General features: G+C 41.5%; 6 protein-coding genes and 1 pseudogene across 8 annotated transcripts; 3 read left to right on the top strand and 4 right to left on the bottom strand.

Annotated features, from left to right (window-relative positions):
* The first annotated feature begins 45,170 nt into the window (after nt 1-45,170).
* Nucleotides 45,171-45,485, top strand: LOC129079649 (60S ribosomal protein L36a-like; annotated as a pseudogene).
* Nucleotides 45,486-72,009: 26,524 nt separating this feature from the next.
* On the bottom strand, nt 72,010-73,263 carry ACTL7B (actin like 7B). The gene has a single exon (XM_054584934.1). The coding sequence runs from the start codon at nt 73,261-73,263 to the stop codon at nt 72,010-72,012; it is 1,254 nt and encodes a 417-aa protein (XP_054440909.1).
* A 7,004-nt stretch (nt 73,264-80,267) lies between these two features.
* On the top strand, nt 80,268-81,590 carry ACTL7A (actin like 7A). The gene has a single exon (XM_054584933.1). It carries the CDS (start codon nt 80,268-80,270, stop codon nt 81,588-81,590), a length of 1,323 nt encoding a protein of 440 aa, XP_054440908.1.
* Nucleotides 81,591-84,494: 2,904 nt separating this feature from the next.
* On the bottom strand, nt 84,495-147,958 carry ELP1 (elongator acetyltransferase complex subunit 1). Its single transcript, XM_054584561.1, has 37 exons — nt 147,706-147,958; nt 141,208-141,370; nt 139,034-139,186; nt 137,638-137,719; nt 137,189-137,269; nt 134,306-134,391; nt 132,624-132,720; nt 132,204-132,294; nt 130,982-131,105; nt 129,632-129,725; nt 126,933-127,163; nt 125,625-125,795; nt 122,344-122,443; nt 120,565-120,747; nt 118,251-118,357; nt 117,847-117,950; nt 113,700-113,753; nt 113,503-113,608; nt 112,548-112,663; nt 112,120-112,193; nt 111,334-111,412; nt 111,152-111,231; nt 109,840-109,977; nt 109,642-109,727; nt 109,193-109,341; nt 107,192-107,315; nt 106,557-106,654; nt 104,921-105,122; nt 103,005-103,066; nt 96,345-96,407; nt 95,956-96,016; nt 94,203-94,319; nt 93,572-93,683; nt 92,384-92,511; nt 91,722-91,876; nt 89,442-89,517; nt 84,495-86,077 (listed from the first exon to the last, which is right to left on the bottom strand). The coding sequence occupies exons 2-37, from the start codon at nt 141,355-141,357 to the stop codon at nt 86,010-86,012; spliced, it is 4,002 nt and encodes a 1,333-aa protein (XP_054440536.1). The 5' UTR covers nt 141,358-141,370; nt 147,706-147,958; the 3' UTR covers nt 84,495-86,009.
* A 231-nt stretch (nt 147,959-148,189) lies between these two features.
* On the top strand, nt 148,190-153,814 carry ABITRAM (actin binding transcription modulator). Of its 2 annotated transcripts, none has more exons than XM_054584932.1 (6): nt 148,190-148,332; nt 149,429-149,480; nt 150,067-150,196; nt 152,381-152,457; nt 152,536-152,605; nt 152,718-153,814. In XM_054584932.1, exons 1-6 carry the CDS (start codon nt 148,200-148,202, stop codon nt 152,853-152,855), a joined length of 600 nt encoding a protein of 199 aa, XP_054440907.1. In that variant the 5' UTR covers nt 148,190-148,199; the 3' UTR covers nt 152,856-153,814. The 2 variants fall into 2 exon arrangements, with proteins under 2 accessions (XP_054440907.1, XP_054440906.1); XM_054584931.1 differs by having other exon boundaries at nt 152,521-152,605.
* Nucleotides 153,815-154,660: 846 nt separating this feature from the next.
* Nucleotides 154,661-206,953, bottom strand: CTNNAL1 (catenin alpha like 1). Its single transcript, XM_054584560.1, has 19 exons — nt 206,696-206,953; nt 192,866-193,055; nt 189,384-189,571; nt 187,570-187,689; nt 185,402-185,491; nt 184,189-184,359; nt 180,835-181,035; nt 178,378-178,464; nt 174,825-174,983; nt 173,014-173,106; nt 169,188-169,338; nt 163,782-163,819; nt 161,250-161,300; nt 160,994-161,148; nt 159,801-159,849; nt 156,938-156,994; nt 156,684-156,797; nt 155,921-156,004; nt 154,661-155,784 (listed from the first exon to the last, which is right to left on the bottom strand). Exons 1-19 carry the CDS (start codon nt 206,834-206,836, stop codon nt 155,719-155,721), a joined length of 2,205 nt encoding a protein of 734 aa, XP_054440535.1. The 5' UTR covers nt 206,837-206,953; the 3' UTR covers nt 154,661-155,718.
* Nucleotides 206,954-210,092: 3,139 nt separating this feature from the next.
* On the bottom strand, nt 210,093-288,005 carry TMEM245 (transmembrane protein 245). 2 transcript variants are annotated; one of them, XM_054584557.1, is made up of 18 exons: nt 287,355-288,005; nt 278,695-278,812; nt 277,121-277,222; nt 270,996-271,112; nt 268,455-268,670; nt 265,654-265,823; nt 262,855-262,878; nt 257,889-257,993; nt 253,414-253,496; nt 250,196-250,286; nt 243,933-244,031; nt 242,856-242,987; nt 240,095-240,217; nt 239,820-239,965; nt 229,189-229,289; nt 227,665-227,839; nt 225,360-225,554; nt 210,093-213,492 (listed from the first exon to the last, which is right to left on the bottom strand). In XM_054584557.1, the coding sequence occupies exons 1-18, from the start codon at nt 287,952-287,954 to the stop codon at nt 213,447-213,449; spliced, it is 2,643 nt and encodes an 880-aa protein (XP_054440532.1). In that variant the 5' UTR covers nt 287,955-288,005; the 3' UTR covers nt 210,093-213,446. The 2 variants fall into 2 exon arrangements, with proteins under 2 accessions (XP_054440532.1, XP_054440533.1); XM_054584558.1 differs by lacking the exon at nt 262,855-262,878.
* Between the last annotated feature and the right edge of the window lie 353 nt (nt 288,006-288,358).

The raw sequence follows: 288,358 nt of genomic DNA, 5'->3' as shown, positions 1-288,358 counted from the left end.
AGGCAAAGTATGTTGGTGACTGAACAGAGAGCCCTGCATTCCACCTACCAGCCAGGATGGCAGAAAAGTGTACAAAATGCCTTCGAAATGAAGCTCAGAGAGGTGAAGAAACATGGTCAATGTAACAGAGCTTGTAAGTGGAGGAATCAGAATATAAGTCCAGGTCTTCTTGCTCCTTTTACACATGCAGGAATACCTTGTTTTATTGCTTCACAGATAATGTGTTAAATGTGTTCACAGATAATGAAGGTTTTCAGCAACCCAGCCACTGTAGAGCAAATCTATCAGCAGCATTTTTCCCATGGCATTTGCTCACTTCACGTCTGTGTGTCACATCTTGTTAATTCTTGCAATATTTCAAAATTTTTCATTATCATCATATTTGTTATGGTGATCTGTGATCAGTGCTCTTTGCCGTTAACTATTGTAATTGTTTGGGGGCACCATGAACTGTGCCTATATAAAATAGCAAGCCTAACCAAGAAATGTATGTTCTGACTGCTTCATCAACCAGTCTTTCCCCCATTTATCTTCCTTTTTTTCTCAGGCCTCCCTTTTCCCCAAGACACTACAATATTGAAATTAAGCCAATTAACAACCCTACGATGGCCTTTAAGTGTTCAAGTGAAAGTAAGAGCCATGTCTCTGACTTTAAATCAAAAGCCAGAAATGAATATTGAAAGAGGCATATGAAAAGCTCAGGCCAAAAGCTAGGTCTCTTGCACCCAACCATTAGGCAAGCTGTGAATGCAAAGGAAAAGTTCTTGAAGGAAATTAAAAGTGTTCTCCAGTGAACACACAAGTAATAAGAAAGCAAAAACAGCCTTATTGCTAATATGGAGAAAGTTTTAGTGATCTAGAGAGATCAAACCAGACATAACATTCCCTTAAATCAAAGCCTAATCCAGAGCAAGGCCTAACTCTCTTTAATCTTATGAAGGCTGGGAGAAGTGAAGAAGCTGAAGTGAAAAAAAAAAAAAAATGTACAAAGCTAGCATAGGTTGGTTTATGAGATTTAAAGAAAGAGCCCATCTTTGCAACATGGAAGTACAAGATGAAGCAGCAAGTGCTGATGTAGAAGCTTGAAGTTATCCTGGAGATCTAAGTTAATTAATGAGGGTGGCTACAATGAACAACAGATTTTCAGTGTAGATTAAGCAGCCTTATCCTGGAAGAGGATGCCAGCTAGGACTGTCATAGCCAGAGAAAAGTCAATGCCTGGCTTCAAGGCTTGAAAGGACAGGCTGACTCTCTTGTTAGGGGCTCATGCAGCTGGTGACTTTAAGTTAAAGCCAAACCTCATTTACCATTTGAAAAATTCTAGGGCCCTTAAGAATTATACTGAATCTACTCTGCATATGCTCTAGAAATGGAACAACAAAGCCTGAATGACAGCACACCTGTCTACAACATGGTTTACTGAATATTTTAAGCCCACCATTGAGATCTATTGCTCTGAAGATTCCTTTCAAAAATCACTGCTTATTGACAATGCACCTGGCCACCCCAAGAGTTTTAATGAAAATGTACAATGAAATTAATGTTTTCATTCCTGCTAACCCAACACCCATTCTGCACCTCATGGATCAAGGCGTAATATTTACTTTCAAGCCTTATTATTTAAGAAATACATTATGTAAGGCTGTTGCTGTCATGGTGATTCATCTGATGGATCTGGGCAAAGTAAACTGAAAACATTCTGGAAAGGATTCACCATTCTAAATACCATTAAAAACATTTGTGATTCATGGGAAGAGGTCAAAATATCAACATTAACAGGAGTTTGGAGGAAGTTGATCCCAGCTTCTCATAGGATCATGGATGACTGTAAGGGGTTCAAGACTTCAGCTAAGGAAACCACTGCAGAAAACTATATTGGTGGAAAGAACAAGAGACCTAGAATTAGAAGTGGAGCCTGAAGATGTAACTGAATTGCTGTTAATCTATGATAAAATTTGGACAGATGAAGAGTTGCTTCTTATGAATGAGCAAAAAAAAAGTGGTTCCTTGCGCTGAAATCTACTCCTAGTGAAGATGCTGTGAAGACTGTTGAAATGACAACAAAGGATTCAGAATATTATATAAACTTATTTGAATAAGCAGTGGCAGAGTTTGAGAGGACTGACTGCCATTTTGAAAGAAGTTCTACTGTGGGTAAAATGCTATCAAATAGCATCACATATCACAGAGAAAATGTTCATGAAGCGAAGAGCAGATCAATGTGGCAAACTTCACTGTTGTCTTATTTTTTTAAATTGCCAGAGCCACCCCAAACTTCAGCAACCACCATCCTAATCAGTCATCAGCCATCATCCTTGAGGCAACACCCACGAGCAAAACAGATTCCAGCTTCCTGAAGGCTCAGATGACTAGTATTTTTTAGCAATTAGGTATTTTTAAATTAAGGTATGTAGATTTTTTTAGACATAATGCTATTGTGTAGTTAATAGACTATAATATAATGTAAACATAACTCTTATAGGCAATGGGAAATGAAAAATTCATGTGACTCACTTTATTGCAATATTCAATTTATTAAGGTGGTCTGGAACAAAATCTGCCAATGTTAATATCTCTAAGTTATGCCTGTGTGTGGTAATTTAACTCTTAAGAGCTGTTCACAGGACAGCAATTAAACTATCAACAATTCTAAGTTCCCTTGGTTCATTTGAATCTCAACAAAAGTATTTCACATAAAAAGGGAGCCAAATGAAACAAATGAGCCCCATGTAATGCTCATTTGTCCCATGTAATCCCATGTAATTTAACATTAAAAATAATAACAGCATTAACAATAGTTAATGGTTATTAAGTGTGTAGAAAGTACCACGTACTGTGCTAACCAGCTTACCTGCATTTCCTACTTCACACTTCTACAGTGTAGATAGTTTTAAAACTTAGGGAACTAAGCTTAGAGAAGTAACCTGACAGGGTCACAACGAGAGAGAGAGGAAGAGTTGGGGTTTGATATTCACAGATTTTACCTTAACCATTAGTCTATACCAGCTTCAAATAGCTGTGTTTCCTTATGCTTCTGCAGCAACAATTAATACTCATGCAGGAATAACCTTATGTATTTTACACTGGCCTTCCATACAAAACTCTGATACAATGTCTCTTTTTAAAGAGTTTTCTGTATGACAAATGAGCCATTCTAAACAACAGAATCCCGGAGCGACATCTAAGAGCCAAATACCCCTATTTGTCATTCTGACAGTGTTTGGCTGGATTTAAGAACACTTGAGAGTCAATGGTTATCTTTTGGTAGCTTTTAGCATCTAAGTTATTTTTAAAAGCAAATCAAACTTAAAGCTTTTTATATGTCAGTCCATAAAGGTTTCTTGGGTGTCAAACAGGTTTTGATGAACACTGTGGGTGAGTTGTACTATGAATGAATGCCATATGCTTTACGTTTTCCTGAAAATACTATACACCTGGGATTAGTAACAAGGGACAAAGGCTTGCCAATGTTATTCACTCTTTGCCAAACACAAAATAATTGAAAAAATCTTATACCACACTGAAACAGAATTTACCTCTTTTTCTACTAAGCCATTCAAGACATTTAATAGCTGGAAAAACCCATAAAGTATAAAATGTTCTAGTGGGGGAATCACAGGAGAAACAATTTTGGAGTTATTAAGAGCCAAAGGGATTTTAAAGATGACTTAGTACAACCTTATCTCAACATCTTTATACATAAGAGAAAATTATTTTTAAATGATTATACAACTTACATATGATTGTTTTTTAAGTATATTTTATTGACTATAATACCATAGTTGTCCCATTTTTTTCTCCCCATTCTCCCCATCCGCCCTGCACCCCCTCCCTCCAGCATTCCTCCCTTAGTTAATGTCCATGGGTTGTACATATATGTTCTTCGACTTGTCCATTTCCTATATTATTAACATCCCCCTGTCTATTTTGAATATACCAATTATGCTTCTTATTCCATGTAGCTTTTCTTCCATTCTCCCCCTTCCCTGCTGATAACCATCCATGTGATCTCCATTTCTGAGATTCTATTCCTGTTCTAGTTGTTTGTTTAGTTTTATTTTGCTTTTGTTGTGTAGGTTCAGTTGTTGATAGTTGTGAGTTTGTTGCCATTTTATTGTTCATACTTCTGATCTTCTTTTTCTTAGATAAGGCCCTTTAACATTTCATATAATAAGGGCTTAGTGATGATGAACTCCTTTAACTTCACCTTAGCAAGGAAGCACTATATCTGCCCTTCCATTCTAAATGATAGCTTTGCTGGATAGAGTAATCTTCAATGTATGTCTTTGTTTTTCATGACTTTGAATACTTCCTTCCAGCCCCTTCTTGCCTGCAAGGTTTCTTTTGAGAAATCAGCTAGTGGTCTTATGGGAACTCCTTTGTAGATAACTGTCTCCATTTCTCTTGCTGTTTTAAGATTCTCCCCTTATCTTTAATCTTGGGTAATTTAATTTTGATGCATCTTGGGGTGTTCCTCCTTGGGTCCAACTTAAATTTGAGATTCTCTGAGCTTCCTGGACTTGCATGTTTATTTCCTTCACCAGATTGGAAGTTTCCCTTCATTACTTTTTCAAGTAAGTTTTCAATTTCTTGCTCTTCCTCCTCTCCTTCTGGTATCCCTATGATCCAGACGTTGGAACATTTAAAGTTGTCCCAGAATATCCCCTCTTAAAAAAAAAAAAAATTCTTGTTTCTTCATTCTATTCTGGTTGAGTGTGTATTTCTTCCTTCTGCTTCAAATCATTGATTTGAGTCCTGGTTTCCTTCCCTTCACTGTTGGTTCCCTGTATATTTTTCCTTGTTTCATTTTGCATAGCCTTTGTTTTTTCCTCCATTTTGCAACCATTTTCAACCAATTCATTGAGCATTCAGATTACCAGTGTTTTGAACTGTGCATCTGATAGTTGGTTATCTGTTCATCACTTAGTTCTATTTTTGGAGCTTAGATCTGTTCTTTCATTGGGCCTTATTTATTTGTCTCAGCGCCCCTGTTATATTGGGAGGGACAGAGCCTTAGGTATTTGCCAGGGCAGGGCAACCCAGGTTGCTGTGTTGTGATGCTGTATGAGGGGGGGCAGGTTCCAAGAGGGAATAATGCCACCTACTTGGCTCTTAGCAGGCTTTTAGTCACCTCCCCCACTACCCACAAGTAAATTGGGCCCTTCTGGTGCTGATTCCTGGGTGGGTTGTGTTTCTGTATATTATAGGACCCCATGGGTCCCACTAACAGACTCTCCTGTGAGAGAGGGAGTTTCTCACACTGAGCAACCCTCACAGATTTTTACAGCCAGAGGTTTTAAGGCTTTATTTCTCTGCACTGGAACCCTGGGTTGCCTGGTCTTTCTCATTCCCCAGTTGTTCCTCCCAGTTTATCCACACACAAATGTCGGATACCCAGTCCTGCAGGCACCACCTCACCCGTCCAGTTCGCCAGCTGTCACCTTTCCTCACATCCTCTCTGCCCCGGCTGCCAGTCTCCCCGACTCCTACCGATCTGGATGAATTGTTTCTTCTTTAACTCCTTGGTTGTCAGACTTCCATACAGTTCAATTTTTTGGCAGTTCTGGCTGTTTTTTATTTTTAAATTTGTTGTTGTCCTTCTTTTGGTTCTGTGAGGAGGCAAAGGGTATCTACCTACACCTCCATGTTGGCTGGCAGTCTTATTGTTTTTTAATGAGTACACAACTTGTTAGCAAAAGAACCGAAATTGCTTGTTTATTGATTTGTTCATGTATTTTAATTTTAACCTCCAACACTTCCCAAAAATTAAGATCAAAACAGAAAGATAGCATATGGTAGAGGTAAATAAATATATCAAAAGCTACAGCTAACAGGGTAACAGAGTTACTATAACATAATATAAAATTTAACTTTGTATTCCTAGAAAGGTGGAGGGAGAAGGAGACTCTTATTGCTTTACAAGGAAGATTTGTTGATTACCCTTTGTCAGGTCAAACAAACATTTTCCTGATACTAATTTCTGGATGGAATTTCTCACTTGGCTCCTCCTTTGATGGACACGGGAAATCATTCCCAATAATATTCTCCACAATGATTCTACTAAAGGCATACAGATTTCTTCCCATGATCATTTCTCATATTGATTATGAATAAAGGGTAAGGACATGACATTTAAACTGTTATTCAGTGATGCTTTGTTCTTGCAAGTGGGTGATTAATGCAGCCCAGGTATGCATGTTGATGCAGGTATGCATGTTGATGAATGTATGCATGTTGGTCTTAATTGCTATGAGGACAGAGCATAGAATACACAGATGAATAGATAAAATGTCACTCAAATTCACTTTCTCAAATAGGAACAGCCCTAGCCTAGTTTTGAACAAGTGCTGGATCAGTCCTCACTGAGATACACTCCCTGGTGAAACCCAGAAGTATAGCTACTTTTTACTGGTTGACAAGATTCATACTCTTTGGTGGCTATGTTTAAAAAAATAGTACAGAATAAGAAAGTGGCAAAACATCTTGAAAACATTATGACACTGTGGTAGTAATGTTAAGTAATAGCCCCTAGTGAATCAGGGTTCCCTTAGGTAGACCCCTCCCATACTGACTCCACACCTGGCCATGTAGCTTGCCCTGACAAGCAAGATTTGCCCTCAGACCACCAGGTGCAGAAGCCCAGGCTAGCTTACTGAGGAAAAGAGAGACCACATAGAATAGAGAGGAGCTATCCCGGCTGAAAGTCCAGTTTGCCATCGACCAGACATGTGAGTGAACCATTCAGCCCCAGCCAACGGGTCAGCTGGCTACAGAACTGCCCAGTTAACCATCATCCCATGACCAATAATAAAATGGTTATTTTAAGCCATTAAGTTTTCAGATGGTATTTGCACAGCAATGCTAACTAAAAGAGACACTCATTGCAAACAAACCCTGAAATGAGAAAGAGATCTGAAACTATATTGGTTATTTTAATCTCTAGAATGAGTGCTCTTGTACCCCCAGTTTATAAGTGAGTGGTGTCCCCGCAATCTGGGGAGGTACTATACAGAATTCAAAATGCATTTTCCCATAGAAACTCTAACCTAAATGATGATTGAGTTCCAAAGCTGATTACAAAGGTGTACTTAACCAATATGAGAAATTGTTTAAGACGTATATTAAGGTAAAACTATTTAAGTCATTATTGTAATTAAAGTTGAAAGCGAGTCGAATAAACACATTTAAAATTAAATGATGGTGCATGACAAAAACAATTTTTTTTTAGTTTTTTTCCTTAAATACCTAAGCCAATAGTTTCTGTGGTAAGCAGCACCTGACATGGCTCCCAAAGATCCCTCACCCCCACCCCACCCGGTACTCATGCCACTGTGCAATCCCCTCTGTCTTGAGTGTTGACTGGACTGGCTCTCGGGACTTGCTTCAATAAGTAGAATATGGCAATGTAATGGGATGTCACTCCCACGATTAGGTTACAAAAGAATAGCCTCCATCTTGCCGATACTCTCTCTTGTGCCCTCTCGGCTTGCATTCTTTGATGAAGCAAACTGCTGTGTTGGAAGGGCTCACATGGCAAGGTACTGAGGGTGGCCTCTAGCTGACAGTCCTAAGAAACCAAGGCCCTCAATCCAACAGCATATGAGAGACTGAATCCTACCAGCAACGACACAAGTGAGCCTAAAAGCACATTGTTCCCCATTTGAGCCTTGTGACGAGACCACAGCCTAGTGAACAGCCTGACTGCATGCTTTTAATGAACCTCAAAGCAGAAGACATAGGTAAGCCATGCCTGGATGCCTGACCCATAGAAAGTGTGGCATAACCAATGTGTGTTGTTTTAAGCTGCTATGTTTTGAGGTTATTTATTACACAGCTATAGATTACATATTATGATCTCTAAAGCTATGTGGGCCTCAAAGTCGCATGAGGAGTTTTAGGTATTTTGTGTCCTAATTTCATTTTTAAATGTTATTTGTTTTCTATATTATAGGTAAAAATAGTCTAATTATTTTTAAATTTTTTTTTAAAACTTTTTTTTCAAGAATAACCACTTATTTGGAGTATATCCTTCCATATCATTTTATGTAATTGCATAATGGTATTGTACCATGTATACTATTCATCAACTTGCTCTTTTCACATAAGATTATGTCTTAAAGACCTTTTCCATATTGGCAAACACAGATCTATTTTTAACTGCTCCTGAGTACTCTGTAAAATGAATGAACCATAATTCATTTAATCATTTCCAAGAAACATTTTAATTTGCTTCCAATTTTTTATAATATAAATAATATTTCAGTAAATATTTTTGGGCATGCCTTGTTATGCATGGATGCAAATAAAAATAAATACATTTTAAATTTTACAGATACAGTCAAAATGTTCTACCAAAATTCTGCACCAGTAATCACTTATTGATGCAAATATAGTATATAATATGTATTATATATTAATACTAACATAATAGTGTGTAATAATACAAATTTCCCTTTACCCTTATCAATAACAAATATTATAAGCCTTTGTTATTCTTGCCCATCTGATGGATGAAAAGTATTATTCCACTTTTTATCATTTTTTATTACTATCTACAATAATACCACTAAAAAAGCATGTGGATATCATTTTCCTGCACACAAGTGAATCATGACCCTGAGCATCATTATACATGTCCTCCAGGAATAGGGGGATTTTAAAATTTATGACTAATATAAAAATAAGAGAGAGTTTCCTGAGGTAATTCACATATGTTGGAAGATAGAAAAGACAGAAAGGAATTATTTTAAAAGATGAGTGCAAAAGTAAAGGAAAACACGAACGGAGCGGGGAGATGGGGTGTTCGGCCAGGGTGTGAACAAGAGGAAGGGGCAGTGACGAGCTGGCTACCTGGTGGTAAGGAATGAAGCAGACAGATTGCGAGGAGAGTGGTGTTGACCTTCAAAAGATGTTTGTTAACTCAGGTGTTTAAAACTCCGGACCTTGAAAATGCACATATTTGTGTCTTGGGAGTATAGTTTTCTGGATCAATGGCATTTGAATTGATTCCTCTGAAGAAATTATGCACTTGAATAAAACCCAGCAAGAACAACTTTTTCTTTAATCATCTGAAAGGAAGATATTAGAAATATAATAGTATTTCTAATATCACATCATTTCTTCAAGATACACATTATTCTCCTTGTTTTATAGGTGGGAAAACTGAGGCTTGGCAAGATTAAGTAACTTTGCCCAATTTTACAGAGTCAATAACTGGCAGAGCAGAGGCTTGAACCCAAGGGTGTTTCGTAGCTACACCACCCTCACCTCTTTCCCCAGTTTGCTGCCTCCAAACCGCCGGAAAAACTTGGCCCCACTACCAGTTTGTCACCATTATTACAGTGCTCTTGGGAATGCCATTTACCCACTTGAGTTCTGTCACTCTGGAAGGAAGGAGCGGAATCAGATAATAGATGGGGTCTCTTTCAGGTCTAACATTCTTAGACTCCATTTACATCTCCTGGATTACAAAGCTGAATCAGGGCTGTACGGAGGGAGAGAAAGAGAAAGCTTTCATCTGGAGGCTAACTGAGCATAGTGTATGTGCCTTTTAGAGACACAGTTCCAAAAAGAAGTCCTAAGGGAGCAAGAAATCGTAAGTTTGGGAACGGGAATCAGAGCAGGGCAAGGAGGCAGGTCCAGGAGATGGTTCCAGAAATCATGAAGTTTCAAGAAGCCTTTGACGGGATGAAATATGGTTTGTAGTCAAGCTTTTGTAGAAGAAAACGAGAGAGAGGAGAAGGGAGGACTGAAAGGACTAACTTTTTGAAAGTCTAAAGCTCATTTAATTTATATTTGTATGGATAAAGCTAGTTTTGGCAATTAGTACAATTACTATTATCTATTTGGAACTGTTTTCTGGAGTGAACATGAAAGCTCCCCTCATGCATAGTTGGAAACTGGAAATGAAGGATGAGAACATGACACCACATTCAGTGTGAGAAAAGGAAAGGTCGTTCATCCTTCTTAATGTAACAGTATTTTCTCTTTATTAAAACAGCATCTATGCATTATCAAAACTTTAAATGGACAGAAATTATTTTTTTAAAATCTCTTCTAATCCTACCATTTCATCATATAAGTGTGCTGCCTTTTAGTTCTTGGCCTATGCACATGTTTTTATATTTATTTTTATTTTTTTATCAATACAGCTATGCCAGGTCATTGTCTTCTATTTATTTATTTAGTTCGTTTTAATCTTCACTGTATTTTTCCCATTACCATTTGTTCTCCTTAGACCCCCTCCCCCCAGCAATCGCCACACTGTTGTCCATGTCCATGAGCCCTTTTTCCTTTTAGCTCAGTCCCCCCACCCCCTAACTTCCCCCCACGCTGTCACCCTGATCTCCATCTATGAGTCTGTCCCATTTTCCTCGTTAGTTCAGTCTGTTCATTAGATTCCGCATGTGAGTGAGATCATATGATGTTTGTCTTTCTCTGACTGGTTTAATTCACTTAGCAATAATGGTCTCCAGGTCTGTAGCGCACTGGACTCCTACACACATGCTTTTAAAACAAAACTGGGATTCTATTGTGTATGTAGTGCTAAGCTTATATTTTTTTTTTAAATTTTATTCATTTATTTTTAAATAAGAGAGAGAGGAAGGAAGGGAGAAGGAGAGGGAGGGAAACATTGATGTGCAAGAGATATATACATCGGCTGCCTCTCGCACACACTCAATTGGGGGCCTGGCCTGCAACCCAGGCATGTGCGCTGACTGGGAATTGAACCAGCAGCAACCTTTTGGTTTACAGGCTGGCACTCAATCCACTGAGCCACACCAGCCAGGGTAAAACTTACATTTTTTAATTCAATATTATAAAAAGAGCATTCCTCAAGTCATTGGAAATTCTTCAACAACAGCATTTTAAATGGCTACATGCTATTCCACAATTGGGGTATGCCATGATTTCCTGAACCATTCTCCAGCTGCGGGGAAGAAGACAGGAAACCTCTGTGTCAAAGAACTAAGAGAAGCCAGACATTTGGTGTTCAATTACCTACTGTTATATAACAAACTACCCCAAAACAACGTCACATTTATTTCATTCACGAACCTGCAATTTGGGAAGAGCATGGGGGTAGAGAGTGGTATCAGCTGGGCTGAGCCAACAGATCACTCAATGTTTAGCAATTGAAGCCGGCGGTAGGCTGAGACCTTAGCAGGCACTGCTGGCTGCCACAGCTACATGTGGCTCCTCCTCGCGGCTTAGGTCTGCCTACAGCATGAAGGCTTGGGTTCTAAGAGGCTGTACTGCCTTTTCAAACCTAGCTTCAGAAGTCATGTAGCATTCCATCTGCCGCATCCTACTGGAATTGAATCACTAAAGCCAGCGCATATTCAAGGGGAGTTTAGACTCCACCTTTTGATGGGTGCAGTGTCACAGAAATTGTGGACCTGTTTTAAAACCACCACATTTGGGTACTTCAGGAGTCCTTTTCTAAAGCCATACTTCCTAGCCCAGAGAGCATGCATTTCTCTCCTTCTCACTCTGGGGCCAACTTACAGGCTTCCTGAAGGAGGGGACTCCACAGATGGGCCTGTCTTGGAGTTAACTGTGGCTCTTGAATCCAAAGCCACAAAGCAGGGGAGGTCCTGCCTCAGATGCATAAGCATCTCCCTGTCTTGCCCCACACTAAGCCTGCCACCCCAGGAAGCTCCAGGGTTTTGGTTCCTACTTCTCCAGAAACTTTCCCTGTCCTACCAAGTTAGGTTCGTGGGCCCAATGGCTAGTGCAGCCATGACTGAACTAGAAACATAAGCTCGCAGACCGCCTTTACCCAAGCAGACCTTCCTAAGGCCCCAGGCGTCCTCACACCCATGGTCCCACTCAACACTTGGGCCAGCAAGCTGTCCCCTGCAACCTCTCCTTTCTCCTCCACTAGAGGATCAGTAAGGCTGGCCGAGCCAAGCCAAGCCAAGGTCCCCAGGACAGGCTCTGCATGTGTGCTTCTTCCTTCCAGAGGCTTCGGACTCTTTTCTTAGCCAGCGATTCCTCCCAGGGACTGTACAGGGATCATATCCCTTCTCTGTCTCCTCAGCCTCCGAGCAAGCAGACAGGTAGACTAAGAAACCCCTCTGACCCTGAGTGGTTCCCTAGGGGGAAACGGCTGGAGCCTTGGACTCGCTGGAATTCCCCACCCGGCACTCTTTTCCTAAAGATTTCAGACATAGTGAGGGGCCCAAGGTGCAGGCCCTGAAGGCAGCAGACTGGGGCAGGGGGCATGACCAGCGGCTCCTGGGTGCAGCGGGGAGACCGCAAACCTGGGGCAGGAGGGATCTGGCCTGAATAAGGAGAGAAATGGGCCAGGGAAAGGAGAGGGACACAGGCTGAGGGGAAAAAGAATAGAAACGCTTTACAGAGGAGCTAAAATTTTTGGTGCATCCAGAGGACGAGTAGGAAATACCACACCAGCACAACTATCTTTCAAAATCCCAGTTCGTTTATGATCAGCCAAATCTGCTTTCAACTATGCCAGAAGACTTTGGTCTAACTCATTCTAAGGGCTCCTCGACCCCGGAGGGAAAACTGTGAACTCCACCTTTCAAAAGCAAGCCATATAAATGGGATTCAAAGTCATAAATCCATTTAGTCACAGATCTTTCCGAGTCCAAAATAAAAAGCATTTTATTTTCTCTGAGCAGCTGGCATCACAAAACAATTTTTGATCGAATGTTATGGAAAGGGACCTATCCCCCACACTTTACATTTTTTATATTTCTGGGTTAAAAAGAAAGTTTTACCCATAGATATCTAAGTTCTCTAAAGGAAATTTTCAGAATATTATTTTTGGATGACTATATTTTGGATCAACTCCTTCATTGAGGAGCCTGGTGAAGCATGTTCCTTTGAACCTGGAAACTCATCTTCTTTTTTGTCTTTTTTTTTTTTTTTGGTCTTTTTTTTTAAGTTTCAAAAGTTCAAGACCCCACTGTTTGGATTCCATTCCAAGTTCAGACTGCTCAAAAGCCCGGTGGGATCACAACTTGGCAAAATAGATCCCTATTCCTAAAATCAAGCAACTGTTACAAACATCCGAGCTTCCACAAGGGTGCTGTTGAAAGGGGCACTTCATATCAGAAGTGGAGACTTCCTGCTGGGCTGTGGGTGGAGGGAGTGATCTGGCGGGGCTGGGGAGGGGGCAGACCCAGCTGAAACCCTTTTCATCCCCAGGGCCTTTTTATCCCCCTCCCCCGCCCCCACGCCACCGCCCCAGATTGCTGGGCCTGTCATTTGAGGCTAAGTCATATAGACAAAGTCAAAGTTCCCTCAGGGACATGGGCAAGAAAAGACAACAAAACACGCATTCTTCTCACCAAAATCTTTTCCCAGGCTCTGGGATATGGCCTGGCATACAGTAGGCACCCAAAAAAACTTATTAAATACAAGAAAAAAAAGAGAGAAAGTGAAGGGGGGAGGGGTGAAGGGGGAAAAAGAAAGGAAGGGAAGGAAGGAGAAAAGAGAATGAAAAAAAGAAAAAAGAAGGAGTGAGGAAGAGGAAGGGGGCAGAGAAAGGAAGAAGGGGAAAGAAGAGATTCTGAAGTGATTTTAAATAAACGCTTGTTTCTATATTTACATACAGTGTGGTTTTTAATTAATTATATATAAAGTTGAACACTTAATATCCAGTAGGCACTGAGCTAACTATATCACTCACACACACTAACACAAACTTCATGATAACACCATGAAGCAAGAACCATTATAGGCCCCATTTACAGATGAGGAAACTAAAGTTAGATGTTAAGTAACTTACCCCCAAATCCCAAAACTAAAAAGTGGGTCAGAATTTGAAATAGAGTCTATCTAATAAGAAATTTACTTCCTTTTCCTTCCTTTTCTTTCTTTTCTTTCCTCTGCTATTTCTCCTCAGGGCCCCAGGACACTGTTTATCTTCTTTCCATTGTTTATAAGGTGATACCAAGGCAGATCATGGGCACACAGGTGTAAGCCTTAGCAACAAGCAATGACATGGTTCCTGTAGTTCATTTCCCAGGACCTGGGGTTCGCCATCTCACAGGCTAGGTGGGCTGAGAAGGGCCAGCCTGGCTCCTTCGTGACAAAAATACAGGAGCAGCACTCTAGATAGGAGAAGTAGTAATGCAATGGTCTTAAAGAACGTTCCAGAAACTAAGAGGACCCAGTGTGGCTCCAGCGCACTTTTCCTGAGGGAACAGAGAGCCATGAAAAATGATTGCACAGGGGGATTTTAAAATAATCACCCGTAAGGAGGATGGTCTAAAAGGGAGAAACAGACTACCAGCCTCTAATCAGCGGGACCTGAGACCCACCAGCTGTTAACGATCCAGTTTTGGGCACCTGTCCTCAGTCCATGGTTTCTCGCAAACACTCACACATCAGAAGTCACTGGGCATACTCAGCTCAGCGCAGCTCCCCCAGTCCTACTAGCAACCAGAGAAACAAAGGCAGAGGAAGTATTGCAGGCAACCACAAAGGAGCTCAGGTGTACTCCAAACGCAGCAGAAATATGAGAGTCCTGTGCTGCTTCCACCCTGTAAGCTCTGCCCCAGGCAGCTCCACTGTGCGCAGAGCCTCTCCGGGTGCATCCCCTGGGACTCCCTTCTACTTTCCTGGGGCGACTCCTTTCTGCCTCCTCTCTACTCCCTCTACTAAGCTCTGTGTGCCTATGGCGGGAAAAACACAACTTTGCCCAGGAGATCAATGAACTAAATTCCAAAGTCTAAGTTCCCATACATATCAACTACTCTCCACCTATGGGCCTCAGTTACCCATTTATACTTCTGCTTCCCTCAAAGAGAATGGATGAGAATGAGCTTTGATGAAATAGGAAGTCCACTGAAGAGGAAGAAATTCTCCTCGCACCTCAGAACATTTTTTATACTTGATTTTGAAACAGTTGCCTAATGCAAGAGACAGCTGTTTCCTCCCACAGATAGTGTGGGCACTCAGCACAGACCATTGCTGTAGAGACCATGGAAGTTTCCAGAAGAACCATTCTGGAACATGGAGCTCACCAGAGGTGTCTTGATGCTTCCAATTCAGTTCATGATCAAGGCCCTCTAAGTCTCATGAGAAGGTCATGATAAGACAGACCCAGGTCACTTCAACCAGGTGCCTTAGAACTCAGGTAGCAGACTCTTCTCCCACTGCCAAGGGCCCCACTTGGAGAGTGAACCCCTCCTTCCTGGGCCAAAGGCAGCTCTGCCAAGGGGCCAGGCTGCCCTGCCAGGCGAACAGCGGTGCCAGAGAACAACCAGGCATTGTTCGCCCCCCGGGGTCTGGCAGGGCCGGGCCTGAGTGGGCAGAGAAGCGGCTGGAGGCTCTGGCAGCATGCGGGGCAGCGCTGTGGTGAAGGGAGCAGGGGGTTCTGTGTGACAGCTGGGCTTACAATGTAGGCATTGTTCTCTCCCTGCCTCACAGCTGTTCCCCTAAGGGTGGAGGACGGAGAAGAACTGAGTCGGGAGCGTCTGCCAGGGCCCGGGCAGAGAGCTGTGCACTGCCGGGTGGCCCACCCATGAGCCAACCTGACAAAGGTTAGGGCTGAGCGGAAAAGCGCTGGCTTCCTCTGGCACAGCCCCTCTACCCCGGCTCTTTGATTCTTTCTCTTATTTCAGTCATTTCATACCACGCTGTGCTTTGCCTGCCATCTTTTTTTTTTTTTTTTTTTTTTACTTTTTACTATCTAAGCATTTTTTTTTTGCACATTCAGAATGCCCCTAAGTACCTATTTATAGCATTTATGTCTATTATATTGACTTTAAAAACCACAAAATACAATTTTAGTGAGTTTGTCTTCAAACCTGCCTATACTCTTTACATCCCTGATAATTCTATCTTTCAAAAAGAAATTTGGTGATATGGATGAAGCAGAATAAAAATGTCTATCCTCTTTCAGCTGAAACTAACTCAGCTGAGTATGCTATGTGATAAAATTTACATATCTCATTAATCCTCATTAAAACCCTACAAGGTATGAAATTGTATAAATCAAGCGTACAGGTCAGAGAAGGAGACTAGACTTGGGATGGTGAACACACAATACAATATACAGATGATGTGTTATAGAATTGTACATCTATATAATTTTATTAGCCAATGTCACGCCAATAAATTCAAATTTTAAAAAAAATTTAGAGGTAAGAAAACTGTAGCTCAATGACATGAAGTCATTTGCCCAAGGTCACTCAGGTAACAGATTAAAGAACAGACCCAGGTCTCCTTCTGTATCTCCAGTGCTCCTGCCACGAACCAGCCACCCCGGGTCACCCGGTGATCCCACTTCTGGGGAACTGTGCGGAGGAACTGTACCTTTTGATTTTGAAATCAAAAAATAACAAGTGTTCATTTCATTGTTGAAGATGATAACAAATATTAAAAGCAATCTAAATATCAAATTATAGAAGAATAGTTAAGCAAACTGTGGTAAACCAATGGAAACAATATTACTCAACCATTAGAAATGAAAAGTTTATAGATTAGAGCAACATAGAAACTCTTCATAACTCAAAAATTATTAAGTGTATTTCGAACACATCTGTGCAAAAGTGTACCTAGGTAAACAAGGACAGGAGAAAGTCAGGCAAAAGGAAAGCACTATTTATAGGGAAGTAGAAATCTGGGTGAAGTTTCCTTTACAAGTGCTTCTTTGTGCCACCATGATGTCCTAAAATAGGTAGATTTACAATGTCCCTGCTGACTCTGTAATGCCAGGGGCATGTGCTTCCCTGATAATCTATCTCATCCCAAAATATCTATGCGCTGACTCAAGTAAATTCAATTCTGCTTTACAGAAACAAACATATAATCAAAACTTTCTTCAGACTGAGATTTTTTTAAGTTTCATATTTTCTATGATACCTGTTATAATGCATGGTTTTCTCTCTGCGGACCTGATATCAAAATCGGTCCGCTATCTATAATTGTGGACTGACTTTGTATCTGTAATCACAATCTGTGACTGCATTAACTGTGCTGTAACAACCATGTGGTATTCAGCCACTCTGGGAAAAGAGGAAGAAAAAACAGCAGAGAGCAAGGGGCACATCGCTCCAAAGGAAAGGGGCCCACTCATTTACAGCGTCACTTTCTCTCAGTGCCTCAGCTACTCCCAGTCCATAGAGATTCTGAGAGTTCCAGTATTTTAATCAGAGACTACCTGGTCACAAGGAGCAGGAGTCCACGTAGGCTAGCTCAAATCATGTGGGAGTTGATAATAAGATTACTGGAGATATCCACACACACCCCAGTTAGGGCCAGTCTTGTGGGACTAGGAAGCCATAGAACCCAGAGCAGGTCTCTCCCTCTTTCTTCCTTCTCTCAATCTCTCTCTCAATGTTGCTCTTTCCCCTTCTCTCTCTGCTTTGCCCCACCCTGCCCCACCCCACCCCACCCCACCCCACCCCTGGATCCTGCTCCTCACTCAGAGGTTCAAAGGACACACAGCCCCAGCCAGCCACCCCTTCAGAAAACATCAGCTTCTTTCTAAATAAACCTAGTCCCAGTCTAACGAGAACAGAGATTGATAACAAGAACAAAGATTGCTCACAAAGAGTGCTCAGTGAAACCTCTAAAGCGGGGGTGTATGGTCCAGGAGACAGCACAAGAACACCTATCCTGTCAGAAGAAGCCAAGACCGGGTAAAAAGTTAGATGCTGGTAAAATACCTAGAGCAACAATCTAGGAGAAAGACAAAGAATACTTATCCTCAAAGTTCACAGGAAAACAAATGTCAGTGAACTGAACAGGGTCAGAGTGAGATCGGTGGGGAGCATTCTTACTGCGTGCGGGCCTCAGGGTGCACTGCTGGGGACACCAACATGGGGCCACCTCTGCCAGCTCAGGCTTCAGGAGAAATCAGAGAGCAAACAGGTAAAAGCCACAAAAAGGGAACCATGGCTATTTATGGGGCAGCATCCAATGAGCACAGGTAACAGAATTGGGCCTAGAAAACCTGGCTCTGCTACCAATTCGCCACATGACCTTGAGTACAACATTGTCCTCTTTGGGCATCTGTGATGTGAAGAGGCTGGGCTAAAGACACAGGAGGTCCCCCCAGCAGTCACCCCTGACGCAGTGGTGTGCTGAAGCCATCTCTTACTGGGTGGTGGGAACTGACTGCTGGAGTTGGGAAGATTTTGTGAGCTTGTTGCTAAACACAGCTGTTGCAAAAAATTAAATTATATACATTTATAATGAAATAAATTGTACTGAAATCCAAGAGTAAGTATAGTCAAAACTCATCACTTCCTAATTATTTTACTACATTGTGCTATTATCTATGCCAGGGATCAGCAAAGTTTTTCTGTAATGACACAAATACTAAATATGTTAGGTTTTGAGGGCCAGACGGTTTCCATCACATATTGTTCTTTTTTTTTTTTTTTTTTTTTTTTACAACCCTTTAAAAATGTAAAAACCCATCTTAGCTGATGGGCTGCACAACAGCAGGCCGTACATCAGAGTTGGCCTACGGGCCGCACTTTGCTAGCCACTGATCTATGCTCTTGGGTTACTTACATCTATTTCACTACTATAGTAGAAATACCATATAATTGTGTGCCACTGAGTACCTCTCTCCAACTCCATGTTTAGTGATATCACGTTCGTGGCTACAAATCAGCTATCGTTCGGGTATTACCATGGAAATGGGCAAATGCTGCACACCGTACTTTTCCTCCCAGAGAACCGGTTGCTAAACGTTGTCCAGCCCACCACTGCCCCGAGGTCTCAGTGGGAGAGAATCTCAGAAAACTACAGTACCAACTCACCCAGGAAATCCAGGCAGAGACGCGGAACGCAAGGGGAAAATGCAGTGCGTGGAGGCAGAGGAAGGAAAGGCGGAGGGATACCAGCCCTGCACTTCTGGACGTGGGCTCATCAGTATGTGGCCGTTAATTGTCAGGGTCTGGCTTGCTTTTCTATCCCTGAGATTTAACCTATTTTCTTCTTCTCTCACTTAGAAAATGCTGTTTCCATCCTTGCTGCCGCCCTGGACGGTAACAAAGCAGCTGAAGACAGCCAGAAGCCACCAGGCCAGACACAGGGCAATGGCTCTAAAGGGGACAACCAGACGCCAAAGGGAAAAGCAGAGTTACATGAAGCGGCCACCTCTGCTGTCCTGGTGAGGAGTTGGGGCTTCTCTTAAAATAGAACCATAACCGTGCAGGTCTAGACTAAGTAGCAATTTTGGTTTTAAGGAAAGCCGATATCCAACAGGAGGAGGAGAACCCCCCAGAAAGTTTGTTTTCAGCAATTTGGGCTCAATTAGGCAAGAACAGTACCTGGCAAGGAATAAAGAGACAAGCAAAACCAGCAGTAGCCCCTCAGGGCGTTTGTAAGGTGACCTTCCTAGTCTCCCAGACTGTAAACACTGCCTTTGGGGAAATGAAACGCAGCCTTAACCCTTTCGGAAGAAACCCTCTCAATTCTTCTAAGCCCCAAGGAAAATCCACCGTGTACACCACCTTCTTACGGGCCGCTCTGCCCATCCGCTTTGTCCCTCCCTGTCATTGCAAGAAAAACTGATGGAAACCCGAAAAAAAAGGTAAATCTTTTCCCAACTCCCAGTTGCCTAGTCCAAATAGTACAAAATGCTGGGGAAGCAGAGAGCAGAAAGGAGCAAGGTTAGGGGAGGGGCAGGTGGCAAATGAAGACAGAGGTGGTTGGAGCCTGCAGACAAAGAGCCCCTTGAATTGACCTTTGAAGGAACAGGCAGAGAATAAAAGGAAAGGGCATCTCAGAAGAAGGTAATGGAGCTCAAAAATGCCAAATATGGTCGTTACATTTAAAGGTGCTCAAACTCAGTCGTGAGAGAAATTCAAATTAAAAACCACAGTGAGAGGTAGAAAAGCCACAAGAGAGCGTAACTCCCAACCCAACAATGAGAGAAAGAAACCCAGATAATCTAAAAACCCCTAACTTCCCTCGAGCCTTTCAGAGAGCTGAGGTTACGACGCAGCCAGAAGTGAGTCCCAAAGAACGCCGAGCCCTGCCACGGGGGACACAGAACTGCGCCGCCTTGGCCAGGGCCTCTGCGGCGGAAGGGGATAAAAAAGAGCTAACATTATAACAAATCCTTAATTTTTTTTAATCCTCGCCTGAGGATATGTTTATTGATTTTAGAGGGAGAGGGAGGGAGAGAGGAACATTGTTATGAGAGAGAAACATCAGTTACCTCCCCTATGTGCCCCGACCAAAGATCGAACCCGCAACCTTTGGTGCACAGGACAACACTCCAACAACGGAGCTGCCCAGCCAGGACATCACAATAAATTCTTAAAAGTCAAGTGTGGGCCCTGACCAGTGGACCAGTGTGACTCAGTGGGCTGGACGTTGTCCCACAAACTGAAAGGTCACCAGTTTGATTCCTGGTCAGGGCACATGCCTGGGTAAGGGCCAGGTCCCCAGTTGGGAGCATGTGAGAAGCAATGGATGGATGTTTCTCTCCCTCTCTTCCTCCCTCCCTTCCCCTCTCTCTAAAAATAAATAACTAAAATCTTTAAAAAGAAAAAAAAAAGGGAGGAATGGGTGGAGGAAGGCAAAGGTGGGAAAATTGAGACAACTGTAATAGAATAAACATGATTTAAAAAAAAAAGAAAAGAAGAAATGAAGGTGAGTGTGGGCAGACACAAGAGTGGTCCACATTCTCAAGCTCTCTTCCATTAACTCCTACCAGGTACTCAGAAGAGAGACTGGGGCAGGCAGGAGAGCTAAAACAGCCCAAAACAGACACAAAACCCTGCCTGTTTTCCACAACCTTCTGTTATAATAAGCCGAAGCCTTAAGCCACTGGACAAGGAGCAGACAGACAATCCTCCCACACCCAAGGCCTAAGCAAAGCTCCGCTGTCTGCAGAGAGGGTAGAAACACAGCCATCTGCCTCTGGGCAGGAAGCCGGAAACCTCTCTGTCCCCACAGCGTCCCTTACACTGAGTAACAAGCAACAGCATTCTCCTGCTGGAGGGGGAGCAGCAAATGCCCCCACACTGGTCCTCGATAGTGCGCTACCACGACACATCCCACCACAACCACCAAAATTCGTAAGACGAGTGATGCTGAGAACCTGCAAGGATGCAGGACAACAAGAACTCCCATACGCTCCTGGTAACAGTGTGTGATGGTGCGACCCCTTTGGGAACTATTTGGCGGTACCTACTAAAGCGAAACTGTATATATCTTCTGACCCAGCAATTCCACTTTGAGGTATTTATCCAACTGAAATGAGTACATACGTGAGCCAAAAGACATATAAAAGCATATTTGCCCTCGCCAAGTTGCTTAGTTGATTGGAGTGTCATCCAGTACACTAAGAGGTTGTGGGTTTGACGCCCCATCAGGGCATATACCTAGGTTGTGGGTTCGATCCCCAGTCACACCGCATACAGGAGGCAACCGATTGATGTTTCCCTCTCATGATGATGTTTCTCTCTCTCTCTAAAATCAATACACATATTTTTGGGTGAGAAGGAGGAGGAGGAGAAGGAGAAAGAAAAGAAGCAGCACATTCATAGCAGAACTATTTGAAACAGCCCCAAACTAAGCAACCTAATAATCACCAAGAGTATATGTATAAATTATATAATTATAGTTTGTTCACACAATGGAATGAATACTATACAGCGATGAAAATGAACCACTACCTGTAAGATGAATAAAGCTAACCAGCATGTTGAGCAAAAGAAATCACTAAAAAAAAAAAAAAAAAAAATCCTGGAATTCGTTTATATGAAGTTCAGAAACAGACAAAGCTAATACATGGGATGGAAATCCGACAAGGATTACCTTTCGGAGGTTGGTGAAAGGATGGGAGCGTTTTTTTTTTTTCTTTCTTCCTCTTGCTCCTGTTTCTTCCTGGATATTATTCTATTAAACTGTTTCAAAAACGAATACGTTGTTGCTGGAGTAGGGGGAGGGGTTAGTATGACATTTCTCTGTTATTTTTAAATTAGGCCCATAGGAAGCCTCCAGGCGCACGTTCAAGTCTGACCTAATCCAGTTACAAAGGAGGATTAAAGGGGCTGATGATCTCGCACGAACAGGCAACTCCCTAATGTACTCACAGATGGTACACTGGGCCCCAGCAGCCAAACAAGCAAAACGCATTTCACATACACACCCGGGAACAAATCCACGCATGTACTCACGGAGGGCATACTCAGCCCCAGAAGCCAAACAAGCAAAGCGCGTTTCACATACACACCAGGGACCAAATCCATGCCCTGTAGAGAGGCACGCCAAGCCTTAGGCACAGCCAACCCCTAAGCAGAACTTTGACTCTGCTTCAAAGCTGCGAGCCGCCCCCTGCTCATCCAGCTGGGGATACAGTCTCTGCATGAGGAGACAACCCATGTGTCAAGAGGGAAGGACTTTTCGGAGGGAAACATGTGAGCTGGGCCTAAAAGATGAGTAATTTCCCAGGCAGAAAAAGGGAGTGGAGACTGGTATCCCAGAAAAGGCAGCAGCAGGGGGAAAGGTACGGGCCTGGGGTACACCGATGTGACTGGGGAGCGCCACAGGCGGAGGAGAGCAGGGAAAAAGGGGCAAAGGAAGGTGGCCGTGGGATCAGGAAGGACATCGTCTGCCATGATCGAGGACTTGGTCTTTAAGCACTGAGCAGCCCTGACAGTTCTGAAAGCAGGAATGTGGACTCAGTATTTTAGAAAGATGACTCAAGGGGCCTCATGCAAGCAGCTCAATTAAAGGGGGCGACTCTGGTCAGTGACATCAGTTAGAAGCCCAATGCCTTCTCCTTCACTCAGATGAGGCCAAAAACAAAAACAAAAACAAAAAATCCACCTTCCCAGGAGATTTACATGTCAAGGTAGTTTGAGTCCAAGTGCCGCTTTCTCTTGTTGGGACATGACTCATCAAAACAAGGATCGGGCTTTTGCTGTCTGAAAAAAGAAAAGAGCATCAAGCACTGCTTTAAAAGAGGTAGACGCTCCCAGCTCAAGGCTGCAAGATGCAGGCCCTTCAGAGCCGGCACGCTGGCCCATCAGTGGGCCACAGAGTCACTGTGGAAAAGATCTAGTGCTGTGTCCAGGCTGGGGAGCCAGGACATGTGGCACACCTGGCAGGTGTCTGCCATGGAGGGAAGCTGAGGAGGCTGCTGAGAAGGAACACACCCTAAAGCAGGGGTTTCCAAACTTTTGGCATCTCTAGGCCACACCGGAAGAAGAGTTGTCTTGGGCCACATATTAAATACACAAACACTAACAAAAACAAAAAAAACGTGTAATGTTTTAGGTAAAGTTAAGATTTCGTGTTGGGCCGCATGCAGAGCCATCCTGGGCTACAAGTGGCCTGTGGGCTGTAGGTTGGACACCCCTGCAAGGAAGAAAGACCCTGTTAGGCTGTAAGAACGTCCTAAGGATGGGGGAATTCTGCGTTCAGCCACGTGTCTGCCTCCAGTCTGTCTCTTGACTCAGCTCCTATTAGTTCATGTCAGAATCCCCTGTTGGGCAAAAGGCTGTAGGCAAAATGGAAACATCCCAAATCTCATGTAGCAAAGGGGGGAAGAGACTGTCCCCTTTCATATACCTCTGGCACCTGAGAGCTTGGGGGGGGGGGGGGGGGGGGGGCAGCCAGGGAAGAACTCCAGGAGGAGTCACAGCCATGGACAGATGGACACAGAACAGTGTCCCCGGCCATGCCTACCTTACGACAGCGAAGCCCACCACAGCAATGGGCACGCGCTGCACAGTCCTCCACAGTGTCACCGCAGGGACACCTTAGCAGTGCATGTGCTCTGAGCTCGTGGGGAACACCCTGAAGTGTTGCTGGGGCCTGGATGGAGCCTCCGCTCAGGCAGCCGGGGGCCGAAGGAGTCGAACTGGGGTCCCAGTGTGAAGGTGGGACTGCCGCTTCACCCAAACCCGTGTGTGTCAAATTCTGAATGAGTGTTGTTCATACAGGGAAACATTACACACTGTGGAACTGCCTGCTGTGAAAGCGGAGGTTAGAATTTAACTAGGGCACGCAGAAAACTTCTCAGACTGCCCCCGCCGCCACAGTTGGACAACTTCTCTGAAACTAAGAGCTTTCAGCAGTAGGTCTTTGTGCAATGATCACCATGTGTTCCTATAGTCCCCGGGTATGTAAGTGCCTTCCAATACTTCTGTTAATTCCCTATTTCCCTTCTTATGAATCGATCTGGCCTACATGCAAATGTTTAGGACTTGCAACTTTTAAGCGCATGGCCATGATGAAATTATGAACTATCAACTGTCAAGACCAGGGCCCTGGACAAAGATAGCAGGAGGAACTCTTAAGTTTAATGGGCTCCCATGACAAAGAGAGATGGATGGAATTGAAAGGAATCTAGGAGAATCACTGTAATGTGAGAGATTATAAAATCTTTGTGAAAGTCTCTAGATCTGAGTTGGGCATGGACTGGGATATCACCCTCCTTGGATGTGGTGAACACTGACTGGGTCAACAAAACCTCCAAAGCCTTTTCTGCTGGGATTCTCTGCTCCAATTTACGTTGGGATCCCAAAGCCCAACTTACTGATGGATGGAGCTGGAATAGCAGTTGTAATCACTGTTGCTGCCCTTCCAGTCCCCAGCTAAGAGTCATATTACAAACACATAACTCAAATATTGTGCCAAATCAACAGTCTGGTACAAATTGGCCCTCTTGCCGTTCCTCAAACATGCCAAGTTCTCCCCCTTGCCTTCTTGGTTGTAGTGCTCTTTTACTGGAACACTCTGAACCTACATCTTTGTACAGCCGTCTACTTAGCATGCAGGTCTCAACTTACATGTCACCTCCTCGGGGCACAAGGGTGCCTCTCGGGTGCTGGCAATGTTCTACTTCTTGGCCAGGATGGTGGTTACATGTGTGTGTTTTCTTTGCAGGAATTCATCAAGCAGTACACTTGTGATTTCTACATTTTTGTATGTATTTTGTATGTATGTTACACTTCAACAAAAATATTTGTTTTACAAAATATCTCCTCAGAAAAGCCTTCCCCAGCCACCCCAGGCTCCCCACCTTCTCATTCTCATGTTAGTTTTATTTATTGTCTTCATGGCACTATAACTATTTCAAGTGAACTTATCTATGTATATTTACTTGTTTTGTGTATCCTTCTCTCGATTATAAGCACCAAAAGAGAGCAGGACAATATCTGCCTTGCTGCATGCTGGATCCCTGTAACAGGGACTGGCAAAGGATAATCAAGAAAGAATGATAGCTTTACTTCCTCCTTTCCTATTTGGATGCCTTTTATCGCTTTCTCTTGTCTGACCGCTGTGGCTAGGACTTCCAATACGATGTTGAAAAGAAGCGGTGAAAGCGGACATCCTTGTCGTGTTCCCGATCTTAGTGGGAAAGCATTCAGTTTTTGCCCGTTGAGTATGATATTGGCTGTAGGTTTTTCATATATGGCCTTTATTACGTTGAGGAATGCCCCATTTATTCCCATTTTGCTGAGTGTTTTCATCATAAATGGGTGCTGTACCTTATCAAATGCTTTTTCTGCATCTATGGATATGATCATGTGGTTTTTGTCTTTTCTTTTATTTATGTGGTGTATCACGTTTACTGAATTGCGTATATTGAACCACCCCTGCATGCCTGGGATGAATCCCACCTGATCATGGTGGATAATCTTTTTAATGTATTGCTGGATGCGGTTTGCCAATATTTTGTTGAGGATTTTAGCATCTATGTTCATCAGCGAAATTGGTCAGTAGTTTTCTTTCTTTGTAGGGTCTTGATCTGGTTTTGGGATCAGGGTGATGCTGGCCTCATAGAAAGAGTCTGGGAGTCTTCCCTTCTCTTGGATTTTTTGGAATAGTCTGAGAAGGACAGGGGTTAGCTCTTCCTTAAATGTTTTGTAAAATTCTCCTGGGAAACCGTCTGGCCCTGGGCTTTTGTGTGCTGGGAGTTTCTTGATTACTGCTTCAATTTCCCCAGCTGTTATCGGTCTGTTCAAGCTTTTCTGTTTCTTCCTCCCTCAGTTTTGGAAGATTATACTTTTCTAAAAATTTGTCCATTTCATCAAGATTTTCAAATTTCTTGGCATATAATTGTTCATAGTAGTTTCTGACGATCCTTTGTATTTCTGTGGTATCAGTTGTTATTTCTCCTCTTTCATTTCTGATATTATTAATTTAGGTCCTCTCCCTTTTTGTCTTGATGAGTCTGCTTAAAGGCTTGTCAATTTTATTTATCTTTTCAAAGAACCAGCTTCTGGATTGGTTGATCCTCTGAATTGTTCTTTTTGTCTCTATGTCAATCAGTTCTGCTCTAATCTTGACTATTTCCTTCCTTCTACTTGCTCTGGGATTTATTTGTTGTTGTTTCTCCAGTTCTTGAAGTTGTAGTGTTAGGTCTTTTATTTGAAATGTTTCTATCTTTTTTAGGTAGGCCTGTATTGCTATGAACTTCCCTCTCAGGACCGCCTTTGCTGTGTCCCATAGGTTTTGGACTGTTGTCTGTTCATTTTCATTTGTTTCCAGAAATTTTTTGATTTCTTCTCTTATCTCATTATTGACCCATTCATTGTTTAACAGTCTACTGTTCAGTCTCCATGAGTTTGCAAGTTTTTGAAGTTTCTCTTTGAGGTTGATTTCCAGTTTCAAGCCCTTGTGGTCCGAGGAAAAGTTTGGTATTATTTCAATTTTCCTGAATTTGCTGAGGTTTGCTTTGTGTCCTATCATGTGGTCTATCTTTGAAAAACTGCCATGAGCATTTGAAAAGAATGTGTATTTTTCTTCTTTGGGGTGTAAGGTTCTATATATGTCAGTTAAGTCTCTTTGATTCAGTGTGTCATTCAGCGCCACAATATGTTTATTAATGTTTTGTTTGGAAGATCTGTCCATTTTTGACAGTGGGGTGTTGAAATCCCCTACTATCAGTGTGTTGCTGTCTATCTTTTTTGAAGTCATCCAACAATTTCCTTATAAACTTGGGGGCTCCTATATTGGGAGCATATAAGTTTACAATGTTGATGTCTTCCTGATAGATTCTTCCTTTAAGTATTATAAAGTGCCCCTCTGGGTCTCTTTTTATGGCCTTTGTTTTGAAATCTACTTTGTCTGATACAAGTATGGCAACCCCGGCCTTTTTCTTGGATCAAAAAGTTATGATACATATACACAATGGAATACTACACAGCAGAAAGAAAAAAAGAACTACTAAACTTCGCGACAGCATGGATGGAACTGGAGAGCATTATGCTAAGCGAAATAAGCCAGGGGGCAAAAGACAAATACCATATGATCTCACCTATAAGTGGAACCTAACCAACAATGCAAAGATGCAAGGAAAATAAGACCAGCAACACTGAAAGGAAAAGAAATCAACAGAGACAAGAGGGAAGCGGGGGGGGGGGGGGGCGGGAAAAGGAAGGGAAGGGGAAAGTCAAGGAACATATAGCAAGGACTCATGGACAAAACCAAAGGGGAAGAGCTGAGGGAGGGAAGGAGGGAGGGGACAAGGGAAAGTGGTGGGCGGTAGGCAGAGACAAATGTATTAGAAAAAATAAATTAAAATAAAATTTAAAAAAAAAGAAAGAATTAATTAATGAATAAATGGATAGCAGCTCTCCCCCAGCCCTGTTCTGAATTATCTGCATACTTAGAATGTCTTCGAATGATGGATGAAGCATCTCCTTTCGTGAGTCACATAAACCAGGGATTCTCAAGGTCTTTGAATCCACAGCACAGTCTGGTCAGTGAAGGATCATCTATTTCTTGTTTTCTTGATGGGACAGCGAAGACCCAACCCTGGGGTCTCTCAGTCCTGCAATCCCTCGAACGCTGTGTGACCTCCCTAAGCCTCCCTTCTTCAGGTATCAAGTGGTGAAAATCATCCTTACACCTCAGAGGCAGTTATAAAAAGTAAATGAGAAAATAAATGTAAAACTTCTTCTGAAGTAATACAAACAGAAATATGAAACTTCTATTAAAAAGACTATTATTAGTAGTATTATTTTAGAAATGATTCAAGGAATGACCTTGTCTTTAGTAGAATTCATTTCCTTTTAGACAGTAGTAAGAATAGATGCAGGGGGTGGAAGGATTTCTTTCCCTCTGTGCCTAGGGAAAAAAACACAGTGGCAGACTGCGAGGGGGCATGAGTAGATTTTCTACAGGACTAGCCATGTTCTGTTTCTTAATCTGAGTGCTAATTACACAATTTTTGTTTTTCTATATGTAGTTATACTTTAATACAGAAGTTTTTCAAATATATGGCAAATTTGGCTCTATCTCCATAGGCTACTCAGGGCATCTCTGTACCACACTAGAAGAAGAGTTGGCTTGGGCCACACATTAAATATACAAACAATAACAAAAACAAAAAAAAATCTCATAATGTTTTAAGGAAATTTACCATGTTGCGTTGGGCTGCATTCAGAGCCATCTTGGGCTACATGCGGCCCACGGGCCACGATCTGGACACCCCTGGAAAGAAAACCTCCCTTACTCCCGTGTTTCTCCTTTCCTCTCCCACTGTCACACTCGCAGCACTTCTGACACCAAATGTCTGTGAGGTCTTCCCACACCAAGCAATTCCGCAACACCAGCTGCACCCTACAATGTGACTCAGTTCTGACTCCATCTACCTGGAGATAGCATCACATCCTCCAAGTTCAGGGCTCAGTCCTACAAGACTGTCCCCTCACCCCCACTTCAGATGCCAATCACAAGTCAAGGTTGTTACTTAAGGTTCTGAGCAATGGGCTCTAAATCAGAGGCTCCTACCACCTTCTCTTCAAGTTCAATTATTTGCTAGAACAGCTCATAGAACTCAGGGAAACACTTATTTACCAGTTTATTCTATGATAAAGGATGCAGATAAACAGCCAGATGGAGAGGTACGTAATGTCAGGTCTGGGACAGTCCTGAGCACAGGATTTTCTGTCTCCTGAGAGTTGGGGTGTGTCACCCCGCTCCAGTACGTGGATGTGTTCACCAACTGAAGTTCTCCAAACACCTGTACTTCAGTTGTTTTTTGTTTTTTTTTTTTAATGGAAGCTTCATCACACAGACATGAAGGATCACTGACTCCACTTCCAGTGCCTCTCCCCCTCCAGAGCATGGGGGAAGTAGAGCTGAAAATTCCAAACCTCTAATCACAGTCTGGTACGTCTGGTGACCACCCCCACTGAGGAGCCATCCAGGAGTTACTTCATTAAACCCAAAGCCACTGCTGTCGCCCAGGAAATTTCACGGGATTTAGCAGCTGTGTGAGGACTCAGGGTCGAAGACCAAATATTAGAACAGAAGATGGTCCCGGTGCCCATACGACTTAGGAGATTATGATCGTTTTAGAAGCTCTGTGCCAGGAACTGGAAGCAGAGACCAATACACATTTTTTTATTGTTTCACAGCGACTAATATAAAATACATGAGATGGGCTTCCACCAGGTGTCCCTAATTGCTGATATTTTCAATTGAACAGTCAAAAGGTTGCCCTGTTGGCTATAAGACTGACCTGCTGGAAATGACCCTTTTTTCCAATTAACAAATTCAAAATTATATATACACTACCACTGTGGAAAACCAATTATATATCCTTACTTAGATAAAAAGTTCCTGATTACAATTCTCTGTGTCAAAATAATTTATTAACCTTGGACCCTGCCATAATTTACATGATAGAAACACAGGGTACAGAAAAGTCAAACATTTTCATTTATTTATGGGCATTGATTCTCTCATTCAAAGCAAAACCACCTGCTTAAAGCTCACAGTTACAATTGAACACACCAATACATGCAAGACTAATTAACTAACTTGCAAACTGATCTCCCACAGAATAGCCAGAAATCTATAATGTTCTCCAATTTTTAACACATGAATCAATTAGGACCATTAATGAAACTCTACTGCTGGTATCCATTCAATTCAACACACATGTCCCGGACCCCTGGCTATGCTTATCTCTGTGCTGGTTACTCAAAGGACTAAGGTGAATCAAATGCCACAGCCCTGCCCTACAGTGCCATACTCCCAAGCAGTCCCGACCTCCAAAAGACAGATGAACTTCAAATAACGGTAGGCACGATCAGTATTAACTGGGTTTCAGTAAAACAACACAAAATGACTCATTTCCTGATTTAAAAATAAAAAGTTTATCTAGTCATTTACTTATACATTCTTCCCTATTTCCACATTAAATCTATTTTCCTGAAATATTTCAAAATAAATAAAATTAAACGTGTGCTTTTACATTTCCTGTGGAAAACAATGAAAGGAGTCTTTGGAAATCACCGGAATAGAGAAGGAGGGAGAATGTACCTCCACAGAGGTTTCTGCCAGGTTCTAAATTCAATGCCCACAGGCAACACAAATGTGTGAACTGAGCTAAGTAAAAGGGACAAAGGAATAGAAAGGTTCTGAAAAATGTGCCCTTCCTAAAAGTATTTTAATATAAACATTTTTTAAAAGTACATTATGCAGAAACTGCTAGTGTGTTATCCCATATCCAAATGTTCTTCCTTTCTTACCAAGAGAACCCAATTTTTATTAAGGCAGAAATGGCCCACTTAGAAGACTACATTTCCCTAGCCTCCCTTGCAGCTAAGTGTGGTCATGTGACCATATTCTAATCAATGAGATAAGTTTTACTGGCAAAAAAAAAAAAAAAAGAAGGAGGAGGAAAAAAGTGGCTGATGGGAGGAGAACCAAATGTATCTGCCCCAGGCTCTCACTTCAGAGAACCCACACATTATACAGTAATGGAGATAGTTCGGTGCATTAACAATAGTCATGGTGCATGGGATATTCCATTGTACATAAAGGGTTATAAGGATATTAAGTGGAAATTATTAATTCTAACGTTGAGGGTGTTTTCCTCATGTCACGTAAACAAATAGATTGTAGAGCAATGTCTAGTTGGCAGCTGCGTGACTTTCAGCAAATGCTCCCCTTCCTCTGAGCCTGGTTTTCTCATATTTGAATAGAAAAATAGATCCCACCTCACAGAACTACTGGGGGAATTCAGTAAGGCTGATTGTTTACAGCAAACAGCAGGAAGCTAATCATATAGTAAATAATCTAAACTGGGCTTCCTCCTTTCCACCTTTTTCCCATGTACTTTGAGAAATAAAGGCTGTTGTGCAGAGCCAAAAAGGGCGAATGCTGAGAAGGATGGGGTCTGATAAACTGTTTACCAGCTTTCATTTACAGGACTATTTGATAAAGCATTCACTTGCAAAGGAATCACTCTCTGCCCTACCACTGAAACCAGATCTTGTTTGGAAAAGCAGGAATTTCTTTAGCATTAATAGAATACACATTTATTAACGTGGTGTCACTCTAAGGTGCTGCAGCTGTTCCCTCCACACCGCCATGCCCAGCACGCCAAGTGGGGACAGGGAGCGGGAAGCAGGAAAGGAGGGCATTCAAGAGCTTTACAGCCTATTTTTACGTGTTTGGCAAGTGTCCCATACACCTCATTGTCTTGGTTTACGAGGCAAACTCGGCCAGGAAAATCATCCATGATCTTCAGGGAATTGCATGTTGAGGGAATAAAACCAGACTGTTGAGCATGGAGTAAAGTGTCTTTGTCCGTAGCTCTCCTCCTCCACCCTCAAAATTATAGGCATGTTCTCAGAGGAAAAAACATACACAGCCTCCCTCCAGGAACCCAGCATGCGATTCACGAATCCAGTGGACGCCAATCAGGCCTCAAGTAAACAACCCCCACTTTGACGCATTACACCGTCACAATCCCGAACCTTCCTCCTTCCACCTCCAGCTTCAGGCTCTCGTACATCAACTCAGAAACATCACGGCAGGACCCCCTGGCAGACGAGTTTCAGCATCACTACCTTCTTTGCCCCAAAGAATGGTCTGTGCCTTGCGTGAACAGTTTATTTCAGTGATTTTGTGGTCTTCTTACATGTTGAGTTGGCAGCCATCTGTCCACGCCCGCTCACAGCCCCTGAAGCGCCCCCCTGCCCGCCGCCATGTCCCCTGCTCCAGCCACAGCACGCTGCAGTGCCCTGCTTTACACTCTGGGCTCGCACAAGAGGTGTCATTGGGGGGGAAAAGGCAAAAAATCCAAGACTAAAATTCTTTGAAAAACATCGGGGTTATTTTACCCTTACTATTTTTTAAAAAATGGACAGTGGAAAAAATGAAAATATTAATACTATCAAGTGTGGGATTTATAAATCTAACTTTTTTTTAATGAGGGCATTTGATAGGTGTGTTAAAAGTGGTGAATCTTTAGCCTTACTGGTACATATAGCTAGTTAATGTATTTTCAACTGTGAATACAATCGCAAAGTTATAGAGCATTATGAAATGTTGGAAAGATAGCATCAAAGAGAGTGGCTAAAAGACAAAGTATTATTTGAGACTCATTTCAACTGTTGGGATTAGTCCTCATCTTATAGCTGATACGTCTGTTTTGGAACTTTCACCTAAGCTTTCAAGAATGCGGATATGTATAAAAGTAAGGGATTACCTACAATCCAGCTTTTTCCATAGCTGTGTCAAATCGTGTCCCGAGCAGTGGGGTACTCCAAGGAAAGGGCCAACCAGCACAGACCCAGAAGCACCAAAGCCAAGCCTGTATAACATAAAGTCAGATAGAACTGGCAGGGGAATAAGGTCAAAGTGGGACCTGAGTCCGCAAACCCAGGAAGCCTGAAGGTTGGGAGGCCGCTGCTCCAAGCCCGGCTGCTGGAAGAAAGCACAGATGCGGGACTAGGAAGCCCCCTCACAGGAGGTCTAACAAGCCTCACCAAATACCCACAGAGTCTCGACAAGCTTTGAAGGAGAAGTCATTAACCAGCATCTAACATACAGAATAGGTTGCTCCAGAAATTCTTCATTTCGTAGAAAATGTGAATATGAACCGTGATTTGTACTGGTCTGATCTGGAAATCCCCAGTTAAGAAGACACAAATGTTCATTCAGAGCTAATTCTAGAGCAGTGCTGTCCAAGAGAAATACAATGGGAGCCACAGATCTCATTTTAAATTTTCTAGTAACCACATTCAAAAGAGAAACAGATAAAATTAATTTTAATACTCTATTTCATTTAAACCAATATATGCAAGTATTAGCACTACCAAATGTAATCCATATAAAAGTTAGTGAAATATTTTACATTTGTCACACCGAGTCTTCAAAATCCATTGTATTTTTACACTTATAGCACATCTCAATATAAATGCTAAATTTTTAACGGACATACTTATCAGTATTTAGGTCATAAAATGTATAGTTGAAAAAAACAGACTCACATACCCAAACTGTTTCACATACATTTGAAAGTTTTCCAGTAACCGAATTGAGTACCCGTTTCTAAATTTAAATTAATTACAATTAAACAAAATTTTAAAACTCAGTTCCTCAGTCATACCAGCCACACTTCAAGCGCCCAGTAGCTACATGCGCCTAGTGGCTCCCATAAGGCACAGCTCAGCCCTAGATCCCCAGGCTGCGTGTCTGACTCGTTTCCCGACAGCCACTACCGGACGCCCGCTCAGGAATAGAGAGCAACGTGACAGAAATAATCCTTTCTTTTGTAGAATGCTTTGAGAATTCTAAAATACTATATAAACCCAATAGAATATGGTGGATTGTACAGGAGCTTTGCTAGGAAAAATATTTGAGCTCAAATCCCAGCTCTGACACCTCCTGCTGACCAGTCACAGGAGCCTTGCCCCGCCTCTGTTTTTTGTATGTAGGAGATTGATATTATGTGGCCACCAAGCTTGTGGGATTGATCTGAGGATCAAATAAGACGATATGTAGAAAGGAGAATAAAAGGTACAGAGATGTTAGTTGTCATTATTATTGCAGTTAGATGACGTGGGTATCATCCTTGTTTTATAAGGAAGCTCAGTCTCAGGAATTTAATAACCCAAAGTCACACACCCAGAACATTATAGAAGAAGGATCCAAAACTGTACTTTCCAGCTCCAAATCAAATACTTTTTCCACTATTGGTACAACAGATACCTTAAATAAGATCTAAATACACAACTCCAATCTGAGAATACTTAGGGGTTAAGTAAAGAAAAGAAATTTGAGTTAAGAAATTAGGATTCAATATAATAAAAGGTGATGGGAAAAATTTAAAGGCCCCAACATACTCTAAAAAGAAATACTGACCTTAAGAGAAATGATCAGTATTACACAAAGTTTTAGAGGAAGTTTTACCAAAGTACTTCTCAAGACTGTCAGAAAAATACCAGAGATTTCTCAAGTATTTTCAAATATAGGTGACTACTCTCCCTTCAAGAAACATCAGCTCCTGAGGAGGCAATCATTCTTGAAAAGGTATAGAACCTTTGGGATAGGTCAGAATCAGAAAACATTTCTAAACCTGCAACACTTTCAAAGACAACTATTGTTTGAGACCTGAGCTTTAAATATAAAAAAGATTGCTTCTGTTAACAATGTGAGATTCTCCTTGCAGTTTACCGCACTGATTTACCTTGAAGTCAAAGGTGATGCATGTGGTAAATCTTCCTGTGAAAGTAGAGTTGTTCAGTTAACAACCAGCTGGTGTATGGAGCCCTAGCAAGGAGGAGGCAACACACGATCAGCAAAAAAATCCCAATCCCTCCTCCCAAAACCCCCCCAATCTCAGTTGATATCCTTGCTTTTTTAAGATTTTATTCTTTATTTTTAGAGAGAGGGGAAGGGAGAGAAACATCGATGTGAAAGAGATACTCCCATCAGTTGCCTCTTGTATGCGCCCAACTGGGAACCAAACCCACAACCCAGACATAAGCCCAGAGCAGGAATCGAACCAGTGACCTTTCGTTTTATGGGACACTGACCAACCAACTGAGCCACACCAGTCAGGTCTATGTCCCTGCTTCTTAGTTCATGAGAAAAGTGATAACAAGAGACAACCTGCCAATAGTCCCACCACAAAATCTACCATTTTTCAAACAACTGGATATAGCCTTCCTTCCAGTTGCAAAGGATTGTCAGAAATAGCAAAGGCAAGATCTCTACCTAAATTTTGCCTTCCATATCTCATGAGCGCATCTGATAGGTGGAAGCTGAATTACAGCCAGAACTCGAGCTACAAGGGAGTCAGATCATTTTTCTCACATCCCATAGATAATCCAGCAACAAATTCTGATGATTCAAAATATATTCTTATCTCAAAATATATTCTGAATTCAGCTATCTTGCACCTCCTCTTTTGATACCATCCTAGTCCAACCACCATCATCCTCACTCCCAAACAGCAAGAGACTCCTAGGTGGCTCCTGATTCCAATTACACCCCTTTACAATCTATTCTCACAACACAGTCAGCAATTTTAAAAACTAATCAGATTATGCTGTGACTCCGCCCTCAACTCTCCAATGGCTTTCCATAGCCCCGCCTAACACCGCAGGAAAAAATGAAAATAAATGGCCATGCTTTCCAGAAGAAATGCAGGAACAGCAAAAGCTTCTGCCTTCCAAACCTGAGGTAATTTCAAGTGATTGGTGAAAACTAAATTACGTCTAGATCTCAAGCTGCAAGGCAGGCTGGGAAAATGGCACCTCTCAGTATAGGAAGACCCTCAAAAGAGGTTGGAATATATATTAGGGCCAATCCACTATGTCCCCACAACGTTCATTGCAGCAGCATTTATGACAGCAATCAATAAATCGAAAACATGCTTCAATGCCCAAAAGTAAAGGACTGGTAAAATACAGTCTACTACATCCAGGTCATAAAATAACATGTTCACTTTTGAAGGGCATTATTGATGAAGTGAAAAGTTTTACAATATATCATTTACCAAAATAAAGGGGTTAAAACCAGTACATTCAACCTGATCCCACCTTGAGGGGCAACTAGGGAAATTTAAATGTGACATGTTTATTATTTTTGCAAGTTAGAAAATGGTCCTGTGTAAGATTATGGAAGAGAATGTCCTGTTCTTAAGAATTTTTAATTACCTTTCAAATAACTTAAAAGCAGAGAGAGGGAGTTAACAATGGATGAATCTAGGAAAATGATACATGGACATTCACTGTACTCGTCTTTTAATGTTTCTGTTGATTTGAAATCTCTCAGAATAAAAATTTAGAAGAAAATCCCTGGGCAACAGTGGCTAGTTTTATTTATATGCAAGGCTGCTCTGAGTTCAGGATGTTTCCTTTGCTCACGCCACATCTTTAAAAATTTGGGCTCTCAGACTGCATGTATACAGTGTTGTCATTGCCAGTAACCCCATGTGGGTTTACGCTGCTCTTTCTTCCTTTTCCCATTATTTTAATATGTTCAGAGAAACTACAGCTGTTCCAGGAAATAACATACACACACACGCAGAGACATAGCAGAAATAATTAAATCAGGGATGTCAAATGCACGGCATGTGGGCCCCCAGAAACCCTCCCGCACCGATGGCAATCATCCCTAATAAACCAAGGTGCTCTTTTCCTGCTGAGTCTCATTACACCTCAGAATCCTGCTCAGAACAGCTCTCCAGACAACCCTGAACAGTGCGTGGAAGCTGAAACGTAAAATGAAACCTCTGCCTTCCTTTTTATTAAACAGTCTGTTTTAGCAAAACCTAAAATTACTATGATTGTCATGAGTGTCTCTGAGGTGACTGAAAAAAGAGCTCAGAGCCTGCAGCCAAAGACCTGAATTCAAACCACCCTCTACCTCTTACTTCTCGAACCCTGGGAAACTTCTTAAAGCTCTTTCGTCCTCAGTTTCCCCATCTGTAATAAAGCTTCTTGCAGGAGTACAGGGTTGTTGAAATAAGGGAAACTTCATAAATGCCAAAGACATTTATATATGAAGATTGGCATCGTGAAGAAGGGAAATTCACTCTTGGAAAAGACAACTGTTACAGTATTGATTATGATTCAGAATAGAGGATAAGTTCTAAGAGCCTGAAGTGTTCGTTCATTCGTTCATTCTTTCTTCCCTTCTTTTAAAGCCAATCTAGAAAAAGGGCAAATTCTTAATGCTCCTTCTGTCATTTCTTCACCTTGTGAGTCTCAGGACTCAGTCCTTAGATCTTTTTGCTATTCAAACCACAGGTGATTTCCTTGAATGCTGTTGCCCCTCAAATTTTCAGAGTGTAACAAGATGTTTAAACAGAAATTTAGGCCAATACTCCACCAAATAGTATCAATACTAAAGTAAGGGGCCAATACAAATCAGTATTTTCAAGGTGGGGCATCTGAGAACAGTTTAACTTGGACCCCTCACTGTAACCAAGGTCCTAAAATGGTGAGGTTACTAGAGATGGAAGGGAAGGAGGATTTGTGAACGGTTTTCTTCCAAGGAAGCTGTGCTATGAATAGCTCCTCTCCCTGGAGAATAAAAAGGATAGAGGAAGTCCTCCCTCCATTCAGATCTAGTGACAGAGCAGGACTTAGAGAGTTGATATGTATCCATGGTAGTCTGCAGAAAGGGGGAGCTGCTTAATTAACTGGGGACTGACTCCCCCTTGGGAGTCTACAGGTAAGCGACAGCTAAAGCAGTAGGCAGTATCCCAAAGAGATGATTCTCTTGGAGATCAGCCAAGGCATAGGATGTGCTTCCTGTGGATAAGACGGGAGCGCCGGCCAGGAGCGTTGGTGTTCTTGTTCAAGCGGCCTGCCTGGTGGGTGAGGGGACTGTAGATAAGGAAGTCTGTGCAGAGTGAGCTGGAGGTATCAGATGCATCAGCCACGCCAGTGATGTTGCAGAAAGAGGAGTCACAGCAGGAAAGCAGCCACAGAATCCACAAAAGACCCCGGGAAGACAGAGAAAGTGAAATCCTGTTGGGACGGTTCCAGCCTAGCAAGAACTTTCCAACGTCTTTTCCCTCAGACCTCCAAGGTCTCCAACTCTAGAATGGTTGAAACCATAGCTAATGAGGAGAAGACCAGCATGGAAGAGAAAAAAGCCAACCATAACTTCTTCCCCAGGGGGGAGGGCACACCTGTTGCAGACTCTAGCTTGAGGAGTTTGATGGTAAAGGAAGGTAGAAGCAAAAGAAAGATGACTTTTAATAAAGATATATCATTTAATGATCTGAATTGGACATTATTTCTGAACCAAGACTACAGTTTCCTACTTAAAGAGAGCAGTGGTAGTTTCTGACACCTCTTATTGATCAGAAAAGTCATGATGCCTGCCACAGTTTTCACCCAATAGCAGAGAAAACTGTTCCTCCACAAAATAAATGTTAGAGACATTAGGAGGCAAAAATGAAGTTGTATTCTGATTGATTCAGACTGTGCTTCTACACTATACCTGTGATAATGGTATAACTGGCATCTCAGAAGCATCATACCCAAAGACATATTAACTCTTGATTTCCACCCCCAGACCTACTCTTCCCAGTCTTCTCTATCTCATTACACAGGAACTCCATCATTCCACTTAGGCTAACATCTTTAGTTATCTTTGAATCCTTTCTTCCTCTTACATCTCAGACCAAACTATCAGCAATCCTACAAGCTCTACTCTCAAAAGTTATTCTGAACCTAACCACTTTTTACCCCCCTCTGGTCTAAGTGACAGTCATGTCTCCCGTGAATTATCACGCTAGCCCCATAAGATAAGGCCTTCCTGTTTCTAATCTTGTCTCTCTACAGTCTACTGTCAACACAGTAGCTCAAGCAACCCTTACAAATCATGTAAGATCTGCCCTGAATCTTTCAATGCCTTCACTTTTAACCTAAAATAAAGGTCACTGTCCCTAGAATGCCTACATGATCTAGCTCCTAATTTTTCTTAAACATCATCTCCAACCCTACTCCCCAGCCCTTTGCCTTGTCCGGCGTTGGCCACAGTAGGCTCCTTGCCTGTCCTCAAACAGGCTAAGCACTCTTCCAAATCAGGACTGTTACACTTACTGCTCCTTCTGCCTGGAATTCTCTTCCCCTTTTAGGTTGCTGCTCAAGTATCACCTGATCAGAAAAGTCTCCCATAAGAGCCTAATATAAAGAGCAACTCCATCGTCCCCTTCTCGCACTCTGTTCTCTCCCGCTCCTGAACCCCCTATCTTCCTCCTTTCACCGTAGTTGTGTTCAAGTCACTTGGAGCCACCTGCAGCACTATGCATGTATTTCCTTGTTCATTATCTGCCTTCCCCTACCATGTCAGCAATCCGGGGTAGGAGTTGGCTTTGTCCACTGCTGCAGGCACTGAATATTTTCTGAGGAAAAGAATAATTTATATTAAAATACTTCTAAGAGCTCCTAACATATTATAGCACGTGCGCATCTGTGGCCTTCCATGGTCTCTTATAATATCTGGAAACAAATTCTGGAATCAAGGAGAACGCCCCCTTAGCCTCCTCCAGTCTCCTGATAGACCTGCCCTCCCCCCAATCCCATCTCTCAACAGGAACACACCCTCTTCCCACCCTGGGAGCCTTTCCAGGAAGACAGACAGGGGTGGAGGGGGCCCACGGGGTCTCTCCTTGGCAATTGTGGCTGCACATCAGGACTTGACTCTGACACATGCAGGACCAGGGCCAGACCCAGGGCTCTCCGGGCCTCTGTTCCGACCGCCAGACAAGAATGTCTGTCTCTGTTAATTTGACTTAAGCTCTGTTTAATTACTAACTTGGTAGTTTCTGCTCTCTGCTAAGCTGCTTGTCAAGTATGTGGCACTTTTGATAATTTAGGGGTTGGAATTTAGTCTATTTTTGCGATTGAAAATCAGCCTGGAGCCAGAGTTTCCCTTTTATTCAGAAAGACGAAACAGACGGCACATCAAAGGCAGGCATGCTGTAATTTTGCCTTTTCTGATACATTAAAAGCAGGCCTTTGCACACTGGCTGCTTGGTGTCATTTGGAAATCTCTTCCGGGCCATAAATATGAAGTCCCGTGCTTTCCTATCATTCATTTTTGTCTTTCTGTTGGCCCAGCTTGGTCAGAAAAATTACAATGCAGTGTCAGGAGGCCGCACTGAGGATCCCCTTGAGAAGTGCCCCGAGAGCACGGGAACTGGGAACTAGGAGCTGGAGCCTGGCTTCTGCCACCGGCTCACAGCCTCCGGCTCAATGACTTGAATGCTAACTTAAGATCATTTTAGCTAGAATGATGAATTCTTCAACATTTGTTCATTCAAACCAACATGGACTTGGTACCTGATAGACATCAGGCGCTGGGTTACACAAGAGAGATATGGCCTCTGCCCCACCAGGAGCACACAGTCCGACGAGAAGTTAGCTAGGGAAAGAGACCATCTCGGTCCACATAACTGCCGCAACCAAGGTGTAGAGAAGGCAGACTGGGAGCGTGGGGATAAGAAGTTGGTCTTCTTGAAGGATGCGTAGGTATCTACCAGGATTCAGGAAGCAGGCTCACGGCAGAGAGGTTTACATATGCAAAGGCCTGAGACAATCTGTACTGAACAAAACAAGGAAAGTTCAATGTAGACTATGCGTGAGGGGTAATGAGGCAGGGGGCTAGGAGGAAAGGATGAAGGTGTAAAAATGAAGAAGGTGAGACGACCTTTAGGCTGAGGACCGACAATGGTTAGGTTATGGAAAAACTTAAAATCCCTTGGTAAAATGGGCATGAGAGAAATAATAGCTAACAATTATTCAGCTTTTATTACCATGTTCTAAGTACTTCCCACTTAAATCTGTGGGGTTCCGAGACAGTAAGTTATACTTGCCCAAGATGATTCAGCAGGGAAGAGGTGAAGATGGGAATTGGAAAGCAATCTGCAGACTCCAGAGCCCAGCGCTTTACCATCACACACTGCCTTGCCAGGACTTTGCAAATATGAAATAAGCAAATGGATATAAAAGTACTCTACAAGCTGTAAAGTGCTGCACAAATGCAGCCACTGGTGTTTAATGGGTTTGTTACAAGAATCCCCCAAGCAAGAGGTCTTTCTTCTTCATTGATATTTAATAGTGCAAATCTAAGCGTTCTCTCCCAGCTCAGACTATCAAGCAAGAAAGGATGTGAGAGACAGAAATCACTCTGGAGGAAAGGAAAGAAGTCTGGGCTTTCGTGAGTCACACTGAAGGATGCAAGAATGATCAAATGAAATGAGGCAGCCCTCTGAAAGCTTAGCCTGTGCTGGCACCTGCTGGTGCCCCCAGCAGATGTGCCAACTTCCTCAGGAAATTTTCCCCTGGAGGGCAAGGGCCCAGGGCAGTTGTATGTGTGAAGGAGATGGTTGAAGAAGGGGGCAGGGAGAGTTGCAGCTGGTCAAAAAGGAGCTGGGAGAGCTCTTTTTCTCACCTAAGAGGGTGCTGCACATCTGTGGAAAACTTCAGCCTAGAATTCACTAATTAGAACCATTACTAAGCACCTCCTATGGACATGCATTGTGCTGAGGTCTCACACACCTACCCCAAGAAGAGCACCCCACCCCACCTGCTCTGCAAGATGTTATCCTTCTTTTAGAGATGTAGACAGCTCAAGGACATTACTTGATTTGACCAGGATCACATAACTAACTAGTCAATGACATTCCTAATTTAAGGTCAAATTTAATGTAATTCACACTCTTTTTCCAGGCTGCTTCCAAAAGACTTAAGTTCAAAGCCTAATTCTCCCAGTTGCTGTGTCTGCGATGCTGGCCCATTCACCACTGGCAGTTCTGTTTTGATTGACTGTTGGCTGACACCCTTGCCTTATTCTAGAAGAGGTTTTATAAGGTTGCCTTAAATCCTTATCTGCACTTTGGGGAGAAACCCTCCAAAAGTGTTTGTAGAGATCCTGAAAAAAGGGAATTGGTCTGCAACATAAATAGCAATGTAACTGATCTCATAAAACATAAAATATATCTTTGAATTTCATGGCTTCAAATACAAACAAGATTCTACAATGCCTTCTTAATTGGTCTCTGAAATTAACCAACATAGAAACCTCTGCCCTAGGCCACTTGTTTGTTAATGTTCACACGCTGGAAAATTCTCTTCACCATGAGTGAGTCTAATCAAAGATCTAAAAAACTCATTTTTTGGAGATCAGTTGAAGTTTAAAGAAAACAAAGATACTACGTTGAACCATATAAAATCACCAAAGAACTTCAACATAAGTGATGCAGATCTTCAAAAAGACAGTTCCTGTAGCACTGCACAATGTCTGAACAAGCCAAACCCGGGCCAGACATCAGCACCAGGCACAAGAATCACCTAGGTAGTTGTTTAATACGCAGATCCTCAGCCCTTCCCATACCGGTTGGGTACCGGAGTTGGAGTAGGGTAATTCAGAAATTTTTCCTCTTTAAAAGGTATCCCAGGTATCTCAGGGCCAGGAAATTGCTCTAGGAGAAACTCCTTCTCACGTTTCTGGGCTGGAAGAACATTCTGTTCCCACATACTCAGAAGACAGCACCCCAAGATGCCGCACTTCTCAATGGGCATCCTAGACTGCTTGCAGGTAGGCCAGTGTAAGGCCCTCTCCCGTACAAGTGGGCAACGGCCAGGTGACAGTTTCAAATCCAAACTCCTCAACTTTCCAGCTGTCCTGTGACTGCCTAGCTTTTTTGTTTTAATGATCCACTCCAAACTTAGGGTGGGTTTTTATTTACTTTGTTTTGTTGCCTGAAATCAAATGATTACTGCAAGGCGATTCAGACCACTTTTTGAATAGCTGCGTTTGGGTGACGTGCCCAGCCCCCATCCCTCTGGCGTCCAGGGGAGAAAGACTGTGGTTCCTCTTGTTGGTTTAGAGACTATTTATGCCCATCTTCCACATCGCAGGTCCAAACCAAAGTCTCGTTATTTCTACTATGTTTGTTCTGCTGCAGAATAGTAACATTTACATGGAAATGGGTGTTTTCTCTATCCTGTAATTTGGATTGTTTAGTTTTCCTTTTTGGACTTCTTTGATGCTGCTGACGAAAGGAGTCGGCAGGAATCTGGGGAAAGGAAGAGAGTGGGCTGCAGGGGGCGGAGTAGGCGGCAACGTTGTTTGCGTCTCTGTCTCCTTGGACCCCCACCACCACTTCCCCCGCTGCACTGAGCTATCTCCTTCCAGTTTCTGCTTTCTGCCTCCTACAGCTGAGCTGGAATATGTCAGCATTGAGGGCTGGAGCTCCAACTCTACCACTGACTAGATAGATATACGACCTTGTCTCCCACGTGAACAGTCAAGATGTGGAACCAGATGATCCCTAATTCAATTACTTTCATAAGGTCACTGAGCTGTCACTCATTCCATTATAAGATGACCAGAAAACAAGCCCTTTACTAGCCAAATGACTTTGGGCAAGTTATTTAACCCCTCTGATAGACAATCAAAATGAGTCACATTCTTCTCTTTTCTATCTCTGATGAAGAAAAAAAGTTCCTTCTTTATACCCAGAACATGAAAATAGTTACCAAATCATGCTCCCTCAAACAGCCCTGAGTTTCAAACATGGAGCCATTGCTGAAGGAGCTTTACCCAAGACTTTCCAGGACTTCCAATCCTCAATCACATCCCTACCACAACCCCCACACTCACTAACCCCAGGGCAACGCTTAAAGCTCATAGGTTTAATTTCAGCCCCTCCTCTCCCCTTTGTTTCTTGCTGGAGGGTTCTATGAGAAATGTAAGTCCACTGTTAGGTATTACACTAGAGAAGCACTTGCAAATGTCCACAATAAGGCATACAGAAGGATGTTTAATGGGGCCTTGTTTACCATATTGAATAGTAAGAAACATTGTCCATCAATTACAAAAAAAAAAATTCTGTGGGAAATCCATTTAATAGAATGCTATGCAGCAGGTCCAAAGAATGAGGCAGATCTAGACATACTGATATAGGTAGGCTGACAAGATATATTACTGAATAAAAGAAGCATGTTATAGAATGGCATGCATATTCTATTTTTTATGTAAAAAAACTGTACATATTCTAAGCATGCACATATCCACAACACAGATACACAAACATACATATGAAAATGCATACCAATGGATCGGAAGTATGTATAACAAACTGGTAGCACTGGTTACCTTCAGGGAAGGGATGATAGACGGGTTTTTACGTGAAATGTTTTAATATTTTTACTCAAAGAATATAATATTACTTAAGACACTTAAAATTAACTTGAACTAATATAGCCCCTAAGTAAATGACAACAGCACAAAGAATGGAGGGAAAAAGTATCTTGCTATAAGGTTCTTACACTCTACATGAAATAGTACAATATTATTTGACGATGACTATTTCACAAAATGATAAATTGAAGATAAGTATTGAAGCTGTAAATTAAAGATAAATATTTTAAATCCTGCAACAGCTATAAGACAAAAATTGGTAAAAAGACATTTAATAAAGAGTGATGAAAAATTAGAATCATAAAAAAATTACCCATAAGCAGGTTGGCAAGCGGGGAGAAGCAGCAAAGTCCAGAGGAAACAAACAGAAAACAACTAGCAATATGGCAGATTTAAATATAGCCACAATAATAACAATGTTAATGGTCTACACACTGCAATGAAAAGGCAGAGACTGTCACGTTGGATTCTCAAAAAGTAACATATGTGACATGCTGTCTACAAAAAACTCAACTTCAATATAAAGACATAAATATGTTAAAAGTTAAAAAAACTGAAAAAGATATACCATGCAAACACTAATCAAAAGAAAGCTGGAGTGTCTTTATGAATACCAGATAAAGTAGACTTCAGAAAGGAATATCACAGGACATAGAGTCATTAGATATTGATAAAGGGGACAATTCACTAATAAGATGTAAGAATTCTAAATGTATATACATCTAAAAGCAGAACTGCAAAATGCATGAAGCACAGATAGAACTCAGAGGAGAAACAGACAGCTCCACGATTACAGTCAGACACAGCAGCAGTCCTCTCTCAGTAATTAAAGAAGCAGAAAGAAAACTGGGAATGACACAGAAGGCCTGAACAACACCTTGACCGAACCACCACCACCTTGGCCTCACTGATAGTTATAGAAAACTCTATCCAGCAAACAGCAGGGTACATATTTTTCTCAAGTACACATGAAACAATAACCAAGACAGAATATATACTAGGCATAAAATAAACCTCAACAGTTTATATATTGAAATTACACAAAGTATTTTCTCTCAACAAAGTGGAATTAAATTAGAAATCAAAAATAGAAATATATTTAGAAAATTCCCCAATATTTGGGAACTAAGAAACATACGTCTAAATAAAAAAGCTAACTGAGAAATTATAAAATAATTTGAATTGAAAATGAAAACACAACATATCAGTATTTGTTGGGTTACAGATAAATCAGTATTTATAGGGAAGTTCATAGCATTCAACTTTACAATGATAGTGCAGCCACGAACATGGTGAATATTCCTAAAACCCATCGGACTTTCTATAAGAAGTGTGGCAAGCACAAGCCCACAAAATGACACAGTACAAGAACGGTAAGGATTCTCTTCTGTCCCGGGAAAGCAATGTTACTACAGGAAGTAGCGTGGCTATGGTGAGCAGACTAAGCCAATTTTCCAGAAAAAGGCTACAACTACAAAGACTGTGCTGAGGCTTAACTGCATTGAGTCCAACTACACATTGAAAAGAATGCTGGCTATTAAGAGATGCATGCATTTTGAACTAGGAGGACATACAAGAGAAAGGGCCGAATTATCCAGTTCTGAGCTTCATCTTTTGTTTTATTATAAGGCAATGAAATCTTGAGGTTATGTTCACTTCAAAAACAGGTTACATTGAGAAGAGGAGAATGGTCTCAAAGCAATGATCTAATTAGTATTCACCTTAAGAAACTAGAAACAGAAAGGCAATATAAACCCAAAGCAAACAGAGGGAAAGACAATAAACAAGAGCAGGAATCTATAAAATAAAAGCCAGAAAATAATAAAGAAAAAAATCAATGAAGCCAAAAGCTGTTTCTTTGAAAGACAATTAATAAACCTCTAGTCAGACTGATAAACAAAGACACAAACACCTATATCAAGAATGAGAAGACATCAGCAGATCTACTAACATGAAAAGGCCAATGAGAAAATTTTATAAACAATTATGTAATAAATTCAACAACTTGGATGAAATGAACAAATTCCTTGAAAAACAATACAGCTCCTGCTTTACTGTGGTAGACTGTAAGAATAAATCCCAGCATTGACCTGCCTAAAATACTCTATAGATAAATCATGACCAAAGATGTGAACACACTGAACAAAACAGGCATTTATTACTGGAGTAGAGAGAAGCACAGTACAGAGTAGTAGAAACAGCTAAAGAATAAATACATGAAAAAGTGGAGGCCCCTGTTCATCACGTTAGGAAGCACAGGCTTCATGTGGTCAGGAACAGAGTCAGCAAAGGATTTAAAGCCTTGGTCATGTATATTTTAGGTAGAGGGCTCTGACAGCAGTGAGGGGAACGAACTTAGGAAGGACAAAGCTGGAGGCACAAAGTGATTAGTTAAGGGGCTACCGCAAAGTTTGGTGACAGATGATTAAGAGCCTAAACTTCTATGGTGGTAGTAAGAATTGAAAGAATAAAATTTGAGAAATATACAGCAGATAGAATCATCAGAACTTGGTTATTGGGTAATTAATCTGAATGAAGGAGGACAGAAAGACTCTTAAGTGGCAGGCCTGGAAACCAGGTGTCACTAATTGAGGCTGGAAATAAACAGAGTAAGAGTGTTTGGTAGCAAAGAAAGATGGGCTAAATTTACAGACTTTAAGTTTGGGGCACCTCTGGGAAAACAAAGCTGGGAAATGCTTAACAAGCATTTCGATGTATGAATTTGAAGCAAAGGGGAGAAGTCAGCACTGAGATAATGGGTAACTACCTCACCTAAGGAGATTATGGGGGGGGAGGCGGGGGAGCACTGGCTCAAGGGCAGAATCCTGGATTAGAAAATAATCTTAAATACAGGAAAAGCTTTATGATTTTTGGAATAGAGAGTTCATAAGCAAATACAGTTATGCACAAACATGTTAAGTAATGTGTTAAAATATCCTAAATACCAAACCTAAATATCCAAGTTAAATAGGATGATTAATCTGAAAAACATTTTAAATGTTTAGGAAGAGTGCACAATAATGCAGAAATTGCTTGTGATAAAAATATTAAGTGTGTTGTTACATTTTAAATATATATTACTCAAACACTGTAAAATATGCATAGCAAAGTCTGGAAAAAGTACTGTACATCAAAATGTTAATATTGTTTTGAGGTTAGGAACCTACGGGTACTGCCATCTACTATTCCATATCTTGCAAATTCTCTATACAATACTTACGCAAGACAAGAAAACCTGTTCCTCCAAGAAAGCAGAAGAAACACAGTATTTCCTTCCATCTCTAGTGACGACCACAATGGCCCGAGTCCCCGTCTAACGCAGGACCTGACACCTAGGGGCTCGCAATAAAAGCCTGGTGGTATCCATACCTGAGTTGTGAAGGCAGCTGCGGAGACCTTGACCTGCAGCTCCACCCCGTCCTCTGGAGGCCTCAGCACCGGGCGTCGGAGGTGCGACCCTGAAATCTGCACAGGGCTCGGCCTCTGCCCCTCCAGATTGGCCTCACCTCCTCCAGTCACTTTTTGCCCTGGGGACTCTCACGCACCAGTCCCTCTGTCCTTGCTGACAGCACCAGGGCCTTCCTGGCAGCTCCTCCGAAAACAATTCCCAGCGGGCGGGGGCACCTTCTAAGGTGTGGCTGCAGGGTTCTGCAGGGGCGTGAGTTGCTGACCTCGCTAAGTCCACGTGACAACTGCAGCAGAATGTGCGGGGCAGCCCTGGGGCCCGCGCTCAGGGTCTCCCAGGGCCTGTGCAAGCCGCGGCCTGGTTGGCGCAGCCCCTACGCGACGTCCAGCGGACTGTGGTAAGAGGACAACTGACGGAGCGCAGCCGGCAAGGGAGGCGGAAAAGCCCCTCGGGCTGCCAGAGAGCCCCGTCGTAACCGCAGGTAGGAGTCCCCAGCACTTGCTTCGGGTCTCAGGTTCCTGAAAAGCAAGTCAGGACGCCGCTGGAAGGCAGGTCGCAAACCCAATCTCTGGCCGAAATTTGGCACAGGCCTGGATATGGCCCCGCCCCCAAATGGGCGGGGCCTGTCCTCCGAAGATTCTCCTGCCCAACCCTCCTTGTTAATTCCCGAGCGGCTGTTGACCCTTAACTAGGTGCAACACACCAGGCCAGCAGTGAGGAAGATGGAGAAGGCCCCCTCTCCTGCGAGAAGCTAGGTAATAGCCCAAAGGTACAACACGGTGGAACAAGAGCTGTGAGGGGCCCCAATCCCTTCTTGGGAGGGTCAAGGAAGGCCTCTCCCAAGGACCCTTCTTCCACAAGGCAGTAGTTAGGAAAGGAGGGTGGGATACAAGTTTTTGAAGATTTGATGTTGAAAAGTTCTCATCTGAAGGCTTATTGTTTCTTTCAGCAGGGCATGGGAGGGGCACTTCAGGAAAGTGGAGGTTTGATACAGTTTTGAGTAGGATGAGAGGGCGCCGACTTGGGAGCAATGGTGTAAGCCCCTCCACAAGGGCAGGGAGCTTCATTTTCTTTTTCTTTCGAATGTGTCTCAAATGCTTGGAACAATGACTATGATGCTTCACCCAAAGACTCCTCTGGTTTCAACAGGATGTGGACAATGCATAGTTGATTTAGAATTTTGCAAGTGACCTTCTTGCCTTTTGCAAATGAAGCAAGCATCTCACTTTTCTCCAGAGTGACTTTTTGTAGACGTCTGATCCATCTGGGGCAAAAACAAGGGGTCTTGTTCACTAAGGTATCAGCTAAGTCCCTGGTCTGTGAGGGTGACGGTTCTGCTTGAAAGGTCCCTAATCCTACCTCCCCTCATTCATGTATTTATGCTTTGAATCTCCCAAGTTTCTCTCATCCTCTGGGGCTACATCTTCTTCTGGCTTTTCCTTGGGGTCTGAAGCTCAGCAACGCAGGGGATCTGCTGAACCAGGCCACTCCAGAGCTGGGGATTCCTTAGCCGTGACTATCTCCCTGGACTGTTCAACACCTGAAAGGATTCCTAAATTCATCTCTACCATCATATTCCTAAAGTGGAAATGCAGAGAAAATGCCATTCTTCATTGATGAGCTCCTTCCCACAGGGCTGGGGCTAGGCTTTAAGGTGCAAGCCAGGTCTGAGACCTTGAGAAGCCATGGGGGATGTATTATCTGCTTTGAGATTGGGGGAGGAGGCCATCAGACATTGAACGAGAGAAAGGGAGACTGGTGGAGGGCAACTATCACAGAATAGGAGAGGAGCCAGCAGGGACATCCCTGTACAGAGAGGGGAACCCTCAGAAGAGCTGGCTACATTTCTGTTACAGTCTCCCAAGGTTTGGGGATTTAGAAGCTCATACAGATTATGCAGTTACTCTAGTTGGCTTTCACATCTCCAGGAGGGCAGGAGGGCTGGAGGGCTGGAGGGCTCCACAGCAGACAAGGCTGAAGGAGTCACAGAACAAGAAAGTTGCTAGTGCGCCCTCTGTTGTTTTAGAAATGGCCCCTTCTCTTTCCCCTCCCAAAACTGGAAATCCAGACTCTTCATGATTTGTATTTCCAGGAGCTTCTGGACTGAGGAAAGAGAGTCTGGTTGCAGGATCTCCCCAGAAACAGAACTCACTGGATGGAAAGAAAAAGGTTACTGCTGGAAATCACAGAATGAGAAGGCAGGGAGAAACAAGTCTTCAGCAGACAGCAGACACCTGCCACCAGAAAGAAGCTTGAAATGGGTGAGTTTTGGGAGCAGCCAATGCCTGCTGTTGCAACAGAAGAGGCCAGACCAAAGGGGATTTTCCAAAGATGCACTCCTTGGAACAGTGTCCAGTACAATTGAAATCAAGCCAAACTGAGTTATCATTTAAGTAGGGTCTGGCAATCGTGGGGTAGAGGCAGCTGGTGGTGTGGGTGACAGGCAAATGAATCAGTAGGCTGCATGGAGTGAATAAGATGTCAAGAGAGATCAGAGGTTGAGGTCCTGTTGAAAGTGTAGGACCATGGGAAGAAGTGGAATCTAGCTGGAGAAGAGGGTCTAGCATCTGAGTGTATTCTAGGGGACAGGAGGAAGGATATAGGATAGGGGTAGAAGATGGTCCATTAAGATTGTAGCTAAGAAGCAAAAAGGAATCTGGTTCCCAGAGTTGACAATGAGTAAGGGGACGAGGCCAGGGGGTGGGGGATGGCGGCAGAAAGGACCTTGCCAGAAAAGATGAGAAAGCTGGGAGTGGGGGTCAAATAAGGATATGTGAAAGATTAAGAGAGACCGAGGCACGAAGGACTCCCAGGCAGAGGAGATAAAGCCATTCCAGGAGTGGAAAAAGCAAGGAGTAAGAATGTGGGAACCAATGGCAGAGCCTCTGGTGCCAGGCAGCAGGGCAGTAATGACGTGAAAGGAGTGGTGAGGGAGCAGGAGCCATTGTGAAGGTCGGGGCACAGTAACAAGAAAACAGAGGATGCAGTCGCAGAGTCAGACACAAGGGAGGGTGCGTCTGGCAGGGAAAGATGAGACACAGCAGGTTCCTGGGGAGAGAGGCTGATCAAGAGGCAAGCGTGAAAGGGCTCAGACAGAAGGGCTGGTAATTGGTCTTCCTGAAGTTCTGGTAAAAGGGTGGAGGCCAGAGTTAAAGAGGGCTCAGATCGAAGAGCACTGGAAACCGAAGAGGACACAGAGGAAACAGCATCTTTCATAGGCTTCCCGAAAGCGGAAGGTCGGCCTCCACAGTGATGCTTTCCCAGCCTTCCCTGCACAGATCTTGACCCAGCAGTTACCAAAGTGCAAGAGGAAGTGCTTTCCCTTCACCTTCCCCTACATCTTAGACTTTGTAATGCATAGTTCTTTGGTCCCTCACCCCAAGGCTTGCTCTCTCATTGTGTCCCTTATGGGTTCCTTCTTCAGGAACAATCCCAGGCTGTGCTAAAACTGCATAGCCTGTGCTAGGAAGTGGGAAACAGGAAAGAAGGAAGAGGTTAATCACTTCCTGGAAAGGCCCCAGGCCACCACCACAGCTTCTTTCTGGCAATTTCCACAAGCTGGTAAAACAAGACTGGGTTACATGTTAAGAAAATGAAAATTAGTTTGGCCTGAGAATGAAAATCCACCACGGTATTCATCAAGCTAGGAAAACAGACAGAACACACATTAAGCCAGCTGCAAGGTTAGCAAAAAATCATGTTTCTCCCAAGGAAACACTACATCTGCAAAGTGTCCTGATGACATTCAGTAGCATGACCATTAATTTGCTCCTGAGAAAACTTGTTTTCTAAAATCATAGTTTATCAGAAATGTCGTGTCTGTAATCATTTCGGTAAGAACAGAGCTTCTCGATCTTGCCTGCAGGATCTAATTCAGTTTGTCACAGACTAGCCACCTTGATTTCCAGCCCAGGTGCAGATTCATGTAAAAGACTTTAGGATATAATATTCCACATCTATCTAACTTTGTACTTCCTAACAAAAGGAGACCTTGCGTCTACTTTGCCATCGAGAACCAATGTTACTCCTTTACACGCAGCCTTGCTTTGCTTTCACTTATCAAAATACTGTTTCATATAAATTCCACCTAATGCCACCCTTCCCCAAAATTCTATCATAACTTGTCCTTTTCTTGGTGACATGCCCCATGGTTCCTCTGGTGTGCAACCTTCTTGTCACCAATAAATGACTTTGTCAGACAACAGTTTTGCCCCTGGTGTCCTGATTAGGACATTTGGAGGTTCTCTTGATACTTGGTCAGGACTTTCCCTAGAAAGGACTGGCGTTCTTGACTCAATAATAACGTGCATGTCTGAGACTTCTTGAGTCTCGAGACTTTCAAGGTCCCTTTCTCTATCTACGGTTGTGCACTGAATTTAGACTCTGGTTGTCTCTTTCATCCTTGCATATGTTTATTACTTGTCTCCTGGAATTCTTAGTTTCCCATCAGTCTTTGGTGTCCCCTGGTAAAATTTGGCTTTTAATACCATCTCCTGTCTTCGATTTGCCCACCATCCTCTGTCTGTACGAACTTCCCCCAGTCTTCTCCGGGTATGAGAAATTGGCTTTGGAAAAGAGCCCTCCACACATTCTGTGAGTCAGGGAGTTGCAGATTTTTCACGTCAGCAAGTAGAGGCAGCTTACGGGTAACTTTAGGATTGAGAACTTGAAACACAAATGGTATTTTACCTTTGCTCAACAGTCAAGCCGTCTTTCATGGGTTTTGCTGATACACTTGTGCTGCCTCTTGGCATAACTTCACCAAGGATGAATTAGAATTCTAGTGGCCACTTGGGGATCTTCAACAGGAACAAGACTGTTCACTTGGGAAATGCCTGAGGTAAAGAAGGAAAAGAAACTCTCAAGAGGAGATTGTATACCTGGTCTAAGAGAGAGAGAGAGATCCTTGTGATTAATGTAGGATATTTCCCCTTCTTTGGGGATTAATAAATACTGGCTTTTTAAAAATGGATTTTAGAAAAAGAGAGGAAAAAAGAGAGAGAGGAAAAAAACATTGATTTGTCATCCCACTTGTTTATGTGTTCATTGGCTGATTCTTGTATGTTCCCTGACTGGGGATCGAACCTGCAACCTTGGGGTATCAGGACAACATTCTAACCAACTGAATTACCTGGCCAGGGAAAATAAGTGCTGGCTTCAATTGCTGGCTCGATAAAATTGTCCAGGACAGGGCTCGAGTTACTATTTAAACAAGCTGTGATGACTTTCCCTTTTGTGTCTATATCTATATAAAAAAGATTTTCCGGCATCAAAATGTTCTCTCTTCTCCTAACAGAGAAGATAATCTTTTACAGTGGTAATTTTCTATCTATCTAAAACTACCTCTCCTGTATTTTTGTTGTTATTGTTGTTCTATCCCTCTCTTTTTCCCCTCACTTGGGAAATTTTAAAGATTAATTGTTCAGAAAAAAAGGTCATTATCATTATTTTGTATACTAAATAGTTGAAAATGTCCGAGAAAAAGTGTCAATCAACTGTATATTTTGCAATATAAGATGTAGACAAATGTATTTAAATAGCCTTCATTCTTACAGCTAAAAGAGAGAAAAAGATCCTAGCGTTAATGAGTTTTTAAAAATCATTTTATGATTATTTAAATTTTGTTTCATGATACAAAATTTAAAAAGTATGATTTTAAATTAACCTATAATATTTCTGATAAATTTTGGGCAAATAGAAATGAATTACTCAAATTTATTAAAAATAACTATATGTCTATATTGCCCTAGTTTTTTATATAAAATGAATGCTAAAGCAATATTCTAGGTTATTTAAGACTAAGATTAAAACTTCTGAAGATTTAAACTTTCCAAATTTTGTACATTGGTTTTATGGGACAAGAAAAAGATTATTACTGGAACAAGATATAAAATTGTGTTTAAAAGAAATCATAAAATAGAAGTCTTTTCATGGGCTTTGATCTTGTAAAACTCTTACGACCCTACAAATCATGAGGATTTAATGTTTTAGCTAAAACTGTACTTTCCAAATATTTAATTAAAATGCTAAGACTAGAAAATGTTGAGTTACTTGATATATATTATTTGGATACCTGAAGAGTTTCTAAGCTAAAAAAATTATTATAAAGTTTAAATATATCCTTATTCATATACATTATACAAGGACTACAGATTAATAGAATGTATAAATCTCTTTGGATAATGTGTTTATTCTGCCTTCTAAAAAGATAAAAGGTAATCTACAACACATAGTACTAAAATGTTAGTTAGGCAGTTCTTGGTTTCTTGCCTTCTGGTTCTCCCTGTGTCTGGAGGGGAAAAAAAAAATGGTACCTTGGCTAAATGTGGTAATTAATAAAAGTGATTAAGACTATACTTAGTATAATAATTACAGAAGAATGTGAATGTGTGTGCAAGGTAATGAATAAGGCTTGTCTGTTAATAATTGTTTATTAAATGATAATTAAATATAATATATGCATTTGTTTCAATATGCTACTATAAATATTTTAAAACTAAAATTTTACTACACATGCATTATGTATTCTATACATACATAAAAAATAAAAGTATATTAAATTTATTTTAATTCTATAAATGACAAAAAGACAAATTCAAGGGTATATTCCATGTTAATGGATTTACTCATAGAAAAAGGTTTATGAATCTTTTGCTGCTGATTGTAACATACAGGGCCCAGCAGAAATAACACCAGCTTGAGTGTGGTTGGTAGGGTAATAATATGGGTGTAATAATTTATAGTTTTAATATGAACATTTCACCTAAAATGTCATATGGTGTTCTGGAGTGTGATATTATGTTATAGAATTACATGCTTATGATTTTGTAATAAAAAAAGGGATCTTATTTGTGCTAAAACCTGTAGATGGTACACAAAAAGAGTAAAATCAGGATTTTCCTTCCATAAAATGACCAACTTATTTTGTACCTAGATAACAGAGTTTCCTTTTGAATCACCAAAATATTCTGTTAAGTCTCTGTCCTTCTGTCAATCTCCTGAATAATAACACAAACAGCCTTTTTTCCGTAAGTTACCAGGTCAGACATCAGAGAAAGAATGTGGTTGAACCTCAGTGACAAGGGCCTTCCCCCAGGCACCGTTAACAACTGACACAGCAGTAAACCCATGACTTGAGTCAAAAGACAAGTGATACAAAATCACTGCAAGGCTGTCCTGAGACCTCAAACAGAGGACTCTGAAGAGTCGTTCCAAAATAAGTGACTGCAGGAAATGGCACTTTCCACCCAAGACCCTCAGGACCAAGCTGGTGGCTGCAAGACATGTCCCCATTTCCCAGGACCCACCAGACAAGACCACCAGAGCGAGATCGCCATGCTTCAATCTACATGCACTTTTGCTCTTTTTCTTTGTTCTTTACTCTCTGCAGTTGAGGTCTCAATTGTTGACATTTCTTATCTATTAACTATGATACCTGTAATGTCTGTGTCCTGAACACTTACTGAGTCATTCCTCCATGAGCCCAACGCCAGGCTGCAATTTGCTCATGATCTAGCTACAGTACGCAATTACACTGTCTGCTGAGTTTGTACAATACTTACTGCCCTTTGGGTGCCGACCAACTTCCTTTGCTAGCAATTTCATGGAATTAATCAGCGGGTTTCCTCGGTGATAAGATTCAACCAAGAAGTGATCTGGGGATGGAAAATAGTGTAATGGGCCAGAAATCAAAATTCTAAAACCCCCAATCATGTCATACATAGAAAAGAAGGTTTTGATGCTAAACCAAACAATGCTCAGAAACCTTTTGTGAAATTTAGTTTTTCCAACCAAATTGTCACAAAAGGAAAGCCAGTGATGAGGGTGAAAGGAGTGACGATGAGGTGCCTTGAGAAAACAGGACACAATTGAGAGGGAAGGAGACAGAGTTCAGTGAGGGAAGCTGGGCCCCATGGGGTACTCAGGCAGAGAGGCAACAAAGGTACACATGATTCTGCAGATCCTGCACGGAAGGTGGAAGCCAGTGTTTCGGGGTCCGTAGGCCGTCTGTAACTTGGACCTCTGCCAAATCCAGTGAGAAGGTGAAAACCAGAGGTACAGGGGCTGAGAGAAGGGCTACTCATGGATCTTCTGAGGGTCAGTGAGAGGCTGAAGGCAGAGCTGAGCCCTCAAAAAATAAGGCAGGAGCTGTGGCCCTCTGAGGCAGTGGCATCTCCCACATGTCCCCAAGCAGGAGGATGTCAGCTTCCACCACCATTTTGTCACACCACACCCAGCAGGAATCTTGACAAAAAGAGTTGCCCCCAACTGCCTATGTCAGGCGGGTTGTCCAAGTGGCTGCAGAAGACAAGGGGAATCAGCTACAGTCAAGTAGGCTGGGCTGGGGGTCGAGCAGAACGGGAGACGCACTATGTTTCCCCACGTCCCCGACTTCACAAGGTTCCTCTAATCCCTCACACCAAGGCTTTCTTTCATATTCCCCATCCTTAATGTTTCCTCTCCACTGCCAACCCCAGGCTGCTCTGAGCCCTGAAATGCATAAACTGTCCTAGGAGTAGGGACATGGGAAAGAGAACTAAGGGATTCTGTCCCCCTGAAGGTGTCCTAAAGTCGCTTAATAATCCAGCCCATGGTCTGTCACTTACTCTGACCAGGATTTGACCATGGAGCCCTCTACCAACCCCAGAGAGAGGGTCTGTGAGCGTCAAATGTCAATCCTATTTCCCACTCATACCTTGTCCTTTTCCCCTTGATGACATTCTAATCTTTCCTGAGAGTTTCCATCTCAGGTCGTTCTCTGTGTCAATATAATTGATTTAGAAAGTTAGGAAAAGCATTAGGTTAATGTCTGCCGGGGGCTGGCCAAATGAACGTGCCTATTTTTCCCAAATGTTGGTAAATTTTTACTCCTCTGTAAACAACAGAAGATCAGAAACAGGAACCCCATATACACAGAAAGTATTGAATGGAACTAGTGCCCCAGACTCACTGAGATGGATCTGAAAGCAGAGTTTACCTGAAGTACATGTCAGCCTCAGACAACTGGGCACCGGGAACATGCCCTGTGTACTGGAGTTCTAGAACCCACCTCATGAGGAAACCCCTTAAAAGAGAAGGGTGAACCCGCAATCCCTCCTCTCAGCATCCAGCCAAGTACATCTTTCCATGCTTCCTTAGGCCTTCTAGATCTTTCCATCCTTCCTGGGCCTTAATATTTTCTAATTCTATCCTCTCTACATTTCATAGATGCACTATGATAATAAATAATAGTGCTATTTTCTGTTCATTCCTTCTATAACCCAGACACTGAGTTGTCTTTTACCCTCCTGGTCACTTTAGCTTTGACCCTACCAATGACATGGCTATTGAAAATGAAGTTCTTCCAGGAATTTTTGCTAATTCCCACAGATGTACATTCTCAGGGTTTCCTCTGTTCCCAGCTCCAGCTCCCTACCTTGCATCCACCCAGACACAGGACACGACCCCACCTGCACGTTCACCCGGAAGCGTCCACTTGCACATAAAAGTACTAGTGAGCAGTGCAGACTTTACAGAGGATGATGTTTGAGGGTGATGAAACCTCCGGGGGCAGAAAAAGACAACCAACTTTTCGAACTGCTGAACTAAGCATCGAATTACTTCCTTACCCGAAATAGCCTTGGCCCAGGCCACCGGATCCTTTCCCACCCATACAGCGAGGCTTTGCCAGGACTGGCAGCAAACCTGTCCAGGAGGGATAGATTCTCAGGTCACATTGCCACTGGGATGCTGTTGTTCTTAAGGCCTCTCAGTGAACACAGAAAGTTAAAAAATAAATAAATAAATACCTGTGCCTGTAGCATCCCCCTCCTGCCCCAAAGCACATTATCTTTGCCTTTGTCTCTACGCTCCAAAGGCCTTTCTTTGGCCTTTGTAACTTGGTTCCTGAGCTGACACATCCCAGCTGGTTCATTTCTACTACCTTTGTAACTTTCTAAATAAAGTTTCTCTTATAATTTGAAAAAAAAAATTAGACTATGAATTCATATTAATATGTACAATTCAAATTTAACACAGGGTTTTAATTTTGATTTTTGTATGTATTGCATTTTTTCTCTTAATGCAAGTTTTGGATCTTAATAACATTAACATTCTTATTCTCTCTTAATATATAAAATATTTTCAAAATTGTAATGCAAATATTACTCCTAATAATAAAACTGAGTGAAGTCTGAATTTATTTGCAATTCTTTTTATCCTTAGAATATACCCCACCAAGAATGTACACCAGGAGAACCTGTTCCAAGGCCACTTGAAATAATTCTTTTCTCTGTGTTTTTTTCTCTGTGTTTTTTTCTCTCTGTGGTTATGTAACCAATTTGATAAAGAGCTAAGATTGTTAGTTACAATTTTAGAATTAGCTTTATTTTCCTTGTTGGTTTTGCTTTTCAAAAAAATATAAAACATTTATAGTTTAAAAGTCAAAAGTAAGTAAGTTATATTTAAAGAAGTCTCACTTCCAGCCCTTTTGGAGATGATAATGGTTTATTCTTACAAGATGCAGAAGGAATGTGAAGAGCTGGGAAGCATGGAAACATTGTAGAAAGAGCCTGTGGTTCAAATCCACTTACTGTTTGAAATTTGGCATTTCCTAGACTTTCTGGGACTCATTTCTTCACATGAAAATGAGAATAATAACACCCATTTCCTAGAAATGTTCTAGGGATTTAATGAAATAACATGAGAAATGCCTGGTCCATAATAAATACTCAAAACATGAAAGCTATTCAGAATATATTCTCTGAAGAGATTAATAGGACTTTGAAATTTTAGACCAATTTGTCTAAATGTCAGAGCAATGTTTTACATAATGTAGAAATAATAATGTATGATAACAGTTTGGGACAGAACTCAGAAGATCTAAACAGAAACATATCTGAAGAGATAGAAAAATAACTGTTTTAACTGTTAGAACCAAAAATATCAGATTTGTTTGGATGGCAGTAGTGAGGTAGACTACCAAGAAAAGATATAAAAAGAAAGAACATTCAGAAGAGACTATGTTATGAACTAAATGTTTCTGCCCCCCCCCACCAAATTCATCTGCCAAAACTGTACCCCCCAATATGATAGTATTAGTATTAGGAGGTGATTAGGATTAGATGAGGTCATGAGGGTGGAGCCCTCATGAATGAGATTAGGGCCAATGGAAAGCTCTCGAAGATTATTATCTTGGAGTAGGCAAAGCATTACTATGTTTTAAAAATATTTTATGATAGTAGAATGTGCTTTTATAATAAATTCAAACAACACATAAATGTATAATTCTCAAAGTATTTACATTCCCCCCATCCCTCTACACTCCCAGTCTCTAGACATAGCGCATTAACAATTTGGTGTGTATAGAAAAGCATTTTAAAGTGCAAGTGGAAACCCAGAAATCTTAAAGGAAAAAGACTGATTCAAAGGACAATATGAACATTTTAACATTTCTGTATTAAAAGGTAAAAACAAGGTCAAAGCAAATGAGAAACTGGGAAAAACTGGAGCTCAAATTATAAGGAACCAGTAATGTTGTTTTACAACATCCTTACAAACAAATCCGAAAAAGATGATTAATTTACAGTAGGAATTCACACAGAAATGTGTACAAAAAGGGAATCGAACCCGTACGCTTTTGCTTTGCAGGATGATGCCCAATCAACTGTGAGCCACTCTGGTCAGGGCAAGATAATAAGAATTTAAACCAACATAATTGTCTTACCTGTGTTAAAATAATACTGAGACCTGCATTAGGTTTCTATTGCTATGTTAAACAATACTGAGAATGAGCAAAGTGAATTTAGCCAGATGTTCTACGAAATGCTTTACTCTTGAAAGATTACAATGCGATACAACTAAAATATTTTATTCATCAGGACTGACAATTACTCATCAAGGCTTGCTTCAAGATCTTTGTTGTGCCCACCCTTCTAAAGCTATTCTGTCATAAACTCTAAATAATCCCAATCGATTTCCCGCCTTGCAATACCTCCTTGAAATCACCTGGCCAAGTTTGTTCCTTCCTTGTATGCTTTCAGCTTTAGAGGTAGTAGCTGCTCTGTACATTTGCTATTTCTACATTCTTTAAAATTCCCTTTTACTCTTTTTATTTGTTAATCCCCTTTTACTAGTTAACAATTATTTGTGATAAATTTGTTCAAATTACTAGTGTGTTCTAAGATCCTGACTAGACCATGACAGATGTGCCTCTCAGTCATGCATGTGAGAAGGGCCTGCATTCATTTGCAATGCTGCCCTAAAGAATTACCACCAGTGCACTGACTTAAAACACCACCAGCATATTCTCTTACAAATCTGCAGGTCAGGAGTCCAGTACAGGCCCCACTAGACCAATCAAGGTGTTAGCAGGTTGCATTACTTTGTGGAGACTTTAGGCAAGAATCTGCTTCCTGTTCATTGGGTTCTTGGCAGAATTCAATTCCTCGTGGTTGCAGCACTGAGATCCTCGTGTGCTTGCTGGCTATCAGCTGAGAACCATTCCCAGCTCCTACGGGCTACCACATACCTTGTCCTGTGGCCCCTGTCCTTTACCTTCAAAGCCAGCAATGGAGGGTTGAAAGCTTCTCTCCTCTTTCTTCTTCCATTCTCTCTCTCTGACCCAACCAGGAAAGTTTTTCCATTTTAGTGACTATGATTAGATTGGGCCCACCCAGATAATCCAGAATAATCTCCCCATCTCTCAACCACATCTGTAAATCTCTTTTGCCTGTTAAGTAACATTCATAGATTCCTGGAATTAGGATGCGGACATCTTTGGAGGGACCATTTTTCTGCCCGCTTACAAGGTCCGTTTCCCAAAACCTTCAAAAATATTATTATTAACCATTGACTCATCTCCTTAATAAACCTCCAAAAAAATTGTTGATCAAGTGAAGTTATGTTACTAGACACGGTACAGTAAAGGATCAAAAATTTTAATGTATTATCACATCCAAAATTGAACTTATCTCCCTATCTCAAAACCAACGTTTCTTCAAAGCTTATCTCCATATCCTGTACTCTTCTCTCCTTCCCCATGGCCCCCACCCTCGTGCAGGTAAGTCACCTCTTACATGACTTCTGCTTCCAACAGTCTCCCTGTCTCCAGAATTGTTTTCTTAGAATTCATTCCCATTGCAACCAGAGGGTTTGTATCAGTTAAGCTGGGCTGCTATAACAAAATACCACAAATTGGGCAATTTAAACAACAGAAATGTATTTCTCAGAGTTATGGAGGCTAAAAGCTTGATCTATCAGCATGGCCAGTTTCTGGTGAGGACTCTCCCCCTGGCTTGTCGAAGGCTGCCTTCTCCTTGTGTCCTCACATGGCAGGGACAGAGAGTGAGTGCAAGTTCTCTGGTGTCTTTTCTTATAAGGACACTAATTCTATAATGAGGGCCCAACTTTCATGACCTCATCAAACCTAATTACCTTCCAAAGACCTCATCTCCAAATTGGAGGTTAGGACTTCAACATACGAATTTGGGGTGAGGGCACAATTCAGTCCATAGCAGACCTTTTCCAATCAAATAGCTTGCTTAAAATCTGTCTGAGGGACTCACAGATGGAGAGCAAGATGATAGCTAGTGACCGGGGGTAGGTTAGGGAGTGGAGGAATTGAGCAAAATGGAGAAAGGACTCATGGACACGGACAGTAGTGTGGTGATTGCTGGAGACTGGGGGCGGGGGTTAAGGTACTAAAAGATGATGTAAAAAATACAATAAAGATTAAATAAAATACAAAAGAAAAGAAAAAGGTTTAAAATTTAAAAAAAAATAATCTGCCTGTGGTTGAAAATCCTGCATCATCTGTCTCTACCTACCTATCCTACCCCATCTCATACCGCTCCCTCTCATATGCTAGTCATACGAACCATCTCTGCCTATAGAGCGCACTGCATTCTTTCTCACCTCTGGGCTTGGGTTTTCGTTGCTCCCCTCTGCCTGTTTTAGACAGATCCAACTCTTTTGCTCCTCCAGGAAACCTTCTCTGACACAGTATGGGCCCTCCAGGTGTGGGTCTGGTGGTCCTCCAAGGTACTCCTATTGCACCCTCTATTTCCGCTTACCCCACTGTCTGCCTTTCCTGTTAAACAGTAAGCTCTGAGAGAAAGGTACCAACTATATTGTTCAGCACTACATCCCACACACCTAGCTCATTACCTGGCAATGGTAGCATATAATAAATGCATGTGGATGTTTGGATGGATAGATGGACAGACAGATGGGAGGAGGGATAAATGTGTTGCATTTGAGGTGACTGTTGGGCATCCAGAGAGGCCATTCGGTAGATAGATCTGTGGATGTGGGGTTCAGTAGAGAGGTCTGGACTGGAGATGCCAAGTTCAGCCTGAAATTACAGTTTCCTGCCAGCCTCTCCCTGTATGAAACAAAAAACTCTTTTCTATTTATGATCCTAAGACTTTAAACCCACCAAGGCATACAGAGAAGTTCCTTTCATAAACATATTAGGGCTTACTGGGAGAGGCAGCACGCCCCAGAGCAAAGAACCTGGACCCTGGAGTCACAGAGACCCAAGGCCTAATCAGAGCCTCATCATTTATTAACTGTGTGACCTTGGGCAAATTACCTCCCCAGGCTGAGTCTCCATTTTCTCTACTGCAAAAGCGGAGCAAGCCTTGTTCACAGGATTACTATAAGGGCTCTATGAGAAAGGTGACTTGCTCACTTAGGCAACAGTCAGAAAAGGGATGAGGAACAGCTAATTCTCCAAAAGAATGGGACTTCCACCTGCTCTGCCCTAGTCCTTCTAGTTTTGCTTAAAATATCATCCACTTCCTATTGTGCTCTCCCATTATAAGTCAGAATGAAGAATAAGCTTTTAACCCAAAAGACACTCCCTAACATGCAGTTCATAGTTTATAGGAGATGGAGGTTCATCTCTGTCACTAGCCGCCTGAGGTCCAGGTTGTTGTAGCCATTCAGGAATCCAGGTTCCTTCCATCCTATTGCTTTGCTCTCACCAAGGGCATTATCCTTGTCTGCATGGTCAAAGCTGGGTCACAGGGACCTGCAGGTTCTGGCTCAAGGGGAGAGGAAAGGCAGATCTGTTCCAGGGCATCTTCTTTTAAATTGAAGATGACCCAGAAGTTGCATATAACACTTCCATTCACACTTCACTGGCCTGAATTTAGTCACATGTCCACACTTAGCTACAGGGGAAGCAGTAAGGACAGTCGCCACCTGGGCAGCTGTATGTCCAGATAAAAATCCTATTAAGGAACAGAAATGTCTTGCTGGACAACGACCATTCTCTGCCATGGCCTTCCTCCCGGTTTCCTCATCTTCAACAAGAAGGCTTGGCTTGTTGATCTAGCTATGGGCCTTTGCCATTTATTAAATTGGGCCTTGGTTGGGAGAAGTCTCCTCCATGCCATCAGACATGTGCTAACAATTGGCTCCTAGGGCTCCCTATTGCTAATGGAAAATTTGGGCCCCAAAAAAAGAGCTCTGGGAGCTCAGACCAGAACCAGGGCTCTCCCCAGAGCCCCACCCCTGTCTTCTGAAGATATGGATTTGATGAGCGGGGGACTCCCCACCACCACCCCCACCCTGAGTATCGTGAGAGAGAGATACTGGCTTGGCTGTTACTGGAGGTGACTCATTCTTGCTCTTTGCAGAGGGAGCGCAATAACATTGTTCCTGCAAAGAGTGAGCTCCTGCCAGGTCACTGGCATCTGCAGACAAGTCTGTTCCTCTTTAAGTGATCCTTAAAGGATTAAAAAGCACACAGTGCAAATGCTTTGGATGCGCCAAGCAGCACGTAGCTGAACTAGAAGTTCCAATGGAATAAAGAGGGTGTGGGACCAGATGTTGGGAAAGCTCACAGCAGCCTCGGCTCCTCCAGGCGCCAGCTATGTACTTGGACAGGTCACTTCCCAACCCTAGGCCTCTGTTCTCTCATCTAAAAACATTTTGACCAGATCATTTCTAGACTCCCTTCCTGTTCCAATTCCCCCGTTGTCCATGACCTTTTCTTGTCTGTTCTTTGTTTGGAACACTTCAGCAGTAACTCTAGGGAAAAGGCAGCTCCTTCCTTCTCACTCATTTCTCCTCTGCCTGTTCCATGGTTTCCCTATTACTGACACGTCCATTAGTGTGGCGCATTTGTTGTCATTAATAAACCAGTACTGATACATTATTATTAACTAAAGTTCATGGTTTCTATCTGTAAATAATGTTCCATTGTATAAGATGTACCACCATTTATCCATTTACCTACTTAAGAACATCTCAGTCACTTCCAGTTTTATGAGCAGAACTGCTATAAACATTTGTATATAGGTTTTTGTGTGGACATAGGTTTCAATTCAAATGGGTACATACCTAGCAGTGTGACTGTGGGATTGTATGGTAAGATTATGTTTAGCCTGGTTAAAAAAATAATAATAATAACTTGCCAAATTTCCTTTCAAAGTGGATGTACCATTTTGCATCTTTATACAAAATGAGTGTCTTTTCACTTGCTTATTTGCCATCTGTATGTCTTCTTTGGTGAAATGTTTGATCAGATCTTTTGCGCATTTTTTAAATAGGTTGTTTGTTTTCACATTGTTGAGTTTTAAGAGTCCTTTGGATACACATCCTTTATCAAGTGATTTGCAAATACAGGGTCCCACACAAATAACACCTCCTTTTTATTACAAAATCTTTTATTACAAAGCATGTAATCATGTAACGTAACAACATTACACTCAAGCACACCATATGACATTTTAGGTGAAATGTTCAAATTGCTGTCCATCTCGTGTGCGATAGTCATGTACCCTACCAACCACACTCAAGCAGGCCTTCCTTCTGCCGGACCTGTGTTTTCTCCCATTCTGTGGCTGGTCTTTTCATTCTCTTAATGTCTTTCATGGAGCAGAAGTTTTTATTTTAATACAGTCTAAGTTATCAATTCATTTTTCTCCTATGTTATCTTCTATAAGTTTCATAGGTTTGCATTCTAAATATTGGTCAATGATCCATTTTGAGTCCATTTTAGTGAAAGGTAGTCTGTGTCTAGGTGTATTTTTTGGCAAAAGGATTTCCAGTTGTTCTAGTCCCACTTATTAACTTTCTCTATTAAATTGCCTTCACTCCTCTATCAACAATCAACTGACTATATTTGTGTGGGTTTGTCATGGAGTTCTCTATACTGTCTATTCTTTCACTAATACTATGCTGTCTTGTTTATTACAGTTTTACATAAGTCTTCGAGTTATATAGTGTCGGTCTTCCAATTTTTTGGCTATTCTGGGTCTTTTATTTTCCATATAAACTTTAGAATCAGATTGTTGATATCCACAAATCACTTGCCTCAAAGTGGGTATAAGATGAGGAAGAGGGAGATAAGCGCCAACTAACCCCACCTTTCATCACCTTATTTTTCTTTCAAAAGACTTTATTTAATTTTTAGAGAAAGGGAAAGGGAGAGAAAAAGAGGGAGAGAAATATCAACCAGCTTGCATGTCCCCAACCAGGGATCTGGCCCACAACTCAGGCATGTGCCCTGCCTGGGAATTGAACTGGCGACCTTTTGGTTAACAGGCCACTCATTGTACTGAGCCATACCAGCCAGGGCTTACCACTTTATTCTGCCTCATTGCTGCAGAGTGGAAATGGAGGTACAGCTTGACCCAGACCCACCAAGACTACCCCATGGGGTAGGCGATCAACTCTTCCTTCAGCCCCACTGAAACCTATTTTGTGTTTTCTTAGATTCAGTGTTTATTTTGGCATCCATTCATCACCGGGCCAATTATATTAACTATATTTCCTTATTTTTTGTGTTCTTGATGCTCTGTCATTTGGGAGCCTTATAAAAACTAAGAAAATATAGTTAATACCATTAATTAATTCCTACAGGTAATAACAGCTTGCAATGAGCACATCTTTCACTTTTTGTAGTCTTCTTATGCTTATTTTTGTTGTGAAAGATAAACAGGGCTGGACACTAGGTTAAGGGGCAAGGACAGATTTTAATAGTAGTAAATTACTCCTACCACAAGGACAAGAGTTCCACTTTAATTTCTGCAGAGGCGACTGGGCCTCTTTAAAGGGAAAAGGAGGGCCTGGGGGCAGCAGGGAGCAGTGAGAGATGCGAAAACTTACAAACAGCAGGAAGCAGTTGGGTTCCTCCCCTCCCGAGGAGGCTGAGGAAGGGACCCTCTCTTCCTTGGGGTGTTGGCTGGGACAAACAGTAAGTTCTCCTGGCATCTTTGAGGTTTTTCAGGCCGTCACTTTAAGGAGGGATGGGGTCACCCTAAGGATGTCACCTTAAGCTGTTAGAAACTAAGTTAGTGTTTGTTCAAGTCTTTATAGGTCAAGGTTGAGGCCTAGTGGAAAAGTGGCTCAAAGTCTTATAGAGTATTTTTGTCAGTGTCCAGGGGGTTTTAGTTGTAAGAGGGAAGACCTGAGAGAAAAAGGACTACTCCGTCTTGGCAGAATCAGAGTCCTTGGCATCAGTTCTAAAAGCCCCCCAGGTGATTCTAATACACAACAAAACTTGAGAACCACAATGCCAAGATAAGAACCTTGCCCTCCATCGTTTTAATGCCCCCCTAACAAAGAAAAGAAGTCCTCCAAGCAGACGGCATGCTCTTTGGTATGTGTACATGTATGTATATCTGTATGCATGTACGCACCAGAGAGAGGGGAGAGAAGAGGCCCGGTCCTCTCGAGAAGATAGAAAGTGCACAGAGCTATGGAATGGTACCAAGCTGCCTTTGTTTTAATGAGGGAAACAAAAGGGGACTTGGTAGAACTCAACTCCATTTCCATTTATTTGGCCATAAAAAAGTGGGAGGGGTGCTTGTCAAGGTTGTGGTTCTGGAGTCAGTCAAGTAGGATCTTGTTGACTCAGTTCTGGTTCTCACGGTTTTCTCCGATGGGCACTTCCTGTTTGAAACCATGGCGCTAACTTTTGGTCTCTCTGCAATTGCTCAAGGGTCGTCCTGAAAGCACCACATTTTTGCCTACTTTCCCAGAACTCATTAAACATAATTCTGTTGCTTCTCCCATGACATTTGGTTTCGAATTCTTGTTTTACATATTTGTGCTAATGCAGAAGCCGAGAAGGCTAGAATTTCTTTCCGAAGCCATGCAATGGCCTCTGGAATGCTAAAGGCTCAGAAAATTGGAAGATTCTAGGGCTCTGTCTCTGGAAGAGAACATTGTCCTAACTAAGTGCTGCCTGACCGGCTGTTTGGCGTTTCTGTGAAAACGAAACACTAGGTAAGGCCTGAGGCGTCCCGAGGGCCACAGCACTCACCTGAGCTGCACATCAAAGTCACTGTGGGCTCTGAGACCACACTGGTGCTTCCACTTCATCCCCCAACCCCAGACACTGGGGTTTAATTGGGAGCGAGCTTGGGCATCAGTATTTTTAAAAAGCTCACCAGCGATTGTGACAGGGCAGTCAGTGTTTGAAGGGCTAAGAATCAATACACTAGGGATCCTGCAGAGTTCTGGGAAGAAAGGACAGCACAAAGCTACAAACTAGGAAATACAAAGTAAGAAGCCTAGGAGCAAGAAATGCAGCATACCTTCCCCTGGGCACCTGCTCGGTGCCAGGCCCAAGCTTGCCCCGGAATGCCAAGAGGGAGAAGACACGGTCTCTGTCCTTTCCACCAAACTGCGTGGAAAGTAAAAGCCAAGGCAGATATGCAAAGCCACAGTAGTGCCAAGGGGCACAGGGAGGAGGCACCCGACGTGGGTGTATCAGGGAGTGGACCTTTGGGCTGTGCCTTGAAGGATGAATGGAGCTTAGACAGGCGGTGAAAGGTGTTCTGACCCTTAGTCACTCAGGAACTTTGGCTGGTCCCACACCAGGCCACAACTTCTGGTTTACTTCTAAATATTAACATTGTGCTCAGGATGTGCCAAGCACTCTTTTGAGCAGCCTCTTTACTAGAGTGCCTATTAGAATCACCCAAGGAACTTATTGAGGGCTTTCCAGATCTACTGAATCAGTCATGGGGGGAAGGTACACATGGATTTGGTTTGGTTTTGAAACAGCTCCCTGGATGATTCTGCTGCCTGCCATTTTTCTCCAACTCCCTGTTCCCCCTTTAAACCAAACTCTTGGGTTGGGGCAGGGGAAGGAAGGAGGGGACATGATTTGTAATTCTTGCTGATTTCTCTAAGGGTAAATACTCCCACCATGGCCAATTTCAAGCTTTCAAGCTTTAACACAGTTTAACAACTGGCTTGCAAAATTCCTGATAGTTAACAGTGGGCTCTCACAAGCCATTAAGAACTAGTTCCAGCATAACCAATACCCCACACGCCCCTCTTCCCACTGGTTAAGGACTACTGCATTAAAAGAACATATAGGATCATTAAAAACAAACCAAAAACAGCAATACTTTTCATCAAAGAGAACACCACTAATAGTTTGTATTGTAATTACACTATTCAATTAATCGCTTAAGCCCACTTTATGCAGATAACCCTTAGAACACACTTGGTAATAAACGCCTGGGGGAGAGAGATCAGCTGCCGAAGAGGCAGTAAGGGTAAAGGCCTCCTGTCGTGCCTCAATAGTAGGACTTCGCCACACGATGTCACTCTAATTCTTGCTTATTTCTGTCTCTCAGGCAAGGTAAATCTCTCTGCTAAAAGAACAGCATTCTTACCGTTCAAACCTTGGGATGACTATAAAATTCTGTCATATTTGTCATTCATGACTTGAAAGCAATTTTTACATGTACTTTTTTCTTATAAGTGATTGATAATTTGCAGAAAGAGCGGCGACAAGGGCAAAGAGGCATTTGAGAATCACAAAACTTCGATTTAGCACCAGACTGATTTACCAGACCCGTGAACATGGACTAGGTCCTTGACCTCTCCAATCCTCAGAGTCCTCATCCGTAACGTGGGAGAAAACACTGGAACCTCTCCCTCACAGGCTGGGAGCGAGTCATGCAGCTGGCCCGCACCGAGCATCTCCCCTGTGTCAGGGGCTGCCCTGGGCACGAAGACGACGAAGTCAAGGAAATCGAGGTCCCTGCCCTTAAGCAGCTCCAAGTCCAACCTCAGGAACAAATATAGAAACAAGAGACTATAGGACAACAGCGAGCAGACGCTCCAAGGTTTCCATACTTCAGCGTTGGTGTGTTTTGACATTGTCTAATACCTTGATAAAAATTCGTCCACACTAATTCGTGTGTAGTAGCTTTTTGGGGAAATAAATGAAGTGTAGGTCTTAATGTTTGAATTGTAAGAGGCCTCCCCAAGCCTGGTTCCTCCTCGTCGGAAATGGCTCCGGAGGAATACCCCTGCGGAGAAAGGGGAAGACACACGTACCTGGTGAGCCGAGCGACCCGTGGGAACAAAAGTCTGACAGTAGAGGGCGCCCTAGCCGCGGCTTCCCTTGAAGGACACTGTCATCAGGGCACCGGCTGTCTGAGTTTCACACTCTTTGGTGGATCTGCTTCCAGGGAACAAATGTTGCCACAGTTCTGGTCCACACACCCCAGTCTCATGCCAATCTTCCAAGCAAAACACCTGTGATTCCCTCTGCACTGGCGCACTGAAGTCACATGCTCAGCCCCAGCCAATCGTTGTGGCCAAGCAGATGGACGGCTCTGATTGGCTGAGCTCAAGTCACATGCTCTACCCTTGGCAGGCAGCCTTGGGCCACGTCTGGTGCCCACGCAGAAACTGGGAGATGTGAGGAGAGATGAGGGGGAAATGGAGGCATCAACTGTAGGTTCCACCTGGGGAATGTTAGCTGGGTCTGAGTGTCCCAAGAGTTAGAGGAGGGACAAAGTGACACAGTCAGGGTTCATGACCTGCTCTTCGTAGGTTCCTCTAGTCTTCCCTGCGCTAGCACCGCCTTCATGATCCTCCCTCCCTCCCTCCTTCGCGCCCTTCCTTCCTACCTTCCTTCATTTTTATGTCTTAGAAATAGACACTTAGAAGCTGGGCGTGTTACCCCTCTACCTGTGGGGAATGGGAGGGGCACTGTGCTCTCAGAGACCATTAGTTACCATCCCCTCCCTTATCCCATTTGTCTTACATACCTCATTCCTATTCTTCCTTTACTTGGCATTTCAAGTCCCAAACAGTTTCCCATTTTTCAGGACAGGGAGCTGCCCTCCCCTGCAGGAAGCACCCTGCACACTTCCTGCCTTGCACCTGCTTTCTCTCTTCCAGAATCTGGGGGAAATCTCTGGCCCCCTGCAATCTCCCTAGCTTCCTCCTCATTGCAGTGAGATTGTACATCTCTCTTCCTCTACCATCACTTTCAGTTTTAGGAGGGAGAGAAGATAAACACACACAGTCAATCATCTTAAACTGAAATCGCTGGCCCACGTTTTTCCACCCAGATTAAATCTTCTGTTGTGCCTGCAGTTGGCTTAAATGAATTTCACATCAAGGATGAAGTGATTCACATCAAGGTGAAGTGCCACACAAGGGATGCTTTTGGAGGAGGTGACCACGTGATGAAGGCATAGAGGCTGTGACTGTGGAGACAGGAGAAGTTGCTGAGGATGTGGGGAGTGAGGAAGAGGAGATGGGGGTCGGAAGAGGTAGACACAGACATGGTCTTCAAGACCAGCAACTGAGTCCCAAGCAACACTGATTTACTGCCTGTGTGATTTGGGGCACATCACCCCTCTACAAGCCTCTGTTTCCATCTGTGTACCTCATCAGGTTTTTAGGGTTAGTACTGATTAAAGGTTCCTGGGCTGCAAGCAGTAGAAATGAACAATGCCTAATTAAGCAAAAGATGTTGAAGAGCAAGGATAGACGAAGACATGAGGGTGGTAGAGGCTTTGGCAATCTGAAGGTTGTAGGACCTAAAAAATTTGCATTCAAGAGAAATAAAATGTATACACCGCGCTGGCCAAACAAAAATCTGTCAGTCTACAGGCCTCCAGTCTGCAACCCCTGGGGAAGATCCCAAGTTCCTGCGTAGCACCAAGGCCCTGCCAGCCTAGGGGAACTCAAACTCCAGGCTAGAAGCCCCATTCTGGACTAAGATAGCAAGGTGCTAGGCAACTGAGACTGTGTCTGGCTCTTTGCCAAGTCTGCAGCCCCCGGTACGGTGTCCAGGAGAGAAGTACCTTCACAGAGTGGCCCAAAACAGGTCTAAGGTGAGAGGTGGCTCAGAGACATTTGGTAGCCCATCAGATTACACAGCTCACCAATGCTTGATCCCATGGACACCAGGTCATGGGCCCCTGGTCTCAGGCTCCATCAGTAGGCGAGGGAGGTAAAAGAGGCAGGAACCACCACCTCCTAGGTGGACAGTCATTCACCAGCTGAAATCTCACAAGACTCAGAAAGTTCTCCCTCAGCCCCAGAGTCACTAAGAGGCCACCATGCCCAACACACCACCTTCCCACCCATGAACACTGAGCTCAGGCCTGTCTCTACCAACGCAGCCGTCCACTGAGTCCTCCACTAGCTGTTACTGCCTGATCCTGAGGGAAGGGCCACAGGCTGGTCATTTCTCAGTCTCCAGCTCTGGGCCCCACAGGAGATGCTTGACGAGTACTTAATGGCTGCTAACCATTAAGAATCATTGCAATAGGTTGAATGTTTGTGTTCTACCCGCCCCCCGCCCCCGAAATTCATGTATTGAAAACCTCATGCCCAAGGTAACAGTATTAGATGGGGCCTCTGGGGGATGATTAGTTCATGAGGGCGGAGCCCTCAGGAATGGCATTAATGCTCCCCAAGAGGCCCCAGAGAGATCCCGCATCCCTTCCACCACGGGAACACAGCCAGATGCCTCCAGTCTGCAACCCAGAAGAAGGCCTTCACCAAAACCCGGCCATGCTGGCACCCCAATCTTGAACTTCCAGTCTCCAGAAACTGGGAGAAAGACATTTCTATTGTTTGTAAGTCACCTGGTCTGAGGTATTTTGTTATAGCAGCCCAAACTAAAGCAACTGTGTTTGTCCTTCTGGAAATAATCGTGACCTGGGTCAGGAGACCTGGATTCATCCACTGACATGGCCCCTCCCTCCTGGTCCTCAGTTTCCGCACCTCTGCAGTGGGGAGAATCACATGATTTTCAAAGGACCCTCTGGGTCCTTTAACATTCTCTGGATTCAGTGGCTCTACTTTGTGATTGCAAAAAGAAAAAAACCCCTGCAATTTTGGCTGAAGTTGAAAGGCGAATGGGCAGAAACAGTCCCTCACCCGGATGAGATGCACACCTGTGGGCTGCACCTTTGAAGTGGGCAGGCAGTGAGGGGAGCGTAGTGAGGGGGCCTGGGGCAATCAAGCCATGACGACGCTGTGGGCAGGCGACCATCAGGCAGAAACAGGAGCTGGAAGTCACACACCTGGTGGTGGGTGTCCCCCTACCACTTAACTAGGAGACCCAAGCTAGCCCGTAAATCTGAGCCTTCATTTCCCCCCTTGGTCCATGGGCAGGCAAGGAAGCAATGTGAGTATCTGCTGAATTGGGTTTTCAACCCAGGAACCAATGGAACAGGAAGCCGCACTCTGGGCTCTGAGATGACATCACCCTCATGAGGCGGGGCCAGTGAGGAGAGCCCCACCCACCCACCTCCCACCCCTGCTGCTCCCCACTCAGCAGAGCAAAAGGTGCTCCTACCTCTCTTCCCAATTCCCCACCACCTTCTGCTAGCAGACTAAGGCAAGAAATCCAGACTAGACGAGAGAACTTGTGTTAAAATTTTATGTGAAATTCTGGAAATGTATAGAGTGGTTTGAGGTCACCCCCAAGGCCTGGCCTGTCCGGGCACCACTGCTCAGCACTTGGTGTAGATGGCCGCACTGCCCCGCTCCTCAAACTCTTCCTTGCTGACCCAGAGCTGCTGGAACGCCTGCAGGGAGGCCAGGATGGAGCCTCCCGTCCACACAGAGGTCTTCCTCTCAGGGGCAGCAGCCACCATGGGGCTGTCCCCCGGACACAGGAGGCTCAGCTCCCTCTGGAAGCGCTCGGGGAAGCCATCCAGCATGGTGCAGCCGCCACACAGCAGTACGTTGGCGGCCATCTCCTCCTTGAGGCCTGCCCCCTGGCAGTGGCCCAGGCAAGTGGCTGTGAGCGCAGGGAGGCCGGGCTGGTTGCTGCCCACCAGGGCGGGCTTGAAGAGCATCTCCGCACACTGGACGCGCTCCTGGCCAATGGTGATGAGCTTGCCGTCCGGGAGCTCGTAGTCAACGCGCAGCTCCTCCAGGCACAGACCGAGCTCTTTCTCGGGCAACAAAGCTGTGTAGCAGCATGTCTTCTTGATGTGCTCAACGATGTGCAGGTGGTCGTCAGTGAACTTGTGGCCGGCCTCGTTGAGCAGCTGCAGCAGGTAGTTGGTGAGGTCGCTCCCGGCATAGCCGGCGCGGCCAGTCAGACCCGGCAGCACGTTGCCCTCTGAGATGGGGACCATGTGCGAGACGCCATGCCCACTCTCCACCACCAGCCCTGTGGTCTTGCCATAGGAGTAGATGGACAATAGCGACTGGGAGGCCACGTGCATGGCGGGGATGCTGAAGGTCTCGAACATGAGCTCTGCGTACTTCTCCCGGTTGCTGTTGGGGCTGAGCGGGGGGTCAGAGACCAGCACAGCATACTCCTGTGGGGGGATCTTCATGGCCGTGTGGAAGATGTACTCCCAGATGTTCTGGACGCAGTCCCAGTCCACTACAACACCATATTTTAGAGGGTTAACCAGCTTCAGAGGTGCCTCCACATTGAGCAGCTCATGGCCCACATAGGTATCCTTGCGGGCGTCTCCCACATCAGCCACATCAGAGTGGCGCTTGCCGACCGTGGAGGAGATGAAGTAGGTGGGCCTCGGCTCTCCTGCGTAGCCACACTTACAGTACTGTGAGCCCAGGTCGATAACGAGTGCCTTGATCTTGCGCACATACTTGGGCTTCATCTTCAGCTGAGTGGCTGAACCTGTGTCCCGAATGCCAGCATCGGGAGCTGACATCTTTCCTGCCTCTCCAGGGTCACCCTGAGCCGTGCCAATGGGCACGGGGCTCCGGCTGTTCCTTGTAGCCATCTGCCTTCTCTGCTCACCTTTCTCACCTCCACATCCTAGAGCTCCATGAAGGGAAATGAGGGCCCACCTCCAGAAGTGCCTGGCAACTACTCAGGATTGTGATGTCACTGGGGGCTGGCCCATCCCAGCAGCCAGGGGAGGGCTTGGACTTGGGGGGGCCCATGACCTGTCACCCCATCTGCTTAACTTGACTTTGTTCAGGACAGAGCAGGTGGCCAGCCCAGTTTTAGAAACCCAAGCACACTGGGGTCTCAGAAGTTTCTGCTCCTGGCTCCCTTGCATCCCCTCTGCTCACTAACTGGACACCTTTTCCTCCTCTGCTTCTTGGAGGCAAGGGTGATGGGGTGGAGCTGCAAGGCTCCTGGATCTGAAGGTCACTGTCCAGGGCCAGCTGAGGAGGGAGCAGCGCTCTGAATCCCGCAGAGCCCATCCTGGGGATGTCACGGGGTTGTCACGGATGAGGGGAATAAACACGAGTCATTGCAAACACTTCTCTGTCTGCTGGGAGAGAGAGCATGGCTTTTCCCTCTCATGGAGAAGGCCCAGATCTCCTTTGTCCAAAGACTTTTATTGAAAGGGTCATCAGTGGGACTAGGTTAATAGGAATGATCTCATTACATCAGTATGTTAATGTTTAAAGCCAATAGATGATGTTTTGAAGAAAACAAATGGCAGAAACATAGTGATTTACATGGGTCTGAGGAGACTAGTAAACATGAGAGCACCAAAGAGTTTAGGGTTAGGGTCTGTGAATAATGTAAATTTCCTTCCCAGCATGAGATGATTGTCATAGCTTTTGAGGGAAAAACAAAGCATGCTTTAAAGAATTTGCTGCCAGGCCTGATTTCCCCTGGGAACTGCCAGATCCAGTTTAGGACTGTCTCCAGCATTGTTTCAAGCCTGAGCCAGGTTGGGGGAGGGAACTTCCAAGAGATAAGGAGACTTCTTTCAGATAGAATGAGGACCCCGGCCATATTCAAGCCAAGCCAAGGGGTGCGAGTCTTTTTGCCCTTTCTCTGTGTCCCCCAAGTTTTTGTCCCTGATTCCCATTTTGGATGTGCCTGGCTTAGGTTGCCCCTTCCATAGAGGGATCTTACCCATCATTGACTACCAGCCATCTCCCAGGGCTAAGCAGGGTGATGTGAGGGAGGCAGGGACTGTGCCCCTGCCAGGGGGACATGTTTTGTCTCCTCAGTGGCCTGTTTTCCCAAGGTCTCCTTGATCATTTCCAGCCTTGGGGCCCTCTCGCCTGTCAGCAGGGCTACAGTTCCTGAAACTAGACACAGTGTTTCCCAACAGGGGATACATATTTGAACCCTTACAGGAAGTCAGGCGCTTTACCAGAAACCTCACATGTTATTCCCCAGAATCCCGTGGGTAGGTAGAGCAAAGGAAATCAGGCTCAGAATTCCAACAGCTTCAAGAGCAGACAGCTCTTGAAGTGTTTGTACTTTAACCCAAGTTCATCCACTTCCAACACACTGGGTCTCCCCAAAGAGTGTGGGGGTCCCAACAGTACTTTCATTCACTCATTCAACATTTACTGCACAGCACAGTCTGCCAGTGATAGATACCCAACCACAGCCAGTGCCCAGTCAAGGGGGGAAAAAGGTGGAATCGATGCAGAGGAGCTTGCAGGTGAAAGTCTATTGGGAGAACAAAGGTGCACAAAAGGGGGAGCAATCATTGGAGGGAGGGACGTTCCCTAGGGAGGTGATGCTTAAGTCAAGTTCTGAAAGATCTGTCAGGTAGTTAAGAAGAAGACATCCCCAGCAGAAAGCACAGCCTGAGCAAAGGCTCAGAGTGGGACATGGTGGGAAACTGCCTATAGTTATGGTGTTTGGAGAAATGGATGAAGCTAGAGGGGTCACAGAGCCAAGCAGTGAGGGCCTCCAACACTAGGAGCAGGAACTTGGATTAAATTAACTACAGTCGGAAAACCATGAAGACTCTAAGCAGAGGAGTGGTCAGATTTGACTTCTAGAAAAGTTTTAGAAAGATCTGTGTTTATAATATCAAGGGGCAAAATTCTGAGACCTGAACAGAAAATTGAAGAAATTTTTGTGAAACTTGGCCCCGGCCTCTGTGGCTCAGTTGGTTGGAGTATCGTCCTGTACACCAGGAGGTTGCGGGTTCAGTTCCCAGTCAGGGCACATACCTAGGTTGTGGGTTCAATCCCTGTTCAGGGTGCATATGGGAGGCAGCCAATTGATGTTTCTCTGTCTCTCCCTTCCTCTCTCTAAAAGCAATGAAAAACATCCTCGTGTAAGGATCAAAAAAATTATCATAAGACTCAAAAGTGGCCTAAACTAGGTCTGTGATAGTGTGGAAAAGAGCAAGGGGCATGTTCTTAAAAAGTTTAGAAGGTAGACTCTAATCTAACTGGATGATTCCCCAACTGTCTTCAATTCAATCCAAGCTCTTACGCTAGCATTTGAGGCCTTGTCTGGTCGGCTCCTGTGCCATCTCCAGCCTAGATGATTGTATTAGATGTGAAGAGTGAGAGAGAAAGCTAACCTCTTACCTCTGTCCAAAGGAAGAAAGATGGTCTGTCATCCAGAATGGACAAATTCATTAGATTTCCATAGGGTCCTCCACCCCAAATTGCCCCCTGCCCCACCAAAAACAAACAAACAAACAAACAAACACATTTGGGTTATGATGATAAAGAAATTAGAGAAAAAAGGAAGAGAAACAAGTTGGGCTGAGTTTTCAAAGAGAATTAAGAAGAGCAGACATCGCTGAGGGATTAGGCGACACAGAAAAGGGCGATTTTTTTAAAAGATTTTATTTATTTTATTTTTAGAGAGACGGGAAAGTGAGGGAGAGAGGGAAGGAAACATCAATTTGTGGCTACCTTTCACTTGCCCCCTACTGGGGACCTGGCCTGCAACCCAGGCCTGTGTACTGAGAATCAAACCAGTGACCCTTTGGTTCTCAGGCCGGTGCTCAATCCAGTTAAGCCACACCAGCCAGGGTGCAAAGGACAATTTTAAGATGTAATTAATACTGTTATCAAGTGTGTTACGAATGTTAATGAAGAACTCTTGGGCATTTTTGTCTGCTGAACTGTTTCTTAGAACGTGGCACTCTGAAACTGGATTATGTGGAGAACAAATTTTAAGGATTAGAGTTATGAGCACCACCAGGCTCCATTGGTGGTTTCACAAATCACAGAACCTGAGGACTGGACCCTTGATCTGGCATGAACAGCTCTGAGTCATAAACTCTTCCTTGCCTTGGATTTACCTATGTACTTGTCTGAAGATGCCATTAATCAGTCTTGGCTTGGGTCCACTTCTGAGGTTGTGCAGGGCAAGCCAGTCCTTCCATGTGACAACCTTATGCAATTTAATAGCAATGCTCACAGAATCCTACTTCTTTTCCTTGTGGAAAGGCAGTACAGAATAGAAAGATGAGTAAGGAACTGTACTCCAAAGACCTGAGTTCAAATCTAGCTTCACTACTATTAATATAATCTGCATGGCCTGGGGCAAACTGCTCAAAATGTTGGTTGACTCTGAGTATGACACTACTATGTCCCCTCATCAAATTGATCCCTATCCACTGCCTCCAGGTTCTGTCTTGACCACCAGGTGGACGATGGAGCCCCTCATATAGGTAGAGAGAATGTGGGGCGGGAGCAGTTTATATAGAGGAAGATAATGAGTTCCAGCTGGGGCGTGCCGACTCAGAAAGGCCTAGAGACCACTAGACTGTGGTAAATGGAGCTCAGGAAGAGAAATGATCCAGATCCAGATCTGAGTCTTAAGTGGAATTATCTCCACCCTCTGAAGAAAGCTCCTTTCCCTTCCACCTCAACGAAAACAGACAGTCTTGGTGTTTGGGTTACCACACTGGGGGCTGAGCTTTGGGAATGGGGCTCACAGTGTTTCTTTAGCTAGCAATGCTCTTCTTCGCTGGGAGCTCCTGACTCAAGGGTTTTCAAATGTCAACATTGGAAGAGTTGGATTCCTAGGGCTTGCCTCAAAATATTTAGATTCAGAAAGGCTGGAGTGGGAATGAGGAATCTGCATTTAGGAAAAGAAATGTTGTATTTTGGCCTTTTCCTTATTAGATTCTCCTTCTTCCCTCCTAAAACTGCTGAAGTACAGAGGCCTGTTTCACCTTTATTCCAAAGGTCAAGGATGGGTGGTGTCTCAAAAACCGAAATTAGGAACTAAGATATCACCTCAGCTCATTTTTTTTGTTTGTTTTTTTGTCTTGGGCCAGAGGAGCCAAAGTAGGTGTGATCCAATGAGAAAATGTAGTTCAAGACAGTCTGAGCAAATATAGAGTGTCTTTACCCAGAGGGACCCCACCAGAGACCCCAGGGAGCCCACACGCACCTTAGACGGCTAATGACAAGTGTGAGGGTTTGTGTGCCAGGCAGCAGAGGTTTTGGGTGTAGAGTGCTCACAGCCTCTATATTCTTCCATCATGATACCACTGTGGGTGGCCCAGAGAGCAGAAAAGGGACCCAAAGGGTCACATGGAAGCTAAGGGGAAAGGGTTTCAATTAGGAGAGACCATCTAAGCATGCGATATCCTGAGAGGGGAAACAGAAGGAGCGCAGTGTCCATGGGCTTGAGCCTGCAGATGGATCCTGAGGAATCTGTGAGAGACCGGGTGGCATGACTGGCCTTAAGCTGGCACAGCGCCTCTCCCACCCACGATGACAGAAAGGGGGAAGGACAGGCACGCTTAGGCAGTGGGGGAGGAGCATGGGAAACAGCACGTCAGGATTTCAGTGTCTTAGTGAAGTGGGGTGCACAGGTGGAGCGACAGGTGAATAATGGCCCCTCAAAAATGTCCACATCTTCATCCCTGGAACCCATAACCATGTTCCATGGCAAAGGGGACTTTGCAGAGGTGTGAGTTAAGGAGTTTGGGATGGGGAGGTTAACTACCCTGGATTACCCAGGTGGGCTCAAAGGAATCACAAGGATCATACTAAGGGGGAGGCAGAAGGGAATGGGTCAGAGGTGTGACAAGGAAGCTGAAGTCTGAGATGTCTCTGAAGATGAAGGAAGGGGCCATGAGCTGAGGAATGTAGGTGGCCTCTAAGAGCTGGAAAAGGCAAGAGAAGGATTAGCCCCTGTTGCCTCCAGAAGGAACCAGGTCCTGCCAACATCTGGCTTTTAGCCCAGTAAGACTAATTGTGGAATTCTGACCTCCAGAATTATAATAAATTTGTTTTAAGCCATTAAATTTGTGGTAATTTGTTACAGCACCAATAGGAAACTAATACAGGTCCCTCCAGGAATCCAGGGCAGTGAAAATGTACAAAGCAGTTGCAGAATTCTCAAAATTCAAGAGGTGGGTTGAGAAGAGACATAGATGATTCTAAATTAAATATGCCTCATCATATAAGTTCTTTTAAAATAAAGTCAAACAATCCAAGCTGGCCCTGGAAAACCCTAAATAGCAGAGGCAAGTAAACATTTTTCAGGCAGCCAGGCATATAGAAAAGTACTTTCCTAGTCTTCTTTCAAAACTATGCTCTCTCACCCTCTACCCAATGAACCAAGAAGCTGAGATTTAGCTTTTGAAATGATAGCTTGGCTACCCCCCATCAGTCATAGGCTCATGAGACTGGGCCTGGTCCTTTTCTTCTCTCATGGCCCACAAGGAGCCAAGAACATCCCCGGTAACTTCTTTAAAGGAGAAGACCCACCACTCTAGTGTCTGTCTCTTTAATGAAGAGCATGTGGCTACACAACATAAGGTTGGATTCTGGGTGCCTGGAGAGTGGCAGGTGTCAGCACCAACATGCCCCGCTGCCGAGATGGCATGTGAGGCGGTGGCTGAGCAGCCTCAGAGACCTGTGTTGGTCCCGTCACGGTTTGTCTACAGCACACCCCTGGGAAGAAGTCGTACTCAGGAGAGCTTGGCCATTGCTGGCTGGACCATCCTGGGGTGAGCTATGCAATTGAGTCTCCATGTTCTCATCAGTGGGACTCTGCAAGGTCTTATTTCATTGCTGATTCAATGACCCAGATGAAGGATAAATATGTATACAAATAGGTGTCCAAAAATGATTCCTCTGCAGATTACCCTAACAAATGAGACACTAAGTTCTTGGCCCAATCACCGCGGCAGCAATTATTCCCGCTGAGATCTAAATCAGATGGTGTTAGCTCCCTGCTCAAAGTTCTCTAGTGCTGACCTCAGGCCGAGTCCAGCCAGAGTCCTAGCAATGGCCCAGGAAGGCCAGCGTGAGCTGCTCACCCGTCCTGCCCCTTGGTTCTCCTATCTCATGTCCTTCTCCTCACTCTCTCCACTCCAGCCACACTCGCCTTCTTGGAGTCCTCTAACTCGGGGGCTGGCAAGCTTTTTCTGTAAAAGGCCAGGTAGTCAATATTTATTTTGAGCTTTGGGAGCCATACAGATCCTTGTTGCGACAACTCAACAAATGCAGCCATAGACAGTGGCTGTGTTCCCATAAAATTTTATTCACAAAAACAGGCTGCAGGCCGCAGTTTGCCAACCCCTGCTCCAACTCATCAGAAACATGTCCGTTTCCACTCCTCCACACCTGTTGCTCAGATATACACGTGGCACTTCCCCTCACCTCCTTCAGGTCTTCGCTCAATGCCACTGTCTCGGGGGGCCCTGCCCAGGCACTAGCACGGCCACGCTCCCCGTCCCCTTTCAGTCATTGCCTGTGTCTCCCCAACTCCCACTGCTTAAAATGTAAACTCTACAAGGGCAGAGAATTTCCGTTTTCCTACTTCTGCCTTGTATTCTTAGCTGCCTTACACATAGCAAGCCCTCAATAAATGTTGCATAGATGAACCAGGTTTACTACGAAATTTAGGAAAAGGTACATCACCTCTAATCAACCCTAACATAGGACAGTTTCACAGTACCTAGAAAGTCCCTGGTCACTGGATTATGTCACAATCGATGATGTCATCCTTGGGGAAATTCTCAACTTGACCTCTGATTTAAGCCTCTCAGGCCTCGAGGCCAGTGGGATCAAGGAACTTCCTGAGAGCAAGATGGCTCTCGATAGCACGTGGGCTCCTCAGGCAGCAGTCATGGGGGACGGGCCTGACAAGAGAAAGGGCGAACAGGCGCCGGTGAACACGCAGGTCCTGCAGACCGCCTTCCTGAAGGACGGCCCCGCAAAGCGCGCCGTGTGGGTCCACCGCGCCTGTTCAGAACCAGAAGAACCTGCCAAATCAGCAGAGGCCAAAGAGAAGCCCAAGGTAAAGACGACCAAGGCTGTGGTTGTGGACCTTGGCACTGGCTACTGTAAATGTGGCTTTGCTGGGCTGCCAAAACCCAGCCACAAGATCTCTTCAACAGTGGGCAAGCCCTACCTGGAGACCGCGGAAACGGGGCACAACCACGGGCAGACATTCGTCGGGCAGGGGCTCATCGGTCCGGAGGTTCGTCTCAAGCTCATCAGTCCTCTGCGGCGCGGCATCATCGTGGACTGGGATTCAGTGCAGGCGATCTGGGAGTATCTCTTCCATCAAGAGATGAAGATCGCCCCAGAGGACCATGCGGTCCTGGTTTCAGACCCACCCCTGAGCCCGCCCACCAACAGAGAGAAGTACGCTGAGATGCTGTTTGAGACCTTCCGCACGCCTGCAATGCACATCGCCTACCAGTCCCGCCTGTCCATGTACTCCTATGGCAGGACCTCCGGCCTGGTCGTGGAGGTCGGCCACGGCGTGTCCTACGTGGTCCCCATCTACGAAGGTTATCCTTTGCCCAGCATCACGGCACGGCTGGACTACGCGGGCTCTGACCTGACAACCTACTTGATGGGCCTGATGAACAATTCGGGAAAACACTTCACTGAAAACCAGACGGGCATCGTGGAGGACATCAAGAAGACTCGTTGTTTTGTGGCCCTGGACCCCATCGAAGAGAAGAAAGTCCCAGCTACTGCCCATACTGTCCAGTACACTCTGCCGGACGGGCAGGAGATAAACCTGGGCCAGGAGAGGTTCCTCTGCTCGGAGATGTTCTTCAAGCCGTCTCTGATCAAGTCCATGCAGCTGGGTCTCCACACCCAGACGGTGTCCTGCCTCAACAAGTGTGATATCGCCCTCAAACGGGACCTCATGGGGAACATCCTGCTTTGTGGGGGGAGCACTATGCTCAGTGGGCTCCCTAACCGTCTGCAGAAGGAGCTGAGCAGCTTGTGTCCCAGTGACAACCCCCAGGTAAATGTGTTGCCTGAAAGAGACACTGCAGTGTGGACGGGTGGCTCCATCCTGGCATCGCTGCAGGGCTTCCAAGCACTGTGGGTCCACCGCTTTGAGTACGAGGAACACGGGCCTTTCTTCCTCTACAGAAGGTGCTTCTGAACTCTGGTGAAGCATGGTCATGTGGCTGTCCCGTGCCCGCTCTGCTGGGTGAGCAGCCACCCCGCACACAGGGAGCTGAGCCAACACGTTCATTCGGGCAGTATTAAACAATCTGTTCCCCTCCATCATGTGTTTCTCTACTCCATGACTTAATGAGAACATACACGCAGTTCTGCCTTAAAATAATCATTTGCTAACACAGAAGTGGAGAGGGGGAAGGGGGGAGTGAATGACAGAACAAAAAGACATGCTTCCAATGTCAACTGCTTAAATGTTCTTGGGAAAAACTAGCTCTAAAATTATGTTGCCCTTTATTTTGTGCATTTCCCCCTTTAGAAACTACTGTATTGGTAAAATCTGCTTGGAAGGGGGAGCGTGAACGAAAGATTACATGCCGTTGATGGCACACCAATAGGAAGTATACTGTCATGGTTCCATCTCCCACAAAGCACCTCAATTCCAGTGTCTGGCCTCCCAGAGGGGATCACCAGTGTTGTTAGGATTACCTTGTAGACTTCTCTCTTACAAGGAGCCCAGAAGTCTTACTATGGTCTCGAGTTCCCTGTACCCCGCCCCCACCTCTCCAAAGGCACACAATCAATCGCTTGCAAGAGACCTGCTGCATCCCTACCATCCCAGGGAAGAAAGCCCTACAGACTCATGCTCGCCATCCCCCTCCGCTCCCCCCATCCCCCGCCCCGGTTTGCCTAGACAGCCTGAAAGACCTACATGGCAGACCCTGGATCCAGGCCTGGTGAGTAAGCACAGCTGGTTGGCACCAGCAGGCTGGAGGAGGGAAGTGGAGGTAACCACAAACAGGTACCCGGAGTTCCTGCAGTTCAGCAAGGATGACTTGGCCTGACCTTGGAGCAAGAGACCAGCTAGGAACTGGGTACACTGACACTGAGAAAGAGGTATGCACTGTTCATCTCAGTTTCTGCCCAAACCACTTAAATGTCAATACTCTGAACAGTCAATGACAGGTGGGTTGAAATTTGGTTAATTCTTAACCTTTGAACCTCTTTGACAGGATAATAAAGTCCAGGATTAGAGGAAAGCAATCATACAGAAATAGTATCTTTAGATCCCTTAAAGGTTTAGAACCCAAGTGAAAAACTCCCCTAAAAGTGAGGGTCTTGATGAAGGGGAGGCATGGGAGGTGGCTCTGGAAAGGAAGATCCAGGCCATCCTATGTCTAAATATCCTACTATATTTTAAAATGAAAAATACCAGCACTGACCAGCATGGCTCAGTTGTCCCACAAAGCAAAAGGTCACCAGTTCGATTCCTGGTCAGGGCACATGCCAGCGTTGCGGGCGTGCTCCCTGGTTGGGGTGCGTGAGAAAGGCAACAGATCAATGTTTCTCTTACACATTGATGTTTCTCTCCCTCTCTTCCTACCTTCCCCTCTCTAAAATAAAAAAAAAAAATCTTTAAAATAAAATGAAAACATACCAATATAAGGCTAAAGAACTGCAGAGTCTTTTTCAAAGCTCTTTTATAAATTTCCTCACTATACCCTTATAGAAAAACAGAATCCTCTCACAAAAAAGTGAGTACTTTTAAGTATTTGGAAGTCATCTTAGGCCTCACTGGCAATGTCTGAAGATATTTTTGGTTGTCATAACAGGAGTGGGGGGTATGTAATACTGGCATCTAGAGAGCAGAGGCCAGGATGTGGCTGCACACCCTAAAATGGGCAGGACAGCCCCCATAACAAAGAATGACATGACCCAAAGTATCAAAAGTGCCAAGGCTGAAAAACCCAATGGGCACACAAGTTGTGGCAAAGCAAGACTCGCTGAGATTAAATGATTGTGTCTAAGGACACTAAAATGGAGAGACTCATGGCTTTGTTCTTTCCTGCAAGCCAGGACAACATCTTTTAGTCATTCTGGAACTTGGGTCAAGTTCCTGAGACTTCAGAGCCCATACGAGTAATGATGGAGTGGCCTACCACGAGGCACAGGCAAGCACTGGGTGAGCAGAGGGAACACAGGAATCCAGCGCAGGCCTTCAGTGCTGCCAAACAGCACAGTATTAGCTCTGGCTGGTCCATGGAATCTTGGATATTTGTGATTATCTAGCTTCTAAGATGTTCATGTTCCCCCCAGTTACTAATAAACACAACAGACAAGGAAGGACAACCAAAGACTCCCAGGGACTTGTCAGGAAGTGCTTCTAGTGAAGCACAGAGGTTTATGGGCCAGCACAGCCCAGGGGGTGGGGGGAGGGTGGAGCTAATTTTGCTTCCCAAACTTGTAGTTTCCTTAGGTGTTACGAAAAATCAGCAGTTTTATTTATTTTTAAAAACACCTTCTTCAGTTATGGCCATGAAAAATCCCTCAAGTGTATGCATACGTATATATATGTATATACAGGGAAAATGTTGAAAAATATTGTATGTAGCAGTGCTAAGAAATGACACCAAGCTATACTCCCAAAGACATGATGAAAACATTAGTTTCTGCCTTTTTTTTTTTTCCCAAGGAGTGTAAATTTAAAATGCACTTCGATCCTGGGAGACAGTCCTCTTGGAAGTTACCTCTTAATGTCCGGAGCATCTGAGCAATGCTAACCCAAAGGAGCCAACAAAATAACGAAGGCTTTTAGCTTACTGCATCATGAGCTTACTTTGGGACAGAGTCCAAATGTGGGGGAAGTTATATACTCTTTTCTAGAACTTGACAGAATCTTTCCCCCCAATGAAGCATTTATCACTCCCAGGAGTTTCTCTTTTTCCCATTACTGCATTTTTCACCATGAATTCTTCCTGGACTTCGCCTTCAATTTGGAAGGTCTGCTCCTGTCTGCTCCTTCTCCAAATGAACAAAATTCCATCTTGCTCTCATCAGAAAGGTAGCAATTGACAGTCATTTGAACTCAAAAAATTCACACACACTCTTGTTGCTTCTACATGTTATTTTAAGGAAACTGATCATCCATGAAGTCACACTATGATCAACAGACACATTTCCTTGTATTTCCTATTCTTCAGGTCCCTTCACTACAACTTACCGGATGCAATATCAGTCACCATGTTCATTTACCCATGCCCAAGGGGGTCAAAAGCACTTCCAGTCTTTCAGTGTTGGGCACTTCATTGCGGCAAATCCATATGGGGATGAGTCAAAAAGTCAATTTTTCCAAAGCAGAATATATCTATCTTCTTTTTTTCTATTATTTTATGAAAATCTTCAGACACATAAAAGTTGAATTATACAGTGAACACACCTAGATTCTACAGCTAACATTTTGCTACATGAAGAAAAGTCTTCATTACCATTCCAGATATAGCTATACTCTGAGAATCAAAAGCAGCATTTCCTATTAGTTTATATATAGTAATGAAGGTCTGGTTCTGGTATTAAAGGCATGGAAGAAATTTTCACCCTTACCTAAGAATCGGCCACAAAACTACTGTCAAAATGGAAAGAGCTTGTTCTAGACAGACCAGAATGAGAAAACACTCTCATTTCTTTCAAAGGAAATAACTAAAAGACAGAGGTCAGCTAAGTACCATATAGAAAAATAAATGAAATGGTCTCTAGACACTGACAAAAATATCACATTAAAAGAAGCAATAATTGGAGAAAAAGGAGCGACTTACAACTGCGCATGCTGTGAGACGGACACAGCTCGCCGTAACAAATGTGCATGACGCTGCCTCAGACATTCTAATCTGCTCTGCTGACTCTCCAGCAGGAAACTCACAGGCAGGGAAAAGAAGTCCCTGTGGACGTTGTAGTAAGAGAAGGCTCAACCCAGTTATAACTGGAAGCGCACGCCCAGGTAAGACATTATAAAATAACAGCTAACGTAGAAAACCTTGAGATTGCAAAGGATGTACTTAGCTTTTTATTCTGCTTTAGTTCAAAGTGAAAAAGTCACGTGAGTGATTAAATGCGCTAAATATTAGCTGCACTAACAGCCATGTTGTTGATATGTAATGCTCTCCTCTGGGAATGTAAAGCAATTATAAAACATTATTTTACTTTTCTTCACATGTTTGAGGTAGAAGCCATGAATCATTACTCCCAAGTAACTGAGGCACAGATTAATTACGTGACTTATCTAAGGTTCCAATATGAATCTGACCTGTAACTGGGAATAAAACCACATCTCCTGATCACCATAAATATCAGAAATATGCTCTTCCATAGAACTAAATAAGAGTAATTCTTACACAATGATGCTATATTGGTTAAAGATTAAAGTTCTGCTCATTAAAACTCTATGCAAAACAAAAGAGAGTAGAATAGAATTGCTTGGTGTCTGCAGAGGTCTGCTGGACAGAGCAGGTAGGTAGGTAGGTCATCGTCTTACTCCTCCCAGTTCTCAGTTCTCAGCAGCCAGGCCCCAAGGAGTGAGGAATGGAAAGATGGTCTTCTCCGGCAGAGTCCTCCTGATTAGGATCCCTCACTCTAAAAGGCTCAGTTTCCACTGGGTCCCTTTGTTGATCTTCGGTGGTATAAAAAGCTCAGCATCTAATAAAAAGGAAAGAGACTGGGGTAGAACACGCTCGTACTTGTCGGTGGGAGCTGAGGCAGTAACTCTCATCTAAAACTAGGTGACTGGGCTCTGCACCTATAAGACAATCAGAACCAGACCTCATGTTTCTACTACCTTATAACCTGTGCCCAGGGCAAATGCAGCCTGGAGGCTCTGCCCCGGGAGAGGAATTCCATTGCAGCTTCAGGCTCACAGGACAGCAGGAGGAAAATGCGCACCGAGTGAGTCAAAGTGAAAGAATGTTCTGTTTCACATGGGTGGTGGTAGTGGTTACAGGACATATTATATTAAATCCCATCAAACTATGTAAACCTAAAATCTGTACAATTTACTATACATAAAATTTACCTCAATGGTAAGAGTAAAGAAACATGGTGGCATGTATTCAGTTAAGTAAAGGTACAGGAAAGAAAACACTTCCTGATTTGAAAAAAAAATTCTACAAATACATTTGGTCAACAAAAATGTCCCTACTGAAAAAAAATGGGGGGTGGGGGGGGTGCAGTGAGGAAAAATTGTCACTGTTAAGACAAAACTCCCAGACTCCTTTTCAGTTAGATTTGTGGAGTCTCTTATCTACATAAGAATCATATACAGGTTTATTTTTTATTTTTTTATTTTTAGAGAGAGGGGGAAGGAGGGAGAAAGAGAGGGACAGCAACTTCGATGCTCAAGAGAAACATCGATTGCTTGCCTCCTGCACACCCCCATGGGGCACCTGGCCTGCAACCCAGGTATGTGCCCTGACCAGGAATCAAACCAGCAAACTTTCAGTCCGCAGGCTGGCACTCAATCCATTGAGCCATACCAGCCAGGGAAAGAATTATATACAGCAAGTAGAGATATAAGAAAATATGTATAGTTCTGGCTGGTGTGGCTCAGTGGATTGAGTGCTGACCTGCAAAACCAATGGGTTGCTGGTTCAATTCTCAGACAAGGTACATGCCTGGGTTGCAGGCCAGGTCCCCAGTAGGGGGTGCGTGAGAGGCAACCACACATTGATGTTTCTCTCCCTCTCTTTGTCCCCCCTTAACCCTCTCTCTAAAAATAAATAAATAAAATCTCTTTTTAAAAAAGAAAGAAAATATGTATATATAAAGATGTGCTGTCTTAGCAGGATTCATGATAAACTTTCAAGAGTACACCTATATGTATGAGCTATACAGACACTAAAACTTATTTTCAAGAATATTTAACAATGTGAGAAAAATGCTCAAGAGTTTTTAAAAACATGGCTTTCATATTATACATCAATCCACGCCCGTTTACACGTATGACTAGAAATCATCAATTTCAATTTTTAATATACTTTTCTGTACAATCCAGATTTTCTCTACTAATCATATCGATTTTATAATTTCACATACAATTACTGCTCTCTAGTGGCCTGAACAAAATAAATAAATAAATAAAAAGACCACAGGAGGTTTTGCTTATTAAGAAAACTTATACTGGAAAAGATTACTTACGAAAATTCACTGTCAACAAGGCCCACAACTTTATATTTGTGATTAAACTTTGAGATTTTATCTGTTTTTTTTTTAAAAACAAGTTATGAAAATACATCCTATCTTATTAAAAAATCAGGTCTAACTATGACAATATTTGATCCCTAGACTTAACTAAGAATAAATACCAAGTATTGACTTTGAGCAGGAAAGAAGTTTTTCTGACAAACTGTGTCAGAGCAGGACATGACCCCTTTCACATGCCCATGTTTGACTCTCACAGCACGAAAAGAGTTGCTTTTACAAAAATACACCAAAGGCTTTATCAATTTTCCAAAGACTTTTCTTGATCCTTTGATAGTCAAATCATTCTCATTCGAAGCACTTATTTTGTTATCAATTGTAACCAGTCCAATTCAGCTACGATTTAAGCACTTTTCTGATAACACTTTAATCGATTTTATAAAATCCTGCATTTTTGCAAGATTTGTAAATTGATCGGCATCATATTACACGGCACTGTAAACATGAAACAATTAGGAAAAAATGCCCCATCAAGTCACTGGTCCCACGTGTGGGGAGGTATGATTGTATTTAACTACTATTGTTAGCTAGAGAGGGATAATTGATGAGTATTTTAATGGAACTCCTTTGTAAGTAGTTTACCTGTCTACTTTAGTATTGAGAACTTGTCTTTTCCTACATAATACTGTAACCACAAGGACCTTGAATAATATATATTCAGATAATGAGGAGCCTCAACATATTAAAGTTGTCAAGGCTCAGCTAGAAAACGGACGGGCTCTTTGATAAATAAAGCCACCTAGAATACTCCAGGGGAAGATGTGACTGGACTTGACCAAAAGGTCAGCATCAGGCCAGCGAGGAGGAAAATGGGACAGAAATTACTGGATTAGACACAGTACAAATTAAACAATTCCTAAACTGCCTCAGGTCTAAGATGAAATTGTAGCATCTCAGAAATAAGTATGCTTTGGGGCTGATATCAAAAGCAGCTTGCCAGGAAGCCGCTTCTTCCAGGAAGGGCAGCTAGGGATGCAGCGGTTAATGTCCAGGTCCATGAGCTTAGCTGGGAGGATGCTAGTTAGTTGTTTATTCTTGGTAGCAACATAAGTCATTCAAGTTAAACTTAATCTGAACCCTCAAAGGCTACTCCAAATGTCATCAAAATGCTATCATAGTATAGCATTTAAAGAAAAATAAATTCAAATAACATTAGTAAAAATCACCATTTTAAACATATTGCTAACTTTTCCAAGCTATGAGACTGGCATGCTTGATTAATCTACCTGAAGGGCAAATTCTCAGGTACCCAATTATTTGTCAAAAGTTTCTAGTCAACTTTCAAAAGAAAGTGTTTCAGACTTTTAACTTGGATGGATAAGTAATCTGAGATTCATCTCCCCTCAACAAACAATGTTCTTTGGATTTGCTTTCAATTTATACTGTCAATCCTAAAGATGATTAAAAAGGTCTAACTCTTAAGGATTATGAAAACATTCCCAAGATACAAATATGCAACTGCCAACAGCCAAAAACTATGATTCAGGAGAATATTTAAAATATATGTGTAAATTCGACCATTTAGATTCAAACGTCAATGTGCCCATATGCTGTTTTATTAAGCATATGTCAGGGCAATTAAAAAAAAAAATCATACACTTAATGTCATGTTGGATTCCCACTCCACCTCCAGGTTCCCAACATTAGAAGCATTAAACTGATTTTACTAAAGACGTAGTTGTAGAATTGAGGGAAAACTGTAGTCAATACTCAGTCTCACCTCATACTGCTGGACTTCTCAACACATACAGAAAGATATTCCTTCTGCTTAGTACTGTAATAATTGAGAGGGGAAAAAAATACTAACCTAGAACAGGAACTGACGTCTTCTGTTGTTGGTAAGAGGCCATGATACTATTTGCAGTAGAATTGGGACCTAGAACCTACATAGAAAGTAAACTGCGTCAGCAAGGATTATTTGTACTTCTGATCACCGAACACCAACGGCCAGATCGCCCCCGCCAGTCACCAGCCCGCCGTTTCACTGGTAAGGTGTCGAACACCGGAATTCTCTTTTCCTATGTGATTTCAATTTGCCCGTTTCTCCAGTCTCAACTCGAGACTTCTAAAATTCCTTTCTATCAGAAGAACAAGGTAATGATGAGGGTTTAAAAAAAAAAAGAAAAGAGAATCTGGGAACCTCTCCTGTATGTGAGATCTCTGACTCTCATGTATGTGGGGTTCCCATATATATGTATTCAATCTGGTTGTTTTCAAGAAAGAAAAGAGGGGAGGGGAGGGGTGGAAAATCAACACCCAATGTTAGATATGCCTTATCCTTTCCAAAAGAGCAAGCTAAACCCTAAGGGAAAAGAAAATAGTATAAGAGGCTACGGAATACACAGAGTATCAAACTGTCCTCAAAGATTTGTGGGAATTTTTATAGTTAGATAAGAAGGTATGTATCATGGAATAGAATGAAAATTCGGCCTATGCGTTCCAGGTAAAACAAGGGGCATCACAGGAATCCCAGTCCTGCACAGGCCTTGGCGTACACACACGAGGCCCTCTGCCTTCACTCGGCTCTGCAGCGTGGGGTGCTGGCAGCTCCTTGGTGGCACCCTGAGCAGCAATGTCACGTGCTCCAAGCACTTCCATGTGACTCGTGGTATCCTGTGCATGTGCATTACCACACTTTAGCAACCAAAACAAAACCCCAATATTCCTGGTCATTTTCCCTAAAAGACTCATAAAGTTAGTAGGATCTGAATAGGGGAGTGTTGGGGAGGGCATGGGGAAGCATTATAAATCACTAGCTTTGAAATCACTGGCGTTTTAAAGGTGATCACATTTCTTCTAGGAATATCTATTACAGTAAATTCAAGTATTTGTGAGGATAATGATTCTTAGTTGATTTTTATGGTGTGCAAGATGCCTTTTCATCTATCCTTTTATCTAACATTCAAAACATTTCATGAGCTGTACAGGGGAAGCACTATCTCCACTTGTAACTGCGGAGTCGAGGCCAGTACACCGGTGCGCTGACGACCAGCCTCTCTTTGATCTCCAAGCCCACCTTCCATGTGCTGCCCGCAATGCTGGGCTGGGAGCCTGCAAAAACACTCCTTTGTCAGCCAGCTCCACACCAGAGGGAGAGTTCAGGGCTGGAGGGAGAAGGATCTGCTCCTTCATTCGCTTCCTTCCATTCAGTGGCACTGCCAGGTCTTTATGCCGCCAGCAGCTGTTCATCCCAGCGCCTGTTTACATCTACCCACTGAGAACCAGCCTCACTGTGCCCCTGAGAAGCACCAGCACCAGCACCGGCCGGCCGGTGGTACCCTCCTCTCTGAGGATCAAGACCCAACACGGGAGGGTCCCGTCTGCAAACTTCTGAAGTCTAATAATCCCAAACGCTTCCTTTTGTTCTTTCTGTGGCTTCTCACAGTTTCTATCTCAGTTTTCCTCCTCTAAGGGGTCCCTTTTTTGTCTTTCAGTCCCCCGGCTCTTGTCTAAGCAGTTCCATATATCTAATTCACTCTGATAAAAGAGTAGCTGTGGGGTTTGCTTTCTTTATCAGACACCGCGTTTCTGTATCCAAATCAAAACTCTTCATAGGCTTGAGTTGTGAGAGGCTGAGAAGAGGCATAACCACAAAATAGATGATAATACATTATAATTTTTGATGAGACACAAACAGCCTTAAACGTAATTAGCAAGGCTTGTCATAACAACACAGAAGCAACGAGTCAAATTTGGCATAAAACAAAAAGAAGAGCAGTGGTCTGGGGTTGCTTTAAAGAACTCTGCCGCCACCTGTAAGTCTGAACACCTCCCTCTTCCCACCCCAGTCCCACCGAAGGCCACGGACAGCCACGTGACTTTCCCATCTTCTCCATGACAGCTGTTCATGCAGAGAGGAGAAATCAAAGCAAACGTAATCAGGGCCAAGGTGTAAGTGTTACTGTACAGTCAACTAAAAAATCTTAATAACAGCTTAAACATAAGCCTCAGATAATTTAACTATGGCATATTATGTTTTAAGAACAGGAAAGTCTTCTGCTTTGACTTTTAAGAGATTGTGTGAGTGTCCACAACCCTTGAAATGATGAAAAAAAAAATGCACATTCTGTCTTTGAGGAGCACTTACAGGTGTAGCTGTGTTCTGCTGGTGGCCGAGAGTCCAGATTTCTGGAAGGGACCTTTCCATTAGCTGCAGAGTATCTCCGAAGGCCTTCTGTAGTTCCCTCCCTTGCTCATCAAACTCAAAGAGGAAGAGCACCTTTAAAATACAGCGTATTTCATCTAGAGAACAGAGATGTGAAGGGGTGTTAAGGTGTGTCCCCAGCTCCAAGCTAGAATCATAATACAGTTCCTTTCTTGTAGAAAAACATGTAGTATCACACGACAGTTGCCGCCTCCCGCATTTTTTTTATTTCTTCCCCAATGGTGGAGTAATTCAACACATCTACTACAAAAGGAGAAACACACCCTCGCAAAAGGCAAACCACAGCCACCGAGGCCCCAAGCAGGAGGCAGCGTCTCTGCAATCCTTGACCCTACCTTCAGCGCCAAGCTCTCCCAGCTCAGGTATGTACCTGACGCCAATGGGAGAAGGCTTCTAGGCTACTGGCCAAGGAGGGCTGAGTCAGGAATGTGCCCTAAAATGACCCTTCCTGCCGACAGTTTTCGTCTTTCCTCAAGCTGGGAAAATTGCATCTTCGCTGTGTACTGAATTCTGTCTGCCTGTGCAGACCATTCACTCACTACCTGTCTGTGGGCAGGAATCGTCGGTGAGTATCGAGCAAATACCTTTCAATTTTTCCATGCCCTGAACCACTTCACTCAAAGCCTCCAAAAGCGCCAGCTCCTCCAGGGGGCTCCCTTCTTTGAGGCTGTGCTTCTTGCGCTCTGCTTTGCGGCGATTCTTAGATGATCGCCTGGTAGGAATTAGAGAGATGTTTCAAAAGGGCTCTCCCTGTGCTGAACATATTAAAATGAATGTACCTGTTGGCCACCAACTTTCTGAGAAAGCTGGTGTCTACAGACAGATCTGTACTTGGGAGAAAATGGTGATGAGGTGTTAAAGTGACACAAAAAATAAAAAGGGAGAGGCCAGTCTTACAGGCAGGAAAAAGGAAAACCCTAAAAAAGTAATGTCTGGCCTTGATGTTTTAATTGAAATACAGAGTAAATAAGGTTACATCTGACAATAAGAGCTGGAACAATGAACAGAACAACATCGAACTTGAGTTTTATAATAGAAAACAAAGGCAAGAAAATAAAACTTAAATAAGATACAGATACACTAGACTGGAATTTGAATATTAATAAAGTATATATGACTCCCATATTCTTTCCTGCCTCAGGTTTTTAATATGCCATTTGTTTAGTCTGGGACTCCCACTCCCATGCCCCAACTCTTAAAAGCCCAGTTGCTAGTTGCCTTTCTTGCAGTTTCTGATCGCCTCCCACATCCTCAAGACCCATTCAATTTAAATACACAATCTTGCATTGTTTGGTCTCCCAAGTAAGGCAATAGCTCTGATAACCCGTATCTCCTTAAAAGTTTTTTATAACCTCCTCTACAACTATCATAGAGGCGGTCAATAAATGCTACAAATTGCTACACTGAGTAAAAGTGTGACGACTTACATTTGTGACGTCTCCAGCCCTGCGTTTGAACTGAAGAAGCCTGAAACCTTTCCTTTTTCCAGTGCCCACCCATTACAGTCACTTACTACGCATTAAATGAACACCATCAGATGCTTTATAAACTGGGTACCAGGCAGGAGGTCCTTGTGGGCACTGGGTAAGCCCAGAGGCCATGTAGCTGCAGCAGAACACATCTGGACAGCAAGTCTAATCTATTAGGGATGCGGGGAGAGTCCTGTTCTCCAGCTCCTGCTACAATGTCCTGATGGAAAACTGACCCATGTACTTGTAATTTCTCCACGTCCCCCGCGCAAGGTCGCTGTGCAGGGTAAACAGGGTACATACGCCGATATCCTGGAGTTGCTGTGGGAGTATCTGCCACTCATGTCACTGCCACTCACGACACTGCTGGCTTCAGAGAAGAGGTCAGCCTCTTGACCACGGGCCGCCTCATCATCTAGGAAAAAGTAGATGCAGATGAAAACTCCCTGCTAGTGTGGGTTAACCTATAGTGGGGTACGTGGGGTATAGTTAACGAGGGCGTATTGAAGGGTGATATTTATTACAAAGTTGAAATTTATTACAAAGTTGATCTCAAAATGAAGTAATACTAGTTATTATTACTATATACCAGCACACCAGTACCAAACCTGTTTAGTCTTTTCTTTCTTTTTATTAAAGCAAAAGAACTTTTAGAAATGGGAGACTAATTTGGTAAAACACAGTAGTTAACCACTCTGGTGGGGTGAGCCGGGGGGAAGGTTTGGCAGAGTTCTTCCCATCCGTGCTTGGTCCTGCTCCCAAGCCCTCCGGACACACACGGACAGACAGACATTCACAGCCCCCGCGGGCTTTCACGGAGGCCGGGGGCTTCCCGTGACACAGGACTCACACTGCAGCAGGCACAGTGAGCAGCTAAGACAAAGTGTGAAGCTGTCGCCCGCCCCAGCGCCGATGGCTCCCCTGTGACACTCACCCAGATGCACACGCTGCTGTGCTTGCTCCTTCAGCTCCCGAACTACCAATAAACGTTTTTTATGACGACTGAATGTGGTTGTCTGAGAGTCCAGAAGTGCCATGTAATTTTTCTGGGCTGGGGGTGCAGATGGAAAATAATTTCAGCGTGATGTTTACACACAGGGAGAAAACTAGAGTGGGAGGGGGAGGGGTTGGAATTTAACAAAAAGAAACAGGTTACTAGGTTTTCCACGCAATATTTTTTCTTAATGAGTATTAACCTACATGTTTTAGGAGAATGAACTAGAGACAGATTCCAGATCTTAGAGCTCATCAATGTCATCCTAGAATACTCTGCCACAAAATGTACAAAATCACCTGAACAAAGGCTTGATACCTAACCCAAAGCAGGACTGGCAAATAAAAGGAATGCACAAGAAGCTGTGAACAAAAAAAAGAGCAGAAGGTCACTGAAATGCTTCCTAAACATATGTGTTAGGCCTATCTATGCAGGTGAACTGTTAGCATTTTTCTAGGTTCTCAGCAGCGGAGACAATTTAAGGAAGAACTGGCTAACAGAGTGCTGTTGGGCCAGGAAGGATGCTTTCAGTACCCAGTTAGGGGCACCTAAAGTGAATGATACAGAAAGAACCCTCCCACAGTTTTAATCAGCATGGGGGAGGATGGAGCAGGCAGGGTACGAATGTGAATACATGTTCATTTCAGGGAGGCCAGACATGACTTACACAGCAGACTGTGCTAACAATGGCAGAGCTGGAAATCACCCCCCAACTCCCCAAAATTTCTAGAAGTCAAACTGATGCCCTTCTTTTCAGCTTTGCTTATAAGGGGTCACAGTGACCACCAGAGTATTCTAGAACTGGTAACACTCATTTATTCTCTAGGAGCCATCAACTTCATTTGCAAAGGTACTTCTTTTCATTTATTTTGGAAAAATTTCAAGCCTACATAGAAGTTGCAATAGTTCATTGTACATACATAAACCCTACACAGAATTTAGACTTACCAATTCTTAACATTTTGCCATATTTTTGGCTTCCCGTTTCTTCTCTCTTATTTTTGTGGAAACTTTTGAGAATAGGTTTCAGATATGATCCCTCCTTAATACTTCAGCATCTCTTTCTTAAGACTAAGGATGTTATCTATTATTTTAACCACAATGTAATTATTAAATGTAGGAAACTGTGCACCGATAAAACACTATTTATTCCTTTCAAGTTAATCAACTATTCCCAAATACAAAGATTCTTAATTGTATCTTATCACAGCTTTTTAACCTTCAAATATTTTTTTGTGCTCTCACTTAACTGGTTAGCATATTAAAAACGCTGGTCAGAATCAAGTGTTACACCAGTGGGGAACTCTGACTGACTCCACACGACACATGAGTAAAGGAACTAACAACACAGGGAGAGCGCTCCCATTTCTCTCCCCTCCCCATCTTTGTACCTCCAAATGAGAAATTCTTTTAAATGTAACCTTCCCCGCCCTGGCTGGCGTAGCTCAGCTGGCAGAAGCAGCGGCCCATAGACCGGAAGGTCATGGGTTCAACTGCCAGTCAGGACCATACCTAGGTTGCGTATTCCATCACCAGTTGGGGTGCATACCCTGGACAGGGCGCATATGAGAACACAGCCAATCGCTGTTTCTCTTTCACATTGATGTTTCTCTATCTCCCCCTTCCCCCTCCCTAAGAGCAATGAAAACATGTCCTCGGGTGAGGATAAAAAATAAATAAATGTAACCCTCACCTTCTAAAATGGAAGGCTTTATGTTGGTTTCTATAATATCCAGCCTGTTGTATTTGTATACCTAAAAAGAAAAAGAGAGTACCTTTAGGTAGAAAATATTCAAGATACTTGGAAAGAACTGCACTGCTTTCAGAGGGACCAGGATATTTTTCAGAGGTCACTCTAGTAGGAAACAGTAATATTTCACATTTAGAGGACCAACTAATTCCCAACATCAAGAATACATTTTTTAAATGGTTTCGAAAACACTGTCTATCCTTAGGCTGGGAACCTGAACTACTACTTCATTTCCCGAGCTCAGAAGACAAGGGACTCCAGCCGACCCTGTCCCCCTGCACTTCCGCTCTGCTTAGCACCTAAAGCTGGGAGGATTTTTAAAGTTCTCTTACCAGTCTCAGAGCTTCTTCCCAGGCCGCTCCATCTAACAGCAAGAGCACAGCTTCTTCATGATCCTGACAAAGGAACATCAAGGCAAATGAAATGAGAGTTTAATAGAGCAGGCGAGTCAGACGCTTCCTACTGCCGTTCTAGCTACCCCTTACGGTCCCAGGTTTAGCACTGTGCCTGGCCTAGAGGACATGCTCAATAAATATTGATCCAAAGGGCAAAGGAAGGTGTACATTCTGGAAATAATTAAAAAAAAACACACATCATTGTAAGTATCACCTCCCTACAGCCCTCAGCATCTAAAACCACCAGGGAGGCCTGTGAAAAATGCCCACTTCCCCAGCCTCATCAGCAGGTGTAAGCGGCTCCTGAATTAACAAATCCACACGTTGAAGAAACGGTCACTAGGATAGTAAGCTTCTAAACTTTTTTCCTGCTCTTTTAAGGTTTACTTCTTCTATATTTTATTTCAAAAAACTTCAAACCTACAGAAAACTGAAAAATGAGTATAATGAACTCCCTACAGTCTTCAAATGTGTTTGATGTTTGTACCCTTATCGGTAAAAAATTTTGATCCTGCATCCCAATATATAATTACTTATTTATAAAGCCTATAAAACTTAACACATTTTAAAAAGATGAAATATGTAAGGGTTTCCTCAAGTAGTTACTGTCATTAAAAGGGCGGCAAGGGGCATGCATTTAATTAAAAGTGATTCAAAGGACGTAAGATACAAGATGTAATATATGGCTTTAGATTGAAACCTAATTTGAATCAGTCTACTGTAAACAATTTTGGAACCACTAAGGAACTTGAATTTTAATTATTAGAGAAATTAAAATGTGTTAACATGGAAAGATGAAGGTCATAACCAAACAATTGAGCAAATTTACAAACTGCACAGCACCAACACTGTAATTTCATTTTGGTTAAAAAGACAGGTATGTGCTATATTTACTCTCTCTCTCTCTCTCACACACACACACACACGCGCGCGCGCACACACACGTATATGCACCCCCCCTCCCAAGTTTGTCTGGAAAAAGTCCAGCCATTGGAGAATGGTTTGCGTGACATCGATGTAACCTGGCGGTGAGAGTGGACTAGAATGCACATGCGTGAACAATGAAGACTTCACTGCACTAGTCAGTGGGGGCGGTTGATGTCACTGAATGAGCACGTGTAATGTGTGGCCATCGTACTCAAGATGACTGAATGAGTAGAGCAACAAATCTGCAGCAAATGTTGTGATAAGCTTGAACGTTCCTCCATGGAAACTTCAGATTCAGAAGGCCTTTGGAGACAATGCAACGAGTGCAGCACTAATAAAAGTGTGGCACAAACACTTCAAAGATGGCTGAGAATCTGTCGAAAGTGATCCGTGTTCTGGAAGGCCTGTTGAACATGTATGGGCTGCAGTCAACAAAGATCAGTGACGGACAGTGGGAGAACTAGAAGTTGAGCTGGGGATGCCAAAAACTACTGTGTCCAAGTTTTTGACGCAGGGCCTTGGCATGAAACGTGTTGTGGCAAAATTCATTCCACAGCTTCTGCTACCAGAGCAGAGGGAACATCATGCTGCAACTGTTAATGACTTGATACAGACTGCTACCAAAGAACCAGCTTTCCTCAAGGTCAAAACCACAGATGAATCTTGGATGTTTGGCTATGATCCAGAAATGAAGGTCCAGTGGTCCCAATGGAAGACGATGTGGCAAAGTAACAGCAAGATCAAGACTATGTTAACTGTGTTGATTGGGAAGGTGCTGTCCATCACGAGTCTGCCCCTCCAGGCCAAGCAGTTAATAAGGAGCACTACCTTCAATGTTCTTCATCAGTTGAGAGATGCATATGACGAAAACAGCCACAGCTATTGGCAACTGGTGACTGGCAGCTTCATGATGACAACATGCCCGCTCATGCATCATGTGCAGTTTTTCGGCGAAACATCAAATCACCCAGGTGACTCAGCCCCACTACAGCCCAGACTTGGCACCCTGCGACTTCAGGCTTTTCCCAAAACTAAAATCACCTTTAAAAGGGAAGAGATTTCAGACCATCCGTGAGATTCAGGAAAATAACACGGCTACTGATGGCAATTCCAACAAAGGATTTTGAGAGTTGTTTTTTTTTAATTTTTAAAAATATTTATTTTTAGGCAGAAGGGAAGGTAGAAAGAAAGACAGAGAAATATCAATGTGTGGTTGCCTCTCGTGCACCCCTTACTGGGGACCTGGCCCACAACCCACACATGTGCCCCGAGTGGGAATTGAACCAGCGACACTTCGGTTCACAGGCCAGCAGTCAATCCACTGAGCTGCACCAGCCGGGGCAGATTTTGAGAGTGTTCTGAACAATGGAAGAGGTGCTGGGAGAAATGTGTGAGGTCCCAAAGTGCCTACTTTGGTGGTGTCTGAGGCCTCATTGTTCTAAGTACAATGTTTCTTTTATCTTCTTCAATTAATGTCTCTATTTTTCATATTACATGGCTGGATACCTTCTGGACAGACCTCATAAGTGGACATATGCCAGGAAGTGAGGGAGAAAGAACGTGTGTGCGTACTCTCTAGAAAGAAGTGGGAGGTACTAAAAGCAGCAATCTCTGAGTGGTAGGAATAAGGTATTTTTATTTTCTTGCACGTATTTGCATTTTAAACAATCTATAATACATATATACCATTTCAAACATGTTATTTTTAATTAGAAAGATAAAATAAAAATTTTCTTCCCAGACTCCAATAGATCTGGCATATGTCACACTACCAGGCCGATACCAGAGGTCCACAAAGGGGCATAGTAGGATGTCTTTTGTTTGACCTACATGTGTGTGCATGCATGTGTATATTGTACTGAGGTTCAATTCACATAAATACAATAAATCATTTTAAAATGTACAATATTTATTGTATTCACAACAGTGTGTCACCACAAAAATATTTTTATCACCCCATAAAAATAGTCCATACTCATTACCTAATCCCTTCCCATTTTCCACTTCCTCATTCCTTGGTAACCTCTAATCCACTTTCTGTCTCTCTGGATTTGTATAGTATAAATATCATATAAAGGGAACCATACAATAGGTGACCTTTCATGTCTGGCTTCTTTCACTTAGCACGTTTTTAAGATTCACCCATGCTGTAGCATGCACTAGTTCTTAGTTTTGTTTTTATCTTATTTTCTTGATTATAGTAAAATATATATAAATATATATTTTATGCTATAAATATATATTTTAAAATATATATATTATATAAATAAAATATATATTTTATTTATGCTATATAAATATATATATATAGCATAAAATTTGCCATTTTACTGTTTTTTAGTGTACAGTTGAGTGGCATTAAGTAAATTCACACTGCTGTGAAACCATCATCATCATCCACCTTCAGAACATTTTTCATCTTGCAAAACTAAAACTCTAAACCTGGTGAATAGTAACTCCCCATTCTCAAGTATCCCCAGCCTCTGGCAAGCACCATTCTGCTCCTCGTCTCGATGAATCTGACTACTCTAGGCATCGCATGTAAGTAGAACTATACAGTATCTGTCCTTTTATAGCTGGCTTATTTCACTCAGCATAATGTTTTCAAGGCTTATCCAAGTTGTAGCACGTATCAGCTTTTTGTTCCTTTTTATGATTGGATAATATTCCTTTGTGTGTGTGCACATGTGTGTGCATATCTCACAATCTATCTGTTCATCTGTTATTGATGGACATTTGGGTTGTTTCCACCTTTTGGCTATTATAAATAATGTTGCTATAAACTTTTGTAAACAAGTTTCTTTGAGACATATTTCCCCTTCTCTTCATATATACTTAGCAGTGACACTGCTGGGCCATATGGTGATTCTTTAACTTTTTGAGGAACCAACAACTGTTTTCCATGGTGGCCGCACCATTTTATATCCCCACCAGAAACGTACAAGGATTCCTATTTCTCCACATCATTGTCAACACTTTTCATTTTTTTGATCGTGATATACTCAATGGAGAATTATTCAACAAAATAAAAACAAATAAACTGATGTACAATACAACATGGATAAATCTCAAAAGCATTATGACTTCCAGTTTCTGGTTCAGCATGTAAGAAACCTAGAAGCCGTTACTGTATCCTAACCACAAGTAAAAAGCTGAACACACTAAAAATCATCATCATCTCTTCTTAGATCCATCAGAGAACTGAGGTCACAGGCCAACTGCTGCCCCCCAAAAATGGAGGGACAGAGAGGTGGAGATAGAGAGCTACAACTTACCAGAGCAGAAACCCACAAACAGAAATCTCTACCAGAATCAGCACTGGGGTAGGGAAAATCTAAACTGTGATGGACAAATAGCTGGAGACACACTGTGGGTAAGGCACACTGTGGATCGTAAAGCTAAGAGTCAAAAACTCTGTGAGGCCCAGATTCAGAAAGACTCCTACACTCTAAGTGTTTGTCCATAGGAGCCCTACAGGTTCTCACAGTGTCTGTCAGAGGGAAATCTCATGTTTTCAGCAGGGGGTGGGGGAAAGTAGCCACTTAAAAATATACCCAAAGCAAGCGGGTCCTCTTTACAAGGCCTGCCCTCAAAAGAGCCTATTTTGCCAGAGCATAACTGAAGTGGGTTTATCAGGGCCTCACCTCTGTGGGGGACAGAAGTGCCCAACTGCTGCTCCCTCCAGCCTTCCTGTGCTACCTACGGGGGGGGGGGGGGGGGGAGGAACTGAGAAGCACCAGGAAGGTCACTAGGCAGGGGCGCAGGTTCACTGAAAGACTGAGACCTCATGACAGGATCTAGAAAGTTTCTCCTGCCCCCACGTCTATCACCCCATCACTAGCAGCCTATTTACTGATAATATTCCTTTGTGTGTGTGCGTGTGTGTGCGCACGCACGCGTATCTCACAATCTATTTATCCATTCATCTGTCATTGATGGATATCGGGGTTGTTTCCTCCCTTTGGCTATTATAAATAACGTTGCTATAAACTGAATGCTGCTATTTACTGAATGTCCTTTTAGCCAGCATATCACATCAGGTATTCAACAAAACACAAGGCCTACAGAAAGTACAAAACAACAGTATGACAAGCCCGAGCAGGCCTCACAGCCAGACTCCGATATGGCGGGGATGCTGGAACTACGAGGCCGGGAACGTAAAATGGGTCTGGTTAATACGCTAACGGCTTTAATGGAAGAAGTAGACCAAATGCAAGAACAGATAGGCAATGTAACTGGCAATTTTAAGAAAGAATCAAAAGAAATTTTAGCAATCAGAAGCATTATGTGAATGAAGAAAGCCACACTAAAGACCCCGTACCAGATGGTGCCATTTGTATGAAATTCTATAAAAAGCGGAAGTGTAGCGACAGAAAGCACATCCGTGGGTGACGGGGGTGGGAGTGGGGGAAGACTGACTGCAAGACGGGGACGAAGGAGCCGCCCGGGGTGTGAGAAATGTCCAGTATCGTGACTGCAGTGGTGGTGACACAACCGCGGACATTCTTCAAATCCAACTGCTAATTTAAAATTGATAAATTTTATTGTATGCAAATGATATCCCATTTAGGTACATATAAATTGTAAATAAATACATAAATTAAGGGTGTGTGTATGACTCAATCTCCATTTACAAAGAGAAAACATGGTGACCTCTTACCCATTTAGTTAACCCTCTTAGGTGATAGCTTTCTTCCCCAACCTCTTTGTTGCTGTATGTGCTCATGAGTTGGCTCCGGCTCCAGGCAAACCTATGAACGAGGGACGTCCACAATGTCCTGTCCTAAACAGCTCTGCTCAGCTCCTGCAGACTCACACCTACGGCTTCTTTTATGGAGCCAATCCATCTCATATTTGGTCCTCCTCTTTTCCTGCTGCATTATGTACATTCTACTCATTGTTGTGTTCAGTCAACCACGCAACATTTTCGTTCCAGGGTCAACTGATAAGAAATTGTTATCTTCCTTCACTCACCTTTATGACGTAAAAGACACTGAAATATTTTAAAAGCACACCTATGTTATGGAAATGTGCCCACTACTAAGAACTGTAAAAACAGCATGTCACTGAAGATCAAAAACTTTACAAGGCAATAATCTCTGGGGTCAACTGTGACGTGCACCTTGCTAGTCTGTGGTCAGTGTCAATGAAGTTTTATTATTTTCACAATAAATCCTACAATTCTAGCAAAAGCTGGTATAAGTACTTTTCTTTATAATCTGCTGGGGAAAAAAAAATCAGAACCCACCAAGCTACCTGAGGCAAAAGAGATTATTTCCAAACGAGAGAATGAGTGTAAAAGCCTAAACAGTATTTAAATTTCAATCCCCCTGTTTTAGAATGGCCCTTTCTCATTTCTGTTTTCTACTTTAGCAAGTTAACATAAAAAGTATAACTTCCTTGAGATTTAATTTAGTACGTTGTACCAAGGTCAAACCACTAGTACATATTATAGTAGAGCTCTTTGGTGTCCTACCTCCCCGGACCTTATAGCGATACACTGAATTTAGACTTCCAAATCAAGTCAGCAAGATGGAAGACCCGTAGGGCAAACTATCTCCGAACTTCCTAATTACTCAAAGTTCTTTTAATTTTCATGATCTGTAAGGTATAACCAGGAAATCCTTGCTTGTCAACTGGGGGAGTTCAGGAGGGAGGAGCTGAGCTTACCTGCGCGTACTGTTCCAATACTGTGGCTGCCTCACTGTGTTTCCTCTGCTCAACCAGCCTTCCTGCAAAGATACCAGTAAGCGTTAGACGACGGCTGGCTTGCTAAGAACAGCAGTGTCACCAAAACTCCAGTGAAATGGTTTTTGGTAGACTATTTAAATAAAAAGTCTCAATACAAATCAGAGATTGAACTCTATGGAGTATACACCCAAATCAAATTGCTTTTAAACAACGTTTTCAGAAGTGCTAGGACTGTTCCATATGATAATAAAAGGCAGTACCAAAAAAATTCTCAAATCAAGTAAGTTTAGGTAGCACTGGGTAAAACAAAGTTAAAAAGATTCTTCTGATGAAGATCATTAATATGTCTTTATTATGCGTCAAACTATGCACTTTGTGCATATCTTTGAGGGAAAGAGGCAGGAATACCATGGAGTCCTACCTTGAATGGCAGTTACAATCTATATTTAGCATGAGATGTGAAAATCACATATAGTTGAAATTAGCCATGAAAAATGCTTACAAAGGCATGTGAGTGGGAAACTGACCTGGCATCTCTCACTAATTCACTTTTTCCTCTAATAGGAAGAAACTGTTGTTTGGTTGGTTGGGCACTAGGTGGAGACAATTGTTTTGTTTGTGGACACGCAGTGTATTTAGATCCAAGAATCCAATGCAGTCGGCCCAGTTGAGAGTGTCACACTATGAAAGGCACACAGAACCGGAGGCTGGCAGGTTCGTGCCTCCCACCTCATGCTAACTCTAGGCCATCTGGTCACTGACAAAAATTGGTAGTCACCTCCACTATTTAAAGAGCTATCTTTTCTTTCTTTTGCTGGCTTATGTAAATTAAGTTAATATGCACATGAAATGACTCCACCACCGTAACATTTCTTAAAAATGTCTAACCACTGCCCTCCCCACCACTTTTTGCTAAATATCTGGGAGAACTAGGTGTACTTCACCATGAAGCAAATAGCAAGTCAAGAGTCGTAAAGAATATTAAAAAAAGATCACAGATCACAGAGCTGGAAGGTGTAAACTACCAATAACTATCAGTTTCTAAAGCAGAAGTAACAACTGAGCCAGAATGAATAAAAGGCCTAAAATAAAATATTCTCAAACTTGCAATCGCTGACTCCAAGCACAGTGGCGAGGGCGAGACCCCCCCCTCACGTCTTCTCATAGGCAGACCCTAACCTGTCCTCCACTCCAGGAAATCAGCCTCTGGCGCAGCCTCACCTCTGGTCTGGGCAACCCTCAGACCCCGAAACACCTAAACTGCCTTTGTTTCCTAACTGCAAATGTTTATACATTTGCCCTCTTCTTTTAGCTCATTTCTGAAAATTGCTGTCATGCGTTTCCAACAATCTACTGTCTATACTAGAATGGCCTCACCTCAAAATTCATCTTTACCTTCATATAAGGCACATGACCACCCAGTTATACTCCACTAGGTGTGACCACATGTTAGTTTTGGTGAATGAGATGGAGAAGTGATAGTGTAACTTCTAGGTCATTTCCAACTTAAAGTTAAGTGTTCGCCCATGACTTTGTATTTCCTCCCTTCCCAAGGAACGGAATGCAGGTGTGGAGAAGAGCCAGCTACAGTTCACTGCCCAGGAGGTGGCAGAGCCACACAACGAAAGGACTTGTCAGATGAGAGAGAACTAAACTGCTTTCTTCATTACACCATTGTGTTTTGGGTCTCCCGTTGTAGCAGTTTAACCTTTCATCTCGTTAGTAAACCATTACAAATTAATTTGTATTGAGTATGAGACTGCCTCAAGGTATGCTGCCCTAAATTTCTTTATGAAATTGCCAAAATAAAAAAGAACGAAAGAAATAAGCAAAGAAAGAAAGAAAGAATCTTTGGAGAAGGTCTCATTTTGGAGAACCTAAACGACAGTGTTTACCTGCCAGAACTCTGCTGAGGCTGGCCAGCTGGTCTTGGCCCAAGCGAAGCTGGGCTGCCATGCAGAGTGCTTGCTGCCAGCTGCCAGCAGCCAGAAAGGCATCGAGAGCTTTCTCGTGGGCACCACAGCGGGCAAACACAAGCCCCCCTGGCTCGTAGAGGTGCTCCTGCATCAAGTGTTCCCCGTAGGCAATGCTGATGTCCTGTGACAAGAGTTGGCGGGTTGGGGAGAAAAGGAGACAACCATTTTTTATATCTCCACTGTTGGCTGCGTTAGTCACTGTACTTGAAACTCTTGAATTACTTAGGAAAATCCTATGGTCGATGGGTGAATTCAGTCATTCTTCCACTCAAAACCTTACTGAGGATGAGCTCTTTATTCACTCAAGAAATAATTACTGGGTACTATTCAGGGCAATGAGAATGATACTGCAATGCAAAAAAATAAAACCAAACAAGCAAAAAACAAACAATAACAAGAAGCACCCCCAAGTTCCAGCTCTTGTGGCAACAGAGAAGGACTTAGAGCAGTAAAGGCAGAGAGCTGTGAGCAGAATAAGCCACATGCAGAGTTAGGGAGAGTGTTCCAGGCTGGGAGCACAGAAGGCACCGTGGCCATTCGGCAGGAACAGGTATGGAACACAGAGAAGGCTGGTGCAAGCGAAGCAGAGAGAGAACAGGGGAGAGGAACAAACCATGAAAATAGAGCAAAGAGGCAGCCATCAGCCAAATTCTCTATTTCCTGGACTCAGTGTTAGGCAGGGACACAGAAGGAATGTAACACGACACAGAAGGAATGTAACACAGAGAGTTTCTGCCCTGAGGAAGTCCACTGCCTGGTGGGAGAGACAAATCAGCAAATCAGCAGTCTGATAAGTTAAGAACAAGGCAGTCTGGGAGATCAGCATTCGGAACCTCATCCAGGACCAGCTTTTGGCAGGGGAGACCTGAGCGTGTTGATGGACAAGCAGGGCTACAGGATGGGGAAGGGAGAGGGCCGGCGGAGGCAGCTGATGCTAAAGAAGAAGTCCGGGGCCAGATCATAGAAAGATGTGTGCCACCTGTGGGCAACTGAAGGGGGAAGTGGCGGCGGCATGGTGATCAGCGGTTAACAGCGCGGGCTCAGGTCCCGGCTTGGCCCCTTCACAGCCCTGGTCCGTGGGCAAGCTGTTTCCTCATCTGTACATTGTTCACACCACTCACCACATTTTTATGAGAATTATATAGCATGTTTAGCCTACAAGCAAAGTATCTGACATGTAAGAAAAGCTAAACAGATGTTTAAATAGACAAACCAAATGTTTTCCCTTTAACCTGAAATGAACGAGAAAGATCAGCACTTTCCAGGACGATCAGCCACGCAGCAGTGAGGCTGGGCTGCAGGAGAGGGTACAGGGAGGGAGCCCCACGTGGCAGCTGCTGTGAGTTTTCCCCAGGAAGAACCTGGGACAAGGCCTTGGTGTCTGGCCTGGGAAAGTTCTTCAGAAGAGCAACAGGTCAGATTAGTTTAAGGGGAGGTTAATTCGTCTAAAGATGAACCTTGGCACCAAGGACAGTGTTCGGACTGAAGACCCTCACCCCGTTCTAGCTGAGGCGCAAAACGAAACCAGGAGAGCCTCGTTTCATACACCACACACCTTGTACTGCTGCGAGTTCCGTGGGTACAGCTTCAGAGCTTCGTTATACAAGTTTTTATCTTTGATTAAGTTTAAGCATTCTGGGAAGTACTCGGGTCCTGAAGAAATAAATAAGATTCATATACACATAAGCTTAAGACTTTGGAAACAGAAAAGATTTCGTTTTTACCAAGGGTCCCTACACAAAATCAATAAGGGAATTTTATAAGACCTGCGTAATCAGAGAGAGAACAGAATCCAGGAATTGAATTTTAATGAACGCCACTGCAGATTCTGAGATATTTAGAAGCACTGATTGGGATTGGAATTTCATTTAAAAATTTTTTTTTACTACTCTGATAAATAACCATTCAGCCCAGTTTGTTCAACCTGCTTGGTAAGAATCGCTTGGGGAGCTTATCAGACATACACACACCCTAGTCCGACCCAAGCCAACTGAATCCGATTCCCCAAGGAAGCCGGAAGAGCAAAGCCTAACAAGCACCCCAGGCGCCTGACCCTTCCTTGTCCTCAGGAAACTTTTCAGTAGCGGAAACTGCAATCAGTCTGTGTCTAAATGAGTATTTTAATTTATACCCTGCCTAGTTCCAAAGAAAATCTGAAGCAGAAATAAACATATTAATCCTCATACTCACCACATTTGCTGAGGTGGCCGATGGCTTTTTCATACCGTTTCAAGTATTTGTCTATGGTGAACCGCTGATAATTAGTTTCCATCTTCTTAAGTGTATTAAGAAATGGAAGATATTCTTTGGGATCCTAAAAAAAAATTACAAATAGGAGAACTTTATTGCTTGTGATTGTATTTACTTATAAAAGTAATAATAAGTAATTATAGAAGTAAGTCTAAAACTACATAATTTTAAGAATATGTACCATATTAATTCAAGGTCTGGCAGAAGTAACACCTTGAGTATGGCTGGTAGGGTAATAATATGGGTGTAATAATTTATAGTTTTAATTTGAATATTTCACCTAAAACGTCATATTGTGTGGTTGAGTGTGATGTTGTTGTTACAGAATTACTTATGATTTTGTAACAAAAGATTTTCTAATAAAAAAGGGGTGTTATTTGTGCTGGAGCCTGTTTATTTTTATATATATATTTTTACTTATTGCTTTTAGAGAGAGGAAGGGAGAAAGAGAGAGAAATATTGTTTTGTTGTTCCACTTATTTATGCATTCCCTGGTTGATTTTTGTTATATGTCATGACTGGGGATCGAACACGCAAACTTGGTGTATCAGGGTGACACTCTAACCAACTGAGCTACCCAGCCAGTGCACTGTATTAATTATTTTTTTATATAATATATGAAAATCAAAATACATAATACAACTTTCTATGAACATGCTTTCACACATGGGTGTTACCAGTTTTCATTAGGAATAAGGTCAGCCTCTTACCTAAGTCTCACCACAGCTACTTATTTCATAGCCTAATAAGGAAAACAAGGTCCCAATCTGTAAGATACTCAACAAACGTGCCCAAGTTTCTCCTGAAAACACCAGGCACTGCACTTTGGGCTGCTTCCATGACATTTTGAGTCCTCCATTTGCAAAGGCAAACTTATACCGAGTTGGACACAAAACCCAGAGGCACCGCCAGCAAAGTTTCATTGGCCCTGATCACCTGCAGCTCTGCGCCAATGCCCTGTTAGAAAACGGTTTTCTTCCTAAAGAAGAGATGCTTCCTGTTCTTAATTCAATTTCACTGGCAGGCAAGATGAATACATGTAAGAACAATGTAGGGAAAAAACCGAGAGAGTATGTAATCAAGTGTTCATGCATGTGATATATGGGGTAACTATAGGCCAAAGCATTCAATCAACAAACATTTAGCAAGAATCTGTTACGTACAAAGAATGCCACATGACCATTAACCTCAGAACAGGTAGTTACCTGCAGAGGTATGTGGTGGTTGGGGCAATAAAAGCCCTGCCTTTTCTCGATGGGCTGAGAAAAGGGATAACGCCAAAGGATGAGAAAGGAGAGACACAGGGAGCAGATCAAGGGAGCAGATCAAGGGAGGGCGTTTAAGTAACATCACGGCTTCTGAATTTTATCCTGGGGCAATGGGGAACCCATGAAGGACTTTAAACAGAAGAATGAAGCATCAAATTTTTCTATGTGGAACAATCACTCTGGCAAGAGCAAAGGAAGAAATGGCAGGGGATGAAACAGGTTGCAAAATAGATTAAAAATGTGCAAACCAGTGGTGCTCAAACTTTTTGACTAGCATGCTAAGGTGGGACAAGAGGCCCCAAATCTTCCTATTCCCGTGTTCCTATTTTCCACTGGAAAAACGAGCTATAAGATAGAAACCTGAATTGGAATATGAATCGTTTGTTATGTTTATAAGAGGAGAATTTATTCATATATATACCTGTAATCTTAAAAATAACCAAGTAATTTTATTTCACTTGCTCAACCTAGCAATCCAAACACTTTGATAGCCAGAGAACTATGCCAGAGAATGGCGCTGCAGTCGCGGGCCCCAGAGGCTCGCAGATCTGCTTCCAGGCCTGTCCTCACGCAACAGCACGAGGCGGGACACCGCACTATCAGGAGCAGGGATTCATGCTACCATGATTATCTACACAGGAACCAAAGACGGCAAAGCAGCACCTCCACATACCTTCTGTGACTTCTCAGCTACCATGAGGACCAAATCAAAGTCATAAGTCCCCAGAGAATGATTATATAATTCATTCACGTCTACCAGCAGCAGCAAATACTTCAGGGCCTCTTCAGCACTCACAGCATCAGGAACAGGGGGAGCATTTCCTGTCAGTGGGTCAGAAAACACCACAATAAAACCATCTGGAGAAAAACCCACATATCTAACTACATAACCAAAAAGACAAAGTAACAAATTCTCTAGCAGATATATACTTTTGACTCTTTTGTACATGCTTTGTAGGGCAGCACTCAATAAAATGGCACAGATCTTCAAACGGCAACCCAAAGGCCACATGTGAAATCAGTGCGGTGGCCCTGGTCCTGGTCCATGTGGCCACCCAAAGACTGGAACACTGGTGGCAACTGAGGCCCCATTAAATACTCTCTCTATGACCAGGTCTCTACCTTGAAGCTCGTGGACCTTCTGCAGCACAATTTCCAGTTCTGGGGTTGATTTCTTCACATGAGAGGTGAGTATTGACAGGCAGTACCTGAGGTAATAAGCAAAGACCACCACCAGCATGAGAAGGATGGACAAACTGAGCAAGGACAACGACATGATTCTGTTAGTCAGAAGATGCCAACTAACGCCGGCACGCGTACTTGTGAGGATTTATGCTCTCCATGGCTGCTCTCATAGCATCGCAGATGAGGTCTACTTTCCTCCCCTCAGGACCCCCGGACACGGGGGTAGTGCCGGGAACTGGCGGAGGGTACATGGTCTTCGTCACATCTTCTTCCCTAAGAACAAGTGTGTGTTAAAAGGTCACTAACCGCACACAAACAACTAACATAAACCCATGTGTGCAGATGATAAATAAAAATAGCCTTTGGAAAACAGTTTAATTATAAAAATACTTATATAAGGTAAAAAATGGAGAAACTTATTGAAAAATGAAAAGACTTGTACACTAATACTCCGATGTTTTATCCGGGGAGCCCCAAACTAAGTACAGTCCAGGTGTCCATCAACAGGAGAATGAACAAATAAACCGCAGTATAGTTATACAGTGGCGTACTACTAAGTGATGAACAAGATGAACTCGTGCAAAATAGACACTAAGTGAAAGAAGCTTTATTTACACAGAAAATTAAATAGTCTATGAATCCATTTATATAAAATTCTTGTACATGTAAAACTCATCTATGGTAAAAACCTCAAAAAAGTGGTTGCCTGAGTGGGCAGGGACTGACTGAGAAAAGACCAAGGTTGGGGGGTGGGGAGGGGAGCTTTCGGAGATGAAGGAAATGTTCTCTTGGTAGAGGTTCCGCTTACATGAAACATAACTGTTGTCAAAACTCACCGAATGATACACCCACTGGTCTGTGCATTTCCCTATAAATACAGCCTGCAGAGGGGACCCTTAACCCAAACAACACACTCTGGATAACACTATGCAAAGTGAAATATTGAGAGAGAAGGTGGACTAACACCCATAATTACCTTGAAATGTTTCTAAAAAATGATGATAAATGGACAGATGGTAAATAGTGACAAAGCAAGTATAGAAAAATATGAATTCTAGAATCCGGATAGAGGCATAGGATGCTCATGTGACAACTCTCTCAATTTTCTATATGTTTAAAATTCCTCACTAAAAAGTTGGAAAAAAAGTCAATGCAGACATAAGAAGATATCATTTCATTTTAATCTCATAAGAAAAAAATAGTTTTATATGTCCACCTAAAAATAAAGTTAAATAATATTCTGACCTATATACTTGAAAGTTTCAGTTTTAAATGGACTGTTTTTTTTTAAAAAAAAGGAGCAAAAATCCAGTACATATAGCATTTAAGAGTTACAGAGATAAAAAAAACCTAAACACTAAGTTTTCTCCTCTAGCTATTTAATTTCCTTAACTAGAAGAAGAGAAAATTATGGATATGATACTCACAAATTATTCCAAATACTTACTTCAATTCTGTGAAAAACAAATTAATATGATTTACAGAATCTATCTGTTTTATGAAGGCCTCCACATTTTCAAGAAACACCTAACCAAAACAAACAAACAAAAAAGACAAAACCTTTTAGTTCAGATCACATTAGTTCAAGTCTAAAGTAAACTAAGGCCAACAACACATACAGAAAGTTACCTTCGGGTTATGATCATGAATCAGGTTGAGATTAATTCTCAGTTTTCTCATGCATTCAAAAGCTTCTTTAAACATAAGCCTGTGAAGAGAACAGAGAGAAAAGGCATTTCACTAAGCTCTCTGGACCCAGCAAGTTTTCATTATGATACAAATCAGTTCTAATTAGATTGCAGCCCAAGTGCCAAATAACTGCTAAAGGATTTCCACTCTGAAGTCATAGAATGAAAAAACAAGGCACCAAGTTCATTTGCCTTCCTAAAAGGTATGATGGCAGGCTGAGGACAACATCCCCGCATACACACGAAAGAAAAACCATCATGGAACTTAGGGCTATTTCCTTTTTTGGGGAAATAATCCAGTTTCCCCCATATGGATTCAGGCAAGGGCAAGTTGCCATCCTAAGAGTGGCTTAGGCCCTTTGGGCCACTGGTCCCCTGTAACTGTGAAAGCTTTGGGCCTTCGGCCTAGACAAACACACAGACACGGCCTGGTGCACAATCTCCCTGGGTTCACAGGCCATCTAAAGCCCCCCGGGAGCCCCCGGAGCCCCCGAAGCTAGGCAGCCCTGACTTCCACCATGAGCTTCACAATTCTTTCTGCTAGAAATGTCTACTACTCCATAAGGAATTAAAATGAAAGTGTGAAGAAAAAATGCTCTGATAACCTAGTTGACATCTCTAATGAAGGTTTTTCAGACTTTTAAAGTTTTAAACCCTTTAAAAGAATACTTAATTGTCTTCACATATAAGTCATAACAAGCTAACTAGTCACATACGTGGTACTTACTTGTCCAACCACTTCCGAATCTGAGCCAGAACCAGGGCTCGGTGATGAACAACTTCTAAGTTTCCTCTTGGCATCTTAAAATAAATCAAAATAACAATGTTTTTAATTAAATAGAAAACACTGAAGTACCGAGGATATACACCTTTACCTAGCTTCAAAGTGAACTACCGCAACCCAGTGATTCAGACTTTCAGAAGAGTCTAGCTGTGCTCAATACTTAGCTCCCCCGTCCAGGAAAGTTCCCCATTAGCCTCACTAGGCAGAACCTGGATGAACGCTGCTTTGCATAAAGCTAACAGAGAACCGAGCAAGGAAAAGCTTAGAACAAATTATTGCAAATGATCAGAGAGCCTACAATACAACGTGCAGGAACTGTCTGACACTGGTTGCAAGGACAATCAGGAACACAGCCTAAAAGATCAGCTTACCTGTAATACCAGCTTTGTGTCCTGGGGCACAGCAGTTACAAGGCGCGATCCCCTCTCCACCTTCCGCAGAGTTTCCCCGTTAGACACGTTACTGCTGCTCAGACTTGCCTGTAATGCTAAAGACACCATTGACTGAGCCTTCAGAGTCACCGGCATGGCCAGCCACTCTTCATTAACTGCAGGTGAAACTGCCCGTTACCGAAATAGCAAAGAGCAGTTAGCAACCAGTCTCCGTCGCTCTCCCACTTAACCTCAAACCATTAGACTTTCCGATAAAACAGCTTCATCTCTCGAACTTGCCCTTTTCTCACAGAGCCTTCGTGCATATTCATGTATATAACAACGGATTTGGAAAAAAGGGAAGTTGCGTAGAGTCTCTATTTCTTAGCACTATAATCATACCAGTGAATGATTCCATTTCCAAGTAAGAAGCAAAGAAGTGAAGATTTTTACAATAAGGAAAATAAATGCACGCACGCACGCACACGGGTTGTGGGCATGGAATAGAAGGAGAAAAAAATGGACTCAATTTCCTACTAACCACCAGATGGAGTCCTTCAGATGGTACAATGGACAGTGGCCACAGTGAGGTTACGAAGGAAAGTTATAAAAAAGTTAGAGCATACTGCCAGTTTGGTATTTACTGGTAACTCAAAGTGAAATATTAAATTACCTATGTAATAAAATTTCCCGAAAAATTCTTGCTTCCCTTTAGAATACTCTGCTAAGGGAAGGACTGCCTTCCCCGGAAGCCTCTGCTAGCTCGTGTAGAAGGATTTCACGGAGGTGTTGTGCTGAAGTTAGGGGCTACGTAATTGCACTCTCATGGTCTCCCCCAGTCTGATTCCAGGATCCAAAGCCAGAGTAGGTGAAGGACTCGAGAGTCATCAAGGCTTCAAAGGAAAAAAGATACTAGAAGAGGGGCTATTTTCTATTTTATACACTGAGAACTTACTTTTAAATGAGGCATCTCTCAGGCAAAAACACTGGCAGGTATGAGAATGAGTTGTCAGCAATAAAAACTCATCATATACTGCAAATGATGTGACATTTGAAGCAACCTACAACAAAGCAAGGGAAACAAGGGACATTTAGCTTTATTACTCAGAAGCAACAGTGAAAAGGATTCAGCACCACACCAAGTCTTTATACCTCATTGTCATTGATGAAAAAACGACACCTGTCAGTCAGACCAAGGACACATTCCTGCAAAGAAATAAAATTGAAATTACAGACAGTTCTAACCAAGCTAGTTCAACCAGACTTTTCTATTACACATTTCTACTGATCTGTGATTTCACACCTAAGTCTCTGTATTCAGGAGAGAGTACAGATACAGAAGATGTAGTTGGTCCAGTCCCAAATGGAGTATGATGCCACCTAATTCGGCAGCAAGCTCTGTCATTTCTTTTTTCTTGTTAATTTTTTAAAATTACATTTTATTGACTATGCCATTACAGTTGTCCTGATCTTTCCCCCTTTGCTCCCCTCCACCCAACACCCTCCAATCCCTCTGGTGATGCCCCCTCCTTTGTTCATGTCCATGGCTGTACATACTAAGTTCTTTGGCTACTCCATTTCCCATACTGTACTTTACATCCCCATGTCTATTCTCTAACTACCTATTTGTACTTTTTAATCCCCTCACCTCTTCACCCATTCCCCCACACCCCCGTCCCACCTGGCATCCATCAAAATGCTATCTGCATCCATGGTTCTGTCTCTGTTCTTGTTTGCTTCTTTTTTAAGATTCAGTTGTTGATTATGTATTTTTGGCCACTTTATTGTTCATAGTTTTGATCTTCTTTGTCTTAAATAAGTCCCTTTAACATTTCATGTAACGGTTTGGTGATGATGAACTCCTTTAGTTTTTTCTTGTCTGGGAAGCTCTTTATCTGCCCTTCGATTCTAAAAGACGTTTTTGCTGGGTAGAGCAATCTTGGCTGTAGTTCCCTGCTTTTCATGACTTTGAGTATTTCTTGCCAATCCCTTCTAGACAGCAAGGTTTATTTCGAGAAGTCAGCTAGAGTCTTACAGTAACTCCCCTATAAGTAACTAACTTCTTTTCTATGATGCGAATGTTGGACCTCTTGAAGTATAAGTGGACCTGCTTACACTATCCCCATTTTTTGGATTCTTTGACTGCTTATACTATACTCATTTTTTGGATTTTTTACTTCTTGTTGTTCTGACTGGATGTTTTCTGCTTCCTTATGTTCCAAATCATTGATTTGATTCTTGGCTTCATCCACTCTACTGTTGTTTCCCTGTAAATTGTTCTTTATTTCAACTGGCTTATCCTTCGTTTCTGACTGGATCTTTTTTATACTGTTGAGGTCCTCACTAAGTTCCCTGAGCATCCTTATAACCAGTGTTTTAAAGTCTGCATCTGATAAATTGCTTATATCCATTTTCTTCAGTTCTTTTTCTGGAGTTTTCATCTGTTCTTTCATTTGGGCAATGTTTCTTTTTCTCTGTGTTTTGGCAACCTCCCTGTGTTTCTTTCTATTTATTAGGTACAGCTGCTTTGATTCTGTACCTTGGTAGTGTGGCCTAATGGAGTAGGTGTCCTGTAAGGTCCAGCGGCATGGCCTCCTCATCACCCATGCTGCATACTCAAGGAGTGCCCTTCGTGTGGGCTGAGTACACCCTAGTCTTGTAGTTGAGCCTTGGTTGCTGTTGGCAGATTTTACCCAGGCTACTCACCTACAAGGTTTGGTGGTGACTTCTGACCACCGGAGCTGAAAATCTCTATCTGATAGTGTCGTAGCTGTCTTAACATTGTAGTACAACACATTGTATGGTGTGTAGTGATGCTGACATTGATAAACCTACTGCCCTGCCAGTGGTATAAAAGTATAGCACCTACAATTATGTACAGTGCATAATAGTTGATAATAGTAATAATAAATGACTATGTTACTGGTTTACACATTTACTATGCTTTTATTGTTATTTTAGAGTGTACTCTGCTACTTATAAAAGTTTGCTGTAAATCAGTGCCGTGTAACACCAGCAGCAGACTCGTATGTTTACCTTGTCTCTTGGTTGCCTCATTTTCTCTTGTGCATGACTTAAGTGCAAGTGCACTCTGATGTTTGCACAACGAAACTGCCTAACGATGGAATTCTCAGAATGTATCCCTGTCGTTTAGTGATGCATGACTGTCTTGTCTCCAGTTACATTCCATCTCTGCACTTCTCACCTTGCCTTCTCTTTGTGTGTTTATTACTCCAAATTCTTCCAAATGACTGGGGATACGAGTGCCACTATCTCTGCAAACACATCCTTTAACTCACAAGCCAAAGGGAAAAAGACAAAAGTCCCAGGGAAGGGCTTTGATTGGTCTGCTGCAGGTCACGTGTCTGGCCCTGTGGCTGGAATTCACAGCACCACAACTGAGGGCCCCTCCAGGATCACAAGGAATGGGGAAGGAGCAGCTTCTCTGCAAAGCGGGGAAATAGGTTACCAGAATAAGGAGGCAGAGGATTCTAGTTAGACCAATACAGGCCATCCCCCATACCCTGAAATGCCCTTACCTTTAGGCCTTAAGTTTTGAAAAATGCAAGATAAGGGTGTGGCCCAGTCACTTACCATCCTGGGCTCCCTCTGGATATGCTTGAGTTTGCCGATGACGTGACCCTCTACCCCCCGTGGAACCCACTGTTCCTCGAGTGGTCTGATCTGCACAGAACACAGCAGATCCACTGCTTCCCTTGTTCTAACCATGGCTGTCAGTGGGGACAGGCACAGAGCAAGTGCTCACTAAACTGAATGCATAAAAGAGTAACCGTAATTCTCAGGCCAATCTGCCTAAACACTTTTCCCAAAGGCAAATAAGGCAGCCCTGGCCAGTCAGCTACAAAGACTGGCTGTGACCACTGTCCACCAACCTATGTCCTCTGTAGGGGATAAGCTGTGCAGCAGCAGGGTGGGGGTGCTCTGATGTGGTCTGTGCCTGTCAACTGGGTGCACAGGGTCTGGGGTTGTTGGCCAAGGTCAGCCCCCACCTGTGTTTTGCCCAGGGCCACCATGCCTGGGCTACACGCAATCTGAGAAGGCTGCTACTTGTGCTGGGCTTATAGATTCCCAGGCAAAGCCAAGCTGTGAATCTAGGGTGGCCACTGCCAGTGCCAGGCCTGGGCCACTTAGCAAGAGGTATGGGGGCTGGGGGCTCACTGAGGCTGGCTGTTGCTTGTTTGAGAGGATTTATTAAGTTGTGAAGCCAAAATCAGCCATTCACATGGAAAAGCAGCTTGCGTGAGCCAGTTAAGTTGGGTGGAGCTGAGTCTCTGGGGATCTCCAAAAGAGGGAAAACAGTGTTAGCCAGGTCGATAAGAGTCTCAGATATGGCACCAGCCTGCCGGCTCTGTAGTGGAAGAGTTTGGAAAAGGGACATTGGCCTCTGCCCACTTTTCTGTCTAGGAGAAAGCCATCCCTCAGCACTCTCCTTGATGCCAGACACCTCAGTGTCTCCCTGTACGCCAGTGGTGCCTTTCGAGCTGCTACCCTGGTGCTGGAGCTCAGAAGGAGTGAGTCCAAGTAAGTCCATGTGTGGGTTCTTTAAGAGGAACTGCTCGGGACTCCAGAAGTTTCTTCCACTGATTTGATCCCCACTGGTGTTCGCAGCCAGGTGTGGGGACTTATCTCCCTGGCACTGGAATCCTGGGTTCAGGGTGCAGGGCTGGGGCTCCTCATTCCTGAGATTTTTCTCTCCCTCCTGAATTTTCATCCACCACACATGGATGTGGGACCAGCACCTTCCGTGTCTCTGCCCCTACCACCAGTCGGCTGGATGTCGTTTCTTTAATTCCATGGTTGTCAGACTTCCATTCAACCCGATTTCTGATGGTTCTGAGTGACGGTTGTTCTATATTTTGGTTGTAGTTTTGATGTGGTTGTGCAAGGAGACGAGCTTATTTATCTGTGCCACCACCTTGACCAGAAGTCCACTAGTCATCTTTGAATAAAAGGTCTGACAAAATTCAGTAGTTCTTCACTGTGGCTACACATTAGACCTACCCAGGATGCTGTTAAGAGCACTGTCGCATTCTTCTATTCTTAAATTTATACCTCCAAGGAGAGGAATCCACGAACTACTGCATGCCACACAATCTCTTAATTCCATTTCATAGATGAAGAAGCTAAATCTCAGGAAAATGGGTAACTTCTCACTGTCGCCTTAAGATTTAGTGAGACCCAGGTCCACCTCCAAAGCCCATACTCTTCCTGCCTAATGCTATCAAATCCTGGGCCACGGCTTTCACTGGTTAAGTTTTTCTGTCCTGAGTTCACTTACCTCCCCTCCAATCACAGCCAATTCAGTCTGTGTGCATGGATAAGGAAACCGAACGGGAAATCCGCCTGGGTTCTTCCAGGGTTCAACAGCCACAGAGGGGCACTCTGCAGGATTGGCAGATGAGGTTTGAAAAAAACTGTCACATTACTCTTGCTAAAACACTTAACATGCAATTTGGATTACTTTCCAAATGTATTCCGGAAACTCATTAGGGCATTCCAGTTCATTATAAGAGAAAATAGGGATGGAAAACACATGCCAATTCCAAGCTATTGCTTAGGGTTTTCCAGAGTAGTTAAAAGCTCTAACAATCAATGCAGCACAGATGAGAGACAAGTCATGTTTTCAAGAAACAAACATCCCTATAAATCATAAACATGTTTTCCTAACATTTTGATACTCACCCCAAAGGTACTTAAGTATCTGGCCGCCAGCCAGCTGTAACGCCACTGACTTGGTCTTGGAATTGCAACACAGGCTGATTATGACCCCATCCACTGTCACAGATGAACTGACAAAGTAAAAAAAGGGAGGAAGGGGATGCGAAGAGACCGTTTTTCTCAAAAGTAGTGACATTTCACATTTTGCAAAACAGAAAAAGAAACAAGCAATTTCCTTTTGGTGCTGCTCTGCTTATTTCAATATAACATACTCATAAGACATACACACACACACAACACTGTGTACACACACATAATGATAAACTATTGCAATTGCAAGCCCAGATAAAGCAATTACCTGTCATTTCACACTATTTTCCATAATACAAATACGCAAGGTGTCTATATTGTGAAGACATCCCTCCTATTCTGGCAGCAGCTCATTATAACTTATTGCAACTTCTAATTTATCGCCTTCACTAGATATGCCTGGTACCAATATTATTTCTGTCTTCTTAAAACAAAAACTGCATTAAGAAAGCAGCAAGTCGGTGGAAAATAGAGCACTCTCTATCACTGTTGTATTCACTCATGGAAATCTGCAGGTCTTCAATATGGGAAGAGCGGGATCTGCCACTGCCATTATGTTTTCACCTGAGTCCATGAAAAGACACCACACATGTTTCAAAGGAGGTGGAAGAGGTGGTGATAAAAACAAATGGTACCAATGCTAACATTTATTCAGAGTTTTTAACCCATCTATGAAATACCCTAAAAGTCCCAAATTCTGTGAGGGTAAATTACCTGTAAGTTAAGAGAACAGGCTCTAGAACTAGACTTGCTGGGACTGGCCCCTGGCTTTCCCTGTGATCTCAGACAAGCTACTCGAGTGCTCTGTGCCACAGCTCTCTCGGCTGTAAAATGCCAACAGCACATACTCCAGAGAGGTATTGTGAGAAATAAATGAGTTAGTTTAGGTAAAGCACTAAGAAGAGTATTTTTTTACAAAGCACTAGGTGTAGTAAATGTAAGCTATTAAGAGCTAACAGCTAATTGCAAGACTTTATAGCCCTCAAAGATATTGACACTTTATATGAACAAAACAGTCTTTTTTGAGAAACAAAAAACAAAGCAACAGAAATACATTTTAAATGTCTTCCCATTCCCTTTACAGTAACTGAGATGACTATATCTAGCTTTTTCTTCTACAAAGAATTTTAAATTTTGAAAAGAAGAAACTGGCATAACTTAGATATTTCTAATGGAAATTATTCTGCTTTTCAAAACAAATCCCTGGTTATCTTTAAGTGCTACATGTAGCTACATCAATTTCTGCATCCAGACATATTCACAATGCTTTTTAAAAATATAAAGCCTTATGAGTCAAAGATGAGGAGCTGATCACTGCATCAGGATATGTTTTACGTATAGGATAAGGGAAGGATCCTAGTTTTGCAAGAAGAGTTTTCAGAGTTTAAATCTAACGAGACCTTTAACTACCAATGAAGCTGGAGATTTGTGTCAGTGTGTCCCAAAGCACCCAGTTTTGACCCTGGCACCTGAGGGTCTCCCAGAGCTGGCCAGGCAGTGCCATCTACTGCACAACAAGGCTTGCATTACAGAAAACAGCTTTCGCTGACTAACCTGTGACAAAGACCCAGCCAGGAATCAAAATGAAACTCTGGGTCAGGAAGCAGTGAAATTTTAGCAAAGAAAAAGAGGAGACTTTCCAGGAGTGAATGTACTAAAGGGCCGAACAGAATGTAAAGGAGAGGACGTCAGACGTCAAAATGCAGCACACAGAAATAGATCTTATAACTGATTTTAATAATTAACAAGGGTAATTAGAGTGGCCGATTCCCATGGGCTGGCACTCACCCTGCTGGAATGTAAGTACATGTTCAATTAAATATTTTAACACATCTCGTCCTGGCCAGTGTGGCTCAGCTGGTTGGGCGCTGCCCGCAAAGCAAAAGGTCACCACCGACTCAATGACCAGTCAGGGCGCCTAAGAGAGGCAACCAATCGCTGTTTCTCACATCGATGTTTCTGTCCCTTTCTTTCTCCTTCCTCTCTCTCCAGAAATAAATAAAATCTTCAAAAAGATTTGGCCTCACCCCCTGGTATTTTGTCCTATTTTTCACCACTTCTTGATACATTTTTAGCCTATATTTGGACATGACTCAAAACTAGCCATAACCTCTTGCTAATTGTGTCTTAACAAGGAAGGTACTGCCCCTCAACCTCGCTCCCTAAAGCCAAAAATAAGTCCTATGCTCATGAAAACATAACTCCATCTAGTAACACATGAAACATAGGAACATGGTGTATGTAATACCTCACAGCAAGCTGCCCTTGCTCGTCGTCCGTCTCGGAAGAAGCCACAGTCAGGTAGTAAACAACAGACTGTGGGCCGGCCGGGCTGTGGCTTATGGCCAGGAAGCCTTCTTCTTGGATCCAGGTGAGAAAGCTGAGCTTCAGTGGATTTACTTCTTGATCTTCACTATTCTCAAACTGAATTCTGTTTTAAATGAAGAATATATCCAAGATGTGAATAAAACTTCAATACCACTGAGATTTTCCTGAGTGAAGGAAGAATAAACCACCCTGTATACAGTCAACACCTCAGTACTCAGAGGGACAAAACCTAAAGTGATATCAAATACTAAAAAACCCAAAGGTAACGTTTGCCTGGCTCTAACATGTGTTTTCTATTTATTCCATATTTTTTCCTTATACTCTGAGACCTTTAGATTTGAAGAGAACACCTCACGAAACGGACCACACAAGAAAATCACCTGCCCCAGGTCGACCCTGCACTAATAAACCCCAGAGGTTTTCCACGGTCCCTGCTCACCAGAACTCAAGCCAAACTGCAGCAGATAGTTGGACCTCAAAAGAACGGGTCCTTTCTTAAGCATCTCACATTAGCTTGAGAGCCAGTTTCCCTGCCTCTAACGTCTTCCTTCCACAGCATTTATACACCAGAGGACAGTGCCTTTTGCCACCTCAGGCAGGGACTCCTAACGGCTCCTGCCTGCCTTTGAGCTGAAGCAGCAGACCCTCGGCATACACTGAAGGAGCTGGGCTACTAGCTGGCTCCTCCCCCTCGCCTGGCCCTCCAGGCCTCAGTCTCTCCGCCGCATTCAGCCCTGCGCAGGAGCATCCCCGGCGGCTCTCACCAACGCTCTGCTGCCCGCCACGCCTGATGTTCCCAATCCTTCTCTGCCAACCCTAACCTAGCCCTTCTTATAGGATTAAGTATTTAATGTCCTTCACGAAACTGTCCCTAAATGACTGGAAGCTATCCTCTCAATTTCTAGAATAATGAAACTATATTCTAAAGTGCCTTATATTTTCTATCCTCTCGTGGTTTCAAGGCTGTGAAATAAAATCATCCATGTCAACATTTTGTGAAAACTATTAAGTGTTATGTAGGCAGCCTTCAAATCATACACAGGTAAGATACATATATATTGTACATTTATGAAATATACTGCATATATTTAAGAAACATTGTTATTTGTTTTATAAATTTATCATTCCTATTAATTTAGGAATAAATGTTCCCAGGAGGCAGAATAGTATAGTAATTAAGAACATGAGCTCATCAAATAGAATAGACTCAAATCCTGGATTTTTACAGAAATGGCGTTCAATTATATCCAATCATTGACAGTATTATTTCCATGGGAAAATGCGTTCTGATTTCCAACCTGAGGGCCTCCGAAGTCCAACTTGAGAGCACCCAGAGGTTTGAGAGTGTGAGGTGAGGCAAAGACAGAGGCTGCGTCAGGCCGGCCATATGTGAACAAGCTGGACTCCTCGCTGAGGTCAGCGAACGCAGCTCTGGCCTGTCCCCTTCATCGCCACTTTCCCCGATTTTCCCCTGGAGGACCAAGGGCTGTTGACAGGCCTGGGTTTGAGCTGGTTTATTACTTGCACTCTCCTGCCAGCCATCAGCATATGTGACATTCGGAATCCAAGGAGGGGCTTCCCCAACAAGGCTGAAAGACCAGCACCCAGTGTTGTATCCACGGCAACAGGCACAGGGTAAAGTCGGGGAAATTTACTCCTAAGAACCAACTACTTGTATCTCTAATTAAGAACCACTTACTTGTATCTCTTTTCCAGATGAGGCGTCCTAAGGGAAACTTTAAATCCATTTCCACCCACAGCTCCTAGTTTCACAGTGGGATCTGCACTTGGACTATCACCTAGAAAACAAAATTGCAAATACTATCAGGGTAAAATACAAACATTTCTCCTGATACTAAGGCTATGGGGTTCTACATGTCAAAATGCTTTACAAAACAAAACAATCTAGAAAATAATCACATCTCAATCTCTTTTTAAAATCTCTGCCTACCTTTCAGGCTTAACCAAAATCTGCTTTTCCATTCATACTACATCAGTCACAATCCTCACCTGCCCCAGCAAGAGCAGGGGGAGGGGCTGCCCTCTCAGCCCAGGGCTATTTCCTCCCACTGTCCCACAACCACCTCTCACCAACCTCTCACCCCTGATCAAAAGCCATCCTCTTTCCCTGTGTGATCCATTTATTCACCGCACAGCAGCCAATACAATCCTTTTAAAAACGGAGTCAGAACACGACATCCTTCTGCTCCAAACCCTCCAGAACCTTCCTGTCTCACCAGAATGAACACTAACGTGTTACCAGAGCCTTCAAGGGCGCCCAGAGCTGTTTCCTGTCACCTCTGTGACCCCACCCACCACTCCCCCCTCACCCGCTCTGCCACAGCCACCCTGAACTCGACTATTTCCTACAATGACCAGCACCTCTGCGGTTGCTTTGTCCTCTGCCTGGATGTTCTTACCCCAGTGTTTGCAGGGCTCCCTCTCGAATTCCTGCTGGGTCTCTGCTTAAATGTCACCTTCACAGAGAGGCTTCCTGATCACCCTAAATGCAAAAGCCACCTTCCCTTGCTGGCCCTTAACCATATGCTCTCCCTATACCCCTGCTCCCTGAGCAGTGCCCGAAGCTCCCATTCAACAACTCCAGCTCCACCTGAGCTATCCCCACTGGTGCTGTCATCTGAAGCTGCTCCATGTTTGAAAGGCTAATCTCTAAATGCTCCGCTCCAATGAAAACTCCCACAACCTTTTCCAGACTCTTTGGACACACACATACTCTATAACATGCTCCTTAACTTCTCAAAGGCTTTCAGCTCCTGGATTTGTAGGATCCTTCTCTTTGCATTTTTACAGACACTCCCCTGGCTCAAGCTCTCACTGTTTCCTGCCTAGACACTCTGCAGCAGCCTGGCTGATTCGTCTGCCTCCGGGGTCCACGCCCACGGCCTACCCGCAAACGGACATCTGACAAACCTTCCGAAGGCAGAGCTCTCAGCCTGCCCCATCTGATCGCAGGGAGTCCTATCTGATCATAGGGAGTCCTAAGTATCAGTACAGCGAACATAGGGTGCCATAGGGTTTCATTCTGCGGAAACAGAGATGTTCTAAAATCGACTGTAGTGATGGTTGCAAAACTCTGTAAATATCCTAAAACCCATAGAACTGTACACCTTAAATGGGTGAGTGGTATGAAAGTTATTTTTTAAGTGAATGTAGAACAAAATATTCTGGACATTGTATGACGATACAGAAACTCAAGTTAGTGTCATAAAGGAAGCACCACAAAAGCTTATTCTACATCTAATTCTTTTTAATATCACAAAACCAGTAATAGGATACCCATCCAGTAATCAAATATGAAGACAATCATGTTAACTTTTGATATTACTGGCTGATTGAAAATCCACTTTGCAAAGCAGGTAATTTTTGCTTTTTCTGATTTGCCTTAACAATGAACACATTACTTTTAAAGCTGTTAAAAAAATCAAAAGGAGGCTTCTTAGAGCATTTTATAGTTTAGTGAAACTAAAATGAGAGAAGCTGGAAACATGTCCAAGAAGAGTAAGTGCTCACTTAGTGCCGTCAATACATTCTGTGACTTTAAGCATAACAACATACAACGAAATCCATTTTATCCCAGGCTAATTGATATGAAAACAGTTAAGTTCCTATGGCATCTCATCAACATTATAGCAAAATGACAATGAATGAAACGAGGACCCGCTGTAGTATTAGTTTAGTATAAACAGCAGGCTGTTGATTCACCAGAAAACCTGACAAGCAAGCAGGGAATTCCAACGTAAACAGTTAATTTGAACTATTCTCTCCCAGCAGCCATCTTAAGTGCTTTCTGAGAATTCGGCAGTTACTTGAAAACAAGGTGACCAGTGCCATTTGCCCGTAGAACTCATGACATCACCACAGAACTCACAACTAAAAACGGGTTTCAGGTTTTTCCAGTCCATCAGGGGAGCAACTGGAAACCGAGCCATGGGGCTATGAGAGACATCAGACCGGGAAGCTAGGACACCCGAGTTGGAGTCCCTGCCCCGTTTCGCTCAAGCAAACTGCAAGCCCTCTGGCGTTTTGTTCCTTTATCTATGAAAAAGAAAACTCCATCTGTGACACAGCTCCCAGGAGGGCTGTGAGACCAACTGAAAATATGCGCAAAGGGAATGGAGGCTGAAATAACATGCCATCTTATTTCCAGGGCTGAATGTTATTCCTTACATAACTGAGACTTCAAGGACAATAGAGCACAAGGAATAGCTTTTATAATCCAGAATAAGACTAAAACCCCCTTGAAAAAAATCCCACAAGCCAATTATTGGGTTGGCCAGAAAGTCCATTACATTTTTTTCTGTAAAATAAGACATTTTTCATTTTCACCAGTAATTGTATTGATTTGGGTATTTCGAGTGTGTCGGCCATCTCCCACCACTGGCTTCCAGTGGGTGCAGGCCCGCGGTGCTGCTAAACATCTTCCCGTCAATACGACAGCCAGCCCCAGAGCAAAGAATTATTTGACCAAAATGTCACAAGTACCAAGAAACTTCGCGAACCACTTTTGACATGTTCGATCAGTCATAGCACCTTCTCCATACACTGCACAAATCATTTTTTTGTGTTTCAGTTACATTTTTACCTTTCTTAAAATAATAAAGCATAATATGTGAAAAGTACTGCGTATTTTCTTCCATCTTCAATATTAAAATGGCTGCACAAAAATGTACCAATTTTAATAAGTTTTTTTAATGCATGCTGATATGACAACTGTCATGATACAATCTAACAAAATTGTCTCAAATGAAGTTAATGACAACTAAGCACTACTGCAGCCACTGTACAGAAAAAAAGGTAATGGACTTTTTGGCCAACCCAATAAATGTCATAATGATATAGATCTGAATTATAAACTTCAAAATTTTTAGGAACACTAGAGGGAAGACAACGCCAAACTATCATGTGCTTTTCAGAGGAGGCACCGAATTCAGGGCATGTTGATAACAGTTGTGAACATACCATACTTATAAACAGAAACCTGGTTACTGGCATCGAGGACAGCGAGGTCATTACTCTTTCGAGGGTGCGCGGAGAAGGTGACTTGATTTGCAGGCTCTGGGAGCAGCAGGCGGTAGGTGCACATGGGAGGTGGAACTACGCTCTGCCGGAAGACTGTCAGCAACACCCTGTCTGCATGGAGAGAGAGACAGGAGGAGGATCAGACACCCAAGGATGTTCAATTTGTAAAACAGGCCTTCGGAGCAGCGCAGTACCGCTAACTAATAATGGTGGGAGGACACATACAGCAGTTCTTTAAAATAATTTTCAGTGTGTTTATCATGGATAAGCTTAAGTATCATGTCAAGGGGGAAAGGAAGTATCACGGACTCTGTCTATAGCTGGCTGCTGTCACCTCCAGGCCCTCTCTGGTCTTGGCGGCTTCAGGGGCTGGGGCCCAGGACAAAGTCGAGAGGTCAGTGTCCCAGCTCCAGCCTGCAGTCCAGCCAGACTAAAGCAAGGGAATCAATACCTTTAAATTCCTTAAGGCACTTCCTTCGGCATGGATGTGGTAATAAGGCATGTACAATTAAGTCCTCTGTACAGAACACATCATTATTAAATCAGTGTTACGACCACAGAGAACATGAATTAGTCCACCAACTCACATTACAACCTGAGAAGCACCTTTTTCCTTCTGTTTTCAGCAAAAAGTAAATTGCCTCTTCAGGTGACTGCTGCTCTCCCCAATTTCCTCCACTTCACTGAATCAAAAACAACAACAAAAAACCCCTCAACCTAATTATAAACCACCAAGCCAATCTTCACAGTAGACAGGTATCTGTGACTCAGACTGGTCACACCGGAGAGGTAGGCAATCGACAAGTAATTTATCAAAAAACAAAGCAACACAAGGGTGGATGATGCCAGGATCCATGCAGATCTGTCAGGTCAGACGACTGCAAATCTAAGGGGCCGGTGCAAACCTAAGGCTGACACGCCCACAGCCACAACGCTACTGTGTCCCCTCTACTCCGGGTGAAAATTTTCAATGACCAGTAAACATGTGAAGACCATGAATGCAGCACAATGAGGACCTGGGGTGGTGGGTGGGTGTGCGGAGGAGGGACCACGGTCCTCAGGAGAGTACATGCCCCACCTATGGGCATTTCCACCCAACGAAAACAGTAAGTAAGTAAAAATAAACCAAACCACCGAAACAACCAACCCCATATGTAGTCCCCACGGTTTCAGTCAAACCACCACGTCTTCAGGCACTGGGCTCAGGGACCCCTTCCAGGCTCATAGAATCCTTTCCCAGCTGCTTACTTCCATCGATGACGGCCACATTTGCCATGTCGCTGGAACTATCTCCTGCGCTCCGGTCAGTTGTCCAGTGCCAGTCATAGCAGAGGTAGTGCCAGCCCTGACAGAGAATGTGCAGCCGGTATGGGGTCACCGGGTCCCACATCAGAGACACAATCTTGCTCTTCCCACAGGCGCTGAAGGGCAGACTTTGCTTGAGATACCAGTGATAGTTTCCAACAGTCCAGAGCTGAACTGCGAGGGAAAATGAAAAGGAAGGCCCTCAGAGGCTGGAGGGCCGACTGCGTACCACCTGCTAGAGGGGAAGGGGGCAACTGTCTCTTCTTCAAGTGACTCTTCGGCTCACCCTCTCCATTAATGAGGACAGAAGGCTGCTAGAATAAGGCATTGTTTTAGTGGGTTGTTTTTTTTCCATAAAGTTTTAGAAAGAAGAAAATTGACAGATTAAAAGTATTAAAATACTCAATCCAAAAGTACTGACTAGCACTGCCATGTTCTATTAAGCTTAAGACGCTTATTGTTTTCTCCCCGGTGCTCTGCATGCCATCATGTGCAAGGCTCTCTGGTGTGTGTTAGGATTCAGCTGTCCAAGGAGATTAGCAAGCAATTATCTTTTCCAACATGTGTTAAAAGAATAAGACCTAATCCGGAGGGGTGGGGGAACTGGGGAGATGGTGGTTAGAGGGTACAAACTTTCAGCTGTAAGATGAGTAAGTTCCAGGGATCTAATGTACCGCGTGGTGATTATAGCTAACAATACACCATTGTGTACTTGAAAGCTGCTATGAGAGTTGATCATGAATATATTACCGTAACAGCAATAAAAATGGTAATTATGCGAGGAGAACCTCATTGTGGTAAATGTTTCACAATACGTAAATGTATCAAATCATACACTGTACATCTTAAACTTACACAATGGTACATATCAATTATATTTCAATAAAGCTAAAAAAAAAAAAGACATCACATCAAAACCCAACTTTATTAAACGGATAAAACACATAAATGAAGATCCTGATGATATTAAGAAATTTACTCTCTCTAAGCGTCTCCTTGCTAATTCTTAATTCACCAACCGCAGAGAACCTAACCCAGTTCTCTATCACAATGCTTCTCCCTCGCAGTGCGCTGGTAAGTTAGACTAAGTGCTCATGAAACACACACATCCCAAGCATATCCCAGTGCCTGCCCTTGACGCCCTGTGGTTCTCACCCTGGCTGCGTGTTAAAAATCACCTGGGAACCTTTTGAAAAGAAAAAAAATTAAATACTGATGAATGGCCTGTGTTCTGACAACAAATCTAATGAGAAGAGTCCTGGAAAGGGTTTTCCTTTTTATCCCTAAAGGTGCACCCAGGGTTGTAAACCACTGGGTCGAATGAATGAATGAGCTTCCCAGTAACATTTGAGTTAAATAAAAAGTTCTACTGATTAAAAAATTTGAAAGCCACTTAGAAATAATCGAGCAAATGAAAAGATTTATGAACCAAAATGTTCAGTGCATTACCGCTGACAAAGAAATTACAGTTAATTGCTGTGGCACAAATGAGCATCGTACAGCAATTAAAAATAATGCAGATGGATATCTGAAATGGAAATATGGTAGTGAGAGTGGAAATGTAAGTTATAAAGCTGCATGTATCATGCCTATGTATGTAACAAAAATGAGATTATGGCTCTAATGAAATAAACACATAAAATCTGGAAGATGAGAAAATTTTAATAGTGATTATTAGAGTGATAGAATTATGGATTAACTTCTTTCCTTCTCATCTTTATTTTTTAATGGTTTCACCTATTATATATACACTAAAAAATACCTATTTACACAACTTAAAAGGTATAGAGATTCTTATATCTAATCCAATTTCTCTTTCAGTTCCCCAGTGAAGTATTCCTTTGGCCAATGTTCCGATTTTCAGTAGTAAGACCATCTGAGAAAGTACTGATGACTTGAATGGTCAATTTGACATGTGAGCTTGGCGAGGCTATGGTGGCAGGTTGTTTGTTTGAACAGTAATCTAGATGTGGCTGGAAGGTATTCTGTAGATGTGATTAACATATACAATCAGTTGACTTCAAATAAAGCAGATCATCCTCCATAATGTGGTGGGTCTCATCGTATCAATTAAAGGCTTTAAGGGCAAAGGTTTCCTGGAGAAAAAAGAATTCTACTTCAAAAGTGTGAAGTAGAATCCTGCCTGCCTGCAGACTGTAGACCTGTCCTATAAATTTCAGAGAAGGCTGAAACATCAAGTCCTACCTGAATTTCCATCCAGCCAGCCTGTTCTGATTCTATTTCTCTAAAGACCCCTGACTAATACACGTTTAAAATCATAAATAACCAAACCTAACCACTGGCTCATCTCATATTTCACTAGAGGACTAAGTAGAAAGGATGAGGGCAATACCACATCTTCTACTTTGAACTACATTTTATGGGGCAAAAGGCTAAGATGATGCCATAGTCTTTTTTTTTTTTTAATGATTTTATTTATCTATTTTTAGAGAGAAGGGAAAGGCAGGAGAAAGAGGGAGAGAAACATCAACAGTGTGGTTGACTCTCATATGCCCCCTACTGGGGACCTGGCCCACAACTGAGGCATATGCTCTGACTGGGAATCGAACCAGTGACTTTGGTTGGCAGGTGGGCACTCAATCCACTGAGCCACACCAGCCAGGGCAATGCAGCTGTCTTACCATAGGCTTTTAGAGCAGAATTTTCTTCCCTTGGAAGTTCTTCCAACCAAACTGCAAGCACAGTGGAATCTGCATTCCAGAGCAGCTCATTTACCTAACAGGGAAAAAAAGACCTGTTATTGTTCTTTACCTATGTATTTACTACAAAATCTTTTTGTTAGCTGAGTTCCCTGCTCTCACAAACCAAACAATCTCACTACTTGAGCTGACCCTAGCTGTAAATTATTAACCTACAGTCATTAAACAAATCTGTGTAATGTGTGATTGATTATAAGTAGAGGACTTTAAAAACGCCCTGTTTAAAGATTAAAAAAGACTTAACAACCAAATGCAAGGTGACATTTTAGACAATCAGGGACATCTGAATATGGACTGGGTATTAGATAATACTAAGGAATGATTAATTTTGCAAGATGTGGTAAATTGTGGTTATTTAAAGAAAAATGCTCTTAACCATTAGAAATGAATGTTAAAAACACATTTTCTAGGATTTAAAAAAAACCTAGAAAATAAAAATGTGTATGTTTGTTTCTGTGTGTAGGCCAGAGAGTGGTAGACAAATAAAAGTAATTTTGCAAAACGTTGGTATCTCACGAATAATAGGTACAAGGGAGTTCATTAATCTCTTCTGTCAACTTTTCATATATTTATAATTACCATTTGCTGTATATCTGCTCCAACGATGATCCTTATGGTATGCAAGCTGCTTCAGGTTTAAATGTTATGAATGAAAAACATATTTATCACTGGAATTACAGTATTTTGCCATGTGTAATGAACTCCCATGTATAATGCGCACCCATGTTTTTGGCCCAAACTTTCAGGAAAAATATCTTTTGTTTTAATTTTTAAATTTATTTATATTTAGAAACAAAACCGATTATCGTATTCCAGGGTATTATTTTGCATACAGGTATCATTATTGCTTTCTAGAGTTACAGTTTTAATGCATAAGCATAAGTTAAAAAATTAAAAACATTTACATAAATATGGAATTAGTACTACCCATGTGTACTGCTCATCTTTATTTTTCCCTCAAAAATTTGGGCAAAAAGTGTGTACTATACATAGCAAAATAAGGTATACTTTTGTCAAAATAAACAATACAAACTAACATTTCTATTTCCTGTCTGTGTTTCATTTAGGGTGGGAAAGAAATGCCATTTCTTCTTTAAAAATCTATAATGAAAAGAATTATTTTTTTAAGGAAAAAAATCTCAGTTATAAGAAGCCACTATTTTTATTAGTATCTACACGGGAGCTTCTATTTACACACCCCTAATCAAATACACACCTTCTCCATACCTGTGTAAAGTCCTCCGAACTTGGTGAAACAACTCAGGCACCTACCTTAACCTCATCCTTGAGGAAAGGAAGTGTGAAATGTCCGTGGAGAAGTCCATTTCTCTCAAAAAACACAACATCCTGCTGGTTGGGTTTATCCTGTGTGGATGCAATCAAACTGCCTGAAGGCCTGGAAGCAAACCAAGAGCATTAGAAGGCCCCAGAGTGCCTCCAGCTGGCTTAAAACAAGATAAAATGAGGAAAAATGATTTCTCCAGCAAAGACCACAAAAAAATAAAAATAGTAACACCCCAGGCAATTTTAAATTCCACGTGTCTGTGGGTAAGCAGTCTCCCTAGTGTGAGACTATACGTGTCCAGACGAAAGAGTGCCTTTTCCTAATCTGCACAAAGCCCCCATCCGCCCATAAAGCCTCGGATTTAGACTGCACCTGGGTGGCTTTTAAAAAAACCAATACATTATTTAAACCATTCCACGTATGACATCTTTTAAAACCATAACCTGTTTCTCCCTAAGCAGCTAATGGCAGCCAAAAGTCCATGCTCAGCTAAGTACTTTTAAAGACTTCTCAATCACCTGATCTTCTTTATATTTGCTGCTAGGTTTTAATTCAAACACATTTTTCTCTTTGCTCTATCATCCAACTGCCACTCAAACACTGGTGGGAAACAAGATGTCTAAAACTAGATCCCCAGTGGCTTTGCACATAACAGATGCTACTAAGACAGGCTATGCGAGATTTCCTCTATCATTAGGGCAGCTGTGTATCACAGGCAGTCTATGGCCGGCACGAGGGTGCTGGGCCAAGGGGAGGATCAGGCATGAATCCAGCCTGCACATTCCGTCGTACAGATGCCCTCGGTGTGGGAGTTTGTGCAGGGGAAGGAGGCCCTCTTCCTAGTCCTCACCAAAGCTCCGCTGCCCGCAGAGCTGTGCAGGCTACAACTTCCCTCTGAAGCACCTTTTTCTATTACATACAATGGCCTCATGGAGACCCTGCCTACAACCTGCAAAACACGTGGGCCTTGGACTGACGTTATCTGTGAAGAAGCTCACAATCTACTATTCAAACTGAAGTCAAATTTCAGGGAACTAAAAAAAAAAAAAAAGAAAGAAAGAAACGAAACATACAGGCTTATAGTCAAATGAAAAAAAATGATGATCATTTTGTGTTATATAAACACCTCGATTCAATGGGTACCACCACCTCTACCCCAGTTCCAGGAAATGCCGAGGAAGGAGTCACGAGATTTCTTCTCCCACTCACTTCCAAGCCAGAGCTGGGCCCAGTCCCGCCACAGGCTCACTGGTTGACTGCAAAGCAAACTCCCGGTTCCACACTCTGACCTTCCGGGCCCCTGTGCAGGGGGTAGAGGGGGAAAAGCAAAACAAGACAAAAAAAACAAAACAAACTTAAGCATTATGACAAATGTTTTCAAGTCAGAACTTTTCAAACGCCTTCCTTATTAATGAAAACTGTTTTACAGAGCCAATTAGATTAATCTTGTTAAAAAATTTGTGTCTACCAGGTAGGAGTCTAGACCAAACATCTCCAAAGAACTCTTCTAAATCTTGGCTCTGAATTCATTAACATCTAAAGCAGCATAAAACCCTTCAATGAAAAAGAAAAAAACTTTTCCTGAACTTCATAAAATTTTTTTTGTTTAGCTGAAATATATTTCCATACCTGTCTCTGGGCAAACAACACTCACAGCAAAAAACTGTCCATCACCACGCCAGGTAACTTGTGGTCGATGGTCATCCCACGGCAAAGCAGTCTCAAACTAAAGAGATGACGGAAGACAAACGTCATGCAGGGCGTTAAATGGCCCAGAAACAAACTAGCTGCGAGCTATTAAATTTAAATCCTGTCTACGAGGTTTAAGCTTCCTAGAACACCAGCTTCGTGAAAATCTCAGGAGCCCTTCTAATGAAAGGAGCCTTATATCCGGAAATCATCAATAAAAGAGAACTTAAAAAAAAAAATCCTTCTTTGGGCATTTAAGAAAAGCAGCCTCCAAGCAATAGAGGAAAAGAGCTACAGATCTAGATAGTAAAAGAGGGAAGGAGGGGCGGAGGGAGTTGGAGGAGGGTGGAGGGGGCATAAATGGTGACGGACAGAGGCCTGACTTTGGGTGGTGAACACACAACAGGGTACAGATGATTGTAGAGTTGTACACCTGAGACCTGTATAATTTTGTTAACCAGTGTCACCCCAAAACAGTCAATCAAAAGGAAAAAAAAACAAACCTAGGAAAATAAGTGGAAAATATTTTCCATTAAAAAAAAAAGTGACCTGAGAAATCCACCAGGTAACTGTGACAAGAAAATAAATATTGTTTGTCTAAACATCAGAGTAGAGTTTTATCTGTCATGAAAGATTCACAATGGCCACAGCAGAGCTGAGCCAGAGGCCATAAAGAGCGTAGCAATGATGAAAACACGAGAGTTCTGTGCTCGCAGTCCAAGAGGAAGCACGGCTTCCAGCGTCACTTGCGTCTCAATCCTGAAGTTCAGAGACAGAAGCCAACTCTGCGGGGTGGGGGACAAATCCACCAGAGCATCCATCATCACATTCCAATGACAGGCCAAGTCAGAGAGGGGCACTAGTGTCACCGTGCGCCCAACAGGAACACACTGGCAGCCTAACGAGATCTATTCTAAAGGAAACTGCCCCGTAGTGTAGAACACAAGATCCCTGATGAAGCATGAGTCGCCCTAAATGCGGCTATAAATAATGAAGAATGAAAAATGTAACGACAGGCAGTGTGTTACCAACTCCTTTATCCTAGAAGGGCGGCTCATGGAAATTTCTTCACATAATATATACGCAATGCTCCCATCTGCCCAGACCCCAAATGATCCCCAGTTCTACTCTCTCACACCCCATTCCCGGTCTATTATCAACAAATACTGTTGCTCTACCTTCAAAATGTACCCAGAAAGAAGGTAAACAAGTTTCACCCAAGAGGAAAAAATCCGAAAAAATATCTGATATCTACATGTGTAGGGAAAGTATCAAACACGCATGTGAACAATCAAGTGAATGCAGGACTGCAGCTCCTTATATGTATCAGTGAGGGGTGCACTGAGTGTTTTATTTCTATCTGTGATTCAGTTTTAAGACTGAATATTGGTTATAATTATTCTGTACACTGAAAAAAATGACAAAGCAGCTTGGCATTAAAAAAGAAAAAAAAGCCTTTCTAGGATGACTCATTCCTTGTGGTTTTCTAAACAGCTTCAGTTTCCCTAAAGCACAAGACATCTGTCCAGTATTGGCCACTAACTGGCCACTATGGGCCCCTCGTGGCTGGCAGAAATCCTATCGGTTCCAATTGAGTTTCTTTACCATCAGACCAACCTTACCATTTGCATCTGAAAGGCCGCCTGCCTGCCTTCTGATCCGTGGAACTGGGTCTCCTTCCTGCCCCATCCAGCAGTAATAAACTTGCCTAGAGAACGTACAAGACAACCAGTAAGCTAAATGAAACAAAATAAAATCAGTTTCACTACTAGTCTTCAAGAAGTTAGGAACCGGTAACGTCCTGGGTCCTGAGACCTCCCCCAAAAAATTGACCAGCAGTCAATAAAACCAATGTCCCGTACTATACGCAGTGATTTTGGAGACTCTGAAGTGCCCCCCGTTTTGGGCAGAGCCTCACTGTCATCGCATACATTCTGAATTCCCTTGATGACACTCAGCAATCCACCCACTTTACAAGTGAGAATGAAACATGAGAAGTTTACACAGTATATCCATTGGTAACAAGGCATAAAACTCAAGACAAGAGCTGGGAATAAAACTATAAGCATTCAATTCACTAAATGTTCCCAGCCCCTCAGTTAGTTGTGAAACGGACTGCAGATGATGGATTTCAACCCCTCACAAAGTCTGAGACTGAGACGCCTGGAGCAGCAAAGGCCAACATTAGGACACAGGACGTCCGCCTTCCAGGCTGCGGTTCTTTCTAAACCACAATGCTTCCCTTACATAAAATATGGAGTCAGAGCTGCTGAAACAATGCAGCCCCTATTCCTGAAGGTAGGATCTGGCACCTGCCTGCAAACCAGTACTATGGAGATGTCTCTCAAGCACTGGCCAGATCCGGGGCCCAACACTTCCCCCCACCACTGATTCTGGTGTGACGAAGCGGGGCTGTTTCTAATTTCTGCAAATTATGGGTCAGCATGACCATCTCCTATTGGCTCTGCACTGACACACCCAAGTACCGTAGTGCCCCAGAGCATTCCTTGCTTCTGGTACAATTAGCAGTGCTAGCCTGTACACACACCTGGGCTTCTACCCTGAAGTTTCCAGAGAGGTACAGGACCAAGGAGTGAAGCAAAGGACCTTTTCCAATGGGATCAGACAGTAAGTGACGGGGCTACCACAGGAATCAGCAAACTACAGCCTGTGACGGCTCTGACAAACCAACTGTTATTGAAACACAGCCATGTCTGTTCCTTTTACAGATCGTCTATAACTGCTTCCACACTAAAACAGAAGAGTTGAGTGGTGGCAGCAGAGACCGCATGGCCTGCAAAGCCCTTTACAGAGCAAGTCTGTCAACCTCTGGGTTAGAGGAAATACATCTGTTTACCACTCCACGAGTGACTGTTTTATACCAGCAAACACGTTTCTAAGATGTAAGACCCTAACTCGGATTCCCTCACTCCCTTGATTTACTCTATTAAGCATATTACGAAAACGTCGGTGGGATTAGCCAGGCCCAGAGCACTTTCTCATCCAAAGATGTGGTGTCTCTATGACTGTCCTCAAAGCTGGATGTCCCAGAGTTCCAGCACCATACCTGCTCCCAGAGCAAGTTCATCTACTCCCAACACTGTAAGGATTCCTAACATGCCAATGATTCAGCCCGATAGCTGCCTGCTTCACGTGGTTATCTCATATGGCCCTGAAACAAACCCCAAACAGCACCCACCACCTACCCCTTACAAACCAGCACTTCCCCACCCTCGCGCTCAGACCCTGGCATCTTTACTCCCCCCACCTGAGCTTCGGACTGCAGTCCATTAAACTGTCTCTTCACCTTGCCTACTTATTTCACTTTCTTAGCTGCTACTTCTCAAACTAGTTAGGGCAGGAGAGGAACCATGCCCATATAGTCCAAAAAAGTTTCTCAGATAATTCTAAAAAAAGTACTCTCATCCTCATTGAGAATCAAATCTTTCCTGAATTTATTCCCTCTGGGCACGCACCCGCCTTCTTCGTCTCTCGCCTGGATTCCGATAGCAACCTTGGACAAGGTCATTCTGCCTCATCCCTCTGCACCGATCACTCAGTCAGTCCTGCATCCCCACCATCTTCCATGGATGATCACCTATAACTCAATGTCCAAATTCCCTACCAAACTTAATTAAAACCCATCCACTTCATTTCATTCCACACTCATGTCCTGCGCACCATCGATGCTTAAGGATTCACAGCTGTCTGAATAAGCCATGACGTGCCAAGGCTTCTGTGAGACAGGCCTGCCTTGGAATGGCTTCATTCACTTGCTTGGACCACTCGCCCGCGCTCAGTCCTCATCGAACCAATACCAGTTCAGCTAGGACCCTGCTCAAGTCGCCTCATCTGAGAGGACTTCCCCCTCCATTACTCTCTTCCTCTCCTTAAGGTACCTCAATACCTGCACATCAGTTAATGAACTAATGGGACTCCTTAAGAGAAAAGCCAAATTATCTGCAGCACTAAACACTGTGGGGTTCATGCATCCTCAAAAATTATTACTGAATAAATAAATTACTTTTGAATAATAAATGAGAAGCAGTTTTCCCAAATGACTTCTCAGAGTTGGTGGAATAAGAAGGGATGAGGTTAGACCTCAGCAAAAGTTAAAAATCAGCCTTCTAGCTGACCTTTCTTGTTTTCTCCCCCAAGTTGTATCCCGGAAGCGCTCTCCTCATTCTAGTTAGTGTACCATCCCTTTCATCGAGCCTCCAGCCTAAGCCTTTCCTGGGTGTTGGACAACTATCTAGGTGACCCTACGTTCAGATTTCTACCCACAGGTTACTGACAAAGCCATCTCTCAGACCTGAAAGGCACCAGAGGTATTCCTTTTAAGATCTGGGGTGGGCTCAAGGAACCGGGCAATCAGAGATTTAATAAATGGGAGTTCAAACTTCATAGTTCTTTGGGTTTATGACATGAATATTGGCGTGTAAGAAAATGATCAAACCTGAAAGGAACTTCACGTCACAAAATGTTTCAATCAAAGTTACACTCACTTTCACCAAAATCATCCTGGTGGATTTGCTGTTCCATGATTGGTTCAAAGTCTTTTGTCATCATAATCAGGGTCTGCTGACCTTGGAAGGACACAAACAAGAATAATTTCATTTTCATGCATCAAATTTGCCATTCCATAAGTGTCAGTGGTACTGGGAGCTACAGAGCTTGTGCAGAGGAGTTTATAGTCAGAAAAAGGCAGATAGAATTTATTCAAAATGTTTTGACTCTCACTTATTTTTAAAAAAGAGCTCTTGACGTGGTGCTCATTCTCAGCTATTTATGTACATAAGGCTAACATGAAAGTCCATATAGCCCTCCTCTCTAAATTGAATGCTGGTATAATTGTTTAAAGAAAATTTTTGGAATCTACATAGCCCAAAACAACCCCGTAAGATATCAGGAGCCATGTTTTACCAAAGTCCAAGGGGATCAATGACAAGCTTACCTGTAGCAAGGAGCACCAGCTCTTGGTCAGGACTCCAACTCATGACCGAGATACCACTGGCTACACTCCCAACACATTCCAGCTGAGAAAGACAGAGAAAGATAAGGGAGATTTCAAAACTCCACTGTCTCAGTGAACATTTACTACAACCTTAATCAAAATAGTTAAAAAAAACAACAACACATGAACATAAATGTATTCAGTAAACACAGGAATGATGGGGAAGGGGAAAGGCCAAAAAGAATGTGGGGAATAGTGAAAGGTCTCATAAAGCCCAATAAGGAGCATGGATTCTGTCTTGCAGACACTGAGAAGCCACAAATAGGGAGGGTCAGCACCCTCCAATTAGATGAAGGGACTGAAGGAGCTTGGTAATCAGGAAAAAAATGCTATAAAATATTTTGAAAGTAAAAACATGCTTTTTAAATATGAGAAATACTAATTAAGTTGTACTTGATGGCTTTGGTAATTCTTACCATAAACTGAAAGTAAGATTCATTATTGCACTAAGTGGAATGGTTGAAAGTGAAGGTGTCAGGTTTAGACTACCAGGGTTCACATCCCCTCTGATAATAGTATGTCTTCAGCCTAGTTACTCAAGCTCTCTGTGCTGCAGCATTCTCTAGGTATAAGGAATGGGAACACAATCTAGCTCCTAAGATTGTGGGAAACAGTAAATAAAATTTTCCATAAAAAGCACCTGAAGAAGTACCTGGCATATTGTAAACGCTGAATAAATATCAGCTATTATTATTATATTATTATTAATATTATCACTCCTGTTGCACAATTAATGTTGAAGTGATCACAACAGAGTAATCAAACAAGTTTAAAAATAAACAATAGTGTGAAACTCTTGCTATTAAGAAGGTAAGAACAGAAATTCAGAAAGTCAGACTTATGCTAGAGTGGAGGCTAATGGCTGAAATCCATATCCTCTGGTAACCATAAAATATGTATTGTGATAGTATAATACTGTATTACCTGTTCTTCAGGGACTCTAAAGTTAGCCATCAATGAGGGACTTAATCAGCATTCATAACAGAAAACATGAGCCATATAAACATTTCAAAGACTTTCTAATTGAGAAATACAGGTTATTAACTCAGGATCAGATTTGGGTAAGAGGTGAGCTACACCACACAAAAATGGACAGGATTTCTTTGCATGTAATTGTTCTGATTAACAAATGCGATAGACAAAACCAAACTGTGTAAGAATCCTGAAATATAGCTAAAGCCACGCCAACAATTTTTTTGTAAGTAAGTGTATCATGCAAAGACTCCAATTTGCTAAATGCTTAAATATTACAGCTCGTGAATTTTTAAACTTCTATGCAAAAGAAGATCTTGTTTGAGGACACGTGAGACTTCCTCCTCAGTGGGTTCACACTTACCTGGTGTGTGTTGAGATTGCAAAGGATGACGTCTCCAGAGGCTGTGGCCACACACACAGACTCCTGATCCAGCAAGTCCTGAATACCAACAATGCAGCCACTTCCATCCTCCGGGAGAAAGCCTTCTGCCACTAACGCAACTTCATTTCTCACCTTCCACCAAAACAAATACATAAGCAAACTAAGCCAATCTACTTCCAAGAACAATTCATAACATTTCTGGAAATAAAATAGTTTTGAATGCTTCTTTTATAATATAAAGGCTCTCAAAAACTATTTTTTTCTAGATTAAAATACAAACTTTCATTTGAGAACTCTTACAACCTTACCATCTTTAACAAAAAAAAAAACAAACAACAAAACAAAAACAGCTAATGCGAACTTTTTGCCAAGCAAATGCAAAAATAAAACCGAGAAGCCTGGTCTCTTTAAAAGTGTCCAATAAAACATGAAAATAGTAACTATGATTTCCTAAGATTTCTATCATATGGAAGAAAAGGAGTAAGCATGTAATCACCTAAAATACATTAATAGCAAAATATAATTAAGGGGTGATATTAGAATCAACCCAAAGAGCTTTTAAATATACACAGAGTAGGGCAAAAGTAGGTTTACAGCTGTGAGTATGCAAAACAGTTTATTCTTGTATTATTATTATTTTCCATACAAGGAACTGTAAATCTATTTTTGCCCCACCCTGTGAGTATAGGTACCATATTTTGCTGTGTATAATGTATACCTACATTTTTGCCCCAAACTTTCTGGGAAAAAAAAATCTTTCATTCTAATGTTTTAATTCAATTTTTTATTTATTTAGATATTTGTTTTTTGTATTATATAGGAATTTTAGCATTTATTTTTGAACATACAGATATAGTCACTGCTTTCTAGCTACTTTTAACACATAAGCATAAATAAAGAAATTAAAACACTTATATAGATATGAATTAGTACTACCCATGTATAATGTGCATCCTTATTTTTCCCTAAAAAACTTGGACAAAAGTGTATACATGGCAAAATAGTGTGTGCACGTGTGTGTGTAGTCTGTCTTGAAAAAATCCAGCCATTGTTAATATAATGAGAACAGTCTGTGTAACATCGATGTAACCTGGCAGCCAAGGCAAATGGACTGGAATGCGCATGTGTGAAAAATGACACCGTCTCTGTAATGGTCAGTGGGGGCAGTAGACACTGTTAAAGCATATGTACTGTGTGACTGTTGCATTCAAAATGACTGAGCAAGCAGGGCAATGAATCTGCATCAAATTTTGCATTAAACTTGAACATTCCTCCATGGAATAGTTTCCATGGAAACTATTCAAATGATTCAGAAGGTTGCAGCTACAGACAAACGGGGATTGGCAGCTTCATCTCCACAACACAACTGCTCATCCATCACGTCTTGTGCAGTTTTTTAGCAAAACATCAAATCACCAAGGTGACTCAGCCCGCCTACACTCCATATTTGGCACCCTGTGACTTCTGGCTTTTCCCAGAACCAAAATCACCTTCAGGGTGCACAGGAAGAGATTCCAGACAGTTTATGAGATTCAAGGAAATATGACAGGGCAGCTGATGGCAACCGGGAGAACTATGTGAGGTCCGAAGGAAGTGGACTGAGGCATCATTGTCTTATCAACAATGTTTCTTGTATCTTGTATCTTTTTCAATAAATGTCTCTATTTTTCATAGTACATGGCTAGATATTTTCTGGACAGACCATTTGAGATAGATAGACAGATAGATAGATAGATAGACAGACAGACAGACAGACAGACAGACAGACATGGTCAGGATCCAGGAGTGAACATTCTGATTTAGTTGGTATGGGATGGAGGCTGAAACAGTTTTCAAAAGGCAACTTTCATTTGCATCCCCAGTTGAGAACCACTTTTCACTGTTACAGACAGTACAAGGTAGAGAGAGTAAAAAATAGGGCACCCACACAAAAATATAAGGTCAGAGTTTGGTCAACTCAGATTTAAAAGAGTAGTAAAGTTAAAGGTACATTACTATTTAAGCTATATCTAATATGACATCAGTACAAAACAAAGGGAGTGCTCATTTAGGAGGATAAAAATTCAGTACAATTTAAAGACTATCTGGGGGAAGCAGGTTTAGAAAAAGGTCAATGGTCACACCACGTGCAAGCGTTTTCCATCGAAGCTCACCTCTCTCGTGGCAGGGTCCACTTCTATCAGTCCACGCTCTGAGCCAATGAGCACTGTGCCCTGCTCCGTTTGGAAGGAGAAGCACTGAGGTTTCCCCGGAGCCTGAATATCCCTGAACTCCAGGGTCCGAAGTAACTTCAGGTTTCTCATGATGGAGCAGCTCCTGAAAGAAAAGTACAAATATCTCTTGATGAAGCGCTCACTTCTAAGTAAGAAAAAAAGAATTAACATCAGTTAGTCCTCAGCAAAGTTAAAAGGAACAAAATAAATGGGAAAACACTTTACATAGACTTATAAAATCATGTAAAATCCATATATATACACACACATATATATTCTTTAAAGAAAACCTGGAAAAAATTACTTAACTATCAGTAGGTACATTTATCTATGACCCAGTATATACTTTCATTAAAAATTAAAATTCACATCCAAAATAGAAATCTAAGTTTATACTGTTCTAAGGGGTAAAACAAGACACTGTAAAATTATAAGTTTACTTCAAAATGACCGTTTGGGGAGCTTGTAATGATATCTGAACTAATTCATGTAACTCAACTTCCCTGGCTTGGTTTTTACCAGTGCAACAAAAAGGTGAGAAAAGAATGACAAATAGAAAACCTACTTTAGTCAGGCAAAATCAGACTTGCTTAAATGTGTAATATTATCTAAGTAGGAGAAAAACAAATATTAACGTGCTAGTTATTTATATTCATATCCCTTTAGGGTTTCTTTTTTTCATTTATACTTTATTTTAATTTATAAATCATGTTTATTCTATTACAGTTGTCTCAATTTTTAACCCTTTACCACCCTCCACCCATCCCACCCCCATCCCCCGCTCCCACAGTCAATTCCCACTCTGCTGTCCATGTCCATGGGTCATTCATACGTGTTCTTTGTCTAGTCCCTTCCCCTTCTTTCCACCATTGCCGTCTTTTCCCCTCCCCTCTGGTCACTTTCAGTCTGCTCCATGTTTCCGTGCCTGTGGTTTATTTTGTTCCTTAGTTTATTTTGTTGAATAGAGTCCACTTATAGGTGAGAACACATGGTAATTGTCTTTCATCAATTGGCTTATTTCACTTAGCGTAATATTCTCCAGTTCCATCCATGTTGTCACAAAAGGTAGCAGTTCCATCTCTCTTTCTTTCTTTCTTAAATGCAGACTGATTTTATTTTTTTAAATGCCAAAGTTAATTATATTAAAAAAATTTAAATCCATTATAAAGTCTCAGCAATTAAACCAACATGACACCAGCACAGAAATAATCAAGTAGATCAATAAAATATAATGAACATTCTAGAGACAAACACATATATCTGTCTAACAATATATGGTTAAGTTGATATTTCAAGTCAATGGGTAAAATAAGGTTTATTCAACAAATAAGGTGCATGGACCACTATTACTTGAAATAAAACAAATATAGAGCCCTATTTCACACATTATACAAGAAATATTCAGGTGAGTTAAAAATCAACATGTAGAATCTAAGGAGTTTTTGGAGAAAATGCAAACTACTATTTTTCATGGCCTGAAGTAAAATATTCAAACCCAGAAGCTATAAAGTAAATACTGACAATATGACTATATTAAACCTTTAACTATATAGTAATATACATATAAAAAAAGTTAAAGGACCAGGAATAGAAAAGTATTTGCAACACATCTAAAACATGGTTAATAAGTTTGTTTTTTTTTAAAGTTCTACAAACCTTTAATCAATAAAGAATACCAAAGTCATTTAAAGTTTTTTTAAAAACATAATAGAAATAGGAAAGAAATACACTAAAACAGGTTTAGTTTCAACAAATAATAAAGGAATAATTAAAATAACATCATTATCACAATCAGATTAATGAGGATTAAAAATATTGGTAATATCAAGTATTGGAAGCTCTGAAAGGAACTGGATATTCATAGACTCTTTTTATCTCCTTAGAGCAGTCCCTTTAGCATATCTTGCAGTGCTGGTTTGGTGGAGCTGTATTCTTTCAGCCTTCTTTTGTCTCGGAAACTCCTTATTTCGCCTTCCATTTTAACTGAGAGCCTTGCTGGGTAGAGCAGTCTTGGTTGCAGGTCTTTGCTTTTCATTCCTTTGAATATTTCTTGCCATTCCCTTCTTTCTTGCAGTGTTTCTGTTGATAAGTCAGCTGCTAGCTGTATTGGGGCTCCCTTATGTGTTACTACCTCCTTCTCCCTTGTTTGCTTTAGGATTCTCTGTTTGTCTTTGATATTTGCCATTTTAATGATGATGTGTCTTGGAGTGGGCCTCATGGGGTTCCTCTTGCATGGGACCCTCTGTGCTTCCTGGACTTGTGTGACTTTTTCTCTCCTCCAATTAGGGAAGTTTTCCACCATGACTTTTTCAAACAGGTTCTCTATCCCTTCCTCATTCTCTTCTCCTTCTGGTATCCATATTATATGGATATTACTATGTTTCAGGTTGTCCTGCATTTCCCTAAATGCCTCTTCATTCTTTTTCAGTCTTTTTTCATTTTCTTACTCTTTCTGGTAGCTTTTTCCTACCTTGTCCTCCAGCTCGCTGATTGGGTCCTCAGCTTCATCTAGCCTGCCTTTGATTCCTTCTACTGTGTCCTTCAATTCAGAAATTGTATTCTTCATTTTCTCTTGTCTCTTATTGACAGTTTCTATGTCCTTTTTCATGCTGATACAGTTTGCAGTAAGTTCCTCATAGTTTCCCCGTAGTTTTTGGTAATTCTCTGAGCTCACTGAACACATTGAGCTTCCTTAGAACCGTTGTTTGGAACCCAATATCCGACAGTTTACTTGCCTCTATTTCATTTAGTTCTCTTTCTGGGGATTCCTCCTTTCCCTTCTTTCCCTTCGACTGGGGTGTGTTTCTTTGTCTTCCCATTATTTGTGAGACTCTTCACTTTTGCTTCTGCTTCTTAGGTTGATCTGTCTTGATTTCCTGACTTTGTGGTGCGAACTTCTATGGTTGGAGACCGCTGTTTTTACTTTCTGGATCTGCCTCTGATGATGTCAGATGTTGACCCTGTCCAACCTTAGGCAGTCTGCTCCAGACTTTCAGTAATCTACTGTTTGTGGCTGTCACCTTTAGCTGTTAATCTATTCACTCTGCACTCAGCAGGCTGCTTTAGACAGTTCAGGGCAGGGCGGAGTCCCGTCTGGGGGCAGGGTTATTGGGTCCTCTCTCGCTGCCGTGTGGGGTAGGAGTCCGTACTGGGATCCCGCCAGAGACTCTCTCAGTTCTCTCCCCAAAGCCTCTGTCCCCAGTCTCTCCTCAAGTGTCGCCAGACCTGTCTGCATTCCCTTTTGCCAGGGATTTACTGTCTGTGGCTGCCACTCTGCACACAGCAGGCAGCTTAAGACAGCAAGGGGCGGGGTGGAATCCCACCTGGGGGCAGGGCTATTGGGTCCTTTGACCCAGGTGCCGCTCAGGGGGTGTGGTCTCCGCCTGAGCAAGATGGCTGCTGCCACATGGGGGATGAGTCAGCACTGAGATCCCCCCGGCTACTCTCTCAGTTCTCTTCCCCAAAGCCTCCTTCCCCAGTCTCTCCTGAGATGTCTCTAGCCCACTCTCTCCCACCTTTGCTGGAGACCAGGGTAAGTGGCTGCAAATAAAAATTCTGTGTTTGCCCTTTAAACAGTTCATTGGGTCTCCAGCTGCCCGTCTCTGGCTCAGAGCAATCCTGCCGCTTTTTGCAGCTGGCTGTTTTCTGTGTACTTTTTGGGCTTTGGTGTTGTGGGCTAGAGATCCCCACTTTTGGTTTAGACCCCGCTGTTCTCAGGGGGAATCCAACTGGCTGTTTCAATATCCTTCTGGGGCTGCCGCCTGAGCACCCTGCCCGCCTTCTCAGGTCTCTACCGTACTCCTTACCAGTTAGATTGCGCTAAATCCGATTCTTTGTCTCCGAGGTTACAAGGCTCCTCTCACTATTGCTCAGTTGTTTGTTCCAGGTGATTTCTCCGCAATTTAGTTGTAATTCCAGGTTGGTCCTGGGAGGAGGTCAGTGTGACTTCCGCTCACCCCTCCACCATCTTGATTCTCCCCCTTTAGGGTTTCTAATTGGAAATACCTAAGTTATGTGAGGGGTGGCAATTACTTAGACCACACTGGCCTTAATGCCACATTCTAAGGAGAATTCTCCCATCTTGGCACTTCACACATATAACACTGAAAAACATGAGTTAACCTTTCCTCAGAGCAGACAATGTGAAGTGTAGCATGAATGATACAATATATAATGTGGGTTAAAAGGAAGACAAAACCATACATAGTGGAAGCAAAGAAAAAAACAAAACCAAGGCCAACAATGGCTTGGTAAGCTTTTGTAATATTTACATTCAAGAATTTCTAGAAATTACTTGAACCTGTATTATACCATGCTTTCAAATTTAAATCTAATTCTATATAGAAAGTTTAGGCTTTCAAAACACATAAAAATTATATCTTTTATCTTTATACATAAAGACAACCGCTGGTAAAGGACGGGGAGATCTGACAGACGGGTAGATTTGAGGGAGGAGCACGCAGGGGATGAGCCGCGAGAGAAGGTCAGGCAAGAGGGCAACCAAATGTGTGGTTTCCTGGCTGTCTTTCATTCCAGTAATACTAATATTATTACCTAATATGTAATAATGACCATGCTGTGACTGCTCATGATCAGATCACCAAAATATCTTCATATCCCTCCCTGTGAACTTCGATTCTATTCATCAACAATCTGTGCCGCTCCGAGGTCCATGGACCGGCCCCTCGGTAAGAATCTGGAGGGTAAAGGCAGCAGGAGCTGAGAAGGATGCACTTTTCCCTGGTAGCTCACCGTTCCCATCACTGCCCGCCCCCCACCCCCAGCTACGGGCCCTCACCCTGGCAGGGCCCCCGGGGCCAGTCTCTAGCACTCCCGAGACCAGCCTCACCACGCCCTTCCCCTGAGGTACCAGCAATAACGAGGCAAGACCCTCCACACGTCTGAAATCCAACAACACGGGGGCTCCTCTTCTGAATTCGGAGGTGTCAGCACCAGAAGTCTGAGTCCCAGCTTTCCAATGCCTCTCTCCCAGTTCAGGGCATTATACTCCCAAGCGCTTCCCTCTTTTTCATGGCCAGCCCTAACTAAGTGTTGTTGCTACTTCCGAATCTTTTGTTAAATTTCATTGTTCCCTTTTGCTTTTCTTTCCTCCAACAGCTATTTAACCCATTCTTCTTACTAAATTCTGTACAGATAATACGTGGTTTCTACTTTCCGAACTGGACCCTGACTGACAAACACCGCAAACGTGACTTCTCAAAGCGGAGCTTCCTGAATCACGGGCCAAGGGCTCATCATCCATCTCCCACCTCCCCACGTCTCCCAGGGTCAAAAAGATCTTCTCTATATTTTCACACCCATCATCCTTACTCCCTCATCTTCTCAAGTGTCCCCATGCCTTTGCAAGGATAGGGAGGGGGTATCATCCAAACTCCCCAGGACCTCCGCTTGTCAGTACGCTTTCTTTTACATCCGCAGTCTCTGCAACTCCCAGCCCTCAGCCTTTACATGTGGTTAAGACCTCTCTCCACCAGAGATCAATCCGGATTTTCTCCAAAATTCTGCCAACTTTTCCATTTTCTTCTTTGCTCCTTCACCCATCTGTCTCTAAGCTAATGATCTACCCCTGACTACAAGTACCAGGTAGATCACTAATGTGCTACAGGGATCTGCTGGCTCCGACCCGCCCTAAATTGGACACTGAACCACATTTTCAACCTCCTCACACACACATCATATGCAACCTGAAAAAAGTAAGTACTTGCTATTTTCCCACCAAATGCTTTCCCTGTTTGGAAACATGGCATTTCTACTCTCTATTCCCCAACCTGAAAACTATCTGCCTACTTTTTGCTCACATTTTTCCTTCTAAGTTGTTCGCTGGTTACCTCCGTGGCTGTCACTCTACAGCTTGAATTCTTTATACAGTAAGTACCTAGTCAATCCCACGATCCGGTCTGTGGCCTACCTCAAACACGCAATGAGCAGTTTGTTAATGCTCAAATATGAAGACAGTCGCGGCCTCTACGGAGGCCGCGGCTTAACGGTAGACGCGGCCATATGATATACCACATTAGAGGGAGAGGCACAGGGGACAACATCTCCATGAAAAAGTCGCACAAGAGAAGGGAACCGCAGCACAGTATTCGAACCTCCAAAAACCGTCGCTCTCTATTGTGCACTAATTGATTGGCTTTCAACGGTACTGCCCCCTCCTGCAAGGAATCCGCAGGCTGGGTAAGAGTGAAGCTGGGGAATGAAGTCCTCCTCTCCCACCCCCACGGCCGCAGGTGGAGCTGGTGGTAAGCCTGCAGAAAGAGAACGTAAGGCTCGAAGGCAGAGGCGGTAACGCTGAACTCTATTCCTGGGCCTGCATCAGGCAGTTTGCATGCTCGGGGGTTCCCAGCCTCAGGACAACCCCGGGCGGACAGGGCCGGGTTTGTGCCCCCAGCCCGGAGTCGTCTCCGGAACGCCCACCTGACACGGCGCGCTGACTCCCAAACAGCGGTGAGTCCACCCTTGCCTCCTGGGCCACACGCAGCCGGCTTCCCAGAGCCCGCCCGGGCTTGCGTGCACGCCTCTCTCCGACCGCGGTTCCCGAGCTCTCCTGGCCAGTACTAGGTCTCCGGGCCACCCGATCCCCGGAGACAGCGGATGAACCCGGGCGGAGGAACAGCGGGTAGAACAGTGATGCCTGAGCGAAGCAGACCAGACACACGCCCAACCTAGCGGCGCCGGAGAGACGTCACGAGGCTGAGGGGGTGTGGCCAGCTTTCTCCGTCAGTAGCCCCTGCAAAGAAGGGGGAGAAGCGGCAATCTTTCTGCCCAGCCTATCGTATTTGATCCCCCCTTTGACGTAAACCCTACAGGCCAGTGATGACGCTAATGGGCGGAGCCTGCAGGGCCGGTGTGGCAGCGCGGGTGCACACGCGGTCCTGTGCCCCGGAAGGACAGCCTCTTTCGGGGCCAGGATGGAGGAAGAGCTCGGGTCTCCGAGGGAGGAGGTGGCGGCGCCGGAGGTCGCCATGGCTACCGAGTCGGTGGCCTTGGAGCCCGCGGTGCCGTCACTTGTGGATCGTTACTTCACTCGCTGGTACAAAGCAGGTAAGTGGGAAGTAACATCGGTCTCTCGTCAGCCGCATTGGCCTGATGCCGTAGGGAACTATGGCGACCCACCAGAAGCTACGCACACTCTCCCTGGTGCTTATTCCCACGTTGGAAGGAACTGGACCTCTCTGTTGCCTGCAAGCAGGAGGGAGTGGGTATTTGCATAGACATGTTGGAGTGAATTGTAGCAGGGTGCATTCCAGGGCTGGTGAGTGCTGTGCGAATTTCAGGATGGGTTGCTTTCGGGAAGATGGTAGTTGAAGGTGAGGCTCTGCAGTAGGCAGGGGCTGGATTGCGTTCTTCTGGAGGGCCTGAAGGGATTTGAGGGGCACAGTCCCACAGGGAGTGGCAATACCTAAAGTGATTTAAAAGATCAGGTCTTAACTAAGGTAGAGGCCTTAGGGATGGAGAGAATATGGTGGGTTAGAATAGGGACACTGAGAAAGCAGAATCACTGGCCTGAAGTTTTACTGAAAAAGAAGCCGCCGGTTTTATACACATCTGCCACTTAATAAGTAGGTATTCAGTTGTGTTGTGTACCCAGTAAATATCAGTGATGGAAGCATCGTTGAGGACCTTCCTCTAACTCCGTACTTGCTGTCTTTCATTCAAAAATTACAGCTGCACTCATTTTTAAAAATATTTAGCCAAATTTAGGGTGAAAAACCGTCCCCCTTTTCCAATGGCCGAGGGGTTTTCCAGATCCTGAGACATTCAGCGCTAACATCAGGACAGTCCTAGACAAACCAGGAGTTAGTCATTCTAAAATTGACCAACAAAATATACACTACTGTGTTATACAAAGAATGCATTGCTAGTCGCATTTTTCTAATAGAAATGTGTACTCATTTTAAAGTGAGGATAAAGCAAGATGGAGCAAAGAGTTAATAATCACTTTAAGGATGAATGATTCCATCTGGACCACGTATCTTTAAATACTTTATAGCAAGCCTTTTAGGTATATCTTTTTTGAGTAATCAAGAGGTACAAGTGATCAGTCTTCATAATTAACTGTCTTCACAAACCAAAGAAAGTACTATACAGTGGTAGTAAATATTGACTCCACAACCAACTTACCCATTCATTCTTCTAGATGTCAAAGGAAAACACTGTGAGGACCACTGTATACTACAGCACTCTAACCGGTAAGCAAACTGGGAATTTTAAATTATCGAACATTTTCTGGTATTGTAGCCTGCTATGGTCTTGGATTGAATAAATGATTATCTTCCCCTGTGTTGAAATAACATTATTTATTATAGGAGTTTGGTTGACACGAATGAGCCTTTCAGTGCCTACTTAAGCTAAACTTAAGCTAAACTTGACTACCCAAACATCCAAATGGACCGCTACACCCTCAGTCAGCTACTGTCTTAAGTAACCAGCCTGTGCTTAACCACGGAACTGCCAGAGCCCGTGGAGAAGGCTAGGGTGGAGGCCTGGGTGGAGGCCTAGGTGGCAGCCCATGCATACGGGCATGCCTTATTTCTCTCCCACCTCAGTGCTACCTAAGACCCTGTACTTGTCCCTTCTCTGGAAAGGATATAAAATCCTATTTTCTCCTATTTTGTTATTGCATTCCCTTCTACAGTAACCAGAGGAAAATGGATGAAAAAGCTAGTTTGTCTGAACAATGTCAGTTCATATATTCTTTTGTCGGTAGGACTACTGTGTTATAAGAGGAAGAATTACACCACGCAATAATATAGGGTCAATGTTTGCTCCTTGTAGAATATGTGTCATCACATTGGCAGAGTCTCATCCAGTTCTTCAAAGTGGAAAAACAATTAAAAGCATTTCCTATCAAATCAGTACCAACTGCAGCAGACTTCAGAACAAAGTCTCTGGGAAATTTAAACGGGTATGTTTCTATAATTCTCTACTTAAATCCTCTGTATCGTAGTAATGTTAGTTGTACACAGTCTTAGAATCCTGTGATGTATGCTCAGCGGTCTTCCCTGGCAGTTTCAGATGCTCATCTTAAGAATGATGAATTATCCACTTTAACCCTAAAGAAATTCTCAGACCAAAAAAATGAGGTATTTCAGGACATATAGGATCTGCCTGTCATTTCAGGTTTTGTGCCACCACTCCTGTCATTCCCAGGATGGAGGGCGGGGAAGGTGGGTCTTTGAAAGGACCAATAAAATGAGATATTTTGTCCCTTCTAGTTTTATTAAGCTAGTATGTCGAGTTCTATAAAATTTAGGTAACCAACTCTTCTTTACCATATATTTACATATATAAATTAAAAACAAAAAAAAATTCCTGATAGTGAAAAAATCAATACATTATATGCTCCTTAGCATTTTCCTTAATCATTGCCAATTTCATACACATAGCCGCACTCTCTACCTCCACATAATGCCCACTTGTACAAAATGGTATCTCTACCCCCTACAACTCTATGCAGGATAGTCACATTTTATTAAAATATCACTTTTAGTAGATCCATCATAAAGGGTGATTTAGGTCCTTCATTTACTGAGTTCACAGAAACAATTTCTGCTAATAACCCTCACTCTCTATACTTCTCTTTGTAGGCCTGAAATCCCCTAATAACATGACATGTGCTTATTGATTTTTCCTCACCCAGGAACACATGGACTTAGCATGGACCATTCTTAACAGATAAAGTCTACAGATCACAAGTAAAACCATTAGTGCTTGTGAAAGTCCTGTGATAAATTTTTGTCCAAAATAGTGTAGTAACACTATTGTTACTACCAAAGAACAGAGAGGGACTTACAAATGGAACCCACTACAGATAAGTTTTGATGGGATCTCAGCACTCCCAATCATTTATTCTTCCAAGGGAGGTGATAAAAAGGAGTCAAAACACTTCGGCTCTTTAACACAATCCCAGCGGTGGATAAAAAGGTGGGGAGTTGCACTGACTAGTATTTTGAAATGAAGTACCCGCATGCAGAGAAGTGAAGCCAATGTGGTATATCTGAACGTTGTCTAGTAACATTTTGAGTAGTAGCAATCATAAGGAACAGCATCGTGACTCAAATGCCTATGTTCACTACAGGAAAAAGTCCAGGAGGGGAAAAAAAGAGAGCAACACATGAGACATACCTGCATTGGTTTCCCATGAGCATCCTTGTAGATTTTTTTAAATTTAGCATTTTTTATTTTTAGGATGGTTATTGTGATTCAGTATTTTTTTCTGTTGCAAGTTTATCCTTTGTTTATTATTGTTGTTGAATTACAGTTGTCCCCGTTTTCCCCCCATTACCCTCCCCTGCCCCGCCCACCCCCTGCCTCCCACACTCAGCCCTCCCCTGTTGTCTTTGTCCGTGGGTCCTTTATACATGATCCTTGACTTGACTCTTCTCCTTCTTTCCCGTTACCTACCCCTCCTCTGGTCACTGTCAGTTTGTTCTTTATTTCCATGTCTCTGGTTCTCTGTTGCTCACTTGTTTGTTTTGTTGATTTGTCAGAAACTCCCCCAATGTATCCACAGAATAAAGTACATGAAACAATAACCCTGCCATAGCATTCTAACATATATGTCAAACTGTGATATTTACTTCTGGGTTATAGGATAATGGTTACACAATTCTTATTTGTTGCTGAAAACTTTGCTGTGTTTTCCATATTTTCTCCAAATTTTCCTCGAAGTTCATTACTTTTTAATTAGAAAAACATCCCTTTTTCAAAAAGTCTTAGAAAAGGAAATAACTTTGTACAGTATTGTTGTCACACTGTGTCATGTTGAGTTTTCTATTGCTTATGGATGAATTTTCCTATATTTTGCAAATCCTTATACCTGGCGATATGCAGCTTTCTCATTTAAAGTTCATAAAATATATTCTTACCCTTTAAACTAGCTATTATCACATGTGTCTTAGTTTGCTTTTTCCCCTAGAATCTAGTTTGGTATCTGGCCCATAGCAGGCACTTACATAAATGTTTGAATAAATGAATAGTTTTTAGAACACTAATTCCAGGAATATCTCCCATGATAACACTGAGTGCTACCTCTCAAAGGGAAGTGAAAGTGTACATCAATTAATTACTTCTTCCTTTTTATTATCAGGGGGCACAGTTTCTAACAGAACTTGCACCTCTGTGTAAGATTTACTGCACGGATGGAGAAGAATATACTATCTCTAGGTGAGTTACTTTTTAACCATAATTTAGTGGGAGAAAAAGGAAGTAATATTATTCTATAAACAGTTCTTTTTTCAATAGCTGTGTCAGAGGACGGTTGATGGAAGTGAACGAAAATATTCTCCATAATCCTTCTATTCTTCAAGAGAAGGTAAAGGGTGTGTATTGGGGTAGGGGAGGAGGCAGAGGGACATGATCTGATCCACATACTTGCCATCTGATTTTTGCCATTTGACAGGCTAAATGTTCTCTTTCTTTTCTAGCCATCCACCGAAGGTTACATTGCAGTTGTGTTACCCAAATTTGAAGAAAGTAAAAGCATAACCGAAGGGTTACTAACACAAAAACAGTATGAGGAGGTCGTGGTAAAACGCGTTAACGCTGTAACTGCTGCATCCTGAGGACTGAGTTGGAATGAAAAGCAGCGCAGTGTTCGATGAGCGCACTGAAGCAGCCCCAGCACATGGCGAGAAGCATACTTCACAGCCAGCCTTCCGCCCGGAAACCTTGCTCCCGAATTGGCCTCCAGCCCCCTGCATCTGCCCTGCCATGGACTCACTCTGCTCTTTTTCGCTTTTCTTTTTCTAAAAACTGTCAAGCAAAAGATGTTTTTCTGATTAAAAACAAACCAGCAAAACACTTCAAGGAAAATTTGGAAAAGACACAAGTTTTAAGTGGCAAGTAAAAATAATTTACCCATCATTTTATAACTCATTAGTAAATCTACATTTTGACATACTTCGGTTTGAAAGTTATGGTATGGTTTACTAGTTTTGCTCAAACTTCCATCAGTTTGAAGGTGAAAGAAACAACAGCTGGCCTTTCTTACCCATTCTGCTTTGGTGTGACACTACTAAAAAGTCTAGTCCCACCCCTTCTGCACCAGCTCTGCTCTAGGTTGCAGGGGAGAGGCAGCGTGTAGCGTGTACCCTCTCTAGTCCTTATGCTGCTGGATGGCCTTTCTCTCCGAAACAAAGTAGAACTGTAATTTTGTGGTTCTTACAGGAGAGTCACCATGAAATGGCTTTGAAATACACAAAGGGCTTGACTAAAAAACAAACAGACAAACAAACAAACAAAACAAAGGGCTTTCCTAACTTGTGGAGTATTATAAAGTAGTACATACATCATAGTAACAGGGTAAGGAGCAAAGGAAAAGTTATTGTAATTCAAAGACACAGGCCTTTGAATAGAACAAAAGCTTTCACATCATTTGAACTAAAAAACCTGAATTTATTAAAATTATGTGTTTATGTACCCTGATTTTTAAATAAAAGACTTTAAAAATTGATATTTTTCTTTAAGAGCTACAATATGTATACATTTAAATACCTGTTTTTAAATAAATTGTTTAATACAGAAGAAATCGCTTGACGTGTAATTTCCCTTGGTTCCCTACCCCCTTCTGCTGTAGAAGTCATAGTATCCTTTTCCCTCCCCAACTTGCACTTAAATAAGAGAATATTCTCATTTCGGGTTTGGAAAAGCATTTTGCAAATAAAACAAGTGTTATTTTTGACTTACAGGAAAAACCTATAACTCGAGTGCTAGCATGACTGTCCCCCAGGACAGCCACCAGACATGACACAGGTAGCACCTCTGCAAACATCTGCACTGCCCGTGCTGTGAACTGAAAACGGAAGCACAAGCCAGTGGACCCCCCGCTGGAGTGGGCAGTGATTCCTGAAGATGACATAAAACAAAGCTACTAAAGATAGTAAACTTTTTTACTATCTATTTACACATAGTCCATGCTATGTGAGATAGCTATTTTACACATAACCTCACATCATTCACCATTATTTCCATTGTAATTTTTAAAAATATTTTGATTTCAGGAAATAAAAATCATCATTTTTATAAAGACATATTTCATAAAGATGATTAACCAAGCTGCATGTGTCCCATTTCTCCCAGAGGCCTTTCCACTTCAAGTTTTCTCAACGTTGACTAGTTAATTGGTAATAGTGTGGTTCTTTGGGATCTTGTGAGTATTGTGATGGCTGTCCCAGGTAACAGTAACTAGACAAGCTTATGTAAGTACAGCCATTTGGCAACTGACATGTCCTGTTAGGTTTCAAAGCAGTGGACGCAAGCACTAAGGAATCCAAAACAACCACACCATGTTGTAAGGGCAGGACCCATAAGCCAGGTCATTCCATCAAAACCCCACCCCACAAAATAAGCAAAGCTTTAAACCCTGGAATTAAAAAGACTAAAGATATTTATTTGTTTTACAATGAACATTCCAAAGGTACATATATAAAATGTATGATTATTCAAATTTTAAACAGCCTCTTGGTTCCATCATTGTCTTACATCTTCCATCCCGTCAGTCACTACTGAGGACAGTTCAAAAACTATTTTTTTTAAGCCAGTAAGATAGGTTTAACATTCCAGCTAATATTCAGGGCAGACTGGCCACCTCTGCTAGAATTAGAACTAAAAGCCACCTCCTGGTGAGTTTCTCCAGGATTCCGTGGAGTGAGTCCATGGTTCTGCTTTAGGGGATGGGGAGGGATATGTATCACAAGAGACAGCCCGTGCTATGTGAGATGCTGATTAGAGGACAAATGTGTGTCACTAGCATGGATGATCTGTGATGGCCAGCAGCCCAGTTGCACCTGGTGAATAGACGGACTGAAGAAGAGTCTACAGGGTTAAGGAAAACTGCTTTCAACCAGACCACTCTGTATTTTCTCCCGAAAATTAGTGTTCTATCACAGGTGTCCAAACATGCAGCCCAGGATGGCTGTGAATGCAGCCCAAGACAAAATTGTAAATTTACTTAAGACATTATGAGATTTTTTTTGTGATTATGTGTCGCAATGTATTTAGTGTGTGGCCCAAAACAACTCCTCCAGTGTGGCCCAGAGACACCAAAAGGTTGGACGCCCCTGTAAGATGATAAGCTTAAATAAAAAACAAAACAGGTAAAATATGCCAAAGGTGATCATACATTCAAAATAGCTTCTTTGGATTAAATTGTCATTCAGACAGTTGGGATATTTGGCTTGACTTTAAAAGAATATTGGTGGCAATAGCTTGTTTTAAAATCACACTGCAATTAGAATTCTAGCAACTACCATAGCATTTATTAGTTGTCAAAAAGCCAGTCAGTTTGATGATCAGAAAATAAAGCAGGATTTCAGTGTCATTGTCTTTATAAAATTATTGAATTTCTGAAAATATAAAGAATCATATTGCTTTTAAAAATGTCAGCCTTGCCATATGGTGTTCCCAAGATCTGACCTCAAGAAGTTCTCAAGTTTTACCATCCACCGAGTCTTTACTTGTAACTGAGACCCATCTGTTGTTTTCCATCTGAAGCTGGAAAGAGTTAAGACAATTTCGGCTTTACCCTCAAGATAAAAATTGCAAAATTAAATAACAACTATATTTTCTTTTGCATTGTTCTTTAAGCTAGTTTTTAAAATGTGAGTGTAAGCTATAGAAACCATCTCACCTTCTTCAGCAGCTTAAAGCAAAGCGGCAGAAGCTGGACCAAAATGGCCATCACAGACCTCGCCTCTGTGATGCATCTATCAACCTGTAGTGACAAAGAGCAAGTGAATGAAATGCCTTTACAAAGGGGCACTTCAAAAGATTTAGTCAGTGTTTAATTTTAAAACGGTACAATTTCTCCATTCCTGAACTCTAAAGGATCTCAAAAGGCCGACGCATCAGTACACAGGTACTGACGGGATGGCTGGAGACCCCAGGACACAGACGGCGGGACTGCGGCCCGGGTCTCAGGCCTCGTTCATGAATCCCCAACAAGAATGGGTGGGAAATGGCCCCATTCGACCTCCGGCCGTGTGGGGGCTTCTCAGAGCACTCCCCAGAGGGGCAGTGCCCCCCCACTTTGCCGTTCTTTGCACTCCACCTTGTTGCACTCCAGCCCCTCTGGGGGGGGCCCACACTCCCAGTCATCTGTGCCCTAGTGAGACGGGATGACACTGAGATTTAAGGGAAGCTGCTTAACGCTATGGAATTAATCATGTCAAAAAGCCAATTTAGTTGGTGAACCTACTGCTCCCTGGGGTCATTTATAACTGCAGACAGTAAGTGACATTTACAACTGCAGCCATGGCATGAAAAATGGAACTAAGTTGCTCTTCTGTGGTTATTAACCCTTTATTCAAAGAAAAAGAGGCTGGAATCTAATCTGCTAAAGAATTATCAAAGTCTCTCGATGCCTACCCGAAGTAACCCGCTATCACTTTTACCTTTAGAAACACTTGATTCTGCAAAGGTGTCTTAGTTATTGTCTGGAGCTGGTGGCATAGAGGAATCAGTTTGTTTATTTCCAGGAGAAGCATAAGCTTGTCATCATCTTTCAGCTGAAATGTAATTTAGGAAATTATAACAACTCCAACAAAACTCTATCTTTTAAACCTTAAACCTTCTTATCTTAATGACATACCCCCAAAGTAGATACTGTGACATCCCCACCAACGCCAGGCAGGTAGACCTGCGTTACCTGTTTTGAGAAAGCTTGGACACTCGAGGCAACCTTCAAGCCCTCTTCAGCGAAAACCTGGTGAAAGGAAAAAACATCACCACTTTAGATGTATGTCTTCTGCACACTTGGTAGGAAATACACTCATGGAAACCGAAAGGTAAAAAGTGTGTCATGAAAACACCTTAATTTTTTGCTGTACCCAGGAAAACACAAGATTTTAACTGTATTCAGGAGGAAGGTTCCAGGACCTGCTGCAGAATCAGTCCCTGAAGGACTCCTCTGCATCTGGACACCTCCAATTACTCGAGGATCCCACGGACCTACGATCCTTAGCCATATAAACTATGACTGGCCTCTGGAGGGATCCGAAGCTCATCCTGTAATATCTCCAATTATAAAAGGATGATGAATCTTACAGCGTGAGCTCAAAAGGGTTAGAGCTTCCTACTTCCAGCTGAGCAAGATGAAATTTGTCACCCATGCACATTCCTTAACCAGCCACTCAAGAGGAGCAATTCAGATTGGTTTTTGACAACTCCCCTGGCATTTCACAATTTAGTAGGGAGAACAGGATGATGGGAAAGAACAGTGACAAACAAGTTGGACTGACAAGAATATTCAGGATGAGTGAAAGGTACCAAAGGAGTAAAAGAATGAAGGCTTAGCTTTAGGTGGCAGCAGTAAGAATGAAGTGAGCAGGGCAAATCTGAGAATGATATGTGAAGAAAAAGAACAGGTTTTGGTAATAAATTAGATGAAGAATGGCAAGAAGGAAGTAGTAATTTTAGGGTTAAGTTTAAACCTCTATCAAACAGCCTTAACAACTTACTGTCATTGGATAAACTGATCTCAAGATCAAATCGTTCTTTGCATCCTTCCCCATCCTTTAAAAGGAAAACCAGTAAGTGTTACACCTAACTTCCTACGAAACGGAGTTACTCACTTACCCATATATGTATACTCTACTTCAGCAAATCAGTGCTTGATTTCCACCCTCTAGATCTGGTGTTTTCCCTCAGTGTCCCCTACCTCAGAAAATGGCACTACCATTTACCCTGTTGGTCAAGTCAAAACTTTTTTTTATTTGTTTTTTTAGGAAAATATTTTAAAAGATTGTACTAATTTACATTTTTAGAGAGAGGAGGGAAGGGAGAAAGAGAGGTAGAGAAACATCAAAGTGTGAGAGAAACATTGATCAGTTGCCTCTTGCACGCCCCCCACTGGGGACCTGGCCAGCAACCCAGACATGTGCCCTGACTGGGAATTGAACTGTCAACCTTTCAATTCGCAGGCCGGTGCTCAATCCACTGAACCACACCAGCCAGGACAAAAACCTTTTAAAACATAAGTTAGATCACGGTACTGCTCCTCAAAACGCTCAATGGGTTTTCCATCATATCTGATGGAAGAAAAGTGTTTTCCATGGCTACGGAGATGTCCTATGTTAGCATCTTCCTCCTGGCTCACTCCATTGTATCTACACTTGCCTCCTTATTACTCTTCACATACCCTGAACTAGCCTCACACCGCAGGGCCTTTATACTTGTTCTGTCTGCCTGAAAGAGTCAACTCCAAGATATCCATCCAGCTCACCCTCTCACTTAATGAGTATCTCTATGCAAATGTTACCTCTTTAGAGAGGTCTTTTCTGACCTCCCCTCTATCACCTCTCTCTCCTTATCCCAGATGATTTTTATCTCTAGGTACTTACATATGGACATTATATACTTTTTATCGTCTATCTCCCCCCATTAGAATGAAAGTTCCATGGGGGCGGGGGCTTTGTTTTGTTCACTTTTTTCCATAGAGTCCTTATCCCAGGGTCTGACACACAGTGCAATAAATATCCAATGAACAGTTTACGCTCATCAGAGTCTGTAGACAATTCGGCACATGTCAGTTCCATGAATGGAAGCTCACACAGAGAGAAGGTGAGTGGGAGACCTTCCTCAGCGAATACCCCCTACAGTGCGGTGTGACCTGGAATGATGTGGGCCAAATGGAATGGAATGAGTCCAGAATTTATTCCAGCGTTTTAAGAGAAAAATCCCAAAGAAATATGTTCTATAATTCTTCTGACAAACACCCTCTCCAGCTGAAACCCCTTTCCTAAAAGAGGCTCAGGTAGAAGCACAGAATGCCCAAGAATAGGTGATAAAAGTGATAAAATGACAGAAATTTCAAGTTTCATATGCAAGAAAGCTCTTGGTTCTGGAGAGGCAAATAGACTAACATGAAAGTCAGGAAAAATAAGAAGGAATCCTGCAATCTGCTCGTCAATCTAAAGCCTCTAACTGAGAGAAGAGAATTAGAGGTGGGCCCGTGTGGAGTTCCATGAGCATCCAAGGGCACATGGGTGGGTGTGAGTGTACCTGTCTCTTCCCGAATGTCCTAAAGCGTCAGCAGTATGGAAGAAAATAAGGAAACTAACGGGGACTGAGTGCCTCTAGTGGTGTCCTGCCGGACAGGTGCTCTCTTATGTGCTATCTCATTTAATCACTCTCATTCAACCACTTCAATAACGAAGAGGCCAAAAAGCCTTTCTGGCATTCAGGAAAGTATAAGAGACATGTGTCTGATTACAGGATACTAGGTCCTTGGAACCCTAAAACTTGTATCTCATCTATTGACTATCAAAGCCCATTCTACTTTCCCCCTATGATACTTACAAGTTTTGTTTTTTTTTTCCCAGTAAGGTTACCAAAAAAAAGCTCCACAAAATGCTACTGCAATTCCTCTACTTTTCTGCCACTTTCTGTAGTACATATGTGTGTACACAGGTTAGCACACAAACATGACACAGTAAATCATTTAGATATTGGTTATTGCCCACTTCTAGCCCAGAACTGAAGCAGTAGCATAAAATGGAAATAAAACATACCTCTAGTTGATGAATTAAATCCCGGGAAGTTTTCAGTGGCCCTTCTCCCCTGGAATAAATGAATTAAGGAAGGAAGAAGAAGTTATTGCCTGGGAATTGGCTTTGTAATATTAAAGTTTTAGAGCATTTTGTATATTAAGGGTTCACAAGTTTTTAAGAATATTGAATAGATTAATAATATTGTGATCTTTATTCTTAAGGCAACTTTAATGTTTATTATTTCCTAGGCACTTTTTAAAATTTTAAGTACACATTTACACCTTAATTTTACAATGTAAAGAAATTTAAAACCGACAAATTATATTTAAATTTTATTTTTCCTGTTTAACCTTTTTCATTTTGCTCCATCCATTAAATATATAGGATCTGATAATATATCTTAACCAAAAGGCCTTTGTTATGTAAAGAAAAAAGAGTCAGACTGAAAGGACATTCTCATTTCTGATTCCAGTCTCAGCTCCAGCAGGAAATTCAGTTGTCTTTGATAAGTATTGTCATTTAAGTTGCAATTTTGAGTCTATATAATCATCATAAAAATATTTGTGCTCCTCTTTCATCAGAAGGTTGGGGAATATCCGATTGAAAACCACCAAGAAGAATTAAGACCTCTACAAATGAGCAGTGAGTTACCAGAGAAAGCAACAGAACGCACGAATCAGGACGAGGCATGAATCAGGAGAAGTGACACCCAGCGGCAACCAGTTCTGCCTCTCAATAGCTATGAGATATAGGTCAGATCAGGTAACAGTAAAGTTAGGGAAAATCTGTGCTACGTAATCAATAGTGATTCAGGAGATCTGGCACTCCACTGAGGTGGCAGGCCTAATGGCTTTACTCTTTGATCTGTGTCTAATCATTCACATGCATAAAGATTTAAAAGGCATGTTTCCTAAACTTACTCATGCTGCCCGGGAGAGACAGTGAAATAGAGGATAAAAAGAAGCAGAATGCAAAATTATTTCAAAATTATGAAAAGAATAGGATACAAACCTAGAAGAGGATCTGTTCTAACTCTTAAATCTTAATTAAATGTTTTCTTGTTGCATTCACTTAATTGACACAAGAACTACAAACATAGGCTTTTTACCACATATATGAAACTGACTCTGACCCATCAGTGATTTAACATGGCACCTTTCCTCTACACTAGATACTAAATGGATGTTAAAAGTTCGAAATGTAATTACATTCACCTAGTAAATAAATATAGAGAATAGGCCATACTGGACATGTTCCGTCCACATCGAACAATCTCATTCTCTTGATTCTCCCACTTCTCGATCTCGCAGTTGACATCAGAGGTGAGCAAACCCAGCTTAAGACCAAGCTTTGCAATCTTGGCCTTCTCCTATAAAATATGTAGAAAACATTTTAATCACAACAATTTTGTTATTACTGATGTAAAAAAAGATATTAGACATAAGGTGATTACAAAGAAAAAGGTCTTACCTCAGAGTCCGACTTGTCTTGTTTTAATGATTTCAGGTTTGTGTTATTCTTCTGTGACAAGAAAAAGATGAAGATATCTTAAAAAGCAGTTCAGTTCATTGTGAGGAAATACAATGGTAACAGAAAGCATAACAAAACACCGGTAATAAAGTTTTAATCTAGGCATTTTCAGTATCTATTTAAAGTATATCAAGTTGTTTAAGTTAAAATAAGAACTAACTGCAAGTACTCTCCTAACACGTGAGTTCAGCTCAGAACAGCTAGTTAGTTAGAAGGCCGGGGCAAGGGCAAGCAGAGCAGAGCCCAGGAGGACTTAAAGACTTCAGCAATTTTCCAGAGTCCAGTTACACACCCCCAAACCCTCCTGGCCCCTCTGTTGAATTATTCTAGAAAATGGCATAATGAAATTAGCCACTATCCGTAGAAGTCCATGTGTTCCTAAAGTTATGACTGGAATTTGATCCCTTTACCCAGTTTGCCCTTCGAGGGCTAAATTTCAGCATCCTTGTTTCACTGACACCCTGATTCCCAACCCTCTGCCCAGGCTGTACAGGAGATTACGTGAGTAGTTAGAATTTAGAACACTTGAACCAACATGTTCGATAGGCCTCTATTTTTGAAACAGCATGTTTGTTCCTTTGTAAGATATTGTTTAAGACTCAGAATTTATTTCCCCTGGGAAAGGAGGAAGCATTGTGCACTAGTCAGGTTACCAGGCTGACCCACAGATGCCTATTTACTAGAAGGGCAGAAAGCACTGCGATAGCAATGGTCCTTTGAAAAACATATTCAGAAGTTCTCTCAGAAGGCAGCAGGTTGGGCATTCTTCTCACTACGAGATGGGCTGGGAACTCCCATAGCTGGGCAGGAGGTCCAGAACAGCTGGGGCTTGTGGAGATGAAGGGGCCAGAAGAGGCAGGGGACTTTTTTTTTTAAGGAAACATTTATTTAAATAGTGCTACACATGGAGTGCATATTCGCACACCTGTACGAAGTATAAATTACTATAAAGCAAAACACTCAAATGCCCACATAGCTTAAGAAACAGACCACCACCCATACCTCTGAAGTACACACGTACGCCTCCATTCTTGGTTGCCCTCATTATAACCATGACTTGTTACTTCTAATCAGCTATTGTGCTACCAGTTTTACAAAGAACTGAACATCCTCAATTTTTCCCCTTTTTTTCCCCATTGTTTATATCTGCTCATTTAATGTAGTTCTTTGAGAGTTCCTAATGCCATTTACTATAGAAGAAATGGGAGAAATTAAAGCATAAAAAAATGAGTAAGGAAACTATAAGGTTATACACACACACAAGCTGCCTCTTATGTTCATTAGAAAATAAATGGATATAATCAATGATCTCTTTGGCTCCTCCTTGTAAAGTCACATCATCTTTATCTTATTCTTCAGTCTAGGCTACAAAGCAATTAATAAAACATTTAAGAAAGTTAAGAATACCCTACAGGGTTTTAGGCTTTATTTTATTTAGAATTTTATGTTCCATGATATTCTTTTAAATTGAGCTGTGTTTTCACTATTTTTAGTTAAACTTTTGCAAATTATTATTAAAGTGTTTTATGAAGACAGGAAGAGGATTGCCTGAAAAAAGCACAGAAACCAACTTAATAATGCAACCAAGCTTGCCATCTAGTGGACACTACTTGGGAATGCAGCCAGGTACATCAGCCTCAGTTATAGAAAGCTATATATACATTTCAAGCCTCTAAATGTAAATAGCATGGCACATTTTCATCAAGATAGGTAACATTTAAAAAGTCCCTAGCTTGTAGAAAATGGTTCCAACACAACCTTGTTAATTAGATCAAAGATATAAACAAAAAGATCTCTGACTTCAGATTATGGCTTCTTATTAATCATACCATTTGTTACCTATTCCCTCAACCCTCCAAACCCAACAAAAACAGTCACAGTAGGGGCTACAACTAGATTGCTATTCAGAATAGCAACCAAGACAGCGGGCAGAGGGGCGGGGGAGAGCGGGGGACCGGATGGAAGAGGGCGAGGGGGTGAGCCAAAGACCATGCAGGCACCGCCCACAGAAACAGACGGCGGTGGGGCGCGGCCTGAGGGAAGTGGGGCAGGGGCTGGGTGGAGGTGGGCAAAAGCAGCGGGAGACGGGAGCATCCGTAACAGTGTTGGCAATAAAAATAAAGTAAAATAAATAAATAAAAGAACAATGGGCCAAAAAAGAATAACAGCTACGGGCGGGAGGTGAGGGGGTGGAGGGATCGGACAAAAAAGAAAAAGGACTCGTGGACAAGGACAACAGGGTGGGGACTGCGGGGGCGGGGGCGCGGGGACTGGAAAAGCGGACTATGGAGTCTAAATGGCAATGGAAAAAATACAACGAAAAAAGAATCACACACAACTATGAACAATCACCATTTAATAGCCTATTTTCTTTAATGTCAAATATTGGAGGATGGGTAGCAGCAGGCAGCTAGAGTATAATTTGAATTCTGAATAAAAACATTCTGACAGGTACAAAACTCTCTTACTTACCGTTAGCTTTGGAAGTGAAAGGTAGCCATACTTCTCTCCTACAAATAACATATATAACTTAAAAATTGTTTTCCATTATTCACATTTAATTTTAAAATATTCTTAAATAAACAGGAATGTCAGTATATTAGTTTTTATAATTTTTCCTATTAATAACATGTGATTCAGAAATAAAATTGCGATTCGATTGGTGAACACAAAGACTGTCAGCAGTTGCATCTCTAAGGTGCCTATGTTGGCCATTCTCTACCCCCTCCAGCAAAATGGCAGAAAGGCAAAATATCTCACTGACATGTACTTACACGTACAACCATTTCCATTCATAGCGGATGCTTTCACAGTAGTCTGCCTCTAATGAAACCCAATTCTTCTTTTATCAGTACCAGTTACTGGTGCTTGCTTCCTCTTTTGCAAGTAGCAGACCAAATCATTTACAGCTATCCACATGTCCTCCCCGTCAGGGGAGAGGACAACGCGAGTGAAGAGACAGGAAGATGAAAGAGAGCAAGTAACAGACTCTTGGCTGGGAATGAACGTGTGGCAGGAAGTACAACTGCTAAGGAAAGAAGGAGATGTGTAACACCCATGCACCCCTGCCCTTTCATTCCTCCGGCCTCTGGGTCATGTATAAAGTCAGGTTACAGTGAATGATAGATTTTTTTTTTAAGCTAGTTTGTTATATCTGGGGTAAAAATTCAAGGTAAGATTTGAACAGTAATTGTCTATTGATGTCAAGGAAGGTATGTTCAACTATAATATATTAGGTGGAACCATATATAAGTACTGATACTCAACTACTTTCAAATATAAAAACAGCAATTTCATATAGTTCTACCCAATCAAAGCCAATAATATGTAAAAACACTAAAACATGTCATTCCTTATAGAATGACTATTACATGAACAGAACAAACCTGTTCATAACATATTTAAAATTTCATCTAGACCTTTACTGTTGAATATGAAATGCACTAGCCATACATGACTATTGATTCATTGAAACATGGCCAGTCTGAATCGAGACATGCATCTGTACGTGGAAAATACATGCTGGATTTTGAAGACTTAATATAAAGAAATAATGTAAAAGATCTCAATAATTTGTAAATATTGATTGTAAATTAAAATAATATTTTGGATATGTCAGGTTAAATAATATTATTAAAATGAATTTCATCTGTTTCTTTTTAAAATTTTTCTTGTGCCTCCTAGAAATTTTAAATCACATATGTGCCTTACACTGTATTTCCATTGAACAGCGCTGATCTGGAAGGTGACCTGTCCTTAAAGGTCCCCTTAAGGGTTCTTGGGAATAGCTTGGGATTCAAAATATTTCTCTGTAATGTCAGAATTGTAAGGGAATTTTATTAACGGTTTTCTGGTCTCAGGTTTGTGAGAGGAAAACACAGCTTTAAAGAGGAAGTCGCTATTTCCATGCCTTGTCTCCTAGCCCAATGTAAACTCTGCCTGATTCAGCCGTGAGAAGATGAGCAGAGGACTGTCTTCGAGGCACTCGGAACCTCAAAATTCACCATCTCTCTTAATTCAAAGTGTGAATCCTGTCTGTCATACCCCCTTAAAAAAGTGGTCTTAATAGGCTAGAGAAGAGGGCATAACCAGTACTGAAGTATAACTAGCTTAGATGAGCAATCCTGTATGAGCTGCCCTTGTGATCCTCGAGCGCGCCCATGAAACGTTCACATTTACTCTCCACGAGGGAGAAAAAGAGCTAGCCATTTCAGAATTTCTTATTTCTCCAAAGTAACAATAGAGTTAACGAAACCAGGAGGCAGGGGGAAATGCAGTGAGATGACAGCCTTTGAGTAACCGGCTCTGCTGTCATCTCCATTCACCAGTCCCCAGTCACCTGGCAGCTCCAATCCCTGCACCCTCTTACAGCTACGTCATTTTGCTCCCTATTCCCAGCCTTCACCTGGACTCAGAATGGGTCACAAATTTGAAGATCCCTCCAAAACCGGTCATTCTTCAGAGAGTCTCCTCCAAATGCTCTGCAGGCAAAGTTGTCCCTCTTTTCCCCAATTCTAATATAACCAAGTAAGTTGATAAAATACAAAAAAAAAAGATTAATCTGAATCATTTTATAATTTTATAGTTGTTTTTCCATACCAGCCCAATTATTGCCATCAATTTGAAGCAGAACAAAAATACATTGACTCAATTATATTTAGCTATTATATCAAATAAAAGAGGTAGTATAAACAAATAATTTCTGTCTCTGGTGATAACACATTATAAACATTAGAAGTAATTGGAAAAATAAATATTTGGAGAAAACATACTTGGTACAGATACTAGGTTTACAGAATTATTTTCAAAGCACTAAATCCTTTGTTTAATACTCCCTAAATCAAAACCACAAGTGGGCCATTGATACTTCTGAGTTTACAACTCCAGATAAATTAAGTTCCAAAGCCCCTCTCATCCTATGAAAGTACCAAAGTAATTTTCTATGAAAACCTAATTGAGAAGCACTGTTCTCATTTTCAATATTCAGAGCTTTTCCACATTTCTACAAATAAAACAAATTCCTCAAGGACACATAAGCCTTGTTATTTCACTGAAGATGTGCTACATTATTTCCTGTTAGAAGTTCAATTAGCTTTGGGGGTTTTTGGAGGGGCTCTATATGACATGATCAATCAGAAGAAAATCCATGTTCCCACTTAAAATGAATCCCTAACCACTGAAGGACAGGCAGATTATTGGCAAATCTCAGAAGTAGTATCTAAATAGTCTGTGTTGAAATAGTCTAATCCAAACCCAGTTGTCAACCTCAAACCCTCCCTACTTCTGCGTTCAATTAATCACCAAATCCTACTGATATTATTTGTAAAATTCTTCTCATACCAGTCCTCTTATTTTCTTTTCTGTTCTCATCACCCCATCAACACTTGTCTGGATGGATTACTCCCTTGTTCAAGATTTTGTGTGTCCCCCAAATAAGCTTGCATTTATGCGCAAGCATGTTCCTCTTCCTGTACCCACAGGCATCCTACCTGCCAAGTGAAACAGAGCTACCACACACGTCCTTAAAACCTGAGCTTAGCAATGTGAACTCTAAAATGGGTCCGACAGAATGAAGGAAACTCAGCTTCCTTAAAGAGGGGAGAGAGTCTGCAAACTATGGGAGACAGCTTCTTTTTGACAGTCATTTGTCTAAAATAATCTCAAGATATAAACACTGCTACACACTCATCACTAAGGGAAAGTGAAGTCTTTTTTACCTCGTCCCTTCCAATATGAAGACCATGGCCTCCCTGGAGGTTTGGGTGAAAAGGCAAAAAGGCTGGAAGGCAAATACTGATTTTTGAGTTCTTAAAGCAATCCCAAGAGGCCCTATTGTAAAATTTGAGTGTCTTAAGTAAAGACAGTGACTTAACTCTCAGGTTGGCTTCAAGTATGAGAATACCAATAGTTCTTTCTCATTGTTTAGCATGCTGTTCGCCACTTAATTGCTTGGTTAAATGATACTTAAAAACCTATCTGAGAATTTTCCCAGTTATGAAAATCAAGATATGCAGAGCAGAACTAAGGTGGCTGGAATACAGCAAAGGCTTTTCAGTAATAGTTATAACGTGAGCTATAACAGTATCAGAGAGGAGTCAGGAGTGGAAGAATACTCATACGCTCTGTCCTTTGTATGGCAAGCAGTGAGCGGGGGCAAGGTCACAGGCAGGTCGCTCAGACCCATACAGAACAAGAAGAGCGACACTGTGACCTGACACTGGACTCAGCCCACACAGTAATGGCTAACTCAGAGTTGGACTTCGTGGAAAAAGCTATTCTTACGAGCTTCATGATAAATAACAAGGATAAGGAAAGGCGATACAAGAAATCAGCCAACTCAGTCTCAATTAACCCCACAGAATGAGGTCTTCCGATGTCTTTAGCAGGAAAGCAGTGGGCATCCTGCTGACTGAATGGGGCAGAGGTTTCCCCTCCTAAAGAGGAATTTCTGTTCATCCCTAAGGAGGTTAAGGTAATCCTTAGGATAGGCTACCCAAAGCTAAAGAAGAGGTCATTTACATGATATCCGGCTTGAAAGGAAAAGTAACTCCAGTGACCATGTATGACTTTTCCTGTTTCGACTCTGGTCTATCTGCATGGGCGCTAGGGCAAGGAGACGCGGGGGAGACCACTGCTCTTCCCTGACTACACAAGCCCGGTGGCTAAGGGATCATTCTTCTGTAAATGCGGGTCAGTTACATCACCTTCCCTTTTAATATATGAAACTTACCTCACATAAAAACCCATGTAACTATAAATACTTTAACAATGCATCAAAATGATATGTCATTCAGACTAGCTCTCACAGAAATCTTTAAGTGTAGAAGCACAGTAAAATTGATTATACTTTACAAGTTATGTTAGATCTACAAGTCTACCATTCCCTGATTTTCAAGCATGTCAGGAACTGTTCTAAATGAATATTTTTAAAAAAATAGGAAATGTTTAAATGTTCATATTCTGTAAAAAATATGTAATTTGATGTTATTGTGGCTTTAAATGTCATTTTATTTTAAAAACTAAGTATGCTGGATGCTAATGGAAGCCACTTGAAGGGAAAACTATATAAAAACACAAATACAGCCCTGGCTGGTGTGGCTCAGTGGATTGAGCGCTGGCCTGCGAACCAAAGGGCCGTCGGTTAGATTCCCAGTCAGGGCACACGCCTGGGTTGCAGGCCAGGTCCCCAGTAGGGGGCGTGCCAAATACAACCACACATTGATGTTTCTTTCCCTCTCTTTCTCCCTTCCTTCCCCTCTGTCTAAAAATAAATAAAATCTTTTTTAAAAAAAGTAGGAAACTTTAAAGAAAAACACAAATATGAATAACAGGACACACAGCACAATGGGAAATAAAGTTAAAACGATGCCTTCCTGAGCATTGTACAGTGCTATTCTACATGTTATAGAAATAATGAACTTACCCACCATAGGAAATATTCCAAGATTATGTAGTCATCAAGGAAAAATATTCCATCCAAGTGGAAGGAAAGCAATTCAAAAATCAAATAACTACATTCATTTCATTATGAAATTAATGGAATTAAATCAGATAATTACTATGTTGCAGAAGAAATTTGTGCTAAAATTAAAACCAACTTAGAAGAAATATAAGATTACTTAACTTCAATAGGAAAACTAGAATGGTAATATTAATTCAAAGAAATCTACTGTGCTTTTGTACAAGAAACTTTACTGCTTAGATACTAAATAAGGACAACTATTATTTTCATAATTTGGGGGGGAGATATTTTACTATAAAAATAATTCAGTTGGGTTATAACAAAATAATTTATTTTGCATCTAAAGTTTGAAATTAAAAAACTAATGGAGTTACATTAAAATAATAAAATATTTCAATATGTGGATAGTTTCTCACCTCGTCTTCCTTCAAACACATCATTGATCTCTCTTAGCAATGTTGACATGTCACTAATTTGGGATTCCCAAGCTTCACAAAATACATCTAGGTTTTCTTTAGCAATTTTACTAGACGGATGCAATGTTAATGTTTCAGCAGCAGAAATTATCTAAAGAAAGAATATAAACAAGTGTGAATTTCAAAATCTTAGCTCTTAGAATCACACTGGTGACCAAACTTAAGTCTGCACTGCCCAACTCAACTCAATAAACAACTATGAAGTAATTTCCACATATAAGCCTCATGTTGGGCAGTGGGGGGATACATAGTAGAACAAAACTTGCTGTTTCTCATAATCTTATCTACAGACAAACAGTATGTACTATCCTGTACAAACCTTTATTCAGGGAGCAGTTATCCTTATGCAAGGAAGACTCTGTTCCAACAAAGCTATTTCCATAGTATAATTCAAAGTTATGCTCAGACAACAAAGAGTGTACCATATACTAGAGTGTACCATATACTAGAGTGTACCATATACTGTAGTAGAAGAGATAGCAGTAATAGTAATGGTGGTAGTAATAGCAGTAGTTAGGCAGTAGTGGTAGTGGTAATGGTGTTGGCAGAGATGGTGAGTGGTAGTAGCGTAACATTGGTGGTGTTGGTGGTAGTAGTGGTGGTATGGTACTATTCATGTCAGTAGTAGTGATAGTACTAGTTCTAGCTAAATAGTAATGCTGGTGGCAGTGGTGGCAGTAGCAGTAATATTGGTATTAGTGGTGGTAACAGTAGTAGGTAGGAAGTAATAGTAGCAATGGTATTAGTAGTAACATATGCACACACCTATGAGTACATTGTAGATATATTCTTGAGATACTGTGTTAGGTGCTTGATATACACTAATGTTAATCCTCAAAACCCCACAAACAAAATACTACTCTTCCCAAAAGATCATTATTCCCATTTTATAGCTGGAGAAACTGGGGCTCAGAGATACCAAGTAACTAATACAGCAGGTCCTCGAATTAGGTTATTTCATTCAACCTTGTTTCATTATAATGCTGATGAAATGCCATAGGAACTTAATTTATGCTTGTATCAATTAGCCTATGATAAAATTGGTTCTGTTACATATAATTTTGTTTCACTTAAAGGCACAGAACCTATCTATGATGTTAAGTGAAAGCTTACTGATACAGCTATTCATTCACCTATTACGTGCCAGCCACTGTACCTGTGTTCCCAGTGCTGGGGAAACAGCTGTGAGAGACACAGATCAATGTCCCTGTCTTCATGGGCTCACATTATAATGTGGGGAGACAACTGAAAATACAGGGTCCAGCAGAAGTAACGCCTGCTTAAGTGTGGTTGGTAGGGTAATAATTTGGGTGTAATAACATAGTTTTAATTTGAACATTTCACCTAAAATGTCATATGGTGTGTTTGAGTTATGATATTGTTATGCTACAGAATTACATGCTTAAGATTTTGTAATAAAAGCTTTTATTTTAAAAAAAGGGCATTATTTGTGCCAGACCCTGTATATAAGTAAATTATAAGATATTTTAGAAGACAAATGGTATGTGTAAAAATAAAGGGTAAGGTGGGTGGAGGGTATTAGGTGGTGAGTGAAAAAATGGCATATAAGCAATGAAATGAAGAAGGTGAGGGAGCCACAGGGAAAGTGGTTTGGGATGAGATGGGAGCATGTCTGGTGTGTTCGAGAAACAGCCAGGAGGCCAGTGTGACCGGACTGACATAAAAAAAAGGAAGGTCACTCATGGCCATGTGATGGACAAACATACACAGTAGGACCGGACCGGCTGCTGAGTGGGAGAGGAAGTCGCTGGAGAGCTCAGAGGCTGATGTGATAGCGGCTATGCTCCCTTGCAGAGAATTAGAACCAGGTGCTTCTCCGGGGTGGGAGGAGCCGACAGGCACAGGGCCCGACAAGCCGGTGGCAGCCTTATGAGTAGAACGCAGTTCCCCATCTTCCGGGGAGGTGGACACGTGGCTGGCCAGCAGGCCACGAGCTAGGCCTCAGCACTCCTCCCTCTCCGTCAGGAGCCCCTGCACAGTGTGCCAAATGCTCGACTGTGCCCTGGGCGTGATCTAGCATTTTAAAGGAGATATAAAAATGACATTGCTAACACAGAGGTATGCAGAAATAAATATAAATTATCCCAGAGGCATGCTCTCCTTCCTTAAATGATCCCTTTGTGAGACAGATGGCAAAGATCAGGTAAAAGCTGAGGTGATAGGAACAGAAAAAGCTTCCAAGTTACAGACGTTTGAGGACAGGCTCTATCACCATCCTGGGAAAGAAAACCTGGCTTTTCCTAATATCATTACTACAGTAAAAACAGTAAACAGAACTGCAACCAAAGAGCTGACTGTGTAGGACAGGAGGGTCAAGCCCTTTAGTTCTACGGAAATACATTCTAGCCGAGGCAAGTAGGATAGCTCCCATCTGGACGAGCAAATATGGAAGCATGGATTTCTCTCAATAAACAGAGATCCTCTGGTTATAAAATGTTCAGCAGATGATCGCTGGGGAGAGTCGCTCTTATAGAGTTGACCCTTGAACAATGCAAGGTTTAGGGGTGCTGATATCTGCACGGTCAACAATCCACATATAAGGATATAGACCCTGCTTCCACAGTGAGCCTTTGACACTGCTCTCTCTGTAGGAGGGTATATAATCATCCCTCTGCTGAGGTGAGACCACCATTGTCTCTAAGCCACTTTCACTGCTCTCAACTATAAATCCAGGGATTTGATATCTATATTGCAATAAAATAAGTCCTCTGGGGCCCTGGCTGGGTAGCTCAGTTGGTTAGAGCATCATCCCAATTATGCCAAAGTTGCATGTTCCATCTTCAGTCAGAGCACATACAAGAATCAACCAGCAAATGCATAAATAAGTGGGACAACAAACTGATCTCTCTCTCTCTCTCTCTCTCTCTCTCCCCCTCTCCCCCCTTTCCTTTCTCTCTCTAAAATCAATTTAAAAAAAAAAGGAAATTCTTTTGGCTGACCATGATGAATGAAACAGGAACACCTAGTAAATTCTATTTTGGGGTTAGAGAGGAAGTTCTGTCCCTCACTTTTCCCCATAGATTTATTTGACAAGGACAGTAGTAAATGGACTGTCAATTTTTAAAAGGCTTTGAAAATTACTATAGAAAATTTAGAAAAAAATAATTCACAATTCTCTCAAAGAACTTTCATTTCTGCATATTCCCAGAGTCCTTTTCTTATATATATACATTTTATATAATAGCAAGTATAGTATATATACAAAGTTATAGTTTTTATCACCTAACGTTTTAACAAAACACTTTTCAATATTGTTAATTCTAGTTATTATTTTAAGTCATATCATTTACCTAACTTAAGATAGCTATTTTGCTTCCAAATGAATCTTATGATAAGTAAAGTTGTAACAAACATCGCTTTGTTTTCTTCTGTTGTTGTTTTTAATCTCCTTATGTCCTTAGGAATTACTGGGTCAAAGTGAATATTTTTATGGCCTGTTACATAATAGCAGCTCTCTTTTTAAACATGTTACAACAACCCACATTGTAAACAGCTTCATTAAAATACATATAAACTAGGGCATTAATTTAATGGGCCAATCTCCCACTTGGCAGGTGACCAGGTAACCCAGCGGCATGTCAGCTATGTCCCAGCACACTGCCAAGGAAAATTCCATTATCTTCGCTTCTCTCGGTAGAATTTGCCTGTAGTTAAGTAGAACCACTTACATCTTCCTTTTGCACAACTTGTTATGACACTCCGACACAACTTAATATAGCAGGAACAATTCTGCAGTTGATCATACCTGTTGGCCAGTCACCTGAAATGTCTCCTCTGCGTGCACACAGGTTATTTCCAGAGGTTCTGTCCCAGATACATGTCGCAACAATCGACAGGTCTACAAGAAAACATTTCTACAGTTCAACCTCCATAATCTCGTGTTTCACAAGACATAGTCTCATTTTATAATTCATAGAGACAATAACACATTAAAAGCTATAAAAATCATTTTTGCATTAAGGAGAAATTATTATAATACTATACTGGTTACCAACAGACTCTCTAGGAACAAATAAGGGTACAGAGTATTGGTTTTACTTCCTATCTGACCATGACAGGGGGGTCAGAGACTGTTAGAATGAAGGCGAGTCCTGGAAAGGATCGAGCAGTACCCACACATTCTACGTATGAAGATAGTTTGCTCAGAGAAGGGACTTGCCCAAGGTCTCTCGGCTTAACTAGGTCAATTACTAAAAGCTATGCATTCTTCCTGTCAACAAAACCCACTTTCCTTCATGGTCAGTTAATGAACACACCTTTCACTGGCGTTAACACTGAGCTAGGCAAGACAAAAGGAATGAGCTGAGGGTTGTAGTCAGTGAAAATTCCTGAAAGCTTGGAGGCTTAACACAGAAAATTAGAAAAAAATCTTTTTTCATCTTTAAAAAGATTTGCTGCAGGATTCCTATAATCAGCAAATTTGCTTACAATCATAGTATTTGGCTCACAAACAAAAAGGCATAAAAACTATTTTTAAAAGGAGATGTAACTACAGTCATTTTAAGAATGTTCCTGAGCAGTTTCACATATAATCAAATAAAGGGGAGGAAGCTAGTTCACTTGATCTAAAGGCTCCTTCAACCATTAGTCTTTGAAATTTGGTGAGCAGGGTATATGAGATCATCGGAAAACAGCTAGTTGTTTCGTATTCACATATTCATATGCATGTTGGCTAAGACATGTCTTTATATATGAGGTGTATATGGCTTAAATATATTTTTTACTAGCAGATCAGATGTCTGACATTCTCAATAGGTAGAAGGCTTAGAATATCAATAAATAATTGAAATTATAACAAAAGCGGCAGGCAAAGCACCAGTAGTGCTTAACGGAGATCTAGGAAGTACAGGAGAGGTTCGGAGAAGGCAGATTGTACCGGATGTCTTCTCTTTGGCCTCCCATATCCACTCTCCTCCTTTCTCAAGCCAGCTTTTGTCCTGGGAGACTGGCCTAGGTGGCCTGCAGCTCCGTTTGGCCAATGGGAAGCCCCAGCACTACTAGACTAGCAGGGATGAGAAGAGTAAGGGCCTTTATTCCCATGTTCTTTCCCTGCAGGGTCGCCTGGGACTACCTCTGTGTCTAGTCCTAAAATCACCTCTCTGGGCGTCGCTCTGGAAGGCTCTCTGCCCTCCCAGTTTCCAGTAGCCACTGGTTTCCCCTGCGCCCTGTCTATGCAATTATAAATACCTCCTTTATTAAACCCTCTTTAAATTATCCTAATTTGAAAGTGCCTTCTCTTTCCCCCTACCCAGCAGATCCAAATAGAAACAAGGTTATACAGGGTGTCTCCACTGCACCACTCAAGGTCTAATCTCTCTGAGGGAATAAGGGAAAGATTAAGAAATGCATTTGTGGATTCTTGCAACTTTGGTTGTTTTGTTTTAGAAGCCAGACTGTTGTAAGAACAAAAGAGATAAATACAATACCTTTAAAAATCCAAAAGTGAGAAAGTGCTTGTGTAATTTAACCAAAAACTATATTTGCATTAATATTCCCTGATGATAGTACAGTTATCCTTAAACCACAATTTCTTTAACAAGTAAACCTATTACTCACCTCGACAAGCTGTTCTTTCTGTTCTGAGAATTTACAGGCATATTCAGCCAAACCTTCTAAATTTCCTTCTACTCCAGTAAGTTTTAATGCTTTTAGAACCACATGATCGGCATGGTATTTTAACAGATCCGCTGCCCGCTGAGTGGCTGTACTATGAAGCTGCAGATGGCGGGGGTGGAGGGTGATGAAACAAAGGCAACAAACCATGAGATTTCGTGACCACGCCCCTCAGATTCACTTTAAAAACCAAAGAGTAGCAACCTCCACACAGTCCCACTTGAACCTTGAAGGGGAAAGGTGTAAAGATCGCCGTGGGGATGGAAGCAGCTGTAGAGACCCGGGGAGCTTGCAAGCCGTCGCCAGGGCAGGGGCAATGTCTACATCTTTGAGTCCCCAGTGTCGGCAGTGATGCTGTGTGTAGAATGTGGCCTGGTCATCCTGGCCGATGAGCCCGGTCCCTGGTTCATTCTACTCTCAATCAGCTCTTGCCCACATGGTTTCTCTCTTACCTCAAAAAACGCTTCTGCCACCCTTAAAGTCAGTGAGGAATAGAACAGTATTAACAGTATGGCATTCAAAGGATTAAGAAAGAAATCCATTAGTAGTTTGTGATCATGTTATTTTTATCAGATTTTTTGAAAAGTGTATCAATGTGGGATTTAATCAATTAGCTATTCAACAGAATTTTATTATGTATCTCTCTCAAGTCCGGCGCTGGGTTAGAGCCTGGACATTCGTGACAAGTAGGTCACAACCCCTTCCCTCAGCAGGGTTACAGTCTATCGACAGTTGTTTTTCAGAACTTCTAACTCTTGGGCCACAGGAGGAACAATACATAAAAGGGTAACAAACCTCCTAAGGTTCTATTTGACGTGGGAGTGGATTTTAAGCATGGTTCATTCAAACTGGGTATCTTTGGGTTACTATGCAAAATCTTCTCCTTATTCTGGTCTCTAAAATAATAATAATAATAATAATAATAATAATAATAATAATAATAATAATGTGACAGGTTATTTTTGGGTTCTCCAGAAAGAGATAATTTTTAATAACACTGTCCCCAGAAAAATCTGACCTTGAATTAAGCCTATTTGAATGAAGTGACTTTTTTTTTCCTGGAAGTAATCCAATGTCAACTCAAATTATAGGACTTTCTGCAAATTAACAATAGGGCAGTCCACATTCATGCAATCAAGTGAGAATAATTACTGTCAGAAACAAAGACATTAAAACGTACTTTCTTTTGGAAACAAAAGACTGCATAAGAATTTTCAAAGATTTTGTTTACCCATCAGGGCCTTAGAGGATACTTAATGCCAGCCCTTTATTTTACAGACCATGAAACAGGTCAAGTAACTTGTCTAAGGTCACGTAACGTTTACAAATTGTTCCAGAGACAACTTATTAGCAACCCTAAGGGAAGAAGGGTAAGTAACACAAAGTTCCTGCTCCGTGCAATGCACTGACAACAGCTTTATATAGACGTTATGTCCCTTAATTCTAACAAAGATTCTAGGCTAACGTAAGAGGTAAGAAAAATGAAACTTGTGGAAAGCCCTCAGCCTAGTACCAAAGGGATGTGTGCTCTCTGATAGTCGTTTCTAACAATAGTTTAGTTAAAATTAAATAGGTTGGGAAAAAATGGGTAGGGTTTTTTTAAACCATAGAAAATCATACCTTCTATGTTTGACAGAATATTAAAATGAAGGTTTCAATAGAGGTCGGTACCAAGTAAGATGTGAAAGACATCACCATGTATATAACTTAGAAAAGAAACATTCAAAACCCAATTTTATTCTCTTGATCTCTTGACCCACTTCAAAACTATGACGGAATCAAGAAATTAGAGATGAGGGAGAGGAGAGGTTTTTGGGGGGAGGATCTGTTTGGACAGCTGATGGTGCTGGCTGCGAGTTCCACCTTCCCGGGCGCCCAAGGAGAGGGAGCAATGTGACATGGGGCTTGCACTAAGGGCTGACGAGGGGGACAGCAGGAGCGCCTCTGAAGGACACACTCAAGTATCCACAAGAGAGAGTCAGCTTTAAAAATCTACTTAGCCCAAAGCATCTTACAGGGCACCAGTCACTAAGAACTTCCCGCCTCCCCACTTCCTGTCTTCTCTCCCACACCTGGCAGAGATCAGCCACAGAAACTGGATCATGAGGGATGAAGGTGTGAACGAGAGACAGGAGACCACACTTCCCTCCAAACCCTCGCTGGGGCTGAGGGAATGGGAAATAGGAGGCAAGTCCTACAACTGAAATAATGATTAATATAGTGGAGTGAACATTCTCATTCTTGAACTGAGACTGTGTTTTATGATGTAAAGCAGAGATTGGCAAACTTTTTCTGTAGAGGCTAAATAGGAAAGAGTTTAGGCTTTTCAGGCCACACAGCTTGCACTGCAACCGCCCAACTCTGCTGTTGATGTGAAAAAAAGAAAACAAAACAGCAGACAAAAGCAAATGAACAGGACTGTCCCCCAAAATTTTATTTAGGAACACAGACAACCTGGTTGTAGTTTGCAAACCCCTGACTTTAGGTGACTTTCAACGACCTGAGAGTGACCAAGTAAGTCATGGAAGAACCAAGTCTTCATTTAGGGAACCAAAGGAACATTTTTCAAATATAACACAATTAAGGTATAATTTATACACAATGAAATGTACCAAGAGTACAGTTTGATGAGTTTTGACAAACATATAGACCAACCACCACAATCAGTATTTCCATTTCCATTACCCCAGAAAGTTCTCCTTTATAGTCAATATCCCCAAACTCCTGACTCCAGGCAGCCACTGATCTATGTCACTTCAAATTAGTTTTGGCTCTCCTAGAATTTCTTCCGAATAGATATATATCTATCTCTACATCTATCTATCTGTATAGCTACACATATAGATATAGAGATAGAGAGATATACACATACAGAAATGGAGATAGAGAGGCAGAGACAGTGACAGATACAGAGACATACACACACGTTCTTTTGTTTCCGGTTTCTTATGTTCAGTATAACATTGTGACGTCCATATTTTTTTAAAAATTGATTTCAAGGAAAGAGGGAAAGGGGGAAGAGAGGGAGAGAGAGACACCCACCTGCTGCTCCGTCCATTTAGCCTTCATTGGTTGCTTCCTGCATGCTCCCTGACTGGGGATTGAACCCACAACAGTGGCACATGGGAACGACGCCCTAACCAACTGAGATACCCAGCCAGGGTGTGACATCCACATTGTTGCCTATACATTGATATTGTTCCTTTTATTGCTGAGTAATATTTGGTTTAGTTATACCAAAATTCTTTTATCAATTTCCATTGATGAAAATCTAGGTAGTATCCAGTTTGGGGCTAATAAAAATAGAGCTGCTATGAACATTCATGTACAAGTTTTGAGATTGATGGCACTAATAAAATGGCGGCTTCAAAAGAAAGTTTTAGAAATCATTTTCTGCATACAGGGACATACGAATACTTACACATTTCATATGTACCATATACAACATGAAAATTCACAAAGAATTCAAAGAGGCTAGATTCCAAATGATACTCACTTCTTTCTTAAGTTCATTGAGGCTGTGACTGATTTTCAGTATACTGAGTTCCAGTTCTTCAGCAATGCTTTTTGTTTTCTTGCTTTGCTAAAGAATTTAAAAAGTATATATGTAGAATTACTACATCTTTTTTGTCTGATAATGCCAATTTTACTTGAACTATAAATTATAATAAATTCCTAATATTCTGTGCACTATAAGAAAAGTAGATTTCAAAAATTCACCTGTTTATGGTTAGAAAAGAAGATAGAATTTTAAGTATTTAGTTATATTTTCCCACTCTAACTATAAACAGATTAATTTCTAAAATCTAAACTTTGTTTAATAAATTTATGTCTAAAACTAAACTATTCTATCTTATGCCTGGAATGCTCATCTCCTCACTCTTAACCTGTTAAAAACTAACACCCTATTCCTCTTCAAGCTCTTACATAAATGTCTCTTTCTCAGAAAGTCCTCCTCAGATCACATAATCTTAACTAAACCCTCGTCTTATCCACGCTAACCTTTTCTCTAAGGACCCATCCTGGTATGGCGTTACATATTTACTCTTTGATATTCTTTACTTGTTTGTTTCATGTCTGTCTTCCCCACTAGGCCTTGGAAGGCTCCCTGAGGGCTGGGATCATATTTCTTCGTGTCACCACTGAATCTACAATACCTGGCACTGCAAATGGAAGGTAGTGAGTATTCAGTCCTTTGAATGCATAAATCAAAATTAAATGTCAGTATTTTCAAGAAGCCATCTTGATCCCTCCTCCCTAAATAAAAATCCATCCTCCTTCAAATTCTCTCAGCACACAATCTGTATCTTCTTTTTGGATACTTCCAAAGCTTTTAATACTTGCCTCACCCCTTCCCACATTTTTCTACATTGCAAAATTCTTGCAGGCAAAGATTTTATCTTCTTCTTCATCTTTAGATTTCCAGTGCCTGGCATATAAAAGGCACTCAGTAACAACTGCTAAAATAAATGAATGAATGAACAATGCACCTGGTATGCAGAATCGGAGATCTGAGTGCTTGTGAAATATGTGAAAGGTGCTAACTGCAAATTTAAGTGCTGATAGAATCAGATTCCCAACACAAATAGCATTTTCTTACAGAAACTCTTTTCACTGGATGTTGGGCTTAAAATTTAACACCGAAGCAATCTATACTTTAGATTAGATATCACATAGGTAATTCAAACTAAATGCAAAATCCTGTTGTTATCCCTCACACCACTCCGCTCCAGGTTAAGTGTCCCCATTACTGTGAGCATTTACAGTGCTGCAATGCCAAGAAAATACGAGAGAAATCTGCGATTCATGTCTACTCTTCATTCATAAATCAATTTTTTAGAAGTTTTTAAAAAAGATTTTATTTATTTATTTTTAGAGAGAGGGGAAGGGAGGGAGAAAAAGAGGGAGAGAAACATCAATGTGTGAGAGACACATCAATTGGTTGCCTCTCACACGCCCCCAACTGGGGGCCTGGCCAGCAACCCAGGCATGTGGCCTGACTGGTCATTAAACCCGCGACCTTTCAGTTCACAGGCCGGCACTCAGACTACTGAGCCCCACCAGCCAGGGCCATTAATCAATTTAACACGGACATAAACTCTGTTTTGTTCCGTACACTCTCAGTCACATTCACCCTTTTTCTTCATCTTTACTGCCAAAGCTTTTGTTTAAGACTTCCAGATGTGTTCTCTCCATGCTATATGTCAAAAACCACGTTAAATACTGTTTTGACATAGCTGCAGTCTAAAAACTAAAGGGGCCAGAGACACCGCAGGCCTGCGTCTCTCAAGGTGGAATTGCCCTCCACAGGAACCTGGGCCCTTGCTTCCTGTGTTGTCCCACTTCTGCCGGCCTTCACCACGCTGCCCAGATACCGCCTGTGTGTGAAGCATACCAGCAGCCTCTTTAAGGTCCTTTAGGTCAAGGCTGCCCACCACTCTCAGACCAGGAATCTGTTCAAGAGTGAAAAATCCTTCCCCCGCCAGCTGGACCCACCCTCGTCTTTGTTGCATCTAGACCCCAATGTTTCCTAAACCGCTGTGTCTGTAAACCAAGCTGTCCTCAGAGTTAAGAGCTGTGCACATGTGAATGGCTCCAGCGGTAAGACTCAGGCCCCCAGAACCCGGAGATAGGGGTCTCCTCCTCTGCTCTTCACTCCAAGGAAGCATTTTGGGGAGGAATGTTCCAGAGGTGAGTTTGGTGGAAGAGTAGGGACCACAGGGTGAACTAGTAGATGACAGGGGCACAGAATCCAGAGTGGCCAGGATGAGAAACAGGCCTAGAAATGCTAAGTCCTTTGAGGGCCAAGTAGGAGGGAGACAAGCAATGAGACACCCTGGTCTTCCTCTGGACCACGTTCATATTCCTGGTGATTGCATTTGCTTCCACATCTCTCAAAACTTAAGGAAAGAGCTACTACATAAAATTTACTTGGATGAAAAGAGATTCTTACAGCCTGAATCCACACAGAAATCAATGGCTGCAGTTCCCTCCTCGCTTGAGCTGACAGTTCCAGGATGCGCTCTCTATGTTCATGGCTGGTATACGCAGAATCCGTGAAGTCCTCTGTACGCTCCAAGATGGCTTCCAATGTTGCAGAAAGACTCTCTTTGGACTGAAAATAAAGATTCTCCCGAAGAGTTTCAATATTCATCTGAGAATAAAACAGACACACATCCACATGAGTGTTCCCACCTAACGAACAGGGACTGTACTTTCCAGCAGTGCCCAGGAAGACACTAGCAATTTCTTTCCCTGGCTGTGGGCTCAGGAGAAATACAGCCTCCACCGCAGACTATATTCTCCACTAACCCAGGAGGACACGTGGCTCTGGAGTCACCAATGGCCATGTAGAGCCTCATTCCAATAGCTGTTAATTCCCATAAAATCAGTGAGTATGAAGGCAGAAAGAACATTATCATGTAGCAACAGGTGGAGAAAATGAACCAGCCTCCAGGTAAAGGATCTGCATTTGAGAAAATGCTGAGGCAAAGCCCTAGAAAATGTTACACCCAAATATGATTGTGTACTGAGCCCAGAGGAAGGGTGTGGAGGGTGGAGGGTACGCGGCCAACAGCACCTCCCACACCAAAATATCCTCTACCGGGAAGCCTATATAATCTTTCTTAAAAGGTAAAGCTTATGATATTGCCACCTCCCTCTAATTGGCTCCTCACCATCTAAAAATCAAGCCCAAACTTCTATTGTATAACACAACACCCTCTAGGGCCTATCTTTATATACCTCTTTGATAGTCTGTCTTATCCCCTACCCCCCACTTTCACTTCAGCCACCCAGTGCTTAGAGTGCCTTCAATATGTGACAGACACGTGTTTACTGGGACAATCGTCCTCTCTCAGTTTTCTAAGATACGCTATGCCACTTCAACCTTATGTAACCTCTAGCCCATGAAATATATCACAGAAACAACTCGGGTCAGGAGGCAACAAGAGGGGATGATCACGACTGGTCACAATGAAGGTGCTGAGAAGAGTGGCTTATAGTGTTTTAGTCCCTTCACAAAGACTATGTCAAGTTAATCCTTCGTATGACCCATGCAAATATTAAGGTTTATGAAAATCAAGAGGCCATAGGGGCTGCTTGCTGCCCCTTGTCCTCCTGGCCCGAGCTGTCTCCAGTGTCATTTCATCATATGTAGACAGGATTTTTTTTTTTTAAGCTGGGAAAGAACATGGGTATTAGTGAGGTATGGAGTTGACAATGAGGGTCTGCGAATTTGAGAATTTGAACAGAATTGCAACATAAACATCAGCTATGCTGACTGCATCATTTACGTTAAGGTTTTTTCTTTTTCTCTTCGAAAGAACATGGATGCGTTTTTAAACAGTAATTTAGGACAGTTATTTTTTTGAAGGCCATTCATTTTTAGGGTTTCAGAAGATTTGTCCATACGTTCACAGTACCAGATACAGTAAAAGTATTTTCCTCTACAGATTATACTCTCTATCCAAAAAAAGTCAAGATGCCAAAAACAGAACCACGGGTAGTGAGACTGAGTCTATTCACGATAGCTCTGCCCTTCAAAATGCCTGACGATGACAGGGTCAGCAGCTAGAGCCATTGGCCACAGGTATGGTGCTGCCCCGAGTTAACCTGGCCAGAAATGCAGCGTTAAGGAGCAAAAGACCTGGCTCTAACCCTACTTGTTTTTGATCTTTGACAACACATCTCTCCCCTCAGCCTTCATAAGAAAGAGGGGATTAGAAAAATAATCTCTAAGATGCCTTTCAGTCATAAAAACTCTAAGAGAATGGTCCCTCCTTGCAGCTTCTTTCCCCTCGGGGGGATTTATGGCAGAACTATTAATAACAACAGTTCTTGTGAGTATTGTACAGCATGTAGGCAGACTCAGGGGTATGAGCTGGAAGGTCATGGACATTGGGATTAAAAAGTCCTGGTTTTAAAGGTCTCCATCACTTACTAGCTTTTTTCCTCAAATATGTGGAACAGACTGACAGTGACTGGAGGGGAGGCAAGAGGGGGATAATGGGAGAAAGGAGGGGGAGGGTCTAGTTAAAGAACACGTACGAATGACGCACAGACAGGGACATCAGTGTGGGCACTGACTGTGGGAGCGGGGGGGGGGATGGGTGGAGGCGGGCAAAGGGGGAAAAACTGGGACAACTGTAACAGAATAACAAAAAAAACCTAATAAAAAAAGTGGGCATAATAATATCCACCTAAAAAGGAAGTTAGAGATTAAATAATATTATTAAAAGCATAGTCCCTAACAAGAACAAGGGGTTCTTTTACCCCTTGTTTCCTACTTGGCCCTTCACACAATTAAAAGTCAAAGTGGAGGATCCAAGATGGTAACAGCGTAGGTGAAGGTCACACTCAGCTCCTCCCAGAACCAAACCAGAATTTCAACTAAATTACAGAACAATCAGCCTGAAAAGTCAAAATGCAGTAGATGAAAACAACGCCATCTCTGTCACAGCCCTGCCTATTGAAAGGTGATAACCCTTAGTCATCTTAGATAACTTCTTGGGGCCCTAGTTTTTGCCTCTGTTGACGAGGGGTTGTGCTGGATGATTTCCCAGGGCCCTCTTGATTCAGATGTGGCTCCTACCCAGGGAGCAGCTTCACCATCTCTCTGATTTCTGATAAGAAGTTCGGCCCTCAAACGATGGGGAATTCTAGAGTCAGACTTGCCAACTTCAAATCCCAACTCTGGCACTTCCTAGCTGCAAGGATACTTAATCTCTGTTTTTCAGTCTCTTCAACAGTCTAATGCGGGGATAATAACAATAGTTCTTGTGAGAACTAGACATATACCTACACTTAAAGAACTCAAAACAGGGCTAGCACGGAGCAAGTGCTCAAGAAATGTTAGCATGTATCATTTTTCATTTTAAAATTTCAATTATACTAAATACTATTACTGCTACTGTCTCAAAATATGAATTCTATAACACAGGGAAGAGCAGGAATTACGGCAGAAATGATTTGCTGTCTGTCATTGTCCATGGATGGTATAGCACTGCTCCAGAGACTTGGTTAGGAACACACTTCTAAGCAGGTGGCAGGAGGCTACAGCCAAACCATACAGCTAACCAGGGCCAGAGTAGCTACTCTAACCCAAGGCCAGTGTTCCTTGGACATACCCCACTAAGCCAGATGTTACTGATTATTAAATTTGTACCTCGTGGCATTTTTTAAAGGGAGTCATGGCTTTTGTAAAGCATCTATTCTAAAATATTACACAGAAATAAAGCTATCACCTGTAGCGATGCTCCTTTAAAATGGAAAGAAAAAAATCAAAATATACTCCCTTTATTCTTACCTTGAATTCTTTAATTCCAGTAAAAATACTGAGTGATGCAATGTCAGTCTCTCCCTTGGGTTTGCAGTCAGTCACAATCTCGATTACCTTATCCAGTGCCACTTTCATTCGGTCAAATACTCCCTCTTTGTTTTTATGGGCCGATTCACAGTTGGGATGCCTGAGACACGTCTTCAAAACAATTGAAGCTTTTTATTTTAAGATTTGATCCATATCCTAACACACAAAATCTTACAGAGAACACGTCATGCTAATAAAAATGGTTCTTTACCAAAATCTCCCGGGTCCCTGGCTCACCCAGCTGCTTCTCCTCACTACACGTGGAAGCAGGACGAGTAAAAAGCGATAGCAAGGTTAAGTGAAAAAGGCAGAGTGCAAAGCTGTATCTTTATACTTCAGTAATCAGTTTACTTAAAATTTTTGGAAAAAAACCCTGTATCTTATCTTTAGCATGATTAGAAATATTTTTAAATGTTGCCTTACAGGTGCAGGAACTACAAAAGAATGAGGAAAAATGAACAGATGATACATGACTGTGGCTGTATCTTGGAGTTTTTAAAAGTGATGTAAATGAAAAACTACTCAAGGGCTTAGACACAAACAGAGGCTTCCACGTGGGCTCCAGTGAGATATGTTTTTGTGGCTTTAGTGATCCCAGCAGAGTAAATATTCTGAGCAGAAAGAGCAATTCTAACAAGATGTTTACTAGTTCATTCTTGAATTGTACCCATTTGCTGGCCAACTGCTGTTTGGAATCACAAGCTCTTGACTGACAGCGGTGTTTAAAGTAGGATAAGGGATTAGAGATATGAATTTACAGAATAAACAAGCTAAGGGCTGACTTAATACGCCACTGTTACTTAACAGATTCTAACTTGCCTAGCCTGTGCTAGAGGTACGTGTGCTGGCTCCCCAAGGAGACTGGCAAAACCCGCAGGCAGTGACCATATGGGACAGGCCTCTATTCCCTGCACCTAATATACCATCTTCTGCTTAGGTGCTCAAGCAAAGATGACTCATGGGTTAATTGCTATTTGGAACCGGGGAAGAAAGTTAGCGTTCTTACTAAAAAATAACTGAGATTCAAACTAGGAGAGCCTATATTCCAACTTATCACTCTGATCTTTTAAAAAATGTAAAATATTTAAATTAGATGTACTTCATCAGGTTCTCTAGTTAATTTACAACACAGTAAGACAAAACATTTTCTTACCTTTGAAGCTGTGAGAAGCATCATTGTACACTTTTCAAGCACTGCCCTAGCTGCTGCCATTTTTGCCTTTTTCTTTTCATCTTTCAGATCCTAAAAAGGAAATAGAATCACCGAGCAGTCTAGGATCATGTGAACAATACAATTTCTTGAAAAATCATTTATTCAACAACGACAATACTCAACAATTAAGTAACAGGATTTAAAAAGTGACAAAGTGAAAAGAAACAGAATAAAGTTTTACAAAATGTCACCTAAATACATGAACAGGATAGAGTGGAGCAAAACAGCTGCCCTTATGAAGGGCGCCAGAGCCAGGGACTGAGACCAAGGGAGAGGCTGCCACCTGGCTCACGCTCTGGTCGCCTGCCACACCTGACATCTCGTGCCATGAGGACACACCTCACTCCTAACCATAAATCATCTCCTTATGCTTTTCTTAAATGAATGTGATTCATTTATTGAGCATCTATGGGCTATTATTTCCTTCAGAATAGACACTTAAAGTCAACTCTTTCAGGGACCATGTCTAATTAATTCCATCTAAGTACTTACTCATGTCAACACAAGGTTTGTTCGTCCTAAATTTAACCAACACGCTGCTCTGAAATGTTTTTAAGATGTTTCATAGATATATAATCTCTCCCAACTAGTAATGAACTCTGAAGCAAGAACTGTATTTTGAACTTTTTTCTTTCAGTCCTTCCTCATTGAGCCCTTGATGGCATGTGCGCTATCACAGCAGTGCTGAGTGTTGCTCAGCAAATCTAGAACCAAATACTCCTCCTAACAATTTGGTTATGACCAACTAAATCAGAGGTCAGCATGTATTTTCAATAAAAGGCCAGACAATAAAATTTTTAGGCTTTCTGAGACCTAAAGTTTGAGAATGATTTGGCTTTTATTTGTTTTAGTAAATGTTTATAGTAGAGTCAAAGTTATCCCTATCATATCACTCTCATTCAGTTGCATCCCAATATAGCTTTCTTTAAAGGAAAAGGAACTGCCCATAAACCAGAAGTTAATTCAGTTCACAAGGTCACATCCCAAAGGACTGTGTCCTACAGAGGAATATCATCCATCATGAGTATTTAACAAAACCAAAAGTCAAAATCATTTCAAATTTCCCCTTTGTCTTTGACATGCTGAACAGGACGTTTTGCAAAAGAATCTATGGGTCTAGCTGACAATGCACTAAGTGTGTTTGCCATATGTAACTCCTGTAAGCCTCATACGATAGCATATATTGTATGGTGATGGCCAGTGATGGAAAAGGTGGCATCTCAATCCCTTACGGGGCTGGTTCACAGGACAAAACAGAGGCTTCCATAAACCCCAGGTGGTCCCAGAAGCACTAAGTGAGGCATCAGGGTCTAGTCTGCCACTTTCCGGGCCAAAATCCATCTTCCAACTCCAGCTGCAACCAGGAACGTTCACAGCCCAGACTAGAGCCAATGGGACTATACCAAAGCACCCCAAGAAAAAGTCAATTATTATGTATTCAACTTGCTGACAAGATAGATTCAGGTACAAAGACCCCAGCAAGGAAAAGTCAATCCTGGATATAATATGGTCTTCTACCCTCCTCAGTTTCAGAACTGGTAAGTGTGAATCGGGAAAGAGATCAATAAAGAACTAATATCACAGTTCAGTTTGAAAACTATAGGCCTTAGAATCTATAGGCCTGAGTTTGATCTGCTAGAAGCATGACCTTGAAGAAGTTTATTATCCTCTCAGGTCCAGTTTCCTCACGCATGAAATAGCAATGACAAGACCTACTCTATAGGGATGTTCTGAGAATTAAAGGTGGTCATGGGCGTTAAGTGCCTAACACACAGTCAATGCAAATAAATCATGGCTTGGGTTATTACTATTAATCTAATGTAGAATAATTACAGAAAGCTGTAATAACAGAATAATACATAAACATTACAGAAAGAATAATAACAGACATACAGCAAAATACTGTTAAGACTACATATGACTTAGTTATTGTCTGAGCCCTGGTCAAAGAGTCAAATGGAAAGTTTCACAAAAGAGGAAGTACTTGAGTTGGGCCTTGAAGGCAAGTATGACCTTCCCAGTGTGTGAGATGGGAACAAATAACTGTTATATGTGCACAGGAGAAATGTGCATGTATTTGAAAACTTTAAAATGTGGTAAACACATACATTTTGTCTGTCTCCAGTTAGATGTGCAAACTCCACCATTTCATTTCCAAATTGACTGAATATTTGGACAAACTCTTGAAAGCTATTCACTTTCTCCAGTCTTTCCATAGTTGCAAGAACCTGCAAAACAGAGTATTTTAGTATCTGGTGTAGATGTGAAAGAGACTGAGATGTCAAGGCTACGCAGAGAGAGTTAAAAAGAGAAATTTTCAATTTGAGGGGAAAGCTGAGAGGGAGGAGTCTGAGAAGAAGTCAGGCAGCAGAAGCAGAAGCAGATTCAAAGGTTGGAATCATCGAGGGGATGATTTGCTTTTAGGATGGAGAGACTTGGAATGACTTGAGAATGAAAAGGAAAAAGCTAAAGAAATGACTAATGTACAGGAGAATATATACAAGAAAATATGCAAGAGAAGAAATCACTTATGTAGCAAATTCTGGAGAAGGTGAGAATGGGTAGGACCAACGTAACTAAATCTTCAGAGGATGAGCAAGGGAGTGAGCATAAGAGACGGTCCACAGAAGCTTTACGGTTCAGTTAACCAGAACTGGGAAACCCCGTTCTCCTCAGGACAGGGGAGGGAATGTATCTGCAGAGAGAGGAGTGGAAAGGGAGGCTTGGGAACTTCAAGAACAGGAAAACAGTGTGGCTCGGTCAGGAATAGTCTGTGTTAAATAAAGTAATTGCCAAGAAGCTTTGGGCAGCCAGGGGTGAAGAGGGAGCAAGAATCTACAGTAGAGGCAACAGAAAATGTCCTGTGTATTCTTCAAATGAGAAATAAAGTAAATAGATGTGAAACACAGTTTCAAATGCTTTTCTCTAAAATAACACTACTGGATTAGTTTTAGTCAGACCCAGATAGGTAAAGAAAACACAGATATCCTGTGTTTACTTATTTTTAATGAGGATATGATGGATGTTTGGCGTGTTAATCTGCCCTGGCAGCTCAGGAAGTGCAGGCGACTAGCACAGATAAGGCGATTGATTGCCACACCACCACTGAGCAGAACCTCTGTCTTTCAAAGACAGGGGGGTTATTTTTATTCCTCCGGCACTGCCCAATCCATTCCCCTCTCCAATTTCTTTTTCCCTTTAAACTTACACTTGTGGTTAACGCAACACTCACCGGGTAGCTTTGTCCCCAGACCCTATGGGGACCATCCTTTCCTTGGCTGATAGCCCTCCTCCTTGCCTAGTGAATTACCCAGGGAAGAAGTGATTCTATACACCCTGGCTTCCGGGATGATCAAGGAACACCATTATCTGAGACACTGGAAGAATTTAAATCTATTCTCTAAGTTTTGTAATCATTCAGTAATATTTAGGGACTTTGCATAGAGAAATTTCATAGTGTAGATAGATGTGGCTTCAGGAAACTGAATATTTTCTTAAGCTTATCAGCTGTTACTCTGTGACTTGGAAAAAAGGCACTGAGGAATTCAGCATTTTTATCAGTTAGGTTTCTACTACATGCATTGTCATGATGTTCAGCTTTTCTTCCAGATTTGTATACAGAGAAGTCTTTCAACAATAAGCCTCAATGAGTAGATAATAAGTTTTCTAAGAAAAAGTTTAGTCCCAGTACACATATCAATTAGGAATTAACAGGTATAGAAGAAATACCACTTTCAAGTTATAGACAATTAGAGTTATAATTAAACAATAATTACAGAATTAAATTGTTAATTAAACAATTAAAATAGACAAGCATTGACAAATTACCTACAATTAACCAAAAAAAAAAAACCCAAAACAACAAACCAACTTTTCAAGCAACCCTGAAAGACCCAGTATAGAAACACCAGAAAGGAAGTACCTTGTTTCTTGATGTTATTATCTGCTTAATGACCACGCGGTCTGCCAGCAGCAACACTTTTGTCACTGAAGAAAGAAGTAATCTTGCAGCCTTTATAACTCCTGTTTTGTCTGTAAAAATTGTGATCTGGCCACCAGATTCTGCATGATTCAAGTTGCTTACATCTGTAAGCGCTGCAATTGTTTCTCCTAAAAAGAAAGTCAAGGGAGAAATGTCCAGTTGGGAATAAGGCACACTTAAATTAAAATCCAGACTCCTCTCTAACCTTGTGGGTCATGTGCATGATGGGTAGAAGCTTGGCTTCATGGTTGTCACTTTTAATTTATGTGTAACTAGCTTGTGTTGGACCTTAACGTAAAACCCAAAGTCAGCCAAATACAAATATTTATTGAGCTCCCACATAAAATATAAAACTTGACTAGTAGCCAAGTAAAAAGTGAAAACACACGGCAAGAGTTTAACACAGGGAAAGAAAAGTAAAAAATAATAATTATAACAACGACTACTATTTATTGAGTATTTTCTATGGGCCAAATGCATATATGCATCATAACAAAACACTTCTATAAACACTATTATTGTCCCTATTATATAGGTGAGAAAACTGAGGTTTAAAAAGTTTACTGGCTTGCCCAGTATCACACTGCCAGCAAGTGGAAGAGTTGGGACTAAAATACAGGCATTCTAACTCCAAAGATCCAGTTGTTTATCACTATTTTATACCATTTCCCTCAAAAAATACTAAAGGTCCGGAGGAGAAAATGATTACTATGGGATGAGTGGGCTACAAACATCTCAGAAGTGATTTAAGTCTTATATTTGTACATCTTAAGAGAAAATAGAGCTTCCACATTATCCAACTGTAGGAGGCACCATTCTCATACTCTTACCTGAGTGTCTGTAAGAGGCAGTTCTCAAGATGGGAAAGGACACTTCAGATGAGAAGAGACAGGATGTGGAGCCCATGACATCAGGTGGCTTCCTAAGACTCATATATGGGGTTGCCTAGGCTTATAGTACTTTCAGAGTACCAACCACAGTCTACTTGGGTCAGGGTACCATGTCTCTTTCCTCACCCTACACTGAGCACAGTGACACACTACAAAGCCACTAAGGTGAGCGGGACTCAGAATACCCTTCATTAGAAGACTCTACTCTTGCTTTAATTAAGGGTTGCTGTAAGAAATAGCAATATGAAGATCATCTCTACATTTTCTATTAAATTGTCCATTGCATTATGCAATGGCTTTTGTGTAAGTGCCCACACAATAATTTAGTGGCAGAAAAAAAAGTTGCTCTCCTCTTGACAAGCAGCTTTGTTTCCTTTCAACCGTGAGGATTATATAACCCTTTCTTTCCCACATTTCTGTCTTGCCTTTCAGGAAGTACAAACATAAATTTCATGCATAATTAGAATAACAGTGTTGGCTGAAGTTTCTGGTTTATTTTCATCTCCTATTTTAATAGGTTTATTGAACATATATCTTTGTTTATAAGCTACTTCAAATCCTTTTAAATATGTAGACAATATAAATAGAATATGGGCCACTCCCCCATCCTCCACATACAATGTATTCTCTACCCTGTGAATGGCTAGAAATCCAGGAGTCAAACCAGAATCCTCCCTTTCCTTCAGTTAATAACCGAGTTCTAGCTGTTTAACCACCTGAGGGAGTAGTCTGTGTACCATGCCTGCTCTGTATATCACGGTGACATGGCCTTGCCTGTAAGAGCTTCCATATTATGGTCCCGGTCTTCCGTCTCAACTCTCTCTCAATCAGCCCGCATTTGTTCATTTCCTCCACGCTACCAGAAAGATTTCGAACACAAAGCTCTATGTCTTTCATCTGGCTCCAAAGTCCTCAAACTGCCACCTACAGAATGATACCCAAAGTCATTCATGTAACACACAGAACCGTGTGTAATCTGGTTGGCCTCTCCGCGTCAGCTGGGCCTTATCTCACCCACTCCCTTGCCCCCATGGCTCTCCAGAAACACCTGCTCCTCGCTCAGAGTCGCCTGTGGCAGCGAACAGCACCGTCATTTACCCAGCTGTTCACACTCAAACCCTGACTCCTCTTTCATCGCATCCCACAAGGAAACTATCAGCATCACAATGACAATACAGCCAAATGCAACCTCTTTTCACCACCTCAAATGCTATCACCTGGTCCAAGTCGCCGTGATCTATCACCTGAGCCAAGGGCAACAGCCTCTTCACTGGTCTTTCTGACCTCACCCTCAGGCCTCCTAACACCTGTTCTCCATACAGGAGCCACCAGCCATCCTTTAAAATATAAATGTGGTTATGTCACCACCCTACTCCGAACCTCCCACTAGCCCCCCCTGTTACACTTAGAACACCATCCAAAGTTCCTATCTTTGCCTAGATGGTCATACCTGGTTTTACTCTTCTCTTTGCCAGGCATGCCCTTCCCCCAGATATCCACATAGCTGGGCTCCCATTTCACCACAGCCTCTGCTCCAATGTTACTTTCTTAGACAGACTTCCTGACCGCCTATCTCAGTAGTTCGCAACTGGGAGCCATTTTGACCCTGCAAAGGACATCTGTCTGAAAGACATTGTGGATTGTCACAATGGGGGAAGAGAGGAGCTACTGGGATCTAAGAGGTAGACACTAGGGATTCTGCTTAACAGTCTAGAGTGCACAGGAAAGTTCCTGCCCCCAACAAAAAATTATCCACAAGCAATTATCCAGCCTGAAGTGTCGATGGCATCTACCCTCTCTAAAATATACTTCCATTGGTTTCCTAACCCTTACGCTGCTTTGTCATTTTCTCCATGATAACTACCACTACCTGACATTATGTATGTACTTACTCATTTGTTTATGGTCTCACTCACTGGATGGAAGTAGGTCTCCCTTATTGGATAGAATCCAAGCTCCATGAGGGCAGGCTTTTGACTAATTTGTACACAGCTATATCCCTATGGCCTAGAAAAATGCCTGGCACATATTCATGAAAAAATAAATGAATAAACAATACTTCAATAAAGCTGAATCTACCAAACACCCCAGGTTCTCTCAGGCTCCTCAGCTACCAGCTATGGATAATTTGTGAGACATCATGAACTTTCAAATAACTATGGTTTGTCTGCTGTAGGATACAGGCACATGTTAATTTTTATTTCCATTTCATGCATGGTGACAAGTAGGCTCATATGCTCCTCAAAGGTGGAGTCCACACCTCACACTCCTCTCTCTCCCACATTTCAGTGGCTGACGGTGGTAGTCTACTACCCTGCCCAGTGAAAGAGTTCAATGTTTCAGATTTAGGACTTGAGCCAAGAGAATTTCGATAGTCTTAGAAGCTAATGCAGGCCTTTAATGTCCCAGGCATCTGTAATCATAAGGCTAAATCACAGTGCACATCTTTATGCAAAATAAGACAATAATTTATCATCATATCCAAAGCAATAAAATAGCTATAAACAGGCTTCGATATCAATACCCACATACCTGCTTGCTTAGCTTCAATACAGGCAATGTTTATTTCTTCTTTCAAATCCCAGTTTTCATTGGCTATTGCTTCCCCTACTTTAACAAATCTTCCGACTGCCAAGTTGACGGCTTGTCCTACGCGCTGAATTGCTTGCAGAGTTTTATCAGACTTTTTGGTATTATCTTTATGATTGATAAGTGTGGTAATCTAAAAATAGAATATAACAGCAACTTGTTTAAATTTTACTTCAATAACTTTTTTTTAAGCTAAATCACAAAGGCCAAGTAAATTAAGCCTGGTGTACCAGACTAGGCTAATAGACTAAATTGATAGTTCAGTGCTTCAACCCAGAGGCAACCAGGAAAGCATCCTGCATCCCTCCTCAGGACAACGTTTCCATTAATAACAATCCCAAGTTTATGAGAGGGCAGATACCTGGGGCATACACTTTCAGAAACCCTCCAGATAGTTTAACAAATCTTTAATAAGACAGGAGAAAAGTAGCAGAGGCTAGATCACTACAATCAAAAAATCCACAGAAAATCAAAGCACTTCAGGTCTAGAGTCCTCTGCTATAACTTGAGCTGCCATGAAGGTATAGGCAGTATCTTCACCTTGCATCCCACTCCACTGCCTAGTTCACAGCTTGTACAAAATGGTATGTGTGCCATACATGTTTACTGAATTAAACAGGTACTGAGAATGACCATTATAATCTATGTTTTGTGCTTCCCTGAGTTTTACTGTACACTCAAAATAAATGAAATGCCAAGAGTCTGGACACCTGCTTCCAGCCCCTGAAATAAAATACAAAAGGCGATGAGCTGGTTGAAACAAAGATAAATCTTCAAGAGGTCTTACAAAATTAGCACATGAACCCTGCCAACATCTAAAATTATTTCAAGCATGTTGCATAGAGAATATAGATCCCAAATAGTACATGTCCACTGAGCATAACTCTGAAATGACTTCTATAAATGTATTAACAAAGACGAGACAGAGAATTAAGAGAAGAGGGAAGGAATCCCTCTCTGAGCAATAATCGTGTGCCAGGCACTTTACATGCTAGGGCATTAATAGCTCAGAATCAGGGAGGCCTGGCTGTGAGCCGTGGCCCTGCCGTTACTAGCTAAATGACCTACGGAAATTGGATCTCTCTAAATTTCCTCACCTATAATATTGTTGTTCAAATTTTGATTATTTCCTAGATGCCACATTCTGAGGATGCATCAGTAAACACTACAATGCTGCCTCCATTTGGCTAACAGTCTAGTAGAACAATAGTAATAATAATTGAATCATATAAAATGTATTTGTTGTGCAGCTATCATATGCCAAGTAAAATTCTGAGTAATGACGGAACTCAGCAGTTAATGAGAAAGGCCCACGCTTTCATGGAGCTCACCTTCTAGTGTCTGGGAAGATACAAGAATCACATAGATAGCTCAACAAAATTTTTTTAATATACGTGCTATGCAAAAATATTAAAATAGGATAATGTTATAGAAAGTATGTGTAGCTACTTGTAGCTGCTCTTCCTTCAGGAGAAAATGATGTGTAAGCTGAAACCTAAATGATATCAAATAGCCAGGCTGGCAAATATCGAGGGGATAAAGCATTCTAAGGAGAAGAAATCATTGTTTAGAAAAAGGGGATCACCTAAGGAATGAGGTAAGTCCAGAAGTGGTTAAAGAACGGTGGGCCAGAGGGCAAATATAAAACTGACATCCAACAGGTAGGTATGGCCCAGCTCTTAAGGCTGCACATTGGAGTAAAGAGTCGTATTTTATTGCGTGATAGAAAGTCACTGGAGGGTTTTTAAGGAGGAAAATTATAAACTCTCTAGTGGTTTTGAAGTGTCTCCACAGATTCTTTGCTATTTCACCTTTCGAGAGGTGGAGTCTCAGTCCTCTCTCAAGTATGGGCTGAACTTAGAACCGCAGAAAGCAGAAGGGACAGTATGTTACTTTTGAAAGCAGTAGGTCACTTTTTAATGACACTTCGATTCCCATCCTTCTCTGAGATTACTTGCTTCCAGGGAAAGCCGGTGGTCATGTCGGGAAGGCGACTGACCAGCCTGGTGCAGGGGCTGCTGTAACCGGGCACCGAGGCCTCTGACCAACACACACGAGTGGTCTGGAACCACCCCGGCGAGCCACTCCCAAATTCCTGACACTCATAGAAACCAAGAGAAGAAATGTTGGTTGATTTAAACCATTAGTTTGGGGGCCATTTATTTTGCTGCAGTAATAACTAATGTGACCCCGAATGTATGTTTTTAACACGAACATTCTCTTCTAGGGGAAGAGTGGATTGCTGAAATGGCACAAGTGGGAACAGGGGGACCAGTTAGAAAGCTGTTGCAATAATCCAGGTAAAAGGTCACATTGGCTTGAAACCAGGAGGCAATAGTCAAGATGGAAGAAAATGGACTATTTGGAGAATGTCTTGAATATACAGGGTCTGGCAGAAGCAATGCCTGCTTGAGTGTCGTTGGTAGGGTAATAATATGGGTGTAATGATCTATAGTTTTAATTTGAACATTTCACCTAAAATGTCATATGGTGTGTTTGAGTGTGATATTGTTATGTTACAGAATACCTATGATTTTGTAGTAAAAGATTTTGTAATTAAAAAAGGGGCGTTGTTTGTGCTGGACCCTGTATATGACTTGCTTCATGAATTAGATTAGTGTAGTCAAAGGCCTCCAAATTTGTGGCATGAGAAAAAGCATACATTGACAAAACATTAACATCCTTGTGTGGCAGGCACAAAAAAAAGTGTTTTGCATAAGTAATCTATTTTAATCTTCACAATAATGTTAGGACCTAGACACTACATTATCCCCTTTTTACAGGAAAGGAAACTGACATTAAAAGATGTGTTTTTAAGATATCACAGATATTAAGCAGTAAAGCCAAGATTCAGTCAGATAATTTGACTCTGAGGCCATACTTTTTCTCAAGCTTTACTGAGATATAATTAACATATGACATTGTATAAGTTTGTATACAATGCGATGATTTGATACATGTGTATATTGCAAAGCCTTCCACAATATACTGCAAATGATGACCGCAATAGAGTTAATTAACAACTCCATCACCTCATGCAATGTGTGTGTAAGCATGTGTGTGGTGGGAACATTTAAGATCTACTGTCTTAATGACTTTCAAGTGTGTAATAGAGTATTTTTAACTACAGTCACCATGCTGTACATTAGATCCCCAGAACTTACTCATTTTATAACTGGAAATTTATATCCTTTGACCAACATCTCTTCATTTCCCCCACCACCGAGCCCTTGGCAACAATAATACTATATCCTTTTGCTTGGCTTTTTTGGTTTCCACATAAAAGTGAGATCAAATGGTATTTGCCTTTTTGGTCTGACATTTCACTCTAACACACTGTCCTCAAGTCCCAGCCATGTTGTTGCGAATGGCAAGATTTCCTTCTTTCTCAAGGATGAATAATATTCCATTGTATATATATATACCACATCTTCTTTATCCATTCACCCACACAGGGGCTCTTAGCTGGTTTTCACAGATTGGCTATTGGGAATAATGCTGCAATAAACATGGGAGCACAGGCTATCTCTTCAAGATCTTGATTTTATTTCTTTTGGATATATACTCAGAAGTGGGATTACTGGATCATATGGTATTCAATATTTCTTTTTCTTTCTTTCTTTCTTTTTTTTTTTTTGAGGAACCTCCATACTGTTTTGCACAGTGACTGGACCAATTTCCAGTCCCACCATCAGTGCACAAGGGTTCCCTTTTTTCCACATCCTCACCAACACTTTGTTATCTCACCTGCTAGAATAGGTGCAAAATGACATCTCATTGTGGTTTTAATTTGCACTTCCCTGATGATTAATGATGTTTAGTACCTTTTCATATATCTGTTGGCCATTTTTGTATGTCTTCTTTTTAAAAATGTGTATTCAATTTCCCTGCCCATTTTTACATCAGGTTGTTTGTTTTGCTATTAAGCTGTATGTGTTCCTTATGTATATTTTGGGTATTGACCCCTTTATCAGATACATGGTTTGCAAATATCTCCTTCTGTTCTGTAGATTTTCTTTTCATTCTGTGGCTGATTTAATTTGCTGTGCAGAAGCTTTTTAGTTTGATGTTATCCCACTTGTTCATTTTAGCTTTTGTTACTTGTATTTTTGGTGTCATATACAACATTGCCAAGACCAATGTCAAAGAGATTTATCCCTATATATTCTTCTAGGAGGTTTACAGTTTTATGTACGACACTTCAGTCTTTAATCCACTTCAAGTTAACTTTTGTGAGAGCTGTAAGATTTTTGCCTGTGATTAACCGGTTTTCACAACCCCATTTATTGGAGAAACTCTTCTTTCCCCATTAAGTGTCCTTGGCTCCCCTGTCAAAATAATAGTTGACTGTGTATGTATGGGTTTATTTCTGGGCTCTCAATTCTGTTCCATTGGACTAAGTGGCTACTTTTATGCCAGTACCATACTATTTTAATTACCATGTAGTATAGTGTGGAATCAGGACATGTGATGCCTCCAGATCTGCTCTTCTTTCTCAAGATCGTTTTGGCTAGTTGTAGTCATTTGTGAGTTGATACAAATTTTAAGGTTGTTTTTCTATAAAATGACATTGAAATTTTGAAAGAGGTTGCCTAGCATCTATAGATGGCTTTGGGTAATATGGACATTTTAATAAAATTAATTCTTCTGATCCATGAACATGAGATATCTATCCATTTATTTGTATCTTCTTCAAATTCTTTCATCAAAGTTTTAGAGTTTTTGTTATATAAATCTTTCACCTCCTTGGTTAAATTAATTCCTAAGTATTTTATTGTTTTTGATGCTGTTGTATCTAGAATGGTTTTCTTTATTTCTTTTTCAGGTATGCTGTTGTTAGCATATAAAAACACAACTGATTTATGCATATTGACTTTTAAAAAATTAAATTTATTGAGGTAACATTGGTTAATAACATTATATAAATTTTAGGTACTCAATATTATAATTTGATATCTGTATACTCTCTTGCATGCTCACTACCAAAAGTCTAGTTTCTTTCCAATACTATATAACCCAAGAAGAATGTTGAACAGGGGATAGCATGCTACCTTTATTTTCTATTTTTTAATTTTTAGTTTTAATTATAGATGATTGTATGTTGATTTTTTTAATCCTGCAACTTTGCTAAATTTGTTTCTTAGTTTTAAGTTTTTTGGTGGAATCTCTAGAATATTCTACATATAAAATCACGTGATCTGCAAATAGAGATTATTTTACTTCATCCTTTCCTATTTGAATGCCTTTTATTTGCTTTTATTGCCTGATAGGTATATGGCTAAGACTTCCAGTACTATGTTGAATAGGTGCAGTAAGAATGGGCACTCTTGTCTTGTTCCTGATCTTAGAGGGAAATCTTTCAACTTTTTTCACCATTAAACATGATGTTAGCAGTAGGCTTATTGTGTTGCAATATATGGCCTTTATTATGTTGACATATGGTCCCGCTACACCCAATTTGTTGAGAATTTTCATCATGAAAAGATGTTAAATTGTGTCAAATGCCTTTTCTGCATCTACTGTGATGATCATATGCTTTTTTCCCTTTCATTCTATTAATGTAGTGTATCACATTTATTGATTTTCATATGTTGAACCATTCTTGCATCCCAGAGATGAATCCCACTTGATCATGGTGAATGCTCCTTTTAATGTGCTATTGAATTTGATTTGCTAGTATTTTGTTGATATTTATTTTCCCTATATTCATCAGAGATATTGGCCTATAGTTTTCTTTCTTTGTAATGTCCTCATCTGGCTTTTATATCAGGCAATAAAGATGGTAAAGGCCATACTTTTAAATACTATGCTATAACAACAAAGCACACACACACACAAAGCAAAAAGAAATACTACCCTATAATGTTTCACAAAATCCCAATGAAGCAGGTGGAAACTGGACATCAAGGAGATATCCCGACTCCAGGTATCTTGAGCCTGGAGCCTAGCCCCTTAACCACTTAGCCATACGGCCTTCTCTGCCTTTTGACATTGATAAGAGGATTAAATGAAATGATCCACGTATATTATGTTTAACAAAGCACCCAGTTTACAGTAAGCACCCTATATATTATAAACAGGTCTCTTATTTAATCCTTAGGTATTGTTAAAGATAAAAAAAAAAAACAGAGGCTGAATGAAATCAAACACTCGCTCATACAAGCTAAGTGGCCTAGTTTAGAATGTGAACCCAGGTCTGTCTGACACCAAAGCCCACCAAGTATTCTTTCCTTTAGTGGAGGTTTTCAATCATCTAAGTTTTTGTTTGTTTGTTTGTTTGTTTTCTGAAGGGTTGCAGAACACTTTCTTTAAAATAGAGTATTATCTAAATAAGTTATCATGTGAAAGTGGAGCTGCTAAGGTTGAATTTTGAGGATGACTGTGGGTCATGCTGCTGGGAATGAGGGGAACAAATATGAATCCTACAGCACCAGCTTAGTTCTTCTCCACATCTGATAGACTAGGGAACTCTTCATAGCGCCTGGAGAAAAGAGGGCTTGATCATCATTGATTATTCCGAAGGACAACCTTGGAAGAGACTCTATAGTAAAGGGTGCAAGCTATGTTTGTTAAACCCTTTATTTCCATAAAGCTTTAAAAATTCAATCATAAAGAAGAGGTCCTGCAATTATTCTAAAATACTATTGTTCATTTCTGGAACACACATTTTGCTTTCACTGCAAGCATCGCCCCCAGGGCATAATTAGGCGGGGCTGTCTTCCTCTTACTCCAACTAGTCCAGCAAATGTTGAATCCAAATACAGGTATGCCTCTAAAATTGACTGATAGAGGAGCCAAGTCAAATTTACAAAATTCCATATTAAAAGTTCTACTTATATCATTAAATTATGTTCAAACTTTTAAAAAAGGCATTTCAAAAACTATACATGTTGTTTAAAAAAGAAAAGATGGGAAAATTAGGAAAGCCTAAAGAAAATAATCACCCATAATTCCACTACCCTGTGAGCATTTGGGGATAATTCTTTCAGTCTTGTTTTACACATACACATACTTAAACACAGTTTTACAAAATTCAGATCAAATTTCAATTTCCTCATCATGTAGCATTTAACATTGAGCCCAACAGTAGCAGGCATATTTCGCATGTTTTACATGTTTTAATTTATTTAATGGTTATATCTCTAAGGGGTAGACCCTATTATCACCCTCATTTTACATATAAAGAACCTAAAACTTGAAGACAAGGTCACAGAGCCAATAAGTTGTCTACAGCCTTAATCACTACATTCCCTCTTTCCTCCCAGGATTGTATTAAGGATCAAGAGAAAGAGGGCCGGTGAAAGCGCCTTGTAAATTATATAATGTGCCAGATAATATTTTAGCTATTATTCTGCAAGGTAGGAGGCATATTATATCAGGAGTCCCAACCTGGAGCTGCCCTGACCCTGGTCTTCAGAATGCCTAAATGAACCAAAAAAGAGGGCAGAGAAGGCATCCCATGGGGGAAGAAAGAGAATCTGATACACTGAAGAACTCTGCTGTGGAAGAAAAGAATAAGAACTGGGGTTTACTTGATACCTTCTCACAAAGGGTGTCAAGAAGTACTAATCTCTAGCAAAGTATATCCTTGCACTTAAGAGCATGATCTCTGGTGTCACTTTGCCTGGGTCTGAATTCGGGCTCTGCCATATGGCAAGTCATCTCACCTTTCTGTGACTTAGTGTCCTCCCCTGTAAAAACAGGAATGATATAAGTACCCATTTCCTCAGGTCACTGTGGGGAATAAATTAGTAAATGTAAATAAAGTACTTAGAAGAGTGTTTGGTGTGTAGTAAGTACTACGTAATTGTTAGATGTCATGCTGTTTAAACTTCCAGAATCTCTGTTCTTTCCTCATGTTTGGGATCTGATTCTGATTTTCTAGAACAATGGACAGCAATCTCTGGATTGAAAAGGATTCTCTTCCTTACTTATTTTGTAGGGAGGCAAGAAATTAAGTAAAGGCTAGGAGGAGGAAAAAAACAAAACAAAACTGGCAGTAGCCCAGGTGAAAGAACAAAGCTTTAATTCCCTGGGACCTAACGAATAAGGAAGCCAGCCCAGAACAGAGACATTTGTCTCTGGGCTTAGCTCATGTGGACAAGAAAGGGGCCACATGCTAAACCTGACAAGCCCAGGGGAGGCCCGCAGCGCAGGCCTCACAAAAGCAGAGACTGAATGTAACCACATGGGATGGTCTGAATGTAAAAAGTCCTAACTGAAAGGGGGTCGTGGTGGGTAGTCATATCCTAGGCAGGTAAGCATCCTTCACAAAGGTCAGTCTTCCTCTCTGAAACTGCCTGTCGTCTTTGGGCATGCAGGGTAACATGCCTCTGGAATGCCAGAGGAATCTTTTCCAGACCCCACGAAGGCACAACCGCAGGACCAAGCACAGGCCACACTGTTTGTTACTTGTTCCCCACACACCTTCTTCTCTCTGTGCTGTAAATGTTAACTGTCCTGTACTCACCAATGTAAATGAAGTATATATCTCCCTGACTGGCTTTTTATCTAATCTCAGAGATTACCTGCTTTGCTTTCTCCCACCTCCCTAATCTATCGCCTATGGATTTCACGTAACCCCTTAAAGCTTAAAATTACTAGATATAAAAATCTGGCTAATGAGCTATAGAAACCAATATGAAAGAAGCCACACCAAACCATGGGACACTTTAAGAGACAGAAGGAAGGGCACTTTCACGTACTTTATACACTATTTTATTGTTTGAATTTTGTGTGCTTTATCTTTTTATTTTTCATTTCTTATTTTACTCCTCACCCAAGGACATGCTTATTCATTTTAGAGAAAGAGAGGGGGGAAGGGAGGGAGAAAGGAAGAGAAGGAATGGGGTAGAGAGAAAGCGAAAGAGAAACATCAGTTGCCTCCTGGAGATGCCCCAACTGGGTACTGAACCCACAACCTAGGTATGTGCCCTGACCAGGAATCGAACCTACAACCTTTCTGGTGTACAGGATGATGCTCCAACCAAATGAGCCACCTAGCCAGGGTTGTGTGTTTTATCTTTGCAATTAAAAACATATATATATTCACATACACAAATGGGCAAAGATGGCCCCATGTGTACTCTATTTATCTCCAGTTTAGTGAGACAAGAGTCCTGAAAAGCTTCCAGGACATTGCAGAGAGAAATGGTGAGATGGGTGAGCCGCTCAGAAATGTAAAGGATCTGTACACTGGTGAATGAAGTAAATCTATCACAGACAGGAAAAGACTAGTGGGTGGCAGAATAACATTCCACACCAGGGTGGAGCTGTGTGGCAGATCCCCCCTCCTCCCTTCTGTGCATAAAAACATTTTAAGACTGGGAGTGGGAGTTTTGACAGGAAGAATAAAGTGATTATTAAAGAAGGTGGGGAGCTGTGCTGCAGAAAATATGTTTGGGACTTAGCCCAGAGCTTTAAAAAAAGAAATGTCTAAGTTAGAAAACATACAACAAATGAGTGTGTATAACATATACACATACAGTGTAAAGGAATGAAGAGAAGGTGTACGCAAGCAGCCGCCACCAAGCCCGAGAGAAGGCGCCAGCGCCCCTGATGACCCCTGTGCCCCGTGGGCCCCTCCCTTTCTGTATCACCCCTCCCTCTCCAAGAAAGAAACCACCATCCCGATTTTGTCCTCATCAGTCCCATATAACTACTGCACATTAGTTATACCCCTACATGACCTACGGTTTTGTTTTGCCTGGTTTTGAACCTTTCATTTTTTTTTTCATTCAGCACTATGTTTTTGAGATTCACTCATTGATAATTATACCTGTGGTTCATTCATTTCACTGCTGTATAGTACCTCATTGTATAAATATAGCACAGTTTATTTAAACATCCTACTGTTAAAAGACATTTGGGTTGTTTCCAGTTTGGGGCCATTAGAAGTTAAAAAAAAGCAATAATGATAAAAATTAATGCATGTCTCTTACACACACACACACACACACACACACACACACACACAGGAGTTTCTCTTCGGGGGTATGGATCCACCCTCATGTGCTTTTATTTAGATAACCAATTGTCCAAGACCCAATTTTTTTAAAAAAAGTCTTCTTTTGCTCACTGATCAGCAGTGCCAACTCTGTGATTTATTAAGTTTCCATGTGTACGTGTGGACCTGTTTCTAGGTTCTCTGTTCTGTTTTACTAGTGTATTTGTCCATCTCTAGTCTTACACCCACACTGCCTTAATTTGCTATAGTTTCATAAGTTTTGAAGTCTGGTAGAGTAAATCCACCCACCTTGCTTCTTTTCTGGCTATTCTTGGCTCTTTACTCTTTCATATAAATTTTAGCATTACCTTTATGAAATTCTTCCTTTAAACATCTTGTTGAAATTTTCAGTGGAATTGTATTAAATATATAATTAATAAGGAAAACTAATGTGCCTATAATAGCAATTCATCTAAACAGTGCTCCTCTCCCATTTATTTAAACCTACTTTGGGTTCCATAAAATTTCAAAATTTTCTCCACAAAGTTTGACATCAGTTTTGCTATACATGTATTCCTAGGAAACTCATTTTTATTCTAACCAATATTTTTTAACTTTATTTTTCTGTGTTATTAATGTAAAGAAATGTAGTTGACTTCAGTATCCTATATTTGATGAACAGACTAAACCTTCTAATTTTTATAATTTTTTGTTAATTCTTGAGTTTTCTATGTAGATAATTATATCACAATGAGAGTTTTGATTTTCTTTTCTTTCCTATGTTTACGCCTTTCACTTCTCCTTGTCCTCTTGTGCTGGTTAGGATTTCCCAGACGGCGCTGGTCAGAGCTGTGACAGCAGGCATCCTTGTCTTGTTTCTGGTTTTAAAGAAAATGTTTGTTTTAATTTTGACTTGCTGTTATGATGTTAACTGCAGGTTTTCTGCAGATATACTTTATTAGGTTAAGGAAGTTTTCTTCTGCTAGTGGTTGAGTAAGTACTTTTTATCATGATTAGGAGTTGAATTTAATTGAATCATTTTTCTGCATCTATTGGAAAAAACATCTTTTCTAATATGTGAATACAGAAAGCTGCACACAGTTGTCTAATATTGACTCAACCTTGCATTTCTAGAATAAGGCCAGTAACCCAGACCTTTTTACTTGGAGGGTCAGAGAAGTTAGATGGCATCCGATAGAAGCTCACCAAACTGTACAATGCTAGTCCCCTTATTCACCTGAAGACTCTGTCTCCTCTACAGCACTGTTCCTCATGCATCCATGGCTTCTCTGAGCTCTTCGAGCACTGACTATCAATAATGTTCATTTGAAACTTGGCATGTGCTGTTCTGTACATATTCTGTCTCTCAACTAGAATACAAGACCCTCAAAAAGCGGCAACTAATAAGCACACAACAAATCCTTTCTTAAAATGATTAAAATATTCTTGTAGATAATGTTATGAAGCATGAGTTGGATAATAATGCAGCATCGTTAGAAAAGGAGACTCCTGGGTATGGGTTTTTGAGAGAGCTGCAATTTTAGTCCGCTAACATTCACTGAAACTTAAAAATCATTCATAATTGTACTCCACACTTTCCTGCTTTGTTAACAGTATTCCGGCCGTGCTTTATACATTTTTTAAAAAATTTTAAGCATAATTTAACTCTTTCTTGTTGAGTACTGTCTATCATCAGGATCATCAGTTACAGTGTCAGGCTAACGATACTGACGTGGGATGCAGAACCTTAACTATGAGCTTGAAGGAGTCTTTCATAGGGAAGGAAAAGAAGTGGCATTTCCCCCTTTTAGCACTGACCTCTAGTTAACTTGCAGCAGTGACTTCTGCATTCCTCCTCCACTCTCCTACTTTCGCCACCCTCTTTTACCCCAGAATTACACAATGCAGAGCTATAGGACTGATACATTGTGAGCAGTGATACTGTGAAAAGTTACCACTTCTTCAGATTACAGCAACCTTCCAGCTTGTTTTTCCCATGGAGACTCTCTTCTCTGTACCTACTACTAGCTGACCTCATCACTGCTTCTAATTTCTAGAAAGGACACAGCATATGGGGCAGCTTAGAGCACAGACTCTGGAGCCAGGCTGCCTGGGTTCAAATCCCAGTTTGACATTTGTAGTTCAGTCCCATGAAAAGTTACATAACCTCACTATTTCTCAGCTTCCTCATCCATGTAAGGAGAATCAACCTCACAGCATTGTTATGAGAATTAAATGAGTTAATTTTTACAAGGTGCTTAGAACATGGCCTAGTGTACAGTCACGGTTAAATAAGTGAATAAAATACTGTCAACTGGAACTCCACCACTCTTTTATCTCTGTCTCTTAAAACTACTCCAGTATTTCTCCTTTTGCGCTGTGGCTGTATTGGTGGTCACGGTGGTGGTGGCATTCTTTTGGGGTGTCGGGGAGGCTGTGCATGCAGACATCCTAACTGACCCTACCAATCCTTTCCACCGTCAGTGCTTCTATCAGACACGGAAGGGGTGGGAGAGGGGGCTTGTCAGGTGTACTCCTCACTGTTCGGTTAGCCAGGCTAAAATGAACACAGTTGAAGATAATGGAGCTGTTCATTTAATCAGCCTAACAGGGATCTTAACAGGGACATATGTGACAGGCGTTTTCAAGTATTAAAAATTTATGGACTAGCTCCAGGCTCCCCATCACTGGATATATTTAAACAAGGGACTGGCGACCAGGTGTCGAGGATGCTTTAAGAAAGATTTTTCTTTTTTAAATTTAGAGTCAGATAATCTTTAAGATTCCTTCCCCCTCTAAAATTTTGGCAATGCTAGTGTGAGTCACCAAGACGTTGCAATCTACTTGTGAGTCACACAACGCCAACGCGCTCCCAAAGGCACAGAATTCTTCACTCCCTGCCGTACTTGGCACACGACCGCAGAGGTAGGTGAGGAATTCGAGCCCTCGGGCTGCGTTAACTCGGCTCGCGGTAACAAAAACTTCTCTCAAACTAAGCGCGTCAATGAGCTGACTCCAGACTTCTGTTAGGACCAACAAATGCAATAAAGCATACATCCCAGATGGGATTAACCAAAGAGATGTGTATCCGGATTAGCGATCAGACAGCCCTTCACTTTTCTGAGGCTGGACAAAAGCCGACTGGGGGGAGCAGGCAGGTTAGGGGGGGAAGGGGCAGGGTGGCCCGGGGTGAATGGGAGCCGGGCGAGCCGACACACACACATACACACACACAGGCACGCACGCACGCAGGGAAAAGGGACAAAGGCCTCGGGGAGAGCACGCTGGACTTGGAGGCGGGTAGGAATGTCCCAGCCGGAGTGGCCACCAGTCTGGGTTTGGACTGGGGAAGCAAACGTAAGCCGACGGGGGGTTCAAGAGTGGCGACGAGCAGGATCCCTTATGGGCCAGCGGGGCCCCCGCAGGGGTCCTCTCTGCTTTGGGGAAGCTGGGCTCGGCCGCCCACCCTCCGACGGGGCCTCGCTGAGCCAAGATCTCCCGAGCCACAGCCCCGAAGCCTGTCCTGTGGGACAGGCCCGGCCGCGCACCTGCCGGCCAGGCACACAGGTCGCAGTGGAATCCGCGCCCCTCAACCTCCCCTGCCGCTCAGCCCACTGGGCCTCCCCTCCGGATTTTCGAGGGTCCCGACTCCCGCAGCCTCCGCCGAGGTGGGTCCCCAAGCCCAGACAGGCGGTCCAACACCCACACTGTAAAGAGGGTGCTGAATGTGGGGCAACGGCTGCCTCCGGCCCGGCCCCGCAGTGCAAGCACCGCCGCCATCACCGGCCGCGGCCAGAGACGAGGGGCCGCGCTGGGAGCCACTTTACCTGAGAAACCAGCGGGAGCAACGTCTGCTCCACCGAGCGAGTTTTGATCTCAAGTCCTGAGTCGAAGGTGAAGCCGGACAGGCCGGAGCCTTGCACTGCCCGGGCGCCGCCAACGCCGGCGGGGCCCGGAGAGGCAGCCATGGCTATCCGCCCGTCGCGCAGCCCGGACGCCGCGCTACTGCGGGCCCACCGCCTGCCAGCCAGCCCTCCCGCGGCGGCGGCAGGGCACCCGCGCCGCCCGAGGCCCCGCCTCCAACCGGGCCCGCCCCTGGAGCGGCCCCGCCCCCAGACTGCTCTGCCGCCGACGCCGAGCCCCGCCCCTGCTTCGCCCCCAAGCCCTTTCGTCTAGGGTCGGCTCTCCAGCCCCGCCTCTACCTCGGACCCGCCCCCGCACTGCCCCGCCTACTGGCCCCGCCCCGCCTCTTTTGAGACCACTCTTCGGTGGGTTCCACGCACGTCTCAACCTACTGGAATAAACAAGACACTTGAGGGCCTCCCACGGCCACGTGGCCTCTTACCACGACAAGGACAACCGCCCCCAGCAAAGCTTCCTGTCCTCCGTATAGAATGACTCATCCTAACTCCGATTCAGTGACAATTTCTAGAGGCTGCGCTGAATTGAAACTAACAGAGCAGAACTAGAGTCAAGACTGTAAAGAGGGGCTGTTACTCTTGAGCCGGGAATTCCGATGGGAATAGTGCTCGCGAGGTTCATTTCCCCTCGATGACACTCCTATTTCGACTTTCTCAAAAATACTTGGAGCTGAATTGAAAGTTAAGCATTTGATTATGGAATTAAGTTGTATCTAGGTGCTTGGCGAGAAGGCAGTGGTTGGGTATCTTTCAGGCTATGTTCAGAATTACTCTTGAAAAGGAAATAAAATAGAGCAAATGGAAAAGCTTCACCTACCGTTGAGTATTTTCAAAAATTTTCCCCTAGGGTCTAGCACAGAACAGTTTCTTAACAGCTGTCCACTGACTGAAAAGATCGTTAGTGTTGATTTAGGACTAAAACCACTGAGGGGTAAGGCTGAGAAGCAGAGTCCCTTTGTGATTGGGGTAGGAGAGCTGAACCTTCTTATCTTAAGGATTCCAGAAGCAAAGTGAAAAGGAGCTTGTCAGAAGCACATTCCCTCTGAAGGACTCTAGGCTTAAGCCATAGACTGAGAAGCATGAAGAAACACCTTGTGAACTAGTTTGTCTGCTGCTGAGACCATCAGAGCAGAAAAAGACTGTGTGGCTGGCTATTCCACCCTTGTATCTTGGCCAGGATCATTTTCCCATCCATAATGTCCAGTTGATGAGCTGAAGACCACTGACTTGAGGTGTCAGCAAGCGCTTTCCCAAGCATCATTGAAATGTTTCACAGTACTTCCACTGTGGGTTTCAGCATCACCTGCCTGTGCTGCACTGGTATCTCTGGTGTTGAATACAGCCATAACTTAGGCTTGAATTGTTCATTCAAAACGTGCTGTTCCTTTATACAACCTTTTTTTCCCCCTCTAATGTCTTCCTCCCCAGCCACCCACCTCACCATTTCCTTATCTCCCCACCTTAAATTAAAGCTACCTTATCCTCTGCACCAAGGGCTCCAACCTCAGCCTTGGACCTCTTCTTTCGCCTAAGGTGTCCAGTATCCACTCCTTAGATATTTTCCTTTATGTAAGTTGCACATATTTCATAAAAATTCAGTGTAAGCACTGGTGCCAAAGGAAAAGATTTAAGACCTAAGAGACAGATGGATGTATTTATGAAAGTCTGATTTCACTAAAGATCAACTTTCTCAACAGAAATAAGACTAAGTTTACTATCTGATTCATTCAACACCAATTTTATTTCAAAATATAAATATTTTACATTTACAAAGAAGTTACATCAGTAGGTTGTCAAAGCAAGTTAAAGCTAAGAAATAGCATTTGTGAGAGAATAAAGATCTATTGTTGTATTTGAATACTCTTTTTTTTACTTTCAAACCATCTCTACTTTGCCTGAAAATGCAGAGATGATACATTTTCCAAGATTACATAAGCAATCACATTATATTATCCAATCTTGGTTTCAAAATCAAATGGTATTTGAAATCCACTCCAGTCACCTAAATAAATGGCAGTGCAAGGAACAAAAGAGTTTTCTTTGGGATAGCTATAAAAGGGGTTACAGTTTCTGAGTTACTGCAGTAAAGAAACAGTGTTTGATAATAAGCCAAAATGTATTATTTTAAGAATTGCTTCCACACCTTTCATTGTAAAATATAAAGCTAGAAAGAAAATAAGAAACCAGGTGTGAGTAACTCTGGACTTGGAGTCAGAAATTCTGAAACTGAATTCTGGCTCCATTATTTTGTGGTATAAACTTAAGGGAAAAATCACAAAAACCTTTGAGCCTCCAGTGCTTCATCTGATAATACTTAACCCCTGCTTATCTCACAGGGTTGTTATGAAAGCAGTCTGAAAACTATAAAGTACCAAACAAAAGCATTATTAAAATGTAATATCAATATACCACCACTGTATATGCACATTAATTGATCCTTGAAAACCTTGTAAAACTAAACACAAATACTGATTTCACACACCATAGGTGGAAAGACTCTCTATACTTTATGTATAGCTCTGAAGGGCAAATATGTTTGCTTTGTAGTACCTCACTATACTTTGAGGTTTATTACGATCACAGGGTTATTATGGAAACAGATTTACCATTCAGACTTCCCATTAAGGATGTCTTGTTCTACAAGAGCTGTAAACTTACTGTAGAGCCATCTTTCCCAAAGACCACTAGTACTTTGAGACGCTCTGAGACAAGAGGATGGGGGTGCAGTTTAAGGTCAAATAAGTCTAAGTAAACACAGTCTTTGTCCCCTCTTATTCAAATAAGCAAGCACAGTCTTTGTCCCCTCTCATAAATTCACAATATATAATTGCACATTAAAAACTTTTAGAAGTCCTACAGAAGGAAAACAAACCAAGCATTTCTCCATTTTAATTAACCATGGAGTTCCTCCCCACACCCATACACTTTTTATTTTCTTATACCATCTAATAACATCCCTTTGGGCTACTGCTATAAGGAACACATTTTTCCAAAACCTACTCCATTATAAGGAAAAGGGAAGAGAAGTAGGACAATGAACTGAGAGAAAAAAGGGCCTTTTTCCTACTGTGAATTGTTACTAACTGGCTCTGTGTGTTAGAAAAGTCAGTTGAACCTATGGATTTGTTTTCTTCTCTAGAAAATGACAAAATCACATTAATTATATAAGGCCCATTCTAGCACAGAATGTCCATGATGCTAGTAGACTGACACTTTTTAAAAAAGAGAATCGTTAATCAAGTCCATCAAAAAATAGCTGCTATGGTTTCAGGTAGTATGCCTCTTTTTTTTTTTTTTTTTTTTTTTTTTTGCAGGTACTCAATAAAATGAATATATTTTGATGGGAAACATGCAAAGGCAAAAAATTAATAAAAACAGAAGTACTTGTTCTTAGCTGGAACTAACTAGCATTTGGAAGTTTGCTGTCAGAGACTATTTCTATTGTAGGTCTTGCAAGACCCTTAGAGGAGACTCGAGGTCAGGACCAGAGTATGGGAAGGGGTATTTGCTATAAACCTGAGGTTGAAAGCTTGCGATAGCTCACCTAAAATTACTTTGCTCTAATCTAACAAGCATGACCTGAATTTGAGTGTTTCTTGCCCAGCAGTGACACATCCTGAAGCACTAAGTACGAGGAAAGGGAGAACAGCAGTACTAGGAAGCCCTGAAGGGTCAGGATGGCTTCACAATAGGTTCCCATTAAGACCAAGGTCAGCCAGAGGACCTTATCTGCAAGCCCTTGAGCAGCCCGTTTTAACTGGTAAACAGCTGCTATTTCCAAGGGCTACAGAGTTTGTTTAAACACAGGAACTCCATAACAATTCTTGGGTACCCTCCCACTGTTCAGAGTCGATCTACACCTGTCTCAGAAAGCAAGGGAACCCCGCCAGCTAACCACCTCTAATGGAAGAGGGTGTAGGACTCCTTGCAAATTTAAACATAAATAAGACTGGTATCTAAGGCAGCTCCCTGATGGAGATCATTTCCAGAAAGAGTGTGATAAGAATTTTGGAACTGAAGCAGGACTTACATGATACGGAGTTTATGCTGAGTATCACAAGCGTTGTTCTCTTCAAGAGAGGACCACATTTGTGTGGAGAGCTTTTATCTCCTCCTCCATTCAGTTCACAACTGAATAGGAAATGTGAACTAATCTTTAATAAAGCAGTAAAATGCAACACACTGTGATAGGATTTCAGTACTCAGTTTTTACTGAAGCTACATCTACTTCATCAATGCCTTTTATCCTTCTTTCTGGGTCAAAGTCTGACACTCTGAGGGCTGGTCTTCTTTGAGGCTTGAGCTTGAGAGTCCTACCTTTTCATACCACTTGATCTCCATGCCCTGTGGAAATTCTGCAAAGTCTCACTATAACCGAGGGGACATGTTTCTGTTTCTGGGGGCTCCCAGTCCTTGCAGTTGCTGGAGAGCTGGGGCACTTCACGGCTCCTGCGCAGCACTGTGGGGCACCTCTGTTCCTGATGTTCAGGGTGATGTGACATCGCTGCTCATTCTGGCACAATCTATTCTCTCAGAGAACAGAGATCCCTGCACTGAGAGCCTCGTATTCATAAAAATAATTAGGACAAGCGACAGCCATACATTAGCTCAAGCTGAGATTTTGCAACATCACTTTGTACGGCTCAAAGAACTTTGGAAGAACATAATCTACATATGCAGCCTAACTCATTGTATATAATATGTACCTCTTATGAGTATGTGTTAATTATAGCTATAAACTTATCTTTACACAATTAACAAAAGCAAACCTGATTTCCTTTTTAACACCTTTAATGCAAAATTTCATTCTAGCAATACGTATGATTTGGCTAAGATTTAATGCGAGGGAAGGCATTCTCATTAGCTGTCCCCTCCAGCAAGCACCCTGCACAGTGTCTGGCATGCAACCTAGAGTTTGACAAACTCTCAGCAAAGGTTTTACTGAATGAATGATTAAACAACAGACTAAAGAAAATAGTGAGTTATTTAGTGGCCAAATGTAACACCTGGTGTTATATCAAATTATAATCGTTAAAGGATTCATAGTGAAAGTAAGAGACATGCAGGTAGTCTACTGTACAAACAAAGACTTCATTATAGACTCTCTTCCAGATGGAGTTTTTCTTAAGTAATATCAGAGTAAGTTTAAGCTGATTATCGCTAACAATGCTTCTTAGTGAGAAGGTGTTTTAGAAAAAATGATTTCTACTTTTGTTTTCCAGAAAGGTCATCTCTGATACTTAAGAACCATTTCTCCTCCATATTCCCGTGGGGACAGAGAAAGAGCCTGATGATTGCTTTTGTACAATGAAAGGGCACAAAGCTGAGAGTCCGGTTCTAGTCCCAGCTCTGTCATTAACTATAGGACACATCCAAGGACACCTATTCTATCTCATTCCACTAGAAACACTGTAAGATATTAGAAGAAACTCTACCATATAGCAGAGTTTGAAAGCTTATGAAATCAGAAGATATGAGGTCAAATCTTATTAAACTTTATGACTTTGAGTTGGTTACTCTCCTGAACCTCAGCTTCCCCATCTGTGTGAAACTGTTATAAAACAAGATAAAGCTATATGAAAGGTTATATGATATTTTTATGAAATAATTATACTCAAAGAGACTCTGTAAAATGTAAAGCACTATGCTGGTTATTGTACTATCTGGCATATTTAAAAAGTCACAATTTAATTCAACAAGCATTCACCTAGAGAGTCTTATGTGCAAGGCACTGTGCTTAACGATGGAAAAATGGTACATAAATACAAAATTCTAGGTTATAAATAACTCAGTGGCAGAATTCCAAATAATGAAACTGGGGTACATTTAACAAATCAGAGTCCTGCTGCACCTGAGATTTTTCACGTGACACATTTCAAAAGAAAAAAAAAATCACAACTTAAATTCTACCATATTATTACCATTAATAGCAGCTTATAAGTATTTCACTTCCATGTGATCTGCCAAGTTTTAGAATTTTGGCAACAGCGTAATGGGGGATGAGGAAAAAGAAAGTGGAGAAAGATTTTTAGCCTGTCTGTCTCTCCTGTGGCTGCGACATACAACTAACTGAACTTGAAATAAGCCGCTCTGCCCTTACACTTAAGATTAGTTCTTTCTTAGAGAGGACCATGCGCTGTGGGAGAAGGGAAGAAGACTCATTTGTCCTGCTCAAGCAACTACGTACTCAAAAGTGAAGGACCTTTTCATTGAAAAGTGACTGTCATTGAAAAGCATATGAAGATTTCTTAAAGCAGGAGAAAAATGACATTGTCTGCCCTTTTAACAGCAGGTGAAAAGTTTAAGGGCTCTTAAAAATAACTTGATAAATACATATTATAATAAGAACATAGATAAGCAAAAGAGGAAAATTTCAAGCCATGGTACCAGTGTACAAACTGAGATTTTTCAAGCCATCTCAGCAACAGTGAGGTGAGCAAACCACATTTTGGAGTTCTGAAGCTGTGCTTTAAAATGCAAAGCAGCCCACAGCAAGTTCACTCTTGTCCACGCATTCTGTATGGAAGGCCAGGAGGCTTCTGCTTCTTTTCCTGGGCTCTGCTTGCTAGGCACAACTGAATGGACAGAAGGCCACAGCTGAGCCGAACGCACAGTCAAGGATGAATTCCCTAGAGAAATCACTGCAGCAGAAGCCATGTCAGTCTATCGAAGATTTCACGTCTTCAGAAATGTCCTGTAAAGTCCTACAAGAAGAAAAGATAAACTGATTAGTTTTGCTTTTGGAAATGAGGGGGTGGGAGAAATAAAACCATGGATACTTAAAAAAAGAAAAAAGAAAGAAAGGAAAACCACCGTCTAACCAGTAATTGCCATAGAATACCTTATTTTGATATTGAGAGCCTTGATGAGGTGAGACAGTCATTGTTAGTATTTTCATAAGTTAGTATTTTGAAAACTGTTTCAAAGTCTACCAGCTGTCTCTCATTCTTTAGTAACAAGAACTCCAGTTTTTTTTTTTTTTGCTGAGTCCCTTGTCTAGCGACCATGTGACTCAGTGCTGGCGAAAGAGATGTAAGTGGAAGTGTCGTGTGACTTCTGAGCAGTATCCTTGAAAGAGAGGGTGATCTTCTTCCCTTCCCCCTCCCTTCTTGCTGGCTGGAACGTGTAGGTAACGATGTTAAGAGAAAACTCTAAAAGATCAAAGATCAAACACTAAGTGGATATGTTTTTCTGCAAAACAGGAAACCTGACCCAGCAGAGTCCATGCTCCGAGGGATGTGGTTCAGAGCAAGAGAAATGAGCTTAGGTCTTTTCATCAGATTACCTGGTACTGAACTGCATGTGACCCACATCAGGCAAGCTACGTGAACATTACTAACTGGCAGGTAATACCTGGGCTGGATAGAGGTGGTGCAATGCATCAACGAGGTGCCGCGATGCATCAACGAGGTGCCTACCTCAGGGCTGTAGTAGTAGCTAGCTTGCCTTTACTACATAATTTATATGCCCAAGCATCTGTGCTGGCGGCGACATGGCCAGGTCAGAGTTTATCAATGAACATCATCAGCTCAAGCACCCATCTTAGATGAAAAGACCTCGCACCAAGGCTGGCGGAACATCGAGGGAGGCTTGACGTGGATGTCTGTGGGTCAGTTATACCAGCCCTGCACTGCCTACCCATGGGCGGCTTTCACCCAAGAGAGGAACACACCTCTAGCTCGTTTAAGTCATTTGAGTTCTGTTGACGGTGGACATTTTGAGTTTATTTTGGGTTATGTCAAGCCAGATCCATCTTAAATGGTACAAGTATGAAGCAGAAGTTCATTACCACCCTTTTAGATAGAAGTTACCTTGCTCCTATACAATATCGCAAATTAGAAAGACAGTAAAACATCTGAGCTTAAAAAGCTTGTTTTCAAAACAATTTTTTTTTTAATTTTCATTATATTTTATTGATTGTGCTCTTATAGTTGTCTTGACTTTCCCCCTGTGCCCCCTCTGCACCCTGCCTCTCCTTCAGGCAGACCCCTACCACTGCTCATGTCCATGGCTCTCGCGTCTAAGTTCCCTGGCTACGCCATTTCCCCTACCGTGCTTTCCATCCCCATGGCTATTCGGTAACTACCTATCTGTAGTTCTTAATCCCCTCACCTCTTCCTCCGTTCCCCCACACCCCTTTCCATGTGGCAACCATCAAAACACTCTCTGTATCCACGATTCTGTCTCTGTTCTTGTTGTTTGCTTAGTTTGCTTTTTTAGATTCAATTGTTGATAGATATGTTGGGGGGGGGGTTGCCATTTTATTGTTCATAGTTTTGGTCTTGTTTTTCTTAAATAAATCCCTTTAACATTTCATACAATAATGGTTTGGTGATGAACTCCTTTAGTTTTTTCTTGTCTAGGAAGCTCTTTATCTGCCCTTTGATTCTAAATAATAGCTTTGCTGGGTAGAGCAATTTTGACTGTGGGGTCCCTGCTTTTCATAACTATGAATATTTCCTCCCAATCCCTTCTAGCCTCCAAAGTTTATTTTGAGAAATCAGCTGAGAGTCTTATGGGAACTCCTTTGTAGGGAGCTAACTTCTCTTGCTGCTTTCACGATCTTCTCTTTATCTTTAACCTTTGACATTTTAAGTATGATGTGTCTTAAAGTGGGCCTCTTTGCATCCATCTTGTTTGGGACTCTGCTTCCTGGACTTGCATGTCTATTTCCTTCACCAAATTAATGAAGTTTTCTTTCATTACTTTTTCAAACAGACTTCCAATTTCTTGCTCTTTCTCCTCTTTTTCTGACATTTCTATGATGCAAATGTCGGTCCTCTTCAGTTGGCCCAAGAGGCTGCTTACACTACCCTCGTTTTGGTGTTTTGTTTTGTTTTTTAGATTCTTTTTTCTTCTTGCTCTGTGTGGTTGTTTTTTGCTTCCTTATGAGAACCATTGATTTGATTCTCAGCTTCATCCACTCTACTGTTGTTTCCCTGTAAATTGCTCTTTATTTCAGTTCGAGTATCCTTCGTTTCAGACTGGGTCTTTTTTAGGCTGCTGAGGTCTTCACTAAGTTCCTTGAGCATCCTTATAAGCCGTGTTTTGAACTCTACATCTGATAGATTGTGTATCTCCACTTTGTTTAGCTCATTTTCTGGAGTTTTGATTTGTTCTTTCATTTGGGCCAGTTTCTTTGTCTCCTCATTCTGGCAGCCTCCCTGTGTATGTTTCTAATTAGGTAGAGCTGCTTTGACTCTGTAACTTGGTAGCGTGGCCTAACATAGTGGGTGTCCTGTAGGGTCCAGTAGCACAGCCTTCCCAGCCTCCCCATCACCCATGCTGGGTACTCTAGGTGCACCCTTCATGTGGGCTAAGTACACCCTCCTCTTGTAGGAGAGCCTTGGTTGTTGTTAGCGGATCAACAGGAGGGATTTGCCCCATGCCAGTCAGCTGCAAGGATTGGCTGTGACCACTGACCACCAACCTCAAACCTCCGTGAAGGGTCAGCTCTGCAGGAGCAGGGGGGTGGTGCTCTGACGTGGTCTGTAGCTGTCCACTGGGTGTGCTAGCCCTTGGGTTTCCAGGGTGGTGCAGGCCAAGGCCAGCCCTTACCTGTATTTGGCCCAGGGCCACCCATCCTGAGCTATGAAGAAATCTGAGAAGGCTGCTATTTGTGCTGGGCTTGGAGGTTCCAGAGGTGAAGTCAAGCTGTGAATCCAGGCTGGCTGCTGCTAATGCCAGGCCTGGGGTTCACGGAGGCCAGCTGTTGCTTGTTTGAGAGGATTTAGGAAGTTTTGAAGCATGAGCCAACACCAGCCATTCATATAGAAAAGCAGCTTGGGTAGGCCCATAGGTGGGTAGGGCAAAGTCTCTGGGGAGCGCCAAGATGGGTCAAACAGTGTTAGCCAGGTTGATGGAGTGTCAGATATGGCACCAACTTGCCAGCTCTGTGGGTGGAGGGTTTAGAAAAGGGACAATGGCCTCTGCTCACCTTGATGGCAACACTTCAGTTTGTCCCTGTGTACCACTGGTGCCTTTCAAGCTGCTACCCCAGTGCTGGAGCTCAGAGGGAGTGAGTCCGAGTAGATGAGTTCATGTGTGTGTTCTTTAAAACAAACTACTTGGGGTTTCCGCAGTTTCCTCCACCGACTCAATCCCGCTACTTTTTGCAGCTAGAAGTTGTGGGGACTTATCTTCTTGGCACTGGAACCCTAGGCTCGGGGGCCGGGTGTGGGGCTGCGACTCCTCACTCCTGAGATATCCCTCTCGAATTTTTATCCACCACACACGGGTGTGGGACCAGACCATTCCACATCTACGGCCCTCCTATCAGTCTCTGTGAATGTGGCATCTTTAATTCTGTAGTTGTCAGACTTCCATTCAGCTTGATTTCTGACAGTTTTGAGTGATGATCGTTCTATATTTTAGATGTAATTTTAATATAGTTGTGTGAAGAGGTGAGCCATGTCTGACTATACCGCCATCTTGACTAGAAGTCTGCCTCAAAACAATTTTAAAATCTTCAAGTTATATTAACTACATCACTACACCATGTTGTTTCTTCTGAGATTACCAGTCAAATAAAGCTAATTTTATTTTCATACTGTAACCAAGTATTAAAAAGATTACTTAACTTTATCATTAGAAATGGACCTTAAAAATTCAGGGAAATATTCACAGTTACAGAAACAAAAGATGACCAAAAGTTGTCATTAGGTACAAATCCACATCCATGCCACTTCTTATATCTTTTGTCTTTCGAATTTTCAGTCCACATAAATATTAAGGATGATTAGGTTAGCCAGAGAGGGGAGAGGTCAATTAAGGACTAACCCTTTTGTACAATGCTAGGAGTACTTCACTACTGAGGGGCACAGGGCAAATGTCACAGAAAAGAGACTGCATCAAGGATGTTCATTTATCCTGAGGCTCTCTCAATGGGTGGTGCCCTAAGTGTCTGTCTGAGGCGTGCCTCTAACTAGCACAGCTCCACTTCCAAAGGAACAGCCTGGAGGAAGAGGTGAGTGAACTTCCTGGCCTGGCTCCTGTGGCTTTAACAGGGTTTATGACATGGCTAAAACCACCATATTGTATATATGCTAATAGGTCTAGGAAACGAAATGAACTGTTTCCTTAAATATTTTTACTCTGGCAAAAATTCCACCAAACTGAGGTTTATATACACACACATGCTTTATATGTATTAATATCTGTCTATCAAATCAAGGTTTCTCAATAGCATCGCTATTGACATTTTTGTGCATTATAAGATGTTTAGCAGCATCCCTGTCTTTACCCACCACAGTTGTGACAATCAAAAGGTGTCTAGACATGGCTAATGTCCTTTAAGGGGAGCAAAACTGCACACCCCCAACCACTGCTCTAGATATCTATTTACATGTCTATTTTTCATAGTCTCACCAAAATTTGTGTTTTAACATCTGTATGGAGGCAAAGTTGACTACCAGCTGTCTCAGACAACAAGAATCTCGGCTAGCACTCAATCCTGTGAAGCCCTGGAAAAGCTCTACAACCGATAACCAAAAACTGACTAATACTACAAAGCATTTCCAACACCCACCCAACAGGTTGCTAAATTCATCCTTTGACATCTTTTCAAATTTCTAAGATACCTGCAAAGTTTTAATCTCTATTAAATTCCTCTAAATTATGAATGAAATGTTCTGCCTCAGGGCAAGGATGCATGAAATAAGATTAGGACTGTGGCTTGCCTAGTGACTGCCTTCTGTTGACAAGTAAGCTTAGCTGTAACCTTGAAATTCATACCTACTATTCAGTTCTGCCCCCAGGCCAAGAAAGCCTCCAAATGGACTCAGAAGAAAGAAAACAAAATTAAGCAAGCTGAGAAAATAGTTACTAAGAGTTCTCCATCTCAACATTATATATTCTTTTTAAAAATTTATTTATTCATTTACTTTTAGAGAGAGGAAGAATGAGAGGGAGAGAAGCATCGATTGGTTGTTTAATGCCGATAACCGAGGACCTGGCCAACAACCCACGCATGTGCCCTGACCAGGAATTGAACCAGTGACCTTACGGTTCGCAGGCTGATGCTCAATCCACTGAACCACACCAGCCAGGGCTCAACATTATATAGTCTTTAGATGTTTAGGGTGATGATGGTGGTATGTGTATAAAATTCTATAGATGTAACATTGATCTTAAATAAACTTCCAATTATCTCCTGGAAAACAAACTCATAACCTAGACATGGAGAAATAATTTCTTTTAAAAATTGTACTTATTTTAACTAAAAATACAAAAAAACCCACAACTGTTTACTCATCCCCTGTTTGTACCCCCCTTCCCGGGAAGCCACCGAACTGTTGTCTTTATCTGTGAGCTTGGTTATTTACTTTTTAGATTCCACATGTAAGAGAGATCACAAGGTATTTGTCTTTCTCTGATTTCTTTCTGGCCTCGTCAAGAGGCACAGAGCTAATTAGCAGACTCTTATAATTGTAACTCTCTCCATTAGGAGGAAACAAAGAAATAAAGACTACACTGACAGTATTTCTAAAAATGGTAAATATCTTATCTGAACTCCCAAAATACAGTCTTCTTTCCTAAACCATAAGGACTACTATGCTCCTAAGAGCCCCGCGGTGGAACAAGCGATGCACAGTGGGACCACACGTGGCGGGGGAACAGATGACAGCTGTTCCTTTAATAGCAATGGGGATTGTGCAGTGTGCTTTCTCATTTACATTTCAAGGAGCAACCTTGTGCTCACTGAAAACGTTCTGGGGTCTGCTTCCCAAAAAATTTCAACCCAATTTTTAAAAATTTCATTTATGAAAATCTTTAAATCTTCTCTAACTTAAAAACTCAAGAGCTGTTGACCCTTGGCCTCCCAGAGATGCAGAATAAACTTTGAACATTTAGAAATACAACGCTTTAAAGTGACTAATTTAACTTTAGTTGGCTGGGCAAGCTGAGTTCCTAAACCTTCACCAGCACACAGGCACAAAACCTGTGATCACTATTGTTATCACGTCATTACTATTACGCATACCCTCTTCCTTGCAACAAATATGGAATAAAGTTTTAAAGCTGAGGCTTACTATGTTTCATCTGTTTTTATGAACCTCAAGGTTTCAGTGCAATAGTCTTTTGATCAAGTCTTCTTTTCGTTTCACTAACCTATTACCTCATCAGATTTTCACTGAGCACTTTCTATGTGCCAAACACCATGCTAGGAATGGTAAAACCGTGGTAAACAGGTTTGACATAGTTCCTACTTCAGAAGGCTTACCAGCTAGTGAGAGAGACAATTAATTAAGCACACACTTATATCATACATATTAAGTCCAATAGGAGAAGTATAACATGCTATGGGGACACATAGCAGGGACATCATGTTGCCAGTGGGAATTAGGCTCCTCCACAACATCACGAGGAAAAGCAGGCAATTCACAGGTAGCTGAGAAAGAGCAAACCCCAGGTAAACAAATTCCTGCAGGGCCACCCAGAGACAATGGGACAAAGAAGGAAGCTCAACAAACAGGCTTTGCTAGATTTCTCCCTGTCTGCCACATTTAGTTTTTATTAAGATGCTGAGGGGGTGTTCCCTTCCCGTAAGCAGGTGTTTCTATCTGAATTCCTTTAGGCAGGCAAGGGGGGAGGCCCAAGGTTCTTTCTGAGTCTCTTGTTTATTAACAACCAGCTTAAAAGTCAATATCCCAAAAGGCGTATGTTGGGGTGGCAGAACATTGGTCTCCCTCGCTGCACGATGGAGAGCAGACTGGAGGAAGCAGGACTAGAGGGGCAGGGACCGGTGAGGAGGCTACTGAAATAATCCCAGCGCGGGGTCACCCACTGGAAATACAGACGAATGAACACATTCAAGAAACTTATCAGCAACAGAGCCAAAGAGGAGGCAACAGTCAACAGAGGCTGAGTCCAGCAGCTCCCTGCCCAGCTCCAGGTTTCTCTTTCCCCCCTCTTTATTCCAAACCAGGACGATGGGAAGTACACTCCAACACATATTCTAAGGTTAATGGAAAGGACTGCAGGTTCTCCAAAAACACTGTCATCTTTGGAGAACATCTCCGTATCTCATTTTGCAAAAACCAAAAAAAAAATTTTCTTCTCAAAATACCGATAAGTTATTAGTATCTCTTTTTTAGAGAAAGATAAAGCTGAGTTCCTAAAGGACCACATTCGACGGTCACCTTTGGTAGTGTCAAGGTGTGACCGAGGGCAAAAGAAAACTAATGCAGAGAACTGTCCTAAGGGAAGAGTCCCTGGGCCAGTCTCCTTCCTCCTTCTGGGGTTTTCTGAGCTTTCCTATTCAGGGACTGCTGCTCAGTTTTTGGTGGCAATGGGGTAAGTACAACAAATCAAGTCTGATTACCCTGTCCAAATATCCAGAAAGTACTCTAAGCCGCGTGATCGCAGGAGTGTTTTGTCCTTCCTCCCACTTCCAACAACCCCAGTGTAAACAGAATCAGCCCCAAACCGCAGGGCGCCTGAGGCTGTGCTGTGTCCACAACATTGACCACCACCAAATGCTGCACCCACCACTGCGGACAGGGGGCCGCCCTCCTTCACCTCTCCCTGGGAGGAACGCTGATCGCCTGTCTGAAGATGGATGGTGGTGCCCTGAAAGAGGCTTGCGAGCGGGTCTGCAAGGCCACCAGGGCCCCGTCAGCAATTAGAGGGTTAGGCCTGCCTAACGAGGCGCACCACCCAGCCTCCATTATCACACTGTAACAACATCAGTTCCCAAGCCAAGCTGAGTCCTTCCACAGCCGATGCCTCTGTAGAGACTATTCCCTCACAGCCCATTAGTTCCTTCAACTAGGAATTGAACACGTTCCAAGCACAAAACACTGTTGACAGGCTCTGTGGATACATCAGTAACGAAAACTGACATGGCCCTGCAGTAACAGCAGCCACAGCCAAGTGGGAAAAGACAAGACAGACACGCAATCAAGAGGATAACTGAGACGTGTACTACAGAGGAGAGCTACAAGGTGCTGTCCAGAGTAAGAGTATTAAACTAGCAGGAAGGACGTAACCTAATTTGGGGCATAAAGGAGGCTTCTCTGATGAGCTGACATTTGCTCTGGGATCTAAAGAATGATTGAGGTTAATTAAGCAAGGAACACTGGTGGATGGGAACACCGTCCACAGGGAGAAAGCAGCATGGACGAGGGCCCAGGGGTGGAGCGGGGCCTGGGGCCGCAGCTCGGAGGGCGTGGGGGAATGTCTTAGCTCCAGCGAGGCAGGCCGGGTCAGGCCAGGGAGGGCCGCCTTAGCCACATCGAGGATTTTCATCTTCCTCCTCAAACCAATGGGAGGCCGGTTTTGGTAAAACCACCACAGTGGGATGTGCCTCCATCCTGAACCGGAGAACGGCCTGGAGTACAAAGAGCAGAGGCTCAGCGAGCAGCGAGTAATAAGGTGACCAGGGCAGTCCAGGCGAGAAACCCAGCACCGGCACGCAGCTTAGGCCAAGGGAGGCACTAGGAGGAGGAGGCAAGGACAGATTTGAGGGAAGGATGGTGAATGGGAAGATGGGAAGTATAAGGGTTAGCACACAATGAGTGACACATGTAAGTGGAGAGGAGCATTTACTGACGAAGGAGTTTTTTTTTGTTTTTTGTTTTTAAATCCTCACTCAAGGACGCTTATTGATTTTAGAGACCGGGGGCGGGGGGGGGGGGGGGTGGCGGAGGGTAGAAAGGCCGGGGGGTGGGGGGGGCGGGCGGGGGGAGAGACACCTATGTGAGAGAGAGGCGTCAACTGGTTGTTACCTCTCGCAGGCACCCAGACCAGGGACCAAACCCGCAACCTAGGTATGTGACCTAGGCATGTTGCTAGAAATCGAGCCTACAACCTTTCGGTTTATAGGACAACACTCTAACCGACTGAACCATGCCAGCAAGGGCAGGAGAGTGTTTTTTCAATTGGGGAAGGGGTGGTTTGTGAAGAAAAAGCAAGATCTTTAGCTGAAACACACCAGCTCACTTGTCTTTTAACTAAGTGACTACAAGCAAGTTATCCTCTTGAAGCCTTGATTTTCTCACCTACAAAATGTGAAAAACCACCGTTCCTAATCTCATGAAAACACTGGACAGGTTAAGTAAAATAGGATCATGGATGTAAAATTTATCACAGAGATTGGCACACAAGCAAGTCCCAATAAACACCACTGGTGGTTGTGTTTATGACTATTTAAGATGTCATTTAGACTTCCCACTAAAGAGGGATGTATTCAACGCACATTTCCTTTAGGCCCTCTCAAAACCCCATTAGAATGCCAGTATACGTGGGTTTTTTTAAAGTCATAAATCTACCTGAAAAAAAGGAAACCAAAGAGCACTTAAGAGGTAAGAGCAACAAACTTTTAGAAGGCGGACAGCAGAGGGACAACTGCTATGTCCCAGTGCACCCTAAAAAGCAGAACCCCGGGCCAGCAGTGGGAAAAGCCAAAAGCCATCTAACGTCAGCACGGGAGAGTCAGCAAAGTCCCCCAGGAGGCTCAGGAACTGGCGACATGAAGTAGCTCTGAGGTGCGGCTGAAGGTGGGGCTACACACAGAACCACTTTAAAGTCTGCTTCAAAAGCAGCAAGACCCATTGCTCCAGCATCCTCACCCACCTCCACCCAGCCAAGCAACTGCCCCGATCCTTGGCAGAAAATGAGTTTCCCCTTGTCTAGAGAAGGAAAGACAAAAAGTCTCTGGCCTAGGAAACAACAGGAAGAGATGAGGGCGGGGAAGCATGCTGACAGTGGGTGATTAAGTGAATGTTTATGTCTTGAACAAGGTCCAGTCCCTTTCCCCGCCTTTGCTTCCAGGATGTCGGCAGCCAAGCCATCAGCCTCTAGGCAGGAGATTATAAGATCTTTCTCTGAGGAATTTACTAGCCCCAAAGGGGAACCAAAAAGCACTCACATGGAAGGTTGCACAAGACAATGGCCCTGCCAGATGGTGTTACAGTAACACATACAACCTACCCACAGCTCTTAAGCGAGGGTCTCTTATTATGAGCCAAGAGCCCAACATATCTGATTTCTGATATAATTATATTGTTAATATGATAAAAATGAAGGGATTTTACAGATATAATTAAGGTCACTAATCAGCAGATTTTAATCAAAAGAAAAACATACTGGGTGGGCCAGGCTTAATCAGGGGGGCCCTTTAAAAAAGGGTTTTAGCAGAGACAGATGTCAGAAAAATACTCGCTAGCGGGCCTTAAAGAAGCATACATCCATGTATGAATGGCCCTGTGGGGGAGCCTTCAGGACCTACAAGCCTCCGTTCTACAACTGCAAGGAAATGAATTCTGATAATAAGAAGAAGCAAGCTTAGAAGAGGACCCCAAGCCACAGGTAAAACCCCAGCTGCAGCTGACACCTTGACTGCGGCCTTGTCAGATCCTAAGCAGAAGATCAAGCTGAAATGCGCCTGGTCTCCTAACCCACGGAGATGAATGTAATAAATGTATATTGCTTTATGCCACTAACTTAGTGGTAATTTGTTATGGATCACAGAAAACTGATATAAACCTGTATACCAAAAAAGGTAATTTTATTTACATAAATAGTACCTCAATAGCCCTGGATGGTGTGCCTCAGTGTATTGAGTGCTGGCCTGCGAACCAAAGGGTCAAAGGTTTGATTCCCAGTGCGGGGCACATGCCTGGGTTGCAGGCCAGGTCCCTGGCAGGGGGCACACGAAATGCAACCACATATTGATGTTTCTTTCTCTCTCTTTCTCCCTCTCTTCCCCGCTCTAAAAATAAGTAAATAAAATCTTTAAAAAAAAAAAATAATACACCTCAATAAACCAGACTTAAAAATATATGATAGCAGACATGGAAACTTCTAAGGAAGTTTTAGATGATAAAGTAGGGGAAATCACCCAGAAAATTATGATTTAAATGTCTGTATTTGCAAAATAACAACTTGTAACTCCATACAGGTGCACTCAAATAATTTTCCCCAACTTTCTGTTCTGAAAAAGTATAAACCTGACTGTCAGAAAGACTAGTACAATTAACAACCAGATATCCTTCCATCTAGATTCACCAACTGTTAACATTTTTCTAGTCACTTTCTCCCTATCTCAGTTTTGGCTGAACTATTTGAAAATAAGTTGTAGACATCATGACATCTCACCTCTATAGGATATTCTGCCACATAATCAAAGTATTATTATCATACCTAAGAAATTTAACATTGGTATAACGATATTACTTAATATATGGTCCACATTCAAATGCCTCCAATTGTTCCAGAAATGTTCTTTATAGCTTCTTCCCATTTCAAATCCAAGATCCTATTATACTCATGCATTGCATTTGATGATCCTGCACCTCTGTCTCCTTTATTCTGGCATATCATGCCCCCAAACAGTCTTTCATATTTTTCATTTATTTTTGCTCATTCACGACATTAACAATTCTGACCCAATTTAGTTTTCAACTGTTCCTGGTATACAAAATCCAATGATTTCACTTTACTAATGTCTACTACAATCTTTAACAGAGTGTAAGCACTGAAGTACCTGTATCCTGACAGAATACTCAGGTCAAGACAGAGACAGGGTAGTTCATCTCAAAGTTTAAGGTCATATTCTGTTTTAACTCACCGCTGAGTGTGAGCAGGCCACGGCGTCTGGCTTGGCGTGGGCACTGAATTCGTGGGACTCACAAGCATGGCACTATAGATATTGGAAGCAACCACAAGTATGCAGAGAAGTATGGGCCCGATGATTGCTCCTTCAAGGCCCAGGTAGTATGCTCCGCCAGCCACGGCCAAGCCGGTCAAGTAAGGGTGGCCACCTCTGCAATAAAGGGCACAGATTAGCTCATGACTTTTAACAAACATAAACCCAGGAGTAAATCTGAAACACATTCTCTAACACAATGTTCATTTTCTAATACTCAGGCTTTAGACTACATTATCAGCTTTCTTTAGCTTAATCTCAGTGTGGATAACTGAACATAACATATCTGACATTCACCTTGTACATAGGTCCAACGACTGAAGCAGTGAAGTCAGTAATATTAACTGGTACCTGCACCCATTATGGTGTTGCCTGAAGTGGGTTAATGTTGGCTTAGGATTGGATTGTATCAGTCATGGGTTAGGTCTACCTCCATCAAGAATCATTAAGTGGGCCCAATTTAGCATGTAATTAATCAATTATGCTTTTTTAAAGTTGACAATATACCGGCATCCCTGCTACTCATACATTAGACTCCTGGGAACCCCCTAAAATGAAATTTTTCACGTAGGTAGTGATAAAAAGTCCTCACGAGGAAAACATCTGTCACAAAACTCCATGTCTGACTGCACGCGAGTCATCACTGCCCTCCAGCTTATCACAGTATCACTCACACCACTGGGTGAACTACGATACGCGACAGCAGCCCAGCTCACAGCTCACGGTAACAATGGCCACTGACACCAGGGGGACTTGGGAAAGGGTATGCTTCTGGTTGTTTCTAGTTTTTAAACCACATGACTGCAATTTAGTGAGGGGCAAATAACAAAGACTTGGAAGGATGTTTTGTATTATATTATAGTTCAATAAGTAATATTTAAGGTAAGCCAGTCTTCAGAAAACCAACACATTATATTTATTTGTCTTCCTTATTCTGAGAAAGGATCCAGGGCAATATTCCATACGGCTTAAAAAAATATGAGAGCTTTTAAATAAAAGCCTAATTTATTAAAAAGTAAAACAATTTACACAAAACCTTTCATGTCTTAAGTATGCTAGTTAAGTAAGGTATTATTTTATTAAGAAAACCACATATAAATCTTAAATTTTACCTAGAAACCTTATATAAAATGTGCAATAAAGTTTAAAGAAATGAAAGCACTTAGCTATAAACTGTGTACCTATTCCTACTTTTTAAATTTCAACTGTTAAGCACTATTCAACCACACTCTGATGTTCTCCTTTAACCCTTAACTTTCTCCCTCAAGTATCAGGCATAAAAGCTCCTATAAATAAGGCTGTTTCAAGGAGTTGCTTGTTGCTTTTTGCTCTGGATTTCTGGGGTTTCAGAGTAGTTCTACATCATTTGTTTTCTATTTTAACTTACTACAGAGAAAACAAGTGACATACAAGTTGTCCTTACATAATTTCAAATTAACTGAAAGGTGTACTCTTTCTATAAACTTGGACCCCAGCTACCCTTACTGTGATGCTGGGTTACTTAAAGAAAACTTAGTATGTTATTATGATAGCTTCAGGAGGCTATACCCTGAATGTGAGAAGCTGATCAAAATTCAACATTTGGTTACATCCTAGATTTTAATAAGCAATGTGAATCTGAATATGTAACTGAAGGAGAACTGGCTTGGTTTAATGCAATTTCTAAAAGAAATATCAAAACCTACAAAAATATATATTTATTTTTTATATTACTTGGCCAAAGTTTGGCTTCTGCCTTATATTTAACTTGTACTCAGCAAAGAATCATACTATACAGTATCTTGAGAGCTCTGTTTGTCATATATTAGCTTGATGAGATTTGATTTTACATGGAAATTGCCAGACATATAACCTAATAATGTTTTTCTCCAAAAGCAAAGAAGTTCTGAAAATAATCACTAACTCATTACATTAAATATTTCACATACATCTAGTAGTATTTCTTTCTAGATTAAATGTCACTAAATCAGATGATTATTCACAACTTTATTTTAACCCATGGTCTCATATATCATAAATAAGGCATATACCAAAATATCTTCCAAATGATATTAATTATAGTAAATTAAACTTTGGTTATATCAGTGGGATCACAGAAGGCTACTTCACTAAAAACTTCTACCACCTGTCCTTCCGTCCATCTCCAAAAGAAAAAGAAAAACCTCCTTTATAAAAGGACACAGAAATCCCTGGATGTGGTTCACCAGCAGTTCCGTGGGACACTTACCCTGATATATCAGAATAGATGGCAGTGTCGACAAAGTATGTGGGCAAGAGATGAAAAACCAGCAGTAGGACAGCTTTGCATCCCAAGCCTTGTGTAAGCCACAGGTCCAGAACTGCAGGGATCGCTGCCCAGTACGTCCCCAGAAAGGGCACTGCTCCAAGGATGGCTGCTAGAGCTAGTGAAAGATTAATTAGGAAACGCAACTGAACATCGTCTTCAAAACAGTAACAAAACCACAGAACCTAGGCACTAGCTCCTCTTACTCAAAAATCTCCATCAAGCAAGTTAAATACCAACTCAAATTTTTGGGGAATGATGTGCCCTTGCTGAACTGACTTTGCTAGTTAAATGAAGGTTCAGTATCTTAAAATTTGATATTGAAAATCTTTCTAAAGTGTGTGTCTGCTTCATGAATCTAATTTTTAGCAAGAAAATTTTCATAACTTGCAGCTGTTATTTTGAATCAATGATTAGTTAATATATAGTCTTATAATGTAACTATAGAACATTGGTCAAAATTTGCAGAGCCCAAAGCCAAATCAGAAATTAGTCTCTTTAGCTCAGATATGACTACATATTCTTTACCTTGATTCTTTCTAATAAAAAATGAAATGTAATTTAAAAATAACAAAAACCCAGGTAGTCGAAGGACCTAACTCAAGCTTGTCCCCTTCCAGAACATTATGTTACAGTGCACTACATAGAGTTTGGCTCTCCTTAGAGTCAAGCAGAAGTGGATTCTATTAACCAGGTCTGTGACTTTGGAAAACTTCTGTTTCTCATCTATGCAACAAGGACCTCCTGCTTGCCTCGCAGGACACTCATGAAACCACCTCAGGGGCTCTGAGGGTACTTGCATGTCAGAGGGTGGCTTTGTGGACAAGAAAGTAGGACAGAACCTGAATGACCTTTGGAATGTAAAGAAAGGCAGGAGCACAGACCAAAGAGGAAAAAAAATGGCGGTAGAGGCAAATGTGGAACGCAGATATATTTAGGAAGACACGCGGCCACAGAAATAAAGGAATAAAATGAAAGGAGAGGAGCAGAGATAACAGAGTAATAGTAAAAAAAAGTCATTAAACCATCCTTGTGCACGTATTATCAGAACAGACCTCAAGAGGTGTGGAGGGAGTTTGTGAGCCCTCAGAAGCACTCATCTTGCCCATGGGACAGTCTCCTTCATGGGACAAAGCTATTTGGCCAACTCATTGCTCCCTGCCAATCAATTTGATTCTAACGTTTACTGAGTGCCAATTATGTGCTAGGTGTTGTGCTTAGTGATGGGGCATTCATTCATTTAACAAATACTTATGCAGTGCTTTCTATGTGCTGGGTATTGCTCTAGCTACTAGGGATACAGAAATAACTCAACACTACAAGTCATATTTCTGCTCCTAATCTGGACTAGATTTGATCTCAAAATGCAGTAGTTTAAATTTGAGGAAAATGAGCTTTCTCAATGTATGTAAAATGGCTTAACTTTTCTGAAACAGAGGGTGGTGCAAGTTATGATACAGTTGTTACCTGATGGTATGAAGACAATATTGATGCCAAATATAGTATGAGTCAGCCAGGTGTACAGTCCATAAAAGCCAGCCATTTTGAGGGAAGCATCAAACACCCCTCTAGAATGCCCAAGGATAAAAAGCGAAGGTAAATACACATGGCATACTGCGATTCAGAAAAATCACTATTTCTAGGCTTCTGGCTACTTCGTTACAAATCAAATAACAGCTTCAATTTTACCAATGCCTGGGAATGCTGCTTTTATTTTGTTTATTACAGAAATATAAAGACCACATTTTAAAATGCAGAAATATGTTTTCTAAACTATACATTTCTTTCTAATGAGAAGATAAATAAATCACTTTTAAATACCCTAGTCGCTGAAATAATTCATCAACTTTTCACTTCTAAAGCAGTTCTTTTACTGCCAAAATAGATGAAAAAAAAATTAAGTGTGAATATCGTATTTCTGAGAATATCGTTAGACTCTGAGACCTTCAGGCTGGAGCCAGCCCTCCCCTCTGGGAAGAGCAAGTAAGGGACAGCATAACTCTATTAACTCTAAAGTAAAATCAGAGATGAAAATAAAAGAGGGGTAAAAAGAGACACACATTCAGTGGTTAATAGGACTGAAGTCCATAAAAATCTGCAATCTCAGCCACTTCATTTATGCCTTTCATTAGAAAATTATTAAGGTAATAGTGTGTAGGGAGGAGAAATAAGGAACTGCTCAGAGAGAGCACAAAGGCAGCAAGTCTTCAGTCACTACAAGGTTATCGCACAGTTACAAAACCAGGATTCTGACTCTGGAGGGCACCGGGGAGGTGCGCTCGTATACTCACGACGAAAGGAAAAGCTATCTGCACTGGGAAAAACGAGGCCATGGCAGCAACGGTGACACTGAACATGCAAAAGGAAACATCAAGTTTTTCCAAAGCATCCCCAGAGGTTTGCTGTAAGAGTATGGTCAAGCTCTGAACCCTAGTGAGAGTCGGTCATTTAGTAGGGTTTGGACACAGGGATTTGGTGGCAAAGGGGCTCCCCAAATTGTGAAACCCTCTTCATCACTCATACCAGCAGCTTTTGCTCAAGAATGTCTTAAATGTTCCATGTGGCCTCTGACAGTAAGGACACAGGTTAAAGTGGTTATGAAAATGACCTACAAGGAAGGGAGACGACCCCCAGGAAATGGAAAAGATCTGAACAGTAACGGAGTAGAGGAGACAGCGGAAAGGGCAATGGCAGAGCAGGAAGAACAGCAGCGCCCCACAGCCGTGGAGCACGCAGAATGGGAGAGGACATCGAACGAAAGGCAATACATTTAGTTTGGTCAACAGCTGGAAAAAAGGATGATGACAGTACCCTAAAGTAGCTGGAAATAAGAGACAAGGCTTAACAGAGGACAGAAGATTTCAGATGGACCAGAATGGATTAATCACAGGAAAGGATAAGATATCCCAGGCGAAAAGCTTGGAAATGGGGCAATGGGCTGTGTTCTCATAAAGGACCTACAGACAAAGATACACCAGCCAAAGAGGTAACAAAATCATTTCTGGAGGCGGAAGAAAATCACTAGACTGTAGTCTTTCCAGAGACCAAGGGAGAAAGAGGCTTTTGAGAAGGAGGAAATAATAATTAGATCAAATATCAGAGAGAGAGATTAATGAGAATAAATCTGACGAAAAAAGTACAGAATAAAGTCAATGAGAAAAAATGTAGATGTAGTACTTTCTTCAACCTTACATTACTTTTTTTAAGCTTACGTTATTTTAACAATTTGAAGCGGAAAATAAGTTGACATCAAAGGTGCAACAGAATATCACAACAGAATCACCTGTCTGGGTGGGAAGTAAGCAACACTGAATCCAAAAAGACAACTTCAGGAAACAGCACAGTCTTCTTTCTTCTGTCTTTGGGAATATTGATTGTTCATCATATCCTCACTAGGGCAACATTCAAGTAATTTTATGGACCCTCAACTCATTATATATTGTTTGCAGTTACCAAACATATTCATATACCCCAATGAGGGAGGAAAACACAATATATTCCCCTGTATCTTATTACTTATGATCTGATAAAACAGCAGGGAAAATCCTCTAACAATTTATTAGGAGAATTTTTTAATTCCCTGAAATTCCTACCCATTTTTCTTCTTTTTTTCTGTATCAGCTTTACTGATCTATAATTTAGACACAATAAAACTCACCAACTTTACACATATAATTCAGTAAATTTTGACGAATGTATACAGTTTCATAACCACCACTAAAATCAAGATATAGAACATTTCCATCAACCCAAAAAGTGTTCCTCATGCCCTTTTATAGCCAATCCCTCTTAAACCTGAATCTCTGTAAGCCACTGTATACACTTTCTTCAGCTTTGCCTTTTTTATAGGAGAATCAGGAAAGAAGCCAAGGACAGAAGTAGAGGTGAGAGAGAAAAAGAGGTATGAAGATACTAAGTGAACTCGCCTTGAAGGCAGAGGAAGAGGCCTCAAGCCAAGGAATGCAAGTAGCCTCTAGAAGGCAAGAAAACAGATTATCATGTGTTTCTAGATCTATGTACTACACCCTTTGGTATACTAACTCTAAATCTAAGCACCCAGTTCACTAAAGGCCAAGACATGGGATGAAAATTTATTTCTGGTACGCAGATTTATATATTATTAATATATTCTCATGCAGGTCAACTGGGTACTTAATGGTCCTCACAGCCAAGAGGCCACCCAACAGGAGGCTGGCCAGTCGCATTATAGCCTGAATCTGGCCCTGGCCAGGACCTTGACTGGATAATGGCTATCCTGTCCAAAGGGGAACTGGCACTCACTATACACTTCTTCAAACTGTGGTCCTACTCATCCTATTAGAGTGAAGTGTTCAGGAAAACAGAAGTAGATCACAGGGGTGAGGAGCAGAGGCACAGAGGAGCAATGAGACAAGCCCCGTAGGACGCTCACAGTGCGTACACCCATGCCTGTTGGCACAACTTTAGGTAGAATTCCTGTGATCTACTCTGCCTTCAGTGAGCTGGGTGCCTGGACTGGGAGGCAGTACACCAGAGCGACCCAGTGTACAGATCCAACAATTTTGAGTGGGTTATTCCTGCCTTTTCCTTTGAAATAGCTCAGGCCCTCATTTGAAGGCTTTTTAAAAAAAGATTTTATTTACTTATTTTTAGAGAGAGCAGAAGTGAGGGAGAAAGAGAGGAAGAGAAACATCAGTGTGTGGTTGTCCCTCACATATCCCCCTCCTGGGGACCTGGCCCGCAACCCAGGCATGTGCCTTGACTGGGAATCAAACCAGTCACCCTTTGGTTCACAGGCTGGTGCTCAATCCACTGAGCCACACCAGCCAGGTTTTTTTGTTTTGTTTTGTTTTGTTTTGAACTGAACTACATTCCCAGTTTAACCAATGTACTTGATTTCTGACCAGAGGTCACTTTTCTGGATGAATGAGGGGACCTAACAGGAAATCGGTGAAATTACATACTCATCGTGTAACAAAGAGCTTGACACAAATGTTAGGGTAGAGGGTGCACTGAAAAAAGGGATGAGACTGGCGGCCAAGGGCTCAGTGCTTAGGAGGCCACTGAGAGACAGAGCAGAGGGAACCAAAGAAGTGACAGTGAGGGAGAAGACAGGAAAAGAACGAAGTAAATGAAAGAGAAATGTTAAGGAAGGAGAACTAGTAAGGCATGAATACAGTGGAAAGAACAGGGCAATGGGAGTCACGGGACCGGAAACGGTCCTGGCTTGTCACCAACTGCTTTGGAATTCCAGTTCTGTCACTTCATAGTGGCATGACCCTGAAAACTATATAAATTCTGAGCCTCACTTTCCTTGACTGTAAAATAGAGAGAACAGTAGTCATTTCATAGTGTTATCATAAAGATTAATAATGCAGTTAAAGCGCTAAACTTAGTCTCTGGTACACAGTAAGCACTCACTTAAGTTGGGGCCATTACAGAATGGTGTCATTATTTCCAGTTAGCATTATAATGAGGCTAAAAATAATGCCCATAGTTTCTCTTTTCTCCTTGTAGGTTCTGGAAGTATATTTATTTTTGCTTTGTGCAAAAGAGGTACAGGGTATGACAATGCTGAAAATCAAGTAGCATACCACAAAGTTTTGGATTAATTATTTTAAATTGTAAGGTACTGATCAGCCTACATGAGCAATAACCCAAAATACTGAGGATGCAATCAAGCACTCAGGAACCTAAAACTCAAAGTTTGCTAGAATAATTTACTTTCATAATGAAAACTTTATCTGGCATATAACTAATGACATGAACAATACAGTCTGAATGGGTTACCAGGAATCATTAGTTTAACCAATGCAAGTACATTTTTACAATCATACCCATGAAAGATCATCCTCTCATTGATATCAACCCATTAATCAATACTTTTTGGATCCTCAGATTGAAGGAGTATTTTCTCATCTTGCCAACAAGACAGGCATTATGATGCCCTTCATCAAATCCCTTACAAAAATCACAACAGCTATGACTTGTGGCATTTTCCAAGAGTGGTTACGTATGATTTGTGCTAGGTGAGCCATTGCCCTTCCCTTCATAAATGCTCACAACCATGTATCAAGCCTCTACTCCAGAAATTTACAGAAAACCTAGTCAAGTTCACCAGTCTAATGTGTATGAAACACAGTGTTTCTCCACTTTCTACCTCAATCCCCTGTTTTGAATAGCGCTTGTGCTCAGTCTTCTGGGACTGGCCCTTTCAGTGTCTCTCAAAGATTATTGAGTTGTTTTCTAATTACATCTCCAGGCTTTTGAAGAGAATTAAATTCAGAAGACTCTGGAGGCTCTTTTCCTCCTCTCTTTTGGGAGCTCAGCTGTGCTGACTCGGCAGGCCTGACTTAGCTCAATGGAAGAAGAGACTGCTACCAGCCACTGAGCTGGAGGCTCCCGGAATCTACAAAGTCACACCCTCACTCAGAGACCTTCCACTGTTAGAAGTCCTATAGATGTTGCCAGACCCCACGTCATATGTAGACTGTTCTGGGGCAGGGTGCCCCCTACTGGAAGGTAAGCCATAGTGCACCCAATCCAGTTAGTCCCCAACAACGCATATACCTGTGAAGAAGAGTTCCAGGTCCAAGCTCTTTGCCTGCTTTTGCGCTTTTCCCTAATAAATGCTATTGTATATTTATACTGTATTGCAGCACGGATGTGTGTGCCCATGCCTCATGTACAAAACTATGTCTCTAACTCCTCTGCACGGGGGGGGCTTGAACTAATTTAAAATCATTAGTTAGAATTTTAATTCTTCTTCATCTGTATAGCCTCTATCTTCATTCTTCATAAACTCTAAGCTGAAATTGTGACTCTTTCACAAGTTTCCTAATCACCCTCTCTTGTTTCTGACCAAAATACTGTTCTTGTTACTTTTCTAAACTGAATGAGAGAAAACCAGCCAGGCAACTTAGGATTTTATCAGATAATCTGCTTTCAATGGAATGAGATTTGAAGCAAAAAAAGGGAGTAGGGAAAGCAATAAACCATAGTAACGCTCCAGGCCCTCACAATACACAGGGCCCTTGACCACAAACAAGTAGGAAGCTCGCGTCTAAGGAAGAGAAGAAATGAAGAAAAGGAGAGTAATGTGTCCACAATAAATTTATGCCTACTCCTAACATTTCCTTGCACTGCTTCTGACCTCTTTTCTTTCTAAAGGCCAAATAGGAAGACTATCAGACTATCATTCCCCCAAGAAACAACAGATACTCTTTACCCATCAGTACTTGGCACTCCCTGCAATACACTGCATCTTATGTGGGTGAGCTAGTGGAGGCAGGCCGACCAGCCTCCAAGGACAGAGCCTGTAGTAGCCTTCCCTTATCCGCAGGGCGCACGGCACAAGCCCCCCAGTGGATGCCTGAAACCAAGGACAGTACCGAACTCTACATACACTATGGCTTTTTCCCTATACATACGTACCCTTTCACTTAAAGGAAGCACTCGACAGCTTCTCTTTGGCATTACCAAATTGCCAGCATCACTACTCTCCTGCTTCGAGGCCATTATTTTAAGTAAAATAAGGGTGACCTGAACACAAGCACTGCCATATCCCAAGGGCCGATCTGATAACCAATAAGGGTACTAAGTGACTAACGCAGGAGCAAGCACAGCATGGAGATGCTGACAAAAGGATGATTCACAACCCAGGTGGGACGACGCCAGACAGCGTAAGATCACACTCCACAGACGACACACAATGTAAAACCTATGAATTGTTTATTTCTAGAATTTTCCATGTCATATTTTCAGACCACAGTTGACCATAGGTCACTGATACCATGGAAAGCGGAACTGGAAGGCTACTGTATAAAATCAGCAGCTGGGTAAAGTATCCCCCTCCCAGCTCCTCTGATTACTACCTACCCTCTTGAGAAGTTACAGCTCCTTCCCCTTCCTGGTCCGTCTGCCCCAGAATCCCAGGTCTGCAGCAAAATGTACAGAAACCTGGTGAACACCGGAGTTCCCAATCCAGAGGGGAACAGTCACGCTGTGTGCGCGCGTGCAGATCTTCAGCACTGCTGACAGGCATGGGGAGCAAGCACTAACATGGAAACCTCCCCTTCCCACTGGAGGCAGGTGACACACAGAGGCATACAACCATGGCATCACAGGAGATCACCCAGAGACCTTGGCAACAAGAATACTAACTCAGTAGCTTTATCTCATTAATACATGGTTTTGTGTCTTCGACAATGCCTAGTCATTATGGATGCGCACTCGAATGCTGAGCAAAAAATTAACAAGGGTTTGTTTCAATTATATAAACAAGTAGTGAACACCTGTATCTCAACACTAGTTCTAGTATGACCCTATTAAAATAAATTTAGCAATATTTAAAGTAACGCAATGAGAAACTAAATCCAAGACAAAGTTTTTAAAGTCATTTCCTTGGAAACTTAAGTAAAAGATTAGGTTTATTAGACTAATCAAGTAGGGTAAATAGGCATTATATTTACTGATTATTTAATTATTATTAAATAATTAAATTGTAATTTATTTATAATTATAAACTATCATTAAATAATTAAAGTAATAATTATTATTACTTACATTATTTAAGAACTTTAATTTCTTAACTATGCATGAGATTCTGTCTCTCAATTCCAATGTTAAGAGTGATCTCTCTTCAATAAATGAAAATACATTTTCTAAGAGCTTTAAACTCATCCTTACACATTTTAAACTTACGTTTACACCTTAAATCCATGAGACTCTTGCCAATGAACATTTAATTTGCTCCAAGTAAAAAACGGAAATAGTGATTTACTAAATTACCAACATTGATTTTTTTAAAACCCAAACACTTTTAATCCAACAAAACTGAGGGATAAAAGGGAGAAGCATGTTCACTTTTCAAATGAAAATCTCACAATACGTACTTCTCGCATCAAATTCATCAGTAGGACTCCCACCCACTGGCACTGAAAAGCTGTGATCCCACAAGCAAGAGCCATACCCGTGTGCATGCACTCATGTGAAAATATCACACACACTAAATTGCACTGAGGCCGTGAAACATGCAACTTAGTAATGTGCAATATCTCCACCAGAGCAAGCAGAATGGGAGCATCAGGGAAGAAGGGTGCGGTGCAAACATTCAGGACACAACATGCTCTGAGGGGAGGAAAATGGTTTGGGGATGAAGGATGCATGCCACTGACTCAAAAGTTCATGAAATGACAACCCGACTGCAGACGTATTTATTTTAGAATACTTATTCCGACTTGCAAAAACAATTAAGTTTCAAAAATTCAATGAGACAGTGATTAAAATATAGCCATGTATTTCAAAAGGCGAAGTTTGAAGAACAAAGACATTTTCACTGTCTGGTCATGCAGAGAACTCCCAATTTTAATTCCACTTTTAAATTTATTAATGGACCATATAAAATGAGTTTAATGACTGGTTTAACTGCAACATCAATAATGACTAAAGATTGATGCTTATTGATATTATTAGTAATTTGCAAACCAAACTACATACCCAGAACACTATAATATTTTCATAATCATTTGTATAATATTTTTTCCTCTTACAATGTTCCTCCTCCATGAAGAAATATATTCCATCTTGAACACAATCCTTCAGAATGAAAAGTCTGACAAGAGCTCTTAGGAACTAGAACCCACTGCTCTCACACATGTGAGAAGGTTCTTCAGAGGCATCTATATTAAACCCTATACACTTTTAGTTAAGTCTTGAATTTGACCCAGTAAAGACAAAAATAGACCAAAAGTACTCAGACTGCTTAAAATCATCCTCAATTACAAGCTTTAATTTATATGACTTGATATAGCTGTGGTTAGAAAAGTGGCCCAGGCTATATAACAAGTTCTCTAGTCCGTACCATTATTTTCAGACTCATAAAAACCTATCAGTTTTGAGAACCATTAGGATTTTAGTTCTGGTCCTAAGGATTTTTAAAAATTTTTCCCTGCATTAAAAGTAAGATGATAAAATAAATGTGTTTTGTACAAGCACACTCTGGAACCAAGACAAGAACCTGTTAAGAGTGCATGATTAGTGTGTGCAAAAGACACTCATTTCCTAGTATCTCTGTAGGTGACCACACTCTCCTAATCTCAAATTCCCTCCTGAGCCAAAGACCTGAATTTTTGTCTGTCAGCATCATGTGTCCACTGACTTGTCTTAACAGAACCACAAATTTAACTCATGATCTTCTCCCCCAACCAGCTGGCTCTCGCTGGAAGGCGTCGTGGTGTACCAGAAGGGTAATGGGCTTCCAATCAGCTGCACCGAGGTGACGACCACAGCTCTGCTCACCCGTTCCAAGCAACCATGACATTAAAGAATTAGGTTTAAAACAAAAGGTAACTTGGTTTTCATACCAAACATGCCATAGAAAAAGAGGTGATTGAATGACCAACATTCAAAGAGTGGTCAGCAACTGGTTCACTCTAAGAGCACAGAACAAGAGAAAATTCAAAAACTGAGATGAAGGTAGAAAACCTTTTGTGAGAGTAAAAGTCAGTGCCAATAGAGAATACTTTAGGAAAATAAAGTATAATCTTTTTTGAAGTTCTTTATGGATAAGGTAGGCAGTTTTCTGTAAAGCTTGGCTTAAGTCACACTGACTAGAGGATTCTGCCAGGCTGTGAGATGGTTGATTCAACAGCTTTATTTTATGGGAAGATAGGTTAATTTCCTTTGTGGTAATTTTTTTTGAGTCAGATAGACTTCACTTGGATAAATTAAAGTTACTCTATTGCTGGAGTTTTCATCATTCATTTACTCAGTCAAGATGATAATTAAGTCATATAGGCTTAAAAGACATGTTAAAACCAGTAAGTTCTTTGTGAAGAATAGCTTCACCCTGAAAGCTCACAAACTTGGAATATTTACATGGATGGCCCCACATGGATACCCAAGGGCACCAGAGTGGATAAGAACTTTTTTTAAAATTCAAAATTAAAAAAACCAATAGAGATACCTAAAAACTTTGCATGGCCAGTCTAATCGAGGAAGCAAGATACTGGTAAGACTTTACCCAGGCTTTCCTATTAGGAAAACATGAGAAAAACTACCAAAGTTTCCAGAGAGAAGAGATTTCAGCTGCATTCACCCTCTTTGAATGTAAGAGGGCTTTCCAAAGATCAAAGGGGTATCCTCACCAGCTGTTCCATGAGTACAGTGAAAAAATAAGCCAAGCTCAATCAGACAGGATTATCACATCAAACTAAGATTTCTGCAGAAGACTGGTTCCAAACAATAGTAATTTTTACAAATACGTGGAAAAAGAAATGCCAGCCAAAGATTCCCTATTCAAGAGAGATTTGCAATCAACTGGCTAACAATTAATTAGAAAAAGGAGCTCTAACGGATAAGATGAGAATTTACCATGAGTAGCAGCTATTCATAAAAAGTAAAAATGTACTGAAGTGCTCATGGTAAATTCAGAGTGATGAGACAAGGGTGGGCCTTCAATAGGCCTCTCCCTCCTGGAAATGAGGAGGAGGAAAAAGAACAGGGGGGCAGGAGCCTGTGACATGGAAAGGCCAGAGGAAGAATAAACGTTGAAGAATCATCTCATTCAGAAACCAAGCCTGCAATACCTGGTCCCAGAAGACAGGATGGAAATTTCTGGCCAGAATCTGCAACACACACAGAGCCTATGAGATACCTAAGAGATACCTAAAAACTTTGCATGGCCAGTACCGCACCGAGCCCTGCAGAGGGAGAGAGGAAAAAAGAGGGAGGCCACCTGAGCAGAGCTGGAACTCCTGAGGACAAAAGGAGGGTTCGGAGAGAAGGTGAGGGGTGTGTGTGTGAGAAGGGGGCTTCCTGAGCACCTGACATAATGATTAGCAGCTGGAGCAAGAGCCTGTGGAAGAAAACAGATGGGGACAGGCCATGAAATCTTTGTAAACCACAGGCTTGGGAATAGGATTCGAAGCTGTTTTGAAATTTTTTCTTACCAACATTTGTACTGCTCACATTATTCGCTCAAAAGGAGATAAAAAATTTTGAAGATGCCAGTTCCCTTGCTAGTTTAACACTGAAAGTTACTAGGAAGGCTCAAGACAGAAAACAGGCTTCTCATGGAGAAGTTTCTGAAGGAAGAACAGCATAAATCGTGTCCCTACCTGATAGCTTCTTCCACAGACTGGCCAATAATATTAGAGGAAGGACCTGGCTGAGAGAGTGGTGTCAGGCTTATCACCCACTTCACTGGCTTGTAGTACTCATCACTGGAACTTAACAGATAAAATAGTGTGGTCAGGAAAATTATCTGCAAAACAAAGGACAGCATCTCCTAAAAAATCACATTTGGAAATGACAGGAAGGAAACACAAATGGAACCAAGACACTGCTTTCCTGTGGAAGGAAATGTGATGTGCCCACATCTCTGCATACCTACCAGAGACAGCACGAAATTGAGGAGGGCCGTCCCACTGTAGAAGAGGATGGTCAGGAGCGTAGTGACAGTGGTGAAAAGCAGGCTCACGTTCCGGCTCATAACAATCCACAGAGACTCTAAGATCTAAGAGGGGAAAAGCTGAATATCAGAACTAATCCTCAGGAAATAAGTTTCTACAGGTATCTAGTGTGGGGTTGTTTTTTTTTCAGTTTTTTAAAAATGTACTGATTTGACAGAGAGAAAGGAGGGTGGGGAGAGAGAGAGAGAGAGAAATCAACTTGTTGTTCCACTTAGTGATGCATTCGTTGGTATTTTGTTGGTTGAGTTTTGTATGTGCCTTGACTGGGGAGCAAACCTGCAACCTTGGCATATTGGGATGACGTTCTCGCCAACTAAGCTACACAGCTAGGGCTCTAGTGTGCTTTTAATATGGTGGCATAAACGGAAAAGACAAGAACTGAGTATTATTTTAAATGAAAAAATCATCTGAGATTATTTGAATATTGATTAGTAAAGAAAGGGATTAAATTATGGTGAAGCTACTCCAAATATTAGGCAGCCATTAAAACCATTTCTATTATAGCATAGGAAAGTATTTTATGATATAATGCTAAGTTTAAAAGACAGGATAGGAAAACTTTATATAGAGCATGGTTATGACTATGTAAAAATGATACCACAGAAAAAATGCCTATAGGAGAGTTATGTCAAAATGCAACCTGTGGTTATACCTAGCTTGTAGGCTCAGAAGTGTGCTCATGAAAATCTAGCATTTGCCTTATTAGCTTCTTCCCACCTTGCCACCTTCAACTTAGCTTCATCTACAACTACCAAAGCATCTTGACTAAAATCACAATAAAAAAATGAACAAGTAGGATCAAGGGCAGAGCTCTGCAGCTGAAGGTCATTCCTCACATAGACAATGACCCTTATATTAAGACCTCCTGAGTTCAACTGATCTATTATCTTCAAATTTACTACAACCAGGTATTAAAATAAAGGTTACTAATATTATGTTAGATATTACTAAAGGAAGATGTACAATATTTATAGCAACCTACATGTTTCCATTTCTTATTTTTTCATGAATTTCCTTATGATAATGTCTGTTCTATTCTGCCCAAGTAATAAAAAACAATGTTGGAAGCAAAATGATCAGAAAAGCACTTTCCCTTAGTTTTCAAAATACTCCCATAAACATCACAACACTGTAAGAGAAGAAATGCAGATGATATCTTTATTTTATAGTTACGCAAACTGAAGCTCAGTCTTAAAAACTTGCCCAAGGGCAGGGAGCTAATATGTGGAACTAGAGCCAGAACCAGAACTCCTAACGTCTAATTTTATTTTGGTGCCCTTTCCAAAACTGCAGTTCTGTGTTTTATCATATGTTCAAGTTACACCATCTGTGCTATGAAAGGCCTATCCATTCCTCTCCTACCTCAAATGTACCATTTATAAAGGCACATTTTGTTGTCTTCGGCATTTCTTGCAAACCTCAGCTCAGTCTTCATAAAAGAATTCTGGCAGACTGGTTTCATTTACAAAAACTTCTTACATAAAATCTTGAAAATGTTTCACAATGCCTACAAAAATATGCATGATTGACTGTTTGACCCTGTGGGGTAAAGGAATGAATGAATAATGGCACTGACTCCACCAAGCAAACCAACAATACCCTCACTTGTGATTTTGACAAGCATTCTTTTGGGAGCCTCAGTCATTTTGGAATTTTTATCAAAAAGAGTTTGAATAGTTTCTGGGTCACACTGATAGGAAATGCCCTGTGGTAATTCTTAAGAAATTAACTGATTTCATTAATTGGAGGCTGGTAATTGCCAAGATCAAGTAACCTTTCTGTGTATTCAACAGAATCAGGAAGGAAGGTTTAAATATATAAGACAAAGCTGTTGGGCATTACTAGTATATAATCTCATTAACATTGGTTAATGAATTCAATAAATAAATTAAAAATAAAATTTTTAAAAAATTGTCAGCTGTTTTCAGAGAACAAGACTGAAGTGGAGAAGTACAGAGTTGGGCATTGCTTTTTTTTTTTTTTTTATTTAAAATCTTAAAGCATTTTTGACTTTTCAGCTATGGTCATCTATTATTTTGATAAAAATTAAACTGAAAAAAACTAGCACCCGCAAACTCTGACTTTTGTTAACTTGATGAAAGCAGCCTTCTCTGCAGCAGTCCAGCTGGGGACATTCCAGCCAACCCATGCGGATGAGGATACCTGTCTCAGAACTAGCATCTCATGATTGCTCTTCTGCCACAAAGGAAGCGTCAGGGCAGCTGCACCTGAGGCCTACGGCTTTTGGACATCTTTCTAGTTCATTTAAAATTTTCAAAACTGCAAATGTTGCCCTAGCCAGGTGGCTGAGTTGGTTGGGGCGTCCTCCTGTACACCAAAGGGTTGGAGGTTCGATTCCCAGCCAGGGCACATAACTAGGTTGCAGGTTCAATCCCCAGTCAGGGCACATACACAGGAGGCAACTGATTGAGGTTTCTCACACTGATGTTTCTGTTTCTCTTTTCTCTACCTCTCTCTCCACTCTTTCCTCTCTCTCTCTCTCTCTCAAATCAATAAAAACATATCCTCAAGTGAGGACTGAAATAAATAAATAAAACTGCAAATGTGGCATTGAAAACAGGGTATGGTAACTAAAGACCTTTAAATGTGTACACAAAACTTGAAATTAGAGTTTCTGTTTTTACTTCTAAGTCCAGTTTAACTATAAATACTATTTCTTACAGAAAGAAATGTCTCAATGTTCTCGTGGACGAAGGAAGCAACATCCTGCCAGTCCAGAATGTCTCCCAGCCAGCTATTCTGACGACTTATGTGCATCTTGTGTCCTTTGTGTCTTCCAGAATGCGTTACGTTCTATGGAATAAAACAGTTCACACATGAAATCGCCATCTTAACCTAAAGAACAGAAAGTATAAATAACCTATTTTGTTTTAGGTCTACTTGAGCACTTTAGTAAATACACAAAAGTGAAAAACTTTGCTTTCTTTAAGAAATCAATTAAGGACTCCACCTAAAGACCTAAAAGATAATATTTTTCCGTTTACATACTAGTTACTGTATCTCAGCCTAGCTTAAGTGCTTCCCTCCTAAGTACATTTTGAATACACTTTATTCCTGTGTATTCAACTGTACACATCTACAGCATTTATTTTCACTTCTTCCCCTCCTTTTTAGCCCCTCTACCTTTTTCTTAGTCTCTCATTTTTGCTTTTTTCCTTCTTTCCTCATCTCCCTTATTAGTCTCTCACAAAAGATAAAGAGAGCAAGGGGGAGAGAGAGAAGAATATAAAGAAGTTCACCTAAAACTAATATAATGTTATCTATCAATTCTATCTCAATAAAACAGGGGGAAAAGAATATAAAAAAGAAACAAGGGGGATCTACCTTGTCTATCTGGAAGAGAATTACATTGGCAGGAATGCAGGAATAACTAGATTTGAAAGAGACATGAATAAATGATTTTACCTGTTCACTTTTGTTTTTTTAATAGAGCCACTAGGAAAATCACCATCCCTTGGCTTGCATTACATTTCCCCTGCACAGAGCTACTCCAGATGAGGGGCTGCTGACAATGACCAGAAGACAGAAGACTGATACACCAGAGGGACCGGTGGGTTCCCCCATGGAGATTAACCATCGACTCACTCTGACTTTTAGTGACCTAAGGTTGAAGACCTTGCAGCTTAGAAATTTCAACAAATGAAACCCCAGTATTAATACAATCCTATTTAGTCATTGGGCCTAGAATATAAAAGCTTTGTTAGTTTACAATTGAAATTCTTAGCTAAAATAACTTACCTTTACAAACCACGAATGATACAATCTGTCCCAGAGTTCTAGTACTTGCTTTTCGATCACAGCAGTATTGTTCACCTTATCACCGAGAATTTTATGAAGCTGGAAGAAATACACATAGATATAATCTGGTTTAATATTTGAGGCAATAATAAAGTAAAATGAATACACTCTGGGTCTTTGCATTTGTTCCAAATCAAACTGAAATGTTCCAGACTATTTAATTGCCTCTAGCCACGTTATGTTCTTTTCATAAACTTTGCTGCTCAGTATTCCCAGTAAATTTCCCCTCTCTCATCTTTTACTTTTTCTTTCCTCTATCATTAGGTCTCTAGGAGAGCTACTTTCAGGCTGTAAAAAAAAAACGGTACAAATAAAGCCATGATTATGGACTTCTCTTATTATACCTGCCCAGAAAAAAATCTTTCCATAAGACCCCAGTGCCCACCGATTATACAGAAGTCTTGTGTTACACTTATCACTATTATTAAAAATGGCCACAAAACTTTAAGTGACATTTTAGAACCTTAGCTCTAAATGCAAATATTCTCCTTAGTTTGCTGAGAGATGTCAGTTCTCAGAGTTATGACTGATCAGCCTAGCTTCAAGATGTATGGGAATCAAGTACACTTGAGACAACTTAAAGAAAGGTTATTCATTATAATATCTTATTCCACATTGTATATGTTATTAAAACAATATGGTAACATTAAAGACACTTTTTAAAGGACAAACACTGATTTGTAGTTCCACTTTCCTTATAAAACTGGCAATTTCTTCATTTTCTGTACAACTTTCTGCCTGTTTATATAGACATAATTTAGATTTCTGTATTTTCTTTTACATCATAAGCATTTCATATTTTGCCGTCAAGACTAACCTTTACCTTTACTTTTAATGGTTTCATGAGTTCATTAAGTTTTGATATTTAATCATTACTGAATCACAGGATATATATATAGATGGTTCCCAATTTTTAATGTCACAAGTAACACTGCAATGAACATCCTAATACACAGTATTTTTCTTATTTCTAATAGCAAGATAAATATGCAAGAATAAAAGGAAATGAACCATTTTTAATGGTTCTTGCAATGCATTGTTAAGCAGTCTTCTATAACAACTGTATCAATTAATACTTTCCAACACTGTAAAAATAAACCAATTCTCCCAAAGCCTTATGGATAACTGATAAATTTTTAGATAACTGAATTGGTGTGAAATGATAATTAGTTATTTATACTTTTCTTCTTTAGTGATGAGAGTGGCCACTTTGCATCTTGGTTTTCAATGTGTACTTTCTCTTTGTGCGGCCTTTCACCCACTTGATGCTGGCCTTACAGATACTCAAGCCAGTTCTCAGACATGTTTGATGGAAATGTATCTACCCAATGTTATCCTCTATATGTATGTGATTTATTCATAAACTAAACACAAGTAGGTGAATATCAAAGCCATTTATCTTTCATTACATTTTACAATTTACAAATGGCTTCTACCTACATCATGTAATCTTTACAACAACTCTAAGTTAGACAGGAAATAGTTTTGTCACCACTTTTGTTCTTTTGAGAAAAGAGATTTAGAAAGGATCTATGATAGGCCCAGGGCTATGCAGCCAAATGATAGTCAGAATTACAGGTTCTCTGATGTTCTTTCAACAAGGCCTACATAACCTACGAACAAAGAACACCTAGTAGAGCAAATCAGCCCATATAATTACAAAACACAATTACCACTAAATTCCTTTAGTTTCTTTAAATTTTTATTTCATATATTATGACTGTCAGATACTCACAGACTCCCTGTTACCAATTCTTTCTGTCATTTTCCTATCATCTCCTGACATCTCCCTTTAACCAGAAGAGGCCCAAAACGGGTACTGACAGCCTCCTTTCCAGACTGCCTTCACGGGGGCCCTTACTGCAATAAAGACCATTTCAAACTCACATCTCCTTTTGCAGTCTCACTCTAGCACAACAGCGAACAACTAAAACACAACAGCTGGAACAGTAAAGGAAAGTTCAGCATAATTTTACAGCATGTTATAGAACACTCTTCTCTACACAGTGGTGCTATCAACATTAGAGCACATTACAGACCTAGAATGCTGTCCTGCAACGTTCCAACCCATATTTGCAAGCTGCAAGAAGAATGGGCCAGAGAGCAGCGTCTAATGAACGCATCACTGCCATCCAACGAATCACTAAAGCATACATACTGTTGGTGAGGCGTGACGTGCTCTTTACATACGAAAAACAATAAAGCATTAAGGGCAGTCACAATGCCATTTGAGAACGAACGGACTTAAGGTGAATAACCTCATCTCTACAAAACGGGGATGACAAGTCAGCACTCATCTCGTGTGAAGTCTCCGCAGCCTTTGCCAGAGCTGACCAAGTCTTTCCTGAAACCTTCTCTGGGCCTCTGGGACACACACAGCTGGGTTTTCCTCCTGCCTCACAGGCCACACCCCCTCAGTCTTCCTTGCCCTTGAGAACCTGAAGTGCTGCGGGACGATCCCTGATCCTCTTCTATCTGCACTCCCTCCTTTGGTCATTATTATAGGCTGAATTGTGCCCTGCCCCCAACATTCGTAGGCTGAAGTCCTAACTCCCAGCATCTCAGAATGTGACTATTTTGACAGGGTCTTTAATGCAGTAAATGAGGTAAAATAACGTCATTAGGGTGGGCCCTCATCCAGTCCTTATTAAAGGAAGAAAAAATTTACAACACAGACAGACTCAGACGGAAGATGATGTGAAGAAGACTCGGGACATCTATAAGCCAGGCCAAGAGGCCTCAGAAGAAACCAGTCCTGATGTCACCCTGATGGTGAACTTTTAGCCTCTACAATTATGAGGAAATAAAGTTCTGTTGTGATAGCCATCCAGTCCGTGGTACTTTGTTATGGCAGCCCTAGCAAACTAATACAGGCCATCTCATCCAATCCTATGAGTTCTATCTGATGACACTCAAACCTCCATCTACAGCCAGATATTTCTTCTGGGCTCCAGCTATGTATGTCCAACTGCCTTTTGTGATGTCTCTACTTAGCCACCTAGTAGGTATCTCGAATTCAGTATGCCTCCAGCAGAATTACTGGTCTATCTGTGGCACCCCACTACCACCTCCAAGTTCTTCCATCTCAGTAAGTGGCACAGCTACCCTCGGTCGGCAAACCAAAATCTTCCTTCCCTTTCACTCCATTCCAATCCATGAGTAATTCCTCATGGATTTTTGAGGTCATAACCACCTCAAAAATATCCCAAACGACCATTTATCTCAATCTCCACTGCCACACTCCTCGTCCAAGTCACCAACATCTCAGCTAGATTGCTGAAATAACAGGCTTTTAACTGGTCTCCCTGGCCTTCTCCATCCCTGCCCCCTTCTCTATAAAGCAGCCAACATGAGTTGTCAATATCCTAAATCACGTTTCCGTTTTAAGTCCATATAATGTTTACCTTTGTAACTAAAAGAAAATCCCAACTTTTTAATACGACCTATGTCTTGTCACACATCACATTCATTATTCCAGCTACACTGGCCTTCCTTTTCCCCTCAACCAAGCTTGTTCCCATCTCAGACACTTTGAATTTGCTATCCATCAGCCTGAAACATTATATTTCCAGACCTTCACAAACTGTCACCTTCTCATCACTTAAGTCTTAGTGAAACATCACCTGAGAGACACCCTCTGGCCATCCTCACTAACACATCACCCAAGTCATCCTCTACCACATTACCCTGTTTACCTTGATCACAGCACTTTTAGATCTGATTTTTTAATTTGTTTACATGTTTAAGCTTTGTTTCCTCTCCCTAGAGTGTAAGCGCCAGGAGAGTGGTAACTTTCTGGTTACTGCGTTTTTCCCTAGCACTGGACCAGTGCCTAGCAGGTTTGTGAACTAGCTGTCACTAGTGGAAGAAGGGACAGAACAACTACGTTACTTAATCTCTTGCAGCACCTTCAGGTACAATTATATTTTAGAATGGGCACACCGAGCAGAAAGGATAGCTCAGACAAGGATAGTGAGTAAAGAAAGTAAATCTGATGTTGAGAAAATAGCAACCTGCGAGTAGAAACCAAACAGTGCATAGGGAACATATGACACAAGGCTGACTAAGCCAGCTGGGGACAGAGAGACAGGAACCTTTTCTATTCAAACCTAAGCACCCCCTAAAAAACTCTTTTCCTTTTCTGAGAGTGGCGTTTCTTTCTAGCTTCAGCCCTTAGGACTCCATTCTAACATGATTCTTAACTATATAAGTTCTGAGCTTATTAGAAAGCTACCTCTGCAATTACAATGGGTCTTCTTTTTTAAACAACTTTATTGAGTTATAATTCACACACCTTACAATTTACTCAGTACAGTGTACAAGTCAATAGTTTTTTTAGTATATTCAGAGTTATGCAACCATTACCACAATCTGGGAACATTTTCATCACCCAAAAAGAAAACTCCATACTCATTAGCAATCACTCCCCCATTTCTCGCCAAACTCTTCTGCTTCCAGAAACCACTACTCCACTTTCTATAGATATGTCTCTTCTGTGCATTTCCTATAAATGGAATCACACATATGTTGTCTTTTATGACTGCTTCTTTTTCTCAGCATAATGTTTTCAAGGTCCATCCATGTTATAGATTGAATCAGTACTGTTATTCCTTTTTATGGACAAATTGTGTGGATATACCACATTTTATTTATCCATTCATCAGCTGATGGACATTCAATGGCTGCTTTTAGATATTATCCCTGTGTCTTCTAAGTCAGGATCACTTATACTTTTTTCACAATTTTTGTTAGCAATGCCCATCACTTTTTAACTACCTTAGCTTTTAGAATCTTGAGCAAAGGTTTCAAACTTATCTTTTCTCAAAGTAATTTTAAATTTACTTCTTGAAAATCTAAGTCACAATTCAGCTACTCAAATTCCTTTTCTTTACCCTTTTCCCATATAATTAAGAATTCCAGAATGAAGATCTCCCCCAAACTGGTAAATTAAGAACTAAACACTTTCAACCTATTAACTCAGCCAAAATATTTCTGGAAGACTCAAAGCCTTCTGCAATGGCCAGATCTTCCTTCTGCAACAGTTCTAAGATCTATATCCATATAACTTATCTTTCTGTTTTCAATAAATGTTTCTTAAAGACTTCTATGTGCTGATTGATTAGATTATCTGTTACAGGCTCAAGAAAATCAATACATACATTTCTCTTAACCTGATCATAATTCCACCCTTAAATCAGTGGATTACTACATACAAGTATACATTATAATTTTGAAGATAACTTTTCTTTTCTGAGATTTTGTTTTGACTTTTGAACACAGATTCACATACTAATCCTTTTTTTCTGGGCACATGTCCCACTCCAATCAATTTTGTCTCTAAATAATCCTAATTACTTCAATATGTTAAAACTTCATGTATCTTCATTCCCATTCACTATACGACGGGGAAAGGAAGAATATCTCAAATCCATATCATGGGATCTGATCTTTAACTACAACAATGGTGTCTTCTTTCATGTCTCCTTCACAAAGCTTCAGTCAAGTTCATCTCCTCAAGCACTCTCACTTCTACATCTTGGCTTACATAAATACCTCTTCTTAAAATACACTCTTCCTTCTCTTTATTCATCTAAGACATATCATTCCCTCAAGGTTTATCTCAACTGCCATTTTAGAGCACTTAACTCTCAGTTCCAGGCACAATTTCTAGCATGCTACAGTAGAAAGAGCAAGAGATTTGGAGTCAGTCTTCAGTTTGAAACGAAGCTCTGCAATTTACTACCTCACCACTGGAAATTTACCTGGCCTTACTGAGTTGGTTTCTTCATCTGTAAGTAAGCAAAGTAATTCAGACTACTGCAGCTTTCTTGAAAAGAAAACAAACCGGAAACTGCAAAGCACAGTTACCAGCAGGTAATAAAATTTACATGCCCCAGTACTCCCCTCACCAAAGCCTCATTTGACCACCAAGCTTAGTGATCATTCCTTCCTATTGCACAAATAGCGAATCATATCTATCTTGAACAAGAGGCAATTGGCTGACTTCTAAGCTTGTTCAGGCTACTAACACTATTCAGTATTACCACCCAGGTTTAATTTCATATGTCGCTTGTTGACTTGTAGATATATTTTAAAATGAAAATTATTCTAAACATAATCTCCATTTATGTTTTATCAAAGGAAGAAATCACCACCAGTAAAGACCTTGCAAAGAGAAAGCCACAAAGAGGCTCTTCCCTTACCTTGTGGGTTATCCATTCTCGTCCATACTGATACACATTGTTAGCGGCAGAATTGAGGGCTCTTTGGACCACCTGAGCCTCAGGAAGCCAACTAATTTAAAATAAAGAAAAAAAAATGAAAAATTACTACACTTTTAGTGTACTGCACCAATACCTATTTGAACTCAATGCATTTAAATAATCAGTAACTGACAAACTGCTGATAAGTCATTAACACAGAGATACAAATGAATCACACACAGGAATCCTTGACTTCTAGGCCTAACTGGACTCATTCTAATATATGGGATGTCTCGTCAAGCTTTCCTTATCTTTTAGATCCACTGTCCCCCACAGCCTCTCAGTCATTCTGCTTTGCCGGTTGTTCTGTCCCTCAAGTCCTGAGCCATCTGCCTTATTCAAACAGCACCAGAGAAAGTGGTTCTGAAATACTTATGGTCAGCATCTGGGATGCACAATGGTGGTTCTCAAACTGTGGTCCATGGACCTGAGACATCAGAACTGCTTAGAAACCTGGCCCTAACCCAGACGTACTGAAAAAGTAACTCTGGGGCTAGAGTCTAGCAATCTGCACCTAACAAGCCCTGAAGCTGATTCTGGCGCACACTAACATTTGAGAACCACGGATCTAAGGAACTGAAGAACAGAGAAAGACTTTGAAAAAATTAAGAGGGTAAAGCACTGTTTTCAATTTTCCATTTATTGAAGATATTTTTCTTTAAGATGTGAGGAACTCCTCAGTACAGTCTATACACAGAACTGCAGTCTACAAACTTTACTCCTTGTGTGGCGGTGAGAGGTAGCCTCCCCACTCCCTTGTCAACTAAACAGGCTCTTCCCTTAATCAATAATAGATGAAATATGCCCTGTGTTTTCCAAAAGAGAAAATATTTTCATATATTCTCACTCTCTTCTTTTTAAAGATTTTATGTATTTTTAGAGAGAAGGAAAGAAAGAGAGAGAAACACTGATGTGTAGAACACCGATCTGTTGCCTCTTGCTCACCCCCACCTGGGGACCTGGCCCACAACCCAGGCACGTGCCCTTACCAAAAATCAAACCCACAATCTTTCGGTTTGCAGGCTGGCACTCAACTCACTGAGCCACACCAGCCAGGGCCACATATTCTCTTAATTGCTATTCACACTGTTGTATGCTAGAGATGTTGACATTTCACACATTGCTGTGGATCTTTAATATTAACCAGTTCATCATACACTCCACATTAACAAAATATTTAAGAAGCTTTTTGCAAATTCTCAGTCAGTTCAGGTACTTCTCAGCAAGTAAGACAAAAGTTTAAAGAGACTTATAAATGTAATAAGCTTACAGTACAAGGATATGAACAGGGATCTGGATCTCTAAATAGAGATGTGATTTGGGAGAAATTAATTTAAGTAGCTTTTAAATTACTCTAGTATTTATAGATTCAACAGTGGTTTGAAGGCACTGCTAAATATTTTCAATTATATGGTACTACATTTCTATGGGGAAAATTATATCCTGTAGTGATATTCAGAAGTGTGAGGATTTGCAGAGGCATCTGGATAGATCCTTAATGACTAACAAACATCTATTAGGCCTGATAAAAGTCTTGCTGGCTTAAGGGAAAATGCTTCACCAATGTACTCATGCAGGTGTTGTAACAGCAACAGTTAAGACAAGCGCGTCATGAGGCCATGTCAAAGGCCTTAGTTCAATCTAGATCTCCTTGCAACAAGTGCCCTCTAGGGGACATAGGGCCTGAAACACCTGAGCAACCATGGCTGGGATCAAATGGGATGTACCTTGGTCTTACACCAAACACAGCTTCTACACTGAGCTCCTTCAGATAGTCACTACCTCAGCAAATTACTACTGTATTCTGCAGTGTATAATGTGCACTGTTTTGCCCAAATTTTTGAGGGAAAAATAAGAATGCGTATTATACATGGATAATACATGAAATACCTTGTATCTGTTCTTGTGACTTGTAATTATGTTACATAAAATTTCCTGTACCATAGTGTGTTAAAATAAATGCTAAAATTCCTTCATAATACAAAAAAAAAAATCTAACTAGAAATACATAAATAATTGATTTACAAAATTAAAATGATAAATTTTTTTTCTTTCCTGAAAGTTTGGGCCAAAAACGTGAGTGCGCATTATACACGTCAAAATACGGTAATTTTCCTATTCTCACTAGAAACCAAGTTCCTATAGTTGGAAATAGCCTACCCCTTTCTTCCTGGGTAAAGGTTAAACTCCACCACAGTATGACCTTTCAATAGAATAGCCCCAAGAATTATGCAGAAGTAAAGGGAATTTCCAACATACCACGTACTCCCTCGAGTTTCTATGTACTTTCTAGTCAGTAGGAAGTAGAAAATGGGTTCCAGACTATTAGAATTGTCCAAGACAAGAAGTAAGATGTGCTCTAACTTCATTTTCTTTGAAGCTCTGCTAGGGTGACCCTACCCTAAGTCTTTCTAATTGATCCACCAGCTCACCAAGCACATCCACAGGAAGTCAGGGTACACACAAGGGACATATAAAATGTGCACCAGACTGGAAGGAAATATATCTGATCAATTCTTAATTGTATCCCCTCCACCAGGACTAGCGACATAATTTCTCACAAGGTCAACTGCCATCTTCAGGACAGGAATCTACTGAATACTGAGATTTACAAGAAACCATTACTATTCATTCATATCTATTCCCACTAATTTGCTGCAAAAGAATCAGACCTTCCATGAACCACCAAAGTCTACATAGCTTTTTAAAGCCCTCCCACAAGGAAGAATACTTAATCAGAAATGCTGGGTGTGAGTGCTGACTCTGCCATTGGTGGATCATTATTTCAAGTCCCTAACCTTTGATCCTGTTTCCTGGTCTGCGAAGTGGCGATAATCTCTTTAACCTACTGCACAGCCACAGTGGGGAAGACAGGTCACAATGTAGGTGAAAGTGCTTTTTAAATTCTATCGTGCTGTGAATTGTAAATCTGTACTATATTGTAAGTACTATAAACTGTTTCTGAAATCTTAAGCACTTACCAATCGCCCCCTCCCACATTACATGCAATTCTTATGCAAAAATGACAATTTTCATCAAAGTTTTAGCAAACCCAATCTTTTCTCTTCCAAGGCAGCTGCATCAATGACGACCACCTCACGTAGACACTGAACCTAGGTCATCCAACAATTTTTGTCATCATAAAACAACAGTCTTACTTTGCCCACTCAGGGTGATTTGCTAGAGTTTCATTAATCAAACTGCTTGTGACTTCAATCATGTGTACACTCTCTTGATGTACCTGCATTACAGATATAGAGAGAAAACAATGTATATAAAAAGTAAATGCAACTCAACATTTATTTTTCTACACTATTATTGGAACAGTATTTTAGAGTCAGATAACTATAAATCTTAGTTGCAAACAATTTAGAAACCTGAACTCAACAGCTGCTGTACATAATATTCAATAACAGACACTATGGGAAATAAAATGTACATAATAGCTCCCTGCCTTCAAGAAACTCAACAATTTACTTAAGGAAAAATATGTAAAAGACATACAAATACACATATGCACAATAATATAAAAACATATTTAGTTCATATATGTATATATGTAAGCAGTATCAACATTACCTGAGCTTAAAGAATTATAATGCAATGCAAGATAAACGCACAAATTATAAGCAACTGAATAAGGTTTCTAAGAAGAAGAAAAAAAAGCCAACTGAAACTGTCCCAAATTTACCTTGCTCAATAATCAGCAAAATGAAGGAGATAAAAAAATAAACCCAAGCCAATGTCAGGGAAGAGGCTCTGTATGATTTTATTTCATTTAAATTTATTAAGCATATTGAGCATATGGCTTTTCCTAGTGCATATTCCATATTTAGTTGAAAAGAACACGATTCTGCTATTGTCACTTAGGTCAAATTGACTAACAGTGTTTTTCAATGCTTTTATGTCCTTATTTATTTTCAATCTGCTTATTCTCCCAATTATTCCAAGAAGAGTATTAATTAATCTCAACTATAATCTTTGATTTGTCTATTTCTCCTTCTAATTCTGAATATTTTGCTTCATGTATTTTAGAGCTCCATTTTTAGAGTATACACATTCATAGCTGTATGCTAATGAAGTATTAACTCCTTTATCATTATAGAAAGTCTGTCTCCAGTAATATTTGTTTTAATTATGTTGTCTGATATTAATATAATTACACCACATCTCTTATGTTTATAGTGTGCATGGTATATTGTTTTTAATCCTTTTACTATCAAATCTGTTAATATCTTTGAATTCAAAGTGTATCTCTTATAGATGTCATTTACTTGGAAACTGCTTTTTTATATCATCTGAAAAATCTGTACCTTTCAATTGTTAAGTTGCCTCACATTTAATATAAGCATTGATATGATGGGATTTAGGTCTATCATTTTGCTATTTGCTTTCTATCTGTCTCATCTCCATGGTTCTTCTTTTACAGACTCCTTGTATGTTAAGCAATTATTTCTTTCTATAGCATTTTAGTGCCCCTAAAATTTGGGTTATTTAGTGGTTGTGATTTATCTTAAACTTACTACACCTGTTATTATTAATTTATCATAATCTACTTCAAGTTAATACTGACTTACTTCCAATAAAGTATTTATAGGTACTTCATGCTCTTCAGATTGGATACTGTCTATTGTTCTTTATTCAAGTTCACTGATTTTTTCCCTTGCTTTCAAATCTACTGATGAGCCCACCTAGTAAAATTTTCACTTGTTATTGTTCTCTTAAGTCCTAGCATTTCTATTTGGTTCTGGTTTAGTGTCCATTCTCTGTTGAGAATCTGCATTTGTCTGTCCATTAGCATACTATTATTCTTTGAACATATTTACAATAGCTGCTTTGAAGCCTTTGCCTGCTAAATCCAACACCTGGGCCACCTAAGTGTCCATCTGACTGTTTTGTCTTTGCCCTTAAGTAATGAGTCAGACTCTTCTGTTTGTTTGTGTGTCTAGCAGTTTTTGGTTAAAAACTGGACACTAAAAAAATGTAGCAACTCTGCATTTTTTTCGTTCTTCTGAGAGCTGCTGTTATTTTGTTTCAGTAAGCAGCTCACTTATCTGTACTCAAACTAAAAAATAAATAAATAAATAAGCGTCCCTGCTTCTGACTTAGCTGCTCAGTGCTTTTTATGAATTCATTTATCCACTTATTGTAAAGCCCAATCCTTAAGGGTTTTCCCTGGGCCTGCATAGCTTAGCGGTCAGCAAACGAATCTGGCAAACATTATGCTCAGACACTTCACATAAGAAAGCTTCCTCCTCTCCAACCTGAAATATGTGAAAGGAGAAATGCAATCACAGGCACAAACCTGCAAATCTCCCCAGGCTTTTAACACGCACCGGGCTCCTTGGGGTCTCCCTACACATGCACAGTTTAGCAATCTAAGATGTGTGGTTTATTAATTTCAGCCCTTGCATGGCTTTCTTTCAAGCAAGCTTTCTTGCTTCCAGAAATCTCCCCCTTTCATTTAGAGCTGCTCTGTTGTCAGCCCTAAACCACGTCCATCACTTCCCACAGGAAAAGTTGCAAGTTTTGCTGCCTGCGAGAGGCAGGATGAGAATAACTCCATGCAAGAAGGTCACAGACTACCTGTTTCTACCAGGTACAATAGTAGTTTTTTATGAGCAAATACTCCTCAAGGTGCCTAACTGGTCATTTTCCCATGCCCTGATATGGTGTTTTAAAAAAATGTTTATACCATTTTATTCTTGCTTTCTGCAGAGAGCACTTACCTGATGTCCTCGCCCGATTACCCTACAGTATATTAAGAAGATGGAGCCAGAAAGGACCCTCTAACAAACTGGATGTGGATACAAAAGGAAGAAAGCAGTCAAGGATGACCTTGAGGCTTTTCACCTGAGCAAGTAGAATGGAACTGGCATGTACTAAAATGGGAAGACTCTGAGAAGAACAGACAAGCCTGGGAAGGTCTGAAATTCGGTTTTGACATGCTTCATTTGAGCTCTTAATTAGACACTCACGTAAATACTGTCATGGTGTTTTACAGAATGATCCCTTTATTGACTGGGAGAATAAATTAGATAACCAGTAAGTTTCCATCAAAAGCTCAGTTGGCACAAGTCCTAAAAGGACAAAGAAGTGGTTCAGTAACATGTTATCAAAGTTCAAGGAAGCAAAAGCTCATTGAATAGAATGAGCAAAGAAAAAAAAACTTGATGGATGAACTGAGTAAGACGGGTAGGCAAGAAGACCCTGTGAAAAGGGGCAAGAAGAAAAAGTGGAATAGAAGACAGCATGAGGGAGAAAAGAGAGGAAAACAGAAGACCTTACCAGTGAAAGGTTTCTCTACGAACAAGAATGGAAGATAAGATTGTATAGTAGCAGGTTTACATGAAATATGACAAAAACAAAGAAAGGTCTCTAAACAAGTCTGCACAGTCTATTTAAGTGACTATTCTACAAATGATTAATACCCAAAGATAGGAACTATGCAGACAGAAACAGAAGAGAACAGGTTTTTAGGAGCAAAAGGTAAGACTGAAGACATACCAAGACTGAGAATGAAGAATAGGACATCCAAGCAGAGAAATCACATAGCAAAAAACAATGCTTTAGCAAATGGCTGCATATTAGATTATCAGTAACAATCACTACTATATCTCTATAGTACTATATAAACATTTTTCATATCCATGATCGCATATAAGCTTCATGATTCCTTGAAAACAGCTTATCAAAATCTGGATTGTGGAGTTGGGCAAAGTCAGATAAACTAAAGATTAAAATACATTGTAGAAATCAGAAAAGCAAAAGTCAGTAAGAGTTATCACTGGAGAGAAACTTATAGCTGCATTTGAGAGAATGATTTTCTTTGATGATAGGAAAGAGGATGTTATGAACTAAACGACTATATTCCCCCCAATTCATATGCTGAAATCCTAACCTGCAACGATTAAGAGGTGGGGCCTTTGAGAGGTAATTAGGTCATGAGGGTGGAACCTCCCTGAAAGGGGTTAGTGCCCTTGTAAGAGCACAGGAGACCGATGACTTTTCCCTCTACCTTTTAAGGACACAAAGAGAAGACAGCCTTCTGTAAACCAGGAAAAGGACCCTCACCAAGAACTTAACCATGCTGGAATCTGATCTGGGGTTTCCGCCTCCAGAGCTGTGAGAAATAAGTATTTGTTGTTCAAGCTACCTAGTCTATGGTACCTGATATAGCAGTCTGAACAAAGAAGGGGAAGAGGAAGTAAAGGTAGAAGGACCTGGAGAGTAAGAAATAAAGATCCTATGGTATATCCCCAGAAGGACCAATGAGACAAGGGAAGGAACTAATCAAATAATTCTGATCTAGTAAACAGGGTACTCTAGATTAGCAGTTGTAACACCAGATCAGTTTTCCTATTCACAGAAGAAGCCACTTATTCCTCTGTATCTCAATTTTGTCATCTGTATTTACCTCTGAGGTATATGACGATGGTAAGATAAAAATGCATGTAAAAATATACTAGGCAAATTCATGGCAAAACTAGTAATACAAAAATTATGTGTTTTAGTTGTTATACATATTTACAAGCAAAGTTAACATTTTTCATACTGTTTCCACCAGCTGACTATCCACATAATTCTAGCAACTGAGAGTTTATTAATGGTAACAGTAATTATTGTACTCTACCTTTGCAGTCAGGAGTAGGGCTAAAAGAAGGGTTCCTATCACTAACAAAAATATGATGAAAATGCTAATTATTTTGTCTAACATCTTCTCCAACCAGATGATCATCTGCACAGAAATGAAAAAGAAAATTAGTTAGCTTTAAGTACAACTTAATAAAAACATATATGCATTCAAATATAATGAAGACAAAACAGGATATTCAGCATTACAAAGCGGACTACAGAATGATGGCTAAAGCAGTGAAAGCTGTAAGCATTCATAAAATCAACTAAGAGTATTAATTACTGCTCTTATATAAAGAGTGTATTCTTGTCATATCTAAGAAAAAGCAGTCAATTTGAACATAACCTTTATGTTTGAATTCTCATACTGTGGTATATTTACATTTCAAAATATAATTTATAATCTGGTAAATATTCTAAATAAGATAATGACAATCCATTAGCCAAACTCAAGTTTTATGAAATTTTACTGTCAATTAGCAAATATAGGTCACTTTAGAAAAAGAATGCCTTTTAGGAAGTACTGTCACTATATTTTTTCTTTGATGTCATTAGGGTTACAAAAACAGTAATAATAAAAATCTAATGTTTTGGTAATGATAAATACCAATTTCAAAATAATAGATACTCTGGGTGGGAAAAGGATCAGGGAGAGACACAAAAGGCGCCTCAATTATATAAGTAATGTTACATCTTTTAATATTTAAAATCATCTATAATAAAATACTTCTAAAGATGTAATATTCTACTGAAAATTTCTATTTTTTAAAACTTCAGCTTTATGCAAAATTATAACTGACTGCAAATAAAAAATAATCAATAAAATTATGCTCTCCCTAAACTCTTAAAACAGATTTACTTATTTTTAGAGAGGGGGGGAAGAGAAGGAGAGGGAGAGGGAGAGGGAAACATCGATTTGAGAAACACGGATCAGTTGCCTCTCACACCTGCGCCGAATGGGACACCCCTGCAACCCAGGCGTGTGTGAACCGGCAACCTTTCGCTTTGCGGGATGATGCCCAGCCAGCTGAGCCACCCCAGCCAGGGCCCTGAAAGCTATTTGACAGTCTATTTTGGGTATAACTTCTCTTATGTTTCACAGTCCTAAATAATCCTACACATAAAAACATTTATTTTCAGAGTATGTCATTCCTTCCAGGCAAAACTATTATTTAACGTTCAGAAAATACAATCAATCAGACCAATGGCTGCTGAAACAACACATCGCACCCCGCAACCCAATATCAACTACAGTAGTACTGAATAAGATATTCTTAACTTAAATCCAAAATATGCTCTCCAAACAGTGAGTTCAACATCCAAAAGCAAAGAATGGTGGTTAAAGGAAAAAAGAACAAACCAACAACATGACTTCTAAAACATTTATTTTCCACTCAAAGCTTAAAAGCTTGTATCCCCCTTATCTTTCCTGAAGGATACTGTCACTAGGAGATCCATGCTACTGTAAACCTAAGGATAAAAAGTTTACCTTCTATCTTGACAATTACAGCTTCAAACAAGAGAGTTAATTTTCAGTTTGTGCTACCGAAGCACTGAAGACAATGCAAAGATTTAAAAAAAAACAACAGGTTTCTAAGATATGGAAGGTCAGATGTCATATTTTGAATATAAGTTCTAAAATCAATGAAACTGGAAAGTTTCACAATCAGAAACCAACTCTACACCTCATTCATGAGAAAACTTCCTGAAGAAAGGACTAGTGCTGTATTACTACTACTTTGTTCTCCAAAACTTCAATGTATAGCACGAGGTAACGGCTCAGTTAACATATACCTGAACAGGCAAGCATAAATAAAATAATTTCAGAATTAAGACCAGATCTGTATTCACAAATTACAATTTCTGAAAATAGCTGGGGAGCCTCCGTTTTTGTTTGTTTGTTTGTTTTTAGAAAAGTCATATCCTAAAATGTTTTGGGTTTTTTGGGTTTTTTTTTTCACATAAATGATGTTCTATTTACAAAGTATAAGTATCCTAATTTATGTCTGGGTACCTTTAACATATAAAGCACAGAATATTCGTAAACATTATGTACATCAACATTACAAAATCAAATGTTACCCTTGTAACCCTGGTGAATGAAGTTTTTCAACAAGGGTAGAATTTTCCTATCACAAACTATATAATGAAGGATTATAAAAAATCCACACTAAAAGTCACCTAAATAAAAATTTATATTCAAGGGATAACAGTAAGGGTTAAAAAGGGTTAAATGTTTTATTCAAAATTTAAAATAAATAAAATCATTTAGGATGCTCAATACATAAGCTAAAAAAGTTGAAGGGGTTTCTAGTCACATTATGGCTTAGATGGAAAAAAGAAACAGGACAAAAGGACTGTGAAAGAGAGAGAGGACTGGGAAAGACAGGGAAAGGCTTATTAAAGAAGGGAAACGGAAAAAGTCAAGAGAAGAAAAAATGCGGGGAGGAGGGAGTTGGTGTGTAAAACTAGGGACCAAAAGAGGAGGAAAAACAAAATGAATAGCAAACTTTTATGGAGGAAAAGCATTCCCTGAAAGAGTGAATGGAACAAAACTCACAAGGAAACAAACTCAAAAGACATAGAAGGAGAAACGCGCACAGAGGAAGCAGTGGAGAAGGGGCAGGAGATGGAGGAGAGGATCCAGAGGGGGCGCCAGAGGGGCTGTTCCGAGGCTGGTGCTGTCCCTGGGGCTGACCCTGTCGGGCGATCTGCTCTGGGCAAAGGAAACCACACCACCTGCCACCACTGCCTTGTTCGTGGAAATCGCACTCCCTAGAAATTTCCCCAGTCTTCCAGGCTGTGAGAATTATTTTAGCTTTTGAACTTTATTTTCTAAAAGAAGAAGAGACGTTTTCAAATGACATTTTGAATGTTTCAAGTGTAAAACATTTAGAGATGTTGGTAAATTTACAATCGTATGAAAAGACACTCAAATTTCTAAGCTCACTGGTCTTACTTATCAAGCTATTTAAAAAGTGTCAAGCCACTACTTAGTTTTCTATTCCATTGTGCATGTAGGCTTGTAGGTTTTTGTTTTGCTTTGTTTTTTAACTAAATCTAGTTGAGTCTCAGTGTATATAATCAATGTTCTCGCTTCTTGTTTCCCAGTTTGTTCCACTTGAACTTGGAATACTGCAATTTTCTGACCTTGGATACAAGTAAAAAAATAATCTTCAGCTCACTCTCACCAGGTGGCTCACTTGGTTGGACTGTTGTCCCACAGACTAAAAAACTGTAGGTTCGATCCCCAGTCAGGGCACATGCCTGGGTTTCGGGTTCATCCCTGGCTGGGGTACGTGGGCAGGGGTGAGGCGGCCGATAGATATTTCTCTCTCTTTCTAAGATCAATGGGCTTATCCTCAGGTGAAGATTTTTTTTTAATTTTTTAAAAATAAGAATCCCCAACTTATTTATGTGCTCTCATGGAGCACACACTCTCAGAACTTAAAGCAGTTACTTCAACTCTACACCAATGCTTTATCTATGCTACATGGAATCAGCAAGGAAAAGAAAAAAGCTATTTGACCTCCTAGGAATCTTTTAAAACTCACTCGTTAGTCAGCTGTAAGTTAGGCACATAAATTAGGTGATCTAACTCATTTAGCTTTAAATCAAACTAAATCTAATGACTTTAAGCCTCCTTTCTATCATCTCTTGAAAAAAAATTCATTTCAACATATTTATGTATACAAATTAGGAAAACATATTAAACCACCTACTTTGATTAGAATAAGGAAATGTGACATGTTTGCAGCACTATCACCTGCCAAGGATTAAACTAATTTACTTAGACTAGTTTTGTAGGAAATGGAGGGATGTACAACCGTGTGTGTGTGTGTGTGTGTGTGTGTGTGTGTGTGTGTCTCCCGTGTATGTGTGTGTGTCTCCCTGTCCCCCCGCCGTGTGTGTCTGTCTGTCTCTCTCTCTCTCTCTCCCCCGCCCCCGCCCCGTCCACACATGGTGGTGGTAGTGGTGAAGGTAGTGTGTGTCTATTTATATTTTCCACACCGTTTATTTTCAACCCAAAGTTTAAAACTTTAGGCATTGTCAAGTCTCCCCTTTCTGTTTCAAAAGAATGAAATCCTGATCTCTACACACAAAAGTGGCCTTTTGATCTATTTCCATCTCTTTCTTAAAGCCTGTGATAGTATTTCCACTGAAAACTTTTACAGCCTACTGTGTTTAAACACAATACATGTAAATGATGTCACCTCTTGCTATCTGTCCTAGGAATCTAATGAAATTAAATCTAGAACTACTATATGTAGACTATACGTTAGAGGTGTATCACTCCTAGAATACCTGGATTAGCCTTTATTGAAGTTATAAAAAATGTACCTTTACAATTCCAAGCCAATCGCATGAATCATTTACCACAGACACAACCTGTATCTTGGGAAACACATGAAATTAGATGTCACAGGCCATGACTACCACCTTTTTTAAGTTAAAAATAAAATTCTGGAATACTAATTATAAAAATGGCAATACATAAAATCACCAGCCTAGGGAATTACACAAAATACTTCCTGTACAGATTCATCTTTTGAAAACTTCCTGTGTCATTTAAAGAAAAATTGGCAATAAAGAATTCTCTTCCCTTTTCAGTAGCCATTGCCTATGTGCTCTCATACATCAAAGGGGTCTAGGGGGTCAGACTGAGCCACCTCACAGAGCTGAAAAGGCATGGAAATCACAGTGGACACAAGGACTACAAGCCAGCACTTCTTACACACACTTGAGCAAGGATATACTACCAATATCCTACATAACACAGCTTGGGGATTTCAGCAAATTGTACTGTGACAGTATCAATGCCTCATGACCTTCCATAGCTTATAATTAGAGCTTTAATAACAAAAACTTAGCTTGCAATACAGACAGAAACAGAGTGAGAATGGAAATACAGGGAAAAGTTACAGAACTGAACAGTAAAAACCAACACCCGCATGTTCATTTACCTTCTTATTTAGCCAGTGCCAGAGCTTGAGGATGGGGGGTAAGGTGAGGAAGAGAAGATAAGAACAGTGGAATATCATTAGAGAATGCAATAACAGTATGAAAAGAAAAGAAAAGAAAGCCACTGAGAGCATGAGGAGGAAGTTATCCCAGACGAAAGAAAAACTAGTAAAAAAAAAACTGTAATGCATTAACAAAGTTATAAAATTGCGTAACTATAGTTATTCCTGTAAGATATACAGTGATTACAGTGAGGATAACCACAAGCTTTGCTGGCAATGCAACAATTAAAAACATAAAATAACCTGAAAGTTTGTAGCTTTAAATAGCCTCACCAAATTCCAGGTATTAAAATTATAATTAAGATCCTTTCACATCATGCGCCAAAAAGATTTTTAGTCCCTGTATAAGCCAGTTTTGTTCCTATCTTGCATTTTCATTGAAGTTTGTAGTTGCAGCTTTATAATGTTAGTTATTTCACATTTTTTAAAGAGTAAAACATTTTGGTGCTCATTTGGAACAGAGGACACCTGGTCAAAATGCAAGGGTATCTAAAATTCTGTTACTATTTGGTGTATTTCCTTCCACCCCAATTTTAGGCACATACTTTTCTATAAAAAAAAAAAAAGCAAGATATTATAGTGGGAAGACTAAGACATTAACTGAAAATAAGAGTTACGCTCTTTAAACAGTTCGAAGTGCTAAATCTGCTCTAGTAAGATAAAGTTTCATTCCAATACTAGAGAGATGTGATAAATATGCTGAAATTTTAAGCAAAGTCTTAGATTCCCTCTTATTTTAAAAAGTTGAAAAAATTAGTAAGAATACAAATAGGCAAATTACAAAAGAAAACTATAGTTAGCCGATAAGGATACAAAAGGATGATCAGCCTCATTTTTATTTTTAAAAATTTTAGATTAAAACAACATTGAGATACTTCTTTTTACAAAACCAAAAAAGCCTTTTTGTTACTATAATATACCTTGGCAAGGGCTCAAGGAAACAGGTATTCTCATCTGTGGCACTGGTGGGAATTAAAAAACTGGCAAACTTTCCAGGAGACAGGCAGTATGAAAGAAAATGTATCCCCGCTTCTCCTTTGACCCAGGATATTTTATTACGCACTTAAAAGATTTACGACCTCCCCTCTACATGCGCGCCAGTATATCTACACTGGTTTCACCCAACAGTACTTCTCGACCTTCAGTCATGAACAGACCTGCTGAAGGAAATAGTGACGGGCCTCCGTGACGAAGTCCAGCTCACGCGGCATGGCACACAGACAGACCTTCCTGATCCAGTCCCACCTGCCCCCAGGCTTCCCTCCCACCAGTCACCACTTCATACAGCCCAGCCATGACCAGTTTCTTGGCATTCCCTAAGAATTCACGGTGTTGACGTCTCTGTGCCTTTGCACCGCTCTATCCGTGTAACCTTCTTGCCATGTCTACCTAACCTAACAAACTCCTACTTTTATGCCTCAGAATTTGCCCTGGCGTTACCTCCTCTACAAAACCCTCTCCCTCTGCCTCACCAACAGTGAGTCCTTTTTTTCCTCAGTACTACCCCTGTATCCTGTCCATATTGGGTTGGCCAAAAAGTCTGCTCAGTTCCACTGAAATGGCTCTATAGCAGTTAGTTGTCTTTACCTTCACTCGAAACAATTTTTGTTAGACTATATTGCGACAGCTGCCATATCAGTGTGCACTGAAATAAAACATCAAAACTGGTCAATTTTTGTGTAGCCATTTTAATCTGGAAGAAGGAAGAAAATACTCAACATTTTCAGTATATTACGCTTTATTATTTCAAGAAAGGTAAAAATGCAACTGAAACGCGCAAAAAAAAAAAAAAGATTTGTGCAGTGTATGGAGAAGGTGCTGTGACTGACTGAATGTGTCAAAAGTGGTTTGCGAAGTTTTACGCTAGATATTCCTCACTGGGCAATGCTCCACGGTCCGGCAGACCAGTTGAAGTTGATAGCGATCAGATCGAGACACTGAGAACAATCAGCGTTATACCACACAGGAGACAGCCAATGTACTCAAAATATCCAAATCAACAAAGTTATTGGTGAAAATGAAAAATGTGTCTCATCTTATGGTAAAAACTAAACGGACTTTTTGGCCAACACAATACTTTTCCTCCACAAATTGTAACAGCTAACACTTGTATAGAGCTTAGTGTATAGCAGGCTCTGATCTAGGAATTGTACATGTATTAACTCATTTAACATTCACAAACCAATCTATGAGGCACATGCTCTTCCACCCATTGTATTAATAAGGAAACAAAGGCACAGAAAGGTTAAGAAACTATCTAAAGTCACACAACTAATAAGCAGCTGAATTGGGATCTGAAACCAGAAGGTGGATTCAGAGCCTATGCTAAATAAGCCTCTGAATCTAACAACTGCCTCTGAATTTTAATGGATTGCTGTCTCTGCCTAAACAGAGCTTCTGCATCTAGGTTTCTATGATTCATCTGCTTTGCCCCAGGACTTAGCACAATATGAGACATGGGAATTATTCCAAAAATAGTCACTGAACTGAGCCACTGCCGGGCTTATGGAATTTTTATAAATCAGTTAACCTCTCTGGGTTTCAACTTGATGCTTATAATTATTTAAACTAAATATATCCTATCCTTCCATAAACCATAATAATAAACTTTCTATTTCATCACAGAATTGCATTTTAAATGTGTTGTCAGAAATTCCAGTATAAACACTCAAGAGAACATTTCATACAATGAAATATAGAAACTCCGTTAACACAGCCCGAATTCTTAAAATACAATACCTTGCTATCGACTTTTAACAAGAATTTGCCCAGCCCGATGACCGGCCAGGGCGCTAGCGCGCCCTGCCGCTCCTTGAGGAAGCTCTCCACGGCCCGCCACCACTCGGAGCAGCGCTTCTCCAGGAAGTGCACGGCGCCGAAGTGAATGACAAGCTTTTTGAGTATCCAGACTATGGAGAAGATAAGAAGTACATGTGTGAACAAAACAGAGATTACAAAGTTATACCGGGAAAAGGTCCTTTAGTTTCAGGTGACTTTTCTAAAACAGCAAAGCTAGTATTAAAATAAAGATCAATTTTTAAAAAAAGGAGAGGGGGAGGGAAGGATGTTCAAGGCATTTACTCCAAATTGATGGTATTGGGACAAACAACTTTTCACACCAACTCCACCTGCCCGTGTACTTACTCTCTTCTTTGCGGAGTCTGAATCCCTGAAGTAGTCAGGGATTATTTCATAGCCTATATAAACATAAGATACCTTGATCATGAAAATTTCAGTGACTACAAACCCTCACACCTTACCCCTTCTGGGGTAAAAAGTACTAACCCCTGACATGTCCTAACCTCTTTGGCTATTATAGCTGCTACTGCCAAATTTTGTTCTTTTCCTTAGATTTTTTTTTTAATGTTTAGTGGCTAAGAAAGTAAAGGTATTCCATACACATCGTGTTTTTATACCACTGCAGGCAACATTTTCATTTATGTTCCTATTTCTCTACTTGATGTTGCTCTATATACCTGATTTTTTCTTTTTTTTAATCCTTACCCAAGGACATTTTTTTCATGCTTTTAGACAGAGAGGAAGGGAGAGAGGGTTTAGAGACAGGGGGTGGTGGGGGAGAAAGAGAGAGAGGGAGTGAGAAAGAAACATCAATTAGTTGTCTTTCATACGTGCCCCGAAGAGGGGTGTGTAAACGAACCTACAACCTAGGCATGTACCTAGACCGGGGATCAAACCCATGACCTTTTGGTTTGCAATGCCCAACCAACTGAGCCACACCAGCCAGAGATGTACATCTCAATCTTTTACCAGTATGCAGTTGAGAAGCAGGCTGGGTATAAGCAGGGCTATTATGAATGGTCCCTGAGTCTGGGCGCTGCACACCTTCACTCACAGACCACCAAAATCAATGTACCCCTCTGGAGTTAGGCAATGAGGCAGCCCTTCAACCAGGAGGAAAGTTTCCTGTTAAAGGCCAGCTAAGAAGGTGGTGGGACTAGAAAGAAGTGTTACCTACCTGTGAGAGTTACCTTGAAGTTTGAATAACTGATCCAACCACTACAATTTCCCTAACTCCAGGGGTTTCTAAACGCTTCACAGCTTACTATTTTGAACCATGAACTCAGTGTTACATTCCTTTATTAGTTCAACAATTCCTTAATTAGTATTTTTAAATCTCTAGAGAGGTCCTAGGAAAGGTCCCATAATCTTTAGAATAAGCCCAGAGTATTTATAGACTGTAGAAAACCTTCTGGGGACAACCCTGTTCACAGCCTGCTCTCTCGAGCCATGTCAAATTCCTACGATGGCCTGAGGGTTAAGAAGTGACTTAAGCAAAAGTAACTCTTGCTAATAATAAACTTTAAAGGAAAAGAGGTTCCAATAGCTGACTCATGATTTTCCAGCATAAAAGAAATCATCTGGCAAAACCAAAGTATGGAGCAATCCAGAAGAGCAATTTAAACTGTCACTAAGCAGTTCTATAAATTCCTTATAGAAAGCATGGCTGTACGTACTCTGTGACTTGCTTAATTACAAATGTTCTTGCTTCAACTGCCAAACAGAAGTTCTGCTTAAAGACATAAGAAGCAGACACAAACTTCAACCATTTATATTTCATGTTCCCTAAGGACAGACACTATGCAGTGTTCTGTTCATAACAAATCTTTAAAGAAACAGTAACTATTTAATTAACTGCCCAACTTAATGAGAATAATAAGTTTGAAAAGTAATGATCTAGAAGGTAAAGGTCCAATAAGGTTAGACCATGGTAGAAAACAGGCTTCCAATAATCAGGTTATGTTTAAATCAATAGTGGAACTTTGACATAGGATACAGGACTAATCAAATTTAGGAGATATCTAAATGGCAGGATCCCAAGCATCAACTGAAGACTTAATCAATTTGGCAAAGACTGTGACTGCAGTAAGAAAAAAAGCCCACACCACCAGGAAATTATAAAAGACTCTTCTACAATGCACCTGAGTCAGAGAAAACTCTTTCTCACTCTTGTCAGCATTAAAAGGTGCCTTTAGAAAAATCAGCGCAGTAGAGGTGGGCTTTAATTTACCATGGTATTCAGGTACAGAGACCTAGTTTAATGATTTATGAAAAGCTATATGATTCCATTTGATATGAAACATACAGTATGTGTACAAGAAATTTAATTTTCTGTCAAACAAAAAAATAATCACAATTTTGCATACATATAGTTCTTAAAACCCGTATTTCCATTGAATAAAAAATCCAATGTAAAATGTAAAATGCCCTTCATTTAGAGCAGCTCTCGAAATTCAATCATAAACCCAAAATCCAGATTGTTACCCTTCCCCTCCACAGAATTATAGATGGCTACACCGTCTGCTCTCCACATGGCACTATCAGGCTGTAATGCCACATGAAATTGTAGACACTAAATACATTTTTGAGCTTAAAAGAGAAATGTTAAAGAAGAATCAAGTAATACATTTCCAAAATAATGTTTACTATTTAAATGCAAACACAGGATCGTTTAATTTAAAAAGAGAGTAAAATTATCCCAAGTATTAAAATCCAAAAGTAAAAGAAAAAAATTTTTTTACCTGCAATCGGCACTGGCAACAGCTGCACAATCCACAGGTTCAACCAGAGCTGGACAGCAATGATGGCCCAAACAAGAGCCACAAAGTAGACATCGCTAGTTTTCTTCTTTCTAAGGAACGTTCCGATTTCAGGCTTTTGTCTGCCCAGTGTGGGTGAAGGGGTAGAAGGTGAAGAAGAGGACAATGATGGAGGGGGTTCTCCTCTGTCCATGGTTTCTGGAGAAAGAAAACAAATTACCCGCCACCTTAGTCCACATCAAGGAACAGTAATACAGAGCAATTCTCTCAGCTACTCTATTTTAAGCCTTCAAAGTGTATTCTGATCATATGATTACATTGGGTTAAAAGAAAAGATCTGGATATGTGCTTGCATATACACTGAAATATATGTGATGAATTAACAATGCTGGCAGTGTTTAAATCTAGGGAAATTAATTAAATTTGTTGGGGGTAGGGTTGGGTACGGGGAATATTTCCTTTTTACTTTATACTGTTCAAGCTTTTTATGACATATCTTTATTAATATAGTCATCATTTAAACAACTAAAGAAAAACATATAATAAAACAGCTGAGAATTATAATTAGTGCATGAAAATGACTCAAACCATGAAGGAACAAACATTAACATATAGAATTCCTGTACTTAAAAACTTCTCTTCTTTTAATATAACTTTATATTAGATGCATTTATATATATATTTCTGACACCATGTGGCTTTTCATTGTCATTTCACCTAAAATGGAGCCAACTGATCTTACAAGAAGAACCCGGGCTTTGAAACATGTGTTTCTTATTTTCTCTTAGAATGAGATATAAAACAAGATTTCTGGGGGTGAGTAATTTTCAAATAAAGGAAATCATACTGAATTATTTCACATGAGGCCCTGTTTTCTAATAAAGCAACTACTATGTTACATTTTAATACAGGACTATATTATTTCTATTTCTTAGTTTTAACAAAATATACCACATATGACTCCTGTGTCAGAAATCATAACTCTTGAAACAATATTACTCAGTATATACCATGATGATGGAAATAAGGTCCTAAAACTCATATTTTGTCTGCCACAAATAAGTTATTGACAAAAGTATCTATTTCAGAAAACCTAAACAGAAGAGAAAAAAAAGCAAGATCATCCGTAGTCCCAGCCTCTACCTGCCCCATAGCCTTTACAGTTTTGTATAGCGGTATCATGTTCCACCTACCCTGTCCACTCTCTCCCTTCAGCTGGGTGTCAGCTCCCAGAGAGCTAAGAACTTGTCTGTCTCGTTCTCCCTCCACTGAATTCCTAGCACACAGAACAGTACCTGACACATAGTGTATTCACTAAATATTGGTTGAAAGAATGCCTTCCCTGTATTCAAAATTTTCATAAGCAACTACACAGTAGTGCTACTTTGTAGTTTCCTCAGTGTTCCTTTTAACACTAAATGTTTAGCTGTAGTAAATTTTTACTACTGATTTAACCAGCACCACGGTAAATCAGCCCCCTCACCAGAACTAACACTCTGCCCTGAGATTTGGGGTTAAAGCCCAAGCTAGGTATGTTTCTGGTTCACTTTGCTCTCTGAGTATCTTTCTAATATGGAAACTTCATGTTGGTGGATGTGGCAGACATTTAGAAGAATAGTAAGTCAGTAACCAAAACATCATCCCTTCTCCACTTTGAAAACACAATTCAGTATGCAAGAAAAGTAAGTTGTCCTACTACTCCAAATGCATTCTTCTTAGCTGACCTTTCCTTCGAGACTTCTCTAACGTCAGCTCTTCAAACAGAGCTCACTAAAAACATTCCTCAACTCCAAAACCTTTGTCACTAAAAGGACCTGTTGGCCCAGGAGAGTGGCCTTTCACGTCCCTGAACTCTGTGCGTACAGGGTGGCTCCGCAGCTGACCTGAATCAGCCAGCTGGATCCCACAGGAGCACTGGCCCCAGAACAACCAGAGGGGTCTCTTTTAACAGAAACAGCCAACATATTAACAGCATGAGGCATGCAAAGCAAATTTTGAGAAGCAGGTAATGCTAGAGAAATGGATGACTAGAAGTTAGAATGTAAAAGCCAAAGGGAAGGTTTGGAGAAAGGGAACAACAACCAAAAAAGCAACATAAAAAGTTACAGCAAAATAGAACCATGGAGGAGAACTCACCGCTATGGAAGAAATGGAAGATATAAAAAGGATCATGGAGGGGAAAATATGGACAAAGGTAAATAGGGCACTGAGAAAAGGAAAATAATATGAAATTAGGATGAGAAATAACAAGGAAGGGAGGAAGGGAAGGAAGCATTTTTTTAAAAAGGGAAGAAAATGAAGAATCAAGATAGCAACCTAAGAAGGTAAATAATTAAATGTGTGAAAAAAGTGATATGTGAGAACAAAGTTGAGAAGGAAAAAAATGTAGAAAGGAATCAGAGAGAAAAGTGAAGGGCCAGTAAGTAGCTCTTTGTAATCCTAGTATCTTTCTTAATTTTATATTCTACGTCCGTTTCATTTTCCAGAATGATTTTGAAGGCATTCCATCATAAGGTCAGTCACCTTCAGGCTGAGTCGAGGGCTGGTCTTCAGCGCTCGATTCGTATCCTGTGATAGAGATAGCCAAGGTTGCCAGAGTAGACGCGGCCATGGAGATGACTTGCCCGGATAACTCTGCCCCTGTAAAACAAGCATGCGTTTTCAAACCTTTTAAAAGCACATGAACAAAGTGGGAAATAACTTGCAAACTAAAACACAGTTCTAAGTTTCAACAGCAGTAAAACAAAATGGTTATTAGTGACCCACCAGACCCTGTCATTATTTGCTAAGGAAGAATACTTAAGAATCAACAGGGAAGTCTGCTAAAAATGCAGGTTCCGGGACTCTTTTTCATTTGGAAACTTCATGCTGGTACATAATGGCAGACAGAGGATATATAAGCGTAGAGTGCCACATTTATATTTTTTAACTTCACAGGTTAATTTTAATGCACTTTTCTGTTGAAAAACACTGCCACACCAAGTCTGTGAGCTTCCTGAATGTAGACTATCTCATTCTTGTTTGCATGACTAGCTCATAGTACATACAGTATAGGACAGCCCTTATTTGGTGCTCTCAATTATAACATTCTACAAATGAATATGTAGTGTATGGGTCCTATGCAAAACTACATACATCTATAAAGCACATAGTTCAGCATAGGCAAAATCCACTACTTAAAAATCTAAAATATTATTACCCTGTTTCATGTTATATGTTCCCCTGTTAAGTTCCCAATAGGTAGTACACCAAGATTAACCATCTGTAGTAGCCTCAAATAAAACATTTACTGGCCAATAAGATTTGTCAGTAATTATTAGTCTTTAACATGTTATGGAAGACAGCACAGGCTAGCTGACAGAATATCAGATTCTAGCATGCTTTCCTGCACCCTAGAGACTTGAAAGCTAAAGACTACGTTTTTTGGACTCCCTTACAGCTAAGGCTCCACATGTGATACGGTTTCCACCAAGCAGGCACACGTGTGCAACACTGTGAAGACCAAAGTGACTCACAGTAATTTGGAACTTATACTGTGTGTATACTAGGTGGACACACAGTAATTTGGAACTTACACTGTGTGTATACATGTCAAACACAGTCACAGAGGCATATGGCATTTCCACAGGAACTTAAACAGAAGTTTCAGATGTTCTGCTATCTAATCTCTAGCTCTGCGGCAGGTAGCAGCAGCTATGGTACTTCTGCTCCTTCAGTCCTTGGGTGTCACTGAGCATTTCTCCTGGCTGCATTACTTCTGCCTGTGTCGTATACAAGTTTAACTGTCTGGTCTTTCCAAAAATTCTATATGCAAAAATTCTGTATGCTAATCAGTATCCCTTTCTATTTAGACCAGCTAGCATGGATTCCATTGTCCACAACTAAGAACACTGATCGCTCCTTGTTTGTTACCAAATAGTATACCCACATTCATACAGCTGGGACCTTATTTTTGGGAGGCCAATACTCAATGTGATAATGATAACACAGAATTCTGCCAAGCCAATGAATTTCATCCCCAAATGAACTACACGTACCTAATAAATGAAACATTCACAAACACTAACTTGTTCTCCAGCTTGCTGATATCACTAAAATACAGAGTAAATATTCAGTGAGTCACTGCTAAATCAATGAAAACTATGCAATATCATGTATGCAATATTATGTATGGTTAATACATAAATGACTCAGCAAGTTTCTAGAGTGCCTGAACTTCACAAATAAAAAGAAGAGCACACACACAAAAAAATCAACAAAGAATATCTGAAAATTATGGATGTAAGATTTGGATATTGATCTTATCACTAAGACTTCTGTCTTAGTGATATCTGCCTGCACCTCCGAAACCCCAAGGATTTGGGAAGGATGATAAACTAGACAGAAAAAACCCAGGACTAAGAATCTAGACAAAGTTATGGTATTAGCAAAAAAGTCCCAGCTAAAAATAGACACACAGACAAGGAAACATAATCTTGGGACCAAGAACTATAAACAAAAACGGAAAGAGCATCCAAGGTTTCAAGTGTCAATCTACCCAGGGATAGGGCCAACATTCAGAGGGGGCCCACATAACAGGGATCTACACAAGCCCAAAGAAGTAGGCCACTGACATTAGTAGCCGAGCTCCAGGGGACAGCAAGTCGCAGTCCAGCAAATCACAGAACAGTAACACATCCCATGTTCCAATAGTATCTCTTAGTAGGTAATAGGCAAAATAACATTTTTAAAAATCAGGGGGAAACATATTTTGAAACCAGTCTAAACAAGGAAAGTTGATCTACTTTGTTCTCTTTCATAGGAATAATGGCAGTTGCCAGAAATACATCCAAAGACACACACTGGAGGGAGGCCCTGCAGACCAAGTGAAACCTCCCCAGCATGCAAAGCTCCCTGTGAAGGAGGCTTGCATTTCCATTACTAATAGAGAAACTACCTCTCCTTCTCAATGGCTTCTAGTATCACCTCATTACACTATGGTCAGTAACAAGTCCGTGGATACGCACCAGCAGGAGTTTCTCTAGGTCTATTTGACTGACAGTGTCAGAAATGGGGACTGGGAGATGAGCAGTAAAGAAAATCTAGTTTGTTCCTTTTCTTTTTCCAATTTGGGCTTAAGTGGACCAAACATTTTCACTCATAATGCATGCTGTCCTAAAACTACTAAGGCAACTACCCACCCTTCCTGAGAAGATACTCCTGGTTATTTATAAACAATTACCAGGGTTAGGAGGAACAGCCCCAGTTGTATTGTACTTGCCATACTTCTCAGGCAGGGTACCCAGGCTATTAACAACACATCTGATGTGTTTCCCTGGCTTTTGAAGAAGCCCTTCTCACACTAAGAATAAGTGGTGGAGCTTAAGTTTCTTCATCTGTAAAGTAAGTATAATACCAGGCTCGCTGGATTACTAAGAAAACCAAATGAGACAGCATGTTTAAAGAGTCTAACAGGGCCTGCCCGTGCTGTCGTCCCTAACAATAACGCTGACGTTCCTCTTTTCTCACAGGCTAATGAAGCACATCAAAGCTGGGGACAGGGTTCGACCAAGTGAGACTTCCGGGATCCAGGTGTCAGAGAGGCGAGGTCCTGCAGCTGCAGGAAGCCAACAGGGCCACCATAGAAGACCGAAGTAGCCGACAACCACAGCTGAGTTCAAAAGGATCAGCAGTCAGTGCCTCTAGGATGACTGACACTTGTTCAAAAAGCACTGGGCTTAGGGTCAAGGACCTAGGTTCGTACCTTAGCTCCACCAGTCACATGCAGGACTGTAAGCAAGTCAGTTATCTCTGGAATGAAATGTCTTCATCAGCAAAATGGAGATAATCATTCTATAAAGGTTTTAGTGGTTGTTTTATTTGTGGATTTAAAAAAAATTAGTACATTTAAAAGCATGGGAGATATTTAACATTCTTTCCCTACATTATGTTGGGGTTCCAGGAAATACCGGTAAAAGCTCCCAAGGCCTAAGAGAAAACTACTGAGTAAGGCCCCTGGGTTCAGAAGGAACCTCTGAAACTAACTCAGCAATAATCCACAAGAAGAGTGTTCTGGACATAAATAAACTCATGCCTTGAATTCTGATAAAATCCAAAGGATTGATTCCGTTGATCCAGTGAACCACAGATCATAAAAGTGTCCGCAGCAGCAGAAGATTCAAAATTCAGTAGACACAGAGAAATATGCCTACAGAGGTGACAGGGACACAAAAGCAGGTCCTACAACGGGTCAGCGGAAATGACAAGGAAGGAAGGAATGCACACGCTGTGACGGCAATCCACTGAAGCGCTCCTGTACCCAACCACATTATGGCGACATCAACAGGTGGGAACTGACTATAATAAAAGGAGAAGGCTGTCCCAATGTGGACTAGATGATGTGACTTCTGACACCTAAAAGAAACAAGGTTCTATGCACAAGAGGAAAAAAATACTCAAAAATTTAGAAAAAATTTTTTGAAAGATTTATTTTATGATTAGGATTATCTAGACTAGAAGTCCATAACAGGATTCTAGATCACGAATAACCTATTCCAAAGTAGGCTGGAATGAGAGTAAACAAAATGAGGAAGACCAACATTTCCAAATCTGCTCACAACATTTATTCTGTGTCCCTGTGAGTCCCTTCTTTGTAAGTGCCTAGCATACAAATACTAGAACTCTGGCTTGCATGCCAATGCCCCATTATCCTGGATTTCTGCCTGTTAATAATAATGGAACATGGCTCAAAACTTGGTCTTAGAATTCTTGTTCCCACAGCTGTCTAGGCTGCCATCACCAGCAGACTAGAATTTATACCCAAGATAAAACCCACCTAAAACCTTTGGTTTTAAACGTACATTATTCATATATGTATTGGAAATAAAGCATTTACTTAGCTCTGGACAAGGCAGGCGAAAGGAGAAAACGGTCCTGGGGTGAGGTGTAAGCAGCAGAGCCACTGGAATCACTATTATTCTAGCCAGAGGGACGAGTGAAGACCACCAAGCTTTCTATACTAGTTGCCAAAACAGAGAGTTTACTTCTACTGGTTTGATATATAACCAGAGTCTAAAGGACTGTGATCAGGAAGATAAACTGAGCAAAGAAAACAGAAAGACAGCAAAATAAGATAAAATCTTTCCTGTTTTCCACTGTCAGAAAGATAAGTAACTAAGGCTTCTTTGTTTCAGGTAGTTATGAAAGACGTCTTACCATTGTCAGACTTTATTCATTTAACAAATAAAATAATTTTAAAAAGCAACATAATTAAAAATAACTTCTGTAAGGTACTGTACAAATGCAACCAAAGTGCCACAAATAGCCTTGTGATTAACGTAAAGTGAAGATGCCAAAATTAATGTCGTCGCGAGGGGGGGGGATATTTGACACGAAGGGCGCTCATGACATAAGTAAGTTTAAAATGTGGGTCACAAAAGAGAATGTTCACTATGATCCAGTTTACTTGTGTTTTAAAAATTCTGAAGGCACAAAAACTATTAGTTAATATTTTGGTATAATCTGCAGGCAGGGGATTTTGAGTAATTTTTATTTTCTTTTTCTCTGTATTTCCTAACTTAATTGTGACAAACTGACACCTCAAAAATTAATTTTTTTTCCTTCTAAAAATCTGCTACAATTAACAATTTGCTCTTTCAGAAAGAAGCAAGGGGTAAATATCGGTCACTTGCAGAAACTGTGTGCTGTTCAAATGCACCTCATCAGACACAGCTGCTTGCACACGGCTGGGTAACTGCAAGTCCAGGAGGGCCGTTACCCGATCTGGCCACGGCTCCGCGCCACGCCCCCTCTGCCCCCTCACCACTCGATTAGAAATCTGTATCTTTAATCTTTGAAAGAACATGGTATACCCAACGTTGTGCTAGAAGTTTTAACCAGAGTAATCAAGCAAGAAGAAGAAATAAAAGACACCTTAATTAGAAAGAAGTAAAACTATCTCTGTTTGCAGATGACATGCTCTTACATTTACAAAACCCTAAAGAATCCACAAAAAACTATTAAATAAACAAATTCAAGAAAGTTGCAGGAGACAAGATCAGCAGGGGGGAAATACTTGTGACTTTGGATTGGGCAATGAAACAGGACACCAACAGCACACGCAACAAAAAATTGGAAAATCCACAAATATGTGGAAATTTAACAACACATTTATGATGAATCAATGTGTCAAAGAACATATCAAAAGGGAAATCACATAGTATTTGACTCAGGGAAAATGGAAACACAACATTTCAAAATTTATGGGATGCAAAAGGAGTTCTAAGAGGGCAATTTATAGCTATAAATGCCTACATTAAGAAAATAGAAGTATCTCAAATAACTACAGTTAGTGCTTAATGAGTATAGCTTCCTTTTGGGATGATGAAATATCTTAGAATGAGATGGAAGTAATGGTTGCATGCACTGTGAATGTACTAATGCTACTTTAAAATAGTTACGATAAATTTTCTGTTGTATGAATTATATCTCAATTAAAAAATGTAAAAGAATGTGGAGGGGATACAGTCTAACAACGTAATATGTTACACAAATTCACCACAGATTTTTAAACAGATTTAAAACGATTTCATCATAGCATGATTTTTAAATAAAGCTAGTCTCCTAAATATTTCTTAAGAGTAACAGTAATAGAATGCCCTGTTTCTTACCAGCAGACTCTTTTCCATTCTGTTTTTCATAGAGGGTGCCCACCGACATCAGGAAAACAATAACCAGGAATACTGGAATTCTCCATGAGCCAGCCAGAGATGCTGCAAATTATCAAGAGTTAACATTTTTAATGAAATAAAAACCCAGCATTTGTCTTTAAAAGAATCAGTTTAGTAGACTGACAGAACAATTTGACATAAATGTTAACAAAATGGCTTCACAGGGGAAAATTTAAGAAACTGGCCATCAGACAGGCAAAGCCTAACTTCGGGACTTCTCTCAGCTCAGTCCAGTCCTGCTGCCAGAGGCCCTGGTCCAAGGATTGGCCATGCGCCAGCCCACCTTTAATAGGCTTGTGTCCCCTGAGGAGGAACCAAATCCAAACCGAAGCACACCCAGTCCCACCCCTCCCCCACCCTGCCATTTAATCCTAGCTTTTCCCGCATCAGGCAAGGGTCCTAAAGTCAGGCAGCCTGACTTGATTTCCTGAAAATACCACTGGATGTGTTGTCTCTCAAGAAAGGGTGCAATGACCCCAAATGGCACTGCAAAAGGCTTCAACCTATCCTCCTCAGTGTGTACTGCGAAAATGCTAACACGTGGCTACCCATTAGCCATTTGTAGCCCCCTGAGTTTGTCTAGACCCTCACGGACATGGAGCTGCCTGCCTCCCTCCTCTGCGTTTCTCAAATTCAAAATGAGTCAAATCACATTATTAGGGGATCTTGCCGATGAACTCCTCTAGCATCCCGAGTCAGCAGAGCTAGGGAATAATGCTTTACTCAACATCAAACTTGAAGCAGAGACATATTTTCAGTCAGCTTTTTTTAAAAAAATTTTTAACAGTAAGTAGCTCTAAAAAACTATCTACTGCTCTCAGTTACTGAATTTTGCTTTTAAATTAGAACTCAGTTGTTTCCAAAGACTCATACTTGGAGGTAAAAGAGTCCCTGAAAACCACTCTCCGCGGAGCAGCCATTCAGCTACAACAGTGCCGTCTCAAATAACAGGGAAGTATTTCGAGCAGCTCCAACACTGATCTTTATCATGTAGAACACAGATTTTTTTTTTTTTCCCCCTGAAGCTACCCACTGCTCTAACATCTCTCCCTACCAGTTTAAACCACTCCTTCACAGGAGAGGCTTCCTATTTCCTCCTCGCCTCCCCCTCTCCCCACTCCGGTAGCCTAGCTCCTCTCTTATCCAGGGTAAACATCTCTGGTACCTTTCATTGTTTCTCATACAGGATTCTGAGCACCTCTTAGCGCACCTGACGGCCTATCTCTATCCTTCTTCAGTATGACACTCAGAAAGGGCCGAGATAGCCCAAGAGCGCTCCACTTTTTAAGATATATTTATTTTTAAAGGACCTTTTTGAAAATGAACATTCAATATAATTAAAAGGTAGCATACCATTTTCATTAAAGATTAATAAAATATTAAAGCAGAACATTTTCTACAGATTATGTTAAAAAAATTATAAATGCAGTATGTAACACTCCAAAACTATTGCTTTGATTTGCACAATCAGCTGCTGCTTAACTTAAGCTAGACTCTTAGAAAAAGTGACCCACCTAAATGAAAAAGCAATATAATCCAGACAGGAATTGAAACTGCTCTCAAGTAGCGCTCAGTGCTTGCATTCCACTTGAATGAAACAGTCAACACATAGCCAACTACCAACGTCCAGATCTTAAATAAATGAAATACAGACACAGTTGTAAAATTATACACAAGAAAATAAACATACAATTATACAAAGTGTGCAAGCATCTATATCGCATGAGGGCTGTGGTCACAACACAGATAAAATGAAGGCTGGCGGTGCTAAATGGAGCACGCGCAGGCCTTCCTCTGTTAAGGTGAACCAAGTGTTAAAATAAGCAGGCATTTAAATCCCATGTAGTGGTTTCATTGAAATATGTTTAAGCAAAAATACATATAGCTTTAAGATACGTTAAAGTTCAAAAACTATGGTATGCATAAAGATACTTATGATAAAATATTAAATTTTTAAGCCGCAAACGTAAGCGCTTAATCTTGTGAAATTCTTAAAGTTTTCTCTATAGGTTAATGTTTAGAAAAGAAAAGAAAAAAAGAAAAGCTTTCTGAAAAGAATCAGGTTAAAAGATCCATTACAGCCTACGAAATACGCTTCTCACTATGGAAAGAATTTTTTAAAGCTAAAAGAAGGCAGCAGCTGAAGTGTGACCCTGATAAAATAATCTACAGAACAGGTGGTTACAGCCCAATCCAGAGTTAGATGCACATTTGAAGAAGGGTAGCTGAAAAAAATATAACTAGAGGAAGGAAGAGTAAGACTTGAAAAGCGAATATCCAGCCAGTGTCCCCTCCTGGGTCCCTACACTAAGCCTAAATGACTAGGGCACTTTTAAAGAAGCATCAGCACAGCCTGAGCAGAAGCTCTCTAATAACCTCAGACTGTAACAGAACATTTACAAAGATGGAAGGACCATGTAATGCAGAACAAATGCGAGTACCAGGAACATATTAAAATAACCTAAACCTTAAAAAGAGAAGGCAAATTAAAACAAAAAAGAACTTCAAGCTCTAATTCAGAAAATGAAGAAAAAGGAACTGATATGATCCCTACAGAAGAGAGAAAAAAACTAACTCTTACTTTAGTCGTATCTATCAATAAAAATAGTCTTCGGATCTTAAAAATGTTTATAGCTTCTGACCTGGGAATTCACTAAATAACAATCAACTCTATAAAAAGCAGCTCATCAGTGTCATTTAGAATACTGAAAAGCTGATAACCTAAAAGTACACCTGGGAAATGGCTAACTACAGATAATTCAATGAAGAAAATGTTACACAATCATTAAAATAGGTTTTGTAAGCAAGACCATATAATTAAAAATAATCCTAATGTTATTAAGGAAAAGCAAAATAGAAAAACACATATGACATGATTATATCTACTACATGGTAAGGAAAAAGAAATGCACTATGAAACTAATGGTTGTTTTGTGGTAGTAAGTTTTGTTTTTCCTTTTACCTTTTTCTGTATTTTCCAAATTGCCTTTCATAAGCACTAATTCTTTTATAAGGAAAAGGATATTAAAATATTCTTCCTCAAGCAAACTATCAGGTGAAGTATTACAGAGATCAGAAGCCCCAGATATATGACTTCATGGGAAGTGACCGGCTGCTTCAAGCTTGCAGGGCCACACAAATTTAACCCTAGGAGTTCAAAGATTCTGAGATATGACTGCGGAGCTCAGAACAAAATCTGAGTATACTAACAGGACATGTCCCTAACCCCTACTATGGGCCAGGCCCTGTTCTCATGCATTGTCTATCTGAACTCTTTTAATTCTCATAAATTCAAAAAATAAGTACTATTATTCCCATTTTACAGATTAAAGAAACTGCTTAAAAGTGACAGCAGGATCAGAATCTGCTTTCTTAACGAGAAGGAGAAGGAAGGGTGGTGCTAAAAACTTTTTTAAAAAGGAAAAGCAGCTCGAATACTCACAAGGGAAAGAAACAAAAGAAGGAAAAAAAACAACAACAAACCATCGATCTGGGCAACTACAAATGGATGAACTGAAAAAGGATCCTTAGCAAATGGATGGTCTTCAGTGGCAAACTACATACACAGGGGTAATCGGCCCCACCCTATTAAACATGAAGTCAGTAATTTAGATGAAAGACTAGAAGAAATATCAATCAAACTCATAGATTACACAAAAATTGGGCTTAGTCAGTAAGATTGGGTGACAATAGTGATTCAAAAAGATCTTGAAGTTAAAACAGTAGGCTACTTCAAATAAGATTTAATTTAATAGAGAGAAATGCAAAGTTCTGCTTTTAGATTCAAAACTCAACTGCATAAGTATAGAATGGGAAGAGGGCAGCTAAGCTCCCTTTCAGTTCAGTGAGTCAGAAGTATAACTGGTGTGAATGCCTATTAATAAAAGTCCAACATTCATATCAAGGTAAGTAATTGTTTGGATGATATTTGCACTGCTGAACCACATCAGCAATAGAATTCAGACTGGGAAAGGAAATGGAAATCACAACAGAGGATACAGGGATCTGGGGGTGGGGGGAGAACAGTTTTAGCTGAGAAAAAAAGAGGAAGTGTCAAGATTTGATAGCTATCTTTAAATAACTGGGGAAATGTCATCTGGGAAGGCATGGGACTTAATTTTCTGTGGTTCTGATGGCAGAAATAATAGGTGAGATTAGTAAGCAACACATTTCAGCTCAATATGAGGATAAATCTTTTTAACAACTATAGCAATCTAAAAATGGAATAAGGTACTATCACTAAAAGTGTTTGACCATAAGTCAGAGAAGACAAACTAGGAGAGAAAAGTTTGCCTTCAGTGAGAAGTCAAACTAAAGGATTACAAAAAGGTACAAACTTTCCAGAGTTTCAGTCCACGGTACTTCAAAACCAAGCGTTTTCGTTTCTTTTCTGTACTTAGGAATCAATATCACTATCAGGGAGAGAAAAATATAACAGCCTGCATACTTCATATTTTTTTAAGGGAAACTTAGGGTCCAAAGTGGACTTTTAACTCACAAATATCTCATTTCAGTTTAAAACAACCACTGAAACACACTCCTGAGTTCCACTTCTGGGAATTTGGTTTTCAGAAGCACACTATATACTCTGCAGACAAATATAAAAATGTTCACTGTGGCAGTTTAAAATAATAAAAAATGATTAAAAAACAATGTCATTTTTATAGAGGACTACTTAAATAATGGTATCTCTAAAAATGGAACAATTACTCAGATTTTCAAAGGTGTAATGAATATCTATATCCAATGGTACTATAAATTTATGCAAGTGCAAATTTATAATGGTGAAAATGTACTTTCATGAATGTTAAACAATGTATTTATTATCTCTGGATGGTTGGATTTTAGGGGTTAATTTGCTTTGTTATGTGTTTCTTCAAATACTGAATTTTCTCCTGAGTATTATTATTTTGATAAATAGAATGTTTTTACTTAAAACATAGTTTGGCTTACTTTGAATTTCTTTTCAATATTTTGAAGTGTTTCCTCAGAAAAAGAGTCACAGAACATTATTATCTCGAAAAGTGTGACCATTTATAAAAACACTTTAGAGTTTGTATTAAACTATTATGATTATATGATTGTCAATATTTAAAAATGTTTATCAGATTATCCTAACACAAATTCAGAGTTTAGATAATCTGGTAGAAACACTTTCTAAAAGGCATCTTTAAAAAATATACTACAGTGCTATTAAAAAGAAAGAAGTATAGCTATAAGTGCTAAGAAGGAAAGATACAATACAATGATAAGTTAAAGAGCAAGGTGCAGAGTTTTATATTATCCCATTTTTGTTTTAAAAAATGAAAATCCTATACTTTATGTGTCCTCATAGGCACAGAAATAAATTTAGAAGGCTGTTCACCAGTAACAATAGCAGCATCCATACGGTGGAAATGGTGCAGAAGAGAGACAATGATTCGCTTTTACCCTATAAATGCCTATGCTACTTATATTGTTTTTATACAACAAGCATGTTTTTCTTGAGTCATTTTTTAAAACTGCTACATAGTCTTTAAAATAACTGAAAATGAGGATTTATACATTAAAAATTCATTTATAACTTCCAGTATGGATGCCCAAAAGTATGACTTTAAAAGTTTTTTACTTGTCTCTCAGTGTGATATGCTTAGCTTCTGAGCAAACCTGCTCAAGTATGAATTTTCTTCCCAAGATAAATCAGTGAGCAATAGTTTATAAGTAAAAGGTCATACTTTCCCAAATTTATGCTCCTCAAAACAATGTGTCCTTTTCAAACTATATATTCACTACTTCTTTTAAAGCACTACATACGACTCTGCATAATGTGTGCTAGATACTATATAAGACTCTGCATAAAAATTTGCAATATTTGTTTAGCACTATGAGTATAACAAACTAATAATCACACTTTCCTTTTACTTATTATCCACATATACTTTCTGATTAAAAAATATTAAATGCATATACCATAAATAGATTTTGCCTTTTAAACTATGTCACTGGTTGTTGGTTTCTTGGGGTATTTTTGGCATTTTTAAAAACCTTTTACTTATTTACTTTCAGAGAGAGGGGAAAGAAGGGAGAGAAACATCAGTGCATGACAGATACATGGGTCTGTTGCCTCGCACACGCCCCCACCTGGGGACCTGGCCCACAACCAAGGCATGTGCCCTGACTGGGAATAGAGCCAGTGACGACTTGGTTCGCAGGCGGGCACTCAGTCCACTGAGCCGCACCAGCCAGGGCTCATTGTTTTACTGTCGTCTGTGCATAACTGGAAAAACAACTTGGCTCACTTCTGTCCTATGTTCTTATAAAACAGTTTTGTAAATCTTGTACAAGAGAGTAAACCAACAGACTTCTTCCAAAGTTGTAGAGCCACAACCCTAATCACAGCCCCAATCCACTACTTCTTCAGGGACTTCACTCTCCTTGAAGATAGCTTAAGGCTAATTTGAAAACTGTTCTCTTGGCGGGAACTTAGAGAGTCAAGATTCCTTTGGAATCAAAATCTGGAAAGCTTCTTCCTTCCCATTGCCCAGCAAGCAAAAACACATGTAGAAAAGGGCTCCGAAGCGGAGCTGAGTAGGCCTGGATGGCTATGTACGCTTCCTAAGAGCCTCACCTGCAATACTGCCAGACTCTTGGGATCTGTGAAACTGAACACCAAGGAACCTTAAAAACTGGTCACGTTATTTCCACATTTCACACACCTGGGGTTGAGTAGCCCAGAGAAGAGCTCTGGTCTTGTTCAAGGTCATGAAACAAGTTACTGACAAGAGTTCAGCTTGGAATTTACACCTTCTCATCTTTCAGCTGCTATTCTTTCCCTACTCATGCTTCTTTGTAAAGTAAAATGAAAACAATGGGAATAGAGACCAGAGAGAAAACAAACCTATTACTACTGCAAAAACTGTAAACAGTCTTCAAATTTTCCAACAAGTCTGAAGCCATGGAGAAAGGAAAAGCTAAACACAACCAGCAAACAAAACACGGTGGCATGGGGGAGGCCATGGGCTTTTCAGATCCACCCTGACAATTTTACACCATGCGGAGGGGCCAAGAACCCTAAGGACTGCGTCACAGGAGAGCTTGGTGCAACAGATGACTTTTTAAGTGTTTAGAAATCACTTACTAAGTCAGTACAACGTGCTAATATATTTGAAACTTTAAAAAGAACTACTCATGCCATAAATGTAAGCAGGATGGAGCGTTAGGAGACCCGAGTCAGGAGAGAGAGCTAGGAGTCGCTAAGAAACCCAGAAATGAAGGGAAGAGGAACTGAACCGGAAAGATAAACCAGGAGCAGGGGAAAATACAGGCACTGAAGACACTACAAAGGAAAACTGGACAGGACTTGGAAATAACTCAAGAGATAAAAGGATACAAGCAAAGAAGAAAACAGAGATGGCTAAGGTATCCAGATGGCTAGAATTCAGCAGGCTTTTGGGGAACACGTGCGGTTAGTCCAATCCTGATAGCTTTCTCTTTTTTTTCCTAATGACTAAAATCAAATCACACTAAAATTAAACTAAAATTTTAAGTACAACATATTGGGGAAAATTTTTTTTAGTCCTTATCGAAGGTCTTGATGACACTTCAATATCTGACAAGTCTGTTAAATACCATTTATTAATGGAAAGAGTGGATCAATCTGTAATCCGTCTTCTCACCTCTGAAATCCCTCCCAACCACAGAGTGGTTTTGAGAATGCAATAACACGCATGAAAGCGTCTAATCCAGGGCCTGGTTCATGACTCAAAAGTTGCATCTTAAATGTACGTATTGTCAGCTCTCCAAAATGCAGGTATGCTTAAATGTGGCTTTTCTCTCTGCCTCGCCCATCTGTACCCCGCTTGGGCAGCAGGCTCAAATTTACAAGCTGTCTAGAAAGCACAGACTTGTTCTGCAACAGGCAGCTCTGCTTGGGATTACAAAATCAAACTGGCTGTGAACTATGAGATAGAAAAGTTACAAAGTGGGCCCCCTGCTCACCCACATGACCTACTTTCCAGTCTTGTCAGGCCTTAATCAGCACTTCTGGCCCAGAGCTGACAGCTCCTCGTCTCTGCTTCCCAGGTTCACCTCATTCCCACCCGGCCACCCACCCCTGCGCCGAAACAAAACTGGCCGCCTGTTTCCCTCAAATTCAGATCAATCCAGGCTCTACTTCCAATTTAGCCCTCTACCACTCTCTGCTCACTTCCAATGATCTCATACTGCCTCTCTTATAACAGGGTTTTTTTTTTAACCTGCTCCTCTTTTCCCTTGGCCCCACTCCTTTAGCTAAAGGCTGAGTTTCAAGTCTTTTTAAAATGATTAATGGGCTCGACCTTCCTCCCTACTTCTAGACCAATTAATATCGGCCCTTCTCTTCTGCTCATTCGCAAACCATACAAGGGTGTTTAGGTAAAATAAAAAGATGAGGGTTCAGCTTCAATAAAAAGATAATTCAAAACTATATACACTGAGCTGTCAGCACCTCCTTGCAAGTATGCAATTCCTCACCTCTTTCCACTATCTGAGAGTGACTGGCAGAAATGCTTAATTTTCCATTAATCATGGCAATTTACCTATGCATTCATAAATGTGAACCGTGGATTTGTTCACAATATAAATGACTTTGGGACAATCACATTCTTTGGACCTCAGAAACCTCTCCTGAAGAGAAGCAGGCATCAGGCAGTATAGAGTAAAATAATGCTAGGATCACTTCTACCTGACAACCCAGCAAGCCCCTCAAGTTGAACGGGGGTGGTTGCACATCTCTCCCCCTACAACTGAAGTAGCCCAGGCCTCTTAGAGGCCAAGGCTTCTGTCTGACCACTTAGTAGTTGCACAACTAAGGCAGCATCGCAAAATTATGGATGAGGTGCTCCCTGATATCTTGCTGGCCCATAACTGGTGCGTAATGAACATACAGGATGAAACAAAAGTAGGTTTACAGTTGTGAGTACGTGAAACACCAAGTTTATTCTTATTATGTACTATTATGAATGATCTTCCATATGAACAACTGTAAACCTACTTTTGCCTCTCCCTTGTATATGCATGTCTGTCATCCCCATGATATTATGTTCACATATGATTATATGCACCTCAAAGTCAGAGCCTGCATGTTATTCCTTTCAAATCCTTCATGAAGCTCAGTACCTAAAATAATCAACCTTTAACTTGACCTGAGAGGTGGTATTGATAGAGCAAAAGAAGACACGAGTTTTGGAATCAATCATCACTGTACCACTAACTCCGAGGAAATCAAAACCCTGCTCGACAGATAAGAATTATTTTGCAACTTGATGTCAAAGTTCACTGAACACTGACAAAAGTGAATACAATTTTTAAATGGTACTGGTCAACTGGTCTACAACCTGATCTGAGTTAGGAAATGTGTCACTGGATGATCTTTGAAATCCCTTCCAATTCTAAAGCCTCCCAATTTTCTAAGAATAAGCCCAGGGTAACCCAAGAATCAGGAGCCTACTACTCACCAGTCTGCTTAAGTAATCCAGGCGGGAGGCAGCGTACTGTGGTACAGCAGCCCTTTTACAACATAAGTAGTTCCCAAGAAGTAAAGTGTGGCCAGAAAGACTCCCAGGTGGCTCAGCACCCAGTGCCTCGCACAAAATATACTGCAGTCACCTGAACTGAGAGGCAGCCCTAAACTATTAAGACAGCTTTGTTTTAGGATTTGAGAAACCTGAGTCAACCAGTCCCCTACTTGTCCCTTACTAGCCCTAGCCGGGTTAGAAGTTACCTCTCCTATCATGACAGGTTGAACTAGGATCTCTAAGGTCCCTTCCAGCTCGGACATCCAGAAAAGTCCCACGCGAGCAGATGTCATGACCAGGAGTAAATTCAAGTCCACCTGCCAATGCTCCTGAGCCCCTAAAGCGGAAAGGTGATTCCCAACAGGCGACGTGTCCCCTTAAAGGGTTTATGAGGATGGGGGCGGCGAGGAGCATGGAGGCTGTTTCAAACCACACCTGCCCTCTCCTTAGAAGTAAGTGTGCCAAGTTCCTCAAATGCAAGGGAAGGAAAACGGAGACTGACACTGCCGCGCAGGGGCGGACCTTCAGTCATCCTTGCACACTGAGGAGTTGCAGAATCGCACCCCAGCGCACTGGGGCTGCGGAGAAGGGTGCTGTGTGCCGGCCAGGACCCCGGAGGGACCGGGTCGAGGCTCACTCACCCACAGGCTGCTGAAGTAGTCCAGCCCGCGGCAAATGAGCACGCCGATGTGGGCCAGGAGCACCTGCACGCCCAAGTAGCTGCCCAGGCTGTAGAGGCCGTAGAGGAGCGGGCCGCCGGCGCCGAGCAGCAGCAGCAGCCGGCGGCGGCGCAGAGCCTGCTCGCCCAAGGCCTCGACACCGTAGTCGGCGAAGCAGAGCGGCAGCAGCAGCGCGGCCAGCACGATGGGCGTGTGCGCGCGGTGCAGGCGCTGCAGCCAGTGGCGGCCCAGGCGTGTCAGCGAGCTCTTGAAGGGGTGCAGGAAGGTGCCGCACAGCACGGCCCACAGCAGCGGCCGCAGGAAGGCCTCCAGGATGAAGTAGACGAGCACAGCGGCGCCGCAGCACAGGCACACGAACAGCACGGCCCCGGTGTTGTAGAAGGCCTGCTTGATGGGCTTGTCGAAGCGTAGCGCCAACACCGGCGTCCGAGGGGTCTCCCCGCAGCCGCCGCCGCCGCCGCCGCCGCTACCGGGCCCGACCGTGCGCGGCACCCGCGGCGCCCGGCCCGGGGACTCCCGCGGGCTGGTCACTTCGGCAGCACCACCGTCACCATCAGCCATGGTGGCTCTGCTGCCGCCCGAGGGGCCGTACTGGGAAACCGGGCGAGTGCCACCAGCGAGGCAGGGCGGATGGCGCGCGGCATTGTGGGAGTTGTAGTTTCTAACAGGCTCCCGAGCATCACAAGACTTTTAGCAAACTACAACTCCCAGAGAGTATAGGGCAAACCTCTTCGCTCCACTCTCCCATTGGTCCCTGCAGGATCTAGGTAACAGGTTTCTGAGCTCCAAATGTTACGAGAGGAAAAGGGCGGGGGGGGGGGGGGGCGCGGGAAAGAGCTCCACTCACCCATTGGTTCGTGTCAATTTTCCAGGAAGCGGAATCCCTAAAAAGGCGCTACATTCATAGATTGAAAACCCAGCTACCAGTTAGAATCCCGAGGAGGGCTACTGGTAAAAAACCGATT

This window comes from Pteronotus mesoamericanus, unplaced genomic scaffold, assembly GCF_021234165.1.
Source record: "Pteronotus mesoamericanus isolate MK-2021 breed Mesoamerican mustached bat unplaced genomic scaffold, CSHL_Meso_final contig_78, whole genome shotgun sequence".
Lineage (NCBI taxonomy): Eukaryota > Metazoa > Chordata > Mammalia > Chiroptera > Mormoopidae > Pteronotus > Pteronotus mesoamericanus.
Note: the sequence above shows the minus strand (reverse complement) of the source record. Positions and strands in the feature narration are given on the sequence as shown.

What these genes read in the sequence shown, in the direction of transcription:
- TMEM245 (XM_054584557.1), bottom strand. Translation starts at nt 287,954, where the DNA reads ATGGCTGATGGTGACGGTGGTGCTGCCGAAGTGACCAGCCCGCGGGAG. An exon ending in GTTGCCAGTGCCGATTGCAG is followed by an intron (nt 265,824 to 268,454) that starts GTAAAAAAATTT and finishes TCTTCTCCATAG; the next exon opens with TCTGGATACTCAAAAAGCTT. An exon ending in GGCACTGGCTAAATAAGAAG is followed by an intron (nt 257,994 to 262,854) that starts GTAAATGAACAT and finishes ATTTCTGTGCAG; the next exon opens with ATGATCATCTGGTTGGAGAA.
- ABITRAM (XM_054584931.1), top strand. Translation starts at nt 148,200, where the DNA reads ATGGAGGAAGAGCTCGGGTCTCCGAGGGAGGAGGTGGCGGCGCCGGAG. An exon ending in TCTCTGGGAAATTTAAACGG is followed by an intron (nt 150,197 to 152,380) that starts GTATGTTTCTAT and finishes TTTTATTATCAG; the next exon opens with GGGGCACAGTTTCTAACAGA. An exon ending in CTTCTATTCTTCAAGAGAAG is followed by an intron (nt 152,606 to 152,717) that starts GTAAAGGGTGTG and finishes TTTCTTTTCTAG; the next exon opens with CCATCCACCGAAGGTTACAT.
- CTNNAL1 (XM_054584560.1), bottom strand. Translation starts at nt 206,836, where the DNA reads ATGGCTGCCTCTCCGGGCCCCGCCGGCGTTGGCGGCGCCCGGGCAGTG. An exon ending in TCTCTATATTTATTTACTAG is followed by an intron (nt 159,850 to 160,993) that starts GTGAATGTAATT and finishes CATTTATTCCAG; the next exon opens with GGGAGAAGGGCCACTGAAAA. An exon ending in TCCAAGCTTTCTCAAAACAG is followed by an intron (nt 156,798 to 156,937) that starts GTAACGCAGGTC and finishes ATTACATTTCAG; the next exon opens with CTGAAAGATGATGACAAGCT.
- ELP1 (XM_054584561.1), bottom strand. Translation starts at nt 141,357, where the DNA reads ATGAGAAACCTGAAGTTACTTCGGACCCTGGAGTTCAGGGATATTCAG. An exon ending in GGTTTCTGTTTATAAGTATG is followed by an intron (nt 122,444 to 125,624) that starts GTATGTTCACAA and finishes TTTGTTTTCTAG; the next exon opens with GTGATAGTCCAAGTGCAGAT. An exon ending in GAGAGATGCCTCATTTAAAA is followed by an intron (nt 112,664 to 113,502) that starts GTAAGTTCTCAG and finishes TGGTGTCTTTAG; the next exon opens with CATTACAGGCAAGTCTGAGC.
- ACTL7B (XM_054584934.1), bottom strand. Translation starts at nt 73,263, where the DNA reads ATGGCTACAAGGAACAGCCGGAGCCCCGTGCCCATTGGCACGGCTCAG.
- ACTL7A (XM_054584933.1), top strand. Translation starts at nt 80,268, where the DNA reads ATGGCTCTCGATAGCACGTGGGCTCCTCAGGCAGCAGTCATGGGGGAC.